This window comes from Monodelphis domestica, chromosome 2 (assembly GCF_027887165.1).
Source record: "Monodelphis domestica isolate mMonDom1 chromosome 2, mMonDom1.pri, whole genome shotgun sequence".
Lineage (NCBI taxonomy): Eukaryota > Metazoa > Chordata > Mammalia > Didelphimorphia > Didelphidae > Monodelphis > Monodelphis domestica.
Genome location: NC_077228.1, coordinates 54,848,314 through 55,136,671, shown reverse-complemented (window position 1 = coordinate 55,136,671; position 288,358 = coordinate 54,848,314). Strand labels below are relative to the sequence as shown.

General features: G+C 37.7%; 3 protein-coding genes and 1 long non-coding RNA gene across 6 annotated transcripts in view; 2 read left to right on the top strand and 2 right to left on the bottom strand.

Annotated features, from left to right (window-relative positions):
• OLFML2B (olfactomedin like 2B) overlaps window positions 1-22,245 on the top strand; it is a 60,818-nt gene extending 38,573 nt beyond the window's left edge. Inside the window, exons 5-8 of one of the 2 annotated variants that reach the window (XM_056815451.1) lie at window positions 4,426-4,654; window positions 5,838-6,401; window positions 19,641-19,817; window positions 20,243-22,245. In XM_056815451.1, coding sequence (XP_056671429.1) covers window positions 4,426-4,654; window positions 5,838-6,401; window positions 19,641-19,817; window positions 20,243-20,844 — 1,572 coding nt within the window. In that variant the 3' untranslated portion in view covers window positions 20,845-22,245. Of the gene's footprint in view, window positions 1-4,422; window positions 4,655-5,837; window positions 6,402-19,640; window positions 19,818-20,242 lie in introns of both variants that reach the window. The other variant, XM_056815450.1, reaches the window with a different exon arrangement.
• Window positions 22,246-56,802: 34,557 nt separating this feature from the next.
• On the bottom strand, window positions 56,803-286,098 carry ATF6 (activating transcription factor 6). 2 transcript variants are annotated; one of them, XM_007480656.3, is made up of 17 exons: window positions 285,710-286,098; window positions 275,081-275,157; window positions 272,951-273,038; window positions 271,726-271,832; window positions 268,571-268,700; window positions 267,682-267,885; window positions 254,971-255,191; window positions 221,932-222,117; window positions 220,529-220,620; window positions 201,339-201,482; window positions 194,914-195,027; window positions 193,673-193,775; window positions 191,512-191,550; window positions 187,397-187,464; window positions 183,178-183,289; window positions 114,006-114,090; window positions 56,803-62,484 (listed from the first exon to the last, which is right to left on the bottom strand). In XM_007480656.3, the coding sequence occupies exons 1-17, from the start codon at window positions 285,765-285,767 to the stop codon at window positions 62,276-62,278; spliced, it is 2,037 nt and encodes a 678-aa protein (XP_007480718.1). In that variant the 5' UTR covers window positions 285,768-286,098; the 3' UTR covers window positions 56,803-62,275. The 2 variants fall into 2 exon arrangements, with proteins under 2 accessions (XP_007480718.1, XP_007480719.1); XM_007480657.3 differs by lacking the exon at window positions 191,512-191,550.
• Window positions 72,025-91,426, top strand: LOC130457085 (uncharacterized). Its single transcript, XR_008916085.1, has 3 exons — window positions 72,025-72,338; window positions 87,812-87,897; window positions 91,068-91,426. It is a non-coding gene; the product is annotated as an uncharacterized LOC130457085 (long non-coding RNA).
• LOC100012061 (proteasome activator complex subunit 3-like) lies at window positions 149,519-156,913 on the bottom strand. The gene has a single exon (XM_056815448.1). It carries the CDS (start codon window positions 150,776-150,778, stop codon window positions 150,020-150,022), a length of 759 nt encoding a protein of 252 aa, XP_056671426.1. The 5' UTR covers window positions 150,779-156,913; the 3' UTR covers window positions 149,519-150,019.
• Window positions 286,099-288,358: the final 2,260 nt, after the last annotated feature.

The window sequence follows — 288,358 nt, the reverse complement described above, 5'->3', positions numbered from 1 at the left end:
ACCACGGCTTGGTGGGGGCTGCTGCTACGCAGCCTAGCCTGTCTCCAGCAAATTCAAGGAAATTATATGTTCCCTGGCAAAAGGAGGGCCATGGTCTTGGTCCATCTACACGTCTGAGAAAGGGATCAGAGTTACTATCCACTCCTGTGAGCCTAGAATTAAAGATCCCTTATGGATACTGCCACAAAGCCATGACGACTTGATTTTGCAATGCAGAAGGAAACCAGTCTCCAGCAATTAGATTCACCTCATCCTCAGAACCCAGGGGCTGCGGGCTAAGGCCTCTTGTCCCATTTCCAAGAGACTCCTTCTGGTCACAAAAGGAAAGAGCCCTTGGGCCCGCTGGCCTGAGACCACACTGTGAGCCTGAGCCTTGACCTGAAGGCCACATCTTTCTTTTGGACTTCTGCTTATCAGTCAAGGTTGTAGGGATGGATCATGGTTGAGTGGCCCAAGTGGGTCAGCAGTTGGAGGAGTGGCTGGGTTTTGTTTTTATCTGCATAGATTGTTAGGAGGTGTGAGTGTTGGAAGAGAGAATTGCCAAAGGCACAGTACATTACAGGGAGAGTTCTGTCAGATCTAGGGCCTTTGGCAAGTAGCCTTTGGAGCTAGAATTTGAGGAACATCCCCAACTTCGCAGGGCCTAAAGGCATTATTGTCCCCAGTTAGGGAATTTGTGAACACAAGGGAGTATCTGTCAAGATACCCAAAATCTTTTTTGCTGTCTTGACAACATTTCTCATGATAGTGGGAAGAGGATGGGTTTGTGGGGTAGAGTGGGACCTAGAGTATTTCAAGGCCAAAATTTGTAGGTCAACTTTAGAGAATGTGCTCTTGTCTCCAGGGCATGTGTCAAGTGGTGGGGAGACTGTGGTCCCTGGAGACAAAGATTATTTTTTTCTCCAAAACAGCTTTGTTCTCTGTGTGAAAAATCATCAGGGGCTAGAATTACAAGCTTTAAAGGAATTTGACCACTATCCCCTTGGCTAAATGGGAGATTACTTCATAGGTTTCACTGAGCTGGGAATCTAGAGGCTCCTTTGTTTGCCTACTGTCTCGACCTACCATCCTAGAGGCAATTCTGGGCAGCTGGACATGGAATTGATGGGACCCCATGCCCAGAGAGCAGGACCTACGAACCCTAACTCTTGTACATTCATGGTGGCCCAAGAGAGTATGCTTGGGCTATGTGGAAGTAGTGAGATCCTCACCGTAGAGATTTTCAAATGTGTCCCATGTGGACCATGTAGTAGAGGAAATTCATGCTTCAGGAATGAGTAAGGCTGGATGAATTCTGAGGTCCCTTCCAATTGGGAAATATTGTGCTTTGGTCATTCCTTTATATGCAAAATCTTTCCCTTCTGAGAAAAGGAAATGCAGGCTAGTCCCATCCTGAGAGCTTAAATCCCATGGTGTCATGTCTTTCTTTTTAAAGATGGCGCCATATGCAGTGATTACCATTCACATAGGTGAGTGAATTAAAAGAACAAATAGGAAACAGTTCTCAGTACACAACACACATGGCAAGAGACAGCATAGCTTATTGGACTATAAGGCAAGAAACTTAGAATCTAGTCCTGGTGCTATTACTTTTTTGGCCCATGAACTTTAGTTAATTATTTCCTGTTCTGGAACTCAGTTTCCATATCAGTAAATGAGTGGGTTGGACCAGATAATAATAGGAACCTATTAATAGTCCACATTTATGTAGCAGAGATGCAATGGCATAAAGGCTGGTTTTTGGAGATGAAGGAAAGATGGAAACAATCATTTATTAAGCACCTACCATATGCCAGTACTGGGATAAGTGCTTTACAAATTTAATCATTTAATCCTCACGATAACCCTGGGAGGTAAGTGCTATGATTATCCCCATTTTATACATGAAGAAATTATGACAAATAGAAGTCAAGTGACTTTCCCAGGATCACACAGCTAGTAGGAATCTGAGACCATGTTTAAACTCATCCAAGCCCAAGATTCTATTCACAGCACCACATCACAAGCAAAAAGGGGATGAGTTTGAGTCTTGGCTCTGAAATTTACTATCTTTGGGATCTTGGCCAAGACCTCTCTGGGTCTTGGTTTCCCCTCTATAAGATAAGGCAGATGGATTCAGTGATCTCAGCTCCCTTCTAGCTCTCTATCTGTGGTCTAAGGTTTACAAAGCATTCTCTTCACAATGACCCAATGTGACACAAATATTACCATCCTTATTTTGCAGATAAGGAAACAAAGGCTTAGTTAGATTTAACCTCTATGGGACTCATTTTCTTCATCTATAAAATGAGGGGGTTGGACTAGATGACCTCTGATGTCCTTTTCCATTCCAATTCTACAGACTATGATCTCTTAAGGTCCCTAAGACCATCTAATACTTCCAGAACAGAGGTTCCTGACCTTTTATTTGCCAAGTCTAGTGAAGCCTTCTCAGAATAAGTTTCTGAAATGCATAAAATAAAAGTCATGGGACTACAAAGGGAAGCCATTATATTGAAATGCACATTTATCAAATTGTATTATATAATTTTTTAAATTTTAAATATTTTTTCCCATGGTTACATGATTTATGTCATCTTCCTCCCTCCTCCCGGAGTTGACAAACAATTCCCCTGGTTGTACATGTGTTACCACTCTTATTTTCTAATTATAAAAACAAGTTTAAGGTCCTTGGGTCAAACACCTCTGGGCTAGATAAAGTAAACCCTTAAAGGAGATGAGCAGGGTCATGTACTAAATTAGTGCCAGAAGTCAAATACCATCACAGCTGATGACCCCTCCTATAAGCATCTCTGTAGAAATTTTAAGAATAGGCTCAAATTGGTATTATTTTTCAGTGCACACCAAGTAGATCTTCTAAGATGATGGACAGAGGAGAGAGAGATAGTAGATAGAGATAGCCATCTTGATGATATAGAGATAGATGATAGTGATTGACAAGTGGAGATAGATATATAGATAATAGATGAGAGACAGAGAGAGAAGAAAGAGAGATAGAGCATTTGCTAAATGCCTGCTTTGGGCCAGGCTCTGTGCTACGTGTTGGAATACAAATATAAGCAAAAAGAAAGACAGGGGCAGTTAGGTGGCTCAGTGGATAGAGAGCCAGGCCTGGAGACAGGAGGTCTTAGGTTAAAATTTGGCCTCAGACACTTCTTAGCTGTATGGCCCTGGGCACTTCTATTGCCTAGCTCTTACCATTCTTCTACTTTGGAAGCAATACTTAATATCAATTCTAAGGAAGGAGGTAAGGGTCTAAAAATAGAATTTTTAAAAATGTAAGAATTAATACTGATATGGAAGGTGAAGGTTTTTTTTATAAAAAAAAAAAAAGACATCTTGCCTTCAAGAAGCTTACAGTCTAATGGGGTAAACCAATGTATCAAAGGAGCTGAAAAGAAGGATAAGGTTTGAGAGGACAAGGACCATAATCCAGAGGGTCTGGAGTAGAGCTAGAGAAAAGAGAGCATGAAGGTTCTGGGCAGGAACTTACCAATCAGGGAGGGAGAGAAATGGCCTATATTCAAACTGGCATATTAAAAATTATTATTACGCTTGTTATGATTAAAATCATCTTGAGAGTCTGAATTGGGGGCAAAAATGTATCTATTTATATCTGTTTATACCAGGTTTATTGGTTAGACCAGCATCATAACCAATAAAGTGATACAGGTCTCCATGGTGTTCTCTTGCAACCAAGGACAACCCAAGCTGGGTCAGACAGCTGAATAAATAGATTCTTAGCAGCTCATTATTCAGCCTCTCTCTTGAACAACCCAAGACATCTTTAATTGGTGATTACTAATGAAGGGGTGGTCCATCAACCTATGTACCCCTCTCCATCCCCATAGGTAGACAGGTCACGTACACCAGAGAAGAACCCTCATTTCCTTCATTCACTAACCAAATTCTGTTAACAAGAAAGATATTCCTTGGGATCCTCAAGGACAAAGAAAATGCAAAAAGTAGCAGGCTGGATGGTATCTCTGATCCAGATCTGAAAAACAGGAACACACAGTAATTCTCCCTAATATAAAGGAATTAATACAGTATTTAAGAAATAAATCCACACACCCTGAAGATCTCTGTGCAGAAAAAAAGATGTCCCATCACCAACAAGAAGTGTATTTAGCTTCAATCAATATTTGGTACAACAAAACAAAATGCCATCCACATCTTCAGAATTAGTTGCAGTGGGTTTGACCATACATTAATTTTCTATTCCATGTTTGGGAGCTCTTCTTTGTGAGCCTCACTGTTTGGTACAACCTCCTCAACTGACATATTCTCATCCACACCAAGCTCAAGCTCACGTATGAGAGGTTCCCTCCCATTCCATCCCTGTGTTGTCTTCAGTGTTCTCTTGAGAATGCCTTCCTGTTGGCTTTGACTTCCTCTAAAGCATCCTCCTGTCTTCCAAAGCAGCAGTATGAAGAGCGGTTTCTACGGGAAGAAACAGTGTCCCAACAGATCAACACCCTTGATATCCATCCACTTCAGCATCCAGCTCCTCCCGAGGTCCTGACGCCACGGAGGCCCCTCCAAAGGCAGATCCACTTGAGGGGTCGGCCAGCCTCCAAACCCACCGTCATACGGGGCATCACCTATTACAAAGCCAAGGTCTCTGAGGAGGAGAATGACATCGAGGAGCAGCGTGAGTTGGGGTTAGCAGGGACTTCCCTGGGAAAGAAAATGGTGGAGTGGGGCCAGTAGCTCATTTGGAGGGCAATGGGTAGCTTCACCAAGAGAAAGGCAGGTTTCTTCATAGACACACCCTATGTTAGTCTTTGTATTTTCTTTTATTTATTTTAAAACCTTTCCTTCCATCTTGGAATCAATAGTTTGCACTGATTCCAAATCAGAACAGTAAGGGTTAGACAATGGGAGTTAAGTAACTTGCCCAGGGTTACCCTGCTAGGAAGTGCCTGAGGTCAGATTTGAGTCCAGGAGGTCACATTTGAACCCAGGACTTCTCATCTCTAGGACTGGCTCTCAATCCACTGAACCACCCAGCTTGCCCCAGTTTTTCTATGAATGCGACTTCCTTGATGCCAATGTTGTATGCAGTCTATTCCTTACCTATTGATATGTGTGGATTGATTGCAAATATTCCAGTGTCGCCTTCTGACTAGCTGTATGACTTTGAACAAATCACTTCAACTCTCTGAACCTTCATCACCTCTTCTAGAAAATGTGAGGGTTGAGGGGTAGCTGGGTAGCTGGGTAGCCCAGTGGATTGAGAGCCAGACCTAGACAGGAAATCCTGGGTTCAAATCTGACCTTAGACCCGTCCCAGCTATGTGACCCTGGGCAAGTCACTTGACCCCCATTACCTGGTCCTTACCACTTTTCTGCAACCAATGCACAGTACTGAGTCTAAGGTGGAAGGTAAGGGTTTAAAAAATAATGCAATGCATGTAAAACCCAGTGGAATTGTGTGTTGGCTATGGGAGGGGGGTAGGAGGAAGGGAAGGAAAGAACATCAATCATGTAACCATGGAAAAATTTTCTTCATCAATAAAATTTAATTTAAAAAAATATGATGATTGGACTCTAAAATCCCTTCCAGCTTTAATTTTCTGGCACTCCCTGGTTTTGTGGGACCATTGGTCTCACCATGTGCAGAAAGGGCTGCTAAATGTTATGATTAGCTGAGTTTAGTGAGCAGGAGAAATGGCAGCAAAGGGCTAGATATAAACCTCTAGACGATACAATTTCCTTCCCATGCTTTTCCATTTCCAAGTCATAGAGGAATGTTAGAAAAGACTCTTTTTTTCCTGAATATTTTCTATTCTCATGACAGCCAAATTACATGTCTTGTGTTGTCTCTTTGGCAGAAGATGAGTTCTTCAGTGGAGAGAATTCAATGGACTTGCTCATTGAAGATCAGCTCTTGAGGCATGATGACCTGTTGACCAGCACCACCAGTAGGCCAACCACAGTGGGAGGCCTGTCGACTACTGACAGTGCCACCATGACAACAGACTATAGCACTCGGGCTACACCTGTCAAAATGGCAGCCACTTTACTCCCACCTATAGCTTCTGCTGAATCTACAGTGGGGGTCACCAGGGCCCCTTTTACCACTTCGAGCAACCAAGTCCCAGTGGTGCCCACAAGTACAGAATCCCCAGATGACATCCATGAGGCGACCAGTGAACTGACCTCCCCAGCACCCACGACCACAGTGGCACAAACTACCGTCCAGGAACCATTAGCCACAGTGACCTTTACAACAACAGTAGCCTTGGATGGAATGGCAACAGGCACTCCCATCACTCCACTTCCTCCCACCACTGAGGACTCAATTGGGATAGACAGGGCTTCCCTTGGAAAGAACACCACTCCCTCCAGCCCTACCCTGAGCCCGGAGGAAGAAGATGACATCAGGAATGTGATCGGTGAGTTTTCTCTTCCTGAACCTGAGTTAGGAGCTTGATGTGGGCAGGAGTTTTGCATGCTCTAGAAGGGTGGGAATTCGCTTTTATTGTTCCAAAAGGCTGAATTCTCTCTATTTGATAAATAGATGGGTCTTACCACACTAAGACAGTCAGGGCAGCTGAATTTTGGTGTCAGCAAGCAGCAATTTAGGTAATAGTTCTAAACTTTCTCCTCATTCTAAGACTTCCTAGAGAGAAGAGATACAAACAGGCAGAAAGCCTGGTACTATATGGTTATCATCCCTACCACTGGGGAAGCTGAGGCTCATGTATTGTTGAGATTGTCAGTTTCAAGTTGTAATATGTCCACAACCATTGGGTGTCTGTGCTAAGTCCTTTACCAATATGGCAAGCTTCTGAGTGTTGGATAGATATACCAAGCTGTTTAAGTAAAAATAAACTGACCCAGGTCAGAAACAGAGCAGGTCAAAGCTTCCAATTTGATCAATAATTGAATCAGGCCCATTAGCAAACACTATGCTTCTTCCTAGGTAACATAAGGACACCTATTCTCAAAAAAAAAATATATACATATATATTTATTCTCAAAAAATATATATGTATATATATTTTTTTTTTTTTTTTGAGAAGGCAGAAGCAAAATTCTTGGGCTAGGGTTATAGGTTAAGCTCATTGTGGTTACAGATGAAAAAAGACAAGAGAACTAAGAGAAACTCCTTTGTGATAAAGCTGTATAGATTCAAGTATCTGATGTGCCTGGGTAGTGTCCCCTTTAAAGGGTCTCTCAGTTTCTCTGTTCTATGTGTCCATCCCCAGAGAAGGCTTCTGTTCTGGGCCAGACATAGAACACCAAAAGGCCATGATTATTCTGTCACGAGATCAGAGATAGCTGAGCCCCTGACAAGACCTAAGCCCCTTCCTATTCTCTGTGCCAGAGCTTTATGGGTTCCTGTCTATGGAAATGTTAAATATTAGATTGCAGAGGCTAGAAAAGTAACCTGGTAGCCGTATGCAACGCTGGCCAACCATCCATACTAGGCTTTTAGAATTCCACCCAAGCCCTCAGTCTTACCAAGGAATAACACCCTCTTCCTCCCTGTAATGCAATGCAGACAAGATGGGAGTTAAAAGTAGAGTTTTGCTAGTAGATAATGAAGGGTGAACATAATAGAAAACAGATTGTGGCATGAGTTTAGGCAAATGGCTACCAAAGTCAGAGAATGCTTCCAAACCCTATTCACATCCTGACTCATCCCTCCAGATGTTTAGAAAGTTGACTTTCCTCTTCCCTAAATATCCAGATTTTTGAAGGCAAAGAGGTGTAAGATTTGATTTAATATTCACTAACTCCAAGTATTATATTTTATAAGATTTATTAATAATCACTTGAAGGAGAAGAAACAAAAGGACAAAAGTAAAAGCCTGAGTAAAGCCAGCTTTCCAAACAGTCGCGTTCATGGGAAAAGAGCACAAGAGGGAGGAGCGACACAAAAATATATCCTCCCTACATTAGCATGTAATGTGAGAAGGAACATGGGAAGCTGGGAAAGGGAGTTTCTGGGGAGCAAATTCTAATAATGCAGGGGTAAAAGGTTGCTACGTAGCAACCCTCTTGGGAGTCTGAGTGGCAGTATCACAGAGCCTACCTGGATCCACCTCATTGACAATGTCCAGATAGGCAATGGATCTCTTCGTTGCTGCAGGGTCCTCACACACTCTCTCTCTAAGCTATGTGGTTCCCTGATAGTGCTACCATCAACAAGATTTTCTGACAGTGATTCCAATTAATGGTTTGTCAGCCTTGAAAGGATGCTAAAGTCTCTTCACTCATCTGAAGTTTAAAACTGGTACCTTCAGAGGCAGGCTACTTATGGACCATCACTAAATATCCAGAGAAGATTTCTTCCAGGCACCATCATCCAATAAAATCATACACCTCCTCCTTAGGTGCACGGGGCCAGAAGAGTGATTCTAGACTTCTGGAATGATAAAAAATGAGAGCTTGCTGACGTGAACTCAAAACATTAACTAAATAAGCTGAAAAGAAAGATTGGGGGATTTTGCCCAAACTAGTTTGTTCTGGGAAATTTTAGAAAGTTGTTTTGTTTGAGGAATTGTCCAAACACACTCATCTCAGCTAAGTGAATCCCACAAACTAATGCTGGGTGTTGATGGATTCTTGTTTTATCATTTTAATTCAACAAACATTTATTAAGCCCTTGGTCTATGAAGAATAAAAGGCCAAGTGGGATACTGGGTAGGAGGTTGACTTTAGAATTAGGAAGACACAGGCTCTCGTCCCACTTCTGACATCTCCTGCCTGTGTTAAGTGACTATGTGCAAGTCACCTTCTCAATGCCCCAGACGGTTTTCCAAGGTCATGTTACAAATGAGTTGCTGGTCTGGGTCAACAAAGGGAGTTTCCACACCGGGAATTCCCCACATTGATAAAATTGTAGATTCAGGCCAAAAGAAAAAAAAATGTGCAAGATGATGTGCCAAACAATAAGGATCCCAAAGACAAATAATACATGGTCTCCTTCCTCATCAAGTTTAGAAGGAGATAAGAAACTTATGCAGATAAGTATAATATAAAACAGAACTTAATAAAATATAATATAATAATATAACATTAATATAATATAATGATAAATATATAATGATATAAAATATTAAAATAAAATAAAACAGAACCTGAGAGAGAAGTACCAATTGCTATTGGGGGTGGACTCAGGCAATAGAGCACCAAGCCTGGAGTCAGGAGGACCACTGGTTCAAATCTTGCCTCCGACACTTCTTAGCTGTGTGATCCTGGGCAAGTCACTTAACCTAGTTTGCCTAGCACCCTTCTTCTTCTTCTTTGAGTCAACACCAAGACAAAAAGTAAGGGTTATCTTTTTAAAGCACCTTTTGAATCCCAAATAGGAAGTGTCTCCTTCTTTCTGTCAGGGGCAACAGAAGCTTCAGGGAGGAGGTGACATTTCAGCTGGACTTTAAAGGCATGGTAGGTAGGCTACAATGGGCAGAAATGAATGAGAGGGCATTCCAGCATTAGGTGATGGAGTGAACAAAAGGAGAAGATGGGACATATTCAGGTAGTGGTCAGTGCACCGGTTTGGCAGAAGTAAGTAAAGGGAGTTTAAACTAGAAACATATGTTGGAACCATGTTGTAAAGAGTCTCAAATGCCAGACTATAGAATTAAGACTTTTTTTAAAACACTTGTCTCCCATATTAGAATCAATTCTGAGTATTTGGTTGTAAGACAGAAGGGTTAAGTGACTTACCCAGGGTCACACAGCTAGGAAGTGTCTGAGGACAAGACCTCTTGTCTCTAGATATGGATCTTAATTCACTGGGCCACCTAGCTGCCCCCTGAGTTAAGACTTTAGTCAGTTGGCAACAGAGACTCATGGAAGGATTTTGAGCAACATTGTAGACTCCTGGGCATAGGGAAGATTAGTCTGGCAACTGTATGAGGTGTCAATTGGAGCAGAGAGAAATTAGAGGCAGAGAGACCAAGGAGAAAGTAACTGAAATCATTTAGTTGAGAGATACGAAGGACCTAACTTGGGATGGGGGTAACTGGGATGGAAAGAAAGGGACACATGTGAGAGATTGTGGAGTTAGAACTGACCGAATTCAAAAATTGTTTGATAGAGGAATACAGGAAGGAAGCGATGACCCCGAGGTTGAGATCACCGTGATTGACAAGATCATACTAGATTACCAGCAAAAAGAAGGAAGCTTATAGTCTAAAGGAAACTTACATTCTACTGGGGAGAAGGGGTAGATGGGAGGCAAAAATTTTATCAGATGGGGATGGGGCATTAAAACAACTGAGGAGTCAGAAAAGCCTTTGCCTTGTGGTGATGATGGCACTTATGCGGAGCCTTGCTACAGATTCTGAGAGACATAGATGAGACAGGAACAAATTCTAGAATTGGGCAGCATCTTATAGAGGATGGAGCCTTGGGACCTCTGATCCTGGCACTGCTACTTACTTCCTGTGTATGTGCCCTGGAGAAGCTCACAGGCTAATAGAAGACACGTCATGCTAACAACCATGTACAAATAAGATAAATACAGGGAAATTTGGAGACTATCCCAGAGAGGAGGCATTTAAGGTTAAGGAGGAGCAGAAAAGGCTTGTTGCAGAAGGTGGGATTTTAGTTGCAATTTGAAGGAAGCCAAAAAACAGAGATGAGAAGGGAGATTTCCAGGCAATGGGGAACAGACAGTGAAAACTCTTACAGTCTGGAGATCGAGTGTCTTGTGTGACAAACAGCAATTTTAACTCAAGAATAATAAATCTAAGAGAGTGGGGTGAGGGCCAGACCCAGAGAAAAGAGGTCCTGGGTTCAAATCTAACCTCAAACACTATATGTCCCTGGGAAAGTAACTTAACCCTGATTGCCTCAGTTTCCTCATCTGTAAAATGAGCTGGAGAAATAGCAGGTAGGTGGCTTAGTGGATTGAGAGCCAGGTGTAGAGATGGGAGGCCCTGGGTTCAAATGTAGCCTCAGACACTTCCTAACTGTGTGACTCTGGGCAAGTCATTTAACCCCCATTGCCTAGCCCATACCACTCTTAAACCAATACACAGTATTGATCCCAAGACAGAAGGTAAGGGTTAAAAAAAAAAGAAGAATTTATCTATTGTTTTGGTTGGTTATAAAATGAAGTGATTGTTCAGATCTCAGATCTAACATCTGGGGATGCTGCAGCCAAACATTGAGTATGGACGAGCCTTGACATTTCTGCTACAGTTTAAGATGTATTTCTAAATGGGTCTGCTTTTAAACGGAAAAACTTTATTCCAGTGATTTTAAACCCGGCTTTGTGACACTGCAGACTGTCTCGAGTTCTCCCATTCCCTCCCACCCCACCCCTTAATATTACCAAACTCCCAAAATAAAATGTCTTTCTGCTAACTTTAGCAGCGAACATAAATTGGCGCCAGACGGTACTTTAGTCAAACAAACAATGACAGACTGGAGAAGCTATGAAAGGGTGGAAATCATCTGCCGGTTGGGTTCTTGCTTTCCCCCCGATGACGACCGGCAGCCCCAAACTTGGAAGGGATCTGGGAAGAGAATGCAGAATGCAGTCAGATCTCACAGCCTGCCACGTGGTCAGTGCTTTCACAGCTTCCCACACCCACTATCACTGATGTCTTTGCTGGGGGTGAGGGTGAAGGGAGGTAGAGAGGAAGGACGGAAGGACGCTTGGGGTTACGATAACAGGCTGTGGCTGCTGAATATTTGAGTTTAGTGAAGCCACTGAATTTTTCCTTAAAAAGTATAAACTGAATAGTCTACACATTCTCCCACTGGATTGGAAAGCAGGCCACCCCTGGAAGGGGTCTGTGATAGACAAACAATCAAGTCTTCCCATGGGCACCCCAACTTGGACCTGGGCACCTCTCACCTTTACTCAACCTTGCTGTGGGTGGTGCCCTAAAATATAGGAACAGTGTCTTGGCCCTGGAATTTTCCCTTTCACCTTCCTTAAGTAACTCGATATTCAGCAATCTCTCTACAGACCACCAACCCCTCATCCTCCCCAAATTCCATGGATGCATTCTAGTCTCAGCTACTTTCCTAGCCCAGTTCAAGACAACTCTTTGAAACCACTTAGAAATTCTGGCATCTTGTAGCCTAGATGTCTATCCTTTAGAAACTAAAATATTGAGCTGAGATGAATATAAATCAATAAGTAAACAAAGAGAAAAGTGAATAAATCACTAAATTTTAAAACTTAAAAAAAAAAAGGTAAATGACTCTCACTTCAGAAATACTGAACTAGTTTGATGCAATGGGATTCTGACCTCAGAATCAAAAGACTTGGTTCCTTGTCTCCTAGCCTTGCTTTTACCATTAACTATCTTTGAGACCCTATACCTATGTTGGTGAACCTATAGCACAGGTGCCAGAAGGGACTGCTCCCTTTCTCCTCTCCACTGCACCTGAGGACATTTTTCACTTCATCCACTCCTCTGCCCTGCAGCCCATTGAGAGCACTTCCTCCTCCCCTGACTGGGATAGGGGGGTGGGAAGGGTGTGGCTCACATGCCTTGTTGGGCCTTCTGGCACTCAGTCTCTAAAAGGTGTGCCATCACTGCCCTAGACCCATAACTCTTTCCTGACCTCAGTTTTCTTATTTGTGAAATAAGGAGATTGGCATAATCTCAAAGGACCCTTCCAGCACTCAAATTCTGTGGTTTTGGTTTACCATCAGATAATAGCCCTCTCTTATAGCCAATGAAGTAAAAATTAGTTTGGTTCTTCTCTGAAACACCCTTTAAGACGTGTCATCCTTTGTTTTTGTGTGTGAGCCTGAAACATTTTCTTCCCCTTTGGGTCCCTTGAAGATGAAAGGATGTTCTCCCAACTCTCCCAAAATGCCATTGGTTTGCTGCCAAGGATGAGAACTTTGGAATATTCCTCATTTTTTAGTCTCTGGCAGAACTGACTGGGCTCCAAAATGTTATGTTGGTTCCAGCTTAGCCTAGGCTTCAAACTCAAAAACAACTGGCCTTCCAACCATCTGCCAAACTTGTTCACCAAGGGGAATGGCAAGTACTGGGACATGAAGGAGGCTTTGAGGGATAACAGCAGTTGACAGTCAGAGGAGCTTCAGAAAACCAGCATTGCCTAGCTCCAGGCTTATGGGTTCTCTCCAGTTTTGTCAGGACAGACATCTCTGGGCTTGAGAGGAGATAGAAAAAGCATTAGTTGTATGTCCTTATTAGTGATAAGAGGCAATGCTCACTTGTTTCCTGGATGCTATACTTTTGGAGTTATTTATATGGAAGGAACATGCTACCATAATCAGGAAGGCAAGGTAGAGCTTTGAGAGCAAAGAGGCAGTTCTAATAGGCTTTAAATGCCAATAGACTTAAAAAGAGCCCTGGAACCTTTTTCCTGCTCTAAGAATATCTAAAAGACAATAGATAAAAGCAGGAACATCTAGCGTCTTAGGGCTGGTTTCCTAAACTTACTCCTTTGCAATAATTGCAGAACTAGGGCTGTGACCAAAGAGTGCTAGACAATGCTAGGTGAGGAGACATCATGGCAGAACATCCCAGACCTAAGTGGTCTGGTGTCTGGTGTTCCCCTTTGTCTAGTGTTTCAAAAGAAGACTTCTATGCTGAGCTATCCTTTTAGCTGCTTGGAGTGTTAGGCACAGAGAACCCCCAAGGGTTTGGGTGAGAAAACTGTTATAAGGCCAACAACATCTGTGACCTAGATAATACCATTTGAGTTTTTCCTTATTCTTTTGGCAGCATCTCTATCAGAGGTCATGGGGACCTTGCTAGGAAGAAGAATTAATTAAGCAAGTTCCTTATGTGGAGAGTGATATGGAAAGTCTGCTCAGGTCATCCCAGGGAACCATGGCTTGGAGATCCCTCCAAGGTTGCTCAATGCCAGATTTAATGAACTTATCTTAGTTCCTTCTTCTCTCCGAAGCACCTGATTTATGTTGACTACCTTCTACTAGATACTCTTTTTTTCCCCCTTCTGGATTTTTGTGACATTCTCTTTCTTGTTTCTCATCTTGTCTCAACTCTCCATTTTAGTTTTCTTGGATCATTCATCATCAGTGTCATGCCCTTACCTATGGCTGCATTCGAAGGCTGTGTCCCAGGTCATCTCTTCTCTCTATATACCTCCTCAGTTGGTGACCTGATAACTCTCCCCTACCATGGGTTGAATTATCTCTTCTATGGGACTGACTCTCAAATCTATCTAGCCATAATTTCTCTCCTAAGTTCCAGCCCCACAATATCAGTTAACTGCTTCTTGAGCACTTCAAACTGGACGTTCTGTGGATGTCTCAATATACCCAAAGCAGAATTAATCATCTTTTCCTAAAACCTACTCTTTGGTTTGGAGGCAGCTAAGTCACTCGATGGACTGAGAGCCAGGTATAGACCAGGAGTTCCTGAGTTCAAATCTGGCTTCAAATACTAACTGTGTGACCCTGGGCAAGTCACTTAACCTCCATTGCCTGGCCCTAATCATTTTTCAGCTTTGGAACCAATACACAGTAATGATTCTTTTCTTTTTAAACCCTCACCTTCTGTCTTGGAATCAATAGTGTGTATTGGTTCCAAGGCAGATGAGTGGTAAGGGATAGGCAATGGAAGTTAAGTGACTTGTCCAATGTCACACAGCAGGGAAGTGTCTGAGCCACAGTATTGATTCTAAGAGGGAAGGTAAAGGTTTAAAAAAAAACCTCCTCTTCCTCTGAACTTCCATATTTCTGAACAAGACACTGTCATCTTTCCAGTTTACAAGATTCACAACTTTGGCATGACTGCTCATCCTCTCGCATTCCATCTTTCCAATCAGTTGCCAAATCTTGACATTCCTCCCTCCATAACATCTCTCCTAAATTCCCCCTTCTCTTTCCAAATACCAACACACTAGTTCAGGTCACCATCTCTTAGACTAGGCCAAGAGCTTCCTAATTAGTCATCCTTGCTCCAGTCTCTTCCCACTCTAGTCCAGTCCATCCCACACAGCTGCCAGAATGATTTTCCTGAAACATAGGTTTGGCCTCTAATGACCTTTCCTCTAATGAGTAAATGCCAACAGCTCCCTGTTGCCTCAATTAAAACTCCTCTGTTGGGCATTTGAAGCCATTCACAAGCTAGACCCCAACCTCTCTCTCCAACCTTATTACATACATTTACTACTCTTCCCCCACTCTACGGTCCAACCAAATGGGCACCCTTACTCATAGTATGAGCCTTCTTTTCTCTTGACCTAGCATTTGGCTTAGATGCATTCTCATCTCCACCTCTATTGTGGACTTCATGACTCTGCTCAAGCACCGCCTTCTGCAGGGAGCCCCACTCCATCTAACTCCAAAGTGCCCTCCATCCCAAAATTGTCCTGTGTGTGTGTGTGTGTGTGTGTGTGTGTACATTCTGTATATATTTAACTATATATGCATTGTCTCTCCCTCTGCCACTCTCAACTCCAAGAGAATTCATTCTGGAAATTCAAGAACTTTATTTTTAAAGACTTTTTTTTTCAATGAAAATTGGTCATTTCTCACTTCCATTTCTTGTCCTTTGCCGTCATTGATAAAACAAGAAAGACAAAACCCTTCTTACAAACGTATATTCCAGCATTGACTCAGACAAAAAGATATGGCTCAGACTAGCGCTATGACTTTTTTCCTGTGTCTTTGTATCCCCAGCATTTGGCATAGTGCCTGGCACATAGTAGGTGGTGAATATCTTTGACTGAGACAGAGCAAGAAACTTCTAGAAGAATTCTGGGATTCCAGGTTCTGACCAGAGATTGTAGCAACATCTTTCCTTCCAAACCCTGAATACTGGGAGGGGAGTAAGCGGGGGGAGGTGGACCGTGTATCCCTGGCAGAGAGACTGGGTCAGAGCTTTAAGGGGTGAGGGGATGGTGTGCAAACATTAAAAAGTTTGAGCTAATTGTTGATGGGCAGCAAAGACCCTTCCAAATGCCAAAGAATGAGATATTTTCCATCAAAGCTCTGAAGTCTGAGTCTAGCCAGGGCTTCATTTTTATTGTTATAAGGGATGAGGTCAATTGTAAGAAAATGAGCTCGTGCCCTTTGTACTAATCCCCTGCCTGGTTCCTGTTTGTTTCTAAAAGGCAGGACTGTCTCAGTCTGCCTTGGACCCATTAAACCTCCCACAAAGCTGTTTACACACTGGGCTTTGCACATAGCTACTGAGCCTGCTTGGAAAACGTGAGGGTTAGTGGGGAGGTTTGACAGCTTGATGTCAAGTCATTGATAAACATTTATTAAGCACCTGCTATGTGCCGAGCACTGGGCTAAATGTTGGGGATACAGAGAAAGGCAAAAGACAGTCCTTGCCCCCAAGGAGCTCACAGTCTATTGGGGGAAACAACACACAAAGGCTAAGTGCAAACAAACTCTACAGGACCAATTGGAAATTAACCACCAAGCAAAGACTCTTGCGTTATGGGATATAAAGAAAGGCTTCTTGTAGTGAGCAAGGTTTTCCATGAGACTTAAAGGAAGCCACAAAGTCAGGAGGCAGAGATAAGGAGGGAGGGAATTACCTACATGGGGCATACCAGTAGCTGATAAAGGGCAGGATTTGGAGTCAAAAAAGCTTAATTCTGATCTACCTCGGACATTTCCCAAGTGTGTGATCCTGGACAAATCATCCAACCTCAGTTTATTCATCTGTAAAATGTAAGAGAATAAAAATATTAAAGCACCTCCCTTCTAGGATTGTTGTGAGGCTCAGATAAAATGAATGGATGTAAACATTTTTATGCAGGGTTTTTCAAAAGGTCTTAATGCCCTTGGGTTTTTTTAAAACCCTTGACTTCTGTCATAGAATCAACTAGGATTTGAACTCAAGTCTTCCTGACTCCGGATTCATTGCTCTATCTGCTGCATCTGCCTAGCTACATTGGAAGACCACCTTGTAAGTTTGGATAGCTAAGCCCTGATTCCAACAATACTCCCCTTGCTTAGAGGTAATAGGTGGCATACTGAATAGAATGTTGAATCTGGAGTTAGAATGACCTGAGTTCAAATCCTACCTTAGGTACTTATTAACTGTATGACTCTAGGTAAATCATTTAACCTTGTTCTGCCTCAGTTTCCCAACTGTAAAATGGAAACAATAAGAGCATCTACATCCCAGGGTTATTGTGATGATCCAGGGAGATGGTATTTGTAAACCACTTTGCCAACCTTGCTTGCTATTATGATTAGATCATGTTTGGAATTTCTTCTAAAATTTTTAGTCATGGGATCATAGATTTAGAGCTGGGAAGTTTACTACAAATCATTTAGGCCCTTATTTTATAGATGAAGAAACTGAGACTTGGAGTGGTGTCTGTTGTGATTTGCCCGAGGCCATATTGCCAATAAGTGGGGGGTGCTCAGCCTCCAATGCTTGCTCCATCACCCTTGAGTCACATTGTTTCTAAACTTTAGTGACCCCCCCCTTGGAAACCTTGAACTGAATTCACTGATGGTTTTCCCTCCTTTTGACTGTGAATGACTTTGAATTGTTTGCAAAAATCCAGCCTATCTTCAGAGCTCTAATCTTTGCCTTTGCTTGTGGGCATTTTGAAGAACCACTCTTTAGACTCCAAAGGAACTCGCAGATGAATTCCCCCAAAGTTTGGATCACTGCCTGGAAAAATGAGTACACTGTAAAGGGGGTTATGCTCATTTGTGTGAGTAGGCTGCGGCATTTGTTAAATCAATCACATGGCTTTACTTCATACAACAAATAAATCTTCAGACCGCCAAATGCCCACGCCCAGCCCTGCCACCAGACCCACTTCAAGACCCAGCCCCTTCCTGGCTCTGGCATCTGACCTTGGCTCCCACCCTTCTTGGGCCCCATCAGGCTTATCTTTGCTTCCAATTCTTCCTGGCATATAATCTTGTCTGTTGCCTTCACTGCTCATTACTACCCCATTCTTTTTCCCAGAGCCACATATGGGGACCCAGAGACTTTGCACATCTACCCTTTCAGAAACATGTTAACCTTCATTCTTATCAGTAGTCAACATCGTGCTTCTTAATCATGGAGAAACCCCCTAAAAACAGCTTTTTCCAATTCCAGTGACCAGCCTGGGGTTATGCTATAAGGGGAGCACCAGCATGAACTTCAGACATGATTATGTCTCTTATCCCTCTATTAGGACTGGCTGGGTATTTCAATGGAGGCTGCCCAAGTAGATCAGCCAAGTGGTGGGATTCAGTTTCCAGTTAATTTTTAGTTTTTCTTTTTTGCTGCCCTTTGTTGAATATAATTTTGCTGCTTTTCTACATTTGGATGTGAGATTTTTATGCTCAATTATGTGGTCAGTTTTTGTGAAGGTGCCATAAACTACTGAGTAGAAGGTGTATTCCTTTCTATTCCCATCCAGAAGTGGCGAGATTCAATCAATGCTCCTCAACAGCTGCCTAGTCCCTGCAAACTGTTACTAGTCTACAAAGTTTTTAACAACCATGTTAAATGCAGGCATGTGCTTTGGACTGGGCATTTTATTATAAGGGTTTTATTTGTCTTTTTTTTTTTCTCCAATGGAGCAAGGAGATGCTTGTTAACTGAAACTGAAATGATGTGCTGTGGTTATAGAGCAGCAGTTCTCAACCTCTCAATTTGTAGCAATGAGAATACATAATGCATATCAGGTATTTACATTCCGAATCATAACTGTAGAAAAATTGCAGTTTTGAAGTAGCCACCAAAATAATTTTTTGGTTTGGGGTCACCACAACATGAGGAACTGTATTGTGGGGTATTGGTGTTAGAAAGGTTGAGAACCACTGTTATAGAGAGTCAATCAAGCTGAAGTCACCATATATATAATTTGGTTTGGGAGACACTGGGCATGACCAGATACCCCTCTTCTAATAAAAATCTTACGCAGCTCCTACTAAGCTTCAAACATTTTTGCACCATTATTCAAGGCTTCCCACAAACTTGACCCTTGAAATCTCCTTTTCAGTCTTATCCCATTATCTTCTTCCACGTATTCTGTATTGCAACAAAACTAGAGTATTCTCTGTTCTCCAAATACACTCTGCTCAATTCCTCCCTGTGCTTTAAAACCCAGTTCAAATGCCTCCTCCCTCTTGAAGACTTCTCCATTCCCCATGTCAACAGACCTCACCAAAATTTTCTTTTGCATGACTGTATTGCATTTATATAATAATGCTGTCATGTATTCACACATATTTATGTCTCAGCCTCAATCAGATTGAAAGCTTTCTGAGGACAGGAGCTGTGTCTTAAATAAACCTCCCATCTTCCCCAGGATCTAGTACAACATCGCACACTATAGACATTTAATCAATATTCGAATGGACATGAAAAGTCTCTTTCAGCTCTGAGATTCTATGACAGAAGTTCCAAGAGATGCAGGGACTGTATCTTCTACAGCAATCCTGGATACAAGGTCCAGGGTTCCTCCTCCACTATTTGAAAGGGGCAAATACCTTGAGAGGGTGACTTCTTTTCCATGCACAAGTAATTCTGTCCACCATGTTGTCTCTAGACAGTCCTGCACTATCTCCAGAGGGCAGTGAATCCTTGCTTATTGACTAACCCAACAAGGGAAGCTTCAGGGCTTTACTCAAAAGCTGTCATGGGGTGGACAACTTCCTTTGTTGCCTCAAGACTGAATCTCTTTCAAATGAGCTTGATTCAATGTTTGCTGACAATCTCTTTGCCCTCTCACAGGAAGGTGCAAAGACACCCTCTCCACAATTACAGGTCCCACTACTCAGAACACTTATGGGAGGAATGAAGGGGCATGGATGAAAGATCCCTTGGCCAAGGATGAGCGAATTTATGTTACCAATTATTACTATGGCAATACTCTCGTGGAGTTCCGGAACTTGGATAACTTTAAGCAAGGTATGCATATGGGGTTCTCCCAGGTGCTTTGGAGGACCTGTTCCCCAACAGTCCCCTGTGCCCTCTTTAGTTCAGAGGATGACTTAGTCATCCAATAGAACAGAAAGAGAAGTCAGGAGGGTTCTTTAGCATGACCATGAGAATGAGTGGTATGCATCCCTTCAGGATTGGGGCAGGGTGCCTCCCTGGGTAAGGAAGAACTTAGGAGGGTTTGGTGACAAAGACATAACATTGAGATGTGCCTTTGGGGCCTTATATCTCTTAGAGCTTCTTGTTTCTTATCATGGTTCTGAAGTAGGATCCCCAAGAGTCAAGAAGAGACATAAGAGGGGAATGGGGGTCAGCCCTGTTTCTTCTTCCTGATCATCCTTTGTCTTGATAATGGCTGTTTCTTGATCACTGCCTCTTTGTGCCCTTGTTTACAGGTCGTTGGAGCAATTCCTACAAACTCCCATATAGCTGGATTGGCACAGGCCATGTAGTATACAACGGGGCCTTTTATTATAACCGTGCCTTTACCCGCAATATCATCAAATATGACCTGAAGCAACGCTACGTGGCTGCTTGGGCAATGCTCCATGATGTAGCCTATGAGGAAGCCACACCGTGGAAATGGCGGGGTCATTCAGATGTAGACTTTGCAGTGGATGAGAATGGCTTGTGGCTTATCTACCCGGCTCTTGATGAAGAGGGCTTTAGCCAAGAGGTCATTGTCCTTAGCAAACTCAACTCTGTGGACTTGAGCACACAGAAGGAGACCACTTGGAGGACTGGGCTCCGGCGCAACTTCTATGGGAACTGCTTTGTTATCTGTGGAGTGCTCTATGCTGTGGACAGCTTTAACCAGCGCAATGCCAACATCTCCTATGCCTTTGACACCCACACCAACACCCAAATAGTACCAAGGTTGCTCTTCGAAAACGAGTACTCTTATACCACCCAGATAGACTACAATCCTAAAGATCGCCTACTTTATGCTTGGGACAATGGCCACCAGGTCACCTACCATGTGATCTTTGCCTACTGACACCTCCTCCTGTGCAAGTTGGGGCAGTAAAGGGCCACTAGCACCTTTGTGTGTGTGTGTGTGTGTGTGTGTATCTTTGTTGGTTTGTGTGCGTGTGTGTTTGTATGTGCGTGTGTGCCTTAAAGATTATTATTATTTGTACAAATTTACAAAGGGTGAAATGACAGTTTGTGTCTTTTTCTTAACATGGATTGTAGATCAATCCTTATATGTGCTGGTCTCTTCTTCCATTTTTTTAAAAGTGCAAATGTGCAGTTCTATTTGACTAGTAACCACTCTTCCTCTAACCCTAACCCTCCTTCTCCCATTGCTTATTCCCAGATTATAAAAACAGATTTCTTCATTAGATAATATAATCCATCTGGATCTGGCAAAAGGAGAGGAAGAGAAAGGTTCAAGTGGAGAAAAAAAATTTAAATATATATATAAAGAATGCTTTTTTTTAACCATGAAGACTTAAGATTGTGTTTTAAAAAGTTAAAAAAAAAATCCAACCTACAACAAATAATTTTTTTAAATAAAAATATATAAAAATAAAGAAAACAATGGACTTTTTTGCCTAATATGGCTGTAGCTGTCTGTGGATATCTATATTATAATAGTTCTCCTTGATAAGGGAGATAGTTATGGTTCTGCTTGACTGCCCTTCACTGGATAGAATCATGGATGTCTTGAGCATATCTGGAGTCTACACCCCCTGGGAGCCATTTGAAATTAAATGGCAATCCTTCCTTCTAGTTTTTTGGTACCATCTCCTCCATTTACACTATTAATCCAATCCCCTTGGCATTGTCTTGATCTCTCTCTCTCTCTCTCTCTCTCTCTCTCTCTCTCTCTCTCTCTCTCTCTCTCTCTCTCTCTCTCTCTCTCTCTCTCTCTCTCTCTCTCTCTCTCACACACACACACACACACACATACACACACACACAGTCATCTTCTCTCTCCCTGAGACTTTGCTTTGGTAGGCATTTGGCTAACTATCCCTACTTACTGCCTTCAGAGGAGATTGCTAGTCCTGAAAGAAGAGGGCTAGGGGAAATTTTAAATGGCAAAGAGATGCTTCAGCCCTACCTTCTCACGTAGTGAGAGGAGGCTCCTTAAGCAATTTCAGGAAGAACATCAGCCAGACAAGTTGAGATTGATGTGCTACAGAGGATAGAAGGCAGAACCTACAATGACCAGAAACTAACCTTGGGACTGCCCTACTGACCCTGCATCCTCTTGAAGAAACAGTTTAGACAGTCTCTGTACCCTGTTCTGCCCCCCGTCACTCACCTAGAGACTTTTCCACTGAATACAGGACAGCATCCATCTCATTCCTCCACATTCACTGGCCAGAACTCTTCCTATCTGCTTCTTGTATGTACATATCGCCAAGAAATAAATAGCCACCTGACTTTGCCTTGGTTTGGGCCTTTTTGTTTGGGTTGGACTTCCCAGAGTGGCCAAGATAGTAATAATAACAAGCTATGTTAATATATGGGGTCTTATGAGAACAAAGCTTTTCATATCTCACAGCCTTTTCAATTTGGTTCAACTCATTTCCAATTTCATATGCATGTATATGCTGCATGATGGGGATACAAGATAGAAAACCTTCAAGGAACATATCTTCTCCTTGAGGAAAACAATGAGTACCCAGATTAGTAAACAAAATACAAAGGGTGCACTGGGGGTCTCCTAAGGGACGTGGAACCTGAGTTGGGCTTTGAAGAGAGTCAGGGGTTGCCAGAGGCAGAACCCAAGAGAAGAGGGAGAGTGTTGCAGACATGGGGATGGGAGCAACTGCCTAAGGGGGGAGGGAGGGAGGGAGAGAGAGAGAGAGATGGAATGTTATAGAAGAGGAGCAAGCAAGAAGCAGGTCAGCTTAGCTAAACACAGAGCTCATGAAGGGAAATAATGTGGAAGAAGAAGTTGGAGTTTGGGAAGACTTTCAGGGCCAGTGACCCCATTGTCTACACAGTTCAGGTATTAATGCTCTCATTTTATAGACGGGTAAGCAAACTCTTAGAGGCTGAATCACCTAAGCTCAGATAGCCAGTACCTTGCAAAACTGGAGCTTGATGGGTCTGCCGAGCTCCAACAGAGTTCTATATGTTCTGTTGTAGGTATTTCCAAGGCATGATGGGAGCATCAGTTTGGTGACTCATGGGTTAGAGAATGAGGCTGGGAAAACTATTATGGAGGGAAGGTTGCTAGTTCAGTTCCTCCTTTCTGGTCAGGGTTGGGTGGGCCCAAAATTAATTCTGTTTCAGTGGAAACTTGGTTGATTTGATATCAACAAAATGAGGTGAGTTGAGGCCGCTAATGACTCTCAAGGTTGGAAGCCTTGGCAAAGACCCAGGCGTCCGTGGCCAGTGAGCCCTTCCCTCCTGGTCTACCACTTCCTTCATCCTCACAGGCAAAGTTTTTCAAAGAGAATTGAGAAATGTTTTCAGAGCTGGGCCACAGTGAGAGATATTGGAGGGGAAATGAAATTAAAATCTTGTAAAAATTAAATGTTGCTTTAACTAGATTTTTTAAAAGATAAAAAAGAAAAGAAAACAAGTGTAAAGTTGAGGAATTGAGGACACATCAAGGCCATTCAATCTTTCTCAAATTCCCAGACCACCACAATTTTGTCCTGAAGACCCCCGCCTTTTCCTGGATGTCCAGTTCTGACTGGAGGTGGTATAAAGGTGAAGAGGAACAGTGAGACACGTGTTCTACTCCCAGAACCCAGATGAATCAACAACACCTCTAGATCAGCAGCTCAGGACTTTGGCTAATGCAACCCCAGGAATTTTCCTTCCTCCCTTCCTTCCTTCCTTCCTTCCTTCCTTCCTTCCTTCCTTCCTTTCTTCCTTCCTTCCTTCCTTTCTTCCTTCCTTCCCTCCTTCCTTCTCTCCTCCCTCCTTCCCTCTCTCCCTTCCTTTCTTACTCCCTTCTTTCCTCCCCCCTTCTTTCCTTCCTTCCTCCTTCTTTCCTTCTTTCCTTTCTTTCATAAACATTTTATTAGACAATTATTATGTACCTACAGGCTCTCCAGAGAATTTTTTTAAAAAGGAACTATCAAGCGACAGCTAGGTAGCACAGCCAGTCCTGGGGTCATGAGGATCTGAGTCCCAATCTGACCTCAGATACTTCTTAGCTGTGTGACTCTGGGCAAGTCATTTAACCCTCCCTCAAGGAGCTTAAACTTGTCAGGGTCATGAATGAGAGGCAGAACTTCAACTCAGGTCTTTCTGGCTGAGATCTACTCTCTATTAAGCCATGGCTGTACCCATGTGGGCATATAGATCCCCCACATCAACAGCCACTGTTAGTGCCCCAGGGAAATCTAAAACTCTCGAATGCTATTGAGAGAAGGGTCATCTTTTGTCTTTTTTTTTTTGCATCCTCACTACCTGCACATAGTAGGAGCTTAATGAATGTTCATTGACTAAGTTGCCAAGCAACACAAATCTGTTTTGGGAGAGGGCATTTTCTATATCAATGAAATCACAGGTCTGGTCCCCATACATGCATATACACATACAGACATAAGCTAGATCTGGCCACTGTCCAAATCACTTAAGATTTACAAGTTTAAGTTTAAGTGCTTATGGGAAGATGAGGGAAATGTTTGTTTGTTTGTTTGTTTTTTCTGGGAGAAAACATTCTGCCTTAAAAACAGATCTGTTATTTCTTTCATTTATTAAATACCTTTAAGAATTAGTCATAGTCAGAATAACTGCAATTTTTTTAAACAACCCTTACCTTCCTTAGAATCAATACTATATTTTTGATCTAAGGCAGAAGAGTGGTAAGGGCTAGGCAACAGGGTAACTTGCCTAGAGTCACTCAGCCAGAAATTGTTTGAGGCCAAATTTGAACCCAGGACCTCCCACCTCCAGACCCGACTCTCAATCTACTGAACCACCTAGCTGCCCTCAGAGCTATGTCTCTCAAGCTATCATACTGGGACAGTCTCTTTCTGAGGGTGTCCAAGGGCTGAAGGTCTCATTCACCCATAGCTCTAGGCACTAAGGGGAAGGGGCTACTTTTCCTCTCCTTTTAGGTCCAGATGTCCCAAGAAACAGGTTTGAGGATTTGATCTTGTTTGGTTTACCCTTTTCAGTCCTGGGAGTTCAAACCATAGTGACCTTGGAGCCAGGATTCTAGACCCAATGATGCTGCCAACCTGGCAAGAAATTCTTGAAAAGATAGGATGCTGGGACGCAAACCCAAGGGAGTTCATTCTTGGAACTTGGAGGGAATATGCTATCTATATAGGAACTCAGCTATGAGCCTAATCACTCTGCCCTCCCTAGAGCCTGAGGGGTTCTAGGAGGAGAATAGCCCACCCTCCCACCCTAAACATCCCATCCACCCCCTACTAGGGAGCAGCATTTCTATGTTGGGTCTTGCTATCCCTCTGAAGTAAATATTCCTTTGTAAAAACTCATCCGGCTGTTACGTGGTTAAACAAAACTGGGTTCCAAGGGATCCTCCAAATTTGAGGGAATACAATCAGTGGGGGCCAAAGTCAGTGAAAGATTCCTCAATCTTTGTATTCCCTGGGGTACCAGGGAAATAAAATACAAGTGGCCTTCAGCAGTGGCGATCAGTATGGTCATTGTCGAACACCTATAAAGCATGTGTATGTGCATATATTTCTTTTGATCTATAGGTATAGACTATATATATGCACATGTGTGAAATAATTATTCTGTGAGGGGCATAGATCATGCATAAGTGTTACACGTATAATGTAGATAATCAATAATGTATGATATAAAATTTAATTAGGGTATAGTTTATGGTTACACTACCTAGTAGGCATCTACAATTTTATATGATGATAATCTCTATTCTCTTCTAGAGATGAAGATCTCTATTCTCTTCTAGCCAGTCTTGGTTCTGACTTCTCCATGCCTCTCTGAAAACTAATGGACGTGGGGTAAAAAGTCCTGCTCCCAAAGGCTCTCATGCTTTAGTCAAATCAATTAACTTCTTTTAGCTTCAGTGTCTTCATCAACACACTGGACATAACATTGACTATTTCATGGGACTATTAGAAAGATCATATTGTTATTCAGTTGTTTTTCAGTAGTGTCCAACTCTTCATGACTCCATTTGGGGCTTTTTTTGGCAAAACCACTGAAGTGGTTTGCCATTTCCTTCTCCAGCTCATTTTACATATGAGGAAACTGAGGCAAAAAGTGTTGTGACTTGCCCAGAGTCACAGATGGTAAGTGTCTGAGACCAGATTTGAACTCAACTTACTGACTCCAGATCTGGCACTCTATCCACAGAGTCACTGAGTTGCCAGATCATATCAATGAGTGGATATAAAGTGACTTATAATGACAAGGCATTAAGTCTTGCCAGTGGTATAAGCAGTGAGCTAACCTACTTCTCAAAATGTACCCAACACTTGCTCATTAACGTGATATTCAAGTGGTATCTAAATATTATCAAGGTATCACTTCCCTTTTATGGAGAATTCCATTGAATTGAGAAAAACACAGCATTTTGCTAGGCACCTAGGACCAGGAATGAGCAGGTGAGGAGGTGAGTCCCCATCTCATTTGGGTCTTTGCTGAAATTCAAGCATGAATATTTGAAATGAGGTTAAAAAGCTGTCTAAAATATCCATACCTCACCCAGAGATCCCACCGCTAGGCATATATCCCAAGGAAGTTAAAGATAAAAAAGAAATATTTTATATACACCAAAATATTTGTAGCACTTTTTGTGATAGTAAAGAATTTGAAGTAAAGGGGGCAACTGGGTGACTCAGTGGATTGAGAGCCAGGACCAGAGACAGAAGGTCCTGGGTTCAAATCTAGCCTTGGACACTTCCTAGCTGTGTGACTCTGGGCAATTCACTTAACTGCCATTGCCTAGTCCTTACAGCTCTTCTGCCTTAGAACTAATACACCTTACTGATTCTAAGTTGGAAAGTAAGGATTAAAAAAAAAAGAACTAGAAATAAAATAGATGCCCATTCATTAGAGAATGGCCAAACAAATTGAGATCTAGGAATAAAATGGAATAACATTGTCATAAAAATCCATATGAATAATTTAGAAAATTATGAAAAGTATAATATGGACATGTAGAGTGAAGTAAATGGAACCAGAAAAAATGATATATAGTGATTGCAGCAGTGCACATAGAAGGCAATAGTAACAACAAATTGAAAATTGTATAATAATAATGGCCAAGTGTGGTACCTGAGAAGAAATGAGGAAATGTACCTCGCTCCTTCCTTTCCTTTTAAACATAAGGACTATGGGTCAAGGAACATTGTCTAGAGTCTTGAATTTTAATCACATGCTGCTTAGTTTTGCTTATTTGAATGTTTTGTCCCCCTCTCTTTTAATATAATTCTTTGTTATTAGCAATTTTTAGATGAAGAAATCAAAAGTATCAATAATCATATGAAAAAATGGTCTAAATTCCTCTTGGTTAGAGAAATGCAAATTAAAATAGCTTTAAGGTACCACCTCACACCTATCAAATTGAGCAAGATAGCAAGTGATAAATGTTGGATGGGATGTAGCAAAATTGGGACACTAATGCATTGTTGGCGGAGTTGTGAACTGATCCAACCATTCTTGAGGCAATTTGGAACTTTGTCCAAAGGGCTATAAAACTGTTCACATACCCTCTGATTCTGAAATAATACTGCTGACTCTATATACCAAAGAGATCATAAAAAAGAGGAAAGGATCTACTTGTGCAAAAATATTTATAGCAGCTCTTTTTGTGACAAAGAATTGGAAACTGAGGGATAGCCACTATTTGGGGAATGGCTGAACAAATTGTGACATAAACTATTGTGGTATAAGAAATGATAAGCAGGATGATTTCAGAAAAAGCTGGAAAGATCTACATGAACTGATGCAGAACGAAATAAGCAGAACCGGGAGAACATTCTACACAGTAACAGCAATATTATAATGATTAGCTGTGAAAGACTAAGCTACTTTCAGCAATATAATGATCCAGGACAATCTTAAGAACTTATGACAAAGAATGCTATCCACTTCCAGAAAAAGAACAGTTGGAATCAGATGCAGATCAAAGCATACCAACTTTCACATTAATTTAATTATGATTTTATTTTGGGGTTTTGGTTTTATATAAGTATTCTTTTGCAATAATGATCAACATGGAAGTATGTTTTGCAAGATAATATATATATAATCCAGATCAAATTGCTTACCATATCTGAAGGGGGAAGGGAAGAGACAGAGGGAGACAATTTGGACAATTTTGGAAAACATGTGGGAAATTATTATTTCATGTAATTGGAAAAATAAAATATTTTTGAATAGTTAAAAAATTCCTTATTTTGAGATATGAATCCCTGCAATAGAATGCTGGACCTGGAGTCAAGACTTTTTTATGAGTTCAAATCTGGTCTCAGATACTTGCTAGTTATATGACCCTAGGAAAGTCACTTAACTCTGTTTGCCTCAGTATCCTCATCTGCCAAAATAGTTGAAGGAGAAAATATCAAACCATGCCAGTATATTTGAGAAGTATAAGTATAAAGGGAACCCCTTCCTCCCCAGGTTGTGAACTTTCTGCTCATCCAAACCAACTCATTAGCTTGACTGGAACTCTCCAAATGGAGAGACTTTGATTGGTCCCTGAGATGTGGTTGACCAGCACAGAGGGAAAGGAAGTGACATGGGAAAAAATGAGATATAGAAATGAGACTAGAGGAGAGGAGGTTTTCTTCTTTGGAAGTCGTTGACTGGGGAGTTTTCTGTGATGTGGCATTGGTGGGTAGGAAGGAAGACACTCTCAAGGGCTGGTAAGATTTGGGTGATAGACTAGGAACTTTTTTTATTTCCTTACCTCCTTATTTCTTTCTTAGACTATATTTATATTAAAATTATATTGTTCCACCTATACCCCTGCTCAATATCCCTTTGCCCTGCCTCTTCTTCTTTCTCCTCTGACCCAACCCTTTCTTCCCCTGCCTGGCTCCCTATCCCAGATCTCCACCCACAACCCTGCCCCAATCATCTCTGCCCTGCCCACAACCCCCACCCACAATCCTTTCACCCTACCCACCCACCCCCAGACCAACCCGTCCCACTCAACTCACCCACTCCTCCCCCTCCCCAAACCACAAGCCAAGTAGCAGAAATAAAAAATAATTCAGTTAAATTCCTATTCCCCTTAAGGGAAGTACCCAGTTACAATAGAAGTGGAGATTTAGGGACCATTAGATACTATTCACCTTTCACTCCATGAGATAATGAGAGATTCAAGGCCCCCTTCCTTTGAAGATGAGCCCATTATGGTTATTTTTTTCAAAGCTAGAAAGTATTTACCACACTTATGATCTCATGTGGATTGATATGGAAAATTTGTTCCAAGCCAAATGGAAAGAGAAAAAAATATAATTTTTTCTCTTGTTAATCAGGCCCAGGGAAGGAGAGTAATTCATTGGCCATGGGAAGACCTAAAATGGAATTCAAATAAAAAGAAAGACTACTTAAAACTATGCCAGGCTAGAGAGGCATTACTAAAAGCAATGAGAGATTATTCTGATAGGCCTGGTACTGTGAATTTTAAAAACTACTCAGACTGTACTTTAGAAGATTTGATTTAGCTATTTCCTTATTGTAACAATGGAGATACTTGGTCTAACAGAATCAGGAATGTATTGTGAATTTGGAAATTACTCCAACCTAATTAGACATACTTTAGGGGAAAATAAAGTTGTAAACCCCTGATTGAACAATGAAGGTACTTAACTCATACCTTATAGTGAAGCTAAAACTTTAAGGTGTCTATTTTTAGATCAAATACAAAAGGATGTTAAGTACCTATAAAGGTTAAATTAATCACAAAAATGTCAAGTAACTCACAAAAGATAAGCTTAACAAAGAAGTGTGAAGTATTCAAAAGATAAAATCTAACCAGAGAAGGTGAGAACTAAACAGTGGATAGTCCTGAAGAAAACCTAATCAAAGAAGGTGAGAACTAAAGAATAGGCAGTCCCGGAAAAAGCATCTACTGTGATTGGAAGATGTGAAAATTTAGGGGAGGTGACATAAGAGAAAATTTCTTTAAAAGGAGGCTAAAAAAGTCAGTTCAAGCAATTGAATTCAGTTCACAAGAGAATTCATTTTGGAGTGAAATTGGATTCGGAGTTCAGTTCAGGACTGGAACTCAGCCTGAAGGATCTCACTCAGACAGCTTACTTGGAGATGGTCTCATGGTGAGTGATAAGACTGACTCCCTTTTCCTTAGGCTCAGGGAGGCCACTTTGGCCCAGGCCTTTAACTACTGCCTGGCTCAGCCTGAGCCAGAGCAGTTTAAATTAATTCTCTCTCTCTCTATCTCTATATCTCTCTCTCTCTCTCTCTCCCTCCCTCCCCTTCCTCCCTCTCCCTCTCCCTCTCCTTCTCCCTCTCTCTCTCTCTCTCCCACCCCCCCCCTCTCTCTCTCCTTTCCTTAATTCCTTCTCTCTATATTAATTAAAATCACCATAATTCCCAGCTGACTTGGGTATTTTATTATTTGGGGATTTTCCCTGGTGACCAATTATTTAGATTTTAAGACACAACACTAAGATTATCCTTTACAGTACATGGACAAAATTCAAAAATCTTCAATAGGAAAATGATGACAATCCCTCCCAGTTTATGGATAGGCTTATTGAGCTGGGAGGTAGATATATAGACCTGGATCTTTCTAGAGAAAAGGATGTTAGACAAATAAGAAGATGATTTGTAAAAAAAACTATTGTAAAGTGATCAAAGACTATTTTAAGGCTAACTGCCTAAACTGGGCTACCATGGATCTCAAGGAATTGAGAAGAGTAGCAGAGGAAGAGAATAATGACTTAGTGGAGGCATTAAGGAAGGAAATAAAAGCTTTAACTGAAAAAATTGAAAAGGAAAAAGGTAATCAAGGAGTGGCCATAATCCTTTTTTAGGAATCCACAATTCAACCATTAATGTATTACTTCTGTGGGGAAAGGGGTCACATAATGATGAACTATGGAAGTAGAATCAGGCAAATAGAAATAATAATAACTTTAGAAATAATAACAATTATAGAAATAGCAATTCAAATGAGGCAAATGATGACTCACACCAAAATACCCCAAATGGGGCTCATACACACTATACTCAGGGTGGAAATCCCCCTCAGCATGGGAGACTCCAGAGTAATAGCCAAGAATCTTTGGCTGTCTCTGTAATGTCTCTGTAATCAGAGAGTGAAGCCTTTGATTTCCAAGACCCTGATGTTTTAACACTAGTTATACCAGTCCATTCCCCCCTACCCCCATAATAATGAATCACATGTAACCCTGAAGGTTGAGAACACGTATTATGATTGCCTCTTAGACACAGGAGCTTCCAGATCAGTATTATTGAGTAAAACTGATTCTAAGTGTGATTCTATTTGCTCTTTAAATGTAGTAGGTGTATCAGGAGCACCTCTAAAAGTCCCAAAGCTTTCCCCTCAAATGGTGTCAATGGGACCCCTCTCAGTGGAACATTCTTTCCTTTTAAAGCTTGGTTCCCCTATAAATTTTTTTAGGGAGAGATCTTTTATGCAAATGCAGAGCCACAATAGCATGCTCTCAAAATGGCTCTATGATGCTAGAATTGCCTGAGGAATCCTTAAATTTTCTCCCTGTATTTCTTTTAGACAGTCAGGAGGTTAAGGAATCTCCCACCTTTAAAATCCCAAGTGATGTACCTGAATCTCTCTGGGCCACATCTTCTTCCAATGTACACTTACTCAAATCATTTGCTCCTATTTAAATTAAGACAAAAGATGATCCACCTCCTTCCATTCTTCAGAATCCCCTAGCAAAAGAGGCAACTGAGGGAATTGCTCCAGTGATATATTCATTAATTGAGCAAGGAATAATAATCCCATGCAAATCTGAATATAACACATCTAAACTGCATGTAAAAAGTCAAAATTGGGCTCATATGGAAAACCTGTATATCGATTTGTGCAGAATTTAAGAACTCCAAATAATCATGCCATAAAAAGACATACTGTGGTTCCCTACCCAGCCACAGTTATCTCCTCTATTCCTGGCACAGTCACATATATTACTGTGGTAGATCTGTGTTCAGCATTCTTCTCAATCCTTATTCATGAAAATTCCAGGAATATATTTGCCTTCACCTGGAAATGTTCTCATTGGTCCTGGTCCAGGCTACCACAATGGTTGATGGACAGCCCTACCTTGTTCTCACAAATTTTAGAATAGGATTTAGAAAAAATTAATTTTCAGATCTGTTTGATACAATTTGTAGATGATTTGCTCTTGGCCTCACCAAATGCCACAGTTTGCCAGGAAGTTAACAAACATCGTCTTTTAGAGCTACTTAAGAGAGGCCACAAGGTCTCAAAGGCAAAGTTTCAGTGGTATCTACCCAAAGTAGAATAATTAGGGTTTATTTTAACTGCTGGTGCCCACTCCATTTTCCCTAAATGCATTGAAGATATTCAGAAATTCAGTACTCCCTCCATTAAGAAACAATTCAGGGCAATTTTAGGAGCAACAATGTTTTGTAGAGAGTGGGATCCCATGCTATGGGGAAATCACTAAACCCCTTATAGCTCAGACAAATAATTCAGTCCCTGAACAGCTTAGATTAGAGGCATAAAACCTGTCAACTCTTTCAAAATTAAAACAGGCTATCCTGTCTACCCCTGTTCTAGGCATTCCAGATTACAAAAAGGCATTTACCTTGTATGTACACAGAAAGTCCAATTACTTATTATTTGGTCCAGCTAGACCCAGTAATTTCAGGAGACCCACCATGTCTTACAAGTGTAGCTGCCACAGCTCTGTTACTAACTAAATCTATTGATTTAGTATTGGGATGCTGGTTAACCATAACGTGTTCACATGAAGTTGAAGCATTGTTGCTAAGGCAGAGAACACAGGCTTTTTTCAGATCAAAGACTCACTAGGTATGAAGTAACCCTGTTAGGTAATGAAAATATTACCTAAAAATGCTGTACAGTTCTTAATCCTGCAACTTTGCTTCCAGATTTACCAGTTTTAGGAGAACCATTGCACAATTGTGAATCTTTAGTGTCCATGACTGAAAAGCTTAAAGATAATCTCCTAGACACTCCTTTAGACAACCCAGACTTAGTCTTATTCACTGATTGTTCTTCTTACATGAGGGATAGTATATGCTGCACTGAAGCTGCTGTAATCACAGAATTTGACACTGTGTGGTCAGTTTCACTGCCCTCAAATATCAGTGCTCAAGGTGCAGAACTTATAGATCTAGAACATACTTGTAAGATAGCCAAAGATAAGAAGGCGACAATTTACACAGTCTCCAAATATGCATTTAGAATATGTCATGCAGTGGATATGCTATGGCTCCAAAGGGGGTTTTTACCTCAACTGGAAAATGTATTGCAAATGCAGATGAAAAAATCATTAATGAAGTTCTTTCTGCTCTCCAGCTACCTGAAGCCCTAGCCATAGTTCATTGCTCATGTGGAACTGACCCTGTTTCTAAAGGGAACCACTGGGCAGATATTGCAGCAAAGCTTGTTGCCTCTGAAGGACCTGAATTAATTTGACATTAATTAAATGGCAACTAGTAACAACTCAAATTTATCCCTTTTTTACAATAAACAAGAAGTGGAAAAATGGAAACAAACATTTAAAGCAAAATGGATCAATGGATTATGGGTGTCATCTGAAGGAAAATTCCTAATCCCTAGAAGTTTTTATCTACAAATATGCTTATCTGTTCACAAAAATGGTCACTATGGCACCTAGGGTATTGTAGACTCTGTTAAAAGAGTATGGATAGCTCCTGCTATAACTACCATAGCCTCTAAAGTATATGCAGCCTACCCCACCTGTCAAGCCTATAACCAACATACCTTTTGTGGAAAAGCTTTTGGTGGGTGTCCTCTTGCTTACACACCTTTTAAGCATTTACAAATTGACTTCATCATGATGCCAAAGACTGAACATTTTAAATTTTGTCTGGTCATAGTGGATCAGCTGATCAGATGACTGGAAGCATTTCCTAGCACCCGAGCCACAGAAGCTTTTGTTGCCAAGGTGCTCTTAAAAGAGGTTATCCTCACTTTGGCCTGCCAGAATGTATTGATTCAGACAGAGGAACTCATTTTACTGATTCAATTTTATCTCAGATTTATTCTTGTTTTGGGATCACTCCCAAATTCCATGTACTGTGTCATCCCCAGAGCTCAAGCCAAATTGAGAGCATGAATAGAAATATTAATACTATAATTGGAAAACTGTGCACCGAGACTCCTTTAAAATGACCTAAAGTTCTCCCTCTAGCCCTCTTTTATCTACAAAGCAGATCCAGGGGAGATCTACACATGTCACCATTTGAGATGCTTTTTGTACATTCCTCTATACAGGCTAAGCTTTTTTTTTTCCTGCATACATATCATTACTGAGGTGGGGGAGGGGGAGGACACTTCTATTGTTTCACATATACAGGACTTACAGATCAAAGTGCAAGAACTCCATGAATCCAGAGCTGTTGTACAAGCAGAACCTATAGACTTCTCAATCCATGACCTACACCCAGGAGACAAGGTGTATATAAAGAACTTCCAATGCTCTAGAGTTACTCAGCCTTCCTGGAAAGGTCCATTCCAAGCCCTGTTACCCACTCCAGCAGCTATCAAAATTGGAGAAAAGGACTATTGGATTTATTACTCACATGTGAAAAGGGCAGCTTCTATTGACACTAATTAACTGTATCCTGTATTGCAATTAAAAAAATTTACTCCTCCTATGATTGGACCAGAGATAATACCATCATAAAAGTCCACGGACAAATTGAACAGAGTTTTGGCTGACACATTGTCATGGAATGTGAACTATGAATTTTTGATTTTTAAATTTTTATTATTGTTTTTCTTTTTATTTGTAATAGGGTATTTGAATTTTCTTTCTTCTCTTATGTTTTGTACTTGAAGTATAGGCAACCAGTATTAATGAAGAATAAGTTTAAAATATTCATTAGTCCTAATATCAATGCATACCCAAAAGCTTTAGAATATGGAAACCTGCCACTAGTTGTTAAATATCATGGGACTGTTACTAATAATTGTGTCTGATCTCAGAAGAAGGGATCACAAAAGAGTTGCTGTACAGTGCCGAGAAGCACAAGTCAAGGAGACCAACCAATCCCAGTGGGATTGATAAGAATCTGCACCAAGACAGAGGACTTGTTTTGAGGTTCAAGGAAGTGACTGTTTGACAACATCAGACGCAGGATTTCCCTTTGTCAGATTTCCAACAAGTACCTCAGTTTGGCTGCCATTTTGGCTCATCTCTCCCTGAGGGTGAAGGTAAAATCAGACCAGGAAATCATACTTCCTGCTTACTTCAAAATCTAGTCCTTTTTCTCTCTTTATACTATGGTGATTTTCTATAGTCCCAGATATCAATGGGTAAGTGATATATTGTTATAATTGTCCTACAGGCTTGTGGGATATAAATCACTTTAATTAGGCCCCAATTCAAGGACTTATTATGGGCTTATTCTTGCTTACTTAGAATTTTTATATACATAAAGTTTGAGATTTTTTTCCCAAAAAATTAATTTTTTTCTTTTTTTTTCTTCTATTTGATTTTTTAAATGTTTTTGGATTTTCTTTTGACAATTGATTTATATATCCTGTAACTCAACCACATATCCTAAGTTGATCTGGGTGTTGGTCAACACCCTTCTTGGGAGACTGTATAATTTTTGTAAAAATCAAGATTTAAAAAAAATTTTGAGAGAAATTTCAGGAAAAATAGCTCACTTACTCCCTGAATCAAGAAAGTGAACTTAAAAAAAACCCTTACCTTCCATCTTAGAATCAATACTGGGTATTGGTTCTAAGGCAGAAGAGTGGTAAGGGCTAGGCAATGGGGGTTAAGTGACTCACCCAGGGTCACACAGCTGGGAAGTGTCTGAGGTCAGATTTGAACCCAGGACCTCCCATCTCTGGGCCTGACTCTCAATCCCCTGTGCCACCCAGCTTCCCCCAAGAAAGTGAACTTTTGGAAGAAGGCACCATAAAGAATCCTGCAGAAACCAAACACTGCATCAAAATATACAGAATGAACTTTGGGATGTAGTGAATTGAACTGAAGGGGATGGAACACATTAAGGAGACTACCCCCAATTGACTTTTTGTCAATGAGCCTACCAATCACTGGTTTTGCTCTCTTTCTCTTTTATTTCCCTATTATCCCCAAATTGTTTTTTGTAATTTCTTCTTAGAAAGTGCAATATTTTATGAACCTCTAGTAAGAGGTCTTTAGAATTATAGCTGGTTATGTGAAATGATTCATTGGGGAGACTAGCCATGTAATTCTGGGAGATTTCAACATGCTTGTCTCCCAAAGAATCACAGTGGGGATTGTGTAAAGAGAACCCTTTCTTCCCCAAAGAGAGAGACTTTGATTGGTTCCTGAGATGTGATATACCAGCACAGAGGGAAAGGAAGTGAAGAGGAGAAAAGGAGGATATAGAAATGAGACTGTAAAGGAGAGGAGGTTTTCTTCTCTGGAAGTCTTTAGCTGATGATTTTTCTTCAACCTGCTATTAGTGGCTAGGGTGGAAGACACTCTCATGGGCTGGTAAGATTAGAGTGGTAAGCTAGGAAATATTTTTTATTTCCTTCTCTTCTTATTTCTTTCTTAGACTATATTTATATTAAAATTATATTATTAAAAGCTACTATCATCCTCATGACTCGAGGGTTAATTATTTTATAAATGATGACCACAATAATCTTTTTAAAAACGAATATATTTCCAAATCAATTTCTAAATATTACATTTAGCATAATACGAATTTTCCAATATTACAAAAGAAAACTCCAAATGGGGTCACAAAGATTTGACATTATCGAAACAGAAGGAAGAAGAAGAAGAAGAAGAAGAAGAAGAAGAAGAAGAAGAAGAAGAAGAAGAAGAAGAAGAAGAAGAAGAAGAAGAAGAAGAAGAAGAAGAAGAAGAAGAAGAAGAAGAAGAAGAAGAAGAAGAAGAAGAAGAAGAAGAAGAAGAAGAAGAAGAAGAAGAAGAAGAAGAAGAAGAAGAAGAAGAAGAAGAAGAAGAAGAAGAAGAAGAAGAAGAAGAAGAAGAAGAAGAAGAAGAAGAAGAAGAAGAAGAAAGAAAGAAGAAGAAAGGAGGAGGAAGAGGAAGAGAAGGAGGAGGAAGAGGTGAAGGAGGAGGAGGAGGAGAAGGAGAAGGAGAAGGAGAAGGAGAAGGAGAAGGAGAAGGAGAAGGAGAAGAAGAAGGAAGGAGGAAGAAGAGGAAGAGAAGGAGGAGGAAGAGGTGAAGGAGGAGGAAGAGGTGAAGGAGGAGGAGGAGGAGGAGGAAGAGAAGAGGAGGAGGAGGAGTAATTATATAGAGGGAAGAGTGTTAGATCCAGATTCAAGAGAAAACTAGCTTTGGATCCCACTTTCAACTTCTAATAGATATGCAATTATGGACAAGTCTCTTAGTTTTTGGAAGCCTCGATTTTCTCATCTATAAAAAGGGAGGACAAAATGTGAGTAGCTCAAATTGCTGTTATTGTTATTACCACTAAGAGTAAGCAGAATGCCATGCCAACACCAAAGACAGAAGTCCATGAAGACAACCAGTCTAGAAGCCTAGGCAGAGAGTGAATTTAGTCCATGAGAAACTTGTTTAAAGCCAGAAGAGTGGGGAGATGCACAAGACATCAGTGACTAATAATTTATCTCATGAAAAGGATCAGTATGAGATGGCAGTCTTCTACGGCCATCTCTTGGCAGGCACAGCCCACTTTTTGTTCAGTTTGGCTGTGAGCCTAGATGCAACTAACTGTTCACAGGAACACATTTTTAGAGCAGAAAGGAACCAAAGAGACTTAACTGAGATCCTCTCAAATCCTATCATTAAACATGTCAACTACCTTTTCTAGTTTTGTATCATCTGTCCAAATGATAAATGTCATATGGAGAGAGACAGGTTTATGTCACTGATTACAAAAGACAACACTGGGGATTTGACACTGTAAACCTTAAAATTTCTTAGACTTATAAATGTTGGAAATTTCACCATTGGGAAATTTCATACTTGAAAAATTTCCTATTGATAGTGGGAACTCTATTGGAATGTGAACCCCATTGGCATGGGAGGTTCCTCCTCCTCCCTTCTTAAGATTACTTTAGGACAGAAACCTTTTGCTGAACAATGGAAAGGGCTTTGACCTATGCTTAAGCATAGAACAGGAAGTTCTTTGAGTCATGATTGATTTTAGAATTGATACAATAGAGATACTTGGAATGACAGAACCAGGTCTTGGAAAATGCAATTTCCACCCCACTCAGTCCTAACAGGATTTAGGAAGGGCTGCAGCAAAGGATCAAGATTTAATTATTGAGAATATGACCTTCAACAGACATGTGCAAAGCCACAGACCTCTGGGCGGTCCTGGGTTAAGCTAGAGCCACCATTGGCACAGGGAAGACATGGACAGTGATTGGTAGATGTGAGAACTGAGGGGAGGGAACTTGGATGGTTTCCTTAAAGATAGAGGGGTCTGAGGACTGAGGGGTGGTTGGTTGGAGAAGTTTTTGGTCTGAGAGGGGGTGCTTTGAGAGTTGGCTCTGAAGGAAGCTGGAGGTGGAGGCCCCTGAGACTGTTTCTCCATTTTGGTCACGTGAGTAATAGGGACTGATCTCCTTTCTTTGCCCCAGCTATCTAAGGGCTTGGGCCTTTTGGCCCAGCCTAAACAGAAGGGGTATTTAAGCCCTATTCCCTTCTCTCCCCTTTCTCTCTCCCTCTCTATCTCTATCTCTAATTCCTTTCTTCCTCCTGTTTGTAATTAAACTCTATAAAAGGTTGACTGCTGACTTGAGTTTTCATTTAGGAATTACATAGCTGAATTCCTTGGCGACCTTAAATTAATATATATCAGTCTTTTAAAGTGATTTCCTTGTCACAACACTAGAGAACTCTCTCCAAAATGTCATCCATCTGTTAATGACTAATCTTTGGATGTGGCCCTTCAATTAGTTTTCATCCACATAATTTCCTATCCTCCACCCTACATCTCTCTATCTTAGCCCCAAGAACAGCAGAAGATATGAAAGTCGGGGTAGTCTAAATGACTGGAACTGGACAATGCCAGGGAGATAGACGCTAACCATAGTTTTGGCTGGGGAGTTCCCAACAGGGATCAATCAGAGAAACTAAAGGAATATCAAGAACCTGACAGTTTTCCTAAGTCACTGAAGTATACATGGCTCGCTGCTTTCCCTGGGCTGCAGCACCCAGGCAATGATCAAAGTGTGATCTCTTATCAGGTCAGAACGTTAACATGAAATATGGCCCTGCTAGATGCGTGCTGAGTGTAGACAGCAGCACATGCCGTAGTTATTCCACTCATTCTATCCTTTGAGTTATAGCCCTATTTCACTGAGACATCTTCCCTCTTACTCTCCTTCCTTCTTCTGTGGAAAACAAGTTCTCATGAAAACTGGAGAGTGATAGAAAGCCTTTCCATTCTACCCCTGCAACAATCAGCAATACCACCTGCAGTTGTGGGAATACAAGTGGACTCCCAGTAAAGAACTACCTTTCAACCATATTCTTTAAACCCTTACCTTTGGCCTTAGAATCAATACTGTGTTTTGGTTCCAAGACAGAAGAGCAGTAAGAGCTAAGCAATGGGGATTAAGTGACTTGCCCAGGGTCACACAGATAGGAAGTGTCTGAGGCCAAATTTGAACCTAAGACCTCCCATCTCTAGGTTTGGCTCTCAATCCACTGAGTCCCAGCTCCTCCCCCCGCTCTTCCCCATCCAACCATTTGTGGCAGGAGCCCCAGGGAAAGGAGAAAGTTCAGCATTGGGCACATTGAAGAATCAATAGTTCCTATGACAGGTTGGAAGAACCATAAGTTGGAATGAGTAAAGGAGACTCCAGTGAGTCAAGGGGGCAAAATGTCTTTTTTTTATGGCTACTTCATGAAAACCTGCTGAAAGAAGTCCAAGAAGCACCCATGTTCTCTTATCAATTTCTCATAGATCTCCATAAAGTGTTTGGAGAGGTAGAAGACCATGTCTACAGAAGAAAAATCTGTGTCTTAAGTGTTTGAAGACCTTGCAAAAATTGATATTATAGGGAGATGAAACACTATATTCCTCTGGAGGGTGACAAGAAAGGAACTCTTGGGGGCACTAGATGGCTCAGGGGATTGAGAGCCAGGCTTTGAGATGGGAGGTCCTGGGCTCAAATATGACCTGAGTCACTTCCTAGCTAGGTAACCCCAGGCAAGTCACTTAACCACCATTGCCTAGCCTTTACTGTTCTGCATTTTGGTTTTATGCTGGAAGGTGAGGATTTTTTAAAAAAGAGGGAGTAAATAAAAAAAGGAAATAAGGAAGGGAGAGAGGGAGGAAGGAAGGAATGGAGGAAGGGAGGGAGAGAGGGAGGAGGGAAAAACTCCCAATTAAAGACACCATAAAAATTCTTCCAGGCCCATTTCTTGGAGATCCTATTAAGATACTCAATGACTTGTGCTTTGAACAGTGGTCAAAGATAATCTTATGGCCTGAAAGCAACTAAATCAAAGGAAGCCTAGGAAAAATATTGCTGCATGTTTTTCTAAAGTGAAGGATTCTATAAGAAATCCTTTATTCTATAAGAAAGAAGGGCCCTCCCAGGCCAATAGGATCAGAGAAGAATGGACCAAATGAAGAGGAGGAGGAGAAAAAAGAAGAGGAGGAAGGTAGAGGAGGAGGAGGAAGAGGAGGAGGAAGAGGAGGAAGAGGAGGAGGAAACCAGAGAGTAAATGAAAACCAAAACCTGGAATAGCCTCTGAAGCTCTCCCTGAAAGTCATTGTTTTGCTAAGAATGGGAACTCAAGTCAAGATTCAAATCTATTCCAAACAGACCATGTTTATTAAAAGAACCTCTCTATACTCAGAGATCCCATTGCCATCCTCCCATCTCAGGGAATAAAGGCTAAAATAAAAAGGAACAAAGCAAATTGCTTCTTCCTGGAATTGTCCTGGGCTCTTTTCCAGATTCCTAAGCTGAGCTCTCTGCTTCAGGAGTAGGTAGCCTGGATGGAGCATCCCAAGAGAAAAGTCTGTTGAGCCCCAGGGAGCCAGTTTCCAGCCAACAGCATCAGGGTTGGAATCATGGACTCACCTTGAGTTGGGAGAGGCAGGAGAGCTTCAGGTGGAAGGATAGTTACCAAGACAGGCAGCCATCAAGGAAGAGGGAGAAGCAGGACGTGGAGAACCTGCTCCCACTCAGAACCCCCAGCTTTCTGAGCAATCCAAAGCAACGATATTATCTCAAGGTCCCAAGCCAAAGATACCTATAACTGAACCAAATCCTAGGGCCATAGCATATTAGATGTGGAAGGGATCTTTGTGGTCTTCTTGTCTCAGCCCTTATTGTATGGACAAATAAACTGAGACTTCAGGAGAGGAAATGACTCATCAAAGTCATATAGAGGGAAAGCAGCAGTCAGAACTTGAGATCAGGGCTTATACCTCTAAGGAAGTGTTACACCAACCAATCTTACAGGAAAGTTTCGTTGATATGCTATGGCCTGACTGCTAAATCTTTGTAAGCCAGCACACAAGGAGGCAGGTTTTTGAAAGTAGATCTCTCACCAAATGAATCCCATTCCAGTTCAGAGAAAAATTTGAGGCATTCAAAAACAACCACGTGGAAAGAAAGATGATGTGCAGGGCTGTCCCAGTTCTTACCAGCTAGAAAGAACCAACTGTTAAATTTTCAGTGTGAACATTTGCAACTCAGAAATTGGCAAACACTACCAATCTGGGCTTGATTTATTATTTTGCTGATTGTCTAGGCTTAAGAAAATGATAGGGAAAATGTTAATGATGCAGATGAAACTGAAAAGTCTGTTTTGTCTAGGTTTTCTTCCCTGAGAGCTGGTAGTTAAACATTTACAAGCATGCCCTGGGTGATGATCATGGAAATGCAAAATGGCTTGAGACTTGAGCTAGGCTACATAAAACAAACCCTTGATTCTATTTCATTAATTGCTTTCCCTAAGTACATATATTCCCTTTTCAAAGGCTCAGCTTTGTTCTAGTGAGAGACAAATCAACCCTTGGATTTGACCATATGGCATTATGGTGGTCATAGTGGATTCCTCAGCAATCGATCTAAATTCATTTCCCAGCTAACACACAGATTTCACATTAAAGGAGTGAAACAGACACTGGGAACTAGTATATACAAGAGAAAGGAAAAATCTAGGCTCAGGAAAGTAAGTGGAAGAAAGGGAAACATAGAAAAGATATCGTAGTTACATACTAAAAAAAAGAAAGAAAGAAAGAATGAGAGGGATGGAAAAGCCATTATCACGGCTGAATGTTCTAAACCAAGGCCACGTTTGTAAATGGATATTATACTTCATAAGTCAAGTCAGCATGATATTCTATTGAATTGTGATCTCTGCTTATAGAGTAGTAGAAAGAGGTAGAAATGGGTCCAAATCCCAGCTCTGCTATTTACTCTCTGCCTGATCTCTCTGGGCCTCAGTGACTCATCTGTAAAATGAAAAACTATTTCATTCTATCAATCAACAAGCACCTACTGATGGCAAGCCCTGGCTTGAGGTTATGGATAAAAAGGCAACAGTGTTATAGCCCCTGCCCTCAGGGGACATGTAAACCAGCTATGGACTTCTTTTTCCAGAGGCTATGTGCATTGGCAGGTCCAGTTCCATGAGGGGATCCAGTTACATCTCCCCTGCAGGGCTCTGGGGGTACCCCTGAGAGATGACAGTTATCTTTCCAGTGCAATTGGTTGGAGTCCCCATTATGGAGTCTTCTCTCCAATATCAATTGTCAGTTAAATTAATTTCTCTTAAATCGATAATTGATCCAGTGATGCCATTTAATCAATTAACATCAGTTAGCTTTTGCTAAACTCAATATGTCAAAAACTAAACTCCTTGTCTTTCCCCCAAATCCCTCCTCCTCCCAACTTCCCTATTCCTATGGAGACCACATTCCAATGGATCCCAAGTGCATCCTAAGTGCCTTCTTGACTCCTCTCTATCTTTCCACTATTTTTCCTTTTTTGACTCTTCCCTTCCCCCTGCAAGCAATCTAATGCCCAGCTGTGTCACCTCCCAACATTTCTCTTCTCTCCTGACTCTTCTCTCCTCTAACACTGCTGCCATTTTAGTGCAGGCTCTCATCACCTCACCTGGATTATCACAGGAGCCTGCTGGTTGGTGTCTCCTCTGGTCTTCCTTCTTCCACTCAGCTATGAAAATGAAAGTGAAGGTTTGATTGTGTCACTCCACTGTCTCCCTATTTCTACCTTTCTGAACTTCTTATCCCTTTATATACTTTTTCAGATGGCACTGGTTTGTTGTTCTTAACATAAGACACTCTACCTCCCCAATCCATGTATTTTTTTTAAGCCTTTACCTTTTGTCTTAGAATCAACACTGTTTGTTGGTTCCAAGGCAGAAGAGCAAGTGGTAAGGGCCAGGCAATGGGGGTTAGGTGACTTACCCGGGGTCACAGAGATAGGAAATATCTGAGGTCACATTTGAACCCAGGACCTCCTGTCTCTAGACCTGGCTCTCTATCCACTGAACCACCTAGCTGACCCTCCAATTTGTGCATTCCTGTCCCTCCTACTTGAATGCTCTTCCTCTATGTTTGTTTCATGACTTTCTTGACTTCCTTCAAGTCTCAGCTAAAATCTTACCATCAGCCTTCTTACAGAGATCACCTCTAAGTTATTCTGTATATATCTTGGTTGTATGTAGTTTGCAGGCAGGAATAGATTATTTTTGCCTTTGTATCTCCAGAATAATGCCTGGCACACAGTAGGCATTTAATAAATGCTTATTGACTTTTGATATGTTCGCTACATCAACTCTGTCTACATCATCACTTCCTAGATGTATCTGTAAAGTAGGGGCTTTGTCTTTCCCTCTCAGCCTTCTCCAAATCCGTGGTCCCCACTGATCTTAAAAAGCACTATTGGGGGCAGCTGGATGGCTCAGTGGATTGAGAGTCTGGCATAGAGACGGGAGGTCCTAGGTTCAAATCTGGCCTCAGACACTTCCCAGCTGTGTGTCCCTGGGCAAGTCACTTGACCCCCATTGCCTAGCCCTTACCACTCTTCTGTCTTGGAGCCAATACACAGTATTGACTCCAAGATGGAAGGTAAGGGTTTAAAAAAAAAAAAAAAAGCACTATTGACCCAGACTCCAGCAGCCCTATTACCTACACTCCGATGCAACAGTTGACTGGATAATTGTATGATGCAGGTCAAGAACGAATCACCATTAACTTGATAAGTATTAAAATTCTGGTGGGTGTGTGTGTGTGTGTGGGGGGGTGAGACATTCTCTAGAGACAATGGAAACTCCCTCTCCAGCCCTTCCAGACTCCTACTCTTCACCTCCCCTAACCTCTGGTTCTGAGTCTCACAAAGGCTGCTACTGTTTAATAAGAGGGGCCACTTCTGCCTCTCTGCTCCTCAGGGACAGAGGGCCTTCAGAGTGACCTTTACACTAGCCTAGGCAGGCCCTGTGGGATGACAGTCTGACGGCCAAACTGGCTATTACGCCCACTGCTGCCCGGCAAGAGAGAGCGATATCAGTTGTTCATGTCCCCAGGATGGCATCCTCTTCTCCCTTCCCTTTCCAAAGAAGTCAGCGTGGTGTACTTCGGCTCTGAGGCTCTTTTCCCCCCAGAGTGGGGTTATGTTTTTCACAGGCTAGAATGGATTAGGGGAAAAGGAAGACAAGTTGGAGAAAGAGGAGGAAAGTCTCAGAGCTCAAGTTGCCACGTCAGTTTATCACAATATTTTGAGGATGTTGAGAAAGATTAAACCATAGCTGAGAGTCCCCTAGGAGATATGTTGCTGGGCAACACTACAGCTTAAATTGGGAAATGACCCAGAGACTAGTTCTGCTAACCACTTTTTATTATTTTTTAAGGCAGTGTGATGGAGTGCAAAAAGCCCTGGGAAAGTAATCAGAAGCCCTGGGACTTCATCTTGGATCTTCCATTCAACAGTCTGTGTGACCTTAGGCAAGCCTGTTCTCTTCCTCCATTCTCCTTTGCTTTATTTGTAAAATGAATGAGTTCGAATAGATCAGTGGTGTCAAACTCAAATAGAAATGATCACTAATCCATACATAGGGATCATTGCAGGCTATATATTAACTTTATTTTAAAACTTATTTCCTCAGTTTCCATGGTCTATTTTTCCAACTCTAGTCTATCTCCTGACCTCCAGTCTCTCCTCTCTGTCTGCCTATTGCACATTTCAAACTGGATGTATTAAAAGCTTCTTAAACCTAATATGTCAAAAACTGAACCCATCTTTTTAACACAATCTATGTTTGAGTCTTCCTTCCTTCCTTCCTTCCTTCTTTCCTTCCTTCCTTCCTTCCTTCCTTCCTTCCTTCCTTCCTTCCTTCCTTCCTTCCTTCCTTCCTTCCTTCCTTCCTTCCTTCCTTCCTTCCTTCCTTCCTTCCTTCCTTCCCTCCCAGAAGAATGGTAAGGACTAGGTAACTGAGGTTAAGTGACTTGCCCATAATCACAAATCTAGGAAGTGTCTGAGTCCAGATTTGAACACAGGACCTCCCATCTCCAGGTTTAGTTCTCTATCCTCTCAGTCATGATTTTGTTTTTATTTATTTTGTGAACACTTTCCCAATTATATTTTAAAACTCATTTTGGCTCACTTGAGAGTGTTATAGGTTATAGCTTGTGTATAGACTAACCTCTGTTGGTTTTTTTGTTGTTGTTTGTTTTGTTTTTTAGGCCACCCTCTGGACTAGATGATCCCTAAATTAATAAACGAACAAAAAATAATTTATTAAGTGCTTACTATGTGCCAGGCCCTACACTAAGTGTGGGAGCTGCAAACATAAGTGACTTCAAGAGTCCATACCCTTATGAAGCTAATAAGAGAAGAAAACACAACTAAAGGAATGGTAGTCAGGTCAGAGTGTTCTGGATGAGGATCTCAGAAGGAATAGTGAACAGAGTTGTGGGGAAATCTCAGGTATGGTCATGCTGACATGATGACTATTCATCATGTAGGAGCTGATGGGCTTTAATGGAAACACCATTAGCCAATATGGCTTTGATGTTTATAAAGCACCTAATATCAAGCCAACAGAAAGGAGGTGAATTGAGAGAGTCCTTGATAATACTGGGGATTTTCTGAAGACAGTGTGAAAATATAATAAGATCTAGGCAATTTTCAATTGCTGACCTTTAGAGAGCCATCCAGCAGTTTCTCTGAGGGTCCGGAGTCCACTCTGTCCAAGTGTGATGATTTTGGTCGAATAATGTAGTGAGAAGCACTAAGTGTTCAGTCCTACATATGTAGGTATCACATAGTGTTCTGCCATGGCATGGAGGTTTGTTTATTATATAGGCTTAGTGAGTACATACTTCTTTGGCATACAATCAATTTTCTACTTACATGTTTCCATAGAATTTAACAATAGATGCAAAGCCTAAGGAGATATTCAATGAAACAGTGTTACTGGGAGATGAGATTCTGGAGGTCATCTTTTTTGGTCATTTTGGTCAGCTTTAACAATCAATCACAATTACTTAAGAGATGGATAACAAAACATTTTGTAGCTAAGTACAGGGTTAGAGGGTAATTTAATGACAGACCAGAATTGGGGTCTTCCTCAATTTACAAGTTCTATTTTTCTTGTTTTAAAGCACCTGGCAATGTTGCCTTGTTTCTGTCAGCAGTGGAGTGTGTCTTGAAGGTGATTGATGTTCTTGGTTTGCCTGGCTTGTAATGAGAATGAATGTAACTCTGTGGAGAGGGAAAGGAGGGGGGTAATGGGTAATGATCTTTAGGTTTTAATTCTGTGTAATTTAGGGTAATAATCTGGGGGGATTAAGGTGGGATATATGTTTATTCTATAAGTCTTTGCTCATATTATTTCTTTTGTATTGGAGAGAGAGAACAGTAATCGTTCATTAGTGAGGGGAGTTAAAGAGAGAGAAGTCAGAGAAGGGGATCAGTGGGGGCCTCGTTTTTCTGCGAGCTGCAAGGCAGCCCCCATTTCCCAAACTGTGACATTGTCAGCCAGTGGGGGTTTAATGACTCCCAACACTGACCAAACTAAATAAATTCCTCTATCATAATGGTGTGATTACAAGGTATTGGTATTGGTTTACTATTTTGCAGATTGTCTATATTTAAGAAAGGGACAGAGAAAATGTAAATAATGCAGATTAAATTTAAAAGTGTCTGAAACACTTTCTCTTTTCTTTTGGTGGAAAAGAGCTGGTTTTTAAGCATTTATCAGCATACCTCTGCCTTTGCCTTTTTCCATATGTACTCTTTTTAAGAGTATAGTTGGTAGAAAGGATCTATTTGTACTAAAATACTTACAATTGCTCTTTTTGTGGTGGCAAAGAATTGGAAATTGAGGGGATGCCCATCAATTGGGGAATGGATGAGCAAATTGTGGTATATGATAGTGATGGAATACTTTTGTTCTATAAGAAATGTTGAACAGGATGATTTCAGAAAGACCTGGAAAGACTTACATGAACCGATACAGAGTGAAATAAGCAGAACCAGGAGAACATTGTACATAGTAACTGCAATATTGTGGAATGATCATCTGTAATAGATTTAGCTTCTCTCAGCAATACAATGATCCAGGACAATTCGGATGGATTTATGCCAAAGAAAGCTATCCACAGAACTATTGGAGTCGGATAAATGCAGATCAAAGTAACCAATTTTTCACTTGTTTATTTGGATATATATTTAGGGGTCTTGGTTTTATAAGATTAGTCATTCACAAAAATGAACAACATGGAAATATGTTTTGTGTGATAATCCATGTATAACCCAGATTGAATTGCTTGCCAGTTCCAGGAGGGGGAGGGAAGGAGGGAGGGAGACATTCTGGATCATATAAATTCAGAAAACTCATGTGAAAATTTATTACATGTAATTGTAAAAAAATATATAATAAAATAAAAGCTCATAAAAAATTGAAAAGAGAGGGGGCAGCTGGGTAGTTCAGTGGATTGAGAGCCCCACCCAGAGCTGGGAGGTCCTAGGTTCAAATCTGGCCTCAAACACTTCCCAGCCATGTGACCCTGGGCAAGTCACTTAACCCCTATTGCCTAGCCCTTACCACTCTTCTGCCTTGGAACCAATACACAATATTAATTCCAAGATGGAAGGTAAGAGTTTTAAATTTCTTTGAAAAAAGAAAGTGATGGAAATAATGTTAATAATGGAAATGAAACTTAAAAAAAAGAGTAGTGGAGGGGGTGGTTCTTCACTTCACCCCACCCTTACCTCAAGCAGTAGTGGTGACTTGTGGCAGAAGCACTTAGAGAGAAGAGATATTGGTTTGCAATCTGAGAGGAGACCTGCAGGTCATTTCATCCTTTTGCATAGAGAAGGGAAGAGCCTGAATTCCTTAGACAGTATCATTCCAGGATCTAGACTTCTAGCATACAAAGATTTCTAGGGAAGAACCAACAATGAGAATTGTCTTGTGGGGAACTCTAAAATCAAGAAGTATTGAGCTAAAAAATTCCAGATACTGCATCTTTTGGCTAGAAGATTTACTGATGCATTCTCCAACTTAGAGAAGGAAGAAACTAGATCATATGGAACCTTCACAGGGACCCACTTGGACTGTAAAGCCAGAAAAGGGCTTCGGTTCTAAAATGAGTATAACAAGGAATGGCTAGGTGGCTCAATGGATTGAAAGCCAGGCCTAGAGACAGAAGGTCCTGGGTTCAAATTTGGCCTCATATACTTCCTAGCTTTGTGACTCTGGAGAAGTCACTTAATCCCCATTGTCTAACCCTTACCAGTGCTCTTCTGCCTTGGAACCAATACACAGTATTGAGTCTAAGATGGAAGGTAAGGGTTAAAAAAAAAAAGAAATTGGTGAAGAATAAAGGAAGGAGCAGAGCCTGGAAATGGTGTCCAGTAGCAGCTGATGGTGGTTTCCATTAGAGGCCATGAGACCAAGTCCAGTGGGCAGAGCACAGAAACATAAGTTGACTCTGTAGTGCTACAGCATTGTAGGCATGAGTTGCCTCCTCACATGTGCCCTTTTCCTGCCCACGATCACTCCAGGTGTGCCTCTCTACTTGCAAACTCTCCCTGATGATGCTCAGGTTTATCACGAGGATCTTCCATTATATGACACGAGTTCTGCAAGGATTCTCAGGGTACCAGGAACATAAAAGAGAATACAGTGGGAGATGGAAAGCCACTCCATAATAGGTAATAGAAGGACCGGGCAGCTTCTCCTGGAAAGTGGTCCTGCAAAGATAAACCACCACAATCCATCACAATGCCTACTAGGGAGTTAGATGGTCTCCCTAATGTGAAAGGGGACAATTGTTCTCTAGTCAGTCAAGCAGACTAGACAATAAGTTCCAAAGATGTTAAGGGATGTCCGTGTTGACTCACATGATGGAGAACCTGAGTGTTGGTCCTTGCTACATTGTTGATCTATCCTAGATGCAGAGATCTCTGTTCAAATGGAGAAAAAAGTCTGGGCACATTCAAGCTGCTTTATTTTCTCTTTATACCATCTCTTGAATATGCTCTTTTCCCTCCTCTGACACTAATACCCCTCTAGTGCCAACCCTCATCACCTCAGCCTGAATTATTGCAATAGCTAGATAGTGGGTCTGCCTGTCTCAAGTTTCTCCTTACTCTAATCCATTCTCCATTCAGCCTCCTAAAGTGCAAGCAAATCTAAATCTGATCATGTAATTTCACTCCCATATCAGTAAACTCCTGTGGCTCCCTATTGCCTCTGGGATCAAATACAAAATGCTGTTTGGCATTCATAACCCTTCGTAACCCAATCCCTTCCTACCTTTCCAGTCTTCTTACACTCTCTGTCTGACACTTATTCTTCCTTTTAGTGACACTAGCCTTCTGGGCTCTGGACATTTTTTTCTGGCTACTCCCCATGCCTAGAATGTTCTCCTCTCCCCTCAACTCTGGCTTCCTTTAAGTCTTAACAAAAATTCCATTTTCTATGGAAGTTTTCCCTAACCTCTTTTAATTCTAGTGCGTTTCCTTAGTTAATTAATTCCTATTTTATCTTGTATGTAGCTTGTTTCTTATTTGTTTGTTTGCCTGTTGTTTCCCCCTTTACATTGCAAGCTTCTTGGAGATCTTTTGTCTCTTTTTGACCTCCAGCACTTAACACAGTGCCTGGTACATAGCAGATGCCTAATAACTATTGATTGACTTATTGACAAGAACCCATTCTGCCTTGTCAAACATACTGGTTTGTTTTTTCCAGCTTCTGCTTAGTCGGGCAGCCACAGACCTGGATTCCCTTTCTTTTATCCTCTGTTCACCAGCCTTCTTTTCTCTCTCTTCCCTTCCAGGAATGTGCCCTTGCATGGAAAGTTCCATCTCCCTGGCTATTTTCATACACTTTCCCAGTTCTAACATCTCAAAGGAATGTCTGACATCATCGCTGTGTCTCCAACACTTTTCCTCCCTCCCATCCCCCTGCTACTTTCTTTCCCAGCCATTATTGAATCCCCCAAGCTGGACTAATTTCACAAATACATTTTTTTCTCTCGCCCCCGTATCCCTCCTCCACTCTGAACTTCCGGGGTCAGGTTGTTCGACAGATGCCAGACTCTAAACTGGATCTAGTTCTAAAAGGGTTCCTTCCTTCTGTCATGAAGACAGTCAAATAACCCTCACTGAGGCAGAGATTAGACCTTGAAGGATCAAATTGGCACATTCTGTGGACTCAAAATATGCCGGCTCTTTGGGGTGCCCTCCCTGGGTAGCAAAAGTAATCTGTACTAATTGAATTTCAGATACAATTGTGAAGCATCTATTGGTGTAGAGAAATATCTAACTAGCATTTTGGGCACATCAGGCAACACAAATCACAACTGGGACAAGCGGCATGAACTCACCCCAAAATCAATTGTTTAAGGGGGACAGTGGAAAGTTAGGGGTGAGCCTGCAAGGAATATATCTTGGGGGTTGCCACTAGGGTGGAGATGAGGAAATAGGCCACCTGTTAACTTCCTATTTTAATTATTTTTTTCTACCTAAGTACTAAGTTTTGTTGTTTATATAAATATATATGTATGTACGTATACACACATATTTTGTCAAATGATGCCCTTCTCTAATGCCAGTGTGAGGAAAGGGAGGAAGATACCCAGGAACTTCAATATTATACTATTATTTCAAATCTGTTCCCCGTGACAAAGTACCAGTCACCCCACCCAAGTTATGGCTCTGGCAGAAAAAAGGGAAAATGGATTCTGAGCCAGGTAACTGCCTAGGAGGTGTAGACAATTCTTACCACTACTGAACGAAGGCTTTCCCTTTCTGCAATGGCGACTGATAGCCCTTCTAACTGCAGTCCCCATTAGGAAGAAACTAGGTTGCCAGATTTCAAAAGGTTGTAAATCCAGGGCTGAGATATAACACCTCTCAGACTCTGAAGCTCCTGGGTTCAATCCTCCTGCCTTGTGGAATCTTTGTCTTCCTCTACCATTTGCTTTTGCTCCCTTCTTCACATGGTTTCCTTCAGTCTTTCCCTATTGGAATTCTTCCCATCCTTTAAAGCCCCAGTCAAATGTCACCTCATTTTTTAAGGCTTCCTTGACTTTATATCCCTCTCAAGTTGGGAATGACTTTTTCCCTCTTGAACTTCACTTATAAGGTTACAACTTTATACTATAGTTATATGTGTCCAGTAGTTTATAAACTCCAGGAGGAATGGGATTACGTCTTTTGGTGATTGTGTCTTTTTAAGCAGCTTACACATTGCACATAGTAGGTGCTTAACAAAAATTAACTTGAGCTTGAAAATGGCTTCCAAAATCTGGCTGCCCCCTATATTTCCAGTATTATTTCATATTGTTGTTTAGGCATTCAGTTGTGTCTGACTCTGTACTTCCATGGACCAAACTGTCCATAGGATATGCTTGGCAAAGATACTGGAGTGACATTTTTTTCTTCAGTGAATGAAGGCAAATGGAGGATAAGTGGCTTACACAGGGTCACACAGCTGTTGAGTGTTCATGAGGACAGATTTGAATTCAGGTCTTCCTGACTCCAGGTATAGTGCTTTATCCAATCAACCACCTAGTTGGCTCCTATTATTTAATAAAACTCCTGTTTTTTCACTTGCCAATCCAGCCAAGCTAGTCTGCTTGCACATGGATATACTCCTACATGAACTTTTCATCTCCTTCCCCTGTATCTTTTGTAATAGAAGGATTGGGAGGGAAACAGGGAGAATTGAAGGAGAGAGGGAAATGGGGAGAGACAGGGTGAAGAGCTTCTTCTTCCCCTCTCTTTTCTGAGAGAGAGGTATCCAAGTCTTGTCTCCCTGACAGAGGGTATATGTCTCCTTAGAGGATAGTTCTGGGAGATGGAGGACAAGACCTGGAGAGATTAGCTTTGGTAAGATGGCCCATTGCCTCCCCTTTGGTCCCAGCTATTGTTGATAGGCAGGATGGATTCTTCTGCCTCTGGTCTCCTTAGGGACACCCACTGTCACTTCCCTTCAGAAACCTGGGGTCACCCCACTATCAAGGAGAGATGTTGTTCCCTGGGTTAGGCAGTTTGGATCATGGGGTCTTGAGCTAGCCTTCCCTTTATGGTGAGAGATGTGATTTTCCCCAAATTTTTTGCCCCCTTTCCTAGCATCAGAAACCAGCCAGACCTAATTTTAAAGCAGTAAATAATTTATTTGGGTTCACACAAGGAAGGAGAGGTAGGGATGTCAGGCAATGAAAGTGGGGAGTAGGAAACCCTAACACATCCCCTCTGGCAGACTGCCCTCCCCCAAATTCTTGGGGTTCAAGGCATTCAGCCTTGAACCCTTTTCTGGCCAGCTGCTGGTTGATCCCTATTCCTCAGCTAACTTGCTCTTAATTCAGGAGTCTAGGAACAGGTCAGAGAAAAATATAGAAGGAGATCGTGGACAGCAGATTTCTCTGTAGGTGGCTTCCTTTCAAAGTCCCTGTCTACAGTATTCACAGATGACTCTGTGCTGTTGTTGAGAATGAGGAAGAGGTGTCCAGAGGTTCTCAGGGAAAGCTATTGATCCCCGGAGAGATCCAGCTTCTTCCCAGCATGAGAGGTTTGCCTCCTTTCTCTGGCTCTCAGCTGAAGTAGTGACCAAGTGACAATTGGAGTCACCCATCCCCCTTTTGTTCTCTGGCTGGAATGTTGAGTTTTTGTTTTTTTCTTTTCATCTCCCCCACGCTTTGGATTAATTCCTTCCTTACACTTTGCACAAATAGTCCCCTATGCCTAGAATGCATCCTTCCCTCTGCCTCAAGGAATCCTGAACTACCTTTGAAAGCACTGCTCAGGTCTCACCTCACAAGAGGGCTTTGTTAATCCTCCCAATTTTTACGATTTTTGTCCCTCTTGAATTACTTCTTGAGACTTGGTATATTTTGTTAATTAATTGTGCACATCATATTCCTCCTTTCCCTTTGGTAGAAATACAAATTCTTTGAAAATGAAGGGATTAATTTTTATTCAATAGGCTGGAGGTCAGGAAGATTCTATAACCACTTGAACTCTTCCAGGGAGAATGGGCTAACTCCAGAAGTAGTAGGTTTCCCCTCATTTGGTGTCTTTAGACAAAGGTTGGATTACCACTTCTAGGTCTATTATACAGTGGCTTCTTCTTCAAGTTTAGATGGGACTGGATGGCCTTTGAACTTTCTTCCGATCTGAGATTCACTGAATCATAGAATTAGATAGTTGGAACGGATCTTAGTCACTATTTAGTCTAACCAATATACCTTTTAAAAATACACTTATATACCCTTTAAAAATATAACCAAACTTTATTTTTAAAAGTCAAAAATATTTTTAGCTCTAGGGCAGATTCCCTAGACTTCTGTTTACTATCCTCTGCTCTAGCCTGCCAAAATCCTTTCAGGGTCTGTGCCATCTAATATGTTCGTGATCTCTCCCATTCTTGTATTGATTGCAAATTTGATGAACATACCAACTATGAACTGTCTTTATCCAAGTTGTTGATAAGAAGGTTAAACAGCACCGGACTAAGCATAGATCACTCATTACTCTTCCAGAGACTTGCTGTGTTGACATGGAACCATTCTTTTTTTTCTACTAAATTATTTATTTAAAAATTTTTTCCATGACTTCATGATTTATGTTTTCTTCCTCCCACTCCTGGAGTTGACACCAGATTACACACACACACACACACACACACACACACACACACACACACACACAATCACTCAAGCCCATTTCCATATTATTCATTTCTTTTTTTATTGATTCATTTATTTATTTTTATGGTGCCAAATGTTTACTAAACCAAACATTTGACATGGAACCACTCTTTAAGTCCAGTCATTCAACAGGTCCTGAATCTACTTGATTATATTGTCATATAATCCATATCCAATTTCTCCATAATTGTAGGAGATATTTTATCAAAAGCTTTCCTAAAATCTAGTTAAACTCCATCCATGGCATTCTCCTCATCTACTACTTGAATAATTTTGTCCAAAAAAAAAAAAAGGAAACAAGGCTAGGACCGCTTCACTTGGTCTGGAAGAATGGAGTGGCTCTTTGTAACTATTGTTTTCTTTTCATCAACCAAGATTTCTTTAATAACCCTTTTTTCCCCAGGAATTGAAACCAAGTTCATTGGCCTATAGTTTATAGACTGTCCTTTTATTTTTTTAAAAAATAAGGACAATATTTGTACTTTTCCATACTTCTAGTACTTCTCCCATGTTCCATGATCTTTTTTTTTTTAAACCCTTACCTTCCATCTTGGAATCAATACTATGTATTGGCTTCAAGGCAGAAGAGTGGTGAGGGTTAGGCAATGGGGGTTAAGTGACTTGCCCAGGGTCACACAGCTGGGAAGTATCTGAGGTCAGATTTGAACCTAGGACCTCCTGTCTCTACGTCTGGTTCTCAATCCACTGAGCTACCCAGGAGTCCTCCATGATCTTTTAGAATTCACACATGATGGCTCCACAATTACATCTGCCAATTGCCTTTTTTTTTAAAAGAAGTCAAAGGTTTTAGCATCTTTCTCCTGTCCTTGTGTTCTAAATTAAGATGGTGATTAGTATGTTCCAAATTCCCATTGAGTTATAGAGGCAATGTTAAGGCATTGCTGCAAATAGCCTGGCTAGATTGGAAGTGAGGCTCCCCGAACCCGCAAGAAGCCTCAAGGTAGGAAGATAGAAAAAGGATAGAAGTTTTGGATACCCCGAGGGGCGTGGTGGAGCCAAGTTATAGATATGAGGTGGCAGAAATGAGTCAGAAACCAGGCCTTATTGATTATAATAGGGCCACAGCACAACCCCGATCTTTAGGATGTCACAGAGGCATGATCCATCCTGAGATCCACAATTAATACCACACAGGTTGGAGACATGATCGAGAAAAGAAAGTGCCTGGCCAAAAAGCCAGGTCCCAGGTGGGAGAGGTGGATAAGGAAAGGAATTAAAGATGGAGCTTGGCCAGAGGCCAAGCTCCAGCAAGGACAGACATCAGTGAGAGTTAAGATCCAAGAGAGGAAGAGAAGGAGGAATTTGCTGTGGCCCTGTATTTAATCTCTTTGATATGCAAATATACACAAAACATAGGGATGATTATCATTGGTTAATGACAAGGTATAGGTGTGGTTTCTCTTAGCCAGGTGAACACAAAGAAACCTGTTTTCCCACCTAACCTGGGGGAAGCTGGGGTCAAGGGTCAGAGGCTTTCCTAGCCATGCACAAGACTGAGCATGCTCTCTTCTAAGACAATCTTTACATTCTGTTTCCCTTGTCCCTAGATAGGTGTGGACTGCTACAGGAAGCTGCTGCTTCTGCTGCATCTTCTTGAGGTTTCTAGACTATGGAGTAGGCTGCACATAGTTCCACCATATGTGACTTTCTCAGAGCCAGGAATCATAGTAATGAAATAAATCCGGACATAATGAGACAAAATGCATCATCCTCTGCCTGGTGGCTAACAACAAACTGTGTAGATGTGTTCGGTGGAGATGGCAAAGGCATGGCTTGGCTGAGAGTTGCAAGGCATGACCTTATCAACCATAAGCATCCTTTGTAGCCTAGCTTCTTCCACTGAGCAGAACTCTCACCCTATTCCAAGGGAAGGTGGACTGTATGAGGATCAATGAAAGAGACATCCTTAAAGTTTTTTTTTTTTCCCAAAAAACCCTTTGCTACCATTTCACTTATGCCATTAATTCGATTCAACAAACACAAATTAGGTGCTTATTAGAGGAAAGATGCTTGTTAGGTGCTGAAGGTGAAATAGGAATGCTTTGGCCTCAGGAGCTAATGATAATAATTGACATTATGTGTGATGGTAGTAAGGGCTCAGGTTCTGTGAGCACTGGGTTATGGAGGCAGTGTTAAGGCATTGCTGGTGGTCCATTGGCCAGGAGGTCATTGGACAAAGCTTTTAAGTGTGGTAGCCTGCTTAGTAAAGATCTGTAGCCGAGTGAACCCCAACTCTCAGCCCTTTTCAGCTTCACATACTTGCTCCTAGAGTTCAGCAGTATGAAGGTGGCTTGAGATGCTAGGCTCTGCCCTAGCCCACTACCCTGGACCACTGCTTTGGCCCATATCCTGGCTCCTCCCAGAGGTGCAATCACTGCCACCCTGGCAATAAAGCTCCGTCCCCAGTCCTGGCCTTAGTTCTATGGGGAACTTCGACCTTTGTCCTTGGTATAAGTTTTCATCTTTGGTAAAATAGCATTTCAAGTGAACTGGGCTTCTTAATGGAAAATTTTACTTAACCAGGAAAAATAGTTTAATATAAATAGCATCAGGTCACAAAACCATCTCACATTTCTTTTTTCATCTTTAACCACTCATTACTAAGTATTTATTTTGGATCTTCTACTTATTTCTGTATAAAGATAAAAACAAATTATGAAAGTTAAAAATTCTTTATTTCAAACAAAGAACAGGTACAGCATTATAAAGACTTGTTGGAAAGCATGAAATACATATTATTTGTCATTTGTTTCCTTTGTGAATTATGATTCCACATAAATATCAAAGGAGAATGGTATCTTCCCTCTCCCTCCACCCCCATCTTTAATGCAAATTATTAAACAGGTATGGATATAATCTTAAAGAAATGACCCTGATGAAATAACATCTCCTACAAACTCTCTGGTATCTTTACCAGGAAGAGACTATTCATCTCTTCAACTGAGAAACTCAAGCTAGTCAGATGAAACAGCTGGATCTAGGAAAATTGGAGCTGCCAATGTGATGAGAACAAGAAACCAACATTCCTATATCCAGGATTGCATGGCAGTTTCCATCTATGGGGGATCCATAGCTTGGTTTCATTCTGTACAAACACTAAGGGGAAACTGCGAATTCATAATTTTACCACAGGTACTATTAGCAAATATTTAGAAAATAAGAACTAGCTTGTTTCTCATGGTAAACTAACTTGGACATCTTTTAAAAATCATTAAGCTCAGTTCCCAGAAGAGTAAGCAACGAAAAGATACAATCAGGAGATGATCAACTGAATAATATCTACCCAAGACCAATAAATTAGTGGGTTATCTCTGTGCTGACATTTCTATTTTTAATGAAATGTTTTATTTAAGTGATGGCTGCTATCATCATTAGGGAGTCAAGTACAGTGATAGCCAAAGGAATAAATTAGGTCACATTTGCTCTTATGAAGTAAACCTACTTTTTTTGAAAGCAAAAACACAGGACAAACCTCTTTCAATGTGTGAATGCTAAATAAACAAACCGTTAGGTGGTGAGCAAATATTTGTTAATTTGGCAGATCTCAGACTCAGCATATACATTACATACAAAAATGAATTTCAATAAGATATTTTTGTTTTACTCTTCAAAAATGGCTGGGACTGTTCTTGTTGGGTGACAAGATAGCAAACAAGGCCCTATAAAATCTAGTCACGCCAAACATTCTTAGTTTGTAATGCACATTTCTCTTAGGGGTTGGAAGCATCTCCCTTTTCCCCTTAAAGTTATCTTTTGAAAACAAAAAAACAAACCCCAAAACCTGAAAGCTTTCCCCCCTTTATTGGCAGTGAGAAGCTGGAACTCTATTCTCTTTCGGATGTTTCCATTTCTAAAAACTCCCTTCATGCTTTTTAAGCAGAAGCCATACTTGGCCCCTACAACAGGAAACACTTGCCCTATCCTGATTTTTGATAAGCAAAATAAAATCAGGGCTGAGATAAACAACAGTTCCAATGCCCATTGTTGCCAAAAAGCCTATAGGCTACTTTTAATAAAGGTAACAGAGCTGACAATCAACGGACAAATATTGTAGCAATGAGCCTGAAAGAATGAATCCAGCTAGACATCTAATTCTGCTGAAGGAAACTTGTGTCAGGCTTTTCTAAACCCAGAATAAGGTGTTCATGGGTGCAGAGATTTCACGATGTTCCAGAGAAGAAAAAGGGACTCCATTTGTACATTGCTTACTCCCATATTTGCAATAATAGAAAACTGGACAGTTCCCACATTAGTAATGAAGAGAGAGATCTCTTGGCATAGTAAGGACTTTCTCAGTGTTGGGTTTGGTTTGGAAATTGTTTTCTATGATGAGCTGGGAAGGTCAAACATGGAATATAGGCCTGGTTACTCTGACAGATGTTTGTCAAATTTCCTTGTATCAGTTTAGTACAATGACAGAAATCAGAAAATGGCATATAAGGGAAGAACTTGATATAAATCTAGTTTTAATGATCTCAAGTACTGTTGGAAAAGAGTTTTAAGACATCTGGTTCCCACCTTTTGCCTCTCACCAGGTATGCATGTACAGGGAAAGCAGACTCAAATCAATAACAGTTTTAACGACAGCATGTCTATAATAAAATACATTGAAAATCAGCCTGGATCCAAAGTTCTTTGTTTCCAAGTAATTTTCATTCTGAACACTGAACACTGGAGAATGATTCAATATTGCTGCATTTGATTTCAAACACCCTGTAAGTGAAAAATGAAGCATGTCAATGGAAGGTAGAGCTGGTAGCAATCACCAGAAGATGACAGAAGAAGCTACAGAGTTTTCATTGTGAATAGACCCTCCCAAATAACCTTTCAGAATGCAAACCTGTAAACAGGTAATCTGTTTGCTTCAGGACAGACCCTTTCTCAAATGCTCATTTTGGACAGAAGCTATTATTGCAAATGAAGGTGCTCCGTCAGTTTGGACACACAGGCACTTTTAAACCCAGCAGAGCCCATTTCCAGGCCTGATGCAGAATGCATTAACTCAGTCATGGGAGAAACTGCTCAAAGTCCCTCATCACCTGATTGGGCTGTCAGTGTGATGGAACATCTGTTTTACTTTTATTCAATCTAAACTGTGCAGAGAAATCTTCCACTTCGAAGTTTCCATTGTCTGCTTCCCTTGCCAGCCAATAGAATACTCTTGGCTGAAAGGCATATGTTAAGGTCACACAATGTGTGCAAGTGTGTCTTATAGGGGGTTGTGCATCCCTCCAATAGGCCTTTGAAAACCCCCTAAAAGAAGCGAGAAAAAAAAGTTAACCTTATACTCCAGGTTTGACACACTCCTGCTCTGACCGATCCTTAAATGGCGACTCTGGGGTCTAGTTTCACTCACTTACAGGGTTATTTATCATGTCCTGGACAGAAACGAGTGCCAATCATTTCGTCTCATGAGGTCACACCAACATTCAAAGGGAAACCACTATCATACAAAAGATCTTAAGTAGTTTAAGAAAGAGATGGAGATCTGGGATGTCTTTCGAATCTCTCCCCCAAAAGTTCTGGGGGTGTACATTTTTGGCAGTCATGCTATAGTCTGAGCTCATTTTGAGGCATTCAATTCATGAAGGGGTGATGGCAAAAAGGCAAATGGACAGAGAGACAGACTGGCAGATAGATAGGACTGTGCTTCCCCTACCATTGTCAGTAATTCACATGCTGATGGTATTAAGGGCTCCCAGCCTATAGCTTCCTACAGGGTCCACTCTACAGTTGTGGCTGATGCTTGAGTATGAATTATTCAGGCTGGTGCTCAGGTGATGAATTAGGGAATTTGTCTGATGGACTGGTCTAGTGACTCCAGGTAAGGCTGGATAAATCAAACAAGGTGAAATCACAACTTTGTGCCAGGAAAAAAGAAGCCCGTTCAGTGAATGGTTTCTTCTTGACAGGTTTAGAGATCAGTGAAAAGAAATGGGGGATTTTCTGGTAGGATCTGTTTGCACTGCTCAGAGCATAAAATGTTGTTATAATAACTGATTGCTAGCTTCAAATTTTTTCAGAGAATTACAGGGTGAATTTGTTATCTATCTCCCAATAGTAATCAAAATTACAGATAATCTGAATTAGGTTACAAGGAGATGTGTTTAGGAGAAGAATTTTCTTGAGATAACCCATCTAAGATTTCAGGCTTATAGCGTATGCTTTCTCCCATCGTTAAAAGTTTATAGTATGCAGCAAGGAACACAGAGGCCTTTCCCATATTTATCTACTTAATAAATATAAAGAGAAATTGAAAGAGTTTTCAGTAAGAGACTGGGTTTTACAGCTTTAAAGTGGTTTGGGATAGAATAGAGGAATAGAGAAGAAGGTTAACTAACCCTTAAAGTCTACAAATTCCTTCTTGGTACATGTATTTCTTTTCCAGAGAAGTTAGGCTGATTTTCTGAGTGATCATTTAACTTCAAGGGAACGGTATTTGCTTAGAGAAAGGCTTTGCTTTTACAAAGGGTTAGAAATATTAGCAAGACTTCAAAATTTTAAGTTCAATCCAGTTTCACAAATATAGAGATAATAACATCACCAACAGAAAGATAAGCTTGAAAGGTTGACAGAATTTTTATTTTTCCTCTCCTTGAAAGAAGACACAAGAATGGACTAGGATTGGCCTAACAGGAAGGGGATAAAATCTAACAAAGAAAAACTGAATCTGAGCGCCAGCAAATGTTTTATCCATGTTGAGGTTTATGAAAGAAGAAAATGCCATAGGAAGGCTAGAAGAAGGTCATTGTTATAAATGGAATCAGAAATATATATCACAGAAAAACAAATCTAGATGGGAGGGATCATGTGGAGAGTGTTCCTTTCCATTTTTAAGATTTACTAAAATACAGTTTGGGTGGAATGCAAATGAAAGCAGTAGTCATTTTTAGGGAAGTGAAAGATCTAACTCTGTCAGGTCTCCTCCATGGTGAGTATGGAAACTTGCCACTTTTGCCAAATGGCCTTCCATAGCAGCTATTCCTGACATGAGCAAACAATTAATCGGTTTTCAGAAGAAACAGCTTCTGCCTTGCCTTGGTTATAGGCCATGCTGATTCCTATCAGTTGGATTTACTCTATCAGTGCAATAATCAGAAAGAACATCCCTACCCCCGCCCCATCCCCAACATTTCCCAACAAATAAAATGAGGTATTTTTCTGCAGGCCAAAGGATCCAAATAATTTATCACGGAAGAGAAGACCAGAGCACATGCAAAACTCCCTGGGAATTAATTGGATGAAGCTATATGAAAGCGAAGCCTTTATTTCAGTGTCCCACAATATTTTCACAGCTTTAAAAACGCTCATTACTTTAGCTATTTCTTCCTCCAAACTCAACATTAAACTTTCCTGTACTCCTCTCATTTTCAAATTACTAATAAGAGAGAAATTTTATCCTCTCCAATATTAGCCCATTTTCTCTCTTCTCCACCATACCCCCCATGCAGCATTAGGTAGCTTTTAAGTAGAATATCAGACTTATTAGAAGGTGAACTTGAGAAGTGAACAAGAAACTCTATTAAGGTTAAATGTCACCGGGGAGGGCTCTTCCACTTAACCTGAAACGTGGGTCAAAAGCTGGGTTGTTTGGGGGTTTTCAATACAGTTGAGAAGCATCGGAGTGCTTCTGGCTGTTGGGTTTGAAGACCCGTCATTTGGATAAACAGCAGCCTGAAAAGAGGCAGTTCCATAATAACAAATTTAAAAACTGGGTCTTCCCGAGTGCTCTGGCAGCTCCGAGCTTTGTTTCCGCTTTACAAAAAAGGCGCTTTTCCACCCCAAAGGCTGCCACCATCTGCCACTACCGCCCAGCGGCCTCAGGAAGGCAGAGAAGAGGAGGCCGCCTAGAAAGGAGGAGACAGCGAGCTAAACACAAGAAGAGGGCCCAAGGGCAAGGACAGAAGAGCGCCTGCCCGAGGGGAAAGTCGAAGGAAGCAGGAATCCCGCCAGGGGCTCCACTGGACAGAAAAGTCCAGCTCCACCGATTGGTAAACAGCAGGGTTCCTCTTCTCCTCCCCCATCTCTTGCTCCCACCGGAAGCCCCTGGATTCTATCTCTGAGGCGGCAAGATGTGTCCATGTGACCCACAGCCCTTCGCCACTCCTGTGGCCCGGGCACTCCGCCTATTACTGCAACGACTCAGTGATGGCGCTGACCACGTGAGCTGCCTCTGGGGCGGTGGGCCGAGAGCCAAAGTAGGGGCCAGTGTGATTCCGCTGTTGATCCCGGAGGTACGGAGGAACCGCCGAGCTTTTGATGTGGAGAATCCTGGTGTCCATCACCTCACAGTCGATCTGCATCATCACTTCATAGTCTTGCCCGTTGATGACATTCTCTGCAGGGAAGAAAGGAGGAGGAAGATCATTAGGGGAGCCCATCGGTGAGGAGTTTAGAGCACCAAAGACGGAAGTGAACCGAAAAGAGAAACCTAGTGGGAAAGCGGGAGGGATTCTTCCAGCTCCTGAAAGCTGGACTGATCCCTAACAGGCCGCGGCAGCTACAACCCGGAACCAAAGTCCAATTTCCCTTTCTCTGGATGCTCTTCGTGGACAGCACGGAGCCAAATCTAACGCACATGCTTCTGTTCCCGAGCAGGAGACAGGAAGCTAGCCTAGATGAAACTCCCTCCAGAGGAGTCATTCGGCTAGATGCACCCGGCTCCTCCCCATCCGCTACTGTCTAAGGTCACCATTCACCTCTGCACTTCTCCCGGCTCAGCCCCAACACCAGCATCCTCTACCCCTCCCAGACCCACCATTCTTGTACCCCCAACTGCCCCCCCCCCCAGGCCTCTCTTGTGCCCTGCCTCCTCCTCTGAAATGTGAGCTCCTTGAGGGCAGAGTCTGCCTTGTACCTTACTGTCCTTCCCCCCCCCCCCCCCACACACACACACATCCCTCAGCACCAGCTGACACACAGCAGGCGCTCCGTAGATGTTCACTGGCCGACAACATGGACTGTGACTAGAAGCAGGCCTCTGAGGTCGTGCCTCGGTTTCCTCACCAGCATGGTGGAAGTAATCCTGTCTGGGTCTCACAGTGTTTTTGTGAAAATGCTTTATAAATCTAAAACACTTTGTAGATATGAGTCACCAGTTTCTCGATTAGTAAATCAATGGCTCCCTACTCCTTACTACAAAAAAGTTCACCTCCCTCATCTGACATTCAAAGCCTTCCACCAGCCTGTCCACCCCTTGCCAGGCTTGGGCCCTTCCACAGACTCTATCACCTTCTGTGTTTGCCTTGCCTGGCCCTGCTGGGTAGTTCAGTGGATAAAGAGCCAAGTCTGGAGACTGTCGGAACCTGGTTCATATCTGACATCAGATACTTCCTAGCTGGAACCAATACTTAGTATTGATTCTAAGACATAAGGTAAGGATTTAAAGGGGGAGGGGGGAGGACTGTATGAAGAGAAATGTGGAAAATCAGGCTGGAATTTGGAGGTCCCTGAATTCTTGGACTTCATTTGGTATATAATGGCAATTTATACAATTAGTATAATGAAGGGAAAGGAGGACCTTGAAGGAAGAATGGAAATGAAAGGCATCCACCTTGGAAAAAACTCAAAAGCAACAGAAGGAATAACCATCAGGAAGATCAACATAGCATGTGAATGAGAGGGGACCTTTGTTGCCATCTTCTGGTTTCTCACTCATTGGTAACACCATTTATTTCATCAAAGCATTTCCAATTATGAATAAAAAGTTATGGCAATGTCTAAAGGAACAATGGCAGCTTCAAGGCATCTGACAGATGAGCCTCCTTCCTGAAGCTATAGTTTAAAGCTTCCCTTCTTGACTGAACAATCTTCTAATTCTAGAATTCTTAATTTCAGCTTCAAAAGTTCTGTGTGCATTCTCACATCTAGCATCAAGATGGGAATTAGAAAAGATATCACAAGATTTTAAGGTTAAAGCAAAAGCTTATTTCCATAATTTAAGATATTGAAGTGGAAAGTCCTGTCATGTAGAGAGAACCTGGAAATCTCTTTTCTTGATCTTAAAAGATATAAACCTGGGAGCCAAAATGGCAGAGCAGAAGGAAGTAACGTAGTCAAGCCCTTGTCCACAAAAACTCTTCCAACCAGACCTAGAAAATGCATTCAAATAAATCCTGAAAGGTCAGGGTGAGTCCTTTATCTGGCCCAGTCAGGCCTAGAGAGACAGACAGGGAGGTCTGTGGATACTAAGGATAGAGTTGAACCAGGGGCAGGTTACTCTTGGAGCATTCTTCCCAGGGAAAGACTGTGTACCAGGGCAGAGGATGTCTCAGATACATACTTGGCACTACCAGCCCTGCACAGGTGACAGGGACAGATACAACCTGGCCATTTTGTCACTCACCATCTTGTTATCCACTACACAATTCTGGGTTACATATTCTTGGTGGACCAAGAAGGGAACCTTTACAGGAGGGTGGTGCTCATAGCTTGGGAGGTATACTGAGAAAGGAGGAAGTTCAGAAGCAAGCAATTTCTCTGTGGAGTTTTCTACTGAAACTTAGCAGCAGTAGGGCTGCTGCAGATTACTCTGCCACCAGCTTGAATCTCAAACACTTGTTGTTCTGCCTCTTGCCACAGAGAAGACAATAACAGCCTGCTTCTCTGAGGTGCCTTAAAGGTTACACACTGTTTCTCTCACTACACCATTACGAATTAGGATGTACAAATGTTATAATCTTCTTTTCATATCAGCAAACTGCCTATTCAGAGAAGGCACAACCAATTAGACAGGCATTCAAGACGTAAACACAGAGCTGTGAATTTTGGATTTTCTCCACCCTGCTTAGTCTTAGAAATTTAGCAACCAAGGAATGTATACACCCTCACTTAAGGATTAACTGCGAGTAGGATGGCCCATGACCGACATATGCTAGCAAGAGACAAATAAGAAACAACTGACAGACCCCTGGGTTGTCCTATGTCCAGCTTAAGCTACCATTGGTACCTGTGAGATACATGAAGTGATATAAAGAACTGTCTATATATTTCCTCTCTCCCCCCCTCTCTCCACCCCCTCTTCCCCTCCCTCTCCCCCCCCTTCCCCTCCCTCTCCCTCTCTCTCTCCCTCTCTCTCTCCCTCTCCCTCTCCCTCTCTCTCTCTCTCCTTGGGCTCGGCAATGTGGGGAGCTGGTGGAGCCATGCTTGGTGTCTTGGTGTTTGCAGCTTGCTGGTGAGGTGACTGGAAAAAGCTCTGTAGTGTGGGTTAGGTGAGGCTTCCCTGAGCATCCTTGGTGAGGTTACTGATTCCTCCTTTCCTTGACCTCTGAACTCCTATCTGGCTTGCCAGAGCAGTTCAATTTCCCATTCCTCCCTCTCTTCTTCTTAATGTCTTCCTTCTATTGTAATTAAAACCACCATAAAAAATCTCAAACTGACTTGAGTAATTTATTAGGATTGAATTAATCCCTGGCGACCACTAGTATAACATATATTCAGTCAATAACCCCTAATTTTACCCCTTACAGAGCTGATGTCACCTAGGTAGGTTAAAACACTCTGGACAGTAGAGTCATAGGGCTTGTTCAAGACTTAAGAGAAATCATCTAATGCAGGTCCCCACCCCAAGACCATCCTGGGCAGATGATTTATTTTATTGCTAAAGATCTTTGGAAGAGACATTTCCACCACTTTAAAGTGGTAGCCTATCTTAATGTTAACAAGTGTTGTTAGCTTTAATCTTTATTATTATTTGTCAGTTTTCTTTGATTTTACTGTCAGTGGAAATGGAGAACAGCTGGACATCACTATCTCAATTAACCCTACCTTGTAGTTGAAGACCATCAATAAATTATTCCTCATGTGAGTAACAGAGAAGTATATCTAACCAGATTTTCTAATTTTGGGATTTCTATAATATCTATTACCTGATTTGCTTTGTTTGTAAAGAAATAAAAGTCTTCCTCCAAATTAGCTGATTTATTTGGAACAGGTGCCTTCTTTTTCCCAACTGCAAGGAGATGGAAGAAACAAAGGCTAATTTGCTAATTTGTTCAGTCATTTCTTTTGGAGCATTTGACTGAGCTCAGATTCCAAGGGAACTTGTCAATCATTTCTTTTTGGAACTGGGGTTCCTTCTCTTTACCCCACACCCTAAGCACAACTGAAATGAGTTTTTGTTGTTGGTTTTTCCTTCTTTTTGGTGTGTCCCAAAGCACAGAATAGCAGTTAATGGAAAACACATGGATCAGAGACATGTAATACATATTACTAATTTTTACTGCTTTCCTGGATTAACTCTGAATCCAGATGACAGTTTAAGATCAGAGTAGCCTTCTCATATAGCAAAGCCACCTGCAGGAGTCATTAAATTAAATGTGCCCAGAATGGCTAGATCTTGGTGATAACTCTTCTCCTCCCTGCCCCCCTTTCCTAAATATCAATAAGCAACACTGAGGGAGGCCTGGAAGCCAAGTGAAATGAGAAACAGTGATGCATTAGATTGGGAGGGGGCACTTTCTACCTGTGTGACTCTGGACAATGACTTCCTCACAGTAGGCCTTGATCACCTCATCTGTAAAATGATGGGGCTAAAACAGTCTTTAAAGATCCTTCTAGCTGTTAATCTTTTGAATTTGGATTTTTCACTTGAATCAGTTGTGTTTAGAACATTAATTGTGATTTTAAGTTACAGCAGGGCTACATATTTAAGCTACATTCAGGCTAGGCAGAGTCTACATTTAACAAACAAAAACCCTTACTTTCTGTCTTTAGAATCTGAATATTGGTTCCAAGGCAGAAGAGAAGTAAGGGCTAGGCAGTTGGAGCTAAGTGACTTGCCCACAGACACATACCTATGAAGTGTCTGAAGTCAAATTTAAACTCACAACTGGTCCACAATCTCCAGGCCTGGCTCTCTATCCTCCAAGCCACCTAGCTGCCCCAACAGAACCCACACTTTAAGTGGCCCTTTGGCCCTTTTCTTCCAACTGTAACAATTCACTTGGCCAAGAGGTTGAAAGTCATAACTAGAAAACATCCAAAAGGAATGGGATTGTGAATTCAGGCGATCCCTTCTGAACAGGAAATCTGACTGATCTGTGACCAGGCAGAAGATTAAACATTCACTGTGATCTTTGTTACTTAGACAAAAATTACTTCAGAACTCTATGAACTAAGTTTGGGGAGGACAGACAATGCCAAGTGCACCTGGCTCTCACTGGCATGGCCTTTAGGATATATAATGTGGGCGTGCCTTAAACCAATGTATTTTTAATAATTCTGGCTAGGCAAGACTCAAGGCAAATGTTACCTTTTAACAGATCCGACTACTGCCATGTAAAAATGAGGTTCCTGGGCAATGTTAGTTTAACCACAGGAGGAAAACCACCCATTAGGCCTGGGTAGAGCAGCTTCTTTTTGAAAAGGCAGAATATATGACAGAGGGATGTTGTATTCTATTTATGATGTAATGAAAGAAAACTTTGCCATATGTCACCAGTCCAGTTCCCCATTCTGCTGGGTTACTGTAACACTTATAGAGTATTAAAAGGCTACCAACGAAACAGGAGTTTCTTTGGCTGAGAGTGAACCAAATGAGTCAATAAGCTTCATCCAAAGAACCCAAGTAGTTAAAAGGGGGTCTCGGCTGGGAAGGAGAGAGGGGAATGATGATGTAGATAACCCAGGCTAAGACTGTGGTTAGAGAATAGTTTAGCATAGGACTAGTAAACATTTTCTGGAAAGGATCAGATAGTAAATGTTCTGGGCTTTGTGGAACAAGAGGCAAAATTAGAGATATGATGTAAATATTTATATGAGAAAAAACATTTCTTCAAAACAAATTCAAAATATGCTAATAACTTTTATTTTTGCAAAACAGGTTTATTAATGGGGGGGGAGTAACACTTTGCTTAGAATTCAAAGTCAATACTCATTATCAAAGGTGGTTGAAAATGTTCATTTGTAATGAAATTTTATATTCATCTCTGAAAATGCCTTTTTACATGAATAGCTACTGCCAAATACTGACATCATTCCATGAATATGTGATTTTAATTGAGCTGAAAGGTCAATAGTCTTAAATAAATTTCATTTTTCTGGACACATTTCTTGGGTTGTTGCAGTCAAACACAATTTAATTGTCAATTTACCACTGCTAAGTGGCTTTCTTTGCTGGCTAACAAGTAAGCCACTAGGGAATTAACTATGGTGGCAGCTTCATTTTAATTTTTTTAATTTTTCTCAGGAAATTCTGCTGTAATGAGATATTCTGTTTTAAATTTTCTGTTGTTTCTGACTGTTGCTTTCCTGTGAGGTAAGAATATTATGATAAAGACGGTCTGGTAATGTCCCCAAGTATTGTTTTCTTTTAGCACAGCTATCCGATCATTGCATAACAAATGGTGTTTTGTCATCTAATTCATTAACAAAATAATCCGCATTCCTCTATGTTTTAGAAATGTTATATTCAAAGTCCATCTTTCTCATCATTTCTTGTTTTGACATGATGGATATGCTTTAGTAATTTTTTTAAAATGTCACGGTATGGTGATTTGCATGGCACTGGAGATGCTGTCAAGTTATAACTGCATCACTACGGAACAACAGTGCAAATCAATGGCAATGCCACATATGATGGTCCGTCACAACTTCTCAGCTCTGCCACTAAAGCATGAAAGCAGCCAGAGACAACATGTAGTTAAATGAGTGTGGCTGTGTTCCAATAAAACTTTATAGATGCTGAAATTTAAATTTCATTTAATTTTCACATGTCATAAAATGTATTCTGACTTTTTTCAAGCATTTAAAAATGTAAAAACCATTCTTAGCTTGTGGGCTATACTCAAAGAGGGAGGCCATATTTGGCCCATCGACTCTAGTCTACTGACCTGATTTAGAATACAAATATCACCCATTTAGAAATATTTTCTATGCATTTCCAGTCACCATGTACCACTGTGGTCTGAACTATGTGGTAGCATAGATATAAAAGGAAAGGGGGCAGATGTTAGAACTAGGAATCTATTTAACAGCAGCAAAAGAATAGGGAAGAAAGAGAATGAATAATTTGACATATTTAGGGATCAGGAAGGTTCAGAAGACTGGGTACCTCAAATTCGGCTTTTGTGGTAGAGAAAGGGAGAAGGGTGAGGGAGAATATGTCCTTGAGTTAAACATGAAGGTCTGCTGGAATCATTCTAAGGAGCAGGAATTGCCAAGAAGCTATCCAAAGACTGCAAAATGTAGGCTCTTGAGCTGAACTTCACTGCCAGCAGTGGATTGTCTGGGTCATCAGAAAGTTCCTTGAGCTTCTTCCCATCTTTTTTTCTAATTGCTGGAAAAATTCTTTCTCACCCTCTGGAGTTTTATCCCTTTAATTTAAGGCTCTATAACTGTTAAAATCAGATCTCACTGGGACTAACTGAGAGAGCGACATATCCAGGGATTATCAGTCATTAATACTTTGGGGTAAATGAAGAAACCAACCTTAACTCCCATTTCTATAGCACTTTCAAAGTTTATGGAAGGCTTTCCTTATACCAATCAGGCAGATAGGCTAGAAGTCAGAGAAAGGGAGAAAGAGGGGAGGAAGCTTGAGGACCTTTGGGTGATTGGTGGGGGGAGGCAGACCAAAGAGCAAGAAAGGGCCTTTGGAGAAACATTTTCCAATTTTTTCTTGGGGGTCAGCTCTGTTCCTTGTAATTTTTGGATTACAGTGGCTAAGGATGGGAATAACACTAGAGTAGAAATATTTTCTTACAAAAGGCAGCATAACAATCATCAGACTCTAGAGTGTGAGATATGATTTGAGGGAGACAGTAAGTCATTTTGCATATCTAAATGTTGAATAATGATGACAAGGATAGTGTTTGGTGAGATGATTCTGAGATCTTATATGGAAAAGAGAAAGGTTTTTATATTTGGGTAGTGCTCATTAGTATAAATAGTTGCAGACTAGAGCTGGGATGTTGACAAGTTCTTCCAAGTCCTCTAAACAGAATGAGATGAAAAATAGGTCAAATGAGTCAGAAAAATATGTATGTAAATCCATATTAAACCAGGCAAATAAATATGGAGAAAAAAACGTGAAATCTCAAGACTCCAAATATCAGCAATAAAGTTTGACTTTTAAATCCCACAGGAATTGGGAAAGCCAGAGAAAGTGTCTGACCACTAGTGGTGGAAAAAACACTAGGCACTGTGGGATTGGGAATGGCCCGTAAACACACGACAGAGGAATAGGGAGGGCCTGCCAAGAGACTGTTAGGGTAATCCATCTGGGAGATGACTAATAAGCAAACCAAAATCTTTAATGCAAATAGAACTGAGTGTGAATATGTTTTACAAAATCAAAATACATATATACACACAAAAGATTTCATGAACACTTCATTTGCAAATGAACATGATAACCTAAGTGTCAGATTGCCAGTTCAGAATTTCCAGACATGAACTCTACACTTAGTGTAAGAAACTTTGCTCTGTGCATATGAAGTTGGATGCCAGTAAGGTCCTTTTGTATGATACTGGATAATCAGTGGGGTAGTTAAAGATCTGGTAATGAGCTCAATGGAGGAAAACAATAAGAAGTCAGATCTATGACTATGCCAACCACTGCTGAATGGCCACAAAAGGGTAATGCATGAGATAAAGAAAAGCTATGAAGATAAAAATGAAAGGTGCACCAAAAAATGAATGGGACTTTCAAGTCAGATAGTGGATCAATAAGCAAAGTGCTTACTATTGCCAGGCACTGAGCTGAACACTAGGCAACCAAAGAAAGGCAAAAGCTGGTTCCTACCTTCAAGGAGTTGACATTCCAATGGGGGGAGACAACAAGCACCTAACTATGCAATACAAAACATCTAAGCACAGACAGAAGGTAATCTCAGAGGGGTAGCACTATGGTGAGGAAAGGGATTTGGAAGAGGAGGAGCTAGAGGTGAGATGGGAAAATTTCAATTAATACAAATGCCCCAAGCTGGGAGACAGAGACCACTGTAGCTGCTCTGAAGAATGAGTGAAAAAGAGTAAGAAGGCAGGAAGGAGCCAGACTGTGAAAGGCTACAACTGCCAAACAGCATTTTCTATCTGATGTTGGAGGTAACAGGACACATTGCTACTTCCTGAGAGGGGGTGAGGCAAGGAGAGGTGGGAGGGTGACAAGGCAGACCTGAGTTGTCTTTAGGATGATCACTTGGGTTGCTGAGGATGAACTGGAGTGGGCAGAGACAGGGCTAGAAGACAAATTGGAAATCTACTGAAATAGTTCCAGTAAAAGGTTTGCAGGTCTGTCCCACAATCACATAGAGAACAAGGTCACATAGGAGAAATGAGGGGGGTCAAAATGACAAGATTTGACAAGAGGTAATAAGATGTGTGGTGAGAATGAGGAGTAGAGGACGACACTAAAATGGTGAGCCTGAATGAATGTAGGAAAAAGGGAGGGTTTGGGAGAAAAAATGAACTGTTTAGAACATATGTCTGAAATGGAGTTTGAAGCTGAAGTCCATTGATTTTTCTTCTCTAACACACTGTCTAACCTTATTGATGTGGACCTTGAGGTTGGCTAGGGTCATAAGAGGAGGCCAAGAGAACATCTGCCTTTCTGTGGGGTCCCAGAGGACAGATCTCAATGCAATGGGTAGAATTTGTCTAGATGAAGATTTTGGCTTGAGGAAGGGGGAAAAACAAACCTTCTTAAGAATTAGAGGTGTCCAATATAGAATGGGCTGATGTGGGAGGTAGACAGTGGGCTCTTCAAGGTCACTAAGCATCCAAGCCGGATAACCACCTTTATATTGGGGAGGGGATTCTTGTGCAGGCACAGGTTGGGCTTGGGGGCCTGAGTTTCTTTCCAGTTCTGACCTCAGAATAAGGTAGCTCTGACAAAATAATGAGGTATACAAGAACATGAATGAAGAAATATGATGGCAAGAAGCCCAGGCTAGGGAACAGAAGAGGGAGGCTGAGAGAACAGATATCAGGCAGATGAACCTGTAGGAGGTATGGAAGGCTATTTTGCACGAGGGACACAATAGTGATCAGAACTCAGCAGCAGTGAAGGGACATGTTGTTTGGGGCAGCTGGTGCACAATGGGTTAAGTCCAAGAATGTGAAGCCAACTTCAGTGATGTTGGTTTCCATGTATGCCTTCTATAATAGATAATATTGAAGGGTATATTTGCTTCTGTCTTTTGCATACAAGCCTCTTCCACACTTCTTGGGACAAAGCCCTTCTCACCTCCTGTAAGTATCTTGTGTCTGTCTCATCACCTGTAACTAGATTGCCCTTGGAGAGGAGATTAAGACCACCTTAGATGTCCTGACAAATCAGATACTCAACCTATATGACGAATGAGGGAAATAGGGGAAAGCCCAACAATTGGATTTACAAGGAATTATGAAAGAAATGGTGATCACTGATCCTGAGAAGCTTACCCTCAAGGTGAGGAGGCAGAATGGCCACACATTAGTAAAGGAGATGAAGAAAACATACCTATATCTATGTACATATGGTTTATTTACATAGCAGTAAATAAACCCTGAGGATCAAGTACAGAAAGTAGCCCTACAAAGACCATCTTCTCACAAAAGCAAGTCACACAAGAATATTACATTGCCTTGGAGATGGAATTAGCTATCATCAAGGACAGTCCATTAATTGTACAAATTAGGAAACTAGGGCCCAGAAAGGGGAAGTAACTTGTTCTAGAACACAAAGCAGGAATTAACAGAGCTGGAATTGGAAACTAGATGTTTTGGTTCTTAGTCCAAGGTTCTTTACTTGTACCATCCTTGCTACTCTTGGAGACAACTATTTCTTCAATGACTAGTATGAGGGACTTGGTGAGTGACTTCATATAGTATAGTATATACTATGCTTCAACCTAAAATGAAATGTCTATTTTCAGTTAAATTAGATAATTCTATAACTGTTTTAATACTTCTGGTGTTTAGAAATCTTTAGTTCTCTCTGGGACTTGGCATTTCCTCCTCAGGATTTCTGCCTTTGCTTTTGAAATATTTATTAACTGAGCGCACAGCTGTGTAGAAGTGCAGAAAAATGCTACATTTGTCTTAAACTTTTGGAAGAGCAACAAACAAAAAGGGATTAGAAGGCATGCTATTCATTTCCTTCATATTGAGGTGTTTAAAAAAAAACAAGTTATAGTTGATTACTTCAATCAATATCTAAAAACAAGCCAATTTGAAATATCTTGGTGTTATTTTTGTAATAGAATTTATTTCCAGGTATCTCATCCATCCCCTTCCTGCACCATATAAGGCACTACCCAATTAAAAATACACACACACACACACACACACACACACACACACACACTCTTAGGGTCCATGTAATCCAATTGCTCTACAGTTATGCTATGAAGTCCAGTCTGAGATCATCATCCCAAAGCCTAGGGTATGCAATCCTTGTTGCTGATTACTGGTAGGCTTTTTAATGGGAGAAGAACTGGTTAGGATTACTGACAGCAGTGCTAGCTTCCTGTTTCCACAGTTCATCTGTCCTGCTTTTAATATATTTGATAAGGGAACGTTACCAATACTATAAAAAATTGTGACTGTGTAAGAAACTTGAACTTGGGGGTAGATAATGATTTAAAATCAATATTAGGTGAGATTTAGATCAATATTTCAGGTAGCAGAAGAGTTCAGTAAGAGGAAGACTTGACTGGCTAGGCCCTCAAATGAGGAGAAAGGATAAAAAAGTAGACAAACATTTATTATTGTTCACACACTAAATACCACCATTAGTAACTATTGCAACAACTCAGACTTTCCAGATTTGCTCTGATAAATATATGTGATTAGAAAATAGATGGCAAGAAAAGAAAAGAAAAGAAAAGAAAATGAATGACAAGATGTCATGTCCATCTTAGGGTAAAAGACCAAGGAAGGTGATAAATTATGCCATAAGTATTTTAAGTTCTGAGTGAGTTTGGTTAACTAAAGCACTGTAACGATATGGGCCCCTTCCTACCATTGTTACTACAAAGTCCCCAACTAGCCTGGATGCACAAGCTGCTTGCATGATATTCAAATCTGATGTTAATCTCCATACTGGTAAAGTGGTATGTGGCCAGGGCAGGGAGGAGGGAGAATGAGAGGCTGGGAGCCCAACTCACAAGTGACTAAACATTCCTGAAGGCCAATGTTGTTGAGACACTGCTATCCTGAGCCTCATTTTCTCCACTGAAAACATCAGCACTTCTCAGTCTGCATTAGACTTGGCTGCTTTTCCAATCACATAATGTCCAGGGAAGCTGAGATACTGAGTAGTTCCTTGTGTTTACTTCCCTCAGTTACCTACAGCTGATCATTTTGCAGGATTACATAAGTGAAACCAAGGAAACGGGTCTCCTGTAAAGGTGTCTGGATTTATAAATAGTTTTATTGCTCCCTTTAAGCTTTGCAACATGCAGCTCTGCATGCAGTCAAACTACATTAACAAGACTTTGGAAGCAGAAGGCCACATATGTCTTAAGCATCTGAGATGGTTAATTCATCTCATTCTTAACTGCAGTTTAATGAGGTGTTGGCCATACAGGATTTTATTCCTTTTTAAAAATGAAAATCATTAAGTATATCTTTTGGATAAGGCCATCTATTTAAATTTAATTCAATTCGACCTTACATGTATGTGTGACATACTATCCCGTAAACATATTATGGTAAAGAAAGGTCTACAATTGTATTTAGGAGATTATTTTGAAATAATTTTGGAACTGAAATCACTGATTCTTATTGGACAAAATTATCCTTCAAAACTATCTGACAGTTCACAAAAATTAATTTATCCTGACTAAAGCATTCTGAAAGAGGAAAACATTAGAAAAGATGGGCAAGATGGTTTATAACCAAACTGGAGAGGATGCCTAATAAAAACTGAACACTTATTTGCCCCAGTTGCTCAGTTAAGAAAGTACAACTGGGTTTTTGAGGCAGGGTCATGTATTTGAGTAGACAGAAGTAGGAACTGACAACTACAGAAATCATTTTGGCTTATGGATTTACACATAAGCACTGGAAGATGGAGAAGGAGGCCAGTAGTCACGGACTCTGCACCACTGTGGATATCTTGAGAAATTTCCATTCAAAGAACCCTATATGTATGAACAAAGAACCCTACAAACCCAAGAACTTGACATGATTTTAAAATCCAAGGGAATCAGACTGATTGTAACCACTTATGTTAAGACTATGCAGTTATTGTGTGTGTTATAAAAAAGTAACTTTTTTTTTGACAGGACAATTGTTCATCTGCTCTCAGTTAGATGCTAGCTAACACACTTATAAAACTGATCCATGATAAAAACAAAAACAAAATCAGATCCTCATGCTCTAGTTCTTTGGAAAAAAAACTATTGAAAAACCTGACTAAATTTAAAAAATAGTGAACTTGTCCCCTTTATATGAGCTAGTAAGTTTTTATTTCACATTTGATTTATTGTTGAGGTCATGGATGCTGGGATGATGAATAGTAAATGATGACACTTGGGAAGTACAACTCTATTAATTCAACTAAATAAACACTTACTGATCACCTAATTAGGTGCAAGAAGCTACAAAGGATGCAAAATGAGTATGGACATGCATGCCATTTTCCCATACAGGAGAGGTGGACAGATACAACAAAAGATATCCTGAGCAGGGCACAAGGGACTAGAGAAATATAGAAGAAGGAGAGATTATTTCTAGATAGGGATGATTAGAGAGAACTTCGTAAAAGGGACACTTTTGACCTGGGCTTTGGAAAATGGGTAGTATTTCTGTTGTAACAGAATTTTAGCTCTTCATTTTTGTCCCTAACCCAGACCCAGAACACAGGAGATACTTAATAAATGTTTGAATTGAACTGAATGCGACAGTCAAGAATGGAGAGGTAGGGAAAGGGAGATTTGGGGGTGGAAGGAATAATCTGAACAAAGACAAAAAATCAAGTATGTGCAGAGCTTGTTTGGGGGATGAACAATAACTCAAACTAACTTGTGAAGGGTTAATATGAAGGATCAGTAGAATACTACAGACAGAGAGGCATGCTGGAGTTGTGAATGTCAGGTTAAGGTGTCTGACTATTAAAAAGGTAATGGGAAATATTAAAAAGTTTTTGGCATGGGAAGTGACATGCTCAGACCTGTGTTTTAGAAATATTATTTTGGAATTAGTGTTTAGGATAGACTGGAATGGGAAAAAGTAGACACAGGGCAGTCTGTTTCCTCTAAGAGAACAGAACAGAGGAGAGAAGAGACAGAAATAGGGATAATAGCTGGAATGAAAAGCATGGTATGGATCTGTGATATCTTACAAAGAAGCGCAGACTTTTAGGCCAAGCTCTACCACAAAGAAAAATCCAAGAGACAGATGAACAATGGGCAGAGATGGGCAAATGTCACATCCCAATACCCCATTCAACTGTGAACATAAATGTTGGTAGAGCCAAAACTCATTCCTGGTCATCTTGAGGAATGTAACACATACGTTATCTGAGAACAACTTGGAAACCAAATTCCCACAGATTCTGGGTTGTGGCTATGACAGATAAACCATCAAGTATGTCATTTTTGTTTCTGAACTCCAGAGAATTTCTCACGCTCCTCAATGAGGCAGTCACCAAGAGGCGTCAGTGACCCAGCAAAAAAGGCACTTTTCAGAGAAACTCCGGTCAGTTACATCAAGTAGATGTTACCATGCGGAGTTCTTTCTGAAGTTCCTGGATATGTTCGGTCATGTTCAATTAAATAAACATTTATGACTTTCATTAAAGATAACGGATACCTGCAGCTTCTGCAGTTTTGTTGAATTAGGGTCGAAGACTGGAAGAACTTTCCTTTTGACTCTGACATGCTTTCTAATGGATCTAGCATGAAATATTGTATATTACAGTTATGTGTGCTTGAGTCTTCTTCCCCTGTTAGACTGGAAGTTTGATGATGGCCAGGACTCTCTCTTATCTACACTTCATATCTCCAGGCCTAGCTTCTAGCATAACATCCACAGAGTCAGTACTTAGAAGTGCTCATTGAATAAATGAATGACCCGCCATAATAATAACAATTAACAATAAGAGCTAGCATTTGTATAACAGCTTGATTATCACCAATTTATAGAAAAGGAAATTGAAGCAGAGACAAAGGGACTTGTCCAAGGTCACACAGCTAGTAAGTAGCAGAGCCACATTTGAACTCAAGCCTTCCCGACTCTGGGTCAGCACTCTAACTGCTCAACTCCTCCTTGTTCTATACAATGAAGCAGTATAAGCAGAAGGTACACTTGGCTGACAAGAAAATCATTGCCGGGGTGGTCATCAGGACTGTGACTGTTCTGTGAAATGAGAGGGACTAAAGGGAGGATCCCATCATTCCAGGGCTCTCCCCTGCCCAGTGTGGCTCAGAAACTGCTGCAACGTCCAGCCCGAGAGGGCTGCCAGGACCAGAAACTTGCCCAACTCCTCTCACAACGTTGGTGGCACATTCCGTTCCTGCACTAGAGCTCCTGATCTGAGTGGGAGGAGGCTCATGGCACCATCTTGGCATCATCATGTCCATCCATCCTATAGAAAGGATTCACTGCCAAATCTGGTCATGTCTCCTCCAACCTCTCTAGCATGGTCCCCTTCTCTTACTCACCCTCCTTCAGAACTTCATCATCTCTCACTTCAACTACTGCAAGGGCCTCCTAATTAGTCCTCTTGCTCCCCTCTGAGCCCTCTAGCACAAAGCGGCCAGCAAGGTCATCATAAAGGCGGGCCTCATCGTGTCAGTGCCCAACTCAGGAACTTCCTGTGGCTCCCTAAGTATACACAAAGGCGAATAAAACCTCTCTGGTCTGGTCTGGGAAACCCTAGCCTCCCTTTCCTTCCTCTCCCACAATGCTCCACTTCATGTGCTCTGGGGTCCGGCCAATGGGCTGCAATGTTCTTCTTTGTGCCTGCACCAGCTCCCACTCCTGGAATGCTTTCCCTCTCCGCTTCTGCTCGTGAAGCCCTCAACTCCTTCAAGACACAACGCATCATTGCCTTTCCTTGGTCCTCCCCCTGCCTCGGGGCCTTCCAAGCCCTCTGCTAAGTTGACCACATACAGACTATACACACACAGACATTCAGAACACGCCTGTGTACACACAGATGGTATTGCAATGAATGTGTGTGTGGTTTGCACATGTGTATGCACAAATTATCTTGAACATACCTACATACACGGTGTGGTTTGCAATGTGTATAGTTCCATACATATGTGCATATATGACTCCATACACATGTGGTTTTGCATACTCATATGTATGAGGTTTTACACACATACATATGCATGTGGTTCTGCAATGGGATTTATATGGTTTGGCACATGTCTACAGGTGGTTTTGTATGTATGTGTGTATGTTTTGTAGATGTGTGTACATATGTGTGGTCTCTCCCTCCTTGGGGACAGGGATTATTTTTCTTTTGTCTTTGTATCCCTCTCACTAGCAGTGTGCTAAGCACCTATCTTTCCATGACTCCATGCTGCTTCCATACAGAGAGAATCTGAATTAAAAGATGGAAGCATTCATGCTTTCCAATGATAGAATACAATTATCTATATCACCTGAGGGAAGGAATCCCAATAAATGCTCAGTGGATACGGCACTGGGCCTGGAGTCAGGAAGATCTGGGTTCAAATTTGGCCCCAGATACTCACTAGCTATGTGACCCTGGGCAAGTCACTTAACCTCTATTTGCCTTAATCCACTGGAAAAGGAAATAGCAGACTGCGCCAGTCTTTGCCAAGAAAAACCCATGGATGGTATTGACATGCTGTGGTCCATAGGGTCATGAAAAATTGGAAATGACTGAACAACAACAAAAATGCTCTTGCAAAATACTTTGGAAAGAATGTTGCTCTAAAAAGGTAAATTATATTAATGTGATTAAGAATAACCATTTTATTTGCCATAACTTAAAATCTCTTACTGGCTTTTGACTGGGATGAATCCAAGGGCTACAGTGTATTCTCTGACATTATTATTTGGCTTAAATAATATTAAAAATTTTCATGTGAAAAAAGGGAGAGATGCCTTCATTGATTGGGTCCAGTAAAGCTCTGCTCCCTTAAAATGCTAATTGTGTTTGCCAATCTATATAAAATTAGCTCATCTTATAAAAACATTAATAATCTAGGGGGGCAGCTGCTGGGTAGCTCAGTGGATTGAGAGCCAGGCCTAGAGATAGTAGGTCATAGGTTAAAATCTGGCTTCAGATACTTGCCTAGCTACGTGACCCTGAGCAAGTCACTTAGCCCCATTGCTTAGTCCTAACCCCTCTTCTGCTTTGGAACCAATATATAGTTTCGATTCTAAGGTGGAAGCTAAGGGTTTAAAAAGGTTTTTACAAGCTAATCTGAGAAACCAACTCAAGCTTTAATTTCCTGATTCTGACATAGTACTGCAATGATCCATACATCTGAAGAACCAAGCTGTGCCTCCTTATAGTCAGAGAGGTGGAGAGCCTCAGGAATGGTGCCCTTTAGTCTCTAGACAAACCCTTTGACCCCTTTAGTAAGAGACTATCAAGCTGAGTACAGACTGAGATTTCATTGTGATGTTGCACCATCTTCCTCTCTCCACCCTAAATCTCCTAACTAGAGTTTTAAGGCATGGTGAGTGGGTAGATTCAGAGAAATGACAGAGACAAGGAAGAGATAGAAATTCCTGGTTAGTTCTCTAAAACCTGAAAAGAAAAACTTGAACTTAAGGGTTAGTGTATGGGCCATGCCCAACATGCAATATCTGGGCCTACAGGGTCAGGCCATATCTTGAGTACTTTGTTCAGTTCTGAGCATCACATTTAAAAACTGGTTAACATCCAGAAGACAACCAGAATAGTGAAGGACCTTGAGTAGAAGTTGACCTTGAGTAGAAGTTGCAGAGACACATTTAGACTTGATGTCACAAAAATCTTTGTAGAAGTAGGAGTGACAATAATTGCTAACATTCACATAGCACTTAAAGAACTGCATTTATCATTTTGTCTATTTTGAGCTATTCCAAAGTAGAAGGTGCTCCTCTCCCTGGAGGTCCTGCTTCTGTCAGAGTCTGGATGATCACTGCTGTGATCTAGTTTAAAAGCATGTTGCAGTGATGGTACAGTGGCAATTCCCTTTGGAGGATGAATTGGACTAGGTGGCTGCTGAGAGTCCTTCAAACTAAAAATCTTTGAAACACTGACAGATCAATAGTCAGGAATGAATTGGCTTTAAGGTCCTTGTCTTAGACATGGCAATTTGAGATCTCATCTTTATACACAGTGAGGCAGAGATACAAGCTGACTCTTGTAACATTCTATACTACAGGTGTGGTGTATCAAAAGACCAATAGATCTAGAATTAGAAAACCCGAGTCCAAAGCCCAGTACCACCACTTACCTTAAAAAAAAAAAAAACCCCTTGTGACCTTGGGAAAGGTATTTTTACCTCCCTGGCTTCTAGTTTAACTGTACAATGAACTCCATGATCCAGGTCAGGGCTCTCCAAGTTGGTGACCTTGGTCTCCTAACCAAGAAAGCCATGGAGGCATCCCAAGGGATGTGGGAACAGCCCATAATGATGGGGGAGACCCCTTTCTGTGACAGTCAGTCATAGTGCCTGTCTCTCCAACAAAGCCCCACTACACTGGCTCACCAGATATCTCCAATATTTTTTATCTCTCTGCTATATGATTGCTCAACCTTATCCCCTCTGAGTTGGGTGCCAGCCCCTTAGAGGACTCATGACATATTTGCACCCTGGGCATCTGCAGCAATAGCTCTAAGGCTTCACTGGGAAAATCTCTCTCCCTGAACATCTGGGGTTGTGGCAGGTGACTCTCAGAAGGAAGTTCTGTTCTGGGCCAGTGATGACTAGAGAGTGAGAGTATTCCTTTCTCCCCCACCCTCAAACTACTTTTCATTTTAAGCTGCACAAGACAAGCAGGTCTAGATTAATGAGTTTATAAAGCCTCTGATGAGGTTTTTAAAAATGAATTAATTAAAAAAGCTTTACCTTCTGTCTTAAAATCAATACTAAGGATAATATAGGTAAAACCCAGTGAACTTGCTTATCAACTTTGGCGGGGGGGAGGGGGAGAAGAGGGAAAGGAGACAATAAGAATCATGTAACCATGGAAAAAAGATTTTTAAAAAATCAATACTAAGACTGGTCCAAGGCAGAAGAACTGTAATGGATGGCCACTGGGATTAAGTGACTTGCCCAGGGTCACATAGCTAGGAAGTGTCTGGGCCATATTTGAACCCAGGACTTCCTGTCTGGAGGCCTGGATCCACTGAGCTACCTAGCTGCCCCCACTGATCAGTTTTGACAAAAGATAATATACAATTCCTGAGTATTTCTACAACCCATCAAATGTGACCAAGACTTACATTGAAGAAGATATGAAACACTCTAGAGGAAGTTGCTACACTAGAAATTTTTATTTCTTTTTTATTTTATTTCTTTTTAATTTTATTTATTTTTAATGACATTTTCCAGAGCCTCCTGAGCTCCATGACTTCCAGCTACAGACTCATAAGCTAGTCTAGTGCACTCGGCAGATTAATATTCTGCTACATTGGAAATGACGAGAATTTTATTTATTCTTAATGACATCTTCCAGAGCCTCCTGAGCGCCACAATTTTTACCAGAGCAGAAAGGTTGATTAATACATAGTTATGAAGAGGGGGTGCAATGAATCACTATCACAAAGATAACACATAACAGTTCCAAAGAGGAAAACAATGCAAATATATGAGCTTCTACTTGTCCTCAGGAAATGCTACCTACTGCTGAGGAAATGTGTTCAGCTATTCCTGTGTCTTTTATCAACAAGAAAACCTCCTACAATCAGTTGTTTAAAAGTGAATATTTCTCACAGATTCCTTCACATGTTTTTATTATGTTTTATAAAAATTAGAACTCTGTGACCCTTTCCAAGTAAAATGCCTGAATCTACTATAAGAGCTGATGATAAAGTGTTTGGCAAGTAACTAAATAAGTCATTTTGCTGGAAAAGACTGGAGGATGAAACTTGGACAAGGCTTCTTCTCAGATATATGTAGAGCCCTGGTCTATGGTTTCTTTCCAAAAGTTTATCATAACACAAAATGAAAGCCTGAATTTATCCAGCTTGTTCCACAGTCCATGGTGCCTTGTGACTTTCATACTATGAGCTCATCTATTAGCACCAATCAGACTATTACCTAGGTACAAAAAACTACAACACTCTCAAACTGGGCATTATAAACCCAAAGCAACTGTAAACTGCAATGACTGCTTACATTTAAAGTTAATAGGCATTATGTAATCTTAACATATTTGTGAACCTGCTAAATGTAAGCTCTTTTATCTGGAACCAACTCTCAAGTCTAAGGGGCCAGCACTAGAGACCTTGATGATACAGCATTTTAAGCAGGGGCTGAAGTCTAGTCTTGGATCTGATACTCTGTTCTTTCAAAGATTTTTCACATCAGAAAAACAGTGTAATGGTTTTGAAGTTTATCTTGAATTTTATCACCTTTGATGTTAAAAAAAAATCAAGTTCTAACTGGTTGGTACTATTTCTACTAGTTAAGATTTAAAACACTTGGCACAAATATCTTCACATATGTCAAAAACACGTTAAAATACGCCCTAATCAATTCATGATTTGCACCCTATCCTTTCATTCACAGCTCCTCCCTGCCTCACCCTCCCCAATAAACTCCAGTAGCTCCCTATTACCTCTCAATACAAATCCTGCCCTTCTAGTTTTCTAACAGCTTACACCCCCCTATAATTCTCTTCTGATTGATACCAGCCTCCTGGTTGTTCTATAAATACCACACTCCATCTCTTAGGCTTTGGGCATTTTCTCTGGTTGTCTCCCATGACTGGAATATTTTCCCTCTTAATCTCTACCTACTAGCCTCCTTAACTAAAATCTCATCCTACCAGAAGCCTTTCTAAACCCTTAACTATATTCCTTTCTCTCTGTTAATTATTTGCTATTTATCTTATAAATAGCTTTTAAAAATATATTTGTTTGCTTGTTGTCTCCCTCATTAGTTTGTGAGATCCGCACGAGCAAGGGTGGCCTTTTGCCTCTTTTTGCATTTCTAGAACTTGGTTCAGTGTGGGGTGCTAGTAGTTGCCGCTTCTTTTTTTCCACCCCACCATACCTTTTGTCTTGGAAACGATATTAACCATGGATTCCAAGGCAGAAGAGCAGTAAGGGATAGGCAATTGGGATTAAGTGACTTGTCCAGGGTTCACATATCTGAGGTCAAATTTGAACCCAGGACCTCTCATATGTAGGCCTAGTTCTCTATCCCCTGAACCACTTTGCTGCCCCTAGTAGGTTTTTATTCTGTTTACTTATCTCTAGATAAATTTCATCAAAGATGCTCAAACACAGAAGACCAAAATCATCTAGCCAAGGCATCTATCAGGCATAGAGTAAAATATAGAACCAGAAAATTTGGGAGTTGGATGATACCTTAGCAGCCATTTAGTTCAGCTGATACTCCAAAGTAATCTCTATTATAACAATCTCAAGTGGCCCTTCAGTCTGCTTGAAAATATCCAAATGATGGAGGTTTCTTTCTGAAGCAGTTCATTTTATTTTTGGACAGCTCTAATTGTTAGGAAGCTTTTCCTGACATCAAACCTAAATTTATTTCTTCCACCTACTGTTACTGGTTTTGCCCTCTCAGAGAAAAAAGAATAAATTTAATTTGTTCCCTCTTTCTCATGGTAGACTTTTAAATATTTGAAGATATCCATCATATTTTTCCCACATCTTTTCTTTCCCAGGCTAAATATTCCCAGGTTCTTCAACTGATCCTCATATGACAGACTCAAGCCACTTAGTCATTCTGGTTGAGTTTCTCTGGATGCCCCACAGGGCTATCGATGCATTTCTTAAACTGTTGCACCATAATGGAACACAATAATTCCAGATGTTGTGTAAACATGGCAGAAGACAGTGAAATCCTCACCTCCTTATTCCCGTGAGCTATTCCTCTCTTAATGAAACATAAGATTATATAATTTTTTTGGCTGCTGCATACAACGCACTTGACTCATAATGAGCTTATAGACTGCCAGAATCCCTAGATCTTTTTTTTCCCCAAAAATGAAGCAAAAAAAAAAAGCCAAACAAAACCCCTCCAGAACTTCCATCTAGCCATTTCTCACTGTAAACCTCAAATTTCCAACATTTATAAGTCTAAGGAAATAATAAATAAGATATTTAATAGATAAAAATGAACCAACGACAATTGCCCCTCTCCAGAAATCCAATTATCAATCTATTACTTGCCACTTCTGTGAGAAGAAGGGCCACAAAATGATGGAATGTAGAACCTTTCTTAAGATGTTTGGAAGGAATACACAGTTTAATAATAGTTTTAGAAATAATAACTATAGAAATTATGATAATGGTTATAGAAACCAGAATTCTAGAAATTATAATAATGACTATGGAAATAACTATAATGAATATAGAAATAAGAACTTTAGAAACCAGAATTATAGAAATAGGAATTGGGAAATTAATGACAATGCTCAAATTGAAGAAAATTTTAATGATAATACTCAACAATATATGAGAAATGGCGCTCGTCCAAAAATTACTTGAGGTACTAATGACCCTCAGAGAGGTGCCCCCCTTCAGGAGGGTGCCCAGGGAACTTCCCAGTATAATAAAGATGATTCTTCTTAGATTGTATTGATTTTGTTGATATTAATTAACCTTTTTCAGTTTTTTTTCTCCTCTCCAAATAGTAGGAAAGAATGAATAAAGAACTTAAGACTATGATTAGAAAATTATGCACTGAGACCCATTTAAAATGGCCTGAAATTCTCCCTCTGGCCCTATTTTATCTTAGAAGCAGGCCTAGAGGAGACTTACATATTTCACCATTTGAGATGCTTTTTGGACATCCGCCTATACAGGCTAAGCCTTTCTCCCCGGCTTATACATCGCTATTAGGGGGAGATATTACTATTGCTTCCTATATACAGGAGTTACAGCACAAACTACGTGAACTTCATGAATCCGGAGCTGCAGTACAAGCTGGACCGTTAGACTTTTCTCTGCATGACCTGAACCCAGGAGATAAAGTTTATATCAAGAATTTCAAGCGAACTGGAGCAACTGAACCTTCATGGGAAGGACCATTCCAAATATTATTAACTACTCCAACATCTATAAAGATTGGAGAAAGAGACTCTTGGATTCACTGCTCACATGTGAAGAAAGCATCTTCTGCTGAGACTGATTAACTCTATCTTATCATATGAATTGTGACTCTATCTTATCATAAGAATTGGAGATAATAATCCATAGACAAATGGATGCTGGTTTTTTTCTCTCAAGAATATATTGAATTACTGATTTTTTTTCTTATTTTTTCTTATTTCTTTTCTTTTATTTTTTTATCAGAATAATTGATTTTTTTCTCATGTTTTGTACTGAAGGTACACATAATTAATATTAATATTTTTTTCCCTGCAGTAATACAAGTTAATATATATACTCTTGCTATAATATCAATATATGCCTAAAAGCTTTAAACTATGGGAACCTGCCATTTATTGATAAAATATTATAGGACTGTGATTAATGTTTGTGTCTGATTCCAGGAAAAGGGATAAAAACAAGGAGCACAGACTAAACCTGAATAGTGCCAATAGAGCACACAAGAAATATTAAAGTGAGACTCGAGGTTGCGACGCTTAACTTATGTTTAAGTCGTAGGACTTCCTTGTATCTACACTCTTTTCGAAATACTCAAACAAGTACAAAGCTTGACTATCATGCTGGCTCCCTATATCCCTGAGGAAAAAATCAGACAAGGGAATGACATTTCCCCATCAAAATAGAATTCTAATTCTTTCCTTCTTATATTATGGCAACTTCCTGTAGTCTTGGCTACAAATGGCTAAGTGAAATATTACTGCATTCTGTCCTACATACTTGTGGGATAGAAATTACTTTAAATTGGACCTATACAAGGTCTATTTTGAATTTTTCTTATGTTTTTGATTATTTTTCTATTCTTTTGATAATTGTCACATACACCCCCATAACTGAACATTGCATTCTGAGCTAAACTTGATATTTTTTTTTAAATACTTACTTCAGGGGGGATTGTATTTTAATTAAAATCTAAGAATTTTTGAATTTTTTTTGTTTGAGATTTTATTTTTATAAAAATCCAAGACTTTTGTTTAAGATTTTACTGTTATAAAAAATTTCAAAGATTTTGATTTTGTTCGAGAAAAGATCTTCAAGAAAGAAGCTTGAAACTTTTATATCCAGAGAATGAACTGTTGCAGAAAGATGCCAAAAACCTACACTTCATCAAGAAGATCAAGAATGAACTTTGGATGTGATTGATTGGACTGAACTTTTGATTGAACATTTATTGTAACATTTATGCCAAAAGGGACTGCCCCTAATTTGGCTTTCTGTCAATGCGCCTAGCAAACATTGGTTTTGCTTTCTTTTCTTTTCTATTTCCTCTCTCACTATTCTAATTTCTCCTAGAAAATTGAATATTGTGTATATCTTTAGTTAGAAGTGAATTTAGAACTACAAAATGATTATGTTAAATGATCAATGGGGAGACTAGTCTCCCAATGATCATCAGGGGGGATTGTAAACCTCAAATTTCCTTAGACTTATAAATGTTGGAAATTTCACCATTGGGATATTTCATACTTGGAAAATTTCTTACTGATAGTCTATTGGAATGGGAACCCCATTGGCATGGGAGGTTCTTTCTCTTCCCTTCTTAAGATTACTTTAGGACAGAAACCCTTTGCTGAACAATGGAAAGGACTTTGACCTATGCTTAAGCATAGAACAGGAATTTCTTTGAGTCTTGATTGATTTTAGAATTGATACAATGGAAATACTTGGAATAAATCTCCACCCTATTCAGTCCTAATAGGATTGAGTAAGGGCTGCAGCCTAGATCAAAATTTAATTATTCCAATCTCTACTCTACTCAAGTTAACAGGATTTAGAAAGGGCTGTAGCAAAGGAGTAAAGATTTAATCATTTGAAAATATGACCTTCAACAGACATGTGCAAAAGCCAGAAACCTCTGGGCGGTCCTGGGTTAAGCTAGAGCCTCCATTGGCAGGGAAATTGATGAACAGTGATTGGTAGATGTGAGGACTGAGGGGAGGCAACTTGGAGGGTTTCCTTAAAGATAGGGGGTCTGAAGAGAGGAGAGGGTTGAGGTTTTGGTCGGTGTGGTTCCTGGGCTCTGAGAAGGCTTGCTCTGAAGGAAGCTGAAGGTGGGGGCCTCTGAGACTGTTTCTCCATTTTGGACACGTGAGTAATAGGGACTGATCTCTTTTCTTTGCCCCAGCTATCTAAGGGCTTGGGCCTTTTGGCCCAGCCTAAACAGAAGGGGTATTTAAGCCCTATTCCCTTCTCTCCCTTTTTCTCTCTCTCTATCTCTAATTCCTTTCTTACTCCTATTGTAATTAAACTCCAAAAAAGGCTGACGGCTGACTTGAGTTTTTCATTTAGGAATTACATAGCTGAATCCTTGGCGACCTTAAATTAATATATATCAGTCTTTTAAAGTGATTCCCTTGTTACATCACCAACTCAGTACCTGCAAATTGATCTTCCTGAACCCTAGTGTAAGACTTTACATGTATCTCTACTCAATTTCATTATTTTTTTACATTAATAGATCAATACTGCAGCTTGTCAAGAACTTTTTGGATCTTGACTCCAAAGTGTTCACTATCATTCCCAGCTCTGTTATCTATACATTTGGTGAGTATGCAATGTATGCCTATATATGTTAATGATAAAAATGGTGAATAGCAGAGTCAAGCACAGATCCCTGAGATACCTCAACAGAAACAATGTCAAGATTACATTAAACCAGTAACTACTCCTGTTACATTTTTAAATATTATCTTCTTTTTCATTAACTACTCTAAGCCTAGCCATTTAGGCAGTTCAAAACCATCTACCTATATTATTGCCCAAACCACAATCTCTAAGAAGAATATGAAATGGTTTATCAAATGCTTTGCTAAAAACTTGGGCAAACAAACTATCTACGATAGAAGCCTTAGACTGGCCATTTTAATGATCCTGTCAAAAAAGGGGGAAGTGTCAGTCTGGCATGATGAATCTTTAAAGTCAAGCTGCCTGCTTATATTCACTGCTTCCTCTGCTAAATGTTCACTCATGATCACTTTAATGATCTATTCTAGAATTTTCTAAGAATTAAAGTAAAACTCACTGGTAAATAATTTGTATACTTTCTCTTCTCTTTTATTGAAAATCAAGATATTTATCCTTCAACACTGTGGTATCTCTCACATTTTCCACAATCTCTCAACACTGTCAGTACAGTCTCAGAGGTGCCAAGGCCCTGTACTAAATATTAGGGATACAAATACAAGTCAGCAAGGCATTTCCTGCCTACAAGGAATTCACAGTCTAATGGAGGAAGACAACACATATAGGAGCTAGAAAGTGGAGAAGGAAAGTGTGCACAACTGGCAGCACAAATGGAAAATGAATGCCCTGGGTCTGGCTAATACAAGGAAAAGGCAGAGTGCTATCCAAGCCAGGGACTTAAAAGTTCTCATTGGCTAGAACTGAGGAGGATGACCAGAGCACAGATGCTAGCAACCCAGGATGTAGTCCATCTGGGTCAGGTGACTTGAGCCATCAAAGGTAACTAGGTGTTCTTATCCTGTCTCCTTACCTTAGGGATCAAAGCTTTGTAACCATTTTAATCCTGCTATTTCCAGTGCAAATGCCATATTTCTTGGCAGTGAAAACAGAAGTAAACTAAAGAGTAAGCTTGAATTAAATTCCTTCAAACTAGCAAAGTACCTGGAACAAAGCAGGAACTTAATAAATGCCTGCCAACTGATTCGCTGACTGATCCTGCAGTATAACTCAACTCTTCCTGGAAACCGTGTGCTTCTATAGTCAGTCAATAAATAGTTCTGTTCTCATTACTGAAGCTGAGACCTAGCTCTACTTTTCCACAAACCTATATAGGCTTCTGTCTTTCCCTTTTGACTCACCAGGATCTTTGCGGGCATAATAATGTAACTAAGGTTTAGTAGGAAGAGAAAAGGTCAGTGAGGAATCTTAGATGCTCATATATAGCATTCTAAAATAGTTTATAGTAGTATAAAACATAACTCCATTCCCTATTAATAACTGAAATCCAGACCATCACAATTCAAGTGAAACCATATACTTGATGGGAGGAAAATGTTCATATTTGTTTTTTTAATTCAATCATAAGTTGATATCTGACAATCTTCCTTTGTTGGACTCTGAATCCCTGACAGAAAAAAGGTCTGTGATTTTTAGTTTATGATGTACACATGTCCCCTAGTTTCCTATGCAGACATGAATTTTTGTAATTTTCTAATATTATTCAATAAGGCCCCTATTCACATTTTATTTAATATTTAAGCTACAATGCACAAAGGGATAGATGAAAATCCATATAAAGAAAAAAGAGTGGCTAAATTGAGTAAGGTCTATGGGAAAGGAGATTAAGAATGAAACACTGTCTTTAAAAGCTGAACCTGATTTATAATGGGTTTGTTTTTCTTGCCCTCTCAATAGGTAAGGGAGAGGGAGAGAATTTGGAACTGAAAATAAAGTAATACTAAATAAAAAAATAAAACTATAAAACTGAACCTGAATATGTACTTTAGAAGAACAGTTTTACTGATTTAGAAGGCCAAGTGAGGTAAGAGCTTACACCAATTTGACTAGGAAGTGTGTGGCTCTATTATATGTAATAACAAATTTCCACATAATTTGAGTATCACTAATTTTAAGGGCAACTTATATGGGCAACAGTTAGAAGGAAAAAATCATAGGCTGAATGGCAAAAGGAAATGAAACATACTTAAAAGAAAACAATGAGTATGTCAAAGTGATGCAGTTATCTACCATCCCATTTTTTTTTCCAGTTTTATTTTCCAAAAAGAACAGAAAAGTAGGAGAATAGTATCAGGTGTTAAAAGAATAAATTAAAGAGGTGGCAAAAATATAGGGAGAGGAAGAAGCGAGAGGGATGAAAGGAAAAGAATAAGTGAAAGAATCCATACTTAAATGTATAAAGCCATTTATTAGAAAGAAAACTAGAGTTCCTGAATGTTATCAAGTCAGTCAAGAAGCACTTCATAATCTCATTATACAGGCACTTACTTGAATGCTTCCCTGTTCCTGCAGTGCCAGTGACTGAAAAGGGTCCTCATCTGATCTCTATAAAAATTTACAGTATTACATATGAGACTCCTCTGTAGGGTCAGCTTCCATTTGGCCCAAAAGTCTCAGCAAATTCCCATTATGGCAGATTACTGGGTGAAGCTGAAATGAAATATGACAGCCGGCTGGCCCCATGGAGCTTGACCTGTCTCCTGAGAAAATATGAGCTGCCCTAAGCCATGAGCCCAGTATTCCCTGTAGTAGTTAGATTTTTACTTTCTGAACACATTGTATTTAGAACCTATTTGTACCATGGAAACATACTTATTAATATTTCCAGATTCATTTGTAAAATGCAGGCAAGAATAATATAAATCATGGAATTTGAGAATGGAAAAAAAAAAGCCAAACAGTAGAACTCATCAGGACCCAAACTGTAATTATCACAGAAAAATAAAACTACAATTGAACCTCCACTCCAGAAAGTTATGGGTTCTCAGAGTACACAGCATCTGTCATAAATTTCCCTCAAAAAGTGCATAGGAAAAAATTCTGTAACCCAGCAGGAGCAGCTTCAACTCCCAAGAAATGTCTGGGATCTAAAGAAACCTCAGGGAGAATGGCAACCCAAAGAAGGATTATGAGTTTCAGTACTCAGTTCCAGCACTCCCCTGTTTTACTAAGCTCTCTGGTTTTACTGATAAATACTTTCCTGTGTTTTACTCAACTTTCCCTCTTTTAATCAGCTTTGTTGTCGCTCAATTGGGAGTATTACACCAGTAAGGATCTAAAGAGCAAGGGAAAAGCATGTAGCAAGGACTCTAAAGACCACTTGTTATGTCAGGCCATCTGCACCATGACTCATTTTAAAGGCTGTCTTCATTGCTGGGTGGCTTCTGGGTACCTGAGTGTTAGAACTGGTTGCTTCATGGAGGTACAGGAGTTCTGATGAAGTCTGAAGACAGTAGAATGGAACCCATGTTTGCTCCCGAATGGAAGCCCTTTTACTGAGGGGGTAATCCTCCTTTTGCCCCACCATCCAACCCCTCAAGGAATATACTTGGATTCCTGTGTCCTGACTGAAAAAAATAAAAACACTGTTCACAAAGCAGCCTGAATGATTCGCCACAGATTGATGTTTACTCTATTTTGGCTCTTTGCCCAGATCTAAAGATAACTTGATGCTTCACCCAATTCTCCAGATAATGCTTTCCATATTTTGCTTTATTGAGTAAAAGTATCAAAGACTTGGAGTAGAAGGAACCTTAAAGGTCACACAGGCTAACCTCTTCATGTTATATATTATGAAACTAGAAAAGAATCTGATTACTTAGCATTAGACCAGAGGAAAAACCAAGGCAAGACATAAGGAAAGGAAAGACTCAACAAGAGGGAATTCCTTGAAGATTCTAACTTTCTGAAGTTTCTCTAGGAGGAACTGAACCTCCCTAACTTCTCTGGGGTAGACGGCTGGAATTTCTGGGCTGTTGTGTAAGATGGCACTCTGCTTCAAAAAATTAAATCAACATGTTGATGAGTTAGTACAACTGAGTTCTCTGAATCAAGTGGCCTATGAGTATTGCTATGTGAGTTCAGATTCCAATTAAATACAATAAGAGAACAAACCAGGAAACCTTCAAGTGAAAAAGCCTAAATGGTGATGACCTTCCCTTTTACACATATAGGAGCTGACATTATATACATTCTTAAAGGCAATCACATAGATACCATGTTGCACTTGTGGTGTTTGGGTTAAGGCAGGCCCCCAAAACAGGGGAGTTTTCTCCCCATTAAGTTTCTCCAACAATTCTAGTTTCAGAAGCTTAACTAGACTAGAAATATATCAGTGCTAGACACACCAACTTGGAAGAACTGGCCATGTCTAGTTTTAGATACTTAGATTCTCAAAACCTACTCAGCACAGATAGGTAGGGGGGAAAATATAGATAGATAGATAGATAGATAGATAGATAGATAGATAGATAGATAGATAGATAGATAGATAGATAGATAGATAGATATAGATATAGATATATGTATATATATGAAGAAAAAGCTCTATGTGTTTCAGCAAGAATCCCAAACTAGGCAACTATTACTCAGGTTACAGACCCATCAAAACAGCTCCTGATAAGCAATTATGTCTTATTAATTAGGCACTGACTGGGGGCAGGGGGTATCTGTCCACTGCTGTAGACATCATTACTGTATGACTGAGATGACTTTTACAAGGATTGGGGCTCTCTACCAAAGATAGAAACTAGGCTGGGATAATTTACAAATGAACTAAGTGTTCAAAGGTAAGTTGTAAACCTCAAAATTTCTCAGACTTATGAATGTTAGGGGTTTCCCCCATTGGGGAATCTTCTACTTAAAAAAATTCCCTAGCAGATGGTGAGAACTCTACTTGAGTGTGGGGGCTCCTTGCCTTGGGAATATCCCTACTCCACCCTACTTAGGACTGCTTTAGGACAGAGAGCTCCTTGAGAACAATGAAAAGTGCTTTGATCCATGCTTATGGAAGGGACAGGAAGTTCTTTGAGTCATGACTGTTTTAGAATTGATACAATGGGATACTAAGTACCTATAAAGGTGGGCAACTTGTAAACTACTTAGACCTTAAAGGTGAAAACTTACTCAGAGGTTTTCTCTTAATGAAATTAGTCAACACAGCAGCATTGTTTTTCTGACTTACTAAAGAGATTAAAACTACTCAGCTGCGAATTCAAAATGGGCGGTCCTTTAGAAACATCTACAGTGATTGGTAGATGTAAGGACTTAGGGGAGGTGACATAGGAGATTTTGCCCTTAAAAATAAGAGCTCAGAGAAGAGCTGGATCTGATTTTGAGGGAGTTCATTTTGAGAAGCCTCATTCTGAGGATCTCGATTGCTGACTCTCATTCTGAAGGAGAACTCCTTGAGCAGCTCCTCTGAGGGGCTCTATCCCTCTGGGGTAGGAGCTCTGGAGGCTCTTGAGAGAGGCCCTTTGAAACAATCTATGGTTGGAAGACTCTTTGAGGAAGGACGCTGGCCTGGTGTCATTAGAATTCCTTACTTAGACAGATCTTATGGTGAGTTATAAAAAACTGACTGATTTCTCTTTTAAGACTCAGGTCTAGGCCATATTGGCTTGAGGCTCTTCATACTTATTCATTTCTTACTCTCTCTCTCTCTCTCTTTGATTACTCATTGTATTGTTAATTAAAATCTCTATAAAACCCAATTGACTTGGGTATTTGAATAATTGGGAATATTTCCCTGGTGACCACCTTATATTTGATTTTAAACCCAAGACACTGTAGTGAAACATATTTTCTGTGGTCAAATTTACTCACCCTCTCTTATATCTATCACAATTTATATCTTCCACTATTTTTATCACTACAGTTTAAGACCTCAACCATTTTAAATCTCACAAAGTATATTACTGATTCAGAAAAAGTCAGCCCTAGACCCTCCTGAGGATTAGGTAAATAGGGAAATTAATTAGATGTTATTGTGAAGATTGGATATGGCTCTCCCATGATTGTAACAATGAAGGTATTTTAGCTCTTCCCTGATTGTGAAGATTTAAATTGTAACTCATGTCTATTTTTAGATTTTAATCCCCATAAGTATAAATACCCTACTTAAAAGTTAAGTATGGAGACCTGTCTATTTTTAGGTTCAATCACCAAAAGTGCAAATATCCCACTTAATCATGAACTGAGAGGTCTGTAACCCATGTGTTTAATAGTGGGTAACGAATCAGAATCAACTAACTGCCTTCTTGGGCAGTCCTAGAACAGAACATCAACTATGATTGGTAGACATAGAATTAGGGGAAGCCACAGGAAGTGACACAAGAGAAAATGCTTTTAAAAGGGGTTGTCACTTCCTGTGAGGGAGAGTTCTTCATTTTTGGAAGTGGAGACAGGAGTCTTGGAGCGGAACTTCCTGTGAGAATTCAATTCTTCATGCTTTCGAGTTGAGGCTGGTAAAGAGGGGCAGAAAGATCTGCTGACTGGACTGACAGATGTTGAGTGAAAAAGCTGACTCTTTCTTGGATATTTTCTGAAGAGACTATCCTCAGAAGAGACTTCCCCAGGTCCTCAGCTTTGCCAAGGCCAGCTAAGGACCAACTCTCCCAGTCCTGGTTTTGAGCCAGGGGCTGGGAATAAATTACTTAGTGTTTAGGCTAGATGGCTTACCTTATTCTCTCTCTGATTTCTTGCTTCACTCTTTCTACATTTTGTAATGAAATTATAAATAAAATCTCTTTGAATTAAATTCCTGGCAACTAAACTCTTAAATAATCAAATCCAACCCTTTAAAAATTAACCCCTTTTCCCCCCTCACATTTTCCATTTAAGATCAAGTAATAGGGGGCAGCTGGGTAGCTCAGTGGATTGAGAGAGCCAAGCCTAGAGATGGGAGGTCCTAGGTTCAAATCTGGCCTCAGACATTTCCCAGCTGTGTGACCCTGAGCAAGTCACTTGACCCCCTTTGCCTAGCCCTTACCACTCTTCTGCCTTGGAGCCAATACACAGTATTGACTCCAAGATGGAAGGTAAGGGTTTAAAAAAGAAAAAAAATCAAGTAATAGCTACCTCTCAATCTCAGATAATTAGAAAGGAAGTCATGGGGACTTCACTTTCTCATATTAACTTACAGTTTGGGTAGAAGATAAAATCAAGTATTAAAAATTAGTCTCTAGTAGACAGCCCAATTTAAATATACTTCTAATGCTAAACAACTGTCCAAGGTTACCTGGAAGACCCTGGCATTAAAGTAACATGTAAGTCTTTTAATAACATAGTAATTTTTTACTATGGGGGGCTTTTTTGTTTGGTATAATTATTATTAGGGCATCTAGGTGGCTCAGTGGATAGAGTGCCAGGCCTGGAGTTAGAAAGACCTGAGTTCAAATCCAGTCTCAGGCACTTACTAGCTATGTGACCCTGGACAAGTCACTTTGCCTCAGTTTCCTTATCTGTAAAATGAGTTGGGGAAGGAAATAATAAACCATTCCAGTATCTTCACCAAGAAAATCCCACATGGGATAATAGAGTTGGACACAACTAAATAAAAATAATTATTACTAGTTATTTGGTCTTCTTGTCTTCAAGTACAATATTCATGTTTGCCTAAGAGCTCATTACATTCATCTTCTCTGGTGGAGATCCATATCATCTCCCACTAAGGCTACTAAAAGAAATATTCTAATGGGTCTCCCTAATTCCTACCTGTTCTTAAAGTTTAATTTGATGTCCTTTGTTTTTTATATCACAGTCTCATCTAAATATACTCCATTTTCCCCTCAGCATTAGATTTACCCTTGCAACAAAGAAAAACAGTTAAGCAGAAATAGCCAATACAAGGGGGCAGCTAGGTGGCTCAGTGGATTGAGAGCCAGGCCTAGAGATGGGAGGTCTTAGGTTCAAATCTGGCCAAAAATAGCCAATACATTGGATTGAGAGCCAGACCCAGAGATGGGAGGTCCTGGGTTCAAATTTGGCCTCAGACACTTCCCAGCTGTGTAACCCTGGCCAAGTCACTTAACCCCACTGCCTAGCCCTTAGCACTCTTCTGCCTTGGAACCAATATACAATATTCATTCCAAGACAGAAGGCAAGGATTTAAATAAATAAAGCAACCAATACAATAATTGTCTTCCCATGACAGTTTATGCAACACTTTACCCCTGAAGTTCAGCATCTCCTTTCCTGGTTTCCACTTTCCAATTCATCTAAAAACTTGGTTTGGTCTTGTTAAACTCAAAGTGTAGCCTGAGCCAGCCATTTTTAAAATAACTTATGAGGCATTATCAATGAGGAACAGGTTCAGAAAGAAGCTGCAGCTGTGAGGCTCAGGTCATAGGAGCAAAGCAGGGTCTCAGTACCAGCTTCTAGTCGAGTCTGAAGATTGCAGAAGAATAACCAGGGCAGGAGTGCCAAGCCAAAGAGAAGTTTACATGTCCGTCACCCTGAACCAGCACAGTTTTCCAGCTGGCTGATAGGAGCCAGGTCAGCAGCAGCAGCAGCCTACTGAAACATCAAAGTGGGCAAGCCACACACCTGCTGCTCAGACCCAATGCCAGAAACCTGCAGTCAGTCAACAAACATTTATTAAGTGTATTTACTATGTGTCAGGCACTGTGCTAAGCCCTGAGAATCCCACCAAGAGCTTAAGTTCAATTGGAAAGACAATACATAAAAGGATCCTGAAGAAGAAAGGAGAGTTGAAGGTATCTAGCATAGGGGCACGGCAGAGGAAGTTCTGAATACATTCTGACCTGAGCAGCATTCTTAAATGGAAGTCCTGGAAGAAGCCACACAATTAAAGGGAGAGATGAAAAGAAACAATGAACTGGAGGAATTCCATGTGAACTGGAATGACTTCCAGGAATTGATTCAGACTGAAAGGAGCTGAACCAGGAGATCATTGCACACAGAGATTGATACATTATGGTACAACCAAATGTTTCTGCTGCTGACACAGCCCATTTTCCTAGTTAAAATCTCAGAATCATCTTTGGCTCTTCCTTCTCCATCATCTCCCACATCTAATCAATTGCTCAATTCTGTTAACTAAGATTTTCTACACCTGCCTTCTCTTTACTACCATGATTGCCACTACTATCATTCAGGCCATCATTGCCTTTCACCCAAACAATTTTAAGAGCTTCCTAAAAGAGTTTTCTGCCTTTTCTAATCTTTCTAAAGGTCTAATCACCTGATTTTCCAACTCAAAAACCTTCTTTGACTCTCTATTGCCTCCTGAATAAATATAAACTTCTTAGGCTGGCATTCATGGCATTTTACCAATTTGGCTCCAATTTACCTTCTTATATTTATCTTATTCTAATCCACCTTTGTATCTATGTACTTTTTACCATTCCCCAATCTTGTCTTGCCCCTCCTTCCTTCAAATTTTTTAACATTGTTATCTCTACCATATCCCTTCAATATCTCCATCTGTGGAAATTGTTCCTTTCAGTCAAGGTCCAGCTCTAAATATAATTAGTTCAAGAGTTTAATTCCTCTATGAGGACTTCCCTAATTATCTTTATTCTCAAATTTTGTATAGAAAGTTGGATTCAACCTTCCCTTTACACTTACCAATTTTTTTCTTAAATTTTCACACACACACACACACACACACACACACACACACACACACACACACTTCCCAAAGCCAATCTTAATTCCCTATTGGATTATAAACTACTTGCAGACAGGGACTGTTATTTCTTTATAGTCTTAAACTTAGAATAGTCCATTACATATGAGGTACTTAATAAATGTTTAAGTGAACTAATAACAACATCCAATAAAGAAGGAAACAAGCATTTATTAAGTACCTACTATGTGCAAAGCACTGTGCTAAGTACTTTTTTATATTTATAAATATTTATAAATATTATCTCATTTAATCCTCACAATAACCCTGGCAGGTAAACTCTATTATTAGCCTCATTTACAAATGAGGAAACTGAGGCAGATAAGTTAAGTGACTTGTCCAGGATTACGCAAATACTAAGCATCTAAGTATAGATTTAAATTGGGGTCTTCCTGACTCCTGGCCCAGTAATTTATTTACTGACCCATTTAGCTGCCTCATGCAATGCAGAGAGCCAACAGACCCCCACTAGTTGACACAGTCACAGTTGGAAGCTAGGAACTGCAAGGCAGCCCCCTGAGAACAAAGCCCTCCACTAACCCCCTTCTGTGACTTCTCTCTCTTCAACTAATGGGCTTGTCATGATTATTATTCTCTCCCCAATATAGGAGAAATAATATGAGAGCAAATACTTATAGGATCAATACCTATATATCCCACTTTAATCCCCCTAGATTACTACCCCCAAAAGATTGCAATTACAGAATTAAAGCCCAAAGAGTATTGCCCATAAGCCCTCCTTTCTCAAGCACAGATATACTCCAATAAACACTGGCCAAATGCTTGAGCACCATAATAAATCTTTCCTTACAGTAATCACATTCCAATGAATTTGTTGATGAACAGAAACCAGGTAGCATTGCTAAGCACTTCAAAGTAACACAAGAAAAGCAGAATTTTTAAACTGAGGAAAACCCCAAATCTGGTCTGTTTTAGGTCACCTTTTAACTTTGCACCTAGATACAAAAATGTTTTGTTATCCATCTCCTAAATAATTGTGATTGATTGTGAAAAGTGACCAAAAATAACAATGATTCTCCTAGGTCAGGGAGAACAAACCTCTAGATCACCCTGTTTATGTAATTCATCTACAGCAACATTTCATTGATTATCCCCTTAGGCTACACATCTGTTCTTAAGTACTATGGAAACACATATGTAGAAAACTGATTGTGTGCCAAAGAAGTATGTAATCACCAGCCTATCTCTGTGCTATGGAAGAACACTGTGGGATGCCTAAGCACGTGGGCCTGAGCACACAGTGCCTCTCATCTCCATTAGTTGACCAGATCGTCACACTTAGACGGAGAAACCTTGGACCCTCAGAGAGACTGCTGTACGGTTCTCCTTAATGCAAGGTTTCAGAGGTAGGCCATAAGATAATTTCATATTAAAACAGAAAAATACCATTTGGAATCTTATTACCACACTATTTTGGAACTCAAGTCACAGGAAGGTATATAGGTGATAGAGTTTTATAATGTTTCTTCAATAAATCCCACTGGATGGGATCTGAGATGGAACCTGGTCATACTATATTCTGTTCCGAATGGCTTCATGTTAACATGAAGTTCCAATAGATTTTCATCTGTCTGGAATAGTTTGTGTTTGGAATAGTTTGTATCGTCCTGTAGAAAGGCAAAAGTTACTAGTTAATTTCTCAGTGCCCCTCTAGTGTAGTCCATTCAACAAAGTAGTCTTACTTTCAAAGGTATAATTTGCTGTCATTTTCCTTTAATGAATCAAATTAAGAAATAAATGACTAAATGTCATAGAATTATATTTTCAATATGAAATTCATTTTTAAAAAAATATACTGAGAATTGTTTTTCAATCTTGAATGAGTAATATTTTTGAAGGAAATGTAATACTTTGCAATTCATTACCATAAGTGCAATCTAAACTCCAAATGTTAAATAACATGCCCTTTTGTTTGCAATTGTACATATAAGTAAGAAATGGAATCCTGAAACTAGAGACTTAAAAAGGGCTCTCAGGCAGAGAGATGCCAAAAATAATAATGACAAATGCAGTGAGTATTTCCTCTACTACAACATGGCTGTCCAAACTTTCCTATGTGGGAAAATACAATTGTTAGGTTTTTTTTTTTTAAGTAGGAGGTAAAGAATTAATTTTTCCAGTTCATGGAAGCTTAGAATAATCAGAAAACAGGCTTATGATTTATTTGCTATGGCATACAGCTAATGTTCAATCAATATTAACTGTCAACAAATTGTGGTTTTTGAGCTAGAAAGGATCATCTAGAACAGGGGTTCTTAACTTGAGATTCATGAACCCTAAGAACTCTGGATCTAGTGTTAACATTCCTTTCTCCATCCTTAATGATGAGGAAACTGGAACTCCAAAAAGTTCAGTAACTCATCTCATGTCACAGTTCAACTCAATTCAATAAATGCTAGCTGAGGGGGCAGCTGGGTAGCTCAGTGGATTGAGAGCCAAGCCTAGAGATGGGAGGTCTTAGGTTCAAATTTGGCCTCAGACACTTCCCAGCTGTGCGTCCCTGGGCAAGTCACTTGACCCCCATTGCCTAGCCCTTATCATTCTTCTGCCTTGGAGCCAATACACAGTATTGACTCCAAGATGGAAGGTAAGGGTTTAAAAGAAAATGCTAGCTAAATGCCTACTACATATGTTGGACCCTGAGTAAATGATACTTTATTCTTGCCCTTAAGGAGTTTCCTAACTAGAACTAATAAAGTTGTTGTTCATTCATTTTGTTGTGTCCCATTTGGCATTTTCTTGGCAAAAATGATGGAGTTTCCTTCTTCAGCTCATTTTACAAATGAGGAAATTGAAGCAAACAGGGATAAAGTGACTTGCCCGAGGTCACACAGCAAGCATGGGTCTGAGGCCAGATTTGAATAACAATATAAAAGAGATATGAGTCAAGTCATATATCAGAGGAAAAGATCACTCTCGGGGAGATCAGGGAAGGCTTCATTGTAGAAGTGGGTTATGATATAGTCCTTGAAGAATAGAGTGAGTGCAGGCAGATACAGAAGAGGAAGAAAATTCAAGGCTACAGGAATGGCAAGAACAAAGGCCAGGAGAATGATTAACAACATGTTCAGTAATAAATGAATATTCTTTTGGTTGGAGGAGGGAGTATCTGTGAGGGAAGAGTAGGAATTAAAGCTAGAACAGTATACTAAGCAAGATGATGGAGGGCTTTGGAATGATGCCATGGTAATTTTAGAACAATTTATCAATAAGGGCAAGAGAAGAGCACTCATTCTTTAGGGCTGGGAAATGGCAAGCAATGAGGCCCTAGCTGGAAGAGAAATGAAAGGGTTAGACTAGGAGTTCTGGGTTTGATTCCTGGATGTGTCACTTTCCCTCAATGTGACAAGAGATAACGTATTTAACCTCCATGAACAAACCTCAGTTTCTTCATCTGAAAATGGTGAGGGGAAGAGCAATGAGTAGGATTAAGTGATCTCTAAATTAGTATATGATTCTAAATACAGTTCAGACACACTCAGATCTTCACACATATACTTTTTGATAAATCACTTGAATCTCAGAAAGTGAAAAGTCAATTCTATTGCATTGTTTATTTGTGTAAAGCTCTGGTGGACAATGATTTGGTCTGGGGGCAAATAAATTTTTTCTGACTGAAGTGTTCTGTTTAGTAACTTCATTGATTATTTCAAGTTCCTATAGATAACAGAAGTTATAAAAACATTGCTTTGGGGATTAGTTACCAAATTTCTTTGGCTAATCTCAAATGACCCGTAGGTCAACGTGCTGAGAATGGCTCCCTTGAATAATAGGAGAAACACTGAAGTAAAATCATTTGTTAGGGGGATTCTGAATGGAATAATAAGTTAAGAAGAGAGGGAGCAACTTTTCCTATTATGGAAAAGCCTGGCCCCTTTACTGGAACCAACTAGAAGTTTCAGTGTGGGCATACACATAGGTTCCTGGGAAAACACATGGTCCCATCTCTGGAATTATAGACAGCAAATTAATTAGGGAGAAGAATGAGTGACTTTGTTTTTACTTAGTTAAACAGCATGTTTCGTTTTATCCTGAATATAGAAATGGGCTGTCAGTTTTGTTAGGCATAGCTTGGTGGCTGAGGCTCTGAGAAGGGAAAAAAACCAACAACAAAACATAGACAGCAATACCAGGAACAGTTGAGGGCTTTTGTGTATGTTCAAATAACATGGAGCAAACAAACAAACTCTGAAATCATTGTCTCTTGAATTTGGCTGGGTCAGATCTACCTAATTAGAGGGGGTTTTGCTTCAGATGCCAAGAAATCATGGGCTGGCATTCTCCCCATTTGCTTCTCCATAGAGTTTATATATAACCAAAATCGTCCTCAACAATCAAATGGTCCGAGTTATCACAGCAAATTCAGGGCACGCAGCCTGGAAGTCAATTTGTTTTACTAAGAATACAAATATGCTTCATTTTTAAATGATTCAGATGCCAATTTTATGAAGGACATTCTATTAAGTAGCATGTCAAATATTAAACATTTACCAGCAGGCCAAAACATACATGCAGTAGCAACTATTTTTATATTTATTTTCTAATTTGCTGTATTCTTCATCCTAACTTGTACTTACAAAACAACCGAAAGCACTATCAATTTCAAGCCCAATTGAAAACTGACTGTAGTTGGACATGCTGAGTGGTATATTTGGTTATTCCACTCTGAATTTCTCAATTTCCCAGTGCTCTGTACAGTTATCTTTTATACATCTTGACTTTCCCCATTGTGGTTTTGACATATTACAGGCCAACATAAGAAATTAAATGGGAATTTGGAAGGAGTTTTGAGGAAGCCACAGAGAAAAGAGAAAAAGTTTAGAAACTCAGAAATGCATACTTAACTCAAAGTTTACAATTAGGTACTATAAATACTCCATAAAAAAGAAGAAATTTGGACTTCTTTGATACAAAGAGGGTCCATAAAACACTGAGCTTAATGAATTCCCATCAGGTTCAGAGTTCCGCCATTAGCTAAGATAGAATGGTATGGTAGAATGTTAGAGTTTGATTTGGAGAGCCCAGTTTCAAAACCTAGGCCTGGCACTATTCTGTCCCCTCAGTCTTCTCCTATGAAAAATAACAAAGTTTGGCTAAATAACTCTTCTAACTCTATGGCTGTGATTCCATGATTTTTGATGAACTCTACTCATATGTCCCCTTTCCACTAAGAAAGACATTTCTAAAATCCTCTTACTATAATTTCATAGTCACAACATTATTTTAAACAGGTAATATCAATAATAATTTCCATTCATGGAATAGGAAGACCCTTTCTCTGAAAGCCCCGCAGGTAAGATTTTTAGAACAAATGCATAGGAAGTTCAGGTCAAAAGGCCAACAAATTCCTCTGTTCATCCCTTTTTAAGTTGTATTTCATCTCCCTTGGTATACCTGATAGCCAGGTGTGGGGTATCATAGACAACTATGCCAAAAAGCTATAGTCTCTGATCACATTAAGAGATTTCTGATCTTGCCTTTCTCAACTATGAAAACATGTAAAGAGTTATAACAAATCAACAGTCATTTTTCTAACTAGGAAAACTTGCAATTTAAAAATGTGGTATCAGATGATCACAGAATATTAGTGTTGGAAGAGACCTAAGAGATCATCTAGTTATTTTATAAATGAGGAACTTGAGGCCCAGGGGTATTTACCAACCAGCCCACCATTAGAGAATTAGCAGCAGAATTGGGGCTACAGAATCTAAGCTTTTTGATGCCCAGACCAATGTACTTTCTGCCACATACTTTGGTTAGATTTAATCTCTAAAAAGATACTTTTAAAATTTGGAATCTTCACTGTAAGTGACTGTTCCACCCATTTCAGACCCAACTAAATAGCTATAGAATTGTTCCTCTCTGGATTTACTGTAGATTTTTATTAGAAAGTTTAAAAAAAAACTTGTTCATAAAAGATGAATAAACACAGAAATGCCAAGTATTTGTTATTATATTTATATTATTATTATTAATATGCTATTATTATAAATTATGCTTCATAGGCATTTTATATTTTAAGAATATTTATTTTATATATATTTATATATTACATAGATATATTTATTTATATAAAATGTTATTTTAAGAATAGCTTATCTCAAGGGAAAAAGTTACCAGAAATATTAAAAAGCCATTATTGGAAAGATAATGAAGCTTAAACTCAACCAGTCATTCTTTTCTCTTTTCATACTTTGCATTGGTGAGAATCTGTAGATAATGAGGTCTGCTTTAGAGACTCAGAAGCATAGAATCTTAGAATGAGAAGAGACTTTAGAGATCACCTAACCCAACTCCCTTCTTTTACAAGAGAGGGAAGTAAGACCCAGAGAGGGGGAGCCCCTTGGCCAAAGTTATACCATGCAGAGCAGAGGAGAAATAACAAATAAGAAGGTATTAAAATTCAGGCAGATTAAAACTCTATAGTATTAGTAATAAGAAAGATATATATTCCAACTGAGATCACCATTTTTTCTTTAAAACCTTTTCTTCTTCTGGTCTTTCTTCTTTATGTTAATGGCACCTCCACTTTTCAGTCACTCAAGGTAGGAACTTCTTGAGTTTTTTTTTTAATACCCCTCCATTTTCTTTCACCCCACCACACCCATTAAGTTACCAAGTCCTCTTTATCATTTCTACCTCTGCAATCCTTGGACCTATCTCCACTTCTCCATTCACCCCATCACAACCCCAGTTAAGTCTTCACTGTTCTTCATTTGAATTAGAGTAATAGCCTTCTTGCTGGTCTTTCTTTCCTCCCATAACCCACTTACTACTAACTCCTTTCATCTCCCCACTTCAACATCAACAGTGGTTCCCCGTTTAAAGCCCCCAACAGTCTAGTCTGCAAACAACTTGCAATAGTCTGTAAACTACTATTCCAACTTAGTTAGTGACCTGTCCACAGTCTCACAGCTAATACATATCTGAGGTAGGATTTGAACTCATCTTCACACTTAGTGTATTATACGTATCTCTCTAAGCCTCCCCATTTGATTTCTCCCACCTTGAATTCTCCTCTCACTTTGTACCTCTGTATGCTATACATTCTGTTTTTTTGTTGTTGTTGTAGTTATTTGAGCCATGTCTTACGCCTCTTGCTAGGATCTAACTACTTCATCTCTATAGCTCCCTCAGTACCTTGCATAAAAAAAAAAATATATTGCACTGATTCTGGGAATTATTTGACCAAGTTAGTGGAATAATGAGATAAAGGTAAAAAGAAAAAATCATTTTACCCAGAAACTTACTTGCCTTCCTAAAGGAGACAGAAAAATGCCAGATCTGGGATTTGAAACCGAGTCCTTCGAACCCAATTCTAACATTCTTTTTACCATACTACAATATCTTAGCTAAGTGAATGGAACTCAGAACGTGATGGGTATTCAGTGATTTCGGTATATCATGCACCTCTGCAAAAGCACTGAAAGCTTGAGGCTCTAAAATGGGAAGTAGGAGGCTTGACAGGACATAGGGTTTGAAGTAGGTAAAAGAATGTCCCTTTGGAAATTATGGGGATGAGCTGCCATAGAGGCCTCCTCTTATTAGGGAGCAAGGACCAGGCCAATTTTCCCCAAGCTGAGGACCAACCATAACAGAATCAGCTGGTAAACCTGCTTTCACAGGAGAAAGATAGCTGTAGGATGCTAGCAGAACATGAAGCTATTAGGAGGAATCACTGAGAATAATAATTTTTTTTAACCCTTACCTTCTGTCTTAGAATCAATACTATGTATTGATTCCAAGGCCAAAGAGTGGTAAGGACTAAGCAATGAGAGTTACTTGTGACTTGCCCAGGGTCACACAAGTAACAAGTTTCACAAAGCTGAACCCAGAACCTCCTGTCTCTAGGCCTGGCTCTCAATCCACTGAGTTACTCAGCGGCCCCCAACTTGATAGCTCTTTAAAGAAATATCCTACACTCAGATATAAATCAAGTTCTAAAAGAAGTGAGAATCCAGGAAATCTTGCTAATTTGGATCTGCTTTAGCCAGAAGGCTGACTGCTTAATCTCTAAATCAGAAAATCTGCATTCTCCCTAAAGCCCAGAACTATCTATTTCAATAAGGAGTCAAGAGTTCTTACAGTTCTGTAACTTTCCTTATTTGTTATTCTAAGCCCCTGTATGTGTTTCTATATTCCAGCAGGAAAAAAGTTTAACGAAGGGTTGTGAGCATTTTATAAAGGCGGTGGGATAAACAAGAAGTTGGAAATTTGTGTCCTTTGCTTCAGACAATTAAATGAGAAAAACCAGGTGAAAAAGGATAGAGGCCAAAAGGAGAAGAAATGTATGTGTGGGACTGGGGTTTGAAGGTGAGAAACACAGGGCAATGTGGAGCCATTAAGAATCTATGGGAATATATCACTTAGCAGTGCCTGTCCTATCTCTACCTCCCATACACTTAAAAGACACCATAATATATCTAAGATGCTCTGACAGTTTACTGAATCCTTGATTTTCCAAGATAAACATAGATCTATATTACATTTTTTCTAAGGAACCTACTATGTGGAAAAGAAACTTCATTTGGGAAATTAAAAAGCTTTGGACAGTAATACATACTTAAGTAGATTCAGATATCTAGATTTTAGTGGCTGAACATCTGTTGAAACAGCTTAGATTTGGAAACAGCTCCATGGCACATGGGAGAGGGAATTAGAATGATCTCACTGGAAGTTGACAGGTCAAGGAAAGTCAATTAGGTACATATCCCAGGGGGCCTTTAGTGGCTGTCTTTCTTGAGGCAAGGAGGGATTTCTATCTATCACAGAGAAAACAAATGCAAACTAATTTAAATCCCACAGCAATGACCAGAAGGTTAAAAAAACTGACTACGTTCTATACCAAGAGTCAAAATTGAAGTCTTTAAAATTACTTCTATATAACCCTAAACCATAACACTCTTCAACATGAAGAGCTAGGCCAAGTCCATAAATGTATTTATTAGCCTTTATTGGGCATAGATTAGGAAAGTTTTATTGCCAAACCTGAATAGTGGGATTTCTTTTTTTCAGAGGAGCCAAAAAAGCAAGAAGTTGTGTTTGAAGCATAAGTTTTAGAGGGGCTATGTCAAATCTGGGGAGTACTGAATGATCAAGACTTGGGAGAAATAATTTAAATTAAGTACTTTTAATAATGACAAGAAGTTGAAGGGAGAAAAATAAAAAAGAAGCATTTATTGAAATCTATTGTAGGCACAGTGTTAGATTTTGAGGGTTTTTTTTCTTTCCCTATTTTTTGCTGGTTGCCCTCCCTACTGGCTACTACTAGTTTGAGGAACTTAGCCCAGGACTCTTGGCTGAGAAGAAATAAGCCGCTTCTCTCGCCCATCTGCTTGAGCCCAAGTTCCTCACTGCTGCCTTTGGTTGCTGCTGCCTATGCTACTTGCTCCTAGTCCTGCTCCTGCTCTGGCCCTGACCCCAAATTTGTCCCTGCTGGTAGCTGCCACTGTATCTTCGAAACTCACAAACTTGGAGCCGCTCTCCTGTACCTGGTAAAAAACCAGGGTCTATTTTCCTTAGGCAACGATTAGCCTCCTAACTCCCTTTCTACCTGGCTGACGAAACAAACTGTTTCCCTAGCATTTTACCTGGGGGGGGGGGGGGGGGGGGGGAAGGGGAAGAAGTTTAATCTTCCAAAGAGGAAGTTATAATTACAAGCATGGCACATTCTATGAAAGAGCAGTACCTTGCCTATTTCAAACAGCTTCTAGTTTTAGGATGATTTTTGTTTTGTATCACTGATCCTTTCACTTATCTTGCCTGAGATTCAGGGGAGAAATTCATCTCTCTATAACCCTTTGCCGTTTGGGCCTGCCCAGTCTCTAACATTCATTCAGTTTGAGATTCCCCAAATCCATGTTCTCCCTTGCTATGGGAAATTCCACAGTTCTGACAAATGGAATCTGAATGAATAAAGAAAGGAATTTTAGAGTCTAGAGGTGAAATTTTAAGCCCTTTAAGAGTCCAATGTTTTATAGAAGTTTCTGTATTTCATTGTATTTTGCTGATTGTTTTGAATACAATTTAATGTGGTTGGTTTTAAGTTCATATATTAATGTATTCAATACTATCCTGTTACACTGAATCAGTTTAATCTACTGTGTTTTAACTACTGTTATATTCTGTTACCTTTCCCCTATAAAAAATATCACTTAAATTGCAAAGTTTAAATTCTTTTTGAGAAGAATTTTAGGTAAAGAAGATGATACCTCTCTGAATCCAGAACTGAACTGTTGGAGAAGATACCATGAAGAAGCCTCCAGACCAGCCAGCTGCACAAAATTGAACTTTGGGTGTGGTTGATTGAACATTTATTTGTATGTATACTTTCATGCCAAAGGGGACTGCCCCCTAACTGGCTTTTTGTCAATGCGTTTCAGCAATTATTGGTTTTATTCTTTTTTTTTTCTCTTATCCTCAAATTATTGTAATCTTTAAATTGATTATATTTTCATGATCCTTTGGAAAAAAATTAATTTTTTTCAAACGCTCAAACGGAGGAATGTAAAAAATAGACTCGAACTCTGGACTTCAATCCCCACAAGCCCTTACTCCACTTCCCCAAAATGCTTTGTAATTTCACGGGAATTCTGAGGTGGGCCAAATCGGAAAAGGTATTTAACCTGATTGCAAAGGCTTTTGTGGTCTCTTTTGGACTTCCATTTTGGAGCAGAGGCATCTCTTCCATGATGTGAGGTTATCTTGTCTAGGCCTCTGGCCTAGGCACGTGTTTTTTCCTATTCTGTATTTTCTTTAATCCTTAATCTTCAATAAACCTCTAAAAAATATAATACTCCTTGCAGAGGGAAACTAATTTCTACCTGCTTCAGTTTCCCCTAAATTTTAATCTTTACACCCCATGACTACTGAACAAAATATTATAAAAGCCCATAAACAGCTTTCCCCCCCCCATTTTGCATTTGTTAATTGTCACATAGATGATGATGGATAGACTCAACCTAGCTAATAACCTTTGAAAAATTTAATGAGCTAAGAATTTAAATGGTAATTCTAAGGGGTCTTCAAAAATAATTTTAATTAACTAGTGGTTTTTGAATAGATGGTTTTAAAAATATTTATATTATAAAGAATGTTGTAGTAAAGGTAGAGAAAAAAAGAAATATTCCTATCAAGGTGTTTCTATGAAGCAGGAAGCAGACAAGAAGTTATGGGAATATAGAAGTCCATAAACATTTAAGTGTTAGATTAATATATTATTTTTGAGCAATAGCATAAGCCAAAGGATAGATGTAAGGGAAAAAAATCAGGATATTTACAAAGGATGGTAAGTAGTTTGAGTTAGCTGAAATAGAAAGTATATGAATGGGGAACATATGAGATAAAAGTGAAAAGGGTGGGTGGTGATAGATCATGTAGGGCTTTGATGTCTATATATGATTCCCTGAGCAATCATAGGGAAGTAGTAACAGATTCTGAGAAGAGAAATGGCATGATTTCTATCAGTAAGGAGGATTTATCTGATGGTGATATGAAGGATGTTCTGGAGTAGGACAGAACCAGAAGGGGGGGGGACTAGTTAGGAGACAACAGTAATAGGTAGGTGGTAAAGAAGGGGTCTATGTGGGGATGGAAATTGTTAGGAAGCAGTTAGTTAAACAGAAAAGATCTTATCTAAACAATATCTGAAGAACAGCTGATCAGAAATGGAAAGTGAGGGAAAGGGAAAGTCAAAAGACAAAGATAATGCCAAGGTGTTCGGTATACTTAATGCAGAAGCCAGGGAAATAAACAGTCAAGTTGAAGGACTTCTGGCTCTGGAAAAATTGGCAATACATGTGGTTTAGGACATAGAAAATTTGTGGTGTCTCTAAGCCATCCACAAAGAGATGTGCAGGAACCAACTAAACATTTGGGTTGAGAGGTTAGGACTAAAGAAAATAGAATTGGAAATCACTCAAGTAGAGGTTAGCACTGAAGCCAAAGAAGACAGCAGATTCCTAAGGGGAGAGTTTGGGGGAGAATTAGCCTTGCTAAAGAATCACATGAATAAACAGGACCTACTGATCTTAGTATTTCAAATCATTCTTATTTTTGAATTTCACTTGGTTCTTAGACAAGAGTATTAGAAGAGTAAATTAAAATTAATTTTCTTAATCTCTTTCCTTGCTCTCTTAAAAAGCATCTCTAATGATGTTATATAACCTTAAAGTTTCTGTCTTTCTAGGAAATAGGAAGATTACTGGAATAGAATTCAGGAGCTTGGTTATGTCTGATTTCCTCACAGGTAATTTCCCTCAAAGGTCTATGTATAACAATGAACTTGAAGTGAGAAATGGACTGGAGAAGAGCTCAAACAAGCAGGCTTGGGAACATAGGCGAATCACTGAACAACTCTGAACCTGTTTGCCCATTAGTAAAGTAACTATTATCATACCAGCTCTTATAGCACTATTGTAAGGAAAAAGTACTGATCTAGGAAGGCTTGAGTTATTATTTCTGTTGTGAAGACATGATGCCTTTAAGAAGACAAAGAAATATATTGGAATCTCTTTGCCTGAACCTTCCTCATTTTGCTTTATTAATAATTATATGAAAAAGAATTATCAGGCATACTTTGTGAAAAATCTATCTCAATAAGCATTTATTAAGCACCTACATTGCTGGTGTTTAGGATACAAAAATGAAGCAGTCTCTACCTTCAGGAAAACTCCATGGATATTATTGGTGACAAGAATAAACACTTTTTCCTGAAGCAGAAAAGCTTATCACTCTGAAGCTGAGCTGGTCAAATGTAAGATAGATCCCATTTCTGTCAGGTTTGTATACATATGCACATTCATGCATGCTTGCATGCATACATACATTCACATGCATATAAATTATCTAGAATGTTAAGTGAAACTTCTATTGCCATTCTTGCACTTACATCACACCTAACATAGGTCCAGATATCAGACAAATGTTCTTCCTAAAGGAATCAGTCAATTGACAAGTATTTATTATGCACCTACTACGTGTCAGACAAAGCTATGAATTGGGATTTACGAAGACAAAGATGAAATAGTGCTCCCCACAGGGACCTTACAGCATATCAAGGAGGAGATATATATCCATTTATCTATATATCTATGTCAATATTTCTTTCTATATAAAGACAAGTTTGTTTGTTTTTTTGACAATAAGGCACTGAAGGAAAATTACAAAGTTTTAGTAGAAAGCAGAACTTGAGCTGAGCTTTGAAGGAAATGAGGAACTCTAAGATTATTGTAAAGAGAGTGTATGTATTACAGGCCTGGGGAATAGAGATGTGAGATGGCATGAGATGGCTGAGAAATAGCAAGGGTACCAGTTTGTACTGTTAAGAATGTCTGAAAGGCCAGATTTGAAGGGTTTTAAATGTCACAGAAAGATTAAGAAATGACAGGATTTCAGAAGGAGCATATCTGGTCCAACTCTTTTATTATAAACACAAGGAAACTGAGGTCCCATGTGATAAAGCAACCAGTAAGGTCAGCCAGGACAAAAAAAAGATAATGGCTACGTGGCAGACACGATTCCAGCCCAGTTCGTATGAAGGAAAAACTAGCACTCTTTCTATTAATCCAAACAGATTACTTTTCATCAGTGTTTTCTTAAACACCTCTGTATGTCAAAATGAATTATGAGAATTGTCATATTTTCTTTTTTTCTCAATGTCTCTAAGTTGACTCATATAAAGAACCACAAGAGAGATGAACAGATGGTTTCTTTACTGTCCATGACAACCCATGAACCTCTCTGACCTTAAAATTTAACAAAAAATGCTCAATATTTCCTACCCAAGGCTTAATTTGGCTGGGATCTTAATAAGGATCTATTTTTTTAAACTACTAAAAGATGCCTGCTTTCTGTGCAGATATTAATAAAGATAATCTAGAAAGGATATTCAACAACTTCATATCCATTTCAACTAGGGGCAAACAAGATAATATATTGGGGGGGAAAAGCTCCAAACACAAACAAATATACGATCTGCAACAATGGTGCAAAGATAAAATGAAAATCTTGGTGACCTGGAAATGCCTGCAATAACAGGTAACCAATTTTGCCCATTTTTATTTAAAAGTTCTTCCTGACCTTTCTCTGGTTAATATTTAAGTCTAAGTAGATGGTTTTATTGAAAAATAACTTGTGACTACAAGCATTATCTATCTACAATAATTTAGTACAAGTTAATGATCAATAAAGAGATCCTTTCTCATACTAAAATTTTACATAGTAATTGTACCTTGTTTTTAAATTACTTAAATATAAAGAGGGAAATTATAAGTAAATTAAGTGAACATAGAATAGTATACCTGTCAGATCTATGGGAAAGGAAAGAATTTAAGATCAAGAGAAAGAGAATATTACAAAATGTAAAATGAATAATTTTGATTACTTTAAATTAAAAAAGTTTTGTACAAACAAAACCAATGCAACCAAAATTGGAAAGGAAGTAACAAATTGGGAAAAAATCTTTATAACAAAAACCTCTGATAAAGGTCTAATTTCTCAAATAGCTAAGTTAACTTGTACAAAAAAATCAAACCATTCCCCAGCTGATAAATGGTCAAGGAACATGAACAGACAGTTTTCAGATAAAGAAATCAAAACTATCAATAAGCACATGAAAAAGTTTCTAAATCTCTCATAATTAGAGAAATGCAAATCAAAACAACTCTGAAGTACCTCCTCACACCTAGCAGATTGGCCAATATGATAGTAAAGGAAAATAATAAATGTTAGAGGGAATGTGGCAAAATTGGGACACTAATGCATTGCTGGTGGAGTTGTGAATTGATCCAACCATTCTGGAAGGCAATTTGGAACTATGCACAAAGGGCTTTAAAAGACTACTTACCCTTTGATCCAGTCATACCATTGCTGGGTTTGTACAAAAAGATAATAGGGGAAAATACCTGTACAAAAATATTTATAGCCACGGTCTTTGTGGTGGCAAGGGAATGCCCTTCGATTGGGGAATGGCTAAACAAATTGTGGTATATGTTGGTGATGGAATACTATTGTGCTCAAAGGAATGATGAACTGGAGGAATTCTATGTGAACTGGAACGAACTCCAGGAATTAATATAGAACAAAAGGAGCAGAACCAGGAGAACATTATACACAGAGACTGATACACTGTGCCACAATCAAATGTAATGGACTTTCTACTAACAGCAATGCAATGACCCAGGACAATCCAGAGTAACTTCTGAGAAAGAACGCTATCCATATCTAGAGAAAGAATTGTGGGAGCAGAAATGCGAAAGAAAAACATATGATTGATCATATAGTGTGATAGGGATGTGATTAGGGTTTTGATGTTAAATGATCACTCTACTGCAAATATGAATAACATGGAAATAGGTTTTGAACCTATTACATGTACATGTAAAACCCAGTGGAACTGCTTGTCAGCTCCAGGAGGGGAGAAGGAAAAGGGGAAGGAAAGAACATGAATCATGAAACCATGGGAAAATATTGGTAATTAATTTTTTTAAAAGAAAGATTAAAAAAATCTCAAGAAATTATGTTGTTTTGAAAATTCTTTATCAGTACCAAACAAATTTGTTTTAATAAGTTTTTATATAGAAGCCAGGATTTAGAAACATGACTTCAGTATGGCTACATATAAGATCACAAGATAGGAAGTCTTAATCTAATCAGTCTGAAAACCTTTGCTTAATTTTTTTTTTTAATTAAAAGTGTCTAAGAAGGCATGAAACTTCTCTAGAAAGGAATTGCAAATCCAAGCTGGTGGGAACTCACTAGAGGACTTAGTCATGGAAGAATAAAACTTATAAATATCTAAATGAAACAATGACTTACGTCATACTGAAAAGATAGATGTGTTCTTCATTTAACTGGGTTTCTTTTCACCCAATAGCAGAGACCACATTTTTAAATAAAAAGGTACTTAGGTTCATAAGCCAGACTCTTAATGGCTTTTAAAACTATGATATAAACAAATAGTACCATAGAACTATTAGTATAATTCATTATTAACTATAGAACTAATAGTATTGTGATGCATTATAAGACTAAGGGCTAAATTACTCATATTAATTATGATATCTATAACACAACAGGACCATAAGTATTCTAGTTCAGGTATCTACATATCTACAGTATGGGGAAAAGTATGTTGTAAATTCTAAAGAATTATATTACAAATGAACTTTTGGAAAACAACCAGCTTATAACTTTAAGATGATTTCTACTATATGGTTAATAAAAAGGATCCAAGATTATAAATCAAAGAAATGAGAATTTTTTCCTACAATTACTATTCCTCATTTTACACAGAACTAAAAACAACAATTATACAACTGAATGGTAGAACTTTCAAAATCCTATTCTAATATGAAGAGGGGGATGAATAATGTTTTACAATATATAAATTTGCAAAAAGACAAACCTACACTAATGACCATTTGAATTTTTTTAAATTACCCTAAGGAGCCTTGATTTGAAAAAGAAAACTGATATAGTTGATGAATATATTTCAACTTACCATTTATGTTTATTGCTGGCAAAACTATTGACATCTTTGGTCTTGTGGTCTTGTTATGAGTAGTGGCTGGTAATAGCAGGTGATCCTAAAAAAAGGCCAGAGAGAAATGTGTTATACTAGTTAGTAGTTTAAAGGTAGAATTACGACTTAATATTCCTAATATACTAAAATTTCATTTTAGATTCATTTAACAAACTTCTAAATTGTATTTTTTTACTTCTGAATTTAATGAACATCAAAAAAGAACATTTCCAAATACAAAGGAGAAAAATGCAATTATTACATACAGTTTGCATTTTTAAAAAAACCTTTACTTTCCCTCTTAGAATGAATACTATGTATTGGTTCTAAGGCAAAAGAGGTGTAAGGGCTAGGCAATGGGGGTTAAGTGACTTGCTTAGGATCACACAGCTGGGAAGTGTCTGAAGACACATTTGAATCCAGGACTTCCATCTCTAGGCCCACTTAGCTGCCACTGCTCCCATTATGTTTTGAGGGACACAGAAAGGGAAGATTTAAATCATATAATGGTGAAGCAATTGATGCAAATGTGAGGTGTGGAGAACTCGTAAGAGGGCATGATGTGAAAAGAGTATTGTCAAAGAGGCACATGAAGTATCATTACTGCTTATACTCTAAGTAGTTCAAGGCAAAATTATAAGTCTATCATTTCCATAAATTTCTCAGGAGTGTTTTCATGAGAAAAAAAGAAAACTTGGTGAAGTCACTCTATCAGATTCTGAGAATAGCAACAGAGAGGTTCTTGGCAAAAAACAAATTGTTAGACATAAAGATCACACATTTCTGGGATATCTTGTAAGCACCACATTTTAAAGAATAAATACAACTTCCTATTCTTGATAATAAATTATAAGTATTTGGCTCCTATAGTTTAACTATAATTTTATACTCTTAAAATTGAATAGGAATACAATTGCAATATATAATACCTTTCCCTAGTTTCTTACATCTTTGAGTCAGTGACAGAGACAAAGCTCAACAAACCCCAAACTTAAGGGCATTGGTAAAATAAACACAATTAAATATTTCAGGTCATAGGTTAAGGATAGAGTCAGACTTAATACTGCATTTCCTGCTGAGATCTAGATCCCAGTAAAAAAGTTCATTTTAAAACACAGGCTTATAAATATCACATTTTTCTCTCTTTGTTAAATTTCAAAGTAGTTATTATAAGAAAAAGTGCTAGAAAACAGGACTTTAAAAATAAAAATACAATCACTTCTTGAATATACATATGTAATTAATAAAGTGAGCCTACATAAATATATTAATTGCTAAAGTTTTATGTGGGAAGGGAATTTGTATGTTGATTTGATCAATCAGAGATTTGAATTTCCCTTCCATTTGTTTTGAATTTGCATCAATCAACAACCATGAAATTGATCCCACAGACACTACCAACCTGAGTGGTGCCAGGCTAATTGTGGAGTGGGAGGCTTCTGGGGAGTGATATCAGAGAGCTAGTGGGTGTAGTAAGGATTTATAAGATAAGACCCAGTAGGAAGCTGGGAGGAGAGGGGGATGTTGTTTTCTGAGGCTAAGATTCAGAGACAGACACCGAGTTGTTAGGCTCTGGATTTTTAGGCTAGGAAATTCTTCATCTACTTTCTATATTTCTCTTTTATTTTCTTTTTCTTACTAATAAACTTGGCTATTAACAGTCTTGTGACTCAAGAGTTAATTACAATTTTGGCAACCACTTATTCTAACCATTACATTTTCAAAGAAGGAAGGATTCTAATGCATATTTGCAAATTTTGCACTCTGCTTGGGACCCTGGGCTCTAATAGGTGAATTCTCACCTTATCCCATAAAAAGGCCTCAATCTCACTTCCTGGGCCATTTCCAAACTATGTCCCCATACAAGTACCATCTATTCCCCTTCATAGTTTTTCCCCAATTTGAATGTCAACTCCACAAAGGCAAAAACTGTCTTATTTGCTCCCCAGAATTTAGCAGTGTCTGGCACACCGTAACTATTGAATATATGCTTATCAGGCACAGAAGAAACTCCCCTAGAAGAGTTGTATGGTGGAAAGCTTGTGCAGAACAGGATCATAAGAGTAGTCATCTCATGTAAGTCACATTTGCTTTTTTGTTTCCTTAACTTCCTGACTTGTGCTTTTCTTAGAAAAAGGGAAAAAAAGTTCAGTATATTCAAGCATAATGTGGCTGCTTCCATTTGAGTCCTCTTTCTACAAAGAGCAAAACTAATATCCAGTGGAAGTATATGAATTCTGAGGTTTTTGGTTAAGTCTTTTCAAATGCCTTGATCTCAATTTTTAAAGCGGAATCATACTCTGTATGGACAGGGTCATCCTCAGAAACCCAGCTAGATCTGGATTAACAATTAATCAGTAAGTTTTTACTAAGTTCCAGATAGGTGCTCTGGCATTAGAGGATGCAAAATGGCACATACTTAAACCACATGGAACAGATGATTAAAAAATGCAGACTATAAGTGCTGGAAAGAATTCAAAGAAGGGGAGATCAATACAGGGTAGTTATATTTTAAAAAGGTTACAATACTGTCTTCCAGAATATTTATGATACTAAGCTAGATTTCATTTAATTTCTATGGCTCATACAATCTCCTTGATATTATATTTTCTGTTTTTTCCTTTTTAATAAATACATTATTAATGTACTAGGAAAAGAATTCTAATTCAAAAGAGGAATAAAAAATGTTAAAACTTGATGCAAAACTGATTCCTTCTCAAAAAGTTCATTGTTAAGTATTATTTTTAAATGATCCTCGAATAATTAAGACATGACCTTTTAATGATGAGAAGCAAAAGTGTACCAAAGAACTCTTCCATTAGAGCTAAACAAGATAGTATTCTGGTCCAGCTTCACACAGACATCATGAATCACCAAATAAAATCTTCAGGTAAAGTTTGAATACCCTGAGATGTCCTTAGAGACATAATGGATTAGTACTCAAATCAAGTTACTTAACTACTCTTTATTTACAACATTAACATAAACATTAAGAGCAACAAAATGTTTCATTCTGGGCACTGAGCTTGAGACAAAAGGTTATGCAATATTTGAGCATGACAAGATAGGTAATTGTTTTCTAAAGATGGAGTGTCTCCATCTCATCCAAGCTGGAAGTATAGGGTCTCCTGACAGGCCTGATCCCACCTCTGATCAGCATGGGAGCTTTGATTTACTGTTTTCACCTCTCTGGTTATTTGGTCCTCCCTAGGCAACCTGGTGGCCTCTACATTAGGGGCTCGCTACACTGATGCCATATGTAGAAAGCCATAGACTGGCATTACCCACTGATGCTCAGAATTCCAGAGCTCAAAGAACTACCAGTCTTCCCAACAGAAGAGACTATAAGCATGTATAAATGGAGATTTTGAACCTTAGACTTTATTCCTTTGAATTTCATCTTTTAATCTAGAAAATAGAGATTGAAGACTACCATGTAAATTTATTAGAAACTGCAAAAATTATAAACTTGTAGAATCAGAATAGAATTAGAAATGACATTAGAACTCATCTAATACAATCAAAAGATCAGATAAGATAAACAGCTTACTCAAGGTCACACAAGGGCAAAAAGAATTACAATTCAAACTCACAAGCTCTTAAAGTCCAACATCAAAAAACAGCTCAGGAAAAAAATTTAAAACAAACTGAAATTTTAAGCTGATATGTATAAGAAGATAATATAGTCATAATAATTTTCAATTTTTTTTCTGTGTAAAAATTAAATTATATCTCTAATAATAAAAATGTTACATTTTATAAAGGTTTATTAAATGATCATTAGAAATCAAGGAATAAAAAGGATACAAAATAAAAACGCATGGCTGGTTAGCCATTTCAGCCATCCCCACCTTACCACCATACTTGCAAAGGAAGAGTGCAAGTGGGAGGCATTAATACCAGTTAAATACCAATAACATGATCTCTTCAACGTGGAGATACAGGAGAGATTATAGGGAATTCTGGGAAATACCAAAGACTTCTGAGGAATTAAGTCTAAGGTTCAAAATCTCCATTTATACTATCATACCCAGTAACATGCCATTTTTATTAGAGTTCTCAGCCTCCCTTTCTAGAACATTCGGCAGGAAAAAGATGAAACTTGACATATCTCAGAGCTTTATTCAATTCCACAACATTTGGTAAATCTTTACTGTGTAAAAAACACTATAAATTCATATAAGAAATACCCTGGGGTTGCTAGGTGGTTCAGTGGAGAGAGAGGCAGATCCAGAGATGGGATGTCTTAGATTCAAATCTGGCAACAGATATTTTCTAGCTGGGTGACCCTGGCCAAATCATTTAACCTCTATTGCCTAGCCCTTACTGCTCTTCTGCCTTGGAACTGGTGCCCAATATTGATTCTAAGATGGAAGGTAAGGGTTTAATTTTATTAAAGAAGGAAGAAATGCTCTGAACTTTATAATACATACACAGATAATTTCAATGATGAGTGCATTAGAAAACAAAAGTACTACATGAAACCTGAGGTCTTTAGCAACTAGAGTACAACAGGAAAGGCTTCATGGATAAGGTGGCATTTGAGTGGGTATATTTATAAGATGGGTGAGGATTTAAGAAACAAAGAAGAAAAGGCATATGAGTGTGAGGAAAGAAGGAAAGACAAATGGGAAAGGATCTAAAAGCCATTTTCAAGTGACTTAGTCTACTTTGACTTGGGGAACTCTGACCATGTGGAATGAAACAGGAGATTGACCTGGAAAGATGGGGGGAGAAAGTCAGACTGTGAAGGGCATCCTCAGTCAGAGATAGCATAAAGCCTGTGACAGTGACTATCATTCATCACAGCTAGTCCCACCCTTTTATTTTACAAATGAGAAACTCAGTTTCTCAGTCATACAGGTAGTAACAGAGCCTGCATTTAAATCCTGCCTTCTTTCCACTACACTAGAAAAATGTTATCACTCCTTGTTTCAAAGAATAGTTCTAGAATCTCCTCTGAGAAAGAGCCTAACTCTATCATAATTTCTTTAATCTATGTTTCTATCCTAGAAAATTTTTGTTTTTTAATATGTTATCTCATACTGTCTTTCAGATCAAAGACTAAAATAATGGGCATTTCCCTTTTTAAACTGATGAGGGAAAAGGGTTAAAGCATTAATACTAGGCAACTCCCTTACTTATAAAAATTATTCATTCACATCCAGTAAATTCTCAGCTGATGTTCCAGTAGTTAGAAAAGTTGTTGAATTGAGTCCAATTCTGTCCATTTGCTGAAGCAATTTGGCAATTAGAAATTTGAAATCATAAAAAAAAATCTGACATATCCTGAAAATAAAGTTTTTGGAGGCAGTAAAATTAAGTAAATTGTGACTATTAAAAAACTATTAAATTTTCTGGTCTAGAGCTCCCCATCATATTAAAAACATAAGCAAAATGCATTACTCATCCTTGATTTGGAAATAGTTAAAATAAATATTATTAATATGAATGTACTATTTGTGTCACTAATGTATGTGATAAAACTACAAACCAATAAAAGAAAACTTACAGGCTTGCATCTGCTCCATTAGTATGTGTCAACCAAGGGAAGAATAAATCAAAATTATTAGTGTACAACAGATGGCTATACACTGAGCCAAGGTTTACACTTTGACAGAATGACAATTTCAGCATTCAGCTCAAACCTGAGAGCTCTGGCAGGATCACTAGAAAAATAACAACTTGAAAACATGATGCCCAAGTTCAATTTCTACTTTAAAGGTTTGGTGTCCTCATCAATCTCTTTGATTTTTCTTTAAATTGGTTCAAATGACCAGGAGCTTCTCTCGCAGTTTACCTACCAAGAGAAATGACTATGTAAGTCTGCATTTTTTTAAAACCCTTACCTTTCATCTTAGAATCAATACTGCATATTTTAATGGGTTGTGACTGTGTGTATGATTTATACAAAAGAGAAAAATAGCTGATACTTATGTAGTGTTTTAATGGTTATACAGTGATTTTTTTTTTAATTTTAATGTGACTTCTTTGAGCCCTGTATCTCTGCCAGAGGATAACACTCTACAGATAAAGGAAATGAGACTCAGAAAACTTGCCTTCACAATTGTGTATCAGAAAAGATTCATGGACCACCTACCTAACTTGAGGTTTTTTCCTTTTGGCAAGACAATTCAAGGATATCGTGGAAAAAAAAATAAATATAGAAAGACCTTCCCTAGCTTGAAAAGATATTTTATTTCTTATTAATTTGTCACACACACACGCGTTACTCAAAATCCAGAACTTTATTTACTACAAAAAAAGAAATTATTTAAGGACTCAGAAGTGTGTGAATCTAAGTTAAATCAATTAAGACCCTGAAAAATGTTACAAACTATCATTTCTTTGAGTGCCAATCACAAGAAATATCTTAAGGTTAAGATCAAACACAAAATGCATCAAGAGTTTAACCATGTGAGAGTCTGTCACACATAATGTTTACAAGATGTTTTACTTCAGAAAATTCACTATACTCCTGACTACTGGTAGGAAGTAGATTTCCTGAGGATTAAGCTGCATAGCACATAACACAGTCAAAGTCAAAGGCCATCGGAAACTCATCTAGTTCACCAGGAAAAGAAAAATGCAAAAATACCAGAAGAGAAAAATTAAATATGTATTTTAAAAACTGACTTTAAAAACAGAATATTTTTCATTTTGACGTACTTTGGAAGAAGTAAACACTCCTTGAGGTGTAGTTTAAGTAAAAATGGGATAAGGCCTGGCACATTTCCTGAGACTGGTGCTCCATGCATTTTTTAATTCCTGAGGAAAGTCTCTGTAGAGAAGGTGCAAATCCACACAAGTGGTATAGTTTAGCAAAAACGAAGTATGATTAATATAAATGTTGCAATTAGAACATAGAAATCCCCTTGTGTATATATATGATCTAGCATATAGGTTAGGTGGAACAGGGAAGCATGGGATGTAGAAGTTATCATTCCAGCTGACAATCTTGATGGACTGGGCATAAAGCGGTTCTTCCAGTGGTATTTGACTGAATCTGAGGGATTCCCCCTCATTTTGTATTCCCAAATTTCTCCATCTTTGGAGGGTGTTTATTTATTTATATTCACCCCTATGTGACTAGAGCTTCTTTGCCCTAAAGCATTTCTAGACTTGGGATACCCAGAAACTAGGGAAGATTATAATGTGTCCCTAGAGTACAGTTTGGGAAACATTGCTCTTGACAACTAAAACCATAAACAAAAATATACGTATAATTTTTAAAAAAGCATTCGGTGCCCCATAAACTTGAATCACCAGCTGGAATAACTTGATTCATTGCATTAGTGGGTAAAATGCCTCTTGGTATTTAAAATCCTGGATTAGCTAAATAGCCAAATTATAAACTTGTCCACACTGGGAACAGAGTTTTGTCAGTTAGTCCTTAGCTAGTTTCTAGCTCAGTTTCTTAGGGTAGATTTTTAGGACAATTTATTTGGGGGCAGTGAATGCAAATTACAATAGCAGTATGATTTTAAAAAATGTTTTTAGTAATACCTTCTAAACCTCTGAAAGTAGTACCCTACAGGCAAACTGACCTAGAACAATTTGATTTCTAGGGCTGAAATGGAGGTGGAAATAGGATCACAGAATCTACAAGTTAGAAAGAACCTTAAAAGTCATCTAGCTCAACCTGTATTGAAACGTTATCCTTTCTATAGCATTTCTGACAAATGATTATCCAGTGGTTGCTCGAAGACTTCCACTGATAGGAAATTCACCACCTCTAAGCCTATCCATTTCATATCTGGATAGCTCTAATAGGTTTTAAAAATATCTTTTCATTGATATATTCTGCTCTTTGCATCATCTAAATTTCTCATTGTAGTTATCCCTCTGCCCTTTCCCACTGCCATCCTTTATGTTGAAGAATGTTTGAAAAAGAGAAAAAATATTTTTAAAACCTTTTAATATATTGAAAAAGTCTTAAAATACAGGCAATATTCCATATCCATGGACCTATACCATTGCAAAGGAGTGGGATGAAAGTATCTTCCAATATGTCTTTGTAATTTTGTAACATTCACTTGATTGTTTTGAAGTGGCTTTTTGTTCTTATATGGTTTGTGTTGTTTTCTTTACTTACTTCATTCACTGCACAAGATCAAATAAATCTATGCTTCTTTGTATCCATTATAGTTGTCATTTCTTATAGTAAAGCAATATTTCATTACATTCATATACTGGACCCATAAATAGCCTCTGAATTACAGACAGAGTGAGACAGAGAGGGCCAATCTTTTCTTTAAAAAGAAAAAAAGTGTTGCTATAAATATTTTGATATATCACTAGTCTTTCTTTTATCAATGGTCTACTTGGGAATATGACTGGCTATATGAGTAATCTCTGGATAAACAGGTATGAACATTTTCGCTATTTTATTATTTTGCATAACAGCTTCATCAACAATGCATCTCAAATTGCTAACCAAAATGTGTCCCTCTGTAATTTCTAGCAGTTATTTTTGGAACCAAGTAAAAAACTTTTTTCATATACAGCCTTTCAAGAACTTGAAGAAAATAATCACATCTTGTCCCCCTCCCCAAATCTTATTTTTTTCTCTAGATTAATATCCTGGTTTTATCAATTCATCCTCATATAGAATAGCTTCAGGTCCCTTATGGCCCAACCTCCTCTACAGATATTCCAACTTATCGATTCCACTTCTAAACTAAGACACTCAGCATTAAATATATTCCAGATACAGTCTGAACAGAACAGAGTACTATTAGACTACTGTCTCCTTTGCTTTGAACTTGAAAGTATAAATCAAAACCTCATCCAGAAGTAGACTTTCTATGACAAATGGAATTTCTCCTAGAATCATTCTAGGTTTTGAGAATCATGCTAAGGAATTTCCATAAAGGAGTGCTAGGAAGACTACGCAATGTCTTAAGTGAGTACTAAGTAGTCTGTCATTATGCTTAGATACTATGAGAGCAAAAGGAAGGCCAAGAGACATTAATTTGTCAAACAAAAATGTCAAATGAAAGTATTCGAAATTATAAAGACACAGAAGTCTCAGAGAGAAGACATTATCACACCCAAATTTGCCCTGTACTATGATTATGTTTGTACCTTCCCACTCACTTAATTCCTACTTAGTTCCTTTCCCATTTTACTCTCTACTCACATTTATTCCCTTCATCCAATGCTGAGAACCATTTAATTTTTCTTAATCTGGGGGACCATTTCAGCCAGTTGTGTGTGTCTTTTACTCTTAATATCAAAGGCCACCAAAGAAGCACCAATTAAGATAGTAAAAGCATCATGGTCAACTAGCAAAGGGAAGATGGTGGCAGAGGTACTACTGTCTAGGTAGCGAGGCTTCTTGAAGTGACATGAATCTTTGTGGCATAAGAGATTACAAAAGTATCAGGAGTGATTGCGCTTTTAAGAAAGGACAGAACAGATGTATGAGCGGTGAGGCAATAAAAGCAAACCAAACAACTTCCTAACCAATTCTGAGTTGGAACTGAGGCTATGACAGGAGCTCTGACTAATAATTGGGGCCAAATTAGGTCAGAAACAAAAGAAGTTAGTGAGGGCTAAGGAAATAGTTGTTATAATTCCTTGAGGATGCTTTTAGAGTTATTTCTAGGAGTCAGTCAACTAGCATTTATTAAAGTGCCTACTATGTGCCAGTCACTGTATCAAGGACTAGGGACACAAAGAAAGGCAAAAAGACAGATCCAACTCTCAAGGATTTAACCATTTAATAGAGGAAACAACATGCAATATGTAGAGAAATTGAAGGTAATAAACAGAGGGAAGGTATTTGTGTTAAGGTGGATAAGGAAAGATTTCTTGCATAACATCCAAACCAATTAGATAAATATTTATGAAGTGCCAACTATGTCAGGAACTATGTTAAGGACCAGAGATACAATTAATAAAAAGAAAGACACAAGGAACACCAGAGAGCTAAAAGTGCACACAACAGACAAAAGGCTGAAGGAAAGTAGGGGGGGAGGTATAAGAAGGAAGGGGAGTCAATCAGAGGACACCTGCTGGGTGAATGGGGGAAGGGGACTGGGACAGGGACACTTTACTGTATGGAATCAAAAACATGCAGAGCAGCAGAAACACACTGGAATGTGCTGAGAGTCCTTGTTTTGTCCTCTCTAAAGGAAGGCAATGGGAGGAGGTGGTGTCAATCAAGGCTTGAGTTAGTAGCATGATGGTCAGCGTGGGAGAAAGTTGGGATACTTTGAAATCTAGATTCCCAAGAAAATTAAGATTGTAGGAGAAGGAATCAGAAGTGAACAATAAAGTAAAGGGGAAGAGGGGACTGAAAATACCAAAGATATCTTGAACAGATGCAGATGAATCACAGGAAAATCAGTAACAACAGAAGGAAATATGGCCTCCAGATCTAGTAAATTAGTTCAGAGGCATCTATAAACAAATACTTCAAAATGGAAGGAAATGACCTGTGGAATTTGAGGAGCAAATACTGCTCCTGAATGGTTTAAAAGAGAAATGAGAATTATGAGAGCAGAATTTATGTCCTGCACAGCAAAAATAATGATTAATGAGAAAAAAACTTCAATCTATAATAGCAAGCCTCACCAAAGAAACAAAAGAGAAAACAAGAGACTTGGAATGCAAATATAAAGAAGAAAAGAAACAAAAAATAATAACACTAAAAGAAAATATGTCCATTCTACAAGCAACACATACTATTTCAAAGAGAGGATAGTTTGACCATTAGAACACAATAAAACAAAAACAAAAACAAAAAAACTTTAACACAATAATGAAATAAATAATAGAGAAGAGCTGCCTAGAACTTAACATAGAAAAATAAAATTCCAAATGAAAGAATTCACAGATCACTTTCAGAAAAAACCCAAGGCTTTTAAAAACTCCAAGACACATAGTAAGACATACAGGGTCACAGTGAATTTAACAATTCAATTCAGAAATAAGTTCTACAAGCCATTCAAAGAAAGATCTTCAAATCAAAAGAATATTCAAATAATTTAACACTATTCTAAATACATTAGAAACAAGAAGAGAGAATGGAATAATGTGTTCTAAAGAGCACTGTAGGGGGTAGCTGGGTGGCTCAGTGGATTGGGAGCCAGGCCTAGAGACCAGAGGTCCTAGGTTCAAATCTGGTCTCAGAAACTTCTCAGCTGTGTGACCCTAGGCAAGTCACTTGACCCTCATTGCCTTACCTTTACTTTACCACTCTTCTGCCTTGGAACCAATACACAGTATTGATTCCAAGATGGAAGGTAAGGGTTTAAAAAAATAAATAAAACAGAATAAAAAATAAAGAGCACTGGAGCTCTGGATGCAGTCCAGAGTTAGTCACGTTGTACAAATGTAAGCTTAACCATACAGAACAAAATTAGCCTCTCTCTCTTGCCTTTTGAAAAACTATTTCTAGATCTCTTTTCATTTAAAGCAGAAAGAAGCTAAGAAATCTCACTGATAGTTGAATTGGTTCTTTTGAGGTGCTCTTTGTACTTTTTTTTTCTGGCAATTCCAGATTTTAGCTATGATATTTCTAAGACTCTTCCTTTTGAGTTCATTTCAGGTGAACATTTGGTAGATTCTTATTATTCTTTGGTTCTAATGGATTTGGGAAAGTTTCTTGAAATATAGAACCCATGCTTTTTCTCCCCTTAATCATAGTTTTCAGAGAACTTAGTGATTCTTGAATTAATTCACCTATTCAATAATCTTGAATTATCTTTTCTTGATTTGTTTTTCAGGGTTAATTGATTTTTAAACATCTAATATCTTCTATTTCTTGCTGTCTCGTGGAGACTGATTTCTTTTCAGTCTATTCTAGGAATTCTATTTCTTGGGTAAGGCACACCATTTTCTCTTCTGGTTAGAGTTTCCTTAAGAAGGTTTATTAGAAGGTTTATTTCATTTTTTTTATCTCCTCTTTAATTTCTCCTAGATAGCCATGGAAAATCCCTTTTGAGTTTCCAAGATCCCCATTCTGGGACCTTCTAATCATCTGGAAGCATTTGATCACCTAGTGTTTGCTTGTTTTTGTTTGTTTGTTTGTTTGTTCTCAGAAAAAAACTGCTCTTCTCTTGTTGCTTTTGGACACAAAGCTTTGCAGGTTAAATGGGTCCTTGGTTCAAGTTACTCTAACTGTACTGCAGCTCACCTTTTCTGAAGGGCCACTATCCTACTGCCTTTTTATCTGATTTTTTTTTTTCATTTCTGGAGTGGAAGAAATACACATACTGTAGTTTTCTTGATTATTTGGTCAGATGCAAACTTTAGGGTTTCACTGATTCATGAGAGTTGGGTGGCCTGGCTCAAGTGACCACTTTGGCATCAAGTCCTACCAACAATCTCTTAATGGTCAAATCTAACAGTCTTTCCTCAGGTCTCATCCTTCTTGACCTCACTGCTGCATATGACATTGTTAATCATCTTTCTCTGGGATAGTATCTCCTTTCCTACTGTTCTCTTTAGTTGCTCCTATCTCGATGATCACCACTTCTCTGGCTCCTTTGTTGGATAAGCTTTTATCTGTCCCCTGCTCATTCAATGTGGGTAAACCCCAAAGCTCTGCCCTGGCCCTCTTATCTCTATCCTCCTTTTCTTGGTGACTTCAGAGCTCAATGATCATCACTGTATAGATGAGTCATAGATTGATACATGCTGCCTTGACCCTCTTCTGACCTCCAGTCTCCACCTCCGGCCCCTATCCACAAATGGCAACCCAACATGTCCACAAAATTACTCATTTTTTTTTCCACAAACTAACCCTCCTTCAAACATCACTATCACTATCTAGTGCACCACTATCTTTCTAATTACCCAAGTCTGTAACCTCAGTGTGATCCCTGACTTTTGCACCTGCTCTCACCTCCCATATCCAATCCACAGATAAATCTTTTCATTTCTGTCTTCAAACCTTCTCTTATTATGTTTGCCTCTCTAACCACATCATCCTAGTACAGGGCCTTCAATGTCTGGACAATGGCAACAGCCTTCTAATGGGTCTGCCTCAAGTCTCCCTCCTCTTGTATCCATTTCTTTGATTTACCTATTCTCCAAGTCAAGAATTCTCTCTATACTCACATCTCCACCTCACAGAATCTTTAACACCACCATCTTCAGGAGCCACTCAGCTGCTAGTAACTTCTAAGGTTACTTTTCCTCTCCTCTTTAAGTATCTTGAACATACTTATGTATGTACATGTTGTCTCCTCCATCAAAATGTCAGACCCCGAGTGAAGGCAATGCTTTTATGTTTTCTTTGTATTTCTAGTGTTCGGTATTCTGCCTCCGACATATTATATGATTAATAAATATTTGCTGATTCATTCCAAGGTTTTGGTCTTTTTAAATACAGCCAGATATAATTTAAATAAAAATGACTACCCATTGATCTGGCCACTCTATGACCATTTAAAGTTATTATTATTACTTTTTGCCTTTTATTCCAACTCCAAGTTCTGCCTATCATCTAACCTCTCCTTTTATCCCCCAAACTTCAACTCCCATCAAATTAAGTATAAATTATATTATCACCAGTCTTATTAAGACATATCTCAGTCAGATCAACAATTAAATGACACTGACAGGACAGGAAAGTTGAAATGTATGCTCAGCTCTGTTACTGTGCTACACTTGGTTAAACAACTGAGCTGCCATGGACAGTTTCTAGTGAACTGTCAGATGCCCCCTAACTAAAATGTGCAATCTTTAACCCATTTTCATATCCACCTTTTAGGTCCTGCTAAAATAGTACCTCTTCCCTGTCTACTCAGGAGTTCTTTCTTTCTCCTATGACCTACACACTGTCTGCACAATATATTTGGCAACTATTATATTTATGATTATATATATATACGCTGTATCTCTCCATCTACCCATAGATAGATAGCTACTGACTGTATTTTCATGTGTATACCTTCTATCTCCACATGGACTATAAACTCTTACTAGGCAAGGGCTTTTTAATTTACTTGTTTGTTTTGACCTGCATACCTCCCAAGCAATATGTTTTACACATTGTAAACATGTAGAAAATTACTTTAAAATGATATATTATGGATTACATGTAAAAGTGCATTTTACATATAGTTTAAGGATTTCTAAAGGGAAATAATGGAATCTGGAGATTTTCTTTGAGCTCCAGTTGAATCTCTAATACCTATACTATTCAAATAAAAAATAAACAAATACCAACTTTTAGGTAATGGACATGAAAAAAGTTAGTAGCCTGACAATGTAAGTGGGATAGAATTCCATATTTCAAAACTTCTCTTTCTATGTCTTATAGTTTTTTGGAAGTTTATTCACTTCAAGAGAACACATATCTATCTACTGGAAAACAGGAAGCCTAGTTCCAACTTCTTCATCTGAAAAAATGGAAAAGAGCACAAAGTAAGAATCAAGGAGAAAGTGTGAAATTTAGATTACTCCACTCTACTTAGATCTTACTTTATGGAGAAGATGAAATTGTAATCTCCTGATTGAACAATGAAGGTACTTAGTAGTTCTTACTTTATAGTGAAGTTAGAACTTTAAGCTAAGTCTATTTTAAGATTTTAATACAAAAAGGTGTTAAGTGACTATAAAGGGTAAATTAATCACAAAAAGGTTAAATAACTAACGAAAGGTGAACTTTTGTTAGTGTTAAGAAAAAGTGTTAAGTAACTCAAAAGATATAATCTAATCAAAGAAGATGAGAACTAAAGAATGGGCAGTACTGGAGACAAAGCCTCTGATTTGATTGGTAGATGTGAAAATTTAGAGGAGGGGACACAAGAGTAAAAGGTCTATATATTTGGCTCACTTCCTCTCTCCAGTACCTTTGGCAGCAAGAGGTGGCTGGTGGTAGCGTGCTGGGCCTTTCGGCATCTTGGCATGGATACAGCTAATTGTCCAGTTCGGTGGTGAATTTCTGGCTGAGTTTTTCCTCCTTTACTTTCCAAACTTTATCCTCTTAGAAGCCTCTAATCTCCAACAGAGACCTAGCGACGGAGATCTTGAACTCTCCCTGGCACACTCTTCCCTCTTTCTCCTTAAATCTTTCCCTCTATATTAATTAAAATTACCATAAATTTCCAGACTGACATGGGTATTTTATTTGGGATTTTTCCCTGGTGACCAATTAATTTAGATTTTAAGTCACAACCCTAAAATTATCTCTACAATAGTATCAAAGTACTCAACTGGAAGTCCTGCATTGCCTCATAAACAGTAATGTAAAGATCTCAAACAGTGGAAATCACACCAACTCGATAAAGATCATTCCCTCTTAACACTACAGTCCAGCTGTTAAACAGATGCCCCTGGAAATGAAGGCCATTACTTCAAGATTCCAAGCCCTTATTTCACTACTTAACATTTTCCTTATGTAAACTATCAGAGCTATGTGAAGGGAATCATCTCCAAACTACAGTTAACCTTTGAATTGGGGATTCACACAAGTCTAAGTGATGATGTATGTAACTGATTAATAGCTAAGTACTGGGAAGAGACAAGCTTGTCTGTGCTCCACACTGAAACTTAACCGGGGCAGATGAAGTTAGATAAAAGAGCTTTCAGATTAGTTTTCAATGTAAATAAAATAATCTGAAAAAGACGGTGCACCTTAGCAAGTGTACACTTTCCAAATGAAAAAAATCTTCCTCTTTTTATGAAGATACTATTATTGCCTTTCTCTTTTTCTCCCTGCTAGTATTGTTAGCTTTTTTGCTCTTAAAACATAGTCCTCAATATCCATACATACAAAAATATTTTTAGCAACAGTTCTTTTTATAGTGGCCAAGAACTAGAAACTAAGGGAGTATACATCACTGGGAAAATGCTTAAGCAAATTATGATATATGAGTGTAATGGAATATATTATTGTATCATAATAATGAAATATGTTAACAGTATAATAACATAATAAAAATAAAGTTTGAAAGAAAAATGGGAAGACCTGTAGGAAGTAAACAGAACCAAGAGAACAATTTATAGCAAGACTATAAAGACAAACAACTTTGAAAAACTTAGTAACTCTATCAATGGGATGATCAACCATGATTCCAGAGGAACAATCAGATGAAAAATGTTACCTATCTCCTGAAAGAAAGATTATAAACTGAAGATGCAGAATGGAATACACATTTTTAGTCATTTAGTTTATATTAAAAACAAATATGGAAATTTGTTCTGCTTGATGATATATATTTGTTATAAGATTTTTTCCCAATGGGACAAGGAAAAAAAAAAGCTTTTAAACTTGAAAAATAAATTTTATCATTTTAAAGACTCTAAGTTAATTATACTGATTATTCTGCATAAGAAGTTATATTCTGAAACCTGGTAATAGACATATTTTATAAAACCACCAAATAATTTATAAGCTATGAAATTCACATATGGTTAATGAATATTATTTTAACTTCAGGGTTTTATATGTACCAACAGTAAATACAACAAATGTGCAAAAAGAGATCCTGAAATGGTTGATTATATTAAGTATTAGGCTAAATATAGGGAAAAGAAAGCTAAAGATCACTGGGCATGTGGGCAACAAATCAGCAGGTCCCCTCTTAAGTAGTAAATTGTATATTCAGGAGGAATCAAGAGAAATTTGAATGTGAGCCCAGGAAGTGAATACTGTGTAAATGGGGAAGTAATTCCAGAACCACACCATATTTCTTTGATTTTCCCTCCTTCTTCCCCCCACAGTAATTCATCAAATAGGCAACGTTTCCTGAAGTACGAAATATGTCTACAGTGGCCTAGAATTTCTCTGTGAGTTGCCAGCTTTCCCTACCTTTGATATAATGCAACAGTACAAGTCAAACCAACTTTAACTACTCAGGCAACATTTTAAAACCGTATTTCAAAAGCACATAAATGTAGCACTCCCAGGAGCACTCCACCAGAGAGTGGTTACAACTTGAAGACTCTAGAATAACTCTGGCTTCATGAGCCATCAGGGTGTGCTTCCTCTTAAGAGTCAACTGGAGAACACAACCCTTAGCAAAGGCAGTCAGGAGAGGAGCAACAAAACATTCTATAAACCTAGGGTTCAGTCCCCCACAAAAACATACAGAGCTTCTGAAAAGGGTTGGAATGGGCAAAATCATGTACTGCATTCTCTCAGCACCTCTCTGTCTCTGTCTCTGTCTCTGTCTCTCTGTCTCTGTCTCTGTCTCTCTCTCTCCTCTCACTCCTGACCATGCTTCAGAACTGCTGCCAGTCCCACGTAAATGCCTCCCTCTCTCTGTGTCTTTGGGGAGGGTACAGCTCTGCTCTGATGGAAGCTGTGATTCTTCTCAAAGGTAGCTGTTCACAGTGCTAGCAACTGGATCTTTTAATAAGTGCCTTCAAAGGGGTTCCCAATTTTCTGCTTTTCCAACAGCCAGGCTTCTCTGAATTGCAGCAGTCTATGTACTTTGTAAAGGGGTCAGAGAATTTACCATCTGGCTAACATATGAACACCTCATTATCTCTGTTACCTGCTCCACTTGGTGACTATATCAGTGAGCAACAACATTGCTCCCTTAAACAGAGAATCTAAATGAAAAACCCATTGAAGAGTCTAACCAATAAACCAGAAGTGCAATGCAGATGGCCACAATATTAGGGATTCTTGATACTTGGTGCCCTTTGTCCTTTTCTGTACCTTCATCTCTGCCTCCAGGCCCACAGGATTATTTCTTACTAACTTGTCATCCCACTATCACCTTTCCCACCTGTCCCCTCCTGAGGCAGAACCACATGCTCACATTTTAAAGGCCATTTCCATCCCCTCTCAACTTAGTCTGTGTTTTTGCTGGGGACCTGGAAAACTAACTCACACTAATGTGATAATGACTAATGATTAATTGATTAACATTACAGCATTTGCTTCATATGGTGTAAAACAATATATACATGACTAGAAAATCAAAGAAAACTTAACAGATAAGACAGCCTGAGTTCAGTTAGACTGGGTTGGTTTCTGCCATGTCTGAGCCTTTGCACTAACATCCATTCCAAATCTTGCCTGTTCTTTCTGTCTGGAATGTGCTTCTCTTCATCACTACCTCTTAAAATCCCTAGCTTCCTTCAAGGTTCAATTCAACTACTATCTATTACAATAAGAATTTTCTGGATCCCTGTAGTTATTAGTTATCCCTCTGATTTTTAATGCTACAAGCCAACAAAATGACTGTTTTTATAGGAATGAAAATCAAAATAAGATAAAGTTAAAAATCATTTTACAGGGTGTACCAAAAGTCTCAGTGCAATTTTAAGCTTTAATAATGTTAACAGATTTTTAGGATACTTTATATAGTAGTTTTACAACACAATTATCAGGAAAAACAAAATACTGTAGTAAGTCTACAGACTAACCAATAGTGTACTCATATCTGGGAGAATAAAGAGCTGACTATTAGCTATCTAAATCAATTAGACCAAAAATATGACCAAAATCAATTATGACCAAAATACTGTCAAATTTATGGTGTAAGTAGAACATTCTATGGTAATATTGAAGGGCTACTTTAAAGCCATTAAAGACAGAGTGACTGGAAGCAGAAATTACTACCAATGTATAATAACTAAAAATCTATTTTATGTTGAATACTGATGACAGTGAGCAGCAACCAGACAACACAGGGCTGTGCTCTGGAGATTATTTTGCTTAGGCTATTAGAGATCATACTGCTCAACACAGCAATGTCACTGAGATGGTAGAGGATTAGTCTGCCCCCAAACATAAGCTAATAAATGGATTTACTATTTATTCTAATTAGAAAAAACAAAAGTGCACTTAAAAGTTGTCTCTATAGTATGTAGTTCAACAAAACCGTATTTAGAAATGAATAAAAATGGACAAATAGACCAAATACTCTATTGTCTGGTATGGCTTTAAAAAAAAAACAAAACAGTGTTTGCTCAAGATGATATTCCATTGAAAAGAAATGGTCCAAGAGTGTGAGAAGATAAATCAGCCTAAGAGTCTGACAAAAAGAGTTGGAAAATGTCATTTTTATTAAAAAAAAAGCTAGTTATCTTAGAAACTAATAATTTCATATGTTAAACATTTTATGTATCTAAGACTTTATTATATTCTGGCATTAATTCAGAGGGACTCACCACTTCTAGAAACTTGTCAACCACTTAGGGTTTTTGAAATCCATAAGCAGATGATAAAGACTTTTAGCACATATCAAATACATGTATACAGTAATGATATTATAATAGCATTGCATACTCATTCATTTGTGGATTTATAATGTGTTTGTTTTATTAGTGGGAATAGAAGAGCCAAAACCATCCAAATATTTTATTATCTTTTCCTAACTGAGCCAAGTAACTCCTCCCAAAACTATTTTACCAAAGCTTGATTTTCTCACCATAATTAGAGAACATCTGTTTTGGATTTAATTCTATAAAATACAACCAACTCAAGTTTACAGCCAGGAATAACAATTGCAGGGTCATTAATTGAATTCCAATTTCAATTTCCATGGTCAAAGCTATTTGTTTCAATGAAACACTTTTGCCTTAAGACTGTGATTTCAACAAACATTCATTAAGTACCTACAATCCTCATAGTACTATAATCATCAGGATGTAGAGTATGATTGAATTTTACATAATGTACTTTGTAATATGGGCTACTATTTACTGAATAGTTTCATATACTGACAATTACAATCAAGCCATAAAGTTTCATTTAAATTAAAATACAATTGTTCATAATGATGTGCAAATAGAATTCTAATTTATGAATTTGTTCCTTGTTTTTTTCCAGCTATGAATATTAAGTTACTTACTCTTTAGACATAACATGGAAGACAGCGTGATTTTCATTCATTTTCCCCAAGCCCCTAGGCCTATGCTGTCATGCACCAGAATTCAGAGCTGGAGAGGAGTGGAGCTTGGATCACACCCCTCCCCCTCTCTACTTGTGCCAGAGCACACTCCTCCCTCCTTAAGTTGGAGGGTGGGGGGAGAAAATGGCACTCAGTCTCCAAAAGGTTCACCATCACTGCCCTAGACCTTCCAAAGTCAGGCTGAAAAAGTTCCCTTTATAATTTACTCCCAGGGCTCAGGACATCTATGTGGGCGGGATACATTTGTCTTTTGTTAAAGGCAGGGTAGAAATCTGCTTTCTTTATCTTGAAACAAGAACACCCCTTCTTAAATCATTTGAAAGCAGGCTGGGTCAGCAAAGTTTTCTAAACTGGGTGAAGATACACCTCTCTGCCATGGAGTCATGGGGGAGCAGCTCAGCTCTATAAATCCACCTCCTTTTTCAAAATATCCACCAATTAGGGCTGCTAGGGGAGGTCCAAGGGGCTGTCAGGCCAATCTTTTGTTAATAGATCAGATACCCCTATTAATAAATAATGTTGGGGGAGGGAAAAACAGTATGATTTGAAGTAAAAATCTCAAAGTATATCATCCTGTTTACTTTTTGCTTAAGATATTAACCAACCCAGTTGTGAATTGATCCAACCATTCTGGAGGGCAATTTGGAACTATGCCCAAAGGGCGACAAAAGAATATCTACCCTTTGACCCAGCCATAGCACTGCTGGGTCTGTACCCCAAAGAGATAATGGACACAAAGACTTGTACAAAAATATTCATAGCTGCGCTCTTTGTGGTGGCCCAAAACTGGAAAACGAGGGGATGCCCATCAATTGGGGAATGGCTGAGCAAATTGTGGTATATGTTGGTGATGGAATACTATTGTGCTAAAAGGAATAATTAAGTGGAGAAGTTCCATGGAGACTGGAACAACCTCCAGGAAGTGATGCAGAGCGAGAGGAGCAGAACCAGGAGAACATTGTACACAGAGACTAATACACTGTGGAATAATCGAACGTAATGGACTTCTCCATTGGTGGTGGTGTAATGTCCCTGAACAACTTGCAGGGATCCAGGAGAAAAAAACACCATTCATAAGCAAAGGATAAACTATGGGAGTGGAAACACCGAGAAAAAGCAACTGCCTGAATACAGAGGTTAACATGACAGAGGATAGACTCTAAATGAACACTCTAATGCAAATACTATCAACAAAGCAATGGGTTCAAATCAAGAAAACATCTAATGCCCAGTGGACTTAGGCGTCGGCTATGGGGGGTGGGGGGGAGGAAAAGAAAATGATCTATGTCTTTAACGAATAATGCTTGGAAATGATCAAATAAAATATATTAAAAAAAAAAAAGATATTAACCAACCCACTTATGAAGTACAGAACATCAAGATGGTTACAGTTCTAAGCTAGCTTTTCTTGTGTCAATCTAGATCTTATCTCCAGACAAAGTTACTCTTTTAAAAGATTACAACCCACATTATTCACTCCAATCCTGTTTTGAATGTCTCTAATTATTTTAGCAAACCAAAGAAATTCTTAGATAAGCAATAGGTATTGAAAACATTAATGCTTCAGCAAGCCCTTATCTTAACAAGGAAATAGGAATTGTGGGAAAACCACTGTAGAAAGAACCTGGCTCCAGAGTCAAAGAATGGGGTTCAAATCCTTTCTCTGAGGCCTGTGACCTGTGAAACACTGGGTCAGTCAGTCACATAACCTCCAACTGTTAAATGAGGGGTGTAGATCGAAGGCCTCTCATTCCTTCCAGCTGCAGATCTGGGATTCTGGGCCTAATAATTAATTTTAACATGTAATGAATGCCAAGCTCAATGTTCTCAACAATGTTTATGAGCCTTTATGGAGGAAACCACAAGCCCCGTCTCTCCTCCACTGGATCTGTCCCTTCCTCTCTTGGAGGTCCCTCACAGAAGCCCTGGCTCAGTCTGCTTCAGAACCTGTTTGTGCTAAAGGTAGAAAAGGAAAGCTCAGTTGGGTTTCTCAGTCCCTGCATCCAGGAGGTACTTAGCAAATGTTTGCTGACCTGAGGCTGAGAGATCATGACTGCTTTGCATAAAATACCTTTTACAAATTATAACAAAGTTCATCTGGAAGAACAAAAGATCAAGAATATCAAGGGAAATGATGAAAAAAAAATGAAGCATGGGGGCCTAGTAGTACCAGATCTTAAACTGTATTATAAAGCAGTGGTCATCAAAACAATATTGTACTGGTTAAGAGACAGAAGGGTGGATCAAATGGAACAGACTTTGGGTAAGTGACCTCAGCAAGATAGTCTATGATAAATCCAAAGATCCCAGCTTTTGGGATGAGAACTCATTATTTGACAAAAACTGCTGGGAAATTGGAAAACATCAAGGTACAAATTAGGTTTACATCAACAACTTACACCCTATACCAAGATAAATTCAAAATGGGTAAATGACTTAAATATAAAAAGTGAAATCATAAGTTAGATGACCATAGAATAGTATACCTGTCAGATCTGTGGGAAAGGTAAGAATTTAAGACCAAGCAAGAGATAGAAAACATTACAAAATGTAAAATGAATGGCTTTGATTATATCAAACTAAAAAGGGTTTGTACAAATAAAATATCTTTTATTCAAAAAATGCTGGCCCTCTGATTCATGATCAAAGTTTCCTCAATAATCCTAGAGATCCAGGAGAAGCCCTCTGTTATCTAACTCTACCACATGGAAAAATGTCGAAGTAAAATGATTTTCATAAAGACAGAGAATCACAGATTAAACAAGCCTGGGGAGAACAAGGGTGGTATCCTGGGAAGTGATGCTTAGAGCTTCTCTCCACAGGTGCCTCCTGAGAGTTTAGAAAACGTCTGAGACAGGGACACCTAGAGTCCCAGGGAGCCTTGGGCCAAGCCTGCCAGAGCTGAAGCCCTCTGCCCAGGCAGGAGGCCACTCTGAGGGAAGTGATTCAGCACACAGGGAGAGACTGGACAACAGGGTAAAAAGATGTCTCCAATGCCTCTGGGGAAATGCTGGGTCTAGACTGAGACACCATCACTAAGACCAGATCTCTGGAAAACTATCACCCCCATCCCCTATCCCCTGGCCTCAGGTCCTGGCTATTAGCCAAAGAAGGCAGCAGCAGTGGGAGGGGAACAAAGCAGGGTCTCCCTCCCTACCTCTCCAGGGGAATAACCAGGACCTGACCAAACTGGATCCTATAATTCTGCCACCAAGCTGACACAGCTTTAGAGGGGATGGACAGGGTGAAGAGAAAAGCAATCTTACTCTCGTTCAGAAAACCCAGACCAAGACCTTCCCCTTTGCCCAGAAATGGCAAATCACCCCCATGTCTCAACCAAGAGATATCACAGGAGGGGCGCATCAGGGGTGGTCTGAGAGTGCTGCTGTGACATCTTCATGAGCTTAAGAATGGAAGAGGAGAGGAAGAAGGTTGCCATTGGGGAAAGGAGGGAGGGAAAGGGTAGAGAAAACCCCTAATCAGGGAGCACAAGAAGATAGCTAGAAAGCCAGGAGTGGGGAAAACTGACACCTGAACCTCCCTCTGACCTGAATTGGTCAAAGTTCTCACACAGACACACTGACATACTCAGAGCCAATTAGAGAAATATATTTCACTCAACAGGGAAATAGAAGAGAAAGGGGAGACTAGTAGTTAGAAGGTCAGTATCTTAGAGCAGTGATAGTGAACTTTCGAGACTGAATGCTGTAAAAAATAGACTCGAATCCAGGACTGCAATCCCCAGAAGCCCTTGCTCCACTTCCCCAAAATGCTTTGTAATCTCACTGAATTCTCACATATTTAACCTGATTGGAAAGGCCCTTTTTTTTGCTCTCTTTTCTTCCCTGTTTTCCGCTTGCAAGCAGATGTGGCTCTTTTCATAATGTAGGTGAGGTTGTGTCTAGGCCTCTCTCTGGCCTAGTCACATGCTTTCTTATCCTGTATTTTCTTTAATCCTTAATCTTTAATAAACCTCATAAAAATATAATACTCCTTGCAGAGAGAAAGTAATTTCTACCTGCCTCAGTTTCCTAAATTTTAATCTTTACAATGCTCAGCCTGCACCCTAAGGTTGCATGGGAGCTGTCCTCTTACCCAGACAGGGAGAAAAGAAGAGCTCCCATTGGCTGCTGGGCAGAGGAGCAGGGTATGGGAGAAATATCCTCAGGCATGGTGGAGATGGAGAGGGGAGCAGCCCCCTCCGGCACAAGTGCCATAGATTCGCCAACATGGGCTTAGGGGATGAGTTCTAAATAAAACAAATTTACAAGGACATACAAGAATATACAATAAGAATACAATAAAAACAAGAATATATAAAAACATTTATAGGGTTTTTTTGAAGTGACAAAAATAGTGTGAATTTTAGATTTACTCCACCCTGCTTAGTCTAGCAATCAGGAATGTATGCATCCCTACTTAAGGATTAAGTGTTGAGGAAGATGGCCTATGACAGACATGTGCTAGCAAATGACAAATAAGAAGCAACTGACAGACCCGCTGGGCTGTCCTAAGTCAAGCTTACACTACCATTGGTACATGCAAGACACAGGAAGTGATGTTAAAAAAAGTCTATATATTCACGTCACTTCCTCTTACCTGGATCTTTTTCACGGAGACGTGGCTCTGGCTCTCTCTGGTGGAGACATGGCTCTCACTCTGACAGGTGACTGGGAGAAGCTCAATAATGTGGGTTAGGTGAGGCGTCTTCCCTGAGCTCTCTAGGAGTTTAGACTGATTCCTTTTTTTCTTTACCTTTCCTAAAAGTGCTATCCTCCTAGGAGACCTCTCATCTCAGAGGAGACCTCGTAACTGAGTTCTCTGAACTTCCCTTTCTTAGGCTGATGGGAGAAATCTTATACCCTTTTCCCTCTCTCTTCTTAATTCCTTCCCTCTATATTAATTAAAACCACCATAAAATTCCCAAACTGACTTGAGTATTTTTATTGGGATTGAATTAAATCCCTGGTAGCCATTAGTTACCCTAAAAAAGAACTACATATCCCAAGAGCCCACTGACTTCCTGTCATTACATACTTCCTGTAGACAGAGGATAAAGGGTGTGGGCTTTAGAGACTCCCTCTCTCTTTCAGCTGCTGCCTTTTTCTTTTACTACTTTTTGCCCAGTTGCTTGTTCTCCCTGCTGGCTGGGCTATTTTTATCAGGAGGACTCTTTGCAAAGAAGAAATAAACAGTTTCTCTACTCCAACTGCTTGAGTCCTTTGTTCCTCATTCCTCCTTCATTCCTCCTTGCTGCTGACTCTGGCATTGCTGATACTGCATCCTCCTGATTTCTGGACCCAGATCACTCACCCAGCCCTGGCCCCGGCCCCGGCCCCAGCTCCAGGCCTCCAGAAATCCTCCTCCGGATCTCCAGTTGAGACCCTAAATCATACATTTGTTCTCTTTTCCTCTTATCCTCAAATTATTGCAATTTCAAATTTGGTATGTTTATGAGACCCACTAGAGAGACTAGTCTTCCACGGGTCTTGGGGGGGGGGGAGGGATATATGGTTGAAAATCTGTTACCCTAAAAAAAGAACTACATATCCCAAGAGCCCACTGATTTCCTGTCATTATATACTTCCTGTAGACAGAGGATAAAGGGCTTGGGCTGCGGAGGCTCCCTCTCTCTGATGTAGAATCAGCATTGATGGTGATGAGTGGGGTTGACTAAAAAATGGCTAAGCAGCCATGGGCATGTGGTCTTTATTTTGTATCTTTCTTTTTTCCTTGATTTCTAATGATCATTAATTATTTTCAATAATACAATGGAAATGTGAGGGGGTGCCCACTAATTGGAGAAGAGAGGAACAAATTATGCTAGATACATGTGATAGAATACTATTGTGATAAATTCTTATTGAAAAAATGACCAAACAAGATTTCAAAGGTATTAATGGTAAAAACAGGCTACCTACCAACTGATGGAGATGAAAAACTCAGAATACAGATTGAAACAAAAAATTTTTAGGACATAATCAATGTAGAAATTTGTTTTATATACATATAAAACAAATATATATGCATAGTTTGGTTTCCTTGTATTTTTAATGGGGAAAAGAAAAGTTGTGGGGAAAAGGTGAGAAGGCAGATCTTGCCTGAATAAAATAACATATATATAAACAAAACTTGGTAATTCTGATAAAACCAAAAAGTTTATTTTCCTCACTGGAGCTATTGTAAAGAGATGCACAGTAGTTAATGTGGTAAAAGAATTCCTTTTCTCTTTATTAAAAAAAAATTTAACATTCATTTTTAATTTTGAGTTCCATATTCTGTAACCTCCCTCCAAACCTTTCCCCATTCACTGAGATGGCAAACAATATGACACCTATTATACATGTGAAGGCATGCAAAATATATTTCCATATTATTCATGTTGGGAAAAAAGGCAAGAAAAATAAAGTGAGGGGGCAGCTGGGTAGCTCAGTGGATTGAGAGCTAAGCCTAGAGATGGGAAGTCCTAGGTTCAAATCTGGCCTCAGACACTTCCCAGCTGTGTGACTCTAGGCAAGTCACTTGACCCCCATTGCCTAGCCCTTACCACTCTTCTGCCTTGGAGCCAATACACAGTTTAAAAAAAGAAAAAGAAAAAGAAAGTGAAAATAATATCCTTCAATCTGCATTCAGAGTTAATCTGTTTTCTTTCTGGAGGTAGACAGCATTTTTCAGGAATCCTTTAAAACTGTCATGGATATATCTACCTCCAGATAAAGAACTGTTGGAGTAGGAATGCAGATGGGAGCATACAATTTTTCACTAGTTTATTTGGGTATATGTTTTGGGGTTTTGGTTTTATAAGATTATTCACTTACAAAAATGAACAATAAGGAAATGCTTTGCATGAAAATACACGTATAACCCAGACTGAATTGCTTATAAGCTCTGAGAGGGGGGAGGAAAGGATGGGAGAAGACAATTTGGACCTTTTAACTTCAGAAAACTTACATGGAAATTTATTACATGTTAATTGGTAAAAAATAAAATGAAAATTAAAAAACTGTCATGGATAATTATATCCATCAAAGTAGCTACATTTTCTATAGATGATCATTATTACAATACTGCTATTAATGTAATATTCTCCTCATTTTACTTTGCATGAGTTCCTATAAGTCTTCCATTTCCCACATAATTTCTTCTAGTATTATATCACAATCACAGGCTATAACTTAATTCAGTCATTCTCTAAATGATGGGCATCTCCTTAATTTCAAATTCTTTGCCACTACAAAAAGAGCTGCTATAGATATGTTTGTATATATAGACCCCTTTCCCTTAAAGAATTCCTTTTTCTTAAAGGAATATATTGTTCAATAGAGAAATTCAGATAGGTGTTTAGAATAATTTACAGCTATTTCTGAATGAAACGATTTAATGAAATCATTAGGAAAATAAAGAAAAATACATAGAAAGAAAAACTAGCAAATTCCATGAAAAATTATATTTTTTCTTTTTAACAACTCTTACCATCTATCTTAGAATGAATACTGTGTATTGGTTACCAGACAAAAGAGCAGTAAGGACTGGGCAATGGGGGTTAAATGATTTACCTAGAGTCACACAGCTAGGCAATGTCTATGGTCATATTTGAACTCAAGACCTCCCATCTCTTCCTGGCTCTCAATTTCCTGGGCCACCTAACTGCCCCTGCACTATTTAATCTAGTTATTGTTCAGCTCTGAATTGGGTCTGGAGAGGTCTCTGACCATTACCATACACTCCTAGATAATTCTACTCAGCCATACACATTCATCTGCAACAAATTGTCTCCAAGCTCATTTGTCACAACAAAAGTAGAAAGGAATTTTTTTTTTCCCATGGAAGATTTTCAATTAGCTAAAAGTGGTTTGCTTAAACATTTGCTCGAGAGAAACTTCCATTTGGGGGGTTTTGTTTTTTGAGTCAAGCTTATTGTCTCTCATGGCCCTGGAATAGCTCATTTGATTTCTTTCTCTTTAAATCCTGTGCTATTCTGCTAAATATCAGTTTCCCTTTTCCCAATGAACATCATGTTCAGAAAGGGTTCAGGAACAATAATTTTATAATATACGAAGCAGAAGCTAAGTCAGAAAAACTTTACTGCCTGACTTTGACTAGTCACCTAACAATGGCTCAGGCTCCATGTGTCTTTCCTGAGACCTCAATGAAAAATGGTGGCTCAGCATCCCCCAAGAAATACTGCATCTCATGTTCCTCCCCATTCCGAACTTGAAGAAAGACAAGATGCAGGAGCTCTCCTCAAGAGTAAGCATCAGTGATGTAAACTCATACTCAGACTCCCCTCACACTATCCACAATCACCCCCTTCCCTGCCTTTGGCCCTGCTGCTGCCTAACACTCAATCCCTCTGAATATGTCTACATGGGCCAGGTGACCACATGCTATCACCCCCAAATCACTGACTCTGGAGCTAGTTTAAAGCAGGGATAGACCATGTCAAGAGCAGCACTAGAACAGAAAGTATGGGAACCTCTGGACCCTGCCGTCTCTTTCATTGGGTTCTTCCCACCAATGGGGATCATGACCACCCCTTCTCAGAAGAAATTGGGTGGCATCATGGATGAGGAGATAGATGTACAGGGCCAGGCTAGTCAGAGAAACTTGCTTAATTTTCAGTGTGAGTTTTTATACCCCAAAATTGGCAAAAAGCTACAAATTAGGAGCTGTTTTACCGTTCTGTTGATTATCTAGACTTAAGAATTAATAATGCAGACTTAAACTTAAAAGCATATTGTCAGCACGTTTGATTTTCTGGAATTTTTTGTTAAACCTGGATATGGGAGATATTGCAAAAGAAGAATCAATAGAAATTGGTAAATAACTGGATATAGAAGGTAGGCAAATAAGGAAAAGAGAAATGACAGGGTTTTCTGATATTATCAACACAAATACCTAGGATATACTAATACCCTCAACAGAAATAGAAGTATGGGAACAGCTGGGTGGTTCAGTAGATAGAGTACCAGGTCTGGAAACAGGAGGTCCTGGAAACAGGAGGTTCAAATCTGGCTTCAGACATCTCCTAGCCATGTGACCCTGGGCAAATCACTTAACCCCCACTGCCCAGTCCTTACCTCTCTTCTGCCTTGGAACCAACACTTAATGTTGATTTTAATGCAAAATGTAAGGTTTAGTGGAAGAGGACGCCTTGCTTGAGTTTATGAAGTTAATATAGTATACCATGATGTAAAGCCATAAAGCACCTTTCTAACCTTGATAGTTTTGAGCTAAACTGTATAGTAGATAAAGTGAGGGGCCCACTTATTAGCAATATAATCTCAAGAAAAAACACTTGGCCTCCCTGGACCTGTTTGTCTATATAGTCAGGGCCTTAGACTAAAAAGACTTCAAAGTTCCCCACAAATATTTTCTGGTAAAAATAATATTTCCAATGTTTGGTTGTAGAAACTCTAGAAAAGGGAGACTGAATGGCTTACCATAATCATAAAACAAATTTATGACCATACTGGGAAAAGTACCAAGTTTTCCTAATTCCTTATCTAGTTTATTTTCATCAAATTCTATTGGCTCTCTTTAAAAATATTATTTCTACCAGTAAGAATAAATAAACATATCATTTTGTTCTATGTGAAATAACTACCCATGTAGGCATTTTGATTCATTATGATAATTTCTCCAAACACTTTAAAATTTGGGTGACTAAGCTTATCAAAGTTCCCAGTGATTAAACCCCATGCATGGATCTATCAGACCCTTAAGTAGGACTCTTAAGGACTTGGTAAAGTCAAAGTTGGGAAAAATATGCAAATATATAGCATGGAACAGGAAACAATTGTTGTTTCCAACAAAAAGAAAAGTTCTATTTTAGTTTGAAACTGCCTAATATACCCAGATTCCTATAAAGGATTTCAGTGCGTCTCTGTATATATTAGCCGAATATTTATGTGGTCTAGTCCCAATATTTGTAAGTAACTTTATCCTCTGCCTTTTCAACAAGATGAATATATAGAACAATACTTTAACACCAAGGCACAAGAGCTTCTTTTAAGATTTACACAGGCAGCTAATTGGTCTCATGGAAAATGCTAAGCCTTGAGTCAGGAAGACTTGAGTTCAAAATTAGCCTTCAGTCACTTAGTGTTGTGAATCTAAGTCACCCTCAGTTCCTTTAACTGTAAAATAGCTATAATTACATTACCTACCTCCCAGTGTTGTTGTGAGGATCAAATGCGATATTGCAAAGCTCTTACTATAGTGCCTGGTACATAGGAGGATATTAATAAATGCTTGCTCCTTTCCTTTCCCCTATTGTTTCTTTTTTTTTTAATGCCACAGTTAAGAACTCACCTAATATGAAAAATCCATGTATAAGATATATAAATAAATGGATTTTTGTTTATATTTTCTAATTACCATTAAAAATTAGTAGACCCTACAAAAGCATATACTAATTAAAGCAATTATTTTGTGAATATCATCCAGATTCATTTAGCTTCATACATATTTTAAAAAGAGGAATAATAACCAGTTGTATTGCTTCTACCCAGGCAACAAATATTTACTAAATGCTCACTATGTATCAAACCCTGTCCTAAGCCCTGGACTATAAAAGGAAAAAAACCAGTCCCTGCTCTCAAGGAGCTCACAGTCTAATGGGAGAGCAAACAAATGCAAACAAGAAGATGAGGGTTCTGTGCTCTGTGTGTGTTCCTGTGATATAAAATGTGGAGATACTCAATGGAGGAAAGGCGAGAGTACACAAGGGTTTGGGAAAGGCTTTCTGCAGAAGGTAGGACTTGAAGGAAACCAGAGAGGGTGGGAGACAGAGATGAGCATTCTAGCCATTGAGGACAGACAGTTAAAATGCCAGGTTTTGGGAGATAAATATCTTATGGGAGACAAGCACAGACATCGGTATCACTAGATTGCAGACCACATGAGGAGAAATCACATGGAAGAAGACTGGGCAGGTAGGAGAGATCCAGATTAGCAAGGGCTTTGAATGCCAGAGAATTTTATATTTTATCCTAGAGGTGATAGGAAGCCACCTACACTTTCCAAAAATCCATCTGGCAGCTGAATGGAGAATGGAATGAAATATGAGACTTGAGACAGGAAGACCAAGCAGAGGATACTGCAAAAAGCTAGGTATGAGACATTGAACTCCTGTACCAGGGTGGTGTTAGTGGTGGTGTCAGAGGAATACATGAGAGATGTTATCTATGAAGAGATACCCAGTGCACGCACTGATTGGCCATGGGTGGTAAGAGTAAAGGGTTGAAGACTAGACTTAAGTTAGAAGCCTGTGCCTGGAGGTGGTGGTACCCTTGAGAGGTAACAGGAAAGCAGGGAAAGAGGGAAGGGCTTTGGGGGAAAAGAAAATTAGTTCAGATGTATAGGTGACATCTAGTTCAAAATGTCCAATTGGCTATTAGAAAGGTGAGAATGAAGATCAGCCAAGAGGTCAGGGCTGAATAAGTAGATCTGATAATCAATAGAATAGAAATGATAACTGAATCCATGGGAGCTGATGAGATCACCAAAAGAAACAGTACAAAGGGAGAACAAAAAAGGGCCCCCAGTAGAGCCTTGGAGGACATCCATAATTAGAGGGTATGCAAAGGGGACTAAGAAAGAATAATCAAGACAGATGGGAGGAAAATTAAGAGAGCAAAGTATCAAGAAAACATAGTATCAAGGAGATGAGGGTGATTGACAGTGTCAAAGGCTACAGAGAGATCAAGCAGGATAATGGTAAAGAAAAGGTCACTACATCTGGCAATTAAAAAATCATAGGTCACTTTGAAAAAAGCAGTTTCAGCTGAGGTTGGAAGACAAGCCTGGAAAGAATTAAGAACAGGAAAGGAAGTAAAGGAATCTGTTATAGACTACTACAAACCAAAGACAAATGAGTGAGATGTTTTAAAATCTCCCTAATTACCAAAACCTAAAAGTAAAACGTGAATTTTTAAAATGTAACTTTAACATCAATTTTATTATTTAAGATTAGTACTTCACTCAGCAGGGGAAACTAAGTCAATTTACTTTTTTAAAAAAATGAGTTTTTATGGATGCTTTTTGTTTTAATATCCCAGTCATTTTTGGACATGCATTATCCCTACATTTCAAACTGAAGCTTCCCTGAGTAACAAAGAAAAACAGTTAAGTAAAAACAGTGAGTATAGTGTTATGTGTTTGATAACATAGGCAACACTATTCTTTTGCAATTCCCCACCTCTCTGCTAAGAGCAGGTATATTTCATTATCTTTTTTTCTGAGACCCTTTTTTAAAAAAGTTATCCAGAGTTTAACTATCTTTTCATCGAAAATCAGCCAAGTTCAGTGATTCTGATAAAGTTCAATTTGTGTTTCCCTATTAATTATAACAAATATTTGGACTTTAAAACTTCCATGGGAATATTTAGATCCAAAATTTTCTCTCTAAAAACTATTTTTGCTAAAATGAGAAAAGGATCCCATTTAGATTTACTTATAAGAAGTAAAAAAGTACAAAAACCACACCTAGACCTCTAATACTAATAACAGATGACATACTGAATATGTGCTGACAGCAAGACAAAAAATAGGTTTATCCTACAAAGAGTCATCCAACCTATTAACAAGAGTTCCCCACTCTTCCTCCAAGAAAGCGACCACCAGAACATTTTTTTTTTGGCTAGAAAACAGCACTTTACATAAGTATGCAATATAGTTTGGTAATGTTAGAATAGGTAGAAAAATGCAGATTATGAATGAAAGGACTTCATCATTTAGCAAAAGGTCTAACCTGGATGTTGTAGTTGAAGTAACTCAATTCTACCATGAAGTCTGACAGAACAAGAGTAAAGAGAACAACCAAGAGAGAATATAATAAATCTTTAAACTTCCACAATGCAATTGTTAATGGTTGGTTAAGTGTGAAACTCTGAGACTGCTTACAGATCCATCTCACAACTATGTCAAGTTAAGTTCCTTTGTCAGCTTTATAAATTGAAGTAGTGCTGGTACTATCCTAAATCAGATATAATACCTTAAAAGGGAAATAAGGAAGAAGAAAACCTCCTGCGAGAGAATGTGGAATGTAAACAGATTAAGCATCTTTCCATTAGGCAACTTCCATTTGGTGGTATGTTTTTTGAAGTTCAGATCTGAAAGACGTGGACTCCCCATTATTACTACTATAGAAGTTCAAACTTGTTTTATCTGTTGATATCACTTTCTAGGATTTTGGAGTAGAGAAAGAGGTGAGGTGGAGAGCTTCAATTAGCCTGCATCCTAATATTCAAATACCTTTCAAATTAGATTTTAGTCACTCTAGAGATGAACTAAGCTATTAAATACACTTCATGTTTCAAATACACAATTCCTCGTTGACATATGAATATAAAGACTAGTCCCAGGTAATGGGTGCATTTTAAATATTCAGCTATCCTTGAAATACATATGGGAGAAAGGAATACAAAGATTTCTATGTCTTAATAACTTCACAGATGGTGAACAATTTCTTTTAAAATCCTTTTAGGAATAAGACAAAAAGTGAAAAAACAGAAAGCATGCCAAGAATACACTAGGTACACTTTGAAAGGCTGGTTACACCTATTTTAATGAATATACTACCACCCTAGGAAAATGAAAAACAGCCCACCAGAAATGCAGCTTACTTCAAAGACTCTCAGATATTTCTCTAAGAAAAAAAATATGTAAAAGAAAACATCTCTGCTTTAAATCTTTAACTTCTCTAGCTTTCAGAAAGAATGTTTTTACAGCAGTTCAGAGTGGTCTGTAGAATAAATGTACATGGTAATTTTCACCTACAGCAACTAAAATATATTGAAGAATAGAAACTCTAAGGGTAAGAAATCTTATTCAAAATAGAAAATAGCCTATGATGTGATCCCCATCTACTCTAAGGAACTTCTACAAGTTCAGTTAATCTTACCCTTGGTGTAAGGACTTTAAAAATGGAGAAAGACATGTTCCTCTAAGTACTCGTTTATGAGAAAAAAATATTTTTGTTTCATCTCCCCACAAATCTTGTGAAATGATCACTTACATGAAGGCTTATAAGTAGTCTTATCTTCTGTAAAAAAAAAAAAATTTAAAAAGTGGGGCAGCAAGGTGGCTCAGTGGATTGAGAGCCAGGCCTAGAGATGGGAGGGTCTGGGATCAAATCTGTGCCTCAAACACTTCCTAGCTGGTGTGACTCTGAGCCAGTCACTTTACCCCCATTGCCTAGTCCTTACCACACTTCTGTCATGGAACCAATTCACAGAATTGTTTCTAAGATGGAAAGTAAGGGTTTTTAAAAATAAATTTTAAAATGAAGAATTTAATTTGATGCCTATCTTTCTTCTTTCCTATTACCATGGCCATTTCCTTGGCAAACATAGGTACTTTTTAGAGAAATAGCTTAATAACAGAGCTCTTCTATAAAGTATGCTATGTTAGTCTCAATTCTAGATTTCACTTAAAAACATAATGTGAACACAGGACATATCCAATAGGATTATGGCTCAAAAACCAAATGGAGAAAAATTAAGACAATTTTTCATGGAAATCATCTTATTCTCACATACAAAATATTAACATAAAGGAGGAACCTGAATATTCATCTTCAAATCAATATATCAAAATGAGCATACATCATGCCTCTTTCCCGTCTAAAACTCAGAAATAATCTGCAAGATATAAGCAAAATGTTACAAAAATTATTTTCTAATAATTGTTCACTCATTTAATGGGATATGGGATACATGTATTCTTAGGAAAAGTACCTTTTGTCACTAGGGCAGTTTAAGTTCAATAAGAACAGCTCAAATGTAGATGAATCTAAGATGAAAATTGTGGCAGAAATAGTGTAGAGAAAAGACTGGTTATACATTTTTAAGAATGCCTGTTGTTTACAAAAGATTTAGTATACCTGATAACTAACCCTCATCTATAGTTTTATGACTAGGAAGCATGGCAGAAAGAGCAACTAGGATTAGAATCATAAACACCTAATTCAGTTTTTGATTTGGAAATTGTTAATGTGACCTTAGGCAAATCACTTCAACTCTGAGCTTTTCACATCTATACAATAAGGATAATACTTCAAATACCTGTCTCACAGGGCCATACAAGGTTGGGGGAGAGGAGTGTTTCCTAAACCTTAAAATGCTATAATAATTAGTTACTATCATTATGTCTACAGCTTTCAACAACAAAACTAAGCAACAAGGTTACCGACCAAATATAAAATTAATTCAATTCATAAAGCAATTAATTAGCTGACAATTCTGGCATTTTCCTTGGCTAAAGAGGAAAAATAAGGTTACATGAAAAACGTCTTCTAGGATAAATAAAGGTAGAAATCAGGTAGAGGGAGGAAAAAATTGATAATAAGTTAGAATGATTTGACAATGTCTCATAAAACAGGCTGAGATCCAGAAGATGCATTATACTAGAAATATAGGAAAATGGAGAACCCAGGGAGCAGGGCAGAAAAGCCATTCACTGAAAGTTCACCTCTTCAACCTATGGGAAACCTGCATGTGCATTTGTGCAGCAAAGCTTAAGCTATATTCTGCCTATGCTTCTTTTTTTTCCCCCCCACAATGGTGTTTGGGTTGGAAAATACCAAAAGCAATGAGTCAACTTGAGGGGAAAAAACAGACATCTGAAAATAAAAATCAGATAAGCACACTTAAGCCAAAATAAAACATTAAACCAAGTTTTATTTCAACCTGCTAAATTTATGGCATACAATGACCTAAACATAGATCTCCTTAAACTCCTTTCTCTGCAAAAACAAATGATGGTGGAATGGGAGAATTCCTGAGGTCTTAACAAAGTAACACGTTGCAGAACCGAGGGAAAAGTTTCATTAACTTCTCTTTTAAACTTCTGTTTTTAATGAACAACCTTTGGAAAAGTTCAGCGTCACCCATGCCACAGTAGTCACCTACAAAGCTGCTTTCCTCGGAAAGGCAGTCTTTTCTTTTCTCCTTGGCCAACCTGCCCCCTCACACGAGATGGTCCGTCACCAATCTCCCCCCAAAGGAAAACAAGAACAACACAAAACCGAAAGAGGGTTCAGGGGGAGCCGCGTCGAACTCGACACCGACAGAAGGGCTGGTGGGCGGCGCCCGATGCCCGGTCCCGGGGCTCGCCGGCGGGCGACCCTCCTAACGACTTCCGTCCGGCCCGGCGGCGGCCTCAGTACAGGTTCTCAGTGTTGGCGCTGCGCGGGGTCTTGATCTTCTCGATGTTCTTGAGGATCACGTCGTGCAAGGTGGCATACTGGTTCCGCACATGCAGCAAGATCTGGCGAACGCTAAGATACTCATTCTCGTCTACCTCGGCCACAGTGCGCCGGTAGTCTTCCACCTGTGGGTACTTGACTATCTTGGACACCAGCTTGGCGCGGGTATTGTAGTAGGTGGAGAAGCGACGTAGGTATGAGGCGGCTGTGCTCTCCACCGTCCACAGCTGGTCCACGGTGTCCTCCTGGATGGACACGCCGAAGTTGTTGCCGTCCTCCACTTTGGGGATGAGCAGCTGCACCCACATGCGGACTGTGTTGCACTTCTCCCTCAGCAGCTCGATCTCCGGCTTGACGCGCTCGATCAGCTCCACCAGGTGCTGGTTGCTGCGCAGCAGCTGCCCCTCGCCGCCCGACAGCCCGGCGCCCTTGCCGGGCGGCGCCGGCTGCAAGGTGGCGGGCGTCGGCGGCTCGCGGTTGGGCCCGTCGCCCGCGGTGTCCGGCGTGTCCTGGGCGACGGGCGGCTCCGGGGCCGGCACCGACCGGATGCGGGACAGGTCCTGCAGGCGGAGCTCCTGGACGCGGCTGTCCAGCTCCGACAGCTTCTGAGGGAAGAAGGTGGACACGAGATCCTCGGCCTCCTGTGCGATTCGGGCCCGAAACGACTCCACCTTCCCCTGCACGTCCTGCTCCACCTTGAGCGGCGAGGCCATGGCCGGGCCTCGGGCGTTGTTGTCGGGGCAGGCTTGGCCTCGCTGCTGCCTCGACCGCGGCGGCTGCTGCCCCCACCAACTCCCAACAGCCCGGGGCCCGCTCACCGGAAATGACGCCTCGCAGGCGCGGCGGCCCTGGGTTCGCGTGCGGGACGCCTCGCGGCTTCTGCCGGGGCTGTCATCCAGAGAGTTGTGGCCTGCTCCAGAGGGTGCTCAGCGGAAGCCTCCGTGACACCCTCCACCCTTTAGTCTGAACTCCTGGTTGCCAAGGACGGTGGGGCCCAATACAGCCCAGCCCAATAGCCTGGAGAAGTCGAGGCCTCCTGTGCAGGTGGAGAAGCCTAGGTCATCCTCCTACCTTTGGGGCCAGTCAGAACGGATCCGCAAGCCTTCAAGGCACAATACGCCGAGGCCTAGTCTTCTGTCACCCCCTACTAAGCCAGTGGGGGGAGCCTGAAGGACCCACCAAGCTTTCCTTCTTTGCAAAAACATCAGTAACACTCTCCACGCTATTGTCTATAATTTAATCCGTGCCGGACAGCTCCTGTGAATGCCTATATCTGAACTTAATGCTTTTTAGCTCATTTCTGTACTTTGTGGGAAACAAGACCAAGCTGCTCCCGACATCCAAACTGAACCCCTTTTTAGCCTCAGTATTTTCAGGAATCTTTGGGAATAGGTTGTTCCCTTTCTCAAAGCTGTGGATGACCAAGAAGTAGAATGGGCTGCTGGGTACTACCAAGTATGACCTACTGCAAAAATGTGATTATCTCCAACTTAACCTGTCCATCCCTTGTTTGTACAAAGTTGTTTGCATGTGGAGCCTTGGCTTTTTGTTTCTTTGTTCTTTCTTTGTATCCCCATCCCTTAAAACAGTGCCAGAGTTAGGTGATTAAAAATGCAGGAAATAATGTAGAAACCGAGTTAGCCCTACAGCCAACAAGCATTTGGTAAGCATCTACTATATGCCCTTACTATGCTAAGTCCTGGGAATATAAAGAAAAAGGTGAAACAGTATGGGATTAACAGCCTACTCCGGTGCCATATTTGTGCCCAATATTTTTACAAAATATTTTTTAAAACCTAGAAGGCAGTGCCTACGTTTCAGGTATATTCCTTGTATGGATAATTTATAGGAAAACAGGAACAAGAATGGCAAAGGATGAGAGGGCTGGACTAAGATACCAAATGCACTGCTCTTCTTTAACCACTGGAAAGCCAAAGACTTTCTGTTAAAAAAAAAGTCTGTTAAAAAGAGACTTCAAATATTGGCACTCCTTTCCTTCCTCCTACCCTGAAGCATCTTGCATAGGCTCTCTGTTCATAGGGCTTAGATGTCACCAACTCTATTCCATCATTTGAGATGAAGGACCACTAAGCCTTATATGACATCTGTCCTGCAATGGGCTCCCAGGCCTTCCAGGTTTTGCCTATAGATCTCTCCTGCTGCCCTACCCCACAGTCACCTGACCTGACTGCTGAACTTTTACAACTTCTGAGCCTTTCTATCTGTTACCACTCACATTGAGAGGGCTATCTCACTTTTTCTAACATCCTGAGTTTCATCCATTCATTATCCTTATGTCCAGTGAGCACCCCATGCACATGTTCTTTGGATACTATAAAACTGAACAACAACAAAAAAGAATCTAAAGCACACACAGACACGAACTACAGCTAGCAAGGAGGAAAAGTTACCAAAATAAAAGTACCTAAGATCATTTGTTAATTTGATAATAATTCAGGAACACTATCTCTAGTACATATGGCTAATAAACATTTAACACCCAGTGCTTTTCTTACAACAGTCTTGTGGTGGGGCTGTTTTTGTTTTTTTTTTAATCCCTATTCTATGTGTGGAAAAAGGTTCAAAGAGGTCACAAGGCTATTAAGTATTTAAGCCAAAAGTCAAATCTAAGTGACCATGTCTAGACAATTTTCCACTAACTTATATAGACTCAAGTTTCCTTTACTTAAACAAACATGAGAATTCTCTATTCATCATTTTATTTAAGATCGCAAAAAAACAAAAAGAACGAATATTGTTTTTATTAGTACATAGGCTCAAAATTGAAAACCAAACTTGGGAAAACCATATTACCATATTTTCTAAGACTTCTTCACAGATGTAAAGATTACTTGGGAGACATTTCCTTTTGCATCATATTCTGAGAAAACTACTGCTCAGCAAACTATTCAGTATCATTGGTTCAAAGCCAGCATTTCCACTTACTTTTTAAAGTAGCTTGATTGATAGATATATAAATTGCTGAAGTTGGTAAAGTAAGAAAAATAGGAAAACAGTATACAAAAAAATGAATGTAATTATAATGACCACATTTTTCCCCAAATAAAAGATGAGAATATAGATTCCTTTCCCTGAAGAGGTGGCAAACTATGAGAATAGAATACTATATAGACTGTTAGAATCAATTAATAGGTTGGTTAATTTTTGCTGAACTACTTTCTTTTTTTCTTACAAAGCATTGTCCTTGGATATGAGAGGGGAAAGAGAAAATTCTAAAATGAAGATGATATAAAAATTGAATATATCACTGCAAAGTTTTAAATTTTTTAAGGTAGCTTAGATTTGTTGTATGCTTCCAATTTTAATAAAAATTTTAATTTGCAATGTAGTGTAGTGGCAATTGCAGAAATATAGCATGACATAAGGATGTAAATTTTTAGTTAAAAAGGTAATCTAGATGTGAAGTCAAGAATGCTTGGCTTCAGATCTTATATCTGACTCTTAGCTCTGGGACCAAAGGGGCTTAACCTATCTGAGCTTCATTTGTAAAATGGGTGTAACAGTATTTATAGTACCCACTTCAAGGACTGCTGTGCTGCTGGTTCAAAAGAGATAATTTATATAGGATACTTTGCAAACATTAGAATGTTAGGTAAATTGGCAGTTATTATTTACTACTGATAGTTTATTGTCTTTGTTAAAAAGAGTCATATTAGGATAGCAATATGAGTCATATTGCTCAAATGAACTCCATCATCAACTTCTGCTTCTTTAGTATGGTCCTAGCCTTTCTTATCTGGTTTCTCTTTATCCTGGTAATTCATGTTTTGCTCTTCAAAAATCACAAAGGTAGTTGCAGACTTTTAGCGGGCTCTATGTAATGTGACCATTGCCCTCAGAGGCTTTCTAGAAACTATACGAGGTCTAGACTTCACAGTTAGAAACTTTCCCTGAGGTAGTAGACAGTTATTAGTCCCAGCAACCATCAGTTAGCTGGAAGGTTTTACAGGTTCAGAGAGAAAGTAATGCCTGTTTATCCCTCTTCTTTAGTAGGGGCTAACTCTGTGATCTCCAGGCCCTTTGGCCCAGATAGAGGTCATAAGACAGGCCCTAAGATGAATCTGGACCCTAAAAGTTCACAATTAAAAAGCTAAAAAGAGAGACCACTAACCAAAACTAGCATTTCATGGTCAAACACTGTGATTCTGAGACTTGAATCAGCAGATATTCAGGTTAGAGTAATAAAAGGTAGTTTCAGTATCATGGGTATATTTTAGTCCAATGGCAGTCCAAACAGGAATGAGAATCTTCTCAGAATGAGGAGCAAAACAGATAATATTGTAGAAATTTGTTAAAAGAGAAGTAGTATCTTTTTGGTATCCACATCTTTTTTAATATCTTCAAGTTTTATGGCCAAGGTGGAAATTTCATAGTTCTGAGCCAGATACATTCCAACCACATTAGCAAGTATAAATGCAAGCAAAAAATGGATAAAGATGATGGCAGCCCCTATTCTGGGCTCCATGATGATTCTTGGATCCCTCCTTCATACTCAAAGCAATATCACTTCTCCCATTTTGCACTTAGGGATTGAGTCTGCACTTCCCTCTCTGGGTCAGACGGTTAGCGCTGAAGTTTCTGCTCTGGGGATGTCTGCTCTCCTCTTTCAAGTTCAGAAGAACTGAGATAATACTGGCTTGTGAGTTAGAGATACTACAGTGTCCTCATTCTGCTCCCCCATTTGGATCCATACTCCTAACTCAACTCTTATTCCTTAATTCTTGGCCTGGTCACTTGTTTTTGGAACAGATTTGTGGTCTTATCCTAGAAATTCTCATTTTTATATAAGACACTTTTCTTGGGTTTTTGTTGGATTGGTTGTGGGGAATGGTGAACCAGGTTGTACTACTTCCCTATACTCCACCATCTTGAATGCTCTATTGATTGCTTAATTGCCATATATCTAATGGCATTTTCTGAATCCTTATCTTTTTTTTTTAACCCCTCACTTTCCATCTTAGAATCAATATTCAAGGAACTTCTGGGTAATCATGCCTCCAATCCAGATGCCACACACTTCCTCTCCCCGCCACCGAACAAAATAGACTACATCAAAGGAGCATAAAAATCACCTTTGGAGGAACAGAAGGACTCCCCAGTACCCCACAGAGGCAAAGGTACGTGGGGTTTGAACACTTCCACACTATAATAAGAAGGAGGTAAAGCTTGCACAGAAACGTGAACTGAGCCGCCCTATCCCCCCCACCTCCCCCACCAAACCAGACCGAGCTACTGGAGCGCTCACTGGGACAGCGAGTGAATGGGGAATGTCTCTGTCTGGGGGGTACTCCAGGGTCCTTGGGATCTGGGGACTGCCAGGAAAAAACATCTCAGGGCGGTTTCACGGGAGAATCCTGCACTGATCACAGGGGGCCCAGGGAGCCGTACTCGGGGCAGTTGCGCTGAGCATCTGGGCGGAGCTAAACACCAGGGGTGGACCACGCACTGATTATCTGGGCAGAGCTGAACACCTGGACAGTTTGGCTGTGATCAGGAGCCCAGTGCTCTAAGAAACCTTGGAGGCTGGGAAGAACTAGTCTGAGGCAACCTAAATTCACAGAAAACCCACCCATATCACCCAGAACCCAGACCAAAAAGGAAAGGGGAATAAAACCACCAAAGGGATGGCTCACATGGCCCAAAATCAAGCCTTCAGGAAGAAAGGGAAAAAGGTGACTATTGAAAACTTTTATGGTGGAAGTACCCAAGGAAAAGAAGAGAATGAGGATGAAATCCAAAAAAAATCAGAACATGCCTCCCAAAATGGAAACTATCAACAAGCTCTGGAAGATCTCAAACTGGAACTTACCTAAAAGATGGAAACCTGGAAAGAAAAATGGGAAAAAGAGATGGGAAAAGGGAGGGGGGGAACCGTCGATAACACTAAGATTTACTTCAAGAAATAGGGGGGGACTTAATAGAATAATCTTTCCCATATAAAGATACACATGGGAAGGCGAGGGGAAGAATTCTCATGTGAGAAGGAGAGGAAGAAAGTGTGAAGTGGAATTACTTAAACCTTACTCTCAGTGAAATCAAATCTGAGAGGGAAGAACATCTAGATCCAGTGGGATCCTGAATTCTATCTTATCCAATAGGGGAAGAAAGAAAGGAAAATTAATGAGGGGGAGGGGAGTATAAAAAGGGAGGGAAAGAGAGGGGGGAGGGGAAGGGACCATAAAAAGGGAGGGGCTAGAAAGGGAAGCATCTCAAGGGAGGGGACTAGGGGGACTGACCTAAAGTAAATCACTGGTTCAAAAGGAGATAGCTAAAGAAGAAAGGTCAGAACTAGGGGAAGATATCAAAATGCCAGCGAATCCACAAATGACAACCATAACTTTGAACATGAATGGGATGAACTCACCCATAAAACGTAGACAAATAGCAGATTGGATTAGAACCCAAAACCCTACCATTTGTTGTCTTCAAGAAACACATATGAGGCGGGTTGACACTCACAAGGTTAGAATTAAAGGTTGGAGTAAGACCTTTTGGGCCTCAACTGATAGAAAGAAGGCAGGAGTTGCAATCATGATATCTGACAAAGCCAAAGCAAAAATAGACCTGATCAAAAGGGATAGGGAAGGTAAATATATTCTGTTAAAAGGGAGTATAGACAATGAGGAAATATCACTAATCAACATGTATGCACCAAATGGTATAGCATCCAAATTTTTAATAGAGAAACTAGGAGAATTGAAGGAGGAAATAGACAGTAAAAACATTAGTGGGAGACTTGAACCAACCACTATCAAATTTAGATAAATCAAACCAAAAATTAAACAAGAAAGAGGTAAAAGAGGTGAATGAAATCTTAGAAAAATTAGAGTTGATAGACATATGGAGAAAAATAAATAGGGACAAAAAGGAATACACCTTCTTTTCAGCACCACATGGCACATTCACAAAAATAGATCATACACTAGGTCACAGAAACATGGCACTCAAATGCAGAAAAGCAGAAATAATAAATGCAGCCTTTTCAGATCACAAGGCAATTAAAATATTGATCGGTAAGGGTACATGGAGAGCCAAATCAAAAATTAATTGGAAATTAAATAATATGATACTCCAAAATCAGTTAGTTAGAGAAGAAATCATAGAAACAATAATTTCGTTGAGGAAAATGACAACGGCGAAACATCCTTTCAAACCTTATGGGATGCAGCCAAAGCAGTACTTAGAGGACAATTCATATCCCTGAGTGCATATATTAACAAATTAGGGAGGACAGAGATCAAGGAATTGGAAATGCAAATAAAAAAACTTGAGAACGAACAAATTAAAAACCCCCAGAAGAAAACCAAACTAGAGATCCTAAAAATTAAGGGAGAAATTAATAAAATCGAAAGTGACAGAACTATTGAGCTAATAAACAAGACTAGAAGCTGGTACTTTGAAAAAAGAGACAAAATAGACAAAGTACTGGTCAATCTAATTTAAAAAAGGAAAGAAGAAAGGCAAATTAACAGCATCAAGGATGAAAAGGGGGATCTCACCTCCAATGAAGAGGAAATTAAAGCAATCATTAAAAACTACTTTGTCCAACTATATGGCAATAAATATACCAACCTAGGTGATATGGATGAATATTTACAAAAATATAAATTGCCTAGACTAACAGAAGAAGAAATAGATTTCTTAAATAATCCCATATCAGAAAAAGAAATCCAACAGGCCATCAAAGAACTTCCTAAGAAAAAATCCCCAGGGCCTGACGGATTCACCAGTGAATTCTATCAAACATTCAAAGAACAGCTAACTCCAATACTATACAAACTATTTGACATAATAAGCAAAGAGAGAGTTCTACCAAACTCCTTTTATGACACAAACATGATACTAATTCCAAAGCCAGGCAGGCCAAAAACAGAGAAAGAAAATTATAGACCAATCTCCCTAATGAATATAGATGCAAAAATCTTAAATAGGATACTAGCAAAAAGACTCCAGCAAGTGATCAGAAGGGTCATCCACCACGATCAAGTAGGATTTATACCAGGGATGCAGGGCTGGTTCAATATTAGAAAAACCATCCACATAATTGACCACATCAACAAGCAAACCAACAAGAACCACACGATTATCTCAATAGATGCAGAAAAAACCTTTGATAAAATACAACACCCTACAACATTCCTACTAAAAACACTAGAAAGCATAGGAATAGAAGGGTCATTCCTAAAAATAATAAACAGTATATATCTAAAACCATCAACTAATATCATCTGCAATGGGGATAAACTAAATCCATTCCCATTAAGATAAGGAGTGAAACAAGGATGCCCATTATCACCTCTATTATTTGACATTGTATTAGAAACACTAGCAGTAGCAATTAGAAAAGAAAAAGAAATTGAAGGCATTAAAATAGGCAAGGAGGAGACCAAATTATCGCTCATTGCAGATGACATGATGGTCTCCTTAAAGAATCCTAGAGATTCAACCAAAAAGCTAATCGAAATAATCAACAACTTTAGCAAAGTTGCAGGATACAAAATAAACCCACATAAGTCATTAGCATTTCTATATAATTCCAACACAGCTCAGCAGCAAGAACTAGAAAGAGGAATCCCATTCAAAATTACCTTAGACAAAATAAAATACTTAGGAATCTATCTCCCGAGACAAACACAGGAACTATATGAACACAACTACAAAACACTTTCCACACAACTAAAACTAGACTTGAACAATTGGAAGAACATTAATTGCTAATGGGTAGGATGAGCCAATATAATAAAAATGACCATCCTACCCAAACTCATCTATCTATTTAGTGCCATACCCATGGAACTTCCAAAAAATTTTTTTACTGATTTAGAAAAAACCATAACTAAGTTCATTTGGAAGAACAAAAGATCAAGGATATCCAGGGAAATAATGAAAAAAAAATACAAAGGAAGGGGGCCTTGCAGTCCCAGATCTCAGACTATATTATAAAGCAGCGATCACCAAAACAATCTGGTACTGGCTAAGAGACAGAAAGGAGGATCAGTGGAATAGACTGGGGGCAAGTGACCTCAGCAAGACAGTATATGACAAACCCAAAGATCCCAGCTTTTGGGACAAAAATCCACTATTTCATAAAAACTGCTGGGAAAATTGGAGGACAGTGTGGGAAAGATCAACACCTCACACCCTACACCAAGATAAATTCAAAATGGGTGAATGACTTGAACATAAAGAAGGAAACTATAAGAAAATTAGGCAAACACAGAATAGTATACATGTCAGACCTTTGAGAAGGGAAAGACTTCAAAACCAAGCAAGACTTAGAGTTACAAAATGCAAAATAAATAATCTGGAATACATCAAATTAAAAAGTTTTTGTACAAACAAAACCAATGTAACCGAAATCAGAAGGGTAGCAACAAATTGGGAAACAATCTTCATAAAAACCTCTGATAAAGGTTTAGTTACTCAAATTGACAAAGAACTAAATCAATTGTACAAAAAATCAAGCCATTCTCCAATTGATAAATGGGCAAGGGACAAGAACAGGCAGTTCCCAGCCAAGAAATCAAAACTATTAATAAGCACATGAAAAAGTTCTCTACATCTCTTATAATCAGAGAGATGCAAATCAAAACAACTCTGAGGTATCACCTCACACCTAGCAGATTGACTAACATGACAGCTATGGAAAGTAATGAATGCTGGAGGGGATGTGGCAAAGTGGGGACACTAATTCATTGCTGGTGGAGTTGTGAATTGATCCAGCCATTCTGGAGGGCAATTTGGAACTATGCCCAAAGGGTGATATAAGACTGTCTGATCTTTGATCCAGCCATAGCACTGATGGGTTTGTACCCCAAAGAGATAATAAGGAAAATATTCATAGCTGCCCTCTTTGTGGTGGCCAAAAATTGGAAAACATGGGGATGCCCTTCAATTGGGGAATGGCTTGGTATATGTTGGTGATGGAATACTATTGTGCTAAAAGGAATAATAAAGTAGAAGAATTCCATGGAGACTGGAACAACCTCCAAGAAGTGATGCAGAGCGAAAAGAGCAGAACCAGGAAAACATTGTACACAGAGACTGATACATTGTGGTACAATCGAAGGTGATGGACTTCTCCATTAGTGGCAATGCAATGTCCCTGAACAATCTGCAGGGATCTAAAAAATACTATCCACAAGCAGAGGATAACCTGAGGGAGTAAAAACACCGATGAAAAGCAACTGCTTGACTACAGGGGTTGAGGGGATATGACTGAGGAGAGACTCTAAATGAACACTCTAATGCAAATACCAACAACAGGGAAATGGGTTTGAGTCAAGAACACATGTGATAACCAGTGGAATCGTGTGTCGGCTAAGGGAGAGGGAAAGGTGGTGGGAGGGGAGGCGGGGAGTAAAAAAATGATCTTTGTTTCCAGTGAATAATGTTTGGAAATGACCAAATAAAATAATGTTTAAAATAAAAAAAAAAAAGAATCAATATTCAATATTAGTTCCAAGGCAGGAGAGTGGTCAGGACTAGGCAATGGGAGTTGAGTGACTTGCCTAGAAGTGTCTGAGGCCAGATTTGAACCTAGGACCTCCCATCTCTAGGCCTGCTCTCAATCCACTGAGCTACTCCGCTGCCCCCATTCTCATCCTTCTTGACATCTCTGCAGCCTTGGTACTATTGACTGCCCTCTCTTCCCACTGAGTTTTTCAATGCAAATTTTCATGACATCATAAACTCTCCTTATTCTCCTCCTACTGGTCTGACCATTCATTCTCAGCTTCCTTTGCTCACTCTTCATCCTGTAAAAGGCCTATCTTGAGCCCTCTTCTCTTCTTTCTTCACACAGATTTTCCTGGTAATCTCATCAGCTCTCAGAGATTCAATTGCCATCTTCATGCAGATGATTTTGAGATGTATTTATCCAGTCCCAACCTCTCTCTTGATCTCTAGTCTCACTTCACCAAATGTCTATTAGACATCTTGAGTTGAATGTCCAACAGACATCCCAAACTCAACCATCTCTAAAACAGAACTCTATCTTTCATTTTAAGTTGATCAAGGAAAAAGGAAAAGAACGTATATGTTCTAAAATATTCAGAGCAGTTCTCTGTGGTGGCAAAGAACTGGAAATTAAGGGGATGCCCATCAGTTGGGGAATGGTCAAACATGTTGTGGCATATGATTATGATGGAATACTACTGTATAAGAAACAATGATCAGGTTAATTAAAAAAAATATGGAAATACCTACACAAAAGTGAAATGAGTAGAATAAAGAGAATATCATATACAGCAATAGAAATGCTATTTAAAGAATTACCTCCAAAAAAGAACCGATATAAAAGAAACATAGCAAAGCAAAGTTTTATTTACATACATATTTTTGTTCAATGGTGATTTTTCTAGTATGAAGAATGGAGAGAGGGTTGGAAATAGCTGGAATTTTAATGTAACAAACGAGCAAATTAGTTTTTAAAAAATGTCAACCCTCCCTTGTTCCAAACCTTTCTCTTACAATTGAAGACATCAACATTCTCCTAATTGCCCAAGCTTTCAACCTTGTTAACTAAAAATTCAACCCATCTATTCAGTATGTTTCGAAGTGTCTTCCTGACTATTCATAGCATCTTTCATTTGTGTCCTTCTGTCTACTCACACTGCTACCACTCTGGTATAGGCCCTCATCACATCATCTAGGGACTTCTACTTCTACTTGTTCTTTCTTTCCTCAAGTCACTTTGTAGGCCAGTCCATCATAAGCTATAAAAGTGATCTTTCCAAAATTCAGGTCTGATCATGTCCCTTGTTTCCCCTCAATAAACTGCTGTGGTTCCCTATTACCCCTTAAACTAATGATAAAATCCTCTGCTTTTAAAGCCCTTCACAACCTGGACCCTTTCCTACCTTTCCAGTTTTCTTATGCTTGATTCCAAATCACATATTTTATGATCTGACAACACTATTTTATTATTTCTCATATAAGATATTCCATCCCTGGATTCTTCCTTTTCCCTGCTTCCCCATGCTAGGATTCTTCTTCTTTTCTAAAAACCCTTACAGGAAGAGTGGCAAGGACTAGGCAATGGGGGTTAAGTGACTTGCCCAGGGCTATACATCTGGGAAGTGTCTGAGGCCAAATTAGAACCCAGGACCTCCCATCTCTTGGCCTGGCTCTCAATACACTGAGCCACCCAGATGTCACCTAGAATTCTTCTCCTAGTTTCTTCCTTCTAGCTTACTTTGCTTCCTTCAAGACTAAGCTAAAATTCCACCATATTAAAGAGGCTTTTCCTGATATTCTTAATGCTAGTATCTTCTTTCTGATTATCTCCAATTTAACTTGTATATGTCTTATATGTATAGGATAGTTTGCATGTTGTCTCTCCCATTAAAATTTGAACTCCTTCAGGTCAGGAGCCAAGTTTTTTGTTTGTTTGTTTTGTTTGTTTTTTTACTTTCTATTGCATCCCCAGCATTTAGCACCACGTGCCTAGAGCATCAGACAAAATCTTGCCATTCATCATCTTGCTTTTTGGCAGTTATGATTGGTAATTGTGCTAAATAGTTTTAGAGATAAAATTAATTATTTAGACTACGCTATTGAGGAACTATCCACTTAAAATGTGAGCTCCTTTTCAATTCTTTTCAAGCACAGAAAGCAGATTTTCTCACTTTTGCATTTTGTAGGATACACCAGAATTCTACTAGTTAGTTACATTAACACTTGGCTACAAAGTTCTTAAAAAACAATCCTCACTAAAATTTCTGGAGCCCAGCTGTTTGAATCTCAGAGAAAACAGTCATCTTTAAGTAACTAACTAAAGAAAAATGTTTGAAAATGCTCAATAGTTCTTCCAAACAGGTTTAATAAGGCTCCATGACGTATGTAAACTATCTTCCATTTAAAATTCAGAAGTGTACAGTATTAGCTTTTGGGCCAAAAGAAGTGTTTTGGAGATGGTAAAGAAACATGTAAGGCTTACGGATAATATAGGATATCCCTACTAGAGATACTTATTCAGTTTTTTATAAGCATTTGGGGATTTTTTGGTAAAAATTAAATATTTCAACTGACTCTAAGAGGAAGATGTAGGAAAATGCCTAACCATAATTTCTGTAGCTTAGTTAAGAGTTGCTTGGACCTATATCACCAGGCTTAGGGTGAGGTAGAGAAAGAGGGGGCAGAACTGAAAAATATAAGTTAAAACCCCTCTAAAATGCCAAAATTCATGATACTTGTATACTTTACTGCTGCAAATAAAGTAGTGGTTAACCAAATATTTTATTCTAGTATTTTATTCTACTCTAGTTATTTATTGTTTTTTGTATAGGAGCTATGATTTTTCCTATGTAATAGGGCACTAAAATATAAGTTGCTTAGGATTATAAAGTCTAAAGTTGAATTAAATAATATGAAAAATTGGGGTTTTACTTAAGAACATAACTAATTGAATTCCCTTCTGATGAAGCCCTTTTAGCTTCAGATGTTTGGGATCAGCTTTTTAGTTCCTATTACATAGGAAAAATCATAGCTCCTATACAAAAAACAAACCAAAATCTCTAGATGATATATAATAATGTTTTTGCTTATATGAACAAGATGAATATGTAGAGATATATAAGGGTCAAATAAAAAAGGTCAACTAATAGTTCTAATTTTTTTTAAACAAGGGTGTCTATGAAAAAGGTGTGAACCTTCAAAAAGGAAGCTTTACTTCAGTTTCATATAGCTGTTAAGTCTCCAACACAGCATTTGAACGCAGGTCCTTCTTATTCCAAGCCCAGCATGCTGCATTCATTGAGTTGCCTAACTTTTTCCAAAAACCTGTAAGAAAAGGCTATGGATTCTTTTTTGTACATTTCTGCAGGTGGAGGTGTTTGACTTTCTCCTTTAAAGTTTATGAAACTTTATTTGGGAGAACAGGGGAAGAAGATGTATAACTATATCTACACAGACATTATTGGACTTGAGAAACTACTTTTCAATCATTTTCATTTTTCAAAAATGTATCAATTTTAGTATTCACATTTTCCAAAGTTATTAATATTTTTGGACAAAAAGCTTTTTACTCCAAAAGACTATTGGTATTTATGAAGGCCTAAAATAGATATAAATCATCACTTTGATATCAAACTCTGGGTTTAGAAAGATTATACAAATTCAATTTGAGTCCACCTCCCAGCTCTCTTTTTATCTAGCTTTACTCACATGGCTTCCTCCAGAAACACTGTTGTCTGGTTTGTCTAAGTCTTCATAACAAAGTGGAAAAGGTTCTCAGCTCCCATAAAATATTAGCAATTTATTCAATACAGAATAAGCTTTATTTAATTCCTCAAAACACAATGTACAAAGGATTCACCCCTAAGTCTCCTAGCCTGTCCAGACTACTATCCTTCTATCTCCTGTGCTATTCTATCTGTTCTCCATTTCTCCAAATGCAGAATAATAGTGTAGATTTGAGCCCTGTTCCTCACCCTTCAGGGAAGGGAACTCTTTCTCCAGTAAACCCCACTTTTCCCAAGGACCTATATAGTTCTTTAGACTTATTATAATACTATATTACAGCTGAGCTTTTCCAACTCTTGGTTCAGTCCCTTGCTGCTCCTCTACTATATAACTCCTACTAGATCCAAGAACTCAGCATTGTCCAGAAATTCCTGCTCAAAGTGCAAGAATCTTGATCCAAGTTCTTCTGTTTGCCCAAGAATTAACAAGTTACTTTGACACCTGTTGTTCTGCTGCTGTTTGGGATCTAAAAAGGATGTTTACCAGAACACATGGTTTCTAGAAGGGCCGAATTTGTTCAGGCTTTCTCCCAAGAAACCAAAATCTGTCCATCTCCTATCAGTTTGTGTCATCTCAGCTCTTGTTCTCCCTATCTGTCTAGTTCTCTAATGTAAAGGCCTACAATGTGAATCAATTAATTAACCTCAATGTATTTTCAGTGGACAAGTATACAGGGCAAGGCAAATTCATACCTTCAAAAAGCACACCTTCAATACAAAAGAAGGATCTTATCCTTTCATCTTTCTAATGGGGAGCTAACTTTGACCAAGGTCCTCTTAGACATACTCTCCACACAGAAATCTATATAATTTAAAACAGTTCATTTGAGGAGATTCTTCATGAGATATCTAATGTTACCTGTATCTAATGTAACCTGAACCCCTAAATTACTCTCTTCCATATGTAGTTGTAAAGTTTAAAAGGTTGAGTAATTCCATTACTGCATAAATGTTGTAACAACTTAAAAATAAACTACTTTTCTCTAGAATACATGGAAATTTAAAGGTTCTTGAATAAGATAAGAATCACTTTCCTTATACTTGCTAATAAATTAAAAAAGCAATAACTTACAGAATGAATATTTTTCTATAATATATTATGCTAACTAGTCTTCAAATAATATTACAAGTACATCCCTTTTAAAGACTTATTTTAGGGTTTCATCTATAGTTCTCTCAACTGCTCAAATATAGGTGAATAGCATGAAACATGAAAGAAGAAAGTGATAGAAAATAGGTATTATGCAACTATGAGTCTTGTTCTTTATATGCATGTCATAATGATGTGAAATATACAAACACATGTTATTTGTCTGGTCTTATTTGGTCTCAGTCACCTTGATTTTGGCTGTAAATTCTACAAGGCTTTACTCTTTTGTTATAATTTCCTACAGGACTTTCAAAGAGTTTAAAAATAACATTTCATTGGTTGAGTTGACAACAAAATTTGAGACTGAAGTTCTGTCATGGGATCATTCTCTTAAGCAGTTTAAAAAAATGACAAGAGAGTCAAGGGTAAGGAATATGGAAAAAAAAAAATTTGAAATACTGGTGTGCCCTGTCTGCTTGGCTCTACTTTAGCTTCATCTTCCAAAAGTGTTAGATTTGTAGTATTATAGAAGGCATATGTTTAGTTCATATCTCATCTTGTCTGTAAGAATAGAATAAAATGGGAAAATATCTGCAAACTATATTGATAGCATTTTTCTTGATCTATCAGTATAGTTATCATGTCCAAAAATTAAAGGGAAAATAAGGGAACATTTTCTGGAAACATTTGTTCATGAGGAAATAATTACTGACTCTTTGGAATCACCGTTTCCTTTTCTAGATTTTTAATAGCCATTCCTTTAATATGTTCTAAAATTTTCCCAGGAATCAAAGCCCAGCTCAGTTTCCATTCTCATTTCTTTTTTGAAAGGACTTTTGTCCCTCAAATTTCCAAGGGGATTAAAATTTATACATACATTTATTTTAAGCAGGACAGGGTAAAAAATCTGAATGGAGTAAACTTCAGGAAGAAGAGGTCATTGAATGAAAGTGTTCAAAGTGAAGCACAGAAATGGCAATATGGAAACTAGTTTTGACTACATGTTTGAAACTAGTTATTTTTCTTTAATTCTGTTTGTGGTGACAAGGTGGGAAATTGCAGAAGAGAAGAGATACTTCAGGCTCTCTTCTATTTTTGCAGTATCCTGAATTTGTTTTAATATCCCTTGTTGTCTTACAAAGTCATTAACTATTTGGACTTTCAGAGATTTGTTGCTTGGGCAAGGTTTTGTGCCAGACTGGTTAATTCCCTTTCCAGTTCTTTCTTCCATAGCTCTTATTTCTTTTATATCTTTTCTTCAAGAATTCTCATTTCATTTCTAAAAATAGTTGTAAACTCTTTAAAAAACACTCTTATTTCATCTCTTCCACAAATTCTCAAAGAGTTTGTACTCAAATTTGTTGAAGTTTTGGAATCATTCTCTCTTGAGTTTGTGTCTTGAGCTTCCCTGCTATTCTAATAGCTCTCTATAAGTGGGGTTCTTTTTTTATATGCTCATTCTTCCAGCATATTTCTCAACTTCTTGATGTTAGAGTAAGGCTCTGTGGCATGGAAGATCTGAGCTGGGTCCTGTTGCTGCCTTCTTAGAGCACTAAGTATTGTTAGTTGGTACTTCCAACATATTTTGATTCATGGCAAAATCTGATTGCTGCCACCTGTGGTCTTTCTGCAAGTCTTTGTGACCTAGGTGTTGGTTTGAGCAGTAGTAGACTGCCGCTGGACTCAATTCCTACCAATCAGCTGGGAAGTTCTGCTGGCTCAGAATGATAGAACTACAAGCTCCACTTTGGTATGGGATTCCTGCTATCATCATTCCTTTGCAATTTGGGCTAAAAGCTGGGATTAAGACCCAGCTCTACTCCTAGAAACAACCTCCTCTCTGCTTTTATCTTCTGAATTTCCTCCTTTCTTCATACATTGTCTAGGTCCTCCTAGCCTGAGAATGCCAACCCTGGTGTGATTCTATTCTTACTCACCCTGTAATTTGAGCTGGATAGTGTAAGATAAAACAGCCATTTGACACCTATTTCCCTATCTGTGCCCTGGTATGGCTCTGGTATGGCTCTGGTATGGCCCTGGTATGGCTCTGTGCCCTGTGATGGATCTGGAACCTCCCCTTGCCCTGGTGCACCTTCTCCTTGGGCACCAGTGTGCTCTGTGTAAACCATGCTCCTGTGCTAATTACACATAGTAAATGCTTAATAAATTTTGTTGACTGAATGAATGCCCCATTCCAACCCTAGTGGTTCAGAGTTTTTTTGTCCTTCTAGACAAAAGATTCACTATGATTTTTTCTAGACTTCTCCAATAGGATTCAGCCTGGTGAATATTCTAGATCTTTTGAAGAAATGTTGATGAGGGGTGCTCAGTTACATTGCTTCCTGCTAATCCACCATTTTGGCTCCAGCCCAGGGTTTTGCCTTTCATTGAATCCCCACTGCTTAACAGATTGCCTGGCACATAGTAGGCATATAATAAAAAATTGTTCACTGACTGAAAAACTATATTTTTTGCCTCTTGCAGGGTAATTCAGAGCTTCAGGCTTTTGTTGTTGTTGTTGTATAACTTTGTAACTTTTGTACTCTCTTGTTTGACTTGAGTATGTACTTCTAGGTATTCTTTGTTCAGCTAATCAGTATGTGGTACTAGTAGATTTATAATACGCTCTGATTTTCAGTCACTCATGAATGCCATAGACCAAAAAAAGAGGAAAAGTATGGCTAGATCAGCAAAATTTTATCACCATGACGAAGAAATTACTTAAAGTTTACTAAGTCATTTACCTATGGTGGGTCAGCAAAAGCATCTTGATATGCCAATAACATCATATTATCTTCAATCTTGAGAGTTCTTTAGGTAGAAAAGTCAATTGCCAGAGTTCAGATTAGATAATGAATTGTTTTTAAAAAAAAAAGGTGGATGGCAATTTGGAACTATGTGCAAATGGCTTTGACCCTTTGACCTAGCCATACCACTGCTGGGTTTGTACCCCAAAGAGATAATAAAGAAAAAAAACTTGTACAAAAATATTTATAGCCATGCTCTTTGTGGTAGCAAAAAAATTGGAAAATGAGAGAGTGTCCATCAATTCGGGAATGGCTGAACAAATTGTGCTATCTGATGGTGATGGAATCCAGGAATTGATACAAAGTGAAAGGAGCAGAACCAGGAGAACATTGTACATAGAGACTGATACGTTATGGCACAATTGAATGTAATGGACTTCTCTATTAGCAGCAAATGACAATTTAGAGGAACTTTTAAGAAAGAACACTATCCACATGCAGAGAAAGAACTGTGGAAACAGAAATGCCTTAAAAAAATATGTGATAGATCACATAATGTGATAGAGATATGATTGGAATTTATGTTAAAAGATCATGCTAATGAAGATATGAATAACACAGAAATAGCTTTTGAACAAGGTTACATGTATAATCCAGTGGAACTGCTTGTTGGATTCAGATATTCTAAATTTTTAAAAAGGGGGAAAGAGGAATGTTATACATTGAGTTATTCAACTGGAAAAAAATTTTGGTGCTTTTATCTCAGGAACATAATCCTCAGTGACATAATATATAATTTTATTTAACTAATTGTTTATTTATGTTAATTGTTTCCTTTCTGATTTTATATTCTAAGTTTCCCAAGGCTTAGAATTAAAAGATCCTAGAACTGGAAAGAACATTAGAAGTCATTCAGTCCAATTCCTACTTAATAAAAAGAACTAACATTTAAACTGCACTTTGAGGCTGACAAACCATTTTATATATATGTTAACTGATTTCTGATTCTCACAACAATACTAAGGGAGAAGCACTATTATTATCTCCATTTTTACAGGCCAAAAAACTGAGGCTGGAAGAGGTTAACTGACTTCCCCAGGGTCACACAGCTAGTAAATATCTGAGGCAGAAATCAAATCCATGCCCAGTGCTCTATCCCTACATTCCCTAGGTTCCTACTTGGTCCCTCCTTTTTCTCCCTGCAGACCATGGTTATTTTGTTTGGGTAGTAGGACAGTAATCCAAAGAAACAAAATGGAAAACCTAAGTGTACATGAACAGCTGGAGATGATTTAGAAAAAGAATATTTATGGAGTCCACTTTGTGTACAAAACACTCATTTTATTAGACCCATTATAATAAATACTGAAGGAAAACACAACATAATTAACATACTTGACCCTTAACTTGAGGAAGCTTGCAGTCTAAAGGGAAATTTGTAAGAAAAAATATAAAAAACAAACACAAAAGCAAAAATTCAATATCAATTTAAAATAGAAAGATATTCAAAAATAAGGAGATGTTGGGATGGATTGTGTAACTAGAACCAATAAGAGTTACCCTAAAATGCACTCACAGAGCCTAATACAAGAGACAGCTTATATTAATAAAATACTTTTAAGTATGAAAAAATTCTTGACTCACAAGTCTTTACAAAAAGATAGGGAAAATATTACCCCCTTTTTACATGTGACAAAACTGAGAGTTGTAGAAATGCAAGTTAATTGCAATAGTGAATATAAAGCATTTTAAAGTTTATAAACTTTATGTACAAAGTTTATTCATTTTATGAACATTTTTTCATTTTATGAAATGACTTGCCATCAGATATTAATAGCCAGAGTGGTTCAAACACAAGCTAAAAACCAATAACTTTTAAAATCTGCACTTTGTAGTCCAGAGTTTTTTCTTATGTCAGCTAACAATCTATTACAAGATCAAGGAACAAATGACTAAATCCTCTAAAACCTCACAACAGAAACTCATACTTAATTAAAGGTTCTAAAATCTGCTGATCTCAGGCAATAATCAAAATACCTAAAGAGATATAATAACAAAATGAATTTATATATAGTACTTCCCCTGTGAGAAGTTTCAGAGGACTAATGATTAAAACACTTAATATTTGGCAGTTACTACCAACTTTTTTTTTTTAACCCTTACCTTCTCTCTTGGAGTCAATACTGTGTATCGGCTCCAAGGCAGAAGAGTGGTAAGGGCTAGGCAATGGGGGTCAAGTGACTTGCCCAGGGTCACACAGCTAGGAAGTGGCTGAGGCCAGATTTGAACCTAGGACCTCTAGGCCTGGCTCTCAAATCCACTGAGCTACCCAGCTGCCCCCTACTACCAACTTTTTAAAGAAGAAGCAAATAAATTTTCTCAACCTGTTAGATGTATAGAAGATAGGGTTTTTATCCACTGAGTGAGTGAGTGAGTGAATGTATGAGAATGTGGGTGTGCATGTGTGAGTGAGTGTGTGTGTGTGTGTGTTAGGAATATAAAGAGCTCAAAAAGATTCTAATTTTAAGTTTCAAAATTATATTAACTTTTTAAACCACTGAGTTATTATTTCACATTATCAGGGGATAATTTAAAGTCCCTTGTTAACAGTCAGAGTAAGTAGGGGTTCTGACTTATTTAAAAAAAAACTCCACTTAAAATGTCAGAGTGATATAAGGAAGAAAAAAAGACTGGTTCATGGGGCAAATGAACAATTTTACTCTTTGGTTACAAATTATATTACATAATTATAAAATGTGAAAAGTGAAACAAGAACCAGGCATTAGTAATAACTAACCTACTACACTGCTGCTCAGGTTATCAGTTGACCCAAACATCATTTAAGGAATTTGGAGTCATGATAAAATATAACTAAAATGTACAACAACTTTTGACTCCGAGATTTTTCAGGGAGATAGAAAACCCAAGGAAATAAAAAACACTAAAATATTAGAAACAGTAATTTTTGAGAGAACAAAGAACTGGAAACAAGATAAATGTCCACCAAGTAGAGAATGGCTAAATAAAGTACATCGATGTAATAGAATAGTATTATGTGATAGGAGAAATAAGTATAAAGAATTCATACATGGGAAACTTTAAGTGAATTGATACAGACTGAGGTACACAGAGCCAGGGGGGGAAATGTATACAGTGACTTCAACAATCTAAATAAAAAGAACAAAGAATGAAATGGAACAATGAATAATTATAACAGTCAAGCTCAGCTACAGAGAAGAGATGAGAAAATACAATTCCTCCCTTATTTTTAGATTAGGAGAAGAGTCCTATGGGCATGGATCACTACACATATTATTATTATCAGACTTACATGACTGATTGATAAGTTTTCTGAAATGTTTTTTCCCTTTTTAATTTTTGTTACTAGTAATAACTCAGGTATATAGAGAAGACAAGGAATACTTTCAGAAATGGTAATGTGAAAACAAAAGATGAAAAGTGAAATTTTTAATTGAGAAAATCTATGTATTAAAAAAAATTTTTAAGGTAAATTAGAAAAGGCTTTTAGAAAGAAGGTTAAAATAGCAGGTGGATGACCTAAGAAAGGTTATTTCATTTTTTCTTTTTTTAAAGTACAAATATCTTTTTTGCCAAGTTAATTTATTCACTTTTTCCTCCATCTGGATAAAGAATTTTCCTAAATGGCTATGGAAGGTAATAGCTATAGATGTAAGAAATGGCAGAGTTCCAAATACTATGCAATTATATTGGACTCTCTGAATCTCAGAAACAAAAAAAAAAAAGAGCCATAGCGTTTTTTACTTCAATTTTATTCTTTTTTCAGTTCTAAATCCTTTCCTTTTCCCCTTCCCTCTATTAAGATGCTAAGAAAAACATAACCTATCACAAATACAGATGGTCATGTTAAACCAATTCTCATATTAGTTATCTCCAAAAAAATTTTTTATCTTTAAAAAAAAAAGTAAAAATGCTTCAATCTGCACTCTCAATCTATCAGCTATCTTGAAGTGGACAGCATGTTTCAACATGAATGCTCTGGAATTATAGTTGGTTATTGTGTTAATCAGTTACTAAGTTTTTTCAAGCTGATTATCTTTACTGTATTATTGTTACTGTATAAACTGTTCTACTGGTTCTTTTCACTTTACTTTGTGTCAATTCATACAACTCTTATCAGGTTTTTCAGAAACTATCCCCTTCATTATTTCTTAGAACACTGTAATATTCCATCATATTTACATACCACAATTTGTTCAGCCATCCTCAAATGATAGATATCTCAGTTTCTAATTTTTTACTATCAGAAAAAGAACTACTGTAAATATTTTTCTACACATAGGTGCTTTTCTTTTTTTAGATCTCACTGAGGTATACAGACCTAGGACTGGTACTGTTGGACTAAAGGCTATACTTAGTTTAATGGGTTTTTTTGGCAATCATTCTAAATTGCTCTCCAGATTGGTTCATAGCTCCACCAATGGTTCACAGTTCTATCAATAGTGCATTAGTATAACTCTCTCCCCCATAGAGATGCAACTTTCTGAAAAGGTCTTGATAAATTATCATATCTACTTCAACAACTATGGTAAAGTACACATGCTTCTGATGATTCTTTAAATTTAAATGAAATATTAAAAAAGATGACTATGAAATAAATAACACATGAGTAAGGAAATCTTATACGTAGTTGTAATATTTCATTACTACTATTTCATACCAAGGAAAAGGATTATCTATGAAAATAAACCATGGTAAGCATTTTGAAACAAAAAGTCAACCTGCTCTACTCAAAGTTTTTCCTGTAGTAGCTCTTTCCATATTTCAAGCAAATGTTGCTCAACTATGTGTTAAAAGTCTATGGCTTCACTCTCTTTCCCTTATACAAAGTCAGTATGGTCTGACACTACACACAAAACTGTTTCTGTCAAAAGGATCTAACTCAAACTTCTAATATTTGGTGTCTGAACATTGCTTTCACTCAAAGAGGCCAATTATAACTGACTTCCAACATGTAACTGAAATCAAACATTAATTATCTTTCCTATTCAAAGGTGAGAGCAAAAGAACAACAACTTTGAAAGAATTAAGAACTCTGATCACTTCCATGGTCAACATGTCTCCAAAGGACCCACAAAGGTGATGTATACAAGGTGCACAAACATACATTTTTTGATATTTTTGCTGTGCATTTGTTTGGCTTAACAGCAGAGATATTAAAGGGATTATTGTTTTTTTTTTCCTTTCTCCCCATTTTGTTTTTTTTAAAACCTTTACTTTCTGTTTTAGAATCAATACTAAGTATATACTAAAGTATATTTACACACACACACACACATAACACATGTGCACACAAACACACGCTCTATGCACTGCTATCTAGCTGCCCCTCTCTCGAATTTTAATACATCTGAGTAGGAGGTAGGTGGAAGGAAGAACAGAAAAAAGATGTTGAAGGGAAGAAGAGTAGCAATATTAATGTTCCCCTCAAAAGAGGTTGATTGTGCCATTTTTTAAAATGGCCAAAACAGAAGTACATTCGGAAGGAAATCCTGATAAGCTGAATGACTTTGAAAAATAAAGCATAAAATTAATCCTTACACAGATAGATTCATACTCCTGATCTTTCTGCCTAGGACTTGATCCATATTTTCCTTTATCTCCCCCAAACCCCAAAACATGATTAGGCATTGAAATGTAGTACAAACACCTCTTCTTCTGGTATACAGCCTAGGCAAGAATCTATCCCCTCAGGTCCTTCCCCATCCAAAAGATTTTCCTATAGGAAATTCCATGCCATGAAATATTATTTCACTGAGAGAATGTAAGTTCTAATCCAAGAAATAGTCATTCATAATTCCTTTTCCTCCTCCAAGGTCCTGTAACCCCTTTAAAGTTTACTTACAATGTTCTCCCTTTGATTTTCCAATAGCTATTAAAGATAGTAAGTTTTTTTTAAAAAATAGTTTTATATATAAGTCCTGAAATCATATGAGCCTTAATTTTATATCTTTGCTTGTTATCTGTGATTTTATTTTTCTTAGGTTTCCTTAATGTTTGACAAGTTTACAACTTCAATCTCTTTCTGACATCCATTTCTTATGGTCTCAAAAAGAAATTAAAAAGGGAATGACCCAAATTCTTCAATTTGTTGAAAAACCATTTTTTCACTGATAATTAGGTTTGACGTTGTAATTTATTTGGGAGTGGTAAATTTATCTCTTCTGCTTTTCAGAACATCATATTACAACTGTTTCTTTAATTGAGAAGTAATTTTGGACAATTTGTACTGCTTTTCCTTTTTTATATGAAAGGGTTCTTCCTTAGTGCTGATTTGTAATGAGAGTTCTGAACCTTAATTAACCATAATGTTGCTTGATGAGTTAAACTAAAAAGTTTTTTCTTTTCTCTTTCACCATCCAGTTCAAGAACTTCTCATTACTTTTTTTTTTAGATTTAGTGTTTTTTTTAATTAATTTGGTCAATTTTGAACATGATTCCCTGGTTACAAAAATCATTTTCTATTCCTCCTTCCCTTCGCCCCTCCCCTCCCCTCCTGTAGCCGAGACACAATTCCACTGGGCACTACGTGTGTCTTTGATCAAAAGTCATTTCCATATTGTTGGTATTTGCACTATGATGTTCATTCAGAGTCTACATCCCCAGCCAAATCCCCCTCGACCCATGCAATCAAGCAGTTATTTTTCTTTGGTGTTTTTACTCCCACAGTTTTTCCTCTGCTTGTGGATAATGTTCTTTCTCATAGATCCCTCCAGGTTGTTCAGGATCACTGCATTGCCACTAATGGAGAAGTCTATTATATTTGATTATACCATAGTGTATCAGTCACTGTGTACAATGTTCTCCTAGTTCTGCTCCTTTCATTCTGCATCACTTCCTGGAGGATTTCAAGTCCCAATGGAATTCCTCCAGTTTATTATTCCTTTGAGCACAATAGTATTCCATCACCAACATATACCACAATTTGTTCAACCATTCCCCAATTGGAGGGCATCCCTTCATTTTCCAATTTGTTACCACCACAAAGAGTGCAGCTATAAATATTTTTGTACATGTCTTTTTCCTAATTATCTCTTTGGGGTACAAACCCAGCAGTGCTATGGCTGGATAAAAAGGCAGTTTTTTAGTGCCCATTAGGCATAGTTCCAATTTGCCCTCCAGAATGGTTGGATCAATTCACAACTCCACCAGCAATGAATTAATGTCCCAACTTTGCTGCATTCTCTCCAGCATTCATTACTTTCCATAGCTGTCATATTAGCCAATCTGCTAGGTGTGAAGTGATACCTCAGAGATGTTTTGATTTGCATCTCTCTGATTATAAGAGATTTAGAACACTTTTTCATGTGCTTATTAATGATTTTGATTTCTTTGACTGAAAATTGCCTATTCATGTCCCTTGCCCAATTATCAGTTAGAGAATGGCTTGATTTTTTGTACAGTTGATTTAGCTCTTTGTACATTTGAGTTAGACCTTTGTCAAAGGTTTTTGTTATGAAGATTGTTTCCCAGTTTATTTCCCTTCTGATTTTGGTTGCATTGGTTTTGTTTGTACAAAACCTTTTTAATTTGATGTAGTCAAAATTATTTATTTTACATTTCGTGACTCTTTCTAAGTCTTGCTTGGTTTTAAAAATTTTCCCTTCCCAAAGGTCTGACATGTATACTATTCAGTGTTCACATAGTTTACTTATAGTTTCCTTCTTTATGTTCAGGTCATTCACCCATTCTGAGTTTATCTTGGTGTAGGGTGTGAGGTGTTGATCCAAGCCTAATTTCTTCCACACTGTCTTCCAATTTTCCCAGCAATTTTTATCAAATAATGGATTTTGGTTCCAAAAGCTGGGGTCTTTGGGTTTATCATAGACTGTCTTGCTGAAGTCACCTACCCCAAGTCTATTCCACTGATCCTCCTTACTGTCTCTTAGCCAGTACCAAATTGTTTTGATGACCACTGCTTTATAGTATAGTTTGAGATCTGGTACTGCAAGGCCCCCTTCCTTTGTATTTTTTTCATTATTTCCCTGGATATCCTTGATCTGTTTTACCAAATGAACTTTGTTATGGTTTTTTCTAATTCTGTAAAAAAGTTTTTTGGAAGTTTGATAGGTATGGAACTAAATAAATAGATAAGTCTGGGTAGGATGGTCATTTTTATTGTGTTAGCTCATCCTACCCATGAGCAGTTAATGGCTTTCCAATTGCTCAGATCTAGTTTTAGTTGTGTGGAAAGTGTTTTGTAGTTGTGTTCATATAGTTCCTGTGTTTGTCTCAGCAGATTCCTAAGTATTTCATATTGTCTAGGGTGATTTTGAATGGAATTTCTCTTTCTAATTCCTGCTCCTGAGATGTGTTGGAGATAAATAGAAATGCTGATGAATTATGTGGGTTTATTTTGTATCCTGCAACTTTGCTAAAGTTGTTGACTATTTCCACTAGCTTTTTAGTTGATTCTCTAGGATTCTTTAAGTAGACCATCATATCATCCACAAAGAGTGATAACATGGTCTCTTCATTGCCAATTTTAATACCTTCAATTTCTTTTTCTTCTCTAATTGCTACTGCTAGTGTTTCCAATACAATGTTAAATAATAAAGGTGATAATGAGCATCCTTGTTTCACTCCTGATCTTATTGGGAATGCATCTAGTTTATCCCCATTGCAGATGATGTTGGCTGATGGTTTTAAATAGATAGTGTTTATTATTTTTAGGAAAGACCCGTCTATTTCTATACTTTCTGGTGTTTTTAATAGGAATTGGTGGTGTATTTTGTCAAAGGCTTTTTCTGTGACTATTGAGATAATCATGTGAGTTTTGTGGGTTTGCTTGTTGATATGGTCAATTATGTGGATGCTTTTCCTGATATTGAAATCCTACTTGATCATAGTGAATAACCCTCCTGATCACTTCCTGGAATCTTTTTGCTAGTATCCTATTTGAAGATTTTTGCATCTGTGTTCATTAAGGAGATTAGTCTATAGTTTTCTTTCTCTGTTTTTTACCTGCCTGGCTTTGGAATCAGTACCATATTTGTGTCATAAAAGGAATTTGGTATAACTCCCTCTTTGCTTATTATGTCAAATAGTTTGTATAGTATTGGGATTAACTGTTCTCTCAATGCTTGATAGAACTCACTTGTGAATCCATCAGGCCCTGGGGATTTTTTCTTAGGGAGTTCTTTGATGGCCTGTTCAATTTCTTTTTCTGATATGGGATTATTTAAGAATTCTATTTCTTCTTCTGTTAATCTAGGCAATTTATATTTTTGTAAAATATTCATCCATATCACCTAGATTGGCATGTTTATTGCCGAATAATTGGGCAAAATATTTTTAAATGATTGCCTTAATTTCCTCTTCATTGGAGGCGAGTTCTCCGTTTTCATCTATGATACTATTAATTTAATTTTCTTCTTTCCTTTTTTAATTAGATTGAACAGTACTTTGTCTATTTTGCTTGTTTTTTTCAAAATTCCAGCTTCTAGTCTTATTAGTTCAATAGTTCCATTGCTTTCAATTTTATTAATTTCTCCCTTAATTTTTAGGATCTCTAATTTGGTTTTCTTCTGGGGATTTTTAATTTGTTCCCTTTCAAGTTTTTTGATTTGCATGTCCAAATCATTAACCTCTGCTCTCCCTAACTTGTTAATATATGAACTCAAGAATATAAATTTTCCCCTGAGTACTGCTTTGGCTATATCCCATAGTTTGAAAGGATGTCTCATCATTGTCATTTTCTTCAATGAAATTGTTCATTGTTTCTATGATTTGTTCTCTAACTAACCAATTTTGGAGAATCATATTGTTTAATTTCCAATTAATTTTTGATTTGGCTCTCCATGTACCTTTACTGATCATTATTTTTATTGCCTTATGATCTGAAAAGGTTGCATTTATTATTTCTGCTTTTCTGCATTTTTATGCTATGTTTTTATGACCTAGTATATGGTCAATATTTGTGAATGTACCATGTGCTGCTGAAAAGGTGTATTCCTTTTTGTCCCTATTAATTTTTCTCCATATATCTATTAACTCTATTTTTTTAAAGATTTCATTCACCTCTTTGACCTCTTTCTTATTTATTTTTTTATTTGATTTATCTAAATTTGATAGTGGTTGGTTCAAGTCTCCCACTAGTTTAGTTTTACTATTTCCTCCTTCAATTCTACTAGTTTTTCCATTAGAAATCTGGGTGCTATACCATTTGGTGCATACATGTTGATTAGTGATATTTCTTCACTGTCTATGCTCCCTTTTATCAGGATGTATTTACCTTCCCTATCCCTTTAAATCAGGTCTACTTTTACTTTGGTTTTGGCAGATATGATGATTGCAACTCCTGCCTTCTTTCTATCAGTTGTAGCCCAATAGTCTTGCTCCAACCTTTAATTCTGACCTTGTGAGTGTCAACCCGCCTCATATGTGTTTCTTGAAGACAACAAATGGTAGGGTTTTGGATTCTAATCCACTCTCCTATTCGTCTACATTTTATGGGTGAGTTCATCCCATTCACATTCAGAATTATGATTGTCACTTGTGAGTTCCCTAGAATTTTGATATCCTCTCCTAGTTCTGCCCTTTCTTCTTTTGCTATATCCTTATAAACCAGTGATTTACTTTTAACCAATCCCCCTAATCCCCTCCCGTGATATGCTTCCCTTTCTGGTCCCTCCCGTTTTGTTTTGTTTTTTTTTAATTTTGGGTCTTTTAAGTTTCCTCCCCTGCTCCTTCCTCCCTTTTTGTACTCCCTCTCCCCTACCCCCATTGGTTTTACCTTCTCCTTACCCTGTAGGATAAAATAGAATTCAAAATACTAATGGATCTAGATGCTCTTCCCTCTCAGAGTTGATTTCTCTGACAGTAAGATTTAAGTATTCTCTATTAGCACTCTCTTCCTCTCCTTCTAATAGGAGTATTCGTCCCCTCCCCTTCCCATGTATATCTTTGTGTGAAAAATATTATTCTATTTATTTTGTTTCTTCATGTATCTCTTGATGCCCTCTTCGATTCTCCCCCCTTTCTCTCTTTTTTCATATCATCTTTTAGCCCTTAATGCCCCAATCTTTTCCTATGAGTGATTCTTCTAATTACTATTATAATGAATACAGTTTTTGAGAGTTACAAATGACATTTCTCCCATATATTAATATATATATATATATATATTAATATATTTGTTCTAATTGTAGCCCTTAAAGAAGAGAGTTTGAATACAAAAAATTTTTTTTCTCCTTTTCCCTCTTTTTCTTATTCACCTTTTCGTGTTTCTCTTGATGTGTTTGGATATCAAACTTTCCACTTAGTTCTGGTCTTTTCTTTACAAATACTTGGAAATCTTCTATTTTGTTGAATGTCCATACTTTTCCCTGGAAGTATATAGTCAGTTTTGATGGATAGGTGATTTTTGGTTGAAGACCCAGTGTTCTTGCCTTTCTGAAAATCATGTTCCAGGTCTTACGGTCTGTTAGTGTGGAAGCTGCCAGGTCTTGTGTGATCCTGACTGGTGCTCCTTGGTATCTGAATTGTCTCTTTTTGGCTTCTTGTAGAATTTTCTCCTTAGCGTAAAAGCTCTGGAATTTGACAATTACATTCCTGGGAGTTGTCTTTTGGGGATTTAGTATAGAGGGTGTTCTATGAACTCTTTCAATGCCTATTTTGCCCTCTGTAATAAAGATGGTAAGCTGAAATAGTCCTGTTCAAGAACATCAGGGCAGTTTTCTTGGATGATTTCTTGTAGTATGATGTCAAGATTTCTGTTTATTTCTGGCTTTTCAGGTAGATCAATCATTCTCAAATTGTCTCTCCTTCCTCTGTTTTCCTAATGTCATCTTGTCAATGAGATATTTTATGTTTTCTTCTATTTTGTCAATCTTTTGACTTTGCTTTATTAATTCTTGCTGTTTTGCAAGATCATTGGTCTCCAGTTGCTCAATTCTGGTACTTAAGCCCTGGTTTTCTGCTTTAACCTTTTAATTTTTTGCTATAATTTTTTGATTTTCAGCTATAATTTTTTGATTCTCTTTTTGAACCATTTCTCATTTCTCTTGCCAGAAGGTTTCCATCTTTTTTGATAAGCTCCGATTTAAATTCTTCCAGAGCTTGTGGTCAATTTCCATTTTTTAAAGAAGGCTTTGGTTCTGTTTGAATTTTGTCCTGAATATCCTCTGTAGCCTGAGTTTTTCCTCCATAAAAATTTTCGAGGATCACTGCCTTTTCTTTTCCTTTTTTTGGAAGGAGTCTGGGGCGCCTGTGCGCAATTAGCCATCACCTTCCCTTTTTGGTCAGATATCTGAGTGAGCTGGGCAGGTTCTCTGTGTTTGGAGTTAAGGAGCAAGAATTTTGCCTGTGGCAAGCTCTTGAATCTCCGCAGCTGCACTACCTTCCCAGGGATGCCCATGGTCTGCATTCCTCCCTGCCAGATGGGATTTTGGGTGTAACTGCTCTCGGGGGTAGGTCCTTGGTGGTATTAGTCAGCACCCAAGACCTAGAGCTGCCCCTTGCTCACTCCAGAGGTGCCCCTCACTCATTCATTGATTTGGGCGTGCGCTGGCTCTGAGCGGCCAAGGGCTGTGCTCCCTGCCCACCTGCCAGGTTTTTGGATGTAACTGTTCTATGGGGTAGGTCCTTGTTGGTCTTAGTCAGCACCCAAGACCTAGAGTTGCCCTTTGCTTACTCCAGAGGTGCCCCTTGCTCACTCACTGATTCTGATGCGCTGGCTCTGACTCTGCCTCCATAGGTGGGGTGGGGGAGGGTAGATCAGCTCACATTTGGGTGGGAACTTTTCCCCCCTTTATAGTGTAGAAATGCCCAAATCCCACATACCTTCAATACTGCACCCTACTGTAGAGTCCCTTCGTTCTTATAAAAATGTTTTTTTGGGTCTTTTAGGTAGTCTATATCGGTTGATCTAAGAAGAGGAAGTGTCCCACATCTGGACTGCCACCATGCTTACCTGGAAGTCCTCTCTCATATACTTTAGAAGGCATGATTTTCTGAAATAAGGTCATTAGATTTTTTAATGCATTGTGCTTTCTTTTTCAACGAACTATGTCTCCATTTTTGTGACTGATACTCTTCTCTATCACCATTAAAATTCTGTGTAACTGTCAATTTCTTTGTCTTTAAGTTAAATTCACAAGTTCATAGGTTCAGAAGTTTAGTATTCTCCTCTAAGTTAAGTTATAGGTTCAGTTTCCCTACAAATCACTTTAATTAAAAGAAGCCTGTTACCCCTATACCACTAATAGTCCTTGACCAATTAGTGGAAACCTGTTATCTACATACCATTAATTATTCTTGCAGGTGACTAAATCAATGAAAACTTCCTAGTGACAGGGTTGGAGGAGGTGTTGCTAGCCCCTCATTCCCAATGTTCAATTAAATATATTGTCCTCCACATCTCTGATGCATCTGACATTTTAACCAATCATATTGTTTTTCCCGACTATGATGCTACCTTCTATTTTTTGGATATCCCTCCTTTTCTTTATAAAAATGAGGTGTCAGCTTTCATTCAGCTGTTAGCTTACTAAGGAGGGTGAGACCCCACTTAATGGCAATCTTGCACTTTGCTAATAAAATATTTGAAGATTTGTGCCTCAGCTTAATTTCAATCATAAGAGATCTTTAGATAATTTTTACACATTCTTTAAAGTCAGCTCTCACCTTGAGAGATCTTATTTTAATTCTGCATACTTTTGATATTATACAATTCCCTTCTACTTTGGCATTTTCTATTTCAAAATCTGCCATTTCCCATCCCCATTTTCTACCTCTTGTTTCTGGAAACAATAATCAATTCAACACTACCAATCTTGTTAGGAAAAGGTATATCAATATATTGTACTATGAATCTACTTAGATCTTTGTGACTTCCAGACAAAATCACATATCCCTACCCTCTTATCCCCTATATATGTTGTCTTCCCCAAAAGAATGTAAGCTTTTGGAGAGCAAGAATTTTCTTATATCTTGTATATATATTTCCAATATTTAGTGCCTACAGTGCCTAGGACATTGTTGTTGTTATTTAGTTTTGAATTTTCAGTTGTATCCAACTCTTTATGACCCATTTGGGGTTTTCTTGACAAAGATACTAGTTTGCCATTTCCTTTTCTAACTTATTTTACAAATGATGAAACTGAGGCAAACAGGGTTAAGTAACTTGCCCAGGGTCATATAACTTTTATGTGTCTGAGGTCAGAACTCAGAAAGGTAAGTCTTTCTGACTCCAGGCTCAGCACTCTCTCTACTTTAGAACACAGTGAGCATTTAACAAATTCTTTTCCATTCATTCATTTTCTAAGGTAACAGAGATGAGCTGAAAAGCCATGACTTTTTATTCCACTATCTTGCTAGAAGTAGCAAGGAATATTTTTTAAATAGTCAATTAATGTCATGTATACTTTCTTCTTAATCCATTACCACCCCTAATCTCATGTATATTTATTATGCATTCATAAAAATATTTACCTGAGAAAATAAAACTACTTATGTATGATATATTCTTCAGCAAGAACTGATTTTCTGAACAGCCATCCAATTGTTCCGTATAGAATATTGTTTCTCTTATAAGAGCCTTCTCAAATATGAATTTGGGAATACAATCTATATTCTCAATCTTAATGATGCCAAGATCTTGAAAATTTATGACACAGAGTAGTCAAATAAAGGAAAAAAATAGATGAATAAAACTAAAAAATTTGCCACTTTTACAATTAGGCAAAAGAAAAACACTAAGGATTAAGAAACTATAGAGAGAAAAGGAGGCAACATATAATTTATGTAATACAAATATGAAATTATGATCCTATAACTTAAGCATAGTTCTTACAAATAATTTGATACTTACCACATGATGACTTGAAAAGTAATTACTTATATAACAATGTGTCTCTGACTACATTAGTCTCCAACTACATAGTACATATAATCTCTTATCTCATATTACTGCCAGTCACAATACTTTGTACAAAGGAAGTGTTATATTTATATTGAATGAAAATACTTACCCGTCGAAATGACACAACATAAAATGTATCACCCCTTCTTCGGATTGCTTCAAAGAAGTCTTGATAACTTCTAGGTGAGGCATAATAAACTTGTAGCTCACTCCCTGAATTCCTACAGAAACAAGAAAAAAAGAGAAAGGTAGTGCCTTGGTGCATGAGAATAGTCATATCTTATCTGAATGCCTTCCATTCTAAGGATACCAAGGTTTCCTTTTAAAGGGTCTCTCCCAATAATGTATATCTGAGGAAATAATTACTAGAAATAACATTAGTTTAATCTAAGATATTATCTAAATGTCCATACCTGAAACAAGTGAAAATATCCAACCATCAAGAACCTACACCAGAAAACATTCTAACTCAACTGATCCCAAATCAGAATTCCATATTCAATTGGAAAGAGACAAAAATTATGGCAACAGAATCAAAATATTAGGAAATTGGAAATTTTCTTTGCAAAGTAGTAGTTTTTGTAAGCAACCATCATCATTTATAAAAATCAAGCCTTATAATTCCTACCCCTTCTAAATTGTTTTATTCTTTTCACAAACTAAAAACAAAAACATAACAACCAGTTATGTGATTGATGAAAAATGTTTTAATTTACATAGCAATAACTAAGCTACTCTTCACTATAAGTGCAAATGACGTATGTTTTGCCATGTCAATGTAGAAATGTTATATATCAGTATTTTAAATCGGCAACTGCAACTATTTCAATTCCTAAAAAAACATGGTAGATTCTGAAGAAGTATACTCTAAAAATCAAGCAAAGATGGCACAATAGGAGCCCAGTTCCTTCCAAAACTTCTCCAACAATTTTGAAGAATTCCAGACTGAGTAGTGATTGAGAATTCAGAAGAGAAACTATAATGTGTCAACCTTCCAGCTCAAGATCACAAATTCAGCCTATTGGCAAGTGACCAAGACAGAATTATGACAAGAGTGGGATGGGAACAGACATTCAAAAACCCAGATGTTAGAGTTAGGCAAGCAGAGTGAAGATTCAGTATAGATCCAGGCCAACAACACAAGTCTTTCAGAAAGGACAGAAACACAGACTTAGTATTGACTCCCAAGTCATTCAGAAAACATATGAGACTCAGTTCCCCACCAAGGAAAGGAAATGGAAGCTGTCTCCCAGAGAAGCATGGATCCCTGACTTAGTCCTCAAAGCTCTCAGCTAAGCCAGCAAATACTGAGTTGCACAAAGCAAACTACTATAAGAATGAATAAACAAAAAAAAAGATAAAGATCTATTATGATGGTAGGGATATCCAAGACAGAAATTCAAAAAAGAATAATTCCAAAACACCTGCAAGTAAAGTCTCAAAGAAAAATACAGCTTTTACACAAAGTATATAAAAACTTCTATATGAAATGATATAAGAGGGTTGGGATTTTAAAGTTCGAATATATGCTATAATTGAAATGACAGAAGATAGAATTTAGAATGATGTGAAAGGAGAGTAGAACCCAAGATAACAGAGTAGCAAGAAGCAACATAGTGAACTTCCCCTAATACTTCAACATTAAAATGTACCAGACAAAATTCTGATGGAAAAAAACAAGAAAATATCACAGTGAGTAATTTTTTTTTTGACCCAGGTTGATGAAGGAAGACAGACAAAGAGATCTGAGGATACTCAGGGCAGAGTGTGGCCAGAAGCAGACTAATGGAATATTTGAGTACCTAGGGAGAAGCTACCAGAGTAAGAGGAAGCTCCAGACCCATATCGGGATATTACAAAGGCCAACTGAGAGCCTTGTCATACACTATCCAGTTTAGACATAGAGTGAAGTGGAATGAAGAAGGAACCTGTGCATGATGGTTCAGCATAAGGTCATAGGCCATAGGCAGGGTAAGGGAACAGGAGTAAGGTAAAAAAGAAGGAACAGGGGTGTGATTCAGATACAAGAAGCAGAGGGCAGGGTCTCAGTTCCTACTTCTTGCCCAGTCTGAAGCCTGCAGAGAAATAACTAGGGCAGAGATCCCAGATGAAGGGGAGCCTGCAATTCTGTCACTCTGAGACAGCTGAGCTTCCTGGCTGACAAGAACTAAGTCCAGCAGCATTCTAGTGTTGCTCAGACTGAAACGTAGGTCAAGAATCTGCAGTTACCTTACATCTAGCAGATTGAACAATATGACAGCAAAGAAAAGTGATAAATGTTGGAGGTGATGTAGCGAAATTGGGACACTAATACGTTACTTGTTGGAGTTGTGAATTGGTCTAACCATTCTGGAGGGCATTTTGGAATTATGCACAAAAGGCTTAACATGACTGCCTGTCCTTTGACCCAACCACACTACTGCTGGGTTTGTACCCCAAAGGTAAAAATAAGGAAAAAGACTTGTACAAAAATATTTATAGCCACATTCTTTGTGGTGGCAAAAAAATTGGAAAATGAGGGGGTGTCCCTTGATTGCAGAATGGCTGACTAAATTGCAGTATCTGCTGGTGATGGCATGCTATTGTGCTGAAAGGAATAATGAACTTGAGGAATTCCATGTGAACTGGAAAGACCTCCAGGAACTGATGCAAAGCAAAAGGAGCAGAACCAGGAGAACATTGTACACAGAGATTAATACATTAAGGCAAAATTGAATGCAATGGACTTCTCTACCAGTAGCAAAGCAATGACCCAAGACAATCCAAAGGAACTTTTGAGAAAGAACGCTATCCACATCCATAGAAAGAACTGTGGAACTAGAAATGCATTAGAAAAATATATGACTGACCACGTAGTAGGTATGCAATTAGGGTTTTGATGTTAAAGAATCACTCTATTGCAAATATGAATAACATGGAAATGGGTTTTGAACAATGATACATGTATGACCCAGTAGAACGGTTTGTAGGCTTTGGGAGGGGGGAGGAGAAAGGGGAGGGGCGGATCATGAATCATGTAACCATGAAAAAATATTCTAAATAAAAATTTTTTTAAATAATTTGCAGAGTTCAGAGCAAGGGAACTTGACAATCACTTTTCCCTAGAGGAGATGACACTGGGATTACTGAAAGCTTATAGGTCCCCAGACTGTCTTTAAGATTGTGGAATAACATAACACTCAATACTACAAAAAAGCAACAAGTCCAGCACAGACCCAACCTACAAAATGCAACAAAGCCCAACTCCAACATAAAGTCTAAAATCGACAAGTAGCTAGAAGAATGAACAAACAAAAAAGAATCCCACCATAAAAATGTAATTATGGGGACAGAAATATACAAGACACAAACCTAAAAGAGAATGACACTAAACCATCAACAAACACAGCCTCAAGGAAAAATACAAGGTGGGCAGAGATTCACCAGAATTCATGTAAGAGACAAAGCAAGAGGTTTTTTTTTGTTTTTTGTTTTTTTTTTAAATGAAATGGGTACTGAAAGGAAGGGAAAAAAAGGAAAAAGAAATGACAGAGAAGGAAATGAAAAAGGAATTGAAAGAGTGGTTTAATAAGACATATAAAACCATGCCCAAGCCACAAGCTCTCTAAAAATTCAAATAAACCAAACAGAAGCCAATTATTCCATGAAGACAATAAGAAATATTAAAATAAAAAAGACTAAAAAAATAGAAGAGACTCCCAGATCATGTGAGCAACAAGGCAGAAGATTAGATATTTTCCCTGATCCCCATGATCTTTCATTCAAAACAGAAATTATCTGCTAAAGACAAAGTAACTTCAGCTGTCTCTATGGACTAGGAAACCTGGAATCCAAAAGAAGATAAAACCAAAAATCCCATGAGCTATCACTCACTGATCCTGAGTTCACTGAGCACCTCTTTCCCACCTCCCATGCTATAAGCAACAAGGCCACAATACTATGATAGTATTGGACCTAAAATCCCAAAACACAGGTTTTTAACAAAACCCAAGCCCACACCCAAATCCCCTCTCACTCTCTCCAGGGCTACAGGTGTTCTCAGACTGCAAAAGACACCTAGCATAGCAGGTTACAGTCCTTCTGGAGAAGGGTAATGAGGAGAAAACAAATGTGTGATAATTGTAAAATATTTAATTAAAAAACCTTTCATACACTAAAAGGTAAGTATAATCTATGAGATTTTTTTCAATGATTTTTGCTTATTATTCTTCTGTTTTAACAAATAGCAAATATTCAACAAATGCCTTAGTTCCAAACAAAGTGAAAACTTAGCATAGTCTGACCAAAGGCTTTTCTTTTTTTGTTAAAAAGCTTCCATCTTTTCTTACCTGATGCTGGTTGTTTCTGTATACTGCACAGCCATCAGCTGAGAATTAGAACCATGTTCCAGAGAATTCTAAAGAACAAAAAGTAATCTGTATTACAGAAAAGGAAACAAAGTCTTTTCCATGGACTTCAGGCCATGGTTAAGCCCTGGATGATTACAGAGTTCATGCACTCTGTTTAGGTGCATTCTGATTAAGGACATTCACATAAAGTTTCTATGAATTAAAGAGTTTTACAGAGCTAAATTTCTCTCAATGGGCTTAATAAACCACCACTGTACCTGTACCTGCAGGTCAATCATTGAACCATAGGTCCCTAAAAATCAGCTATGATGAGAAAGGAAGTGATCCAAAAGGAATGCCACAGAAAAGAAAAAAAAAAATCTGTTCTCTAGAAAGCAAGCTCCACAAGTTTTAACATCTAAGACATACATAAGCAATAAATGCTGAAAACACAACTTGTATGAATAATCATTTTATAAATACATGTTATGAAAATATTTCCTATTGCTCAATGTATTTAGCACTGTTCAATGCACATAAGAACTGAGTTATAACTCAATCCATTAGCTCACTAATTATAAATATATTAGAATTACAAAGCATCTCACAGTTGCATTAAAGTCTACTTTCCACAACATACTCATCATTCTGTCACTAATCATTCCAAAAGATGATCTCCTCAAGACATAAAAGAATATGAGCCCCAAAGTTATCACTCATTATTATTGTTTTTAAAGTATCCTTTCTATTGCCCTAGCTAAACTAAAGTTCTACATAAGAAAAAATGCTTTATCTATAATTTTTTCCTTTACTATTCCAAGTTTTTGTGAGATGGATTTCAATTAATATATGAGGATACCTAAGGCCCATTGGGAGCATCTAGGTGGTACTATAGTGCACAAAGTGCTTGGCCTATAATCAGAAAGATCTGAGTTCAAATTTGGCCTTAGTACTTAAAGACCCTGGGCAAGTCACTTAACCCTGTTTGTCTCAGTTTCCTCATCTGTAAAATGAGCTGGAAAATGAAATGCCAAATCACTCCAGTATCTCTGCCAAGAAAACCTCGAATAGTGTCATGAAGGACATAACTGAAAAATGACTGAACATATGAAAAGACTCAAAAAGGTTAAATGATTTCTCACCAGTCATAAACAGCAGAGCCAATATTCGAATTTCAATACTGTGACTCTACTCTTTCCACTAATCCACTAACAAGATTTATACTTAAGGTGTACATATCAAATTTAGTATTCCCTCTAGGTTATAACCAAAAAGCTGTGCTGTCCTTTTAAAAGTAAAAAACTACCAATGTAGTAAAGTAAAATGAATTGAAGTAAAAAAATTAAATTAGAGCTAGGGTAAATATAAGCAGATGGAACAGATTTATTAGTTGGTTGATTTTAAATGACTATTGGAATTCTGGCTAAAAGGAACCACCCAGGAAAGCTGACTCAACTTTCTTTTCCTTTTATTAGTCTTAAGTATGGTCAGGAGTTTGAAAAAGTTAAGTTACAAGGGCAATAAGTAAATGAGAAATGGATATAATAGGAAGAAAATGACACTTATTTATGCTAAAAATTGGCCCCTTGGTTTTATACTCTTTAAATATCAGAGAAAATACAAGCATTGAATATACAGTATTGTATATTTAAGGAAAAATGTTTACTATTATAAGCTGGGGTACTCATTTGTATCCTATGTATCCAAAAGTTTATTATTTATTTAATCTGTAATGATAAAAAATATTACTTAATAGTTTTGGTTTTTTTTACCAGAGGTGATTTAAAATTAAAACATCAGTCCCAATGAATAATGAATCAAGCATAAAGCAATATACGATTAGAACCTTGTCAAAAGTGGTCTTAGGATCACAACCATGGCACACTCTTATAGATGAGAATACCTTATATAAAAATTCTTTCCACATTTCAATATTTGAACACTGGATAGAATCCAAGATGGAATTCTACTTTACAACAAATACTATCACAGCAAGATTTTTAAAGATATATATATATATATATACATATATAAATTCCTTTTTGAATGAGAATCTTACATTTCTCAACATCCCAAATGTTCATGAATAAAACAGAATAGATCAGAAGAGGTAGTTGTTATAATTCTTTAAGAAATGGGACGTTGGGAGTCATAATGATTTATCCACATAACAGAAGCCAACTGCAAATAAGAAAGTCTAGAATGGAATTTTTCAGGTGACTTTTAAAAAACAAAACCAAGAATATTTAATACAACTAGGATCTTTGTATTTTGTTTATACCTGAATTCAATAAGCCACCCAACCATATCATCATATTGAGCTTAATCTGACCTAGTCCTGTTTCCTTTCAAATCTGACTTATTGTGTCCTTTCTTTTTTAGGTTTGTCCATCACTAAGATTGTCTGTATCTTCCCAGTCATCTCATTATTGCCCTCTGGCGTGAGACAGAGAATACAAACATCAAGTGGAAAAAAGAGAGAGTTAATGGGGAGATGCAAGAAAAGGATGTTGAATTCAATTACTTTCCTCCGATTCCTGGATGTCTACTTATTCTGTCAAAGCTCTTTGAGCATATATTTGAAAAAGATATTACATTTATTTATTTATTTGTTCTCAAGGAATATGCAATCTAGTTAGGGGGACAAACACATGGAAACAAAGAACAAAAAAAAAGCATACCACAAAGCAGTACATGATTGTGAGGTAAGTGGTATAGTTACATAGCCACATTTTCTGAACCAAAAATGGGAACATATGCTCTGGCTAAAGATATTCCTTCCACAAAACCTTGATACAATGACTTTCTTGAAATCAGGCCAGACTATATGGTCACCATGAGCATAAGAAAATGAGTGCTCTGAGCTCATAGGAGGGAAGGAATATTTTGAGATATTTGATCTAGAAAGGCTTCATAAAGAAAGGAGAATTTGAATTATACATGCATAGAAGCTAATGCAAGAATTCCAGATGGGAGAGAAATAGGAGATTTGGAGTAATATAGTACAAGACTTATATGTAAATACATAAATAAATCAAATTATTTGGAAAATAGGATTCACAGACTTAAAACAAGGGAAAATGAGACTGTAGAGAAGGGGTTGGATTATGAAGGATCTTGAATTGTTGGATTAAGCAATTTTGAACTTATCCTACAGACAAGGGGGAAGCCACTAAATGCTTTGGAGCAAAGGAATGACAAAGCCTGGGTTCTCTGACAAGGCAGTTAACCTAATCAATCACTGGCATGAAGTAAAAGCATTAATACCCTCCTCCTCCCAAGATTCAAACCATTCAAGCCATTTCTGGGCCTGAATTTCTCATCTGTAAAATGAGAATATTAGAATCAATGACCCCTAGGCTCTCTTCCTAATTTAAATTGACAGTACTATATGTATTTCAATAGAGAACTAGTGACTAACAACTCCCCTCCATCAAGCCAAGTGATTTATAGGATCATATTCTCCCTACCACTTGCCTCATAATCTTAAAACTTCAAAGAAGCAAAAATTAGATCTTATTTTGGAAAGAGTGATGGGTGTTTTAGGAAGCTTGATCTGGGCCCTGTATATGTGTAAAAGATTAGAAGAGGAAAGCCAGGAGGCAGGTAAGGCTATTAGGAGGCTGAAATAGAAATGTTATCAATATTGAGCACAATAAACTTTAACTATTTAAACATCTCCCACCATGTTTTTGTTTTGTTTTGTTTTTAAAACAAAAAAACTAACAAACAATAAAGTAGATGATTTGAGATTTGACTTCCTTTTTCTTCTGCCTATTTTTTAAACAAAAAATTATAAAAATGGTTACAAGAAGCTGGGAAATGGCAAGAAAAAGAAGTGAAAGAAGTAATGTGTCTGGATGATCTACAACTTGTTAATTAATCAAGAATGATCACAAACTGTCTGTGATTCTTTAAGTTGGGCAGTCTAATTTTACCAAAAGTGATCTAGTAATGCCAGCTGCTTCCTTTCCTTTCTTCTAACTTTTCTGCTAAATATTATAAAACCAGAATTCTAAAGGAAAGGCATCAAATAGAGTACAGAACAGTTAAGATGTTTAAAAAAAAAACAAAATCATCACAAATAAGTAATTCAGCCAAGTTTCATAGTATACCTTAAAAGATTTGGGGGTCTCTTCAGAATCTGAAGGAGGCTAAAGGAAAAAAAGGGGAAAGAAATGAGAAAAAAGAAAATGCTAGAGGAAGTAATCAATAGCACTCTACTCTAAGAAGAAAAGCTACTTTTCAGGAGCCTTAGTTATAATTCTTGCTCTGTCATGAATCTATATGTAACTCTGAGGAAAGTACTAGTACATAACCAAGAATTGGTTATGACCTTGGCAAACTTAAACAATGTATATTGTATATGATAAACATGAATCATTAGTCTAACCTCAACATGAAACTATCTCTTTTTGAGACCCCACAGACAAGTAAGCCCAAGATCCTTAGAAATAATAGCAGCTCCCTGACCACCAGTCCTACTTCCAGTCTGGCCCCTCTAGCCATCATTTAGGGCTGCAATACTTATGGATGAGGGGCTTAACAATCCTTATCAGTTAGGCATGTGCCAAGTGAATCAAAACTCCTCTGGGCTCAGATGAAAACAGCCTAGGACTCTTCATCTAATCCCCCTACAAATAGGAGTATCCCCAGACACCACCATCCTTACTTCCACGGATATAATCAAAGGGAACAACTTTTGTGGAGAAGAAATGTGACGTTCTCACTACCACCAACACTAACCAAAGATCAACTGCCAGGAACAAGAAGGTTAAATCCAAGTGAAAACAGCACCTCTTCTTCTTTTCCCTCACTCCCCAGTCAGCCCTGCTCTATCCCAAACCCATATACTATCCAGGAAAGCAACCCTCATAGAAATGAAAGCTGGCAATAGCCTCTGCAGATACTAGACTCCTGCCTCCTTAGCAGCCAAAGCAACTGGAAATCCAAAAAAAGTTTTCACTACCAAAGTCAATTTTGATTGAACTGTCAACTCAATAACAGAAACAGATGTGATTTTATCAATGGAAATGACACTCAAGAACAGTCATGACATCTGCTTTGCCACTGCATTTTAAGAATCACTAGACCTTTTATTCATCTAACTTACAGCAGAAAACCCTGCTGTACCACTAGTGTCTCTCTCATTAGAATGTGAGCTCCTTTGAGGACTGGGACTGTCTTGCTTTTTTTTTTTGTATTCCAAGTGCTGAACACAGTGTTTTGCTTCATAAATGCTTATTTATTCATTCATGGCAGGATATCATGCAAATTCAATATCCTACTAAACTTTTCCCTCTTTACTAAAAAGTTACAAAAGAAAGAAAAGGAAGGGAAAGGGAGGAGAGGGGAGGGGAAGGGAGTGTGATGATAGCTGGGCCTCAGGAGATCATCTAGTCCAAGGCTTCTTAATTTTTTTGTGCCATGGACTATTTTCAAAGCATGTTTTTAAAAGAATAAAATTAAATGCATAGCAGGATTACAAAGGGAAACAATCATATTGAAAGAGTTATCAAAAATCAATTTAAAAAAAATTCATGTGTAATGGACTTCTCTACTAGCAGTAATGCAGTGATCCAGAACAATTCAGAGGGCCTTATAAGAAAGAGGGAGAACTGTGGGAATAGAAACAGAAGAAAAACAACTGTTTGATCACATGGGTCGAGTGGGATATGATTTGGGGATACAGACTAAATGATCACCCTAGTACAAATATCAATAATATGGACATAGGTCTTGATCAATGATACATGCAAAACCCAGTAGAATTGTGCGTCAGCTATGGGAGGGGGGGGGGGGAGAGAAAGAACATGAATCCTGTAACCATGGAAAAATATTCTAAATTAACTAATTTAGAATTAAATTAATTAAATAATTAAATTAATTATTAAATAATTAAATAATTATTGATTTAATTAATTAAAATTAAATTAAAATAATTAATTAAATAAATGATTACATGATTATTAATTAATTAATTAAATAGAATGTTTAAAAAAATTCATGGGTCCCAAGTTAAAAACTCCTAATCTAATCTGACTTCCTTATTTTACAGATGAAGAAACTACTGATTAAAGGGTTTAAATGGCTTGCCTTTGTCATATTTGGTTGTATGAGGACAAGGTCTTTTCACTTCCAATCTAGTGACCTTTCCACTCTTTTTACAATACCTATTTTTAGTACCTAAAAAATTATAGAGGTAACTATATACAATGCTTTTATGGCAAAAAAAAATAAGCTTTAGATTTTTGTCATAAAAAATTTAAAATATACCTGTAGTACACGTGTTTTCTGTTGCTGACTATTTGACATTCTTCTCGACTTGGTCCTCTCTACTTCATGTCTATGGACCCATCCTCGGAGTTCATGATTCAATCTATTAAGCAAAATGTTCAATTAAATATGATTCTAAGAAATAAATGTGGTTACAAATGAATGTTTTACAATACTCAACATTCTGAATAAATGAAGAAATCTAATGGTAAGTTGCTTTTAACATACCTTCATATTCATAAGACACTTTACTCACTCACAAGTTCAAAACAGAAAGGATATTCATAGCTAAACTGTACCAAGTATAAATAATAGAAGGAAAACATTTTCTGCAAAAAAATGATTCCAAAGTATTCTTCTGCCCTTGGACTACTCAAATAAACATCTAAGAGACTTAAGAGAACTTAACAAACTTCAACACTCCTAATTACTCCTATTTAGGATGTATAAAAACATTTTTAAATCATGGTTAAAAATCATAGAAAATCATCTGATTTAACACTGGGATCTCTCACCACAGAGAAATGAAAAGGGGTTAGGAGAACAGGTCAGAAAAAGATTATAAGGGGTTCCCTATGCTGGCACTGAACACATGACTTAGGGCCATTTGTCAACTCCAAATAATGAGTTTTCATGTAAACTTCATATTCTTCATTTCAAAATGCTCTACTATATCTAAGTATGTAACTCCAATATAATGGAAGGTCCTTAACAACGACGACTGTTTCTTTTTTGTCTTTGTATTCCCAGTACCTAACACAGAACTTGGCACACAGAAGTCTCTTAAATGCTTACTGAATTCAACTCAATAAACCACACCCTAGGAAGTGGGTAGTTATGACTGAGTACTCTCAAGCGATTAGTGAGGAAACTGAGTGAGAGATATGTTGTTAGAAAGGAAGAAAAACAGATAGAAACACTCTTAACTTCTTTTTCTTGCCCAGAACAGTGGTTTTCAAATAGCATTGCTGGGTGTGCCACCACGAATTATACAGAACTTAACTTGTACTCATGAAGGCATGAAGAAGTTTCCTAATTGTTGCCAGTATTGCCGGTTCGTGGTGCTATACCTCTTTGTGGCAAAAAAATAATACTGTGCTATGAGCAAAAGGTTTGAGAAACACTGCTCTAGACATTATCGATAATCCATTCATTTCTTTGAAACTGAAGCTGGGAAAAGAAAGAACTGCTGATTACAGATAACTTTTCATCTGTTTTCATAGTGACCAAACAGTACTCACCTGAGAGACTCTGTACGGTTAATTATTGGTTGACAGGGAGGTGGAGGGATATACAACAGTGGCTCTTCAGTTACCACCATCAAAGCTTTGTCATTAGAGACAGAATGGTCATATCTGAAATATACAAATATAGTACAATCAGTTATTTCTTTACGCTTCTAGATACTTATAGTAAAGAAGCAGCAGGAACATCACCAACATCATTTAATTTGAAAAAAATTTAATGACTATAGCTATCTAACATGAAAACAGAGAACTTTAAATAGACAGTTAGCATAGCAGCACTACAAAGAGCAAGTGATAATCTGGACCCAGTGCCTATGGCCTTCCCCTTTGTGATATGTTATAATCATTACACCAGAGATAGATTATAAAACTTTTTAAAGTAATAAATGTAGCTGCTCTTAAAAACATATTCTGCTGGAGCAGCTAGGTTGGATAGTGGATAGTACTCCAGGCTTGGAGTCAGGACAACCACAATTCAAATCTGACCCCAAACACTTCCTACCTGTGTGACTCTGGTCAAGTCATTTAACTTCGATTACCTAGCCCCTGACACTAAAATAAATATATTTGAATTTATATATATTCTGTAATATTATATATGATAGTAAAATTATATATTTGTAGATAAATATATATATATACATTTGTAGATCTACACACACACATATACACACAAACAAACCCCTGCTACCTGCTATCAACCACCTGACATGCTTATTTGAGATTCACTGGTAGGAAAACAGATATGATTAGAAGAGTAATATGGAAAGGAGTGAGGAGTCAGAACTAGTAACCTGACTGCCATCCACCCTCTCCAGAGCAGTGTTCTGATATACCTTATAAATAATCTTAAAAGTGCCTGGAATTTTGTTATATGAGTAGTTCCTATTTTATGAAAAAGATATTTTACTACCAAGGCTTTTAAAAAAACAAATCTACAAAAGGGTGGTTATTTACATTTTGAAGAATTATTTTCTTTATAAAATAATTTCTTACACAGTAAATTCAAATAGCAATTCCCTTAATATATTTAGGAGTATTTAATTTGATTCATATGCAATTTATGACAGATCTATTGCATAACTAGCAAGATGAATTTAAGTGGTTAATTTTTATAAAATTGTGCCAAGAATAGATTTATGTCCTCAAAATTGTGTATAGGAATTATTTTTCTCTCCTCTCTGTCTCCTGCTACATACTGCCCCACTACAATACATGAGAAGGTGATGATGGCTTACATATATGAGAAGATAACAGAGAGAAAGAAATCATAAAATAAAGTGTTTAGAGAAGAAAGTCAGTTTGGGATTTGGCAATAGAGGCAAACTCTTCTAAATGCATCAGACAAAGAAGCTGATTGAGAACAGTGAAAAAATGAGAAATATCCAACATCACATTTTTGTTTATTTAAAAAACACAAATCCATGTACATAAAAGTATATTAAAAGTTATGTTCTTGCAAAATACTCCAAAAAATTCCTTTGAAAACATATTTCTGACTTATTACCTTCTTTCCGTGTGGCAGGCAAATTCTAGTAATGATTTTTGCACATCTGTGTCAATGAGCTTTGTTCTGTCAGCCAAAAATGTTCTTTTGGAAGGGAAAAATATGATAGGATAAATACTAGGAAAGGGACAGGGTGGAGTTGAAGAGAAGGGAAAGTGAGCTCCAAAAGTTGATGTACAATCTGGAAACAATTAAACACACGCTAACCCTGAAATGGTCTATGGTCTAGGAGGTTTGAAGATCTCACATAGTTCAAGTATGCTTTGTCATATATTGGGAGATAAGTAGTCAAAAAATTACAATCATTCATTTTAATTAATTATCAAGTTTTCTAAGATAAATCATTAGCCATGATGAGTTTTGAAATAAAAAAGAATATAGCTTGAATTTTATGTCTGGTTGAAGTCCAAACAAGATTCAGTCTATAATTCACCAAGTAAAATTCAGGATACTGAATTCTAGGACACATGGTCTCTTTTGGGGGAAATTGTCCAATAGAGAAAAGAAGGTAAAAACTGCTACTTGTATTGAGAATATCAAAAATAAGTATGACTCTTGTGTAGTAAATTCTTCATTACTTGACATGTAGTCCAATTGTGCCAAACTTCAGCAACAGATTTTTACAAACAAGCTATGGATTCACAGACCCTCCTAAACTTAAAAAGTTACATTTTAAAACTACTTAATCTTTGACAGATGTCCTATAAAAAAGGATAGAACTTCAAAATCAAAGCTCTTGAATCCTGTATCTGGAGCAATGTTTTAGCAAAATAAAATCCAGTGAGATTCAGGAATGTTGCTAAGTGTTTAGAATTCATTAACTGCTACCAACAAGCAGGGAAAAAAAAGAAAAAGGAAGACAGAAAGGAGGATCAGTGGAATAGACTTGGGGCAAGTGACCTCAGCAAGACAGTCTATGACAAACCAAAAGATTCCAGCTTTTGGGACAAAAATCCACTATTTGATAAAAACTGCTGGGAAAATTGGAAGACAGTGTGGGAGAGATTAGGTTTGGATCAACACCTCACACCCTACACCAAGATAAACTCAGAATGGGTGAGTGATTTGAACATAAAGAAGGAAACTATAAGTAAATTGGGTGAACACAGAATAGTATACATGTCAGACCTTTGGAAGGGGAAAGACTTTAAAACCAAGCAAGACTTAGAAAGAGTCATAAAATGTAAAATAAATAATTTTGACTACATCAAATTAAAAAGGTTTTGTACAAACAAAACCAATGTAACTAAAATCAGAAGGGAAACAACAAATTGGGAAACAATCTTCATAACAAAAATCTCTCACAAAGGTTTAATTATTCAAATTTACAAAGAGCTAAATCAAGTGTACAAAAAATCAAGCCATTCTCCAATTGAAAAATGGGCAAGGGACATGAATAGGCAATTTTCAGTTAAAGAAATCAAAACTATTAATAAGCACATGAAAAAGTATTCTAAATCTCTTATAATCAGAGAAATGCAAATCAAAACAACTCTGAGGTATCACCTCAAACCTAGCAGATTGGCTAACATGACAGCAAAGGGAAGTAATGAATGCTGGAGGGGATGTGGCAAAGTAGGGACACTAATTCATTGCTGGTGGAGTTGTCAATTGATCCAACCATTCTGGAGGACAATTTGGAACTATGCCCAAAGGGAGCTAAAAGACTGTCTGCCCTTTTATCCAGCCATAGCACTGCTGGGTTTGTACCCCAAAGAGATAATCAGGAAAAAGACATGTACAAAAATATTCATAGCTGCGCTCTTTGTGGTGGTAAAAAATTGGAAAATGAGAGGATGCCCTTCAATTGGGGAATGGCTGAACAAATTGTGGTATATGTTGGTGATGGAATACTATTGTGCTAAAAGGGATAATAAAGTGGAGGAATTCCATGGAGACTGGAACAACCTCCAGGAAGTGATGCAGAGCGAAAGGAGCAGAACCAGGAAAACATTGTACACAGCAACTGATACACTGTGGTACAATCGAAGGTAATGGACTTCTCCATTAGTGTCAATACAATGCCCCTGAACAATCTGCAGGGATCTAAGAGAAAGAACATTATCCACAAGCAGAGGACAAACTGTGGGAGCAAAAACACCAAGGAAAGGCAATTGCTTGGCTACAGGGGTGGAGGGGATATGACTGAGTAGAGGCTCTAAATGAACACCCTCATGCAAATACCAACAATATGGAAATGGGGTTTGGATCAAGGACACATGTGATACCCAGAGGAATCACACATCGCCTATGGGGAGGGGGGGGGGGGCGGTTGTGAGGGAGGAAAAGAAAATGATCTTTATTTCCAATGAATAATGTATGAAAATGACCAAATAAAATAATGTTTAAAATAACAAAAACAAAGAAAAAGAATAAAGAGGAAGCATTATATCAGTTTTTTCTCCAACATTAACTTTTTTAATATAATCAATCAATAAGCATTTATTGAGCACCTACTATGCACCTAGCACTGTGCAATGTGATGAAGAAAGGAAAGGGAATAAGTATTTATATAGTATCTACTTTTCAAATATCCCATTTTAGCCTCACAAGATAGGTTCAATTGTTCTCTCCATTTTATAGACAAGGAAACTGAAGCAGAGTAACTTGCCTAGGGCCACATAGCTAGTCTGAGGCTGGATTTGAACTCAGGTCTGACTCCAGGTGCAGTGCCTTATCCACTGTGCTACCAGCTGCCTCTATTTTGGGGATACAAAGAATGAAAGTAAAACTGTCCCTGTCCTCAAACAGTCTACAATATAGATGGAGAGACATATGCAAACATGTTCACACACAAAACAAACATGAATAAATACAAGATATTAGATGAGGAACAGGAGAGAGGAAAGTACAGCTGGAGGATCAGGAGAGGCTCTATATAGAAGGAGATGTCTGACCTGAGCCCTGAAGGAGGTTAGGGACTTGAGGGGGGAAGGCTGGGAAGGATGCTCCAAGGACAGTGAGCACAGAGGTATGAGGACAATAGATGGAGGCCAGGGTAAGAAGGTTGGTGTGAACATTCATTGCCTCTACCCAGTCTCTCCTTCTTGCCATTCCAGGCAGGCCCCTGCTGGCTTCCCTGCAGAATTGGGGCCACATCATAGAGCCTCTCCACAGCTCCAAGTTGCAGAGAAGCCACTGACATGCTCCAGCAGGAGGAGCCCCCTCACTCAACAGTTCACTCTCTCAGCAAAACCAAAGACCCAGGCCTGGCCCCTCTGTTTACATAGGTATGTGCTGCATGGATGAAAGCACATAAGGTTATCTGAGTGCAGGGACCATTTCCTTTTAATTCCCTGTACCTCTCCCACCTAGAAGAATGCCTGACACACAGCCATTCAACATTAGTAAATGTTTATTAATTCACTGATATGAGGGCCAGCAAATAAGACCACCAGGACCTGGACTGGGTGATAAATTTGGATAAAGGGAAGGGGAGAGTGTCTAGAATTCCATGGCTGTGAAAATAATTTCCCCTGGTTGGTACAGGCTATGGCAGAAAAAGATCAGAAGAACTCTCACCTTCCATCTTGGAATCAATACAAAATATCAGTTCCGAAGCAGAAGAACAGTAAGGGCTAGGTGATTAGGGTTAAGTGACTTGCCCTGTATAAGTAACACTGCTACACATAAGGCCAAATTTCAACCCAGGACCTCCTGTCTCAAGGCCTGACACTCTATTCACTGCCCCAGAAGAATATATTTCTAACTTGGCCTTAACTGATGGTTTAAACTCTGATTCTATTCTTTTCTAACAAGAGCCACAAAGAAATGAGAAAATCTTGAAAACATATTATTAAAGATGAAATGCTCAAAAGCAATCCTGTATTAATGCACTAAAAATGGTAAAAGTAGTCATTTTATTCATGCTGTGTATAGTATATTAAAGAAGAGTGATTTATTTGACCTAATTCCAGTTTCCAAAGGAGGAGAACTCAAATATAATGAGAGTAGATGAATTGGGACAGTAACTGGAGCCAAGCCAGTTCTTTTTGGTGTTTCATATGCATTCTTAGCCCCACTAAAGTCACTAAGCACTGGTATATTTTCCTTGTATATTTTGTCCTAAATATCCACTAGCCATGTCAAATGTTCATTACTACCTTTTTTCTAGTTCTGTCATTTACATGTGGGTCGCAAGGTTAGACAGTCATATAATAATGCCTATGATTTATATTTTAGATTTGCAAAACATTTTTAAAATATTAATTTCATTTAATCTTCACAACAACTGCATGAGGTAGGTATTAATTAGGACAATATCTATCATATAGATGAGTAAACAAATTTAAAGAGCTTACGTGGCATCTCCATTGTAAAAACCAAGACAGTTTTCTTGCAGTTCCCCAAACAAGACATGCCATCTTCATCTTCCATCTCTGTTATTTGGCAGAGGACTACTTCCCATGGCTGTATTATCTCCCCTCTTTATTTCTAGCTCTTAGAAACTCTCCTTCATCCAAAATTTAGCTCAAGTGCCACCTTCTTCATGAGACATTTCTTGCTTCCTTCTCCCTCTCTCCAGCTGCCTTTCCCAAATTTGCTTTTTATTTGCTTTATATTTTGCATATGCAAACACACACATTATCTTCCCTGCTAGAAGGTAAATTCTTGAGGGTAGAGATTATTTAATTTTTGTACCTAACATAGTGTTTGGCACATAGACAATTAATGCATGCTGATTAAGAAAAGATAATCTAGAGATCATCTAGTCTAATCTCTCCACTTTTACAGATAAGGAAACTACGGATGAGTGGATAGATAACTACAATCACACTATGAGTTTACTGGTAAAGCTGAAAATAGGAATCAACTCTTACAATTTGCAAACTGGTATTATTAACTCTACTTTTTAGTTTCATTAGGTCAACTGAGAAGCCAAAATATAACAAAAAATAACATGCAGAATCACCTGTAGTTGTTTTTCTGGATGGCACCATCAATTTTTTTAGAAATTGAATCTTGTCCCTCTGTAGCTGAGAATCCTAAAAGATGTCTATTATGATGTGCAGGGTTCATACTAGAAATCACTGTGCTGGAATCCCGCTCAAACACACTGAAATACAAAAGTATGGAGTAATTAGTATAATGAAAATAAGTTATATATATATATATGCATATATATATATATATATATAGACACACACACATGTTTTAGACTGTCAAAGCCAAAGAAAATCAAAAGATTATCCTGGGTCCTCAAAAAGTTTATGATCTAATGAGGGAAGATGACCCAGAAAACAAACCTGAAAAAATGGTATAAAGGAGGGAATGAGGGGAAATGAAGAGATGGCAGGTCTGGGCACCCTCTCTAAGTGGAGGTTCTGGAAGGAGCTTCCATTATCCATCCTCCAATCCAAGGAAAGAAGGGATGGACCCCAAGAATAGAGAGTACTGAGGAGGTGTAAGGTCCTGGTGATTTTGTCATGGGGTAATGACAAGTGTGAGGTCATCTCTTTTGAAAACAGCATGGGAAAAGGTATGGATGGAAGAGTCTATAATCTTTGGGTTTTAATCTAAGGGAGGTAGGAAGATAAAGTAATAGAATAAAAAAAAAGATAAGTAATATCTTTTAGTTGGAGTAGGGTTGATACAGAGAAGAAAACTGGTCTCTTTTTAGTAGTGATTTATCTTTTGTTTTGCTTTTAATGGAAGAGTCAAGAGTAGGAAGATTGTATCTCTAAAGTCCTTTTCCCTTCTTCCTTTTCCACTTCCTTATTCAATCATATATATATATATAAATATATATTTATTTATTTATTTATTTATTTATTTGTTTATTACTGGGCACAAAGACTTTGACTTAGTGCCACATTCATGGCTTGTTCACATACTGCTAGAGCGTTTGATGCTAACATGGAAATTTTTTTTCTATTTAAAGTATATCACCAACATAATAATGCATTGAGAATAATTGATATGAAATGTGGCATCTTTCAAGAAGATATTAAAACCAATATGGTTTTGCTTAGCCTTAAATCTATTATAATTTCTCCTATATAAAACTAACTATGGCTTCCAACTTAAGCAGGGATCCAACCAAAACATCCCATTAATCATTTGATGAACATCAAACTGGATAACAGAGCTCATCAACCTAGGACAGTTATAGGAAAATTAACCCTTCTTGACCAAAAAAGTAGAAAAATATTGATAGACTTTCTTAGAACACAAGATAAAAAGAGTGAAAGCTCACAGAAATACTTTTGGAACAAGTGGACATAACTTAAGCAAGCAAGAGTGAAAGTTGATAATAGGTACATATCACCGGACTTGTGAAATGTAACCAGAAATAGTTAACCTCCAGAAAGAGTCAACAAAATGGCAAAGATCAATGTGTGAATTTTATATTGACTCTACCCTGCTTAGTCTTTAGAATTCTAGCAACCAGGAATATAAACACCCCCACTTAAGTATTAACTGTGAGGAGGATGGCCTATGACTGACATGTGCTAGCAAGTGACAAATCAGAAACAAGTGACAGACCCCCTGGGCTATCCTAAGCCAAGCTTAAGGGTACATGTGAGACACAGAAAGTGATGCAAAGAACTGGCTATATATTTCATGTCTGTCTGTCTGTCTGTCTGTCTGTCTGTCTGTCTGTCTGTCTGTCTCTCTCTCTCTCTCTCTCTCTCTCTCTCTCTCTCTCTCTCTCTCTCTCTCTCTCTCTCTCTCTCGCTTGGCAGTGAGTTTACTGGGAGAAGCTTTGTAGCATGGTTTAGGCGAGACATCTTCCCTGACTGACCTTGGTGAGTGGCTTCTGATTCCACCTTTCCTTTACATCCTAAAGCACTATCCTTCTAGAAGACCCCTCATCTTGGAGGCCTCATGGCTGGAAGCCAAACTAGATTTAATCTTGGAAGAGGCCTCGTGGCTGAGGCTACTTAGCTTAGGCTAGGCCAGAGAAATCTTATACCCTTACCTCTCTCTCTTCTTAATTTCTTCCTACTATTGTAATTAAAGCACCATAAAAATCCTAAGCTGACCTGAGTATTTTATTGGGATTGAATTTAAATCCCTGGTGACCACTAAAATAATATATTCAGTCAACAATCCTAATTTTTAACCTTAACAAATGTCATAGGGATAGCATCTGCAAGAACTCAGAAAACAATACACAGGCAAAGAAACACCGAACAAATGGCTGAGTAACACAGATACATTTGTGGAAATGGAGGAGTCTGTGATAACAATTCAGAATTAGTTAACTCACTATAATGAGAAATTACCAAAGGGTTATCCTTAAGGAGCCTAGACAATGATAATGTATATTTTGCAAAGTTATAAAAATTAAGCACCAAGCAATAACTAGAGAAAATCTTTGGCTAAAATTATATATGTTTAGTTTACTTTCTTATAACACTAATATGATATTGATAATGAAACCAAGGAATGTCAAGACAAAAAAAGAAAACCACAAACCAATATCCTTAGTGAACATCAATGCAGAATTATGATATAAAATATTAGCAGAAACTACAGTAATATATGACAAAGATTATACACATGTCCACACTGGATTTACACAAGGAATATAGAGTTGTTTAGGGTAATAAATTCAACTGACCATATATGATTATATTAATAGATACATAAAAAGGTTTTGACAGCACCAATTCCTATTTTTAAAAAACCACTAGAAAGCACAGAAATAAACAGATCTTTCTTTAATATAAGAAGTATCTATCAAAAACAAAGAGCCAACATTATCTGTACTGGGATAAAACAGAAGTCTTTCCCATAGGGTGAGAAACACCTATTATCACCAGGGCTATTCAACATAGTATTTAAATGCTAGTTATAACAATAATAAGAAAAAGAAATTGAGAGAATTTGCACAGGTAAAGAGGAAACAAAGTTATCATTTTCTAAAGATAATGTGAAGGTTTATTTGAAGAACTCTCAAAATTCAAGTTAAAAACTAATTAAAACTAACAACTTCACCAAAGTTGCAGATTATAAAATAAACACAGAATCAATCATCAGCATTTCTATTAACAACAAAATCAAGCAAGAAAAAATATAGAAAAAGAAATTCCACTTAATAATAGAAAACATAAAATATTTGGGACTCTACCTGCCAAAATAGGCACAGGAACTATATGAACACAATTATAAAGCATTCTCTACTGAAATAAAGAATAGCCTAAATAAGTAGAAAAATATTAATTACTCAAGGATAAGCTGAGCTAATATAGTAAAAATCATATTAATACCTAAATTAATTTACTCATCCAGTGTCATAAAAATCAAACTTTATATCACTAGAAAAAAAATAATTTAAATTTTGATCTGGAGGAATAAAAGCCTACAAATGACAAGAGAATTCATTAAAAAAAAGGTAGAAAGAAAACAATCCTAGCAGTACCAGATCACAAACTATTCTACAAAGCAGTAATCATCAAAAGAATTACACTAAATTATAGACTGATAGATGACTACAAATTCCAACACTGAAATACAGATCTTAAAGTATTCTGAAGATTCGCATCAATAAAATTGTACTGGAATAAGATCATTATCATAGACTTCACTGATGTCCACAATAAAGACATAAGAAGAATAATTTTTTACACTTTATCTTTTTGACAGCTTTCTCTAAGCTACAAAAAATGAAAGTTTTCAAAACAGAAATTTAGCAGGGGAGGTAAAAATTACATGGGGGAAGGCAAAGAGAACACATTTTATGAAGTACCCATGTGTTAGGCCCTCTGTAAAGTATTTATAAATACTATTTCATTAGATCCTCATAACAACACACTGAGGTAGGTGATATCATTCTTATTTTATAGTTGAAGAAATTAAGGTAGACAAGAGTCAAGTAATTAGTGTTTTAAAAAAAATAAAAAAGGAAGTTTTGGGTGCCCTGAAGGGAAGCTTGGAATTTTGGTATGGAGAGGGAGAAAGAGAGGAGAACCCCCTTCTCAAAGAAGGGTTCAGGGGAGACATAACAGGGCAGATATAACAGGTTGGCTCAGAGAGAGAAGAGGGGGTTTGAAGGTTTTTCCCCTTCTGCCTTCCCTCCTTAGCTAAACCGGCTCTCCCCAATTCACTCTTGTCCCTCTCCCCCCCCCCCCCCAACTACTCAAGACCAAAAGGTCTCTCCTTGATCCGTTCACTCACACTCAGCTTGGGGAACAGGTAACTTTTAATGTTAACTAAATCAAGTAATACAAAAGGAATAATGGGCAGGGAAGAATGGGAAAAGGAAAAGTGGGAAAAGGGGGTCCCTGTCTCTATATAAACCCTTTTCCTCCCTCCTCGAGTTTGGAGGGAACTCGGGCCTTGGCAGCCTGAGCCCCCTGAGAGAAAGTATGTTGACTCATCCCTGGGCAACAGGAGCTGAGGTAGTCTGCTCAGGTTTCTCTTCTAAAAGTCCGTTCAATTGGGAAGTGTTGGGGGAAAAGATTTCCAGTCACCAGCAGGAAAAATGGGTAACCCTCAGGAAAAAGTCTTTATCTAACTCTCCCATCTGACAGCCTCACTGCTCTCTCTTCAGCCAGTCTTCTCCCCTCTGGATCTCCACTCCTGGGGCCCTTCCCCCATCAAGGTGATCAATTTCACATTACCCTTCAGTCTGGCACTTTTTCTTTAGTGCCAGCCTCTGTCAAATTAGCCCAGGACCACACAGCTAATAAGTGTCTAAAGCTGGATTTTGGCCAAAAGATCTCAAAGAATCTCACCAGAGCTCATACCCAAAAGGCAAAAGACTGCAAAAGAATGACCAGGCTCCCAGAAGTTCCTGCTTATACACAGTTTTCTCCAACCATCAGCTCTGCTAGTCACATCTCAGGAATCAATCAGTATCCCAATTTGCCTAGCACTGCCTGAGGGGAGGCAGGGGGAGGGGGAGGCAATGCTTGTGGTCTTTTAGAGTATGAACTTCTTTTCTAGTAAAAGGTTCTTACTAAATTTTAATGACTAAGTGTGAAAGGTGGAAACTCCGGGTTCTTGATTAACTTAAAAAATAGACAATGAGAGTTTAAATTCTTTCACAATCCCCCCTGTGATTTTATTAGAAGATGACCATGTTGTAATCTCCCAGATTTACATGCCTAGGCTCCCCAATGAATCATTTCACATATCCATCTTATACCTCTAAAGATCTTCTAGCTAGAGATGCATACAATATTGCACTTTCTAAGTGGAAATTATAATAGTTTGAGATAAGAGAGAAATGAAAGAGAAAGAAAGCAAAAACAATGATTGATAGGCTCACTGACAAAAAGCCAATTAGGGGGCAGTCCCCTTTGGCATAAGAGTTTGTATTCAGAATAAATGTGTTCAACCCCCTTCAGTTCAGTTCATTATATCCCAAAGTTCATTCTGGATCTTTTGATGCAGTGTATGGTTTCTGCAGCTTCTTTATAGCACCTTCTCCAAAGGATCCACTTTCTTGATTCGGGGTATTGGAGAGTTTCTTTTCCTGAAATTTCTCCAAAAAGTTTTAAACCTTGGATTTTAGGATAATTATACAATTTGAACTGAAATATTCCTGACTCTAGTTCCAGTGCTCTATCCACCATGTAACCTAGCTGCTGTGACAGCATTACGAGGTATACAGTTGTTGTCCTGTTTGCTACTAGGGTTGTACCACAGGATTTTTAAACAAGTCTGTAGAGAATAAGCTTATATCCTAATACTTTCATTCAACTAAGAAATTAGTTATTTTACCTATCTATTTAATAATTCATTGAACATTAACTAGAAAAAGTAGTATTAGTATAGCAACCTGTCACAAAATTGTTTCTATATGAACTTCATTAAAAGATTAGAATAGAATACTACTATTATTCACAATTATAAATAACTGTGCTAGAAATAAAGCATTATTATAGATAACACTGTTGCCCATGATCCCCTGTATATAACAATGATTGATAAACATTTTAGAACATTTTTAATAAATGCTTCCAAGGCAAATATTCTATCTTCAAGCATAGTAAAATAAAAAGTTTGCAAGATATGGACTTAGTAGAAGAAATCAACACCTCAAGAGAATAGAATAAAGTATATATCGTATAGGTAAATGCACATATATGCTATATGTGTATGTGCAAATATATACAAATATATGTATATCTACAGTATATGTGCGCACACATTGTAAAAACAATGATTACAAATATGGAGGATTTTATTCATGTTCTGGGCCAATAGGCAACAAAATACAACTAATAAAATGCAGGTGAATTCAATTTTGAAAAATTCTCTGGAAAAAGGTGCCACAAGAACAAAGGGGCTTTTCTTCTTTTTCTCTCCACTTACAAAATTTTAAAAGACAACTCCTGGCACATGTATACACAGAGGATGCATATATCCACTCTACATGTTGCCTACCCAAGTGCATATCTAAGAAAATACATGGTTTTTTCCTGTTTTTTCTCTTCACAGATAAACTCTTTAGACTGACTATGAATCTCATCCAATAGGCTCTACAATGTCTTGGCTTGGTGCACAAGCACAATGTCATCCACAAAAAGGGGGGCATAAAGAATGTCTTCATCAATAAGGAATTCTCTTCAACTTGTAATCTCCCATGGATCTCTTCCATAACAGTGACAAACACCTCTAGCAAGCATATGTCTCCCTGTTTTACACCTTGCCTGGTACTAAATGTCAATATTAATGATCTTGAATATGGTTACTTCATTATATCTTTTAAGAAAGCCTGTATAATTTTATAATTTTGATATGTTCATATTATTAGGAAGTCTTTAAGGCATCATTTTTTACAGAATTTTTTTATAGTCAACAAAAATTAAGTAACATGGCATTTTATAGTCTTTATAGGTTTCAATAGGTGGTATGATAAAAAACATGGTCCACTGCAGAATACCTTTTATGAAAATCTTCCCATTTCCTCCATATATATCCTTATTAAAGATGCCCTCTGTTTCTGTCTAACTTGTGCACCTAAAAATTTATGTTTTGAACTAGACCTCTGGCTTCACTATTATATAAAAATGCTAATGAGAAACTCCTTCTACCAAAGCAAATGAAGCAAACTTTGCAACTTATAGTATTAAGAGTTACCTGGGGCACTGAGAAGTTAAGTGACTAAGTCAGCATTACACAGCCCATTGAAGTCATAATTTGGACTTGAACCTATGTCTTTCTGCATCAGAGAATAAATGGCTCTTTATGCAACATTGCTTCTCAAAACAATTTACATAGAATGGAATATGGCAAAAACATTTTGATGTTCTCTTGATCATCTTTTATGGGGAAAAAGACCAAGATTTTTCCACACTTTTGTTTTCTTCCTCTCCTTCAGATACTATAAGACTCCAATTCACAATTCCCTCAAAATTTTGTTAGCCAAGCACAAACCTCATCTAAGTCTATTTGATGCAATCCAAATGTTTTTTCCATCTTCCTTATCTTTAATTCCATTTAAAACTCCCTGATAAGAAATGGGACTGTGATAATAGAAGTATAAATGTGGCACCGCCACTGTCCCTTATGCTGAAGTTTATTAAAAAATATTTGCAAATCATTTCCATATTTCTTTTCTTTATTGTTTACCTTACAGTTTCATCCTTAAATGAACACAACATTATACTATTTTGGTAAATCTCTCAAAAAGTTTTCTTTGAATTGGCTTTACCAGCCACTGACTATTGCTATTTTCTTTACTAATGGCTTGGAAAGTCAATGTTTTCAGAATGAAGCAGTTAAATATTTTCTGACCTCCTCATTATAAGCAACCAATTTATATCAGTTAAGCTTCTGTATGAAATTATTAAAATCAAGTGTTGATGATGCCATGCAATGTAATCTACGAATACTGATATAATTTGGAAGAGCTTATAAATTCTTTTTAAAAATTCTCTGTTTTTTCATGCTGTGCAAAAGATGTTACTGCATGAAATTCAATTATTTTTATGATCTTCTTGTAAGCATTTATCATGTACTTATTTCTTTTTAAAACTCTTACCTTTCGTCTTAGAATCAATACTTCGTATGGGTTCCAAGGCAGAAGAATGGTATGGGCTAGGCAATGGGGGTTAAGTGACTTGCCCAAGGTCACACAGCTAGGAAGTATCTGAGATCAGATTTGAACCCAGGACCTCCTGTCTCTGGACCTAGCTCTCAATCCACTGAGCTACCCAGCTGTCCCCTACAAACTTATTTTTGAACACAAGTTGAGCAAATGTTCCATGAAGTGATGTTTCTTCTTATCTTTCAACACACTGTAAAAATAGACTCAAATTCAGGACTCCAATCCCCAGAATCCTTTGCTCCACTTCCCCAGAGTGCTTTGTAATCACACTGAATTCTCGCCTGGGCAAGAACACAAATGATTATTTAAAGGAGTTCTCTGCCTACTGAGGGGTCTTTTTGGACTTCCGTTTTGGAGCAGACGTGGCTCTTTTCATAATGTAGGTGAGGTCTTGTCTAGGCCTCTCTGGCTTAGGCACGTGTTTCTTATTCTGTATTTTCTTTAATCCTTAATCTTTAATAAACCTCATAAAAATATAATACTCCTTGCAGAGAAAAACTAATTTCTACCTGCCTCAGTTTCCCCTAAATTTTAACCTTTACAACACACTAAAATCAACTTCTCTAACTTCTTTATTTGCCTCTCCCAACAGAACCTACAGACCACTGGGATCACTAGACAAGGCATATCACATTAAGAACACTAAGAATTAAGTTCATGTTTATAAATGGTCTGAAAACTGTTTTATTCTTAGCAAAGCCCACCCCCTTTCTACTGTTTCCTCACTATAAAAGTAGAGAGTCCATTTTGTATTTCTTTTTTTCATGAGTTGCCATGACTTAAGAGTTGTCACCAAGTACCCAGTCTATTAGGGATTAGCCTTTGTAATATTAACTCACATTAATACATGGTATTTTAAGATCTACAAGACATTTTTCTTGTGACCACCTTGTGAGGTAGGAAACATAAATATTTTTTATCCATATTTTACTGCTGAGAAAGCTGAAGCTCTGAGGAATTAAATGACTTGTACATGAATTGACAGCTAGGAAAAAGGCAAGGTAGAAGTCCAATCCAAGTTTTTAAATTTGAAACTAGAGCTCAATCCACTATAGTGTTCATAAGCCTTCTTATGTTTCTTGATAACCATCCCAAGCTCAGGTTGTAAAAGTAATTATATCTCCATGATTATAAATAATAGCTTTGTTAACAAATTTTCATCCCCTTCTTCTGTTAACCTCCTCAATAACAGAGAAGGTAGGAAGAGAGGAAGGCTTGAGAAGAAAGATAATGAATTCAGGATTAGACAGGTTAAGTTTAAGATGTCTATGACACATCAAGTTCAAGATGTTCAATAGGCAATTGGAGTTGAGAGGCTGGAGATTTTGTTTTATTATTGGTTTCATTGATAATAAATTGAAAAGCAAGTAAACTTGAGGTTTATCTAAGACTAAAATTAAAGGGTATGATAAAAGATAATAAATTTATCCAATTAAATATTTAATAAATAATATTTAATAAATTATTTAATACTAAGTAACATTTATAAAACCTATTTGATTAATAAAATATTTAATAAACTAGGAATATCAGAACTAACATTAATTCATCAGCAAAATGCTATAATTTCATGAATCTGAAAGAAAATATCAGAACATTTCCTTTGCCTAAGAATCCTAGATGAAAATGAATAAAGAACCTCCAATTAATATGGAAATGTTAGGGTCTTCTGTTTAAAATGGCAATGTGATAGCTGATAGAAGAGCACAGTTCTCTCACATACACTCCAGCAAAGACCTAAAAAAGGACACCAGTTCAAATAATGGTCAAGAAATCCAAAGAGAAACATTAGTGAACTCCTTCATTCAGCCCTGAGAATCCTGCAGGCCCTGGGAAAAGGTTCCTATCAAAGAAGCTAGAATCCACATAGATATGAAAAGTTAGAGGGGGTAGCTGGGTAGCTCAGTGGATTGAGAGCCAGGCCTAGAGACAGGAGGCCCTAGGTTCAAATACGGCCTCAGACATTTCCCAACTGTGTGACCAGGGTCAGTCAATTGACCCCCATTGCCTAGCACTTACCACTCTTCTGCCTTGGAACCAATACACAATATTGATTCCAAGATGGAAGGTAAGGGTTTATTAAAAAAAAAAAGAGTTAGAGGCCTGCAAATGCTCTACCTAGAAATAAATACTCCAAGGTCACCTGAAACTTGTGGCAGTTGTTTCTGGGGAGTCCAAAGTCCAAAGTGTCAAATGAGAAAGCTCCAGGGAGAGTTAAAAAATTCAAAATGTTCTGCCCTTAGAAGCAGAGCCAGGAGACAATAACAATGGAACCAGAACACTTCAGAGGAGCAGAGTCTTAAGTGCTGTAAACCCAGAGAAATGAGGAGGTCGGAAACTTGCAAGCATTTGAAGAGAAGCACATCACAGAAAGTAAAAGTCATTGGCAGAAATCCAGAAATTTGAATTCAGGACCTAATAGCAGCTGATCATATGATCTAAGAGTGCTAGATGAGATGAAGCCTTCCCTGGTAGAAAATCCCATATTAAAAAATAAAGCTGAAGATATAACTAAATAGATGAAGGCTAACATTATGAAAGAATATTATGGGTCAAGAGATGCCCAAGATGTATAACCAGAAGAGAGTAACTCCTCATCAAACTTCATGCACAGCCCCAAAGAAAAAAGAAAAGCTTAGCCAAAAGACATATCTGTAAGAAATCAGGAGATAAAAAAAATTAATTTTAAGTTAAAAAGAAATCTGGAATGAAAGATGAATAAATAATATGAAACAGAAGATGGAAAACCTTACCCAACTAGTGTATTCCCTAAAGATTAGAACAGAGTAAAAGAGAATTCGATGATATTATAAGACAGAAATATCAGAACAAAAACAAAACATCTAAAAAACAGGTTTTTACTATTGAAAATATGTCCAAGAGGTAATCTAAGAACCATCAGATTTGCTAAACAAGATAATTAAACAAAAAAACCCATAAACACATTTCATGAAATCACAAATGAAAATCCCCCAGATCTGTTGGAACCAGATGGCAAAGAGAAAACAGAAAGAATCTACTTATCACATACTAAAAGTAACCCCAAACTGAAAAGACCTAGAAATGTCATAAGCAAAATTCAGAGGGTCCAGGTCAAAGAAAAAAATATATGAGCAAGCCAAAAAGAAAGAATTAAAATATCAAAGAATCATTTAGGACTATATAACACTTGTCAGCAACTATCACAAAAGTGAAAAAATGTTGGAATTTGATATTCCAAAAGACAGACTACAAAGACTTACAACCAAGAGTAATTTACGTTGCAAAACAGGTATTTAATCCTAAAGAGGTAGAAGAAACAAGTAAATATCCCTTCAGAATCTTAATGTCTTTGGAAGTCATAGAAGGTATTAAATAAGACAAAAGACTTGAAGGGAATTTGTTCTGTTTTGAGGGTCTTTAGAGAGGAAATAAAAGAGAAAGAAAAGAAATCCATTAGGAAAGAGTGGAATAGAAGTTACTATTTTTGATCACTGGAGTATACAAGAAAAGTATACAAAAAATTAAGGGAAAAAACTTCACATAAACTTCACTTTCATCTGAACCAGATTAAACAGTATTCAATACACACACCAACTCTGTGTAGAAATACTTATTAAACTGAAGAAGAAAACTGGTAGTGACAAAAGGAAAGGAAAGAGTTGGAGAAGAAATAGTTACATGCAAAACAAATTTCAACTTTGGGGTGAATTGTAAAAGAGGTATTCGAAAGAAAGGAAAAATAAGAACCAGAACCCAACAAAGAAAATAAAAAAGAGGCAATGGAGAGGAAGACTATTTCTAATCTAATTAACATATGGCTCACATTTTTCCTCATTCACCACATCCTAAGATATAAAAGAGAGAGACCATTGTAAACATACCCAACTGCAGTGTTTCTTAAAAATCTCTAGAGAAGTCACTACAACAGAGGCCCTAAGCCCCAGGCCACTGACATACACTCTATTTTCATACTTACAGAAAAAAGGGTTATGGTTCTCAAGTGAAATCACAATTGTTTGTGGCTTCCCAAGAAAATTTACCCAGGATGGTTATTGGGTGCTGTCAACTGAATACTTTTTTTGCTTGAGATCTGATTGTATTATTTTTAAAAATCTACTTCTTACACAGAGATTATCCATTTTGTTTTCATATTATAACAAGCATTACTGCTCTGAAAAAATTATTTCATCCCATAGTATTTCTGGAAATAATTTTCTCATCTGACCTATTATTTTACTAATCCTTACCATATTGCTAGAAGATAGAAAGCAACAGAAATCACTGTATTGACTCTAGGAAAAGTCACTGAGAGATAAAGTATAATTCAATGTTAGGTAGAGAGTCTGATCACCTGGTATAGGCAGATTTTTTTTGACCCTCAGGGCAGGTGTTTTAAATATGACATCCCATTGTCTCTATCTCCAACTAGAATATCTGGAGTCTAGGAGAAAGGGCAGCCAGAGGCTACAGCTTGAAATTCATGAGTCTGCCCTTTAAAGCTCTCCCAATTCCAATCTAGATGGCAAGGCTAAAGGATCATTAACAGTATTTTCCACATCCCCTAACCCAGCTTGGTGCTGGCTCATATATGTGTGCCATCTCTTTAAACAAAGGATGAAATCAAAAGAAGCTGAAAGAACAACCAATGACTGTTCAGACATTTGTTCAGAGACATGAATAAATTAGACTACTGGGGGAAAGGAACAGCACTGGCCTTGTCTATGCTATCTCTGTGAGTCTCCCAACACTCTATAACACCTGGTATTTAGCTATATTTTATTTCTCCAGTTTATTTGTCAGTTTGATAAATGTGGAAAGCATTTTTAGCCAAGAATTAACTGGATTTCATTTGTAAATCTAGCTGAACAAAACCTGGTATGCTTGGTGGTTTGAATTCTGACATTTAAGTTATACAGTAATTTGTGAGTAGAGCCAGCAGTGACATCATATAATAAAATGTGTTCAGTGATTAAATGAAAAAAATTAGAGCCAGATTTTTGAGGACAGGCTCATCTCAGAATAAGGAATTGGAATTTTTCATGAACAATAATGAGAAGCTAACAAGGTTAGGAAATGTTGGAATGAAGACTTTTTCCTTCTAACCAGTTCCAGACAACACTAACCCAATGCCACAAGTTCCTTTGTTACCTCCTCTTTACAATATGGTCTTATAAGGACTAACTAACTGGCACTTCAGCAGTAGGACTTTCTTTCCTTCATTGAAATTTAACATCAGAAGTGCTCAGATAGTAGGAAAAAACTAAGAGACATAGTGCATAAACAAGGAAATAATAGCAAATCTAAGCACCTAATACATTTCATTTTACTCTTTACTTTCTTTTAAGACTTTCAATTGATTGTTTATAAGGGAAAAATTATTTTAAAAATGTGGTATATGATTGTGATGGAATACTGTTGAACTGTGAGAAATGACAAGCAGACTAATTTTCAAAACTTGGAAAGAACTCCAAGATAATGAACAACTAAATGAATAAAACCAAGAGAGCATTTTATACAGTTACAGACTTAATACTTGAAGAATAGTTTGTGAATATTCACCTCCAGAGAATGAACTGAAAAATGTAAACACAAAAGATATTATCTATATATACATATCTATTTGCCAGGAAGGGGAGGGGAGGGCTGAGATACTTGGAAATAAATTCTACCAATTAAAGAGAAAAACCACTTGGGAGGGAAAAAAAGATAATATGGCTTTGGAAGAAACACAATTCAAATATACAAAGAAGAGTTAGGGTCCCAGGCTCAAAATGAACAACAGGGAATCAAAAGAGAACAGCAGAGAACAGAATTCAGAGGGAAAGTATGTCAAGTAATGGAAGGTCTGAAATGGACAGACAGTACCACAAAATGGTATTAAATAGCAGCTATCATTTATAGCTTGTATTAAGATTTGCAAGGTACTTTATATAAATTAAATCCTCTGGTACATACACACATACATACACACACAAAAGAACAGTGTTATTACCACAAAATTAAACTCTCTTAAGCTTAGAATGGTTCCAAAAGAAAGCAACAATTCCACGAGTTAATAAATATTAAAGCAAAATAGAAAGACTTTAAAAAATAAAATGTAAAGTATACACTATCACAAGCAACTAACCTATAAAACATCAAGGGAAAATAATCTTTGAATCCTTGGGTTTACTTTAAAGTCAAAACAAACAAAAAAAAGGAACATAGGTACTTTTATTTCAAGAAAATGATAAATAAAAACTGCATAAACCTATTAGAACCAGAGGGCAAATAAAAAATAGAAAGGATATATTCAACACATTCCAAAAAAACAAAACTCTAAAGCAAAAACTCGCAAAAATATCTTGGGCATTTGCTGGTGGAGTTGTGAGTTGATCCAACCATTGTGGAGGGCAATTTGGAACTATGCCCAGAGAGTACTAAAAGACTGTCTCCCCTTTGATCCAGCCATAGCACTGCTGGGTTTATATCCCAAAGAGATAATAAGGAAAAAGACATGTACAAAAATATTCATAGTTGTGCTCTTTGTTGTGGCAAAAAATTGGAAAATGAGGGGATGCCCTTCAATTGGGGAATGGCTGAACAAATTATGGTATATGTTGGTGATGGAATACTATTGTGCTCAAAGAAATAATAACTGGAGGAATTCCATGTGAACCGGAATGACCTCCAGGAAGTGATGCAGAGTGAGAGGAGCAGAACCAGGAGAATATTATACAGAGATTGATACACTGTGGTGCAATCGAATGTAATGGACTTCTCCATTAGTGGCAATGCAGTGATCCTGAACAACTCAGAGGGATTTACAAGAAAGAACACTATCCACATTCAGAGGAAAAACTGTGGGAGCAGAAACACCAAAGAAAAACAACTGTTTGATTACATGGGTTGAGGGGAATATGACTGGGAATGTAGACTCTAAATGATCATCCTAGTGCAAACATCAACAACATGGAAATAGGTTCTGATCAAGGACACATGTAAAACCCAGTAGAATTGTGTGTTGGCTACGCGAAGGGGTGGAGGGAAAGGGAGGGAGGGAAAGAATATGATTCTTATAACCAAAGAATAATGTTCTAAATTGACCAAATAAAATTTTCAAAAAAAAAAACTAAAAAAAAACATCTTGGACAAAATCCCAAACTTTCAGGTTAAAGAAAAAAATGCTGCAAGTAGTCAAAAAGAAAGAATTCAAGTACCAAGGAATCAAAATCATGATCATACAATTCATGATGGTTGTCATTAAAAAAAGAGTATAGGGGACAGGTAGATGGCTCAGTGGATTGAGAGCCAGGCCTGGGGATGGGAAGTCCAGAGTTCAAATCTAGCCTCAGATACTTCCTAGCTATGTGATCCTGGGCAAGTCACTTAACCCCACTGCCTAGGACTTATCACTCTTCTGTCTTAGAACGGATACTTAGTATCAATTCTAAGATAGAAGGTAAGAGTTAAAAAAAGAAAAAGAAAAAGTTAAGCTTTTTAAGCATTCAGAATCAACAGGTCAGAATGGAACAGAATCTCTGAAATGAAATAGATAAAGGTAAATAGACTACATCAATTAGAAGGGGCAATGTGATAATGGGGTTTTATATTCTAACAAGATAGAAAACAAATGTCCCAAGAGTCATAAAGAAATTGAATAAAATAGTCAAAGGGCATGAGGGTGGCTCTTTTAAGATTTGGTGGTCATGGAAGAAATTGGAATAAAGTACAATAGTGAGGAAAGGAGGAGGAATGGGTATTTTGTCAAAATCTTTTTCTATTCTAGTCAAAATCTATTGAGATAATCATATGTTTTCTGTTGGGGGGAGGGGTTTATATAGTCAATTATGCTGATAGTTTTCTTAATATTGAACCAGCCCTGCATACCTGGCATAAATCCTGACTAATCATCTTTGTGATAAATTGCTATAATCTCCTTGCCAGTATTTTATTTTAAATATTTGCATCAATACTCATTAAGGAATTGGCATACAGTTTTCAGTTTTTGCTCTTCTTAGTTTAGGTTTTCAGCACTATTTTTGTGTCATAGAGGAATTTGGTAGGACTCTTTTACCTATTTAAAAAAAAACAATAGAATCACAGACAAAATAGGCTAATTTCGTTACATCATCCTGTGTTTTCACAAATAAAATTAATCCAGCTAAGAACAAGAAACATACGTTGACAAAAAAGAAAAAATCATTGCAGCAAGTTTCTCTGATTAAAGTTTGATTTCCATGATATATATGAGCTGATTTAAATTTATAAGAATAAGAGCCATTCCACAACTGAAATATGCTCAAAAGATAGGAACAGGTAGTTCTCAAGGGAAGAATAAAAGCTATAGATAGTTATAAAAAAATGAGTGTTCCAAATCACTGGTAATTAGATATGCAAATTAAAAGAACTTTAAGGATTTACCTCACATCCATTGGATTGGTAATACTGACAAAAAAGGAAAATGACAAATGTTGAAAGAACTGAAGGAAAACAGGAACATGAATTAACTGCTGGCACAGCTATGAACTGGTCTAGCCAGATTCTGGAAAGTAATATGAAACTGTGCACAATTACATATGAAAAGTTACAAAAAAGTGAATGCCCTTTGATCCAAATTTGGAGGTAACCTGTTATTGGAGAATGGCTAAACAAACTGTGAAACATGAATGTAACAAAATACTATTGAGCTAATAGAAATGAGGAAATAGGCAATTTCCAAGAGACATGGAAAGATTTGTGTGAATTAGTGCAGAGTGAATTTTTATACTAATTTTTATAGTATACTTTTTATACTATACAAAAAAATTTTTTTAATTTTTTGAAGATATTCTAATCAATAAAAAATGAAATAAGCAGATCTAGAAGAATCATTTATGCAATAACAGCAACCATATGTTATAGAGAATTTTATATGTTAAAGAGAGTTTTTCTTAATCCCTCTCTCTGTCTCTTTAAGAGGCAAGGGAGCAGGTAACATTTCTCAGCCTGCTGAAGATTCTGTTATTTAGGAGACAAAGTGGATACACAGGAGAATGTGACAGTTGGAAAGGGCTTTTGTTTCTGGGTCCCTTGGGGAGAAGAGTATGACTCTGGCTTTCTCTCTAGGACTGGCAGTTTTTTTCTAACTAACAGTTGGAGATAGAGAAAGTGGATTTTAAGGCCTTAACTGCCTTATTGATTAGTGATTAGCTTAGGCAGGTAGTTAGATAGTGGGTAAATTATTAGTCAGTGTAGAGAAGTTTAGTCCTGGGCTTCACCCTGGCAAAAGAAGCTGCCCTCAAAGGCAGACAGATTTAGGAATTTTTAGAAAATTTTAGTTAGGATTGGGATCTTGGGTATAAACTATTATAAGATTACTCTCACTTTCCTCCTGTCTATTTCCTATCTGTACTTTCCTAAAAATGAACTAAGTGCTTTGTGTTTACCAAACTGCCCTCCTAACCTTTGTTCAAACTCCTACCAAAAGTTTTAACCCTTCACAACATAAAGACAAATCATTTTAAAAGCTCTAGAATGATCAATGCAATGATCATCCATGATTCCAAAAGACTGATGATAATACATGCTATCTTCCAAAAAAAGAGGTGATATATTTGGGGTGCGGAATGAAACATATTTTCGAACATTGTCAATGAGAGAATTTGTTTTGCTTAAAAATACATATTTGTTACAAAGAATTTGTTTTCCTTTTATTAATGGCTGAGAGGAAGAGAAAATAGATTTTTAAAGCTTATTAAAATAACTTTTAAAAAATCAATGAGTTGGCATAAAAAGAATGTTTATCAAATATACAAATGGCACAAAGCTGGGAGAGCTAGCTAATACAACAAATGTGAAAGTAAAGATTCAAAAAGATCTTAAGCTAGAAAACTGAGCCAAATCTAGTAATATCAAACTTAATAGTGATAAATGTAAAATCTTTTATTTGCATTCAAAAAAACAATTTTAGAAGTACAAGAAAGAAAGAGACTTGGTAAGTAGGGTGGCTGCCCTAAGAAATGGTGAGTTCACCTTCACTGAAAGTATTCAAGCTAGGGGGCAACTGGGTAGCTCAGTGGATTGAGAGCCAGGTCTAGAGATGGGAGGTCCTAGGTTCAAATCTGGCCTCAGACACTTCCCAGCTGTGTGACCCTGGGCAAGTCACTTGACCCCCATTGCCTAGCCCTTACCACTCTTCTGCCTTGGAGCAAAATGGAAGGTAAGGGTTTAAAAAAAAAAAGTATTCAAGTCAAGGGGAGAGAAAACCACTTGTCATTAAGGATACTGTAGTAGAACTCCTTTTGGAGTACAAGGTAGCTCAAATAGATACCACGGTCCCTTCTTTAATGTATTATGCCATTATTAGAATAAGTAGGCAAAAGTTTTAAAACCAATATAAGGAGGAACTATACATCACACAGAGCTGTCCAGAAATAGAAAACAGGATGACTCAGGAAGCAGTGAGTTTCATTCCTTGGAGGGTATAGATGTAAAAGTAAAAAGGCCACTTTTCAGGGATACTTTAGAAGGGAATTTTCTGAGTTGCAGATTAGATTAGATTACATCTAGAAGCCTCAACTTAAAATATTCCATAATTTTATGAATATAATTTACAAAAACTCATCTAGAACCCAAGCCCTTACTGTTTCTCCCACACAGATCCATCTTATGCCTCCCACCATTCAGCTGATTTTAAATCACTGATGCAAAATCTGTCTATTGATAAAGTTGGGAAACAGGAACTGAAAGTGATCACAGTGATAACTCAAGGCTTCCTATGCAAATTCATTCCTTTATATAATTAGAAAAAATAAAGAACCTCCTTTACTTATCATTTTTTATATTTTTTTTTAAACTTCCTCTACTCTGAATGGGGTAATGTTGATCAGCAGTTCTCAGACATATCATTAGAGATCAAGAAACATCATCTTAATACCCAGATGAATCGCCCATCGGCTAGGGAAGGGGTGGCGGGGGGGGGGGGTGGGGGGGGGGGAAGAAAATGATCTGTTTCCAATGAACAATGTATGAAAATGACCAAATAAAATAATGTTTTAAAAACTAAAAAAAAAAAAAGAAACATCATCTTAAAAGATAACAGCAATATTTTAATGTACTTTTTTAATAGCCCAGGTAAATACATAAATGCTTACCTTATGGGGCTATAGTTCAGCATTATGAATGCCAACACCACCATCACACACACAGCTCTCCGTTTTGGACTGGGGACTTTGAGCTTCTGGTTCTACAAAGAAGGTTAACATTATACAAATGCAAAAAGACATCAAGAACTCATCAGCACACAATAACCATTTTACTAGCTCACTATAAGAAACACAGAGAGAAAATATATTAGCATTTAAATGTATTCTTTTTTACTCATAGGTGAGTGGCTATATATGTAAGACTATTTTAAATAACACTGAAACTTCATTAAATTGTTGATCCCCTGTGAGAATGAAAAATGAAGATAGCAATAAAGTCAAGATATAGATAATCTAAACATATCATTTTAGTCATTAGTTTCAACTACTTTGATGAGTAGGAATCATCCAGGATTGCTAGAGTTAAATATGGACTCAATTAAAGATGCTAAGATTAAAATAAACAGATTTCAATCACATTTCCTCTTCCTTGCATGTCTCTTGATAAACTACAGAATGAATGAAATGCAGGTAGCAGGAGGGAAGAAAAATAAAAGTTCTACAAAAGTGTACAACTAGAATTGAATAAGAGTTAGCCATGTAAGAAATTATCTCCTTTATTAAACTATGTCAACTATTTACTTTTTTAAAATAACCGAAAGGTGAGGGGAAAGTTCCTTTCTATAGAATATGGTCTTTTAAGTTATTGCTAAATGACAGACAGACAATGAATAGTGAGGTAGGTAAAAGGAAACAGGATGAATCACTCTTAAAATAAATCTCACTTTTCCAAAGTGAGACAGTTGCACTATTTTTTCCCTACTCATCTCCAAGGAATTTTGAAATGTTTCTGATGTTTCTCCAACTCCTCCACTTTAATAATAATGCTAGTAGATTTCTCCAAATGATCAGGAATATTGAATGCTAATAGGAAAAACAGTGAAAGAAACCCTATTTAGACCCTATCTAGTTGTCTCTAGGCAGCATTTACTAACAGAACCACAATTTCCTGGGTACACAGAGAGGAGACATGACTTTTTTTTTCAGTCACCTAAAAGTCTCAAAATGGCTGTCCTTATCCCAAAAAAAAAAAAAGGAAGGCAATAAGTGAATGGTGAGGTGTGTTATAAACCCGAATTTGAAAGAGGTTTCTTTCCAATACTTTATCTTGATTTATGGAAAAGGTACTTAGAACCTATTTCCTCAGCACTACTTTACTCCTTGTAATTTAACTCTGAAGTCAAGTTCCTGAATAGTTTTACTACTAATGACACTTAAGAATTCCCTAACCCAACACTGAAGTTAAACCCAAATGTAAGCAGAGATTGTTTTATTTTTGTATTGGTATCTCCAGCACCCACCTAGCATGGTGACTTGTCCATCATGGGTACTTAGGAAACATGAATACCTACCTCTGAAACTACTTCATCCAGCTGCCGCTTCAGGGATCCATTCTCTTTTTTGAGTCTCTCATTTTCTGAAAGGGCTGCTTTTAATCTTGCCTCTAAACCTAGCATATATTCTTTCTTTTTCTTGCGAGACTGACAGGCTGACTCTCGATTTTTGATCATGCGTTGCTGTCTCCGCAGGACAGTCACCTAAGGAAAGAGACAAATAGATTTAAGTAAATCTGAAACCAACTTATTTATTCATTGTTCAAATGTCACATAACCCTGGGAAAGTTATTCGCTGTTTACTGGTGCTTTTACATGCTGCTAATAACTCCATCATAAACTAATATTACTTATATTACCAAAGGTTCATTTTAATGTCAATGTAATCTTGCTAAATGTTATGCTAAATGTTAAATTACCTGTGTAAAGGTCCAGTGATTGAATATATTTCTTCAAGGGCCGACCTAGTTACAATCACAGAGACTTCTCGCTAGATTCAATATATAGTGATTAAATTTTAGACCATAGCAATTCTCAAAGACCATCCCCTAAGTTAGAGGGAATACAAACACTGACAAAATTATGAACCCCTCATTTATTGAAGTTATCTAAAGTTAAAGCTTGTTAGTTATTTTGTATTTACCTTTATTTTCAAGAAATGTTTAATGTTTCTATTTGTAAGTATATAACAAGTCTTACATAACAAATGATACCTCTCTTCATTAATTTTCATTCTATAAACAAAACTCTAGTTTTTCTGTCTCCTTTGTAACTATGAACAAGGGCTTTGAGGGAAAAATTTGTTTGTTAAACTAAAAGTTAAATAATGCTCTTCTTTTTCCTTTCACCTCCTAACTATGTATGTTTTTCCTACAAATAAGAGTTACTGTCTTAGATCACCCTTATATTATTACATTCAGTCACTTTGAGAATTTATCCATGGTTAGGGTTTAAATAGTCACCTCTATAAGGATGAACCCCAGATCTACATTTCTAGCCCTAACCTCTCATCCACACTCCAGCTTGTGTTTTCAATGACTTCATTATGTGTGTCCTATCATCACTTCAAACTCAGCATATACAAAGTAAACTCATAAGCATTTTCTTCCTATTAAAAAAAAAAAAACCCTCCTCTCTTTTACTAGGACACTTCTGCTTCTGCTAAGTCACTTATCTTCCAGTCTCCCATGCTAGAAACTCTAGAGTCATCTTTGATTCTTCCTTCTATGTCAACTAATCTATATGTTAGGAAAAACATATTTACAGATCACCAAGTTTTCTTTGAAGTATTTGTCAGATATGATCCTTTCACTGCATCTCTACCTGTTATTGTCCTAAAAACCTTACATTTTGATTACTCTAAAAGTTTAGTCTCTCCTCTCCATTTTTATAAATGAGAAAATCTTTGCATCAAGACCAAATTCCTTCTATTAAGTTTAATAAACTTTGAAATACAGTTCTATCTATCCTTTCCACCCATTACTTCCTAATATTCATCATCCAAGTCAGTCATCAATACTTTCTACATGTGCCAGGTTCACTCTCCACTCTGAACCTTATTAACTCAAGACTATTTTGCCCACCTAGAATGCCTGTCCACTCTTACCTCTGCCTATACAAATCCTAATTATTCTTTAAGTTCAAGTATAAATTCCCCAACATAAATTCCAGTCTTATCCAATTATTCTAGCACAAACAGATTTCTTCCTTTGCTGGCTGTGTATTACATTTACAATTAACACCAATTAACACTAACTTTCATATTTAGTAAGCAGAGGAAGCCATAAGTGAATAGACCAGAAAGCACAAAGGGGTGAGAAAACCATAGCATTCTAACCAAGCAAGAAACAAAGAACTAATGTGTTGAACAAGCCATAAATGAACTCCTGAATAAAAAATCCTCAGGATCAGATGAGTTTAAAATTAAAGTGAAATCTATTAAAAAAAAAAATCACTTGCAAAAATAAAAAAAGGAATCCTAACCAATTCCTTCTATGATGAAGGGACAACACAGATAAAATGAACTTAAAGATCAGTGTCCTTACTAAATAGAAACACATAAAGTATTAGCTAAGAGGCTATCACATTATATTTAAATGATTATACACTGTGGTAAGGTTAGATTTATACCAAGAATAAAGGATTGCTCAAATACAGTAGGTCCTCATTTTGCACAAACTCAAAATACAAAAATTCAGGTATTTGTGACAGGTAATTAAAAAAAACAAAGGCAAAAATATACAGAAAATAAAAACTTTTAATTATGCACTAAATCTGTGTCATTTTCCCACTGGTGTAAATTCTTATACTGTAGCTAAAGAAAGTGAAATAAAAGAGATTAAGGCAGTGGCTGCATTAAGATCAAAGAAGCCTAATAATAATTATTATATAAGCCAAGAGATAGACAATCAGGTCCACAATGTTGTTTCCTCTGTAACAGGATTAGCCATTTTGTAAAAGAATGCAGGTATAGAGGTCAGTTTCAAAGGCAAATGAACAGATATGGAGGATTTAATAGGAATAATAATTGGAATAATAACTATAATAATAACAATAATGGAAATGTGTGTCAAAATGCCTGATGCCAAGGACCCCAAGAACCAGGATTGGGTTAAGTCTCAAGCAAGGCCTAAATATAGTCAGGTGGTTAAGGGTGATCAGAGCAAAGGAGCATGTTCCTTATGAAGGTTTCCCAATGAACTTCTGTAATTAAATCAAGGGATAATGAATGCAGAGTAAATGAAAATGAGTGTAATGGTAATAAGATTAATGAAGATATAGATGAATTCATTGAATCAAATGATAGTATAATTAGTGTTAATAATTGTAAGGAAATTATAATATAAATTTAGTAGAAAATTCTAATGAACGTAAAATAAGGGAAAATAGTGAAGAATATAAATTGGATAATGATAATGAAATTGTAAATGAGAACAATGATACCAAGATGGAGAGTATAAGGAGTAATGAAAAAGCTGATGATGGAGTTAAAGATGCAAAATCCTGGGAACATCATGAATGTTCAAGCAGATGTAAACTTGGATGGACAGGGAATGACTGAGCTTTGTTCTGATGTTACTGTATTAGCACCAGTATTACAATCATTTCCGTCTCCAAATAATACCGAACCATATGTATGTGTGACTTTAGGTGATCAGATATATGATCTTTTGGTTGATACTGGAACCAGGAAATCAGTTTTGCAAAGTCTTCCTAAGAATTATAGAGCTGTGGGTACAATGAAAGTAATAGGAGCTACTGGAAAACCAGAGAGAGTGGCAAAATTACAACCTAAAATAATTACTTTAGGTCCTTTATCTATGGAGCATGCATTTCTTTGTATGCCAGATTGTCCCATGAATCTTCTAGGTAGAGATTTATTATGTAAATTAAAGGCAACAATCCAGTGTACTGACACTGGTGATATCTCATTACATCTACCAGATCTAAAATCTTTTCCATTGATGTTCTTAGATTCAGTTAGTTCAGAGGATGACTTGGATTCAATCTATTCTATATCTGAGGATATCCCTGAAGATTTTTGGTCAAAGTCTTCCACAGATGTAGGTCTATTGAAATCAGATACTCCTGTAAGGGTGAGGACTAAGGAAGGACCAGTTCCTTGTGTACCTCAATATCTCTTAAGTAAAGAAGCAACAGAGTATATCAGATCAATCACTGAATCTCTAATCCAACAAAGGATCATAATACCTTGCTTCTCAGAATATAATACACCTATATTTCCAATCAAAAAGCCAAAGCTAGACCAAAATGGCAAAGTAGTATATAGATTCATACAGGATTTAAGAGCTGTAAATGATCATGTCGTACAGACACATCCTATTGTACCAAGCCCAGCTGCTATAATTTCTTCCATTCCAAGTCAGGCAAGATATTTCACTGTGGTAGATTTATGCTCAGCATTTTTCTCAATAACGATTCACAAGGATTCTCAAAAGATCTTTGCTTTGACATGGGGAAAAAACCCATGGACTTGGACTCATCTTCCCCAGGGGTACACTGATTCCCTGAGCCAATTCTCACAAATTTTAAATAGAGATCTAAAAACCATAACATTCAAGGAAAGTAAAATAGTGCATTTTGTTGATAACATCCTCCTTGCATTCTCAAGTGCTAAAGTGTGTCTCAGAGACAGCAAGATTCTTTTTATAGAATTATATAAACACGGGCATAAAATCTCCAAGGCAAAATTATAGTGGAGTGCAATATCTTGGATTTGTGTTATCAGAGGGTTCCAGAAGTATCATACAGAAAAGAATAGCAGACATCCAGAAACTGAGTGCTCCTAAAACCAAAAAGTAACTCAGAGCGGTTCTTGGAACAACTGGTTTCTGTAGGCAATAGATACCTGGGTATAATGAATTAACAAAGTGTTTAACAGACATAACCAGGAATACTGAACCAGAACCTCTGAAACTAAAACCTGAACATTTGTAAGTCTTAAATAAGCTTAAAGAAGCCATTTTATCTGCCCAATCTCTGGGTATCCCAGACTATACAAAACCATTTCAACTATTTGTCAATGAAACAAAAAGTATTGCTTTGGATGTACTGACACAGACTTTAGGACAAAGTTATCATACAATTGGATATTATAGTTGTCAGCTTGATCCAATAGCTGCTGGTACAGTTCCTTGTCTAAGGGGTATAGCAGCTGCAGCTGTGTTATTCCAGAAGTCAGTAGATTTAGTTTTGGGATGTCCATTGACTGTATATTGTTCACATCAAATAGAAGCACTAATGAGGAAATTTTGTACTCAAGCACATTCAGACCAATGAATATCTAAGTATGAAATTATACTCCAAGGTAGTGAGAGCATCCAGTTGAGGAGATGTAGTGTATTAAATCCAGCTACACTTCTTCCTGATTTGACAAAAAATGGTGAACCATTACATGAGTGTGTAGAAGTAGTAGATCTAGTGGATATACCTAGGATGTATTTAAAAGCCATTCCAAATGAAAATCCAGACATGGTCTTATTCACTGATGGTTCTTCATATTTGTGTAATGGAATTAGATATACAGGTGTTGCAGTTGTCACAGAATTTGAGACATTGTGGTATGGATCATTACCCAGTAACCTTAGTGTTCAAGGGGCAGAGTTGGTCACTTTAAAGCAAGCATGTCTTCTAGTTGATGGTAAAAGTGCAAATATTTATAGATTGTTGTTATGCATTTTCTGTATGTCATACTACAAGACAGATCTGGAAACAACAAGGTTTTATTACAGCATCACGAAAACCAATTGCTCATGCAGAAATAATAACTGAGTTGTTGGATGCTATCCAGAAACCTAAACAGATAGTGGTGATCCATTGTAGAAGTCATACTTATGGCAAAGATTCAGTCTCTAAAGGAAATCATAGAGCTGATATAACTGCAAAATTTGCTGCCACTAATGCTCCAGTGTATGTAATGAATTTGTCAACTATTGAATCTGATGATCTAGAAAAAGCTTATGTAGACTCAGAAATTCAAAAGAGGAAGGAGAAGTTTGGAGCAAGGAAAGAACATGGAATATGGGTTGTGTCAAGCCATCCACACAAAAGGTCATTTTGATACTCAAGTTGCAATTGACTCTGTAAAGAGGCAATGGGTAGCTACGGGAATAAATACTGTAGCTAATAAGACCTGTATAAGCTGTTCTGTTTGCCAAAAATTCAGTGAAGGGGCTTTCAGACAGAAAGGTATAGGAGGGAGACCTTATAGCATATTGTTCATTTGAGAGTCTGCAAATTGATTACATCAGCATGCCAAAAGCTGGAAGATACAAGTTTTGTCTGGTAATTATAGACAGATTAACTAAGGCCTGAAGCATTTCCATCAACTACAAAAACTAGCTTTGTGGTAAAAGTGTTGATTAAGGAAATTATTCCTAGGCTTGGAGTACAACTTACCATAGACTTTGATAAGGGATCTCATTTCACCCAGGATATCCTGAAAAAAAGTCTATAAGAATCTAGCAATAATACCCAAATATCATGTTCCTTGATCACCCACAAAGTTCAGATCAAGTGGAGCATGTAAATAGGGAACTCAAGACTATGGTGGGGAAGATTTGTGCTGAAACTCCTCTCAAATGGCCAGAGATTCCTCCCGTAGCTTTGTTTTACCTACGTATGAGACCAAGAGCAGATTTACATGTATCATCCTAGGAAATGCTCTTTGGACATGCTCCCCTACAGGCAAAGACTTGTAAGACAGTCTATACATCTCTTTTAGGAGGAGACTGGGAATTTACTTCTCATCTAAGTGCTTTGCAACAACGACTTAAAGAATTACATGATATGGGATTATTGATCCAAGCTGGTCCATTGGATTATTCTCTCCATAATTTCAAACCAGGAGATATGGTATATATTAAAAAGTTTGCTAAAACATCAGCAACACAAGGGAGTTGGTCAGGTCCTTACACCACTGTGTTAGTATCTCCATCTTCAGTAAAAGTTTTGGGTGGAGATTCATGGTATCATTGTTCACTTATCAAATTAGCACATGGTATAAATAATGAAAATGTACAAATTATTGAACAAGAAGAAATTAAAGAATAAATAACAGAAAGTGAGAATCATCAGTCAAATTGAGTCTGCAGTCAGAAAGATCAGTAAGGAGAGGACCATTCCAGTGGAAGAGGACATATGGATGGAAGAAGACAATGCAAATGAAGAAGAGAATACGGGATATTAATAGATGTTGTTAAAAGCCTGAAAAATTATAAATTTAAAGACTTTGAGAAACTTGCAATGAAAAGGATCACAGGATTAATGGATTAATTAATAAAAATTTTGGGTCATGTATTATAACACAAAACAACATAACACATATTCATAAACATTCATAAATATATTTACTACCATGGAGTTGGAGAAGAAAAATTCTTCAAGCAAAATGAAATGAGATCAGAAAGAAAATCTGAAGTAGTATATTACATGCAACAGTAACATAATATTAACATAACACTAACACTAACATAACAGTAGCAAAACAACATAACATAGCAAAAATAACAACATAAAAAAAACCAAACACAAATACATAAACATGGTTAGGTTACATTCATTCACTATGTGAATGAGTGAAACAATGTATAGTTAGGGTAGTAACAATGTTATAATTAGTTATAAATTGGTTACTAACTAAAATTAAGTAGATACTTAATTTAGTATAGAAATATAACCAGGCAGGAGAATTTTATTAAGATAGGGCTTTAGCTGATAAAGATTAAAATTTAAGATAAAGAAGATAAGATAAAATACTGGCTTGCAATACAACATACATAACAACATACATTACATAACACAAATAAAATGATATCACATATCATACAAAAGTGTAAATACATATGTAAATATATGCAAATAGTGTGTATAATAGGATTGTAAATTAATTGTATTCTAGTGTATGCATGTGTATATATGTAACATAAATGTACCATGTGTGTAAATATGATGTGTATATAGGTGCGTCTGTGTACAACACATGTATATATTGTATGTACTATGTGTATATATGTATATATGTGTAAAAATTATGTGAATAGATCACTTATGTTTAACTTTATCTATTGTTACATGTAATTTGCGTAAGTGCGTTTAACAGTTTGGTTTAATTTTCTTTATAAAACTTATGTAATGTGTTTATTGTAATTTTAAAAATTGTAAATTTCTAAATTTTTGCTGTTATGCATTACAATAGTAGTAGAATGTTCTGAATTAGTTGATAAGAGTAGTATTTATGAGTTTAATGTTTGCATGAAAGTTATTTATCATTTGCTTTTGATGTTATTTACTTGTGTTCCTGCATGTTTGATCTGTGTTTGAAATTTGTACTTGTTCATTATTTAATCCCTTTTTTTCCTTTCCTTGATAAAATCCCTAGAATAGGATAGTATTACATAGGTTAAGATATTTCAGTGTAGGTGGTTTGTTATTTTGGGTAGATATTTTAGTTTAGGTAATCTGTAAGTAAGTTAGTTTGTGCACAAATGCCAAAATAGTGTTTTCAACATGATTTAGGCTTTGTGCAAAGTGAGGACTGTAGCAAGGGAAATTATAGGGTGCAAAGAGTTTGAGTGACAAGCCCTCAAGACTCAGAATTCTCCCAGGGCTGTCAGAGTTCCAAGGAACAGTTTTGCCAACTAACACACTGGAGCTGAAGGTGAAGTCTGGAAGGTGAAGATCTGATCTCTCCTGGACTCCCTTAGACAGCTAGCAAGCAGCCTCTTTTAATTCTACCATACAAGGGTGAGAGGTCATATCCATACACTCTGATGAGACAGAGTGAATTTTGGAGAAAACCTCTTTCCCTTAGACAATTGAAGACTCAGCTGGATCCCTGTACCTGACCCACCAAGGACTCTCTTTGTGCAAGAAATCTGGTTCCTTGTTGGACTTATTACCCTTAGGAAACTTAAGTATTTAGATTAAAGTATTTAGATATTGGGTTTAATAACTAGGTTAAATGTCAGATGCTAACCTTTTCCCCTCATTCCCAAAACCTTACCCTTATCTGTTAATAAATAGAATATTTATATGTTTTTCCCACTGTATTACTTCCCTTTCCCCCTACCCAAATTATATTAAATTATATTACTTTTAACAAAACAAAATCATGCTCATTCTCGAGCATCTGTGTGAGTCCAACATTAGCTCCCATATCAGTCTTTTCTGGAGTTATCTCTTACAACAAGTTGTGTCCATGTCTTTGTTTCATTAATGCTATCTAGTTATTAATAATGGTCCCACAGTACAAGAGTAAAAATGCTGGTACCTCTAATAAGCCTAAGAAAAGTCATAAAGTACCTAGGTACATTTATATAAGAAATACATATTAAAAAATGGGATATTTTTATGTGTAATTTTCAACTTATGCAAAGAGATTTGGAACGTATTGGTCAAACAAAATGAAATCCTACACTACCAGGAATAACATAAACTATAGATCACATTAAAAACAAAAATAACAGAAGTCACATGATTACAAAATAGCTGCAAAAAAGGCTTCTGAGAAAATAAAGCACCCATTCGTGTTTTTAAAACGAAGCATAGCAATAAATGAATTTTTCTTTAATAAAGTAAATAGTAACTAACTAAAACCAAGATAGAGCATTATATTTACTGTGGGTGCTAGTACAGCAGGGATAGCCTGAGTCAATTATAATTTCTGATGAGCCCTTCTCTAACCACTTACCTCACCACATGGTATAACCTTAAAAAAACACACACACAGCTGCAAAGTATTCTCTTTTTAAACTAGCCTTGTAAAAAGTGGTGTTTCATTATTAAACAAGCATCTGCACATTTATTTGACCATATGAGAAGCTTATGTAAAAGAACTTTCTTTGTAAAAGTTGAATTTAACAATCAATATTCCAGTCATATTCCCATTTCTTTTTTTTTAATCAAAAATCTTGGTGAAAGGGTAAACACAAACAGGTCAAAAGAGAAGAATAGACAAATTGCCACCCTGAACGTTTTATGCTGCCCCAAATTTGAACTTCAAAGGTACAAATGAATAGATATTAAAGAAAGAGAAAAAGATGACTATTATAAGTTCATATCAATGTTTTAAATTGGTGTTTAAGTAAGGTCAAGTCTGGCTGAATTAGCATAAATGTATCTGCATGCTTCACAAGCCTCTGGGTCCTAACTTTTCTCCCAGAATCCTCTGAAATGATGAAGTTGATAAATCTATTATTGTTTAGACCCGAGCAACAGATTTTTAATTCTATCTGAAACTACTTCTAAATCACAAAAGGGGGATGGCTCTGAAATACTTTTATCAATTCAGTATATGCTTGTTGACTATACTGTTCAAAGCACACCACTATGAACATATTAATATAATCCACTCAAAGAAAACCCCTTATAGGCGGAGTCAAGATGGCGGCCGAGAAGGAGCATAAGTTCAGACCTCTGAATATCCTTCCTAACCGATCACAAACTGAATGCTCCTAGGGGACTGAAAAACAAACTTAACAACAAGACAGAGCCAAAGAACCCTCCTGCTGGACTTAATTCAAAAGGTACGCCCCCCCCCCACTCCCCCACAAAAAGCCGGAATCCAAGAACACTTGGGTTTAAAGGGAAGACAGAAGGAAGGTCCCAGGACCCATCCCCCCTCCCACCCAGAGCACTGAGACTCCAGTGGCAGCAGGAACTTCTGAGTAGGCAAAGGTGCTGGTATGGACGGCGTACCTTGCGAGCAAGGCTGTGCCAGGTTCACAGCATCCAACACAGACGGCAAGGAAGGACCTAGAGAGGGAGCATAGACCTGGCAGCCTGGCCACAGCTGTAGAGATCCTCCATATTTGCTTCAGCCTTCCAGGAAGTTTTGGACTCAGAGAATACCCAGCCCAACTAAGCTGAACTTAATCCCATCAAAAGTCTCCAGAACTCAGGGAAGCCCAGACTCCACACCCATCCTCATTGACTGCTGGACTTTAATTCAATCAAAAGCCTCCAGAGGACAGGGAAGCTCAAACCCCAACAAACCTCCATCAGAGATTACACCGAGAGATCTCCTGTTAAAGCTCCAAGAGGGGAGACTGACAGAAGCCCCCAAAACCAAAAAAATGAGAGGAGCAAGAGCACAGACAAATACGGGAAGTAAAGAAGGGGTGAATTTGAGCAAACAAAGAAGAAAGAAACTACAATAGACAGCTTCTACTCAGCAAACGGAACAGAGGGGAAGAGATCAGCAAACGATAAATCAGAAATCCCAGCGAATTGGATACAGGCTGTGGAAGAACTCAAAACACAATTAAGAGAGGCTGAAGACAATTGGGAAAAGAACTTAAAAGTTAAGATAAGTCATCTGGAAACAGAGGCTCTTGAACTAAAATGAGAAAATAGTGTCTTGAAAGCCAAAATCAACCAGCTGGAAAATGAGGCAAAGGAGATGAAAGATGAGGCAAAGGAGATGAAAGATGAGGTGAAGAGGATGAAAGACAACCTTCAAAGAAAATCAGACCAGAAGGAAAAGGATGACCAAAAAGCCAGGGATGAAATCCAGTTAAGAACCAGAATACAACAACTGGAATTAAGTGACCTCACAAGGCAACAGGACACTATAAAACAAAATGAAAAGAATGAAAAAATTGAGGAAAATATGAAGCATCTCATTCACAAAACAGAGGATTTAGAAAATCATTCGAGAAGAGACAATTTAAGAAGCATTGGTCTACCAGAAGACCATGACAAAACAAAAATTCTGGACATAATACTACAGAAAATTATTCAGGAAAACTGCCCCGATATCCTAGAAAAAGAGGAAAAAGTGGAGATTGAAAGAATCCACAGATCACCTCCTGTATTTAATCCCCAACTGACAACACCCAGGAATATTATAGCCAAATCCAAAAACTATCAGACCAAAGAAAAGATATTATAAGCTGCCAAGAAGAAGCCATTCAGATACCATGGAAACACAGTGAGGATAACGCTGGATCTGGCTGCATCCACACTGAAGGACCGAAAGGCACGGAATATGATATTCTGGAAAGCAAGGGAAGTAGGTTTAAAACCAAGAATCAAATACCCATCAAAACTGACTGTATTCTTACAGGGGAAAGTATGGTCATTCAACACAATAGAAGAATTCCAAGCATTCGTAAAGAAAAGACCAGACCTGAACAGAAAATTTGATGTCCAAGCACAGAGCTCAAGAGAATCATCAAAAGGTAATTTTAAAAGAGGGGGAAAAGACAAACAAAACAAAACAACAACAACAAAATTTTAAGAGACTCAATAAGTTAAAATGATATGTATCCCTATAGAAAAGAGGTCATTGGTAACTCTTAAAAACTGTTGCTATCACCTGGGTAGCTATAAGAATTACACTTAGAGGGAACAGTGACAAACTGTATAGGATGAAAGGACAAGACATAAATAGGTATATAGATATATGCATGCATAAATACACATACATGTGTGTGTATATATATACACACACACACAAAACCAGAGCTAATAAAAAAAGAGGTTAATACTAAAAGAAATGGGAAAAGAAACAAATGGGGGTAAATTTATATGTCACAAAGAAACTCATGGTGGGAGGGGGGAGAACATCAATATACTGGAAGGGTAAAGAGGTTGGAGATAGGAAATACTCAACTCTTATGTGCTTTGAAACTGACCCAAAGAGGAAAGAACAATCCAATCCATTGGGGCAGAGAATAGATTTGCACCCTATAGTGGAGTAGAAGGGTAAAAAACAGACTGGTGGGGAAGGAAGCAGTACAAGGGAGGGGGGGGCAATTTTAAATAGACTACAGGGGAAAATAAGGGGGGGAATAAGAAGGGAGGGGTAGAAAGGGAAGTAAAATAAAGGTGGGAACTAGGGGGACTGATCATAAACAAACATTGGTGAAGGAAATAGTGAAAGAAGAAAAGGCAGGAATAGGAGTAGAAATCAAAATGCTGGGAAATACACAGCTAGTAATCATAACTCTGAATGTGAATAGAATGAACTTACCCATAAAACGCAAGTGAATAGCAGAGTGGATTAGAATCCAAAACCCTACCATATGCTGTCTGCAAGAAACACACATGAGGAAGGTAGATATGCATAGGGTGAAAGTAAGAGGATGGAGCCAAATCTATTGGGCATCAACTGATAAGAAAAAAAAAAAAAGGCAGGAGTTGCAATCATCATATCTGACAAAGCCAAAGTAAAAATAAATCTAGTTAAAAGAGATAGGAAGGTAATTACATCCTGATAAAAGGCAGTATAGACAATGAGGAAATATCTGTATGTACCAAATGGCATAGCATCCAAATTTCTAAAGGAGAAACTAGAGGAGCTCAAGGATGAAATAGATAGAAAAACTATACTAGTGGGAGATCCGAACCTTCCTATATTCGAACTAGGTAAATCAAACCAAAAAATAAATAAGAAAGAGGTGAGAGAAGCAAATGAAACCTTAGAAAAATTAGTTAGTAGACATGTGGAGAAAAATAAATAGGGACAAAAAGGAATATACCTTCTTTTCAGCAGCACATGGCACATTCACAAAAATTGACCATGTATTAGGGCACAAAAACATTGCAAACAAGTGCTAAAGGGCAGAAATAATAAATGCAACCTTCTCAGACCACAAAGGAATGAAAATAATAATTAGTAAGGGAACATGGAGAGGTAAATCAAAAATTAATTGGAAATTAAACAATACGATTCTCCAAAACCAGTTAGTTAAAGAACAAATCGTAGAAACAATTAACAACTTCATTGAAGAAAATGACAATGGTGAGACATCCTTTCAAAAGCTATGGAATGCAGCCAAAGCAGTACTCAGAGGGAAATTTATATCCTTGAATTCATATATTAACAAATTAAGAAGGGCAGAGTTCAATGAATTGGGCATGTAAATTAAAAAACTAGAAAGTGAACAAATTAAAAATCCTCAGATGAAGACTAAATTAGAGATCCTAAAAATCAAAGGAGAAATCAATAAAATAGAAAGACAAAGAACTATTGATTTAATAAATAAGACTAGAAGCTGGTACTTCGAAAAAATAAATAAAATAGACAAAGTACTAGTCAGTCTAATTTAAAAAAGGAAAGAAATAAACCAAATTGACAGTATCCAAGATGAAAAGGGAGACCTCATATCTAAGGAAGAGGAAATTAAGGCAATCATTAAAAACAACTATGCCCAATTTTATGGCAACAAATATGGCAATCTAGGTGATATGGATGAATACTTACAAAAACATAAATTGCCTAGACTAAAAGAGGAAGAAATAAATTACCTAAACAACCCCGTATCAGAAAAAGAAATTGAACAAGCCATCAAAGAACTCCCTAAGAAAAAATCCCCAGGACCAGATGGATTCACAAATTAATTCTATCAAACATTCAAAGAACAACTAATCCCAATATTATACAAACTATTTGACAGAATAAGCCAAGAAGGGATTCTACCAAATTCTTTTTATGACACAAACATGGTACTGATCCCAAAGCCAGGCAGGTTAAAAACAGAAAAGAAAACTATAGGCCAATCTCCCTAATGAATATAGATGTAAAAATCTTAAATAGGATACTAGCAAAAAGACTCCAGCAAGGCATCACAAGCTTTATCCACTATGAACAGGTAGGATTCATGCCAGGAATACAAGGATGGTTCAACATTAGGAAAACTATCCACATAATTGACCATATTAAGAAGCAAACAGACAAAAATCACATGATTATCTCAATAGAAGCAGAAAAAGGCTTTGATAAAATACAACAGCCATTCCTATTGAAAACACTAGAAAGTATAGGAATAGAAGGACCTTTCCTAAAAATAATAAACAGTATATATCTAAAACCATCAGCAAACATCATCTGCAATGGGGATAAACTCGAAGCCTTCTCAATAAGATCAGGAGTAAAACAAGGATGCCCATTATCACCTTTATTATTTAATATTGTACTAGAAACACTAGCAGTAGCAATTAGAGAAGAAAAAGAAATTGAAGGTATTAAAATTGGCAACGAGGAGACTAAGCTGTCACTCTTTGCGGATGATATGATGATTTACTTAAAGAATCCTAGAGAATCAACCAAAAAGCTAGTCAAAATAATCAACAACTTTAGCAAAGTTGTAGGATGCAAAATAAACCTGCATAAGTCATGAGCATTTCTATATATCTCCAACCCAGTTCAGCAGCAAGAATTAGAAAGAGAAATTCCATTTAAAGTCACCCGGTACAATATAAAACACTTAGGAATCTATCTGCCGAGACAAACACAGGAACTATATGAACACAACTACAAAACACTCTCCACACAATTAAAACTAGATCTAAACAATTGGAAAAATACTGATTGCTCATGGGTGGGACGAGCTAACATAATAAAAATGACCATCCTACCCAAACTTATCTATTTAGTTCCATACCCATTGAACTTCCAAAAAACTTTTTTACTGAATTAGAGAAAACCATAACAAAGTTCATTTGGAAGACCAAAGAATCAAGAATATCCAGGGAAATAATGAAAAAAAAAAGATACAAAGGAAGGTGGCCTTGCAGTCCCAGATCTCAAACTATATTACAAAGCAGTGGTCATCAAAACAATTTGATACTGTCTAAGAGACAGAAAGGATGATCAGTGGAATAGACTTGGGGTAAATGACCTCAGCAAGACAGTCTATGACAAACCCAAAGACCCCAGCTTTTGGTACAAAAATCCACTATTTGATAAAAACTGCTGGGAAAATTGGAAGACAGTGTGGGAGAGATTAGGTTTGGATCAACACCTCACACCCTACACCAAGATAAACTCAGAATGGGTGAGTGACTTGAATATAAAGAAGGAAACTATAAGTAAATTAGGTGAACACAGAATAGTATACATGTCAGACCTTTGGGAAGGGAAAGATTTTAAAACCAAGAAAGACTTAGAAAGAGTCACAAAATGTAAAATAAATAATTTTGACTACATCAAATTAAAATGTTTTTGTAAAAACAAAACCAATGTAACTAAAATTAGAAGGGAAGCAGCAAATTGGGAAACAATCTTCATAACAAAAACCTTTGACAAAAGTCTAATTACTCAAATTTATAAAGAGCTAAACCAGTTGTACACAAAATCAAGCCATTCTCCAATTGACAAATGGGCAAGGGACATGAACAGGCAGTTCTCAGCCAAAGAAATCAAAACTATTAATAAGCACATGAAAAAGTGTTCTAAATCTCTTATAATCAGAGAGATGCAAATCAAAACAATTCTGAGGTGTCACCTCACACCTAGCAGATTGGCCAACATGACAGCAAAGGAAAGTAATGAATGCTGGAGGGGATGTGGCAAAGTGGGGACACTAATTCATTGCTGGTGGAGTTGTGAATTGATCCAACCATTCTGGAGGGCAATTTGGAACTATACCCAAAGGGCAATAAAAGACTGTCTGCCCTTTGATCCAGCCATAGCACTGCTGGGTTTGTACCCCAAAGAGATAATAAGGAAAAAGACTTGTACAAAAATATTCTTGGCTGCGCTCTTTGTGGTGGCAAAAAATTGGAAAATGAGGGGATGCCCTTCAATTGGGGAATGGCTGAACAAATTATAGTATATGTTGGTGATGGAATACTATTGTGCTAAAAGGAATAACAAAGTGGAGGAATTCAATGGAGACTGGAACAACCTCCAGGAAGAGATTCAGAGTGAAAGGAGCAGAACTAGAAGAACATTGTACACAGAGACTGATACACTGTGGTACAATCGAACGTAATGGACTTCTCCACTAATGGCAATGCAATGTCCCTGAACAATCAGCAGGGATCTATGAGAAAAAACACTATCCTCAAGCAGTGGACAAAGTGTGGGAGTAAAAACACCAAGGAAAGGCAACTACTTGACTACAGGGGTGGAGGGGATATGATTGAGGAGAGATGCTAAATGAGCGCCCTAATGCAAATACCAACAACAAGGAAATGGGTTCGGAGCAAGGACACAAGTGATACCCGGTGGAATCGCATGTCGATTAGGAGAGGGGTATTGGGGGAGGGGGGAAGAAAATGATCTCTGTTTCCAATGAATAATGTATGAAAATGACCAAATAAAATAATGTTTAAAAACTAAAAACAACAACAACAAAAACCCTATCATTACTGGGCCATAACAATGTCTGGATAAGACTCAACCTCAAGGTCCTAAAAAAAAGTAATATTTATCACTGTATTTTTAAGGGTGGGCTTTGCCATGACTTATCAAAAAAATATATAGTCACCTTGGGATTTCACAATTAGGCTTAAATTGCATTGGAAAAATTTAGATTTCCAACATTCCTCTCTTTTCAATTCCATTCCTGGCAATCAAAATTTAATTTCCCTCTTTCTGTTAAATTTATTTCTAATGTAGTCTCCCACACATCAACAATTAAGCAAAAAAATCTTAGTACTAGCATCCTGACCTTGGCACACTTGGCAGAGTAAAAACAATGATCTCTCATTCTTCTGAATTTCCTTAACCCTTCAAAAGAGTACACTTTTTGTTCTGATGTGTAACTCCCTAAATAAGAAGAAATGGTACATCTGGTTCTCAGTAAGCTGAAGATCTGCAAAGCTATATATATCATCTAATATCAATTTACAATCCTGGATATGTCTACTGTCTCAATATTTCCTTTTTTTGCCCCAATCTCACTTCTTTTTCTTTGCTCCATTCTCATTTCCATTCTCCTACTTTCTTCTCATGTCTTCCTGTCTTTTTCTCTTACAGACCTCTCCCTTACTCCTGAGTCCCCAAGTACCCAATGTTCTTTTAAAAAAAAAAAAAAAGATACTGGAGGCAGCTGGGTAGCTCAATGGGTTGAGAGCTAGGCCTAGAGATAGTCTTAAGTTTGAATCTGGTCTCATATACTTCCTAGTTGTGTGACCCTGGGAAAGTCACTTAACCCCCCATTGCTTATTCCTTACCACTCTTCTGCCTTGGAACCAATATATAGTATTGACTCTAAGTTGGAAGGTAAGGATTTTTTTTTTGGGGGGGGGGTTAAAGATGCTATTTTTATTATGGAATGAGTATCATCTTCCTTTGAGTTTAAAGAATTTATAACACTGTAGGAATTACATTACAGGACTGTGAAAGCCATATTAATTACAAACAACTGAGATATCAGTGGATATGGGTAGAAGAGACAGCCTTAATGCCTTCTATTATTTTTTTTATTTTTTATTGATTGATTAATTTAGAATATTTTTCCATGGTTAAATGATTCATGTTCTTTCCTTCCCCTCCTCCCTCCCCCCCTCCCAGAACTGATGAGCAATTCCACTGGGGTTTACACATATCATTGTTCAAAACCTATTTCCATATCATTAATATTAGCCATAGTGATCATTCAAAGTCAACATCCCCAATCATATCCCCATCAAATCACATGATCAATCATGTTTTGCTTATGCATTTCAGCTCCCACAGTTCTTTCTCATAAGTTCTTCTGGATTGTCCCGGATCATTGCAATGCTGCTAGTAGAGAAGTCCATTACATTTGATTGTGCTACAGTGTATCCATCTCTGTGTATAAGGTTCTCCTGGTTCTGCTCCTTTCGCTCTACATCAATTCCTGGAGGTCTTTCCAGTTTACACAGAAATCCTCCAGTTCATCATTCTTTTCAGCATAATAATATTCCATCCCCATCAGAAACCACAATTTGTTCAGCCATTCCCCAATTGATGGACCCCCCACACACAATTTTCCAGTTTTCTGTCACTACAAAGAGCGTGGCTATGAATATTTTTGTACAAGTATTCTTCTTTATTATCTCTTTGGGGTACAAACCCAGCAGTGGTATGGCTGGATCAAAGGGTAGACATTCTTTTAAAGCCTGTTTGGCATAGTCTTGATGCCTTTAAATAAATTGCTCCCCGAGATTAAAATGTACTCCCTTCTAACCTTCACCTTATAAAATCCCAATGTTCCCCACAGGATGCCTTTCCTGCTCTCCCCAGTTGTTGCCCCTCTGCCCTTCCTCGAATTAATCATCATCAAAAAAAATGTATGACTTTGTGTCTCTTTTGCAGAAAAGACCTTATGAAAACACTAAAGGAGTTACAAGGAAGACAATAACTCAAATTTATATATAATACTCAAGATTTAAAAAGTACTTTCCTCAAAATAACTCTGTTTAGTACAAGATAAAAAATTGTCCAATTTTACAGATGAGGAATCCAAGCCCTGTAGAATCTAAGTGACTTGTCCATGGACACAACTATTATAAGAAGTAGGATTGTAAACTAACTCTTCATATTCTCAAAATCACTTTTTTCAACTACAAGATGCAATTTCTCATAAAATATTCCCCAGTCCACAAAGTACAGCATTTTAAGGAGCAGACAAGACCTCTAGAAAACTCAGCTACTCAATTCAACAAGTATTTATTTAGCATTTCCTCTGTGCTTGGCACTGTACTAGACAATAAGGATACAAACACAACATAAAAACCAGTTCCTATTTGTAGTCGAGGCAGAGCCATAATGGTTAAAGCCCTCCTCTTCTCCCTGCTTGGGCTGCATAGTCAAGGTCGTGGGTTGAACTGTGTACGACCTGCCCAGCTGCGTGTTCAAGGTTAGAATAGTCAGCAGAGGGAGGTTTGATAATGGCTGTGAGAAACTGAGAAACTTGTTTTTCTGCCCTTTTTTGGAATCCTCTCAGTTCCTCCTTGTGCCTGGCAGGTAACGTCATGAATTCCTATGAAACTGCCCAATTATTGGTTCCTGCTGTTGCTGGGCTGTAACGTCATATCTTCCTGTGGTTTTAACCTACATATGTTTTGTCTGAATCCAATAAACTTTGTCACTATGCATTTCATATAGCGTCCATTCGTTACGCTTCATTTTCGTTACCCCAAGTAAGGTCACACAGGGTTGGCCACCCTGGAGCTGAGCCTTACACCTATTCACAAGATGCTTTCATCCTACTGAGAGAATGCCACATTTATGCACAGAAGAAAGAACCTAGGACTGGAGTAAGGAGAGAAGAGTAGGGAATGAGAAAAAGGTTCCCAGAGGAAGTAGCATCCAAAATGCTCCCTGAAGGAAGGTAAGCAAGAATTAGCTTATCAATTTCTACTTCTCCAGAAGAACAAAAGGAGAAATGACAAAAGGCTCTAAAAGGGAGCCAAGGTTAGAGCTGGAAGAGACCTTGGGGGCTGGGCTCTTCATCTCATTTTATACACAAGGAAACTGGTGACCAGAGAGATTAAATGATCTGAATCATGTACAGGCTACAAGGAGCAAAGCCAGGGCCAGTGACCCTCTAACTGCAGCCTCTGAACTCTCTAACTTCTACCCAGAAACCTTGCATCTTCCTCGGATGTTTCCCATTTATATCCCTTTGTATACAAGACTAACTTTCTAAATGTTACTTTTCTGGTTTAGGACATTCTAGAATAATAAAATATACATAAACTACTCCAAGAAAGACTACAAGAGAGTTCTTTGCTGCTCTGGTGTTCAGCTCTTCCTGCACTGAAAGGAAGTCATGAGATCAGTCCTTAAACTGCCACGCAGGGACTGCCAGAAGGTAGCTCCCAAATGACAACTACAACAAACATCTTACTCTTTAAAATTCTTTATCAATGCACAGTTAATTTTGTAATGGGCTGTCCCTGAAAACACATTAAAATATATATTTTTTAAATTTACCAATTATCTTTTCTTTGTCCTGTGATTTCCAGCATTAGTGTATATTAAAAATAAATTATAGGGGGCAGTTAGGAAGGTGGTTCAATGTGGATAGAGAGCCAGGCCTGGAGTCGAGAGGTCCTGGGTTTAATTCTTGCCTTGGACACCAAGACAGAATATTGATTCTAAGACAGATAGTAAAGGATTAGAAAAATAATAATAAATTGTACATAACATGAAAAATCCCACCAGGAAGAAAATTACTCCTCCTTTAATTAAAGAACATTTTGATAATACAGTGGTGATCAAAATTTCCACTGGGCAAGAAAGTTAGAGTATGCCCTTCACCACCCCAACCTTTCTTTCTATCTCCTTCTAATCATTTAGTAGAATCACAAGCCTGCCAGAAATACCTGCCCCAGCAGGTAAAAGGAATCCTATTCCCTGTAGTCTAGAAATAAAAAATACTAAACTGTAAGATCTCTGTCAGACAGGAAGAAATGAAGAAAGCCAGTTTGAAATCAGTTTGGGAATGGGTGGTTACTAGTGGCATTAAGATTAGCACAGATTAACACAAACTAGCTGGAGGCTAAAGCCACCTTTTGTATTGTGATAATTAAAATTTTTGGGAGCAAGGGAAATATATATATCAATTATGGCCGCTGAAATATGTTTTCTACTGTGTCTTGGTTTTATATAAATATAAGATGGTCGTCAGGGAATATATTCCCAATTTATGAATATACCCAAGCCAATTGGGTTTTATAGAGAAATTTAATTTATAATACACTGATTAATCAATAGAAAAAGAGAGAAAGTAAGAAAGGAATAAGAATGAATAAATCAGTCAGTTGGTTTTATCACTCACCCAAGATCTCTCTAGGTAAGGCTTCTCATGCCAACCTCAGGCTCCACCTTCAAGAGAGCCTCCTTTCAAGAAATGTTTCCAGAGAATTCTCCTCCTTCAGAGCCAGCCTTCTCTCCTGGTCCTCCCACAGAGAAACCTCCTCAGTCCTCCTTCAGAGCCACCTCGCTCAGAGCAAAACCTCCTCCTCTCAGAGCAAAAAAAGAAAACTCTCCTCTCCCTGTCCTCAGACCCCGCTATCCTTAAGGAAACCATCTAAGTTCCCTCCCCTCAGTTCTCACATCTACCAATCACTGTCGATGTCTCCCCTGTGCCAATGGTGGCTCTAGTTTAACCCAGGACCACTCAAAGGTCTGTGGCTTTGCACATGTCTGTTGAAGGTCATATTCTCAAATAATTAAATCTTGATCTTGCTGCAGCCCTTCCTAAATCCTGTTACTCTAAGTAGGGTGGAGATTGTATTTTCTAAGACCTGGTTCTGTCATTCCAAGTATCTCTATTGTATCAATTCTAAAATCAATCATGACTCAAAGAACTTCCTGTTCTATGCTTAAGCATAGGTCAAAGCCCTTTCCATTGTTTAGCAAAAGGTTTCTGTCCTAAAGTAGTCTTAAGTAGGGAGGAGAAAGATCCTCCCATGCCAAGGGGTTTCACATTCCAATAGAGTTCTTACTATCAGTAGGAAATTTTTTCCAGTATGAAATTTCCCAATGGGGAAATTTCCAACATTCATAAGTCTAAGAAATTTTAAGGTTTACAGTATGAGTAAGATAATACTCAATAACAATTGAAATATACCACACACTCACCCTAAAAGATTCAATTGCCACCAAGCACCAGGGTCCAGAATTCAAACCAAGTTCCCTCAATGGAAATATTGGTCAAATTCCCTAGTTCATAAAGTCATCTCCAATATGAAATTATAGTTTTGTTCCATAATGTCTATGAAGTCGTGGGTTGATGGGTATATGACTGGAGAGATAAACTCTAAGCAATCACCCTAATGCAAATATTAATAATATGGAAATAGGTCTTGATCAATGATATATGTAAAACCCAATGGAAGTGCTCATCGGTTATGTGGGGGGAGGGGGGACATGGATCATGTAACCTTGGGAAAATATTCTAAATTAATTAATTAAATAAATTTTTTCAATTAAAAAAAAAGTCTATGAAGTGTTAGAAAAGTGGCCAGAATTAGGTGTAAACGATTTTTAATGTTTCTAGCTAAATAATTCTTAAGTTATTCTTCCTCTGTTATCTGCCTGTCACATGCCTGCATTCTCTCTGTCTCTCCAAGCTGAGAGATGGTTCTGTTAGCTGTGTATTCTCAGTGAGTGTAATTGTCCAGAAGTAAAAGGCCCACTGATAAGCCTGTTTCCTTCCATCCAGTATTTGTGTCTCAAAGTCTATGAGAATTTTCAAGCATAACAAGTTTGCATTGTCCAAACTATTCCCCCACATGTCTCAGACAGATAGTAGCATTCTCTCAGAAGGTATTACAGAAGCTATGAATAGAAATTGGGAAGATTTATTCTTCTCCCTCAGATAACATGAGTATATATAATACTTTTTAGAACTACAAATGCAAATGAGAATAAAACATAAGTGCCAAGACCACATAAAAAATGAAAGTCATCAGGGAAGCTGGATTCAAGTCTCAGCTATTATAATCAATGACTAGGTAAGTGGTGAGTCAATTAATCCCTCTGGACTTCAGTAACTGCACATGTAAAATGGGGCAGGTAGACTAGAAAACCTCTAAATTCTAAATGCTTTCAAATATATAAAACAGGATCTCTGATTACTGTCCTTTTATAAGCAAATATTTCAGTGAATGAAAATGAGACACTAAAATGTACATTCAAGATAAATCTTTGACGTTCCTGTGAAGATGGCATTGTAAAAGGTCACAAGAAAACCTAACTCTCCCACCCACATTTATTACAGCAAAGATCTAAAAATAGCACCAGAAAAAACAATTATCAAGAAATACAAAGGAGTAATATGTGCTGTCATCCATTCCAAGACTGATTACACAAAGAGAAAAAGCAGAAGCATGTGGGACTTCTCCACCAAAAAGGCCAATAGGAACAGAAGGAAACAAGCCAAAAATCTTCTAGGAAAGTATATAAATCATTAGCCTTTCTAAAGATTATCAACAAAATTCTGAAGGGAGAGAAAGAGAAATTCCATTTGAAGTAATTTCACAATGCATAAATGTGTGGAATCCCAGTTATCAATATGAATATAACTATAAAATACTCTGTATAGAAATACAGACCTAAAAAAATGAGAGATTAATTGCTCATGGTTGGGCTACACTAGCATAATGGCAAAACTGTTTAAGTTAATTTACTTATTCAGGGTCACAACAATCAAATTACAAAAAAGAACTTTATTAAGCTAGAAAAATACATCTGTTGAACAAAGCCCAAGAATCTCAAGAGAAATAATGGGGCGGTGGGAGGGAGGGAAGGAAAAGGACCTAGCAGGTCTAAATATCAAACTATACTACAAATCAGGATTCATCAAAATTACTTGGATGTGGTTAATAAACCAAAAATCTGATCAGTGGAACCAGTGAGAAACACAAGATCAAGAAGCAAATAGAGTTTAATAAACTCAAAGAAACCATCTATTGGAATTACAATTTGAAAGCAGTATGGAAGATATTAAGTTAGATTACCATCTCATACCATGTACACAATAACCTCCTGATTGCTATAGGATTTAGATATTAAAGGTCTTCTTATAAATTAGAGAATCATGAAAGAGGTATCTTTTCCAACTATGGTGAGAAAAAGACTTCATGACCAACCAAGGGATACCTTGAAACAAGATTCGTGTAAATTAAAATTAGATGGAAAAATTAACTAGGAAAAAATCTTTACAGGCAAATTTCTCTGAAATGGGTCTGATATTCATGAATAGGAATTCGTATTATAATATATAGTATAGGAAACTGAGTGAAATATAAGAAAAAGAGTCATTCCCTCAAAAAACCAAATGACCAAAGGCTATAAATAGGTAGTTTCCAAAAGAAGGAAATGGCCTATAAACAACCTTGGAGAAAAAAATTATCTAAATCACTAATAGTAGGAAAATATATATAAAACAACTCTAAAACTCTTCATATCCATCAGACTAACAACACTGATTTAAACAGAAAAGAAAAGAAAATTACAGCTCTTGAAGGGGGTATAGGAGAACAAGCACACTAGTGTACTGCTGGAACATCTGTGGATTGGATCAGCCATTCTGGAAAGCAATTTGGAACTATGCCCCAAAATTCACTTAAGTATACATATCCTTTGGCCTAGCATTACCAACCACAAACACAACAGATCAAAGAGGGGAAAGATCTATAAGTGCAAAAATATTTACAATACTTTCTTTATAGAACTGGAACATAAAAGTGTGCCCCATCATTTGGGGAATGGCTTAACAACATGATAGATGAATGCAATAGAATAGGAGAGTGTCATAAGAAATGACAAAAGGGATGGATTCAGAGAAACTTGAAAAGACTTACATGAACCAATGCACAGTAAAATGAACAGAACTAGGAAAATAATTTATGCAATTATGCAAAGGCAATCAGGTGGTACACAACACAACACAAAGCCTGGAATCAGGAAGCTCTGATTACAAATCTAGATCCAGACTCTTATGAGCAGCTGAGGAATCCTGGCCAGTCTATCTGCCTCAGTTTTTCCAACTATAAATTAAGTAATAACACCTACTTTCCCAAGGTTGCTGTGGTCAAATGAATTAACATTTGAAAAGCATTTCCAGTGCCTGTCAAACAGCAGGTACTTAATAAATGCTTGGTTGATGGCTTCCAGTCTTCCCTCCTTTCCTCCCTCTTTCCTTCTTTTCTTCCTTCCTCTCCTCCTTTCTATGATATTGCAAAGGCAAGCAACTTTGAAAGACTTAAGAACTCTGACAAATGTAATTACTGAAGTAACTACCTCCTGACAATGAAGGATTAGAGGTATGGAATGAAATATATTCTTAGGCACAGTAGATTTGTGGCTTGTTTTGCTTAACTATGCTTCTTTTTTAATAAGTTAAAAAAGGAGGGGAGAAAGAATTCTGGAATACAAAGAGTTAGTAAAAGCAAAGCCACCAAAACTAATAAAAAAAAGCCATTAAAGTATTTTAAATACACACACACACACACACACACACACACACACACACACATATAAAAGTGCAGGAGGAAGTTCAGGGGGTCAGCTTTGAAGGTTGGTTTTGAAACTAATATAGACTTTATTACTATACTTTTAAAATAATATAAACTATGTAATAGATTCAGTTTTATATGAAATCCTCTTTTTCTCTTCCTGGTACATGGAAATGTTTATATTTATATTTATTCGCATTTGTCAAGTTCAGAATAACAAAAAATTTAATAAAAACTTGCAATGTAAAACAAGAAATATAAATATTTTAATAAAAATAGTATTTTTTGGCCTTTGATTTCTAAAGTTTTTTGCAAGAGGGTCAGAATATGATCAGCATGTAACTCATGATCAGTCAGTTTCTAGATTCCAAATCAGGTTCTCCCCAAACCGTTCTTATCAAATATGCTCTGATGAATTATTCCAACATCTACCCTGAAGAAACATCAGAGCTAAACCAAAGGACTATATAGATAGTCACCTGGATGATTCTGTGTTTTTCTTATTAAAGAATATAGTGCTGAAAAATGTCTTGTCATCATTTATCTTACTGCTAGACAGGCGGCACTAGGACAATTCAGCATAGACTCTAAGATTACAGAGGCTTTCATGGTAAAGATAAATTATTAATTAAATATGTCTATATTTCCATTCTTTGTTTTTCAGAAACAAAATTCTGTAAGTTCTTTTAGTTGTTTTGTTTTTCAGAAACAATATTATAAATGTTATTTAAGTTGGAACCCATTCTAAGTATCCTTTTGCTTGATGTTATTAAGAGCAATCAGAAAGAAAATATATTTAGTTACTTTTAAAGGCCCAAGACTCCCTTTCAAATGTGACAAATACTAAAACCATAGGCTTAATTTTTAAGACCATCATGTCAGTAAAATTGCAGGCAAAGTACAGGAAGTAATAATAACTCGGGCTTATTATTTTGCTCCTCCTCCAAAGAACTCCAAGTGTTTTCACACATATGATCTCACTAAGAGTCATCATTCTACAGATGGAGAAACTGATATTAAGTAATTATAATCATTATCATTAGAATCCAGGCCTTTCCACTGCCAAATCTATTCCCTGTTTTAAAGAGTTCTAAAAAGTGGCAAGTCAACTTCTTACTCTCACTCAAGTGAGATCTCAGGGACTGTCTTCATTTTTATTTTTGCATCTTGAGTACCTAGCACAAATAAATGTTTGTTAAATTGAAGTGAATTTCTCCTTCTTTCTTTACCAAAGAAGATCCCCCCCAAAACCACAATAATCTGTGTATTCTTTTTTTCTGTCTCTTAAAGTAGTAGTGTCCTCTCAAATAGAAATGGATTCTTGAAAACTGTATATTGATTTAGAAAACCACAAATTAAAATTACCTATTTTGCACTGTATGTTTATTTTGTTAAACATTTCCCAATTATATTTTAGTCTGGTTTGGGCCAGCCTCTTGCAGCCCAGTGCCACTCTTCTGTCTTAAAGGCTTTTAAAATTCACCTCAGCCTCTATCTACATCATCAAATGCACTCAGCTCTTCTAGCTCACTATTCCCATTCCCGTCCCAATTTGAGTTCTTCTGCTGATTTTCCTATGATTTATAACTTCTAAGAATTCCATAAGCCCAAACTTTATAATTCATTATTTACATATGACTTTTGTCTTATCTCAATTCACCACAGGTTCAGAGCTAATATAACCTAGTACATAAACTTGGTATAATACCATCCACCCCATGGATGTTCATAAATCTTGATGATAACAATCATGATGACTGGAAATAGCAAAGAATGTAACATCAATTTGACCTTCCCTGTCACCATCAAAATTACTTATGCTAAGATTCTCATTTGCTCATTTTTCCAACCTACTTCTTAACTTTTAACTTTGAGTTCAGTTCTGCTTCCAGCAAGGTAGGGGAGACACTGTTCAAGGTTCAGGGCTTTTGTTGCTGGTTTCAGAGCTAATTCTAGGGACCTAAAAGTTTTCTATTCTTCCAAAATGGGATGATCTATAGAGAGATATGGTCCCTGCTCTCCAGATCTGTCTCATCTGTAAGTGACCATAAGCATTCTTTTTCATCCTGGGACCATGACTAGGGTCCTGACTTCCCTCTGGCCCAACACTCTGGTGTGCCACTGCTTCTCGTTACCCTGAGACTATGATCCAGAACTATATGAACAATGCAACAAGTCTTGTACCCTGAACCAGCAGAGGGACTCCTGTAATCCCTTCTGACCAATTGTCCAATCCCTTTAGCATCGATGAACTGGAAGCTCTAGAATCTGCAATTGCTGATTCAGTCACCCCCAAGGTCTGCTGCTGGCTTGCTGGGGCACAATCCAGGTTCACTCACAGCCCAATGAGACAGACTTTTTCTACTGACATTCTAAGTTGTTCTGAGCTAAAAAATTGTTTTGCCTCATCCTTTTGTTTATTCTGCTGCTCCAGAATTCATTTTGTCTGGAGGGGAACTTGGAAGCATTCAGAAGAATCCCTGGCTCAATTCTGCCATCTTGCCTCCACCCCTTCAATGTAACATAAATTGAAACACTGATATATATGCTTTTAACTCATTCAACTAATATCTAAGGAAATTCAATGACCTTACAGAGAGATGACAAAGAGAAAAGCATGCTTTCCAGTGAAGTATACTTTGTAGTTTTAAGACTGCCATTTACAAAGAAACTCCAAAAGAGAATTTCTGTACCAACTGAAGAGCCTGAGCTTGCTTTTTCCATCAGGATCTGAGCCAAAAACAAACTGTGCTCATTTTAAAATATTAGGTAAAGTTTCCAAAGAAAGTTAGGGCTTAAAGAGAATGGTTTTACCAGCAATGGGCAACAAGAATGGGAATATAATTTGAACGAGGGAGATTGTTTCATAATAGAAACTATGGCATTTAATGCCATTTCAGGATATGGGATTCCAAGAAATTTGTTCATGGCAGTAGCTAGACTCTAGAGAATGAAAATAACCAGACAAGAACTATGATAACATTCCAAAATCATAAAAGACCAATGGGACATTTTGGCAAGTTCCAAATCTCTCCCCCAAGCTTTTGATTTAAAAGTACTCTACAGGATATGATTGGGGATCAGACTCTAAACGATCATCCTAATGCAAATATTAATAATATGGAAATAGGTCTTGATCAATGACACATGTAAAACCCAGTGGAATTGCTCATTGGATACGGGAGGGGGGGTGGGAGGAAGGAAAAGAATGTAATCATGGGAAAATATTCTAAATTAATTAAATAAATAAACTTAAAAAATTTAAATAGTACTCCATAATATACTAAGGGAAAAAAATCTTTTCTTTTATTTATTTATTTTTACAGAAACATCTTTAATAGGGAATGGATCACTGAATCTCTTAGTCATTTCTAGGACTTTATGCTACCAAATGTATATATGCCTACTGCTATAGTCATTGGAAGCTGCAGGTCCTTTGAACTGCAAGACTAAACAGAAGCCATTATGAAAATTGCTTGTCTTTTGGTTACAAAGGAGTAACTACAATTTATCTGGCTGATAAAATCAGAGTGCTACTCTGTCACTTGAGAAAGTACTGAACCAGTATTTGTATCAGAAAATTCATCCTTGAGAATGAATAAAAAGGTTTATCACACTTACTGGTCTATGGTCCAAGAAGAACTAAGCACATGTATCTCACTTCAGAAAATGACTCTATTAATCTTTAGGACCTTTAGGATCTTTGTATTAGCCAAAAATACTTGACTATTTCTTGAATAATATTGCTGAGTCTTAATTTTGAAGAATACTAGAAAGGAATCAATGATATAAAAGATGAATTAATAAGCAATAATACAACATATGGACCAATTTCTATGCACAAAAATCCCAGTAACAATAACAGCAACACTATTTGAAAAGTCCCAGAAGACTTAGTCCCTTTGTTTCTAGAATTCCCATCAAAGGACCCAATATTCCGATTGGTAGATGGCCACATTCACCTACTATATCTACACCCAGTTTCAACCATGCTTCACATTTCACACCTTAAGCAGTTCCTTACTAGCCCTCATTTTACCCCATATGTGCCCTCCCTTCATTCCCATCAATTTTCTATCACAACTTTCCCCTTTTCCAGTTCTGGACCTATAACAAAATCAACTGGCCCTGGATCTTGACTGTATCAATATACTCTCCTATGTCTCTACTTGTCATCCTTGTAATTTTCCAAACTAAAATATCCTTCCCTCACCAGCATGCCCTTATATGTGTTCTTTCCTATTAGAAAATAAAATCTTGGGGCAGCTTGTTGGTTCAGTGAAAAGCCAAGAGGTCCTGGATTAAAATTTTACCTCAAGCACTTCCCAAAACTTCCTAGTTGTGTGATCATAGGTAAGTCACTTGTACCAATTGCCTAATCCTTACCACTCTTCTGCTTTGGGATTAATACCTAGCATTCTAAGACAGAAGGTAAGGGTTTAAAAAAAATTTTTTTAAGAAAGTAAGTAAAATCTTTAGGAAATAGAGTGCCTTAATTTTTACATTTGTATCCTAAGCACTCGGTGAAGCATTTGGCACTTCATAAGTAAACTTAGTAAATGCTTTTTCACTCATTCATTTATTCTTTATAAAGTTTATATCCAAAAAAAATTATCACTTGGTAACCAACCTTCTAACAATGAAATTCTCTAAATATAAATTGTTCTTCATCCAGCCTCTCAGCAACAGGCTTTATTAAGTTGAGATAACCTGGTAGGGTTTGAACTTACCCAACAAAATAAGGTGCTGGAACAGGACTAGAATAAAGAATGTGCATTTAATATGTACCTAAAATATATATTTAAATGAATAATTAATTCCTCTCCTGTGTGAAAGAATTTATATCTTTATGCAGATACTTCTAAAAAGATCTGATTTAACCATTTTGAGCAAACATCAGGTTTAGCATAAGGAAGCCTGATACATTTAGTTTTGTGAATGTGAAATCCCATACCACCCCAATGATTATGTAATAATTTATATCCCTTAAGACTTTATTCTGTTACTGCCCCCCCACCTCAATTTAAACTTTTGACCTTATTCGCTTCTAGTTGACTAAGCTGTACATCCTTCTCATTCTGCTCTGTTGTGACCCTGAGTTTTGTCTCCAGGATACACCCTGTGTTAACTTACAGGGCTAATGTCCTTTTGACTAAGGCTAAATTGAGAGTGAGCCAGGATTGACAATGGTGATACATGTTACTGGTCACACACCCTTACGCATAATGCTCAGCCAAAGGCCACAGGACCTGAATCCAGAACATCTGTTAATGCTTTTGTAATTGCTCTAAAACAGTGATGGCAAACCTTTTAGAGACTGAATGCCCAAACTTCACCCTCAAACTTCATGTGGGCCCCCCATCTTATCTGAGACATGGGTTCTCCCATTGGGCTAGTGGGCAGAGGGATAGGGAAAGGGAGGAATATCCTCAGGTGTGTGGAGAGGGGGAGAAGAGCAGCCCCCCTCCAGTACACATGCCATAGGTTCACCAACATGGCTCTAAAATAACTTATCCTTACTTTGTAATTGGTCTAAGAGCCCCTGCAGGTGTCCAAGACCCACTGCTAAGTCACCACTGCATGTGGAACATACACACTGACTGAAAAAGTCAAAGAACTTACATGTGTCAATGGTATAGGCCAAGTGACATCAGCCATGGCATGGGTCAAGTTACTTATATCAACTTCCATTGTACTTCTGACCTTACTTCTGTAAAAATACTATATAAAGGGTCCACTCTCAAGGCTAGTTGTCTTCTGGTGCTAATCAGAAGCTGGTCTTATTGAGAGACTGGATCCCTCTCTCAATAAACCTAATTCTTTTTTACTTGGAGACTTTGTTTTACTTTTATTGGTGTCTCAGCTAACAAAATTTTCACTACAGTTTACTAATTTATGGAAGATCCATGGGTACAAAGCACTCTACTAATTGTTTGGTAGAATTTACCACATGTAGTACATTCAGCATTCAGTTTTTATTTAATAGATTTATTTTAATGAGCGAAAGTTTTTGGCCCCCTCAAGAAAGCTAATCCTACTGAAGGAAAGAGAATACAAATGGGAAAAAAAAGGCTAAAGAGCAGCAATAGAGCAACATATACAAATAAAAACACATACATATTAATAATCAATTATCCCTATATCAAATGATTAAGGACAGAAATGCAAGAACAGAAATTCTATTGAACTGAGAGTCAGGAAAACCTGAGTTAAAATCCAGCATCAAGCACTTAATAGCTTTGTGACCTAAGAAAGTCACTTAAATTGTTTGCCTTGGTTTCTCTGACTGTAAAATAGAAATAATAATAGCACCTACCTCCCAGAATTGTGAGAATAAAATGAGATATTTGTAAAGCACTTTGTAAACCTTAAAACATTATACAAACGATAGCTGTTATTATTGTTGTTATTCATATTTTAACAGTAGCTAGAAAATTAATGAACACCTAGAAAGAAATCAAGAAACACTTGCTAAGTGATTTTCCTCACTATTACTGAAGTGAAATATCTTTCTATCTGGAAAGGGTACAAGTACAGATCACAGAGGTTTCATTATAAAAACTAAGATGGTCCTTTTTATGGAAAAGTATGTCTGTCTTTGGGCTATTAGGACATCATCATGAGATTACAACTTTGGACTCAGAGTTGAAAGGGATTTCATAGTACAGTTAGTCTAATCAATTCATTTTATAGATAAGAAAACTGAGGCTTAAAGAGGTAAGCCATTTGCCAAAAGTCACACATGTAGTAATCAACAGAGCCAACATTCAAATCCAAGTCATCAAATCCAACTATAGTCCATGCTCTCCTCCACTCCACTGCCAGAGACAGTTGCTGCACTTTTCTAACTAGATGTACAGGGATTGAATGAGGTTCTGCTGAATAGTGTCCTGCTCAGTAGAAATCAAATAATAGTTGGCTATATTATTAGCCCTCCTTTGTGGGGTTTAAAATTGTGTTTTGTTATACTTAGATTGATAATAGCATAATGATATTAAGAATTTGTGATATCCAAATTTCTTTTAAAGGAATATATTAAATTTCCTTTTGCAAAATTAATTTTAGAAACTTTGGACTGGTATAATTCTTTACTCATGTTTTCATCAAACTTATTAGCCAATGAAAGTCAACTACTGGTTAATATGGTGAGAATGTTTCCATTTGGGGGGGAGGGGGTGCATTCTTCAATACACAAAAAGGTACAAGATAAATGGCCACTGTAACCGGCCAAAAAGAGATAACACTCAAAAGCACTTCTGAGATTTAGACATTACAAGCAGCCCTCTTCACCATCTGGCTTTCCAAAACAACTAACAAACAGGGAATATCAAGAAGTACCAAATAATCATAAGAACCCCAACTGATATAAGGAGGAAGCTATCATTAATTCATCAGAAAGAAGACCACAGAAACCCAAAAAGAATGCTAAAGATCAATATTGCTCAAAAACAAAAACAACTATAGACTCTTATTTGAGGAACTGTCAAACTATTTCAATTAATGAAATCTGAAAGTCTTCAAAAGAAATTGTTCTGGTGAAGAAAGAGGGTGCACATAGTTTACACATTCATTTTAGATCCAATCATTCCAGACTTTTTATAAACTTTTCACTTGGATTCTAAACTAAGTTTTGTTTTGGGCCTTTGTCCAACTTTCCACTATCGATTCAGATTATAATTTCAATATAACCTTTCACTGGATTAGATCCTTGAACTCACCTTCAAAAGAGATAGTCATTTTACCTAGGGCAGATTAACAGTGAAGACAACAATAATCTGGGTATTTTTAGAATTGGGTATTTTTAGAACACATAAAAAATGAAGTATAAAATATCTGACAGCAAAGCACTTAATGGCTACAACTCACATCTGAGCCTGCACCTCTCGTGGTCGTCTGTAGGATAGGTTTGGTCACAGACAGTTTGCCAGTAACCGGGTTATTCCCTACAGGAGTTGGTAACACATTCACCACATGGTTAGGTAGCTGAGTAGTTCCCCTAGTGACAGTAATGACTGGCTGAGAAGAAGGCAGAATTCCAGGTGCCTGTAGTTGTACCATGGTGGGTTGAGAGAGCACAAGAGGCTGACCTATAAGGGGAAAAAAAAAATTAAGAGTTTATATATATATCCATCATGGAAGAAGTAGTATTTTAATTGGTCCATCTATACTGATTTACTACAACAACAACGAATTATTATTGTTTGGGAGACTGGGAGTTCGAATGCTTCCAAATTTGTGTCTTCCTCGGACCACAAACATTATTTTGTTTGTATTTCTTTTAGGTACTTAAAAAACTATTTTGAATTACAGTTATTTATTATCCCCACTCCCACCTCCAGATAATTGGCTCCAGGAAGGCATGGTTTTCCTACTTCTGTTTCTCTTCAAGGGTTCTGTAACAAGTTCTAGATTGGAGGGCTTTTATAAATGTTTATTGAATTAGTTTTAATGTCTTCTCAACTATACAGGAATATCAAATTTGTTATTTTAAATCTAGTACAATTTCTTTAAAGATTATAATTACTCCTTAAATTTGTTACATATTCAAAACTGTGCTGAGTATTCTGTAATTATAAAAATCAAGTTTCTTCTGCTGAATGCAGAGAACTAATAATTTTAAATCAATGACACTTGCACACATAGAAGTTATCTGACAACACAACTACCTTAACTATTTGAAAACATCAATTTTAAAAAACTAAAAATTCCACAAAAAGGATCCTCTGATGAAACAGAAAGGAAAAAAATGTGGACAGAGTTTAAAAGGGTGCAAATAGGACCCAACAGTAATAACAGTTGATGGGTTAACCAAACTGTTCCCTTCTCTTCATACTTATACATTATAACATTAACAACAATTTATATATTATAACATTATAACAACATTATAAAATGATAATCTATCTGAGGGCAGTGAGTACTGTAAGTCTAAAGAAGATTAATAGAAAACACAGCAGTGGTATTACTAACTTGTATGAAAAAAATTTACTTGTCTACCAGGTGATTTCTTTTAGATTTGTCCCACTTTATAGGAAATTGGATTCCAGAGCTAATTTCCCCATCTGATTTAAAATCCACCTGGCGAAATAAAGCTGTTGCATTAAAAGCAAACTTAAAAAACAATTTCTAATCCTTTTTTCTTTAAACTATCAGTTGAGGAAATTTGGGCAATATGATATGACCCATATAAAGACCAGTTTGGTATTTCATAAGAACTGGGAATATTAAAGATTGAAATAATTCTCCATAACAGCTGTTTGGTAGAAACATCTGTCATCTCTAAAAAGACCATTCTTACAAAACTTATATGGGATTTCATCCAGAAACTGAAAAGAACACAATCCCAAGGTAAATAACTTAGCAAAATCTAAAGAAGGTTTCAAATGGCCTATAAAGGCAGACTAATTATCTGGATACAATTATTGGTCTTTTTTTCCTTAGAACTACCCAAGATGGGGGCAGCTGGGTGGCTCAGTGGATTGAGAGCCAGATCCAGAGATGAGAGTTCCTGAGTTCAAATCTGGCCTGAGATACTTCCTAGCTGTGTGACCACTAAGCCACCTAACTGCCCCTTTAAATAATCACTCTTATTCATAATATGCTAAGTAGTTCAATTAATAAGGTCCTGGGTTCAAATTTGGCCTGAGATACTTCCTAGCTGTGTGATCCTGGGCAAGTCACTTGACCCCCACTGCCTAGCCCTTACCACTCTTCTGCCTTACAACCAATACACAGTATTGATTCTAAGATGGAAGGCAAGGTTCAAAAAACAAAATTCCCAAGACAAATTTGGAAGGAAGAATATCTAAAATTTCTCTCATGATATTTATAATTCCTACAAATTAAGAAGTTAAAAAACCTATAAACAAATTTATCTTGTCATTTTTCCTCTCGTGTCTAAATTACTTTAAAAAATAAAAAATCGGGGGCAGCTGGGTAGCTCAGTGGATTAAGAGTCAGCCCTAGAGACGGGAGGTCCTAGGTTCAAATCTGGCCTCAGCCACTTCCTAGCTGTGTGACCCTGGGCAAGTCACTTGACCCCCATTGCCTAGCCCTTACCACTCTTCTGCCTTGGAGCCAATACACAGTATTGACTCCAAGACGGAAGGTGAGGGTTTAAAAAAATAAAATAAAATAAAAAATCATCAAAATGGAAAATTGCTCATAAACAATTGCAAAAGCATATTTACTGGGCTAAAGATGTAAATAAAAAACAATTAAGACATAAAAACAACATGTAAAATAAATAGCATATGATCAAGTGCTGGATTTTTCTAACTTTAAGATATTCCTGTGGCTGGATATTATGTGAAGACATAATAATAGGTCACAATATAAAAGCTAAGTCAAAACTCTGAGAAGAATATCATAAGAAGCAGTATTCCTCAGAATCTGTGGTTAAGGATATGAAAGACTCAATAACATTCAATAAGCATTTGATGGTATTCCAAAAGAATATTTGGTATACCAAGAAGGAAGCAGAATAGGAAAAAAAAAACAAAGGAAGGACATTACTAGTTCTTGCTTCAACAGTACCTAATAAATTAAGTAGATGTGAAATTAAGAAGCAAATGGCTTTGAAGGAGATCTCAAGATTCATTATGACAGTAAATTCATGTCACTGGTACTTATACCCACTGCATTGCTGATAAAACTATATCACAGGGGAATGTTAAGGCATGTTCTGGGAGTCAAATGTGACTAAATGTTATAGAAGGCAAACTACTACCTCCTTCATTTTTTATTTACACCAAACCTCTTTATCCCATAGTTTTTTAGTCCTATTAAAAATTTTAGTCCTATTAAAATCAACTGACAATTTAAATTCAGGAATTCTCCGCATATATGCTCCAGGTTATAATCTCTTCACTTCCAAAAGAATATGAGCTAAAAGTTGCCTACTATGTTTTCAAAGGAAGAAATCAAAGCTAATCAATAACAATATGAAAAAAAAATACTCCAAATCCCTAACAGAGAAATATAAATTAAAACAATTCTGAGAGTCTACCTCATCCTCAACAGACTGGAAAAATGGACAAAAAAGCAAAATGACAAGTGTAGGAGGGACTGAAGAAAGCCATACATATTAATGCATTGCTGATGAAGTTGTGAATTGATCTAACTCATCTAGAATGCAATATAGAACTACACCACAAAAATCACTAAACTGTGTATACTTTTTCATCAAGCAATACTACTTTGAGGCAAATACCCACAAAGATCAAAGAGAGAGGAAAATGGTCCATTTACACAAAAATATTCATAGTAACTCTCCTGGTGCAAAGAAACTGAGAACAAAGGGAATACCCATCGAGTGGGGAATAGCTAAACAAATTGTGGTGTGTGAATATAATGGAATTTTATATGTGCCATAAGAAATAATGAAGAGAATGTCTTCAGAGAAACCCAGGAAGACTTCTATGATTTGATGCAGAGTGAAGTGAAAAGAACCATGATAACCACTTATATAACAGCAACAACACTTTAAAGGAAAACAACTCTCTTCTTAACCCCTAACAATCCAGCTTCTGACCTTATCATCCCACTAAAACAGCTCTCTCTATTATTACAGACCTCTTGGTTGCCAAATCTGTCTTTCTCTCTCCTCATCCTCCTCACCCTCTTTGACACTGTTGCTCACTCTTTACTCTTTAATGCTCTTTTCTCTCTAATTTTTCAGAAAGCCACATTCTTCTGATTTTCCTCCTACCTACCTAACTATTCCTTCTCTGTCCTCTTAGCTGGATTCTCCTCCAAGGCAACCAATTTTTAATTTGAATTGGTAATTGGTTTAAGCCTAAGCAAATATTAATTATCACTCTTTTCAGTAAGCACTTACTTTCTCAGACTTCGAATTCCTTTGATTTATTTGAGGTTTACAAGAACTTGGCCATATCATGGCTTATGTAGCAAATTAATGATTTGAAAAAGCTTCCCTTAACAGTACAATTACCCTCTCCTTTGGTGCTGGAAAGACCCATTCATGCAAATTAAATGACAGTGTCTATTTACTCCTCTATTAGAATGCTTGTCCAGTGCATTATAGGATGGAAATTACCACAGGTTCTCAAAGGCTATGCCAGTTGAGAACAATCTTGAACAGGTCCTAATGAGTTAAAAAGGTTTCGAGTACAAGACTCAGTTTCATAGGATGTTCTTCTATCTAAAGGCCAGTATAATTAAAAGTGACTCATCAAATCATGCACTAAGGCAGAAGTTCTTAACCTTTTTTTGTATCATGACCGCTTTGGCATTCGTAGAATAACTTTTTAAAATTTATAATTGAAGGAAATGCTTAATTTCAGTTAGAAGTTAGTGAAAATGAAAATATAATTTTTCTCCATCCAAACTCACAGACCCTTTGAAATTAATCCACAGACCCCCAGGGTATCTGTAGACCCCAAGGGTATCTGTAGACTATGGTTAAAAACTTTGGCACTAAGGTGTGGAAGAGTTTCCTTCTGTACAAATGCAGGGCATCCTCATAGGGATAAAAGCAAATCTTCCAAAGAATTAACTTACCACATAAGCCATGTTATAGCCCTGTCCTACCAAATGTTATAAATCCAAGAAAGAAGTGATAACCAGGTTTGCCAAAATCTACTTAAATTGTTAACAACTCAGTCTTATATAGCACCTTAACATTGACAAAAATTATTTCCTCACAACTATCCATCTGAAAGGTTGGCAACATAAGCTGTATTTTACAGATGAAAAATTTGAGACTCAATGATGTTAAGTGACTTACAATCATATAATGCCAGATTAAGAGCTGGAAGAGACCACAGAGATCATGTCCAAATTCTTCATTTTGCAAAGAAGAAAACTGAAGAGCAAAGAATTGAAGCAAACACCCCAGGGTCACACAGAAAATAAGTGACAAAGGGAAGAACTGGTCCTCTGAGTAACTCCAAACCCACAGCACTTGCACTTGCCCCTGCACCACAATGACCACAATTACAAAGCTCTCTGATACTAAGAAAAACACAATGCTGAGTAAGGGGCTTAACTGTGCTCTTGTGCTAATGTTTTCCCTAACTGGACACTAACCAAAAAAGGGTTTTGATTTTTTTCTCTGAATACCAATTCATCTATCCATGGGACTATTTTGAGTATTTCAGGCCATCTACTGGACAACACAGGCAATACACACATTTCACTAAGATTTGAAAACACTTTAGTGGTCCAAAATCTTAATTTTATAATTGAAGAAACTGAGGCCCAAAAAGTTTAAAAGAAGCCTTCATTAGATGTTGGCAGAGAAGGGTCTAGAACTGTAACATCTATGCCCATTCATAGGCTCAGAAGAGATGGGATCATTGGCCAGACCATACCTCAGGACATTAGGTGAGGCTTGGCAACCTATCCAAGGGCACAGCTAGTGAGAGGCACTGCTGGGCCCCACAACTCCAAGGTCAGTCCTTATTCCACTGCACACTGCATCCTCTGAGTATGGAAAATCAATTATGACATTCTCTCTCTCTCTCTCTCTCTCTCTCTCTCTCTCTCTCTCTCTCTCTCTCTCTCTCTCTCTCTCTGTCTCTCTCTCTGTCTCTCTGTCTGTCTGTCTGTCTCCCCCTCCTCACCTAAGAGATTAACAAACTCAAAGGTGTGAAGATAAGATTCTCTCTCCCCTTGTCTATTTTTAATCAAATCAAGAACTTAAAGTACTCCTACTTAACACTAAGTAAGAGAGTTCATGAGTCACTTACTAAAGTAAGCTCACACTTCCAAAGGTCACTACCCCCCCCCCCCAACCTTGGGCAGTGCTAGGTAAATTGAAAGACTGTCATTGGTCTCTGTGAAGAAGGGGGAATGGCAGGAGGTGACTTAGAAAATGAAGCATAAAAGAAGAGACCAGCATGGTCTAGGAGTCTTTTCCTTACTGGTGTTTGGAGAGATTGGTTCTGGAGATTCCTTTCCTGGCTTAAAAGAGACATTTTCCCTGGATCCTATGTCTGCTTGCTGGGTGAGTGGCTGAGAGTCCTACCTTGGTTTTGGAAGAGACTGCGTTGGTGGAACCCTGGCTGAAAATACTACCAGGACTTCTGGCTGAGGATTATCAGGAAATACACATGGAGACAGTCTTGGGGAAGCCCCTACTGGGGCTAAGTCAGACTTCACCAGGGAAAAGCTGGTAGGCTTCTTAGGAATCTGTCTCTATCTAGATTTATACTTTCACCCTTTCAACCTCTTTGTAAATAAAAGCTGCTAAAAGTCATTTTGACTTAAGCTATAATATTTTAAAAATCAATATTAATTTATAACTTTCATATTAGCATAAAACCCTAAATTTAAATCTTACAAGAGGCTGAGAGTCAGAAGAAAACTGAGCAGTGAGGGGTGCATAGAGAAAGCTCCTAGGCTGGAAGAGACCCCAGCAATCACTGAGTCCAACTTCCATCATTTTACAAACAAGGAAGCTGAGGTTAAGAAAGGTAGCAAGTCTTTCCCAGAGCCATCCAGCTAACAGATGCTAGGGGGGAATTAAACAACCTACAGGGCTCCCTGATCTTACATCCCTCACTCAATCTACTGCTCACAATGCCTCAATAGGACAGATCTTGGGGACAAGAAACCTCTGTCTAGATTTCACCTGTGATGCTTAACAGCTATGTGACCATAAACAAATCATTTCTTCTCTCTAAGGCTCATTTTCTTCATCATCTTTATGGGGCAGATTCATTATTCCTTCAGCATGCAGTGATTAAGTACCAACTCTGTGCCAAACACTGAGGACACCAAAATAAGCCCTCTGTCATCAAGAAGCTTATAGTTGACCAAGGAGGCAAATATCTGTACCGCTTCTATGATAAATGAGTTGAGAAGATTAAGTAAGAAGATGTAGTAAAGTTCTATGCAAACTTTTGGATGCTGTATGGTTAGAAATTTTTGAACCCCTAAAACTACATTAACCAAAGTTCCTTTCTGTATTACCTAGAATCCTTTGGTTTTGCATGATTGTATTTAAGTGGGCTCTAACTCCTCCCATGGTTTTTTTTTTCATACACGAGCAGGCTTTGGGCACTTCCTTTAGTTATTATTAATAAAACTTTTAAAATATAATATTGAGTTATTGAATATTAATTTTAAAACCCACATTGTGACTTTCCACTTCAGGATACAAAGTCTAAAAAAATTTTGAGCAGATAGCCTTGCAGTAAAGATAGTAAGTTTTCCTGTTCTCTGCCTATCACAGGGGCCAGTGGCCAGGTCTGCCTGCGCTCCTGCCCTGCCCTGCTGCCTGTCTACCTCTCCAGCTGCTGCTTCTCACTTCCATCTGCTTGAGTCAGCATTTCTCACCATTCTCCACCAAACTTAGTCTCCACTTGCCAGGACCAGACCCACCACAAGAGCCTGCCAATACAAGCTGCTTTTTTTCCCCCCAGAGGGTAAGACCCAATCCCTTTGATTCCTCCCTGCCCCCACCATGGGTTTTGAGCCTGTGATAGCCATTTTTCCATTCAGTATCTCAGGAAAAATGCTATTGCAAAGCATGCTTGAAACTCTGAAACAACAGTTTAAGTTGGTAGAGCTAAAAAGTGCAGTTTGGATCTTTTCCTCGGAGTTTTTATTTTCACTGGAGATTTCCCACTTTATCTCCTTCTCCTCAAGAATATGCCACAAGTTAGGCTGCTTAAACTACAAATCAACCTGAAATATTTTGACAAAGTTCTAAAAGTCATAACTGCTCTCAACATGCAGAGTGGAAATTCTGCCCTGTGCTTCTATGAGAAAATTCAGAGCCCTGACAAAAGAAATGCAAATGGATAATAAATACTGAGGGAAGGGAAAGGAAGGAAACTTTAAAAGAGATCTGGAAGTTTACTGCTTGCTAACTATTTTGAATTAATTCTCCTCCTATAATAGAGAACAAGTTTAATCGAATTGGAAAAAAGGATTTTGACTTCACTGCCTATAATATTGCTGACTGCTTTAAGGTTTAAATTTTTTTTAAGTTTATCTGTATTAATCTAATCAATATCTTCCTGTAATACTGAATCATTTTAAGCTACTGTGTTTTAACTATATTGATCTTTAATTTGTACCTTTACCTTTGCTGAAGAACAAAATATCATTGTATAAGCCCATGAACATTTTGTCAAAATCCTTGTCACTAGTGTGAGTTTAAAATTTCCTCCATCTTGCTTGGTCTAGCACCCAGGAATATGCACACCCACACTACACAGGCATGTGCTAGCTAATGACAAATCAGAAAACACTAACTGCCCCCCCCGGGCTGTCCTAAGCCAAGCTTGAGCCACCATTGGCACATGTGAGACGCAGGAAATGAGGTAGAGAACAGCCTCTGGATTTCTCGTGACTTCCTGTGGAGAGGGTAGACGCCAGTTTGATCCTGGAGCTCAAGCTTGGAGGAGCCCCGCAGACAGCTTTCCTTCATATCGGTCATATGAGTGATAAGGACTGACTCCCTTCTCTGCCTTGGCTCTCCAGGGCCTTAAACTCCCGCTTTGGCTCAGCCTGAGCCAGAGCAGTTTTGAATTAAACTCCTTTCCTTCTCTCCCTCTCTCTCCCTCTAATAATTTCTTCTTCCTGTTGTAATTAAATCACCATAAAATTTCCAGCTGAGTTTGGGTGTTTCATTAGGATTTTACAAATAAAATCCTTGGTGACCAAATATAATTATTACATTCAGTCTCAACCATAATTTTAACCTTTTACAGTTTGGCTGACCACGTCAGTTGTGACAAAATACCCTCAATCTTCTTAACTTTCCTAAACCTTTTTTTTTTTCTACTGTGACTATCCCTTTTTATAGCTTATTTTGATCAGCTGTAAAGTAAGTAAATTTGGATTTATTTTTTTTTCTTTTCTCCCTCTCTCCTTAAATTAGATAGAACACAGCTGTTTTAAATCTTAGCAACAGGGCCCTAAGGACCTGGCTGGGAGAGCTGTTTCTAAATCTCCTTTCCCTTAGAGAACAACAGCCTAGATTAAGAGTGGGGGAAAGCTACAGAAAGTTTTGGCTTTGTCCTGCTCCCCATGTGATTTGTGAAGTCTGCTAGAAAAATAATTACAAAACATATATATAAATGAATACTATATTCTTCGACATTTATATGGTAGTTGAAGAATTAGGGACATTGAGGAATACAGCATACCTCCAATTTTTTATATTATTAGGTAATATCATTTTTGTACTCCTCAGTACTGTGTTTAGAGATGCTAACATAAAAAAAATCATTTGAAGCTGAAATTCAGAAAAACATCAAAAAAATTGAGGAAAAAATGCAAGAGAACATGCAAGCCCAATTAGAAAATTTTAAATGTTTCTTACAGGATCAATTGGCAAACACCCTACCAGAAACAGACCTGTTTCTGAAACTCTGAATGAGGAAATTTCCTTCCCTGAAATAGAGATGGAAAATATCTTCTCTATAGCTCAGTTAACAGACTGCTTCTCTAGTGTTCTGCAAATTTTGGCTGAATTTAATCCCCCAAACCCTTCCTCTATAATCCCAGTTTCTCTTGTTCCTTCTCAACACAAAACCAAATTCCAGCCCAAAGGAGATCTTGTCCTCCTAGAGAAACTCATCCTAGTCGAACTGACCCACAGGTACAAAATTCAACTAGAGGCCTATTTCCTCTAAAAGACATACCTGAAATAGGACGGAATGGGGATGTGGTGACTTTAAGGCACAATATACCATTTACTCCCCAAGAAATAAATAAATTTACATTAAATGTTCCCAAATATGAACAAGATCCCTTTCTGGTAATGAAAAAGATGACAGACATATTTTTTTCAATATAATCCATCTTACAAAGACATTGAAAACTTGCTACAGGCTTTTTTAACTGAACATGAGAAAAATAAAATAATTGCTCATGTCAACAAAACCCGGGGGCGTAATGCAGCACATTGGCCATCTCAGGATCCCGAATGGGACTATAATGACTCTGAGGATCTTTCACAACTATACTGTTGTGGAGAGGCCATCCTAACAGCAATGAGGAAATGTGCAGACAGTACAGATAAGTGGACAGAATTTGAAAAGATTAAGCAAAATGACAAAGAGACACCCTCCAGATTCATGGACAGAATAATCGAGTTTGGGGGTAGATACCTGGATTTTGGCCTATCTAAAGAAAATAGCTTAAGAACAATTAGAAAGCACTTTGTCACTAACTCTTGCAAAGTGATTAGAGATTATTTTAGAACACATTGCCCAAGATGGCCAGAGATGGACCTTGAAGAATTGCGGGAAACAGCTTTATATGTTTCAACGGGAAACAAAGAAAAGGAGGAAAAGAATAATGATATCATAGAAAATATATCATAGATATCATAGAAAAAAATAGAGAAATGATTGACATTTTTAACAGATAAGATTGAAAAACTGGAAAGAGGGCATGATATTCAACCAGGGCCAAGAATCAGAGGATACAACCTTTGATTTTCCAGACCCTGATGTCCTACTACCCATTGTCCCTATCCACTACCCACCCCATCCTAATGAACCCCATGTTACTTTAAAGGTGGGTAATACCTATTATGATTGTCTTTTAGACACTGGAGCTTCCTGGTCTGTATTAAAGAGAACACCTGATTTACATTGTTATTCTGTTGGCTCAGAGAATGTAATGGGAGTGTCAGAAATACCCCAAAGGGTTAAAAAACTTTCCCCTAGAATGACATCCGTAGGACCCTTACAGGTACAACATTCCTTCCTTTTGATGCCTGACGACTCCCCTCTAAATGTTCTGGGGAGGGACCTTCTATGCAAACTCAGAACCACAATAACTTGCTCCCAGGTGGTTCCTTATCATTGGAAGTACCTGAAGAATCTTTAAATTTACTCCCTGTAATTCTCTCAGAGACTCAGGAGGGAAGAGAGCATCCCACCTTTGCAATACCTGAAGATATACCAAAGTCTCTTTGGGCCACATCTTCTTCCAAGCAGCTGTTCCTATGCAGATAAAAACTAAATCTAGCCCACCTCCTTCCATTCCTCAGTATCTACTCTCAAAAGAAGCAATTGAGGGAATTACTCCAGTAATTAACTCATTCATTGCACAGGGAATAATAATCTCTTGTAAATCTGAATACAACACAGCCATGCTGCCCGTTAAAAAACCAAAAAGAGGGCCCGATGGCAAACACCTCTATAGATTTGTACAGGATTTGAGGGCTATGAACAATCACATTATTAAGAGACACTAGAAGTTTCCAACATCAATACTATTATTTCTTTTATTCATAGCACAGCTACATACTTTACAGTAGTAGACTTGTGCTCAGCTTTCTTTTCCATACCCATACATGAGAACTCCAGGCATATCTTTGCTTTTATTTTGATTAGAATATTTTATTTTTTCCTCCTTTTCCTCATTTCTTGTACTAAAGGTACATATAATTAAAAAACTCAGGTAGAAGTATGCTTTCGGGTTTGTTGCCATTAAGAATAAGAAGCATGCTCAAGATTGGGGGGTTCTTTTGGAATGCCAGAGTCCCCAGGGTGCAAGTTCCATGTTCCCCCATTATCCACTTTGTTATCACCTGTCAGCACAGGAGAGATCTCGATGCCCTTCTAGAATAAGATATTAGATAGAATGGTACATTGGAGAACCACTATAGGTAATTGTGTCTTACAGTTCTAAGAGTAATTAATAAAACAGATTAGGCACAAAGCTGATGCTCAGTATAAAATATTAAAGATCTAGTACACAGAGTAAGCAATTGGTCAATCTGTAATTCATGTTTGACTAAATGTTGAAACTACAGGCTTTGCAGCTGATGTTTAACCTGTGATAACTAGTGAGAAATGTAAGATTTCTGAGTATGAGGGTCCCATTCGTCGCTGCCAACTGTCTGCCCAAATTGCTCTCATGCCTCATCATGGCGGTCTGAGAACACCTGAATACTTGAGGCAGAACTATGTCTGCAAATAAGTAGGTCTGGAAGATTCTTTGGGAAAGCCTCAAGTATAGGCTTAATCATAGACTGTGTCTGCTATCTAAGAAAGTTCAGAAAATCTCACTGCCAAAAGGTTAACCACAAGGTGATACACTTTTCAGACAAATAAAATAATGAAAAAAATCTACTAAAGTACTTTCAAGTTGAGACTTACACTGGTAGAAGTTACCCACACTAACATGGGATCCTTGAAGTAAATATTTAAAAGTCATATTTCACCATAGTTATAACTTGAAAATGAAACAACCAGATAAAGAATTAGTAAACATGGATTTCTGTCTGGCACGGAAAGTAAGTCATCAAAGCAGATTCCCAATTTACCTCTTTCCCCAGGATTTGACATCTCATAAAGATTTGCAGGAAACAAACATCATTGTTTGTTAGTTACCTTGGATGCCATCAAAAATTATTTTTGTTATTATAAATATTATAATTACCTATTCTATCCCTAAATAGCCATGTGTAAACTACAGAAAGCTAAGAAGAAAAGATGATTTCATTTTTGAACTTAGATGCAAAAGTCTCTTTACATATTTTACAAAGCCCTGACCTTTAAAATGGCATCAATGGCCTGCTTTTATGACAAATCTTATTGTTTATCAATCATACACACAATCACAAATGTTTCAATCTTGTACCTTTAGTAGGTGCAGGTTGAATGTGAATAACAGGCTGCTGCTTTGTCAAGGGCAGAAGTGTTGGGAGTGTCTGAATGATGATAGCTTTGGTTGGAATGCTAGAGTTGGCTTGACTCTTAGGTACTGCTGGCAGAAGTAAGGGCTTGGGCTGAATTGAAGGCTTTGAAGTGATGTGACTTTGTTTTTTTGGAGTCAGTCCATTTACTAAAAGAAAAACAATCAAACCACAAATGAATCTGAGTGTGATCAATTAAGTATTAATAATGCATATTTATATTCTATATATTATATTCAAATACTTAAATAGATCTATGATCTAATCAAATGTGGAGTTCCCTTCAATGATGCAGACTGTTAACTCATCCATGCCTATCCATATAATTTTTTTCCCAAGAGTTCACTACAGAAGACCCACCGAATGTCCTGGAGGCCTTTCTGATGTCTTGATGATATCATTGGAGTATTCTCACTGTCCACCTGTCATTCCTCACTCTCACCCACCATTCCTTCCTATCACAACAATAATGTCCTTTACTCTTGTTCTTCCATATATTTTCTTGAATATTAGCCATAAAATAGGTATATTTAATTGTAGATTAGATCTCACTAAAGACAATAGAAGATTTTTTAAAGATCATTATATCTATCTGAGGTGATCACCTACTAGAAACACTAAGATATTAACAAAGGCAAACAAAGAAGCATGAAAGATTACTTCCTCCTCTGCCTCTAATCAGTGAATCATCATAGATGAATACTATATCTCCATAACAAAGGCACAAGAGCTTAACCAGAGAAACTCTTAGGCTAGAACTTCCCTGGAGAAAGTGAACATAAACCAAGGTCCATAATAGAAAAATGATCAAAGTAATCAAAAGATAAGCAATACCAGTCTTATTTGTAGCACCAATGATGGGCTTGTCTTCCTTTAGTAATTCCGATGAGGAAGGACTGTGAGAGGTTTCACTGTATAAAGAGAGGGGAGACAACTGGGAACTAGACAATAAATCCAATTCTTCCTGTAGCAAAATAAAAATTAAAAACAAATGCAAAAGGATGTAATTTTTTCTTATTCTTTCAAAAAAGCATGCTCTGAATACTAATGTACCTAATGTTATACTGAATATTGAAATATTGAACAACATGGGAAACACAAAAGAAAATCACAATTCCTGAATATAAGGAACTAACTGGAGAGCTCAACAACATACTTGAAACAAAACAACTTGAAGGATTATATATCTACAAATGTGTAATAGTGTGGTACCATACTGAGTATGGAATCATTATGGTACGTAAATGAAAAAAATTCATTTCATAGGGGAAAAAAAAGTTTGAAATATAAGACAGATATAAAATATTATCCTGAAACAAGGTCAGTATATTACCCTCCACAGATGAGTCTCCTCCACTCCTTAGTTACCTTTTATAACCTCTCAGCTCTAGGCATTCTCTCTGGTTGTTGCCCATACCTGGAATGCTCTTTGTCTTCATCTCCACCTCCTGGCTTCCCTGGCCTCCTTCAAGTCTCAACTAAAATTTTAGCTTCTCTGAGATGCCTTTCTCACTCTTCCATAATTCTAGGTCCTCCCCTCTGTGGACCATCTCCAATTTATCTTGTATATAACTCATAGTACATAGTGGTTTGTATGTTGTCTCCCTCGTTAGACTAAGATCTTGAGAGCAGAGAATGTCATTTGTCTCTTCCTTTATCCCCAGTGCTTGGTGTAGTTCCATGGTGGTGAACCTGTGGCACACATGCCTGAGGAGGCACTCAGAGCCCTCTCTATGGGCACACGTCTTCACCCCAGCACAGACTTTGCTAAGACTTCAGTACTAGAAAACCAGAGGTAGGTGAGACTGGGCTGCTCCTCTCCCCCTCCCCTCAGACCCCTAAGGACATTCTCACATCACATACACCCCTCCAAGAGAGTTTGCCATCACTGGCATAATGCCTCACATACAGCAAGCACTTAATAAATGTTCAGTAACTAACTACTTCAGAGAAAATCTGCCTATGGTTTAAAGAACCAGCTTAGGTTTAAGGAACTGGAGTTGTAAGGCCTGGAGAAAAAAATTACATGATAGGCATTTTCAAATAGCTACAGGCTATCACACAGAAGGGAGGACAGACTTATCCTGTACAGCTCAGGAGGGAAGTAGAGCCAAAAGGTATAAGTCACAGGGAGTCAGCCTTTGGCTCAGTATAAGGAGTTTCCTAAAAATAGAGCAGAGGCCCTTCTGGGACAACAAGTTCCCTCTTAATAAAGATGATGAAGCAAAGGCTGATGGTCCCTTGTCCAGGGCACTGCAGAGGGTATCCTTTTCTCCCTTAATGTATTCTCTTAGTAACCTCCTGAGCTGCCATGGGATGAATTGCATCTCTGTGCAGTTGGCCAGAGGCTGAGATGGAGAGAGAAAGTTAGAAGCATAAATATCTAACCCCATCTCTCTCTTGAACCTCAGTTGCAGATCATCAAAGATTTATTGGACATTTCAAATTGAATGTACCAGAAACATCCTAAACTTGGCAAGTCAAAAACTGAACTCTTAATCTTTTCCCCCTAAACACCCCCTCTTCCAAACTTTACTATTTTTGTCAAAACCATTATTATGCCTCTTCTCTCCCAGGTTCATACACTCATTATTATCCTAACCACTCACACTCACCCCAATCAGTTGCCTAATTTTGCTGTTTCTCCCTTCAGAATAGCCTCTTCTCTCCCATCCCACAGCTACACTTTGTTCAGACTCTCATTACCCATCTTAACTGGATTCCCCACCTCAAGCCTCTTATTACTACAATATATGCCACACTCTAGGACCAAAGTAATTTTCTTTAAGGGGTAATTTCCCATCAGAATGTGAGTTCACCATAGGTAAAGATTCTTTTCATTCTTTATTTCTGTACCCTAACATCATAGGTGCTCAGTAAATACTTGGTAATTAACTGGTAGATTGCACTGCATCAATGATTAGACCAAGTACTTTTCAAAACTAAGATCTTATGATTTTATGAAATTAAGGAGCATGAAACCCAAATGAGAGTAAGAGATATGGAAGAAGGAATGACAATAAGGCCAAAAGAGGCACAAATAAGTAGCTTACAGGAGAATACTAAAAACAAATGTTATCCAACATTGTAGTTTCATCTAGGATACTAGAATAGAGAATGTGCCAACGAAAATTATCTTTTTGGCAAAAAACCATTAAATGGCTAAAGATTGGTATAGCATATAAACATGAAACAAGACACCATATCACTGAAACATTAGGTTATATTATAGAACACAGAAATAAGTGTAACTCAAACTATTACCCCAGAGTCAAACTATAACTGATGGTTGTTATTTGTTATTTAAAACATCTTCCTCTGTCAACAGTCAATTTCACAAGTAAAAGGGAAACGGAATAAAAATCAATAGTTTTTATAAATCAATAATTCAATAAGTTATTTCTCATTTTAAACTTTTGGGCACCAAATGAATTATCATATCTAAAAATCTGAATGTTTATGATATACAGCATGTAATGTAGGTCCATTACAAGCTATAATTTTTTCGTTAACTCACCTCATTTTGTTTATGACCATTATTACTTGAATTAATAAGGCATACTGTACTTAATGAAAAAGCATGTTTCCCAGAGTAGTTAGATAGCTCAATGGATAATGGTCTGGCAAAAGGAGGTCCTGGATTCAAATTTGATCTCAGGCACTTCCTAGTTGTGTGACCACTGGAAGTCACTTAACCCCAACTGCCTAGTTTGCCAAAAAATATTACCTTGTAGTAACCATAAATATTATTATTTACATTTTTACATGTTATCTTTCCCTATAGAATATAAGCTCCTTAAGAGCAGGGATTGTTTCATTTTTGACTTTGTATACCCAGTATAGTTCCTGGAACATAGAAAGTATTTAACAAATACTTGTTTATTCAAGTCAGATGGGCCTCATCTGAGTATTCTGAACTAGGAAGGTTTTAAAGTATTAATTTTCTAGATTTTTCACAACCAAGTCAATGTAAAGAATTTACTACTTACAGGAACATGCTGGGTTGAAGAATAAGAATCCACTGATTGAGGGGAAGAGACTGAACAGTTTGAGGAAGCTGGAGAAAGTGGTTGAGCCTCTGCCTTGATATATTTATCTGCAAAATATGTCAAGAGATTTTTCTACCTGCACATTATAACTTAGAGAAAAAAAATTAACAAAAGTGAAAATAAATACTACACTTAAAAAGCTTCAAATGGTCGAATACTGCCTTTGGAAAGTGCAAACACAAGATATAAATGACTATTTAATGCCCAATTTTTGTATTTTTTTTCTCTTTTGAATAAATCCCCACCTACTACTCAAAAAGCTATATTTATTTATTTATCTCAGTTAACTTTAGTACCAATGTAAAATTTTCCATTAGCAAGGCTAAAAAAACATTGGACTTTGTAAAACAAGAGAATAATAACCTCTTTAATTCTAGGTAATCACCAATTTGGTCAAGAAAAAAAGGAAGTAAAAAAAATTATGACCAAGGACTTCAAAGTGCTTAATTTGTATTACAATAAAAAGGAGAAACAAAAATATTTCTGTAACACCAAACCTATAAATTTGACAACTGTAAGGTTTTGGGTAAAAAACAGCAGTAAATATTTCCTAAATTCTGTGAATGTTCATATAAACTATTTTAAGGCCAAAGTTAATTGGATTTTTTTTTAATTTTTTTTCCCTCAAGATAAGACAGATGGTTCAGTGGATAGAAAACCAGGCCTAGAGACAATAAGTCCTGGTTCAAATCTTAGCTCAGATACTTCCTAGCTGTGTGACCCTGGTCAAGTCACTTACCTCAACTGCCTAAGTTTTGCTGCTTTCCTTCCTTGGAACCAAAATTGATTTCAAGACAAAAGAAGGCAAGGGTTTTAAAAAAGAAAACCTTCCCTCTATGGCAATAATCTTTCATATATAACCTAGGTCATCCCCCAGCTTCTATTTCTCTTATTGAGAGCATATTTTTATTCCTGGCATGAATTTTCAATTCACTTATGATATTTAAAAGTTATGCTATTCTCTCTACTGATCCTGGAGAGGTGTTTTTCTTTCCTTTCTTGGCACTAACAAACCAGAACAGGTAGAATAGATAATTAATCCATTCTCTTTTAATCAACATCAGGACACATAAACCAGAAAAGCTGAATTGATGTACTGTGGAATAACTCAAAAGCTACACCTAATTATATAACTTATTAAAAATTAAATATGGCAAACCATTACCTGCACGAGATTGATTTGTGATCCCCCAAGGGTCTGAGTCCATTGGCATCAAATCCAAATCAAAGCCAAGGTTATAGAAATTGTTTTCCTATGGGTTATAAACCAGCAAAAGAAAATGAGAAGAGTAAAAGACAAATCACTGTCCAACAAATTATCAAAAATAATATGTCAAGAATCATATATAATTTTAAAACACAAACATAAAAGAAGAGATTTCCCCAAATGATCCAATCACATCTTGTAACTGTACTTACAGGATTTACCCAACTTCTGGTGTCAGTTAAGTTCAATTGTTGAGAGCATGATGCTAATATGATCAAGGCTATGCATTTAATCACAGTGAATTCCACAAAGTAGACAAATTTTGCAGAGTGCAAAGAGGTATATAACCTCTCTTTGTTCTACGGCCATAAACTGTTCTTCATAATTTTCCTCTTTCCCTTATTCCAATTCTCTATTTCCTACTTATCTAGATATACCAAGTAAATTCACAAATAATTTGTGAAAGAATAGAGGATTAACAATCCATAAAACTAAGGAGTGAAAGTTAATACCACACTGACTTTGGAGAAGTATGGAAGCAGTGATTTCTTTTTGCAAATTCATGGAAACAAAAGATAAAGTGTAAGAAATTTAACTAGTCTAGTTTGATTAGAAATGTAGAATGTATTAAAAAAGGAAGTAATGTAAAATAAGGCTGGAAAGGTAGGTTGAAGCTAACTTGTAGAGTTTTAAACCACAGTCAATAGTTTTTTAATTTAACTCAGAGCAGGAATTCTTAAACTTTTTTGTATCTTGGATTCTTTGGCAATGTGGTAGAACCTATGGACCTCTTCTCGGAATATTTTTTTAATTCATAAAACAAAATATATAGGGTGACAGAGTAAACCAATTACTCTGAAATGCAGTTATCAAAATATTTTTTTAAATAAGTTCACAGACCTCAAGTTAAGAACTATTGTCCTAGAAGTAAAGGGAAGTCTCTTGAAAGCAAATGAACAGGGATAAGAGGATCATAGATTTAAAACCAAATATGATATTTAGAGGCCTTCTAAGTAGTGGTATCCATACCTTAGGAAAATCATTTTGGCAGAGAAAATGAAGAAAACAAGAAAAAAGATAATCAAGTAATAAGAAATAATTATTGTGGAAAGAATGAACAAATGACCCAAAAGAAAATAAATAGTAGACCTACAATAAAAATTAATTAAATTCAACTCATTTCTACTATTTGGGGTTTGGCTGTGAGAGTTTAACTTAATGGAGCTAGTTTAATGTTATTAAATATATGAATGTATAGATGAAAATCCAGGACAGCTAAATGGGAATCTTAAAATGCTGGGCTTACCTAAAAAGAAATGAGTGTGAATGAGTCAGGACAATTTCATCATCATAAACTAAAAAAATAATTTTCAAATTTATTTTTCAGAGTCTACTTATTGTTCCCCAAGCAAGGAATAAGTTTCCACAATTCTCTACCTCTGTTTTCTTTACAACACAGGGAATGATATTTCCTCCCTCCTCACATGCCATGTTTAAATCTTACCTATCTTTGTAGGCCTAGCCTAAATGTCAACTCTTCCACATAGTCTTCACTAATTATCCCCTTAATCAAAAGTAAAGCCTTTCCTCCACTCCAGAGAAATAACTGATAAAGTCTGAATCTAAGCCAAAGTATATTATATTTCACTTTCTTTCTTCTTTTTTTTTGTTTTCTTCCACAAAAGGACTAATATGAAAAAATGTTTTACATGATTACACACGTAAAATCTATATCCGATTTCTTACTCTCTTGGGGAAGGGAAGAGGGCAAAGAGGGAAGAAGAGAATTCAGGATACAAATTTTTTTTAATGTTAAAAACTGCTTTTATAACAGATAGAGCCCCAGGCCTGGTGGGAAGTCTGGGGTTCAAATTTGGTCTTAGACACTGCCTACCTGTGTGACCCTGGGCAAGTCACTTAACCCCACTGCCTAGCATTTATCACTCTTCTGCATTGGATCTGATAATTAGTATTGATTCTAAGCCAGAGGGTGAAGGTTTAAATATTAAAAATATTAAAATAATAATTAGGGTAAGGACTTAATGCCATATTGAATGACATAGTATTTCTCTTCTGTCAAACACTTACATAAGTTTCATTCTCTACATCCAGCTGCAGTTCATCTGTGTCCATTAAATCACCAAGTTCAGCAAAAAGGGTTGAATCTTAGAATAAAGGAAAAAGAACAGAAAAGATTATTTGAGCCAATGATCTGAAAAAAAAAAAAGATTAGCATATTACTATGCCAACTGTACTACTGACAAATATCAGTTATTATTTTTTTATTTACTTATTTAGAATATTTTTCCATGGTTACATGATTCATGATTTTGCCCTCCCAAAACCAGCAAGCAGTTCTCCTGGGTTATATGTGTATCATTGTTCAAAACCTATTTCAGTGATCATTTAACATCAAAACCCTAATCATATCCCTAAAAATTACATGATCTATAATATGTTTTTCTTCCATGTTTCTGCTCCCACAGTTCTTTCTCTGGATGTGGATAGCGTTCTTTCTCATAAGTCCCAAAGAATTATAGAAAAGTATATATCACATTCGATTGTGCCATAATGTATCAGTCTCTGTGTATAAGGTTCTCCTGGTTCTGCTTCTTTCTCCCTGCATCAATTCCTGGAGGTCTTTCCAGTTCACATGTGTGAATTTTAGATTTACTCCAACCTGCTTAGTCTAACAAACAGGAATGTCTACACCCCTACTTAAGGATTAAGTGTTGAGAAGGATGGCCTATGATAGACATGTGCTAGCAAATGACAAATCAGAAACAATTGACAGACCCCCTGGGCTGTCTTAAGTCAAGCTTAAGCTACCATTGGTACATGTGAGATGCAGGAAGTGATATAAAAAACGGTCTATATATTTCGTGTCACTTCCTCTCCTGAGGTCTTTTCACAGAGAGGTAGCTCTGGCTCTTTTGGCGGAGAGGTGGCTGGTAGCAGTGTGCTGGGCATCTTGGCGTCTTGGCATGGCTGCAGCTATTGTCTGGGTTTGGTGGTGAGCATCCTTGAAGCAGTGGCTGGGAGAAGCTTAGTAGCGTGGTTCAGGTGAGGCGTCTTCCTTGAATTCTCTCGGGGTTTAGGCTGATTCCTTTTTTTCCTTTACCTTTCCTAAAAACGTCATCCTCCTAGGAGGCCCCTCATCTTGGAGGAGGCCTCATGGCTGGAAGGTCTCTGAACTCCCCTTGGCTCAGGCTAGGCCGGAGAAATCTTATGCCCTTTTCCCTCTCTCATCTTCTTAATTCCTTCCCTCTATATTAATTAAACCACCATAAAATTCCCAAACTGACTTGAATATTTTTATTGGGATTTGAATTAATCCCTGGTGACCATAAGGATAATATATTAGTCAAAAACCCCTAAATTTACCCCTTACACATGGAATTCCTCCAGTTCATTATTCCTTTTAGCACAATAATATTATCCATCACCATTAGATACCACAATTTATTCAGCCATTCCCAAATCAATGGACACCCCCTCATTTTCCAATTTTTTGCCAATACAAAGAAAAAAGCTATAAATATTTTTTATAGAAGACTTTTTTCCTAATTATCTCTTTGGGACACAAACCTAACAGTAGTATGGCTGGATCCAAGGGTAGGTATTCATTTAAGGACCTTAGTACATAATTCCAAATTGCCTTCCACAATAGTTGGGACCAATTCACAACTCCACCAGCACTGCATTAGTGTCCCAATTTTTGCCACATCCCCTCCAACATTTATCACTTTCCTTTGCTGCCATATTGGCCAGTCTGCTACGTGTGAGGTGGTACCTCAAAGTTATTTTGATTTGCATTTCTCTAATCAGGAGGGATTTCGAACACTTTTTCATGCGATTATTGATCATTTTGATTTCTTCATCTGAAAATTGCCTATTCAAAATGTCAGTTATTATAATACTATATTCACCTTTAAGTTATAATTCACACTTTTCCCAAGTTAATCATATTAGTTGGCTAAGTTATAGACTAAAGACAAGCTCCTTTTTCTAAAACACTTTATTGTTTAAAAATTATTTAAATAAATTGCATTTTAATGGATGTGGTGCTCCAAAAAGTTCTTCCTTACAACTTGGCCACATGAACAAGCTATTATTCAAAAGAGTCAAATATCTCTGACATAAAACAAATACATTCCACAAATATGGATATAAAGTGAATCCCACTCTCTGTGTTTTTAATTATAAAAATAGGAAATAGTTCCTCAATTGAATGATGTCAAAATAAGGGAAAGAAAAGTTAAGAATATAACCATGGTATGCTGATTCCTCTATCACCGAGAGTGCTTCTAAAAGCACTTATAATCATTGTCATCAATTAATGAATATAGGACACTTAAAGCACTTCGAATGAATATTGGACACTTAAAGCACTTCGGAATGCTTCTGTATCATGTCTGTCTGGATCTTTAATTCATCTGTCAAGACAGCTCAAGCACCTCTTTCTGCAGGAGGTCTTTTCCTGGCCTCCCCTCTCTATGGTTAACTCCTCTGTATTTATCCTCTGTATGCCTCCTTATACGTGTTGTCTCCTGAGCAGAGACTGTTTCATTTTTGTATCCTCAATATTTAATTCAGTGCCAGGCACATAGCAGGAACTTACTAAGTTCTTGTAAATTAACTAAATGAAACACTACCATTTCATGAAATTGCTATTATAGCTATCATTCCTGTTTTGCAGATGAGAAAACTGAAACTCAGTTAGGAGACTTAGTCATTACATAACAGGTAAGGGTTACCAGAGGCAGGATTTTAACATGTCAGTTCTTGCTGTTCTTTACACTACTGGACACCCAGAAAAGTTGAAAAAAAAAAACTTATCCAAAGGGACATGTTGTATGGTAGAGCACACACACATATGTGAACAAATATACACACATGTATATATCTTTTATTTGTATAAAACTGAACTGGCCTCATTGAGGAATGGATTGTCTCACACATTTCAACCTTCTATAATCAGTCAGTCACTTCATCTCCCTAACCTTCACTATCAGGCAAAGCCAGGGACTCCTCATCTGTCTTCTTCTCCCTACCCACACTGCCAGCATTTTCTATTTTTTCTCTACAGACTGATAATCATCAACAATAGAATTATTATTGCAAATAATGTAGCAATCTCCTGCTCTATGGCCTTCCTCAGGATCCCTACAATTAGGACTTGCAGGATGCACAAGCCAAAGCACCTTTCTGGCTTATCACTCTCCAATCTCCAAACTGAGTCATAACAATCCCATCCCTCCTGTGTCCCTATCTCATTCCATCCTATCCAGTCTTTATGTCTTCTGGAAAATTTGTTCTATTATTCACAAACTGCTCTTTTTATTGGACCTTTGCCTTCTCCACCAAAAATCACTTCGTATTTACAGGATGTCCCAAGTTTTAGTTCTGTTTTAAGCTGTTGTTCAATTGTGTCTGACTCTTCATGATTTCGTGGACCAAACTGTCCATGTCCATTCTTGGCAAAGACAATATACTAAGTGGTTTGCCATTTCCTTCTCCAGTGGATTATGGCTAATAGGGATTAAGTGACTTGCCAAGGATCAATCACACAGCTTTTAAATGTCTTGAGGTTGGATGTGAACTCAAGTCTTTCTGGTGTAGCTACCTCCTTCATGGTACTGAACTTTAAAACTCAACTAAGGCTTCAAGGACAACTTTTACTTCATGTTCAATTTTCTTTATAAATATTGCTTCCCCTTGACCCAAAAAAACTATAGATTTATTAAATAAATGGAGATTTATTCCCTTTTTTATCTTTGTATCCCCAATAACCTAGCACATAGGAGAGATTTAATAAATCTTTATTGAATTGCAAAGAAAAACATATAACTTTTAAAGACTTAAAAACTATAATCAATGCAATTGCTAATTACAACTCCAAAAGACTAATCATAACTAAACATAAACATACCTACTTCCCCATATTGGAGAAGACATAATGGACTACAGGTCACCCAATTTCTTGAACCTATTTCTTTTTCATCTATAATATTAAAGATTCATAGAATCACAGAGTTAATGTTGGAAGAAACCTGTGAATATCTAAGACCTTCTAATTCCTATAGCCCAAAAGTTGCAGTAGATAGGCAGTTAAAGCATATAGACAAACAATTCTCAAAAGAACTGCAAACTATTAATAATCTTTTGAAAGAATTTCCTAAATCACTAATAATAAGAGAAATGCAGACCAAAACATGCATGCCTAAGGTTTTACCTAATATCTAGAAAATATGCAAAAGTGACAAAAATTGGGAATAGTCAATGTTAGAGGGGTCATAGAAAGATAGGCACATTAATGTATTACTGGTAGAGTTCTGAACTGATGCCACCCTTCTGGAAAGAAATTTGGAGTTCCACAAATAAAGTTACTAAATTGCATTATCTTTTGATTCAGATTCTATGGCTAAGCATATACTCCAATGAGGTTATCAACAACTAAGCTCTACATGCACCAAAATATTTATAGCAGCACTTTCTGTGGTAGCAAAGAACAGGAAACAATTGAGCTACCTCACTGAGCCCAATTACATGCATTTATAGCAATAAGTCTTCAAGAAAATAATTGGGCAGCTAGGTGACTCAGTGGTTGGTTAGCCAGCCTGGAGATGGGAGGTCCTGGGTTCAAATCTAACCTCAGACACTTCCTAGCTGTGTGACCCTGAGCAAGTCACTTAATCTCCATTACCTAGCTCTTACTGATCTACCTTGTGACAAATATTTGTATTCATTCTAAGACACAAGGTAAATGTTTAATAATAATAATAATAATAATAGACAGGCATTGGATATAGGATATATATTTTTTAAAACTCACAAAAATATTAAATACAAGGAAAAGATTTATTTTTGATATGGTCATATAAGCTTAAAATTAATATACAATAACTCCAAATATTATATTTAATAAGATTTATTAACAATAACTAAAATTTAAAAGCTAGAGTAAAAAGGGAGCTAACTCAGCTGTGGTTACGAGAGAAGAAAGAGCGAAAGGAAAGAGTCACAAAATTATATACACACATAACAAACAACAAACGTGAGGATAAGGGAAAAAGGATGCTGGGAGATAAAGTCCAAGGGTACAAAAGTGTCTAATTACATAGTAATTATCCTTGAGTCAACTTCCTGTGTATAATCATACAACTAATTTGTCAAGGTAATGATCAAAATTAATAAAAAGCAAAAAGAATAATGAGAAAAAAACAAAACTAAAACAACTCAATACTAAACAGGTAATGTCTTGACATGCCTGTGAATTAAATTTAAGCAAAGTAGAATCACACAAAGTCATCAACATCACTCTCCCAGAGTCATCCAAATCCAGGGACAAGACAAAAATCAGAAAAGCTAGCAATTACTTTGGCTTCTCTGATGTCTATCCAAGCTCTCCTGCTTTAGTTGCTTTCGTGGCTATTGAAACAAAGTGTTCTCATTTGTGGATGAAAGGTGGGCACAAATAGTGGAACACCAGTCCAGAAAAGAGTTTGGCAAGCCCTCCCCCCAGAAGTCCTAGTCCTCCCTATATTCTTTATATCTATACCACCTGTATGTATACTGAGGCTGCTCAGGGTCACAGTTGAAAAAGCATCAAGTCAAAAATATCTGAGTTCTCTGTGGCCTCAGACACTCATTGTGTGGTCTTAGGCAAATTACCAAACCTGTCAGCCTCAGTTTCCTCATCTGTAAAATGGGGTTGATAATAGAACCTACCTCCCAAGGCTGCTATGATAATCAAATAATATAATATCTGTAAAGCACTTTGAAAATCTTCAAATTAAATTTGAATTAAATTAAATACTAGCTATTATTTTTACAAGTTGAAACAAGTCTTCCTGGTTTCAAATCTAGTTCATAGGTCCCTTGGTCCCTATCTCTAACCCAATTCTCATGTGAGAAAATTCAATAGTCAGTGAAACAAACCACAATGGAGAACATTTGGCTCCAGAGTAACAAAGACAGATATAAAAGCAATGTTGTCATAGGAGCGCACTCAGAGCAGCCACACAGATAGAATCCAGAAAACAAGCTCAGCATAAAAGCATGATAGAGCAGTGATGGAGGACTTCAATTATCTGGACACATACTTGGAATCTCTTTCTGCTACTGGGCAGCTAATAATCTTTTGACCTGATAATAAGTCTGCTTGGTTAGTCAAAAGGCAGGTATTAAGCACCTACTATATACCAGGCATTGTGCTAAGCACTACTGATATAAAGGCAAAAACAGCCCCTGCTCTCCAGTAGCTCATAGTCTAATAAGGAGACACCATGAAAAAACCTATGTACAAACAAGATAAGTACAAGATAAACTGGACATGACAAATAAAGATAAAGCACTGCATTAAGGGGGAGCAGGAAATGTTCCTGTAGAAGGTGGAATTTTAGCTGTAACTATGGGAAGCTAAGAGGCAAAGATGATGAGGGAGCTAATTCTAAGTATGAGGAAGTCAGGGATAATACCCAAGGTGGATTGATGGAGGGTCTTGTGCAAAGAGCAGCAAGGAGTCCAGTGCTATTGGATTGTGAACTATGTGGAGGAGGTATAAGATTAGATTAGAAAGGCAAGAAGAGGACAGGTTACAAAGAACTTTGAATAAACAGGATTTTGTACTTGAACAGAAGGTGATAGCCACTGGAGTTGATTAAACTAGAAATTAGGGGAAAACAAAGTGGTCAGATTTGAGTTTTAAGAGGATTAATTTGATAACTAAGTGAAGAATGGACTAATGTAAAAAAACTTGAGACAGGGAGACAACTAGAAGTTTACTGCAACAATCCAGGCATGAAGTGATGAAAGCATGAACCAGGTTGGTATCAATTTCAAAATAGAAAAAAGGCCATATATGAGAGCTATCAAGTAGGACTTGGAACAGATGAGATATTAAGGGTAAAAGAGAGTAAGAAGTCAAAGATGACACCTAGGTTGGGAGCCTGGGTGATTGGGAAGATGGTGGTACTCTTGACAATAATAGGAAAATAAGGAAGAAGGAGAGTCCAGGGTAAAAAGAAAATGAGTTCAGTTTTGGACATGTAGAATTTAAGATGTCTATGGGACAATGAGCACAAGATGTTCTATAGGCATTTGGAAATTTGAGAGTGGAAAAGAAAGATTAGCATTGGAGAAGTAGATCTGAGAATCAATCATCAGCAGAGATAATTTAATCCATGGTGGCTGATGAGATCACCAAGTGAAATATTATAAAGGGAGAAGAGGTCCCAAGACAGAGCTTGAGCAGGGTTAAAGGGGTGTCCCCATATTTAGGGAGGCATAACATAGATGAAAATCTTCAAAATGTGGAAGATCCAACAGAAAAAATTTAATTCTTTTCTGGATGTGATTGTCACCAACAAGAAGCTTCTTGCTGGGATGGAAATTATAAGAACTGTGTAGATAGAAACCACTCCTTAAATTTGTCCTACCCTACATCCCATTTGAGCATGATGGAAGGGGACAGGAGTAAAAAGGTATAGCACAGCAGTGGAAGAGGGTCTGGAGTGGGAGCTCTGGTGCCTGCTGTGTACTCAAGGGTTTTTGGTGGTTTGGTGGGTTTCCTGATTCAGCTTAGGTATTTAGCTAGGTGATGTCCTGTCTCCTTCCTACATTTCCATCTTTTACTTTATCTCCATTTTTGTTAAAAACTTAATTGTTAAGAACTACTAACAGACTCCTGACTTGAGAGTTAATTGTATAAACAGTGAACACACCTTTAAAAATTAATATTACATTTAATAATTTTATTTGCATTATTATAGAATCTTGTGAAGAATCAATCAGTCATAAATCATTTATTGAACACCTTTGTACCTAGGCATGTAACAGGCACTGTACCAGGTTCTACGGTACAGGCATTTGTCTTCAAGGAGGTTATTTGGAGGAAAGAGGGAGAACAGCTTGTATACAAATAAATACAAAGTAATTTGGGGACAAAAGCAGTTAGGGAGATCAGGGAAAGTCTCATCCAAGTGGGGATATTAGCTGAGCTTTGAAAGAGAGTGAGAGAATCTAAAAGGCAGAGGTTGAAGAAGTATACTCCAGATATAATAGCAAGAGTACTCAGTATCAAAGCACAGAAAAAAGAGAGAATTTTGGTCATAAGGAATAGAAAATGTGCTAATTTCGATTAACCATTGAGGATAAGAAGAGGAATAATAGGCAAAAATCCTGGAAAGATGGGCTTTAGCCCAGAGGTTCTTGATTTTGTGTGTGTGTCATGGACTTCTTGGTCTCCTTTGGCAACCTAGTATAGCCTATGTACTCCTCAGGGGAGAAAAAAAAAAAGGGTTTAAAATGGAATATACAAGATTACAAAAGAAACTATTATATTATAATTATATATTATAATATTATATATTATAATGAAATACATTAACAAAATTTTTCTTAAAACAAGTTCAAAGATATCAGGTAAAGAACCTTTACTTTATTTTATTTTATTTTTTAAACCCTTACCTTCCATCTTGGAATCAATTCAATCAATACTGTATATTGGTTCCAAGGCAGAAGAGTGGTAAGGGCTAGGCAATGGGAGTTAAGTGACTTGCCCAGGGTTACACAGTTGGGAAGTGTCTGAGGCCACCTAGGACTTCCCATTTCTAGATCTGGCTCTCAATCCACTGAGCTACCCAGATGCCCCCTTCCCCTCCCCACCCCAAGAACCTTTACTTTAGTCACTGTGAAGGTGTGAAGGTTTTAGATTATATTTGGTCCTAGTATCAACAGGGAACTACTGAAGTTTTTTGAGTAAAGGGATAACATGGACATAACAATCCTTTTAGATGATCACTGCTACACTTCTACCAGCAATGGGGAGGATAGAAGGAAAAAGACTTGAGTCAGAGAATCCAGTTGAAATACTACAGCAATAACCAAAGCAAAAAGGTGATAAGGGTTTGAATTATAATGGCAGACCTAGAGACAAGGAGATGGGAGGTGATGAATATTAAAATGACAATACTTGGCAAGTGATTAGATATAAGAAAGTAATAGAGAGTGAAACAGTGGTGATGAATTCATGACTCAGATATGATAGAAAAAGGAGAGAAAAGTTAGCTATAGCATGATTTTTTTAAAATTTAAGCAGAGGTGGCAGTTGGGAGGCTCAATGAGAGCAAGGCCTGGAGACAGGAGGTTTGGGGTTCAAATCTGGCCTCAGACATGTCCTAGCTATGTGACCCTGGGCAATTCACAACCCCAGCTGCCTAGCCCTTACTTTTCTACTACCTTAGAATTGACACTTAGTATTAATTCTATGAAAGAAGGTAAGGGTTTAAAATAAATGGATAGGTTTTAGGCGAACATATTTCAAATGATTAGGAGCAAAGTTAAGTAGCATCCTATAGGTAATAGTTCTAAGGAGGAAGTCAGACCTAAAGGAATAGATAGCATTCACAAATGCACTTCTAAAGACACAAAAAGAAACCACTCTGATGAGGAAAAGAGGGAAGGAGTTATTAAAAGAACCAGTGTAGATTCACAAGAAACTCACCAAGCAACTCAGGTTTTTGGAAGCAAAGACAAGTGAGAGTGAATTTTAAAATATGGCAGGTTTCAAAAGAATAGTTTCAAGAACTCAGAATGAATAAAGGCTAGAGAGAACACCTCAAAAATTAAAAGAGGGTTTATCTATATAAAGGGAAAATGAGGTTCAAAGATTAAAGATCTAGTGATCTAGGATGGCTAAGATAATGACAAATGAGGGCTGAGAGAAGTCAATTCTTACTACTTCTGTTTTCTCCTCTATGAATGAAATTTGAACTGGAAGGAATACAACAAACAACAGGGAACTGATATTAAAAATAAGTCAAGTAAGCATATCATGAGAGCACTTTTTCATTATTGAGTTCAAGTCACCAGAACTATTATATCTCTGGGTACTGAAAGAACTAGGGCATGTGTTTGCTAAACTACTGCCAATAATCTCTGACAGATCACAGAGAACAGATAAGTTTTCACAGGATTGCAGAAGATTTTTTTTTTAATGTTAAATAGGTTTAAAGATTTTTTTTCTCGTGTTCCTTTTCCTTCTAAAAAAAATTCACTATTATGGATGATGGGAGCTTTCTGTGTAGGAACAGAAGAAGATGGAGTAAGATATAGGTGAAGTAAAAATCAAAAATAGTCATAAAAAACTTTTGTTTAAAGGACATCCCAATTTTCACAAAGGGTCACATTCCAGTTACAATGACACATCTATATATCCAAATAAACATGTATACTCACACATACAGTCACACATACATACATGTATGTTCATACTCATATGGCCACTCAAACGTCTCGTTTGTATATATTCATACACTCACACATATACACGGTCACACATACAACTATACACATACAACACTTATACAGGCTGACCCCCACAGACACTTGTATAGACATACTCACACATGGCGGCATACTCATACTTGTATACACACACACACACACACACACACACACACACACACACACACACACACACGATCACACACGCGCAGACTAGCGGAGACCACCCATGTCCCTCCCACAGGCTCAGGGGCCTCCTGGGCTTCGGGGCTGCCCCCTACCCCAAGCTACCCAGGCCTCCTTGGCCCTCAAGCTTTCTTCCCCTCTAAGGACCGCAGCGTTTCCCCGGCGCCGGCCTCCTCTGACACCTGTCACCGGATGTGGGCACCGGGTTCACCCCAAGGTCCAGTTGTGCCCAGCACCACTCACCCCAGTCCACATCCAGGCTCTGAGAGACAGGCCGGCTTGGGCTGAACTGCGGCTCCATGGCCCCTGGCCCACGCCTCCACGGCTAGGTACACGTCTTCTTCCCCAGAAACTCCGTGACTAATGTCCGGGACGCAGCTTGGTACCGACAAAACACTAAACACCACTGCCAGAGACGGGGGCCGCCAGAGGACAAATCACCTCGAAGACCAACCGGGAACGTAACGCAACGCAACGCCTGCTGGGGGCCTGAGAAGGGGCTGAGGGGGCGGGGCCCAAGCGCAGATACCTCCGCAGCGCCACCTTGATGCACAGCGCTGCTGGGCGCGTTTCTAGTCTGCAATTTTCCAAGCAAACTCTCCCTTGTCTGGCAGTCCCCTAGCTGGCACCCAAGTACACGTCATTGCACCGCTGGTTTGCACTTCACCTGCCCCATCCGACGGCGAGCTTCGGGAGCCCAGGGCGGGACTCCTTTGCGTGTCCGGATCTCCCCGGGACCTGGCACACAGCAAACTTTTAAAGCTGGGGCGCCCTGAGTATGCGTGTTGTGTGAATCCAACCCTTAATAAAAACAAACGGGCTTATTCGTTTCGAGGTCCCAGATTAAGGAATGGTCCAGGGTACCAAGATTGATCCGCCCACATACACAAGAAAATGTAAAAAGTATCAAGTGTTGTCACTGTTACTTTACTGGAAACTATATCCCTTCCGGTACAATATGTGCCGCCCTCAAAGAGATCGCGTTCTAACCAAATGCTTTTTAAACATTACAAGCTAAAATAATGCCCTAAAACACGAAGTTCTGAAAGCCTGGGAAATTCTGCTTCCAAAGTAACAAAAATAAATAAAGTTCTCCTTCACTAAAGTTCACATCAAACACAAATCCTGGTTTCCTTGCCAGGATCAAAAAGGAAAAGTTCATTATATTTGTAGATGATAACAAGTACTAAATCAGATTTGACCCTCTAGTAACTAGAATCTAGTTGAACAAACGCCTATTCAGGAAAAAAAAAGTGTCTTTTTTAAAAATACATTTTGAAACGTTAAAGGCTATTCAGCTAGTGCTAAGAGGACGAATAGGGGGGAAAAGAACACAAATGCCTCTAGGACCAGGGAGAAATGGGGCGGGGCGGGCGGGGGGTGGGGTGTAAACACTTCTCAGAATTCCCCAAAGCTCCACAAGACCAGATTACTGCAAATTACATAATACAATTTATGCAAGCAACTTTTGTGATGAGATCCTACTGAATTCTGGAGATTACCTACTTTGTGTTTCTTCCTCTGTCATCATCTTTCTAGAGCTTGATAATAACTTGATGCAGTACTTTAAAAATACTTTAAGTTCTTACCTTCCCTTTTAAAAATACAAAAAGGTAGTGAAATATATCTACACACCTCTCAGAGTTTACAAGAACAAATGTCTGGCATGTAGTCATTTGACAACAAAAATTAAATTTAAATGAACCAAAAGGCCTTTTCTTAAAAAAAAAAAGTTTAATGAAAGACAGAGATGCAGAAGACTTTTATCTGCGTTCTAGTGTTTTTTAAATCCCATACTCTAAGATTCAATATAAGATGCTCCCAATTACTTCCTAGAAAGCCAGCATAAGGCCTTTTTGAAGGCATGAATCACAAACTCTTAAAATTGAAAGCAGTAAAAGCAGGCAGCTAGACAATTATGTGTGGCAGTGTTGAGTGTTGAACTTAGTAATGTCTTGCCTCTAACAGTTCCTAGCTTTGTGACTTTATTCAGGTCATAACTTCTATCACTCTTGGTTTCCTCATCTTTAAAATGGAGATAATAATAACATCTCTCGAGAAGGTGTTATGGAGAGAATTAAATGAGTTAACATAGGTAAAGTGTTTTGCAAATATTTTATTACTATTATCTAGGCAGAAATTGCCTCTAAAACAAAAGAATCATCTAAACATCTTGATTGAAGACTTCCAGTGAGGGAGAACCAAGTACCTCCAGAGGCAGCCCTGGAGAACTAGACAGTTCTCAGTATTAAGTTTTCCTTTTATTTACCTGAAATTCTCTACTTAATTTTCAAGCCTCATTCCTAGATCTACCCTCTTAAATCAAGTAGAATAAATCTAATCCCTCTTCCATATTCAAAAAATTAAAAAATAGATATCAGGCCATTCACTAAGTATTCTTTCCTCCTAGCTAAAACATCCTTGGTTCCTTTAGTCCATCCTACTTTGACTCAGTCTCCAATCCTCTCATCATCCTGGCCATCCTCCTCTGGGAATACTACAATTTGTCAATGTCCTTCCTAAAATATGGCACCTGAAGTTGAACAACAGATACAACAGATGTGGACAAACTAAGGCAGAGTACAAAAGAAATATCACTCTCCTTATCATGTACAATTTTACTTTCTCAATGCAGCCAAAAAACGACTGGATTTTTTAGCAGTTATTTCATACTATTGACATATATTGAATTAGTATTCTAAATTCCACAATTTTTTTCACATAAACTGTTATCAAGACATCCCATCCCTATGAAATTGATTGTTCAAACCTTTAACTTTAAGGACTTTAACATTTATTTTTCTATTAAATTTCATCTCAAAGGATCAAGCCCATTACTTTACCTTTATAAGACATTTTTGGAACCATTGTGATCAAAGATCCAAATGTGGA

Coding starts and splice junctions, on each gene's coding strand:
- LOC100012061 (XM_056815448.1), bottom strand. CDS start 150,778: ATGGCCTCGCCGCTCAAGGTGGAGCAGGACGTGCAGGGGAAGGTGGAG.
- ATF6 (XM_007480656.3), bottom strand. CDS start 285,767: ATGGAGCCGCAGTTCAGCCCAAGCCGGCCTGTCTCTCAGAGCCTGGAT. Junction 273,039..275,080: donor ATGTAGAGAATGAAACTTAT/GTAAGTGTTTGA, acceptor TATAACCCATAG/GAAAACAATTTCTATAACCT. Junction 271,833..272,950: donor CACAAATCAATCTCGTGCAG/GTAATGGTTTGC, acceptor CATATTTTGCAG/ATAAATATATCAAGGCAGAG.